Raw genomic sequence first — 288,358 nt, 5'->3', positions numbered from 1 at the left:
AATGATCACCACAATAAATCTAGTTACCATCTGTCAGCATATAAAGTTGTTACAATGCTATGACTATATTCACTATGCTGTACATTATATCCCCATGTCTTATTTATTTTATGACTGTAAGTTTGTACTTTTTTTTTTTTTTAAGTTCAAAACTGGGCTTGAACTCAAGACTGTGAGACCTAAATTGATATCCAGAGTAGGGGACTTGGGACACCTGGATAGCTCAGTGGTTGAGCGTCTGCCTTTGGCTCAGGCTATGATCCTGAGGTCCAGGATCGGGCTCCCTTGCAGGGAGCTTGCTTCTCCCTCTGCCTGTGTCTCTGCCTCTCTCTGTGTGTCTCTCATGAATAAATAAAATCTTAAAAAAAAAAAAAAAGAGTGGGGGACTTAACTGCCGGAGCCTACCCAAGCACCCCTGGAAGTTTGTGCTTCTTAATCTCCTTCACCTGTTTCATTCATTCTCACGCCCTTACCCCTGGGGCAACAATCAGTTTGTTCTTGTATATAGGAATCTGTTTCTGATTTGTTTAGTCTGTTCATTTGTTTTGATTTCTGGACTCCACATATAAGTGAAATCATGTAATATTTGTCTTTCTCTAACTTTGCTTGGCATAATACTCTCCAGATCCACAAGTGTTGTCCCAAATGGCAAGATTTCATTCTTTTTGTGGCCGAGTAATATTCTATTGTATGTGTGTACTGCATCTTACCTATCCAGCCATCTATCAATGGACATTTAAGTTGCTTCCAAATCTTGGCTATTGTATACAATGCTGCAATGAATATAGGAGTGCATATGCCTTTTCAAATTACTATTTTTATTTTCTTTGGATAAATAACTAGAAATGTGATTGCTAGATTGTACTGTAGTTCTATTTTTATTTTGAGGAAGCCCCATACTGTTTTCCACAGTGGCTGCACTAATACATTCCCACCAACAGTGCATAAGGGTTCCTTTTTTTTCTAAGCCTTGGCCAACATTTAATATTTCTTTTTTTTAAAGATTTTATTTATTTATTCACAAGAGACACACACACACAGAGAGGCAGAGGGAGAAGCAGGCTCCATGCAGGGAGCCCGATGTGGGACTCGATCCCCAGTCTCCAGGATCACGCCCTGGGCCAAAGGCAGGAGCTAAACTGCTGAGCCCGCTAGGGATTCCCGGTGATTTCTTATTATGGTTTTAATTTGCATTTCCCTGATGATTAGTGATTTTTTTTTAATTTTTTTTTTTTTTAATTTATGATAGTCACAGAGAGAGAGAGAGGCAGAGACACAGGCAGAGGGAGAAGCAGACTCCATGCACCGGGAGCCCGATGTGGGATTCGATCCCGGGTCTCCAGGATCGCGCCCTGGGCCAAAGGCAGGCGCCGAACCGCTGCACCACCCAGGGATCCCGATTAGTGATATTGAACATCTTTTCATGTGCCTTTACACACACAAACAATATATAATTGTTAAATTTATTTATTGAGAGAGAGAACAGGAGGAGGAGCAGAGGGAGAGGGACAAGCAGACTCCACGCTGAGCACAGAGCCCCACACAGGGCTCGATCCCAGGACCCTGAGATCATGACCTGAGCTGAAATGAAAAGTCAGATGCTCAACCGACTGAGCCACCCAGGTGCTGTCACACATACATATTTTTAAGCTTCTGAATCATAAATCTTTCCAGTTATTTCTTCATAACCTAAGAGCTATGCTCCTTTTACAGATAACCCTTTATAAATTATAAAGCTTTTTTCTTTTAGCATTTGCCTAAAGTTACACCACTAATAAGTGGCTGTAACTATCTGGCTCCAAGATGCTAACACTATATGAAATGAGAGGACTCACATCATCAACTTGTGATCCAGAAGCTGTGAATATCTGCAAGAGTAATTGTGGATAAGTATATAAAGTGAGTGGCTGTTCTGTTATGAAGCTCTGTCCAGCTCACATGTATTTAGCACTCACTATGCTGCTACTCTTTGTCACGTAATGGGAATGAGAGTGTCAAAAGATGAATTAGAATTGATCACCACATTTAAGAAACTTCAAGTTGGAGGAGTGAAGAGCCAATGAGTAATCAAACATAACCTGTGGAAAAAAAATAGGAGAGAAGAAATCAAGGCAGCATAGCAGGATGGCTAAATCTATGGGCTGCAGAGTCCAGTCCTTAGCTGGGACCTCTTAAGCCAGTTTCCTTATCGTAAAATGGGAATGGTAATAGCCTCTAATATAAGTAATTGTTGTGAGAGATAAATAATAAAAAGCATTATTAAATGGCTTAGCCTAGGACCTAGCAGGTGGAAAGATTTGTTAGAATGTTAGTTAATAATATTGTTTGGGGGTGCCCAGGTGGCTCAGTTAGGTGTCTGCCTTTGGCTCATGTTATGATCTCAGGGTCCTGGGATAGAGCCCCACATTGGACTCTCTGCTTGGTGGGGAGTCTGCTTCTCCCTCTCCCTCTGCCTGCCTCCACCTGTTTGTGTTCTTTATCTCTTTCTCTCTGTCAAGTGAATAAATAAAATATTTAAAGAAAATAATATTGTCTGATAAAGCTTAAGCAAAGTAAGAATCACACATATTACCACATTTCTGAGATGTCAATGCTGCTTTCTCAAATTGTTCTGAAGCTCCCAGCACCAAGCGACCCCATTTCCTTGAGATTTATTCTTCACCCTGACATGGTTATCTTGTGATCCTGCTAGAATGTCTCCAGGAAAGAATGATGTGGTAAAGGGGCCCCAGATCCCATGCACCAGGGGCTTGGGCTTTTTCTCAGGGAAGGGGAACTGGGACGAGGAGGAGCCCTTGTGATAGGCAAATCAAGACAAATCAACTTGGGTGTTCGTTAGAAAATTTCTGGGTTCCACTCCCTGAGATTTTCATCAATTTGCTCCAAATTGAATTTCAAAATACATTTTATTAATATTTCAATGTAATTGTAATCATGGGATGGGTTTCACATGATTTTATCCTGCAATCAATTCCCTTCCCAATCAGATTATTTCTTTTCTCCTAAACACTGATCCACCTCCTTCCTTGTCAGTCAAGGACATTGCTTTGATAATGCTACAGTGACTGTCCTGTTTAAGCCCTGAATCTTGGCATGACACATATGAGTTCTTTCATCTGAAACTCTCTGCCTTCTGACTGCAGTAGGCAAGCTAACACTTCCCTCCTCCAAAACCTACTGAAAACTCACCTCCTTCTGGAAGCCTTCCCTGTTGAGTTCTTTACTTTTGCATTCTGTTGTGTGTCATAGATGCAATTGGGACCGTTGAAACGCAACCAGGGAAGTGTTCTTAGTCTTAGTTATGTATGTGTAAGTTCTGGTTCTTTCCACTGGGGGCAGCATGGACTTTGTGGAGAGAGTAGGCACTCTGGAATCTGGCATGAATCTGGCACCACTCCGGAGTTCTCAAATTCATTCTGGCTGTCCTTTGTCACCTTGAGACTGCTGCTTTAATCTCGTGGGTTGTCTGTCGTCTTCCATTCTAGCTTCTTCAGGCAGGCACCTGTCCTTTCCCTGCTGCCCTTTAGTTCTTTCCAAGAATGGACAGAAGGCTCCTTTAACTTCCAAAAGCACAACTAAGTTCATACCATGAGTCCCACCATTTACTGTAATGTCCTCATCTGTCAAATGGGGCTAATTATAGGGCCTTCCTCACCGAATTCTTGTAAGAATGAAATGAGATCAGGCATGTTTACCGGATGTGGCACATGGCAAGTCATGACAGATACTTCAGACTGGTTCTCTCAAAACCCATTCCAACCCCTTTCTTCCTTGCTTTCTGAACTGCAGGGAATAGAAAGCTAACACTTATTACATTTCTCAAACACTCTTGCAGCTCTGATTCTGTTTGTGATTTAGATGCTGTTATGTGTGAGACTTTAGAACTGTGAATTCTGTGGATGGAGAGGCAGGTGTGAAGCATCCATTTTGCTGGTGCTGGTCATGGCAAAGGCAACATGAAACTGGAGCCGGCAGCTGTTGGTGGCAGCTTAACAATTCTGAATCGTCTGGATGATGGCAGAGGCTGCGGCTTGCTTGTCAACCCAGTTCTGCAGTATAATTTTGGAAGTCATTCCTGGATGTTTAGCCTACAGTGTATTGTTAACTTTCTTAATGTTTCTGTGAGCTGGCCATACCCTTCAATTTAAAAAAAAAAAAACAAAACATTTTATTTATTCATTTGACACACAGAGAGAGATAGCATGAGCGATGGGAGGGGCAGAGAGAGAGAGGAAGAAGCAGACTCCATGCTGAGCCGGGAGCCTGAGGCAGGGCTGGGATCATGCCCTGAGCTGAAAGCAGACTCTTAACCCCCAGAGCCACCCAGGCGCCCCTAGCCATATCCTTCAATAAATCTCTTTGTGCTTAAGTCAACAAGAGTGAAACTTGTTCTCTGCAACCAAGACAGCTGACCAATACGTAGGTATTCAATGAATGTTAGCTGTCACTTTTATTTTAAAACTTTGTTGAAGGCTTGGTGGTAAAGCAAAGTACCACATTTCACGAATAAAAATTTAAAACTAGCTACGAGGTAAGACCATGTAAAATGATTTTTAGAGTAGCACTGTCCCATAGAGCTTTCTTTAATGAGGGAAGTGTTCTATATTTGAACCCACTATGGTAGCCACTAGTTACATGGGGCGACTGAGCTCTTGAAATGTGGCTACCATGACTGAGGAACTGAACTTTTAATTTTATTTCATTTCAATTCACTTAAATTTAAAATTAAATAACCATATGTGGTTGGTGGCTACCATGTTGGAAAACATAGTCCTCAAAAGTCTCATCCTGACTCTTACAGCCCTCTCCTTCTCTAGCCAAGAAACATCTTCAGTCAGTTCTTCCTCAATCTCCAGCTTCCAGCTACATCTTAATACTCTACAGAGATGCAACATGCCCAAGACAATGCCAACTTTTATATGGTAAGTTTAGGGTTTCATTGTCTCCAGTCTTCATCCTAGGATTGCATAGTGGCTTTTTAGTTGCACAATCCAAAAGTTCACTGAAACATTTTTGCTAAAATGCAGTCTGTCTTGAAAGGCAAATCTCACCTTTCACTTAAAGAAGGAAACTCATTTATTGTATTTTTAAAAATATGCATTTCCCATCATTTCTAGTGTTAATTTTCCAAAAACATCAGGGTCCTATATCAGTTACACAAGTAATTCTCACACTTTGCTGTGTATTACAATCAGTGTGACAAAGTATTTATTTGCCAGCCACACTCAGGGCCAATTAAATTAACATTATGGAAAATGATGAAAGAGAACCAAAAGTTTATCTGCAACACTCTGATTTTTTTAAAAGAAGAGTGTATTCCTATACTAACTAGCAATTAAAAATCAATAAAAATATAGGAAAGAATGGGCAGCCCGGGTGGCTCAGCAGTTTAGAACTGCCTTCCGCCCAGGGCGTGATCCTGGAGTCCCGGGATTGAGTCCCGCATCCGGCTTCCTGCATGGAGCCTGCTTCTCCCTCAGCCTGCGTCTCTGCCTCTCTCTCTCCCTCTCTGTGTCTCTCATTAACAAATAAATAAAATATTTTTAAAAATAGGAAAAATAATGGCATGATTTTGAAAGAATTAATTTATTGAGTTAAGATAATAATTATAGACTTAATATTCAAAGTTAAGCTTTTTAAAATCATTTTTGGTTTTTGTTTTTTTTTAAAAGACTTTATTTCTTTGAGAGACAGCGAAAGAGAGTACATGCACGAGTGGGGGAGGAACAGGGGGAGAGGGAGAGAATCTCAAGTAGATGAGGCAGGGCTCAAACTCACCACCCTGGGATCATGACCTGAGCTGAAACCAAGGGTCAGACGCTTAATCGCTTAATCGACTGAGCCACCCAGATGCCCCTGTTTGTTTGTTTGTTTTTTAAATATTTTATTTATTTATTCATGAAAGACACACAGAGAGAGAGAGAGACAGAGACACAGGCAGAGGGAGAAGCAGGCTCCATGCAGGAAGCCCGACGTAGGACTCGACCCCGGGACCCCAGGATCATGCCCTGGGCCAAAGGCAAACACTAAACCACTGAGCCACCCAGGGATCCCCCCTGTTTGTTGTTTTGAAAGATTTTATTTTATTTTATTTTTAAAAGATTTTATTTATTTATTCATGAGAGACACACAGAGAGAGGCAGAGACATAGGCAGAGGGAGAAGCAGGCTCCCTGAGGGGAGCCTTATGTGAGACTCAATCCCAGAACTCCAGGATCACACCCTGAGCGAAAGGCAGGTGCTCAACCACTGAGCCACAGGAGTCCCTAAAGATTTTATATTTAGATCATCTCTACATCCATAGTGGGGCTTTAACCAACAACCCTGAGATCAAGAGTCATAGGCTCCAATGACTAAGCCAGCAGGGTGCCCCTTTTTTATCATTTTGGTTGACTAGAGGCCACAAAGAAATCACAAAGCCACTTTCCAACAACTCTGTGAAGCTTCTGGAACACAAACATTCACAAAGAATGCAGATTTTAGTCAAGCTTCTCTCCCAAATTGGCATTTTCACATATTATATGAACAAACCCTAATAACAACCATAAACATTGTATAGACCTTCCTTCCCATATCACCAAACAATTGAACATCCCGAGAGAAGCTATAAAAAAAAATTCAATAGGTGTCCACGTTCAGTGTCAGATGGTTTTTTTTTTTTTTTTTGTCAGATGGTCTTTTTATTGTGCTCCCCCCCCACCCCTTCGCAGATGTTCCCTATGAATGAACTTGGCTCTGTGATATTCATCCCAGAGTGGGATGGTCCCAAAAAGTTTGAAGAGAGGAACTCATACTTCCTGAAATGATTCCCTTTCGACATTAATTCAAATTTAGGAAGGAGCTGCCTAAGCCTTTTATAAATACCCAAGAAACATATGTGACTCAAGACTGATTTTGTTTCCTTCTGTCCTCTCAGTGCCTCTTTTATCTTACTGAAGCGATGCTACGACTCGGTTCAGGACTGCAGTGAGTGACAGTTGGGAGCCAGCCCTTTCCTCCAGCACTGATTAAAATGCCCTGAAGCATTTCCCACAACTTCAGGACCCAGGTGCTTGGCAATTTTGCCAAATATTTCTTCCAACTTCATGAAGCTATTGTAATTATATCCGTTAATTCTGGATTAGATAACACATTCAATCATTTATAAATTAGGAAGATACCCAGAGCAGAAGGTGATGTGTTCTTTTGCCTGCATCCTCCCCAGCTGCCCTGCTCCCTTCCTCAGTGCTACCAGTTTCTGGTGTATCTTCTCTGAGAGAGGGATTTGATGCAGCTTTATTAATTTTTTTTTTTAAGGATTTCTTTATTTACTCCTGAGAGACACAGAGAGAGGCAGACAGAGACACAGGCAGAGGGAGAAGCAGGCTCCCCGCAGGCAGGGAACCGGATGCGGGCACAGGACCCCAGGGTATCCCTTCCACCCCCCCCCCCCCCCCGCCCCCCCGCATCACGCCCTGAGAGGAAGGCAGCCGCCCAACCACTGAGCCACCCAGGTGTCCACCCATCCGTCCTTCTTGCCCCTTTGATGCAGCTTTAAAAGAACATATTTATGGGGCACAAGGCTGGCTCAGTCAGTGGATCATGTGGCTCTTGATCTTGGGGTTCAAGCCCCACGTTGGGTGTAGAGATGACTTAAAAATAAAATCTTTTTTTTTTTCCAAAATATTTTGTTTGCTAGAGACAGAGAAAGAGAGAGAGAGCACGAGTGCCCAGGTAGATGGAGTGGCAGTCAGAGAAAGAGGGAGAAGCAGACCGTCCGCTGAGCATGGAGCCCAACGCAGGGCTCTATCCCAGGACTCTGGGATCATGACTTGAGCCGAAGGCAGATGCTTAACCGACTGAGCCACCCAGATCCCCAAAAATAAAATCTTAAAAAAATAAAATAATACATTTATGCTTTCTTCTCCCCCTTTTACTCTTCTGTTTTACATTAGTGATAGCACACTATACAAATACATTTTTCAGTTGTTTAGTTTTTCTCCCACCCCTGCCACTAAAATGGAAGCTCCATGAAGGAAGGGATTTTATTCTTTTTTTTTTTTAAGACTTTTTTTTTAAGGTAAACTCTACACCCAGCACGGGACTCCAACTCACAAATTCCTGCAAATCCAACAGAAAAACACCATACAGATTGGAACTGTTGGAACAATACAGATGATGTATTATAGAAAGAAGTGCACACAAAAAAGTACAAATTGTATGATCCTATTACTGTGATGATAAATCCAGGACAAACAAGTTGAATCTATGGTGATAGAAATCAGAATAGCAGCTGCCTGAGGTTGGGGGCATTGACTGGATAAGGCGCACTAGGGAACTTTCTGAAGATACGGAAAAGTTTGAATCTTGATCTGGGTAGCAGTTAGTGTTTGCAGTTATCAAAGCTCACTGGTCTATACACAAAAATGTTAGCATTTTATTTTATGTAAAATATACCTCAATTTTGAAAACTTGAGAGAACTGGGCTCTGGGAGCATAATGTGTTACTCTCTGTAGATTCCAGGCACACTGCCCTTTTTTAAATTCCCCAAACACACTGACTTTTCCCACCCAACAGCTTGCATATATGCTGTTCCCACTGCCTGGAACATTTTTTCTTTCCTTTTACCAACACACAACTACACCCATTCTCTCTCTCTTTCTCTCTCTCTCTCTCTCTCTCTCTCTCTCTCACACACACACACACACACACACACCCTTATCTTTTTATAATTCACTGTGTGTCAAAATACATATAGCATAGCAAGTGGCTGGAATGATTCCATACTGATATAACCTATTTGAACTATTTTGCAAAACTCAGATATAAGAAGTTGCATATTTCTCAATTTTGAGGGGACTCAAATGCAAATCTTTCTCTACCTTTCTGGGTGGAGGTGGGTGATAATAATCCCAATCATTTTTGGCCACACAGCCCACTTGGCCTCCTGAGATTAGAGAAATATCTGGAGTTGAGGACATTCAGAAAAATTGGAGAAGGTCCTTTGGTCCAGGTGATGGTTGATGAGATGCTTATTGTTCTGTGTGGTTTACTCAAAACTGGAAGGCTCAGACTCAGAATCAGGCCCAATCAACAGGATCCCAAAACCTAGGAGGTGCTGAGCCCTCAGTCTTCCTGGGGTCACCAGCCCCACCTCCATTCCTGCCACCTTGGGGCTCTGTGTGGCATTGGGGTAGGAGTCCCTGTCATTCTAGAACTTGCTCTCCCTTCATCCTCCCAGTGGATTTGCACTTTAAAAAAAAAGTCCTGTGGAGAATGGGTGGGAGGAGGCTGGAGGGGATTTGGGGAGACCTGTTGAAGCTGCTAAGTCCCCAGGTTGGACTCAGCCTCAGCTCCCATTAAATAAGAAATGGGAAACCTGGGAAAGGCGAAAGAAATGTATTTTTTTCCAAGCTTCTAAGAGGTTTGCAAACAATTGGAGTAATTAAAAGTTCTCAGAAGTAGCCGATGGTGCCCTTTTCACCGAGGGAATGTGGGCCAAGCATGATATATTAAAAGAGAGGGAGCTGCTCTATTGAAGTTAAAAATAATCTTCTGTCACATGGCTAATTTGTTGGAATGCAGCAATTAAAGGGCTGTGGGCAGAGGGAGAGCTGGAAGCAGCTGGGGAGCTCACAGGCAGAGTGCACGCCCTGGGGGACTATGTTTGCAGAGAGAGACAACAGTGCTACAGCTGACTTAGGGCACCTTATCAGAAAACCCACAAAAGGGGCAGGAAGAAGGAAAAGTGGGGTCAAGTTCAGAGCTGTGACCCTTGAGCTTATCTGACAGTGAAGGGATGGGTCAGGACTTGTCACCTGTGCTCCCAGGATGCTGATTCACTCAGCAAGGATGAAGGCTTTCCAGTTCCCCCTGCACTTTGAAAATGCATGCCTTTGAATTCATTTCAAAGGAATACATAACCCGAAGGAGCCCTTTGATCCTAAATCCATGGGAAAACCAATCTATATGGTCTTGAGGGGGAAAAGCGCAGGCCAGCCATACAAATCTTAATTTGGGGAGCTGGGAATTTCTTTTATGTTCTTGAAAATTTTTGAAAGTTTTTTTGGAATTTTGGAGTTGAAAGAGATTAAGTTTATGTAATATAGTATCTGAATTTTTCAGGAGAGGCAACAGACTCAGGCTGATTTACTCAAGGTCACTCAACCAGCAAGTGCCAGAACCTTGATTATAACCCAGGTCTTTAGCTAAAGAGGGGGGATGTGGTGGTTAGGAAGTGTAGGATTCAGACGGCCCTGACATGGGAGCTGGCTCCACTGGCTGTAGAGCTGTGGGACGCTCTTGTGAATGCCTACTCCCTCTCAGTCTCAGTGTTTCCATCTGCAAAATGGAAATAATGATAGTACCCACCACCCAGAATGGTTATAATGCATGGAAAATGTTCAGTGTAACATCTAGCCTAGAGTAAATGCTTAATAAAATGTTAGCTCTTATAGCCCAGAGCTTTTTCTACACCACCCTGTATCAAATTCCTAGTGCCTTTCTGCAGGTTAACTTGCCCCCATCTGGTTTGGGTAGGTTTCTCTCTCTCTCCTTTCCACCTGCAACTCTCTTGAATTATATGAAAAGAAAAAGGGGGCGTCTGGGTGACTGAATGGGTTAAGTGGCTGCATTCGCCTCAGGTCGTGATCCCAGGGTCCTGGGACCCAGCCCTGCATCAGGTTCCCTGCTCAGCCAGAAGCCTGCTTCTCCCTCTCCCTCTGCTGCCGCTCCCTCTGCTTGTGCTCTGTCTGTGTCAAATAAATAAATAAATAAATAAAATCTTTAAAAATAATAAAGAAAAGAAAAAGAGGATTAGTCGCTTTCTCCTCGCATATCCTACATTCTAACACACCCATGCTACTTGTCATCTCTCAAGCTATGGGCCATCCAGGTTGTGCTCCCAGTATGGTTCTCAAGTTGCTGCTAAGCAGAAGTGGTGCCAGCATGAAGAAGCAAATATTGCTGCCACAAATTCAGTTATCAGCTGTATCTGAATCTTTTAGAATACTTGATCAATTTTCAAATGTATAAGGGGCACCACTAACAGAAAGGGCTCTTAACCCCATGGAGGATTGGGCTTTAGAGTCTGACCACCTCTGGAAAGAGGAGGCCAAGTTCTATGTGGGCACATGTGTTGCAAGAACAGAAACTTACCTCACACACTAGCTTGAGGAGAAAAAAAAAAAAAAGGAAATTATGTGGCTTGTTTATGTTTAGGTTTCATTTACGACTGGCTTCAAGGGTTTAATGATATCCTGAGGGCACCTTTCCACTTAATTGGGCTCCTTTCTTGAGACTCCACTAGTCAGACAAAATAGCCGTGGACAGCCTCAAGCTTTACTTTTCTTCAGTTTAGTATTCTTCGGATAAAGAAGGGGTATTGGTGCACCTGGATGGCTCAGTGGTTGAGCGTCTGCCTTTGGCTCAGGTCCCGATCCCTGGGTCCTGGGATAGAGTCTTGCATCAGGCTCCCCACAGGGAGGTTACTTCTCCCTCTGCCTATGTCTCTCATGAATAAATAAATAAAATCTTAAAAAAAAAAAAAAAAAAAAGAATGGGTCTTCCCCCCTACCCTCTCTTAGTTCTCTTTCCCTGTTTGGTTGCTTTAAATCAAGTGTCCATTCCTGAAACAACAGGGCCAGGTGCAATGAGCTTCTCTGGTTGGATAGCCTGGATCACATGCCTCACCTGAAAGCAAGGGGAGGTGGAGCCTACTGATGGACAGTATAGCCTCGCATAGAGTAGGATAGGAACAGTTCCTTAGACAAAAAGCAGGCTTCTAGAAGAAAAGCAAAGAAGGCATATACAAGCTACTAATATCAAAGTCCAGCACGTATGTGCGCTTTTCTGAGGTGGTGGTTTACAGCTTGCTTCATATCCTCGAAGTATTCTATAATCCAAGAAACACTAAGGACTTCTGGAGAGGAAAATACTTCCTTCCCTCTCTAGATATTTCCTTCCTGTAGAGGGTTATCAACACTAATGCTCTAGGCCCCTCTTTTCCCCTTTCTCCTTCTACACGTAGGGAAGGAAGAACATTAGGAGAAACTGGGCATGAGTTGCCAGTGCCTCCCTCTCCCGGTCTCTCAGGACCAAGCCATGAGGCTGGGAAGGAGCACAGGTTCTGGTCTCACTCCACACAGGGACGGCAGCCTAGTCCACTGCTGCCTGGGATTGGCAGGAAAGTCTGCTTAATTAGGAAACAAGGGAGCCTATTGGGCTCACGTCCTGAGCCACACTCTCCAACCCGATGTGTAGCCATATTAGAAGATAATCCACTTTCTGACTACCCAGACCCCTAATGGACCTGGGGCCTGAGTGAAGAGGAGGCCTGCTGTCCCTTGAGGCCCCTTCTCAAAAGTCAGCAACAGCCACCAGTTTAGAACATCAGGGACCCATAGATTCGTCTCACTTCTCACCCTGACGACATAGGCCCCCGCCGAGGAGCTGGTTGCCTTGGGAATGGACAGAGACCGTGGAGCTCTAGGAGCAGGCTCTGCGATTTACAACAGATTTACAACAGCAGGTGAGAGGAACTGAGATTATTTCACGTGGAGGGGGGAAAACCAAAGGAGGGATGACTTAATAGTGATTTAATAGTGGCCTTCAGCAGAACCATGCGGAGGGTGAGGCATCACTGGTATTTTTCCACAGTCTGACCCTGACCCTGATCATAGTCCCACTTGTGTCCTTCTCTGCCCACCTCTTGGAAAATGAATTGTTCCACTTCCACAAAGAGATGCAGGAGGTTGGGGCACACAGACCAACTTAAATAGAACAATAATTTGTTACTATTTCTTCTTAATCACAAAAGAAATACACAATCTGTGAAAAGAACTAAAAAGATGCAGACAGGGATAAAGATGAAAATGAAAATCCACTCCAAGCCCTCAACCCCGAGATAGCTGTTGTCAGCATTTTGGTCTGTTATGGTCTATGGTCCAGCTTTTCTTTCTTTCTTTTTTTTTCTATATATATTTTTAGGAGTATTCTTTAGTTTTTAAAAAGTATATAAAGATATTTCAAATAAAATAGAAATGTGTACAGGCAGCCCCGGTGGCTCAGTGGTTTAGCGCCACTTTCTGCCCAGGGCCTGATCCTGGAGACCTGGGATCGAGTCCCACGTCGGGCTCCCTGCATGGAGCCTGCTTCTTCCTCTGCCTGTTTCTCTCTCTCTCTGTCTCTAAAAAAAAAAAAAAAAATTATCTTAAAAAAATAGAAACGTGTAATGTAAAAGATGAAAATAGTGTACTGTGCAATTTCTCTTAATATTATGATCTATGTGTACTATTAAATTGAATTTTTACCACTTCCTCTTCTCTCTCTGGCCTTAGGAGTGATTGACATTGATGGCACTCATTTGAGAGGAAAGTACTGATAATTGTGACACCCAATTTAGAGTTGGGGAACTAAGGCTCTCAGACTTACCCACACCCACATCTAACACTTGCCAGATTCCTTGGAGACTGGGACAATTTCCTATTAAAATAGGCAACATTGTTAAGAAAAGGAGGCAAAAAAAGTGGCTTCCATAAGTCAGGACTCTTGGCCTTCCTTCTCTATCAGAAGTATACATTGCATCCACCCTTAGCCACTTTGGCCTCCCTAGCGCCAAGATTTTGATTCTGGGAACATGTAACTGCAAGTGAACAAAGAGTCAAGGGAAAGTTCTTTATCAGCAGGAGAATTATTTTATTCAATGTGTTTCCTTACATGAGTTGGGACAATAAAGGGAAAGAATGAGAAGAAATAAAAGGCCAGTTACTCAGGCCACTTTTAATGAATCACCCCCCAGTGTCATTACCCATCCCCAGGCAGGAAAAGCTTGAGTTTTTCCATGCCAAGAAAAACAGAGGGCAGGAAGAAACAAATTACGACCTTGTTTGTGTTTTGTGTCTCAACTATTTGATTTATAGGCCTTGATCCAGTGATTACGGATGAAAGAAAATATCCCAGTGTCCCAAACCTAACCTGAACTTAACCATGGGTGGGTCTCACGTCCGCGGCTCAAAGCTAGCATGAAGCTAAAACGCTTTCAGAATAACATTTCGGGGTTAGGGGCTGCCTGTAGGCATTCTTAATCCAGTGGCAAGGCCAAATTCCTTTCCCACACTCCAGTTTCAGAAAACTCTGTTTAGAAACTTAACCCTTTCTCCCTCATTCGGAAGCTGGGTATTTATCTATTCAACAGATGGTTAGTAAATACCTACTATGTGCGAAGATACTGGGGCTACCATGGTGGGCATACAGATAAATCAATACATAAGTCAAAAGAATGTGTGTAGCCATGAGTTCTATGGACAAAAAGAAAACAGAATGACATATTAGAATGGGTAGCCACTTAATGATGAGGTGGCTCATAAATTCCCCTGAGGGATTGACATTTGACTTGAGTTTAGAGAGATAAATCTGATTTGACATCGGGATGGGAGACCATTCCAGGTAGAAGGAATATCCCCTAAGCTAGACTCATGGCTGGCATGTAGAAAATAAACCATCTCAACTCAAAAGAAATTCTTGGGGATGCCTGGGTGGCTCAGCGGTTGGGTGTTTGCCTTCAGCTCCGGGCGTGATCCCGCGGTCCTGGGATCAAGTCCCACAGTGGGCTCCCTGAATGGAGCCTGCTTCTCCCTCTGCCTATGTCTCTGCCTCTCTCTCTGTGTCTCTCGTGAATACATAAATAAAATATTAAAAAAAGAAATTCTTGGCTATTAGGATTATTTTTCAGGAATTGATCTAGATAGAAAGTTGATAAATTCCTTTCTGAAGCTTAACTATATACATGTTCAACGTCACCTGTAAGAAGAGAAATAAAAATCAAAACTACAGTGTGATAGCATTTTTTAAAATGCCAGATTGGTATAATTCAAAAAGTTTGATGACACCCTCTGTGGGGCTGTGAGGAAGCTGTCACTTACATGCATCGCCAGTGAAAATATAAATTGATGCAATTGTTAACCCTACAAATGCATACACTTTTGACCTGGAAGTCCTAGTTCTTTCTTTTACGTGTGGACAATGATGTAAGACTGAGGTTATTAATTACAGCATTTGAAAGGACTGGAAACCCAAATTTCCCAGTGGGAGACTAGTTAAGTTTTGAAACATTCATATCAAACAATGAATATTAACTATGGAAAACTATCCAACTGTATAAACAAATGAGGAAGCTCTCTGTGTATTACTGTCTAAACATCTCCAAGATATCATTAAGTAAAAAATGCAAGACACAGAACTGAGCTATTTTTTACATAAAAGTGAGTAAACTAAGCATAAATATTTATTAGCATTTGCATAGGGAAACTCAGGAAGGATACACACAAAAATTATAATTATTATTTTTAAAGATTTTATGTATACATTCATGAGAGACAGAGAGAGAGAGAGAGGCAGAGACACAGGAGGAGGGAGAAGCAGGCTCCATGCAGGGAGCCCGATGTGGGACTCGATCCCAGGACTCCAGGATCACGCCTTGAGCCGAAGGCAGACGCTCAACTGCTGAGCCACCCAGGCGTCCCTAGATTGTTTTTATCAAAAAGAACCACTTACATTGTAAAAAACTTCAACATTTGAACATCTTTTTTCATTGGCTCCACATTTGGGAATTATTACAGCCTTTTTATATTTTTAAAAAATATTTCTCCCTCCCTTTCTTCCTGCCCTTCTTCAAACACTAATCCAAACTTCTCACATTGTATCTAAGTTCTGTCCATTTTTTCTACCATAGCTTCATTGAGATGTAACTCACATACTAGGCAATTCACCTACTGAAAATGTATAATTCGGGATATAGGCAAGATGGCGGGAGAGTAGGGTCCTCAACTCCCCTGGCCCCACAAACTTACCTAGATAACTTTCAAAACATCCTGAACACCTATGAATTCTACCTGAGATTTAAAGAGAGAACAGCTGGAATGCTACAGAGAGAAAAGTTTTCACTTCTAATAAGGTAGGAAGGTGAAAATGTACAATTCAGTATCTTCAGGCACAGGGATGTGCAACCACCATGAAAACTAATTTTGGAACATTTTCACTCCCCACCCTGTTAGCAGTCATTACCCTCCCCCCTTTACCCCCAATCCTCTCAGCCCTGTGCAACCACTAAATCTAATTTCTGTCTCTCTAAAAACATGACCCTTCTGGAGATTTCACATAAACTCAATCATACAGTATGCAGCCTGTTGTGACTGGCTTCTTTCACTTAGCATGATGTTTTCAAGGTACATCCATTAGCATGTTTTTTTTTTTTTAACGATTTTATTTATTCATGATAGACACAGAGAGAGAGAGAGGCACAGACACAGGCAGAGGGAGAAGCAGGCTCCATGCAGGGAGCCCGAGGTGGGACTCGATCCCTGGTCTCCAGGATCACGCCCCATGCTGAAGGTGGCGCTAAACTGCTGAGCCACCCAGGCTGCCCTAGCATGTTGTTTTCACTGCTGAATAATTACCCACTGTCAGGACATAGCATACTATATTTATCCATTCATCAGTTGATGGAGTTTGGGATTATTTCCACTTTTTGGCTATTATGAACAGTGCTGTTATAAACATTTGTAAGCAAGTTTTTGTATGGACACATAGTTTTCATTTTTCTTGGGTATATACCTAGAAATGGAATTGCTAAGTCATAGGGTCACCCTACGTGTAACTTTGTGAGGAAGTGCCAGACCGTTTTCCACAGTAGATGCTCCATTTTACATTCACCCTAGCAGTGTAGGAGAGTGTTCCAGTATTCACAGTTTCTGTGAATACTCATCAACACTTGTTATTGTCTGTCTTTTTTTTTCTTTTCTTTTTAATGATGGCTATCCTAGTGACGTGGGGCTCGATCCTGGGACTCCAGGATCACGCTGAAGGCAGGTGCTCCACCACTGAGCCACCCAGGCGTCCCACGTCTTCTATTCTTGAATGCATTTTAGGACTCTTTGTTTTATTGGTCTGTTGATTACACACATTATTGGTGAGACTTTATAAAAGCAGGCATTCTCACACCTTGTGGGTGGGGATGTAAATCAATACATCCATACGAAGGGTAATTTGCTTATTTTTATATACACATTAATATAAATGGACACAGATATATTTATACACACACGTCTATGTTTTTGAAACACATGAAGTACTTATTACCTGTTAAGAGTAAACTAAGAAACGCCAGAAGGGAAAAAAAGTGAGTGTTCTGAAACCAGGAAAACCAACCCCAGTAGAAACCGTCCTTTTTAACAGCTATTTATGCAATGATAGTTTCTCTCATTTCTCGAAATGAAACTGGGCTGGGCTGTTGGGGTTTGGGCCCCACCGGCATGAGACTGAATGGGATGGTCCAGGGGGAAGCTCCAGAAGAGTCCACCCAACAGGCCAGGGATGTCTGGCTGACGTGAGGATTGGTAAAACTTGAAGATGCTTGCAACCAAACCCTCCCTGAGGGCATACCCTGAAGGATTAGGCTTCTAACTTTGCATCAACTTCCTGAAGCTTCCCTGCACTGGATGACCTAGGCCTGGCCCTAGGAAGGGAAGGAGAGTGTTGGACTGTGAAGGCTGTAAGAGTTTGTCTTCCTTCTGGCAGGAGAAGGGAATAGGTTGCCAGGGGATATAGTACTCTGAGAAGGGCAAGAGCAGATTTAAGGCTACTTCGTTGTATTCTATTCCCGGAATAGGAAAGGGGATCTCTTCCCCCCTCAAAAAGGTGTGAGAACACAGGAGCTGTGTTTGCTGTCTGCAAAAGATGACACAGAATCCTTGTTTCTTGCTCTAGTCTCATGGAGCATACACAGTGTTTTTCTTGACTGTTTCCTTTTCCAATTCCACTCTTTATACAAAAACAGTAGAATGAGTTTGCAAGGTAAACAACAACTTCCCTGCAGCAGATTCTCACACAGTGATCTCACTGTGGGTTTTTTTTTTTTTTTTTTCAGATTTATTCACTTATTTGAGAGAGAGGGAGAGATAGTGATAGAGGTAGCATGAACGGGGAGGAGAGGGAAGAGCAGGCTCCCCGCTGAGCAGGGAGCCCAACTCCGGGCTCCATCCCAGGACTCTGGGATCCTGACCTGAGCCAAAGGCAGATGCTTAACCAACTGAACCATCCAGGTGCTCCCTGATCCCACTCTCATCTGAGATAAATTTCAGAGCATGCTCCTGGACGGCTGGGGGGAGATTTTCTAATAAATGAAACCCTAAAAGTAAAATGTTAATGTAAAAATGCTTTATAGGGTGGGGCACCTGGCTGGCTCAGTCAGTAGGGCATGCGACTCTTGATCTCAAGAGTTGTGAGTTTAAGCCTCATATTGGGCAAGGAGGCTACCTAAAAAAAAAAAGAAAGAAAGAAAGAAAAAAAGTTCTATATAGTAGGTGCCATCTTTCTCTAAGTTTCTTTAGGAGGTGGGTCTCATTTATAGCATCTAGAAATAATAACTCCAAAATATCCAGCATTTCCTGAGGACACTTTGTGGCAGGCACTGTGAGGAGTTTTGTATAATACTCATGTTGACACAGTACTTAGCTGTAGTTATTCAGTAAATATTCATCAAATAGCTTGGTAAAAAATATCAAAGGCATTCAAGAATAGAAAATTATAGCTAATATTCCTCATGAATATAGATGCAAAGATCTTTAAAAAATACTAGCAAATTAAAACCAACAATATATTTAAAAGGCTGTATTGTAACCAAGTGAAGTTGATCCCAGGGAGGCAAAGAGGGTTAAGTTTTTCAAAACCATCCAAAGTAATTCACCATATTAACAGACTACAGGAGAAAAATCCTATGATCATCCCAAAAGATGCAGAAAAAAATATTTGACAGGATTCAATATTCTTTTATGATAAAAAAAATAGGAAACTAGAAACACAGGGAAATTCTGCTTTGTATCTGATAAAGGGCATCAACTGAAAAAATCTATAGACAACATCATATTTAATCATGAAAGACTGAATACTTTCTTTCTAAGTTTGGGAAGAAGGCAAGGATGCTCATTTCATCGTTTTTACTTAATGTTGTATTAGAAGTCCCAGCCAGAAAATAAGGCAAGGAAAAAAAAGAAAAAGCACACAGATTAGAAAGGCGGAAGTAAATTGTCTGTATTAGTAGACGACATGATAGCTACATAGGTTATTCTAAGAAATATACTAAACATCCACTAGAATTCTAAGTGAATTTAGCAGGGTCATAGGACACTTAAGTCAGTGTACAAAATCAATTCTATTTCTCTATTATAGCTGCAAACAACTGAAAACTGAAATAGCTCCACTTATAATAGCATAAAAATCATAAAATATTTAGGACTAAACTTAACAAAAGATGCAAAGGACCTTCATGCTGAAAACTCCAAATTAAAATAAGATTCAAATAAATGGAGCAGTACACCATATTTGTGGATTATGAGAGTCAGGGTTGTTAAGATGTTTATTCTCTATAAATTAGTCTGTAACCTTTTATAGAAATTAACAGGCTGATTTAAAAATTATCTTTTTGATTCTGGGATAATTTTAGATTTACAGAAGAGTTCCAAAAATAGTACAGAGAGTTCTTCAATACCCCTCACCCAGCTTCCCATAATATTTACATCTTACATTTACTATAGTACTTTTGTCAAAACTAAGAAATCAACACTGGAACATTACTATTACTTTTTATGGATTTCACTGTTTTTTCTCTAATGCCCTTTTTTTTGTTGTTGTAGGAGCCAGTCCTGGATATGACATTGCATTTAGTTGTCATATGTCCTTAGTCCACCTGGGTCTGTGACAATTTCTAAGTGTTTCCTTGTTTTGTTTGCTTTTAATAAGTTTGACAGTTTTGAGGAATACTGGTCAGGTATTTTGTAGAATGCGCCTCAATTTGGGTTTGTCTCATGTTTTTCTCATGCTTCCGCTGGGATCAAGTTTTTGGGAAGACTACATAGTGATGAAGCGCTCTCTTTATCACATACCATGCTATCAACATGACTTATCACTGGTGACATTAACTTTGCTTACTTGGTTCAACAAGCTGATTTTAAAATTTATGTGGAACCACAAAAGATCTAAAATAGCAGAAACAATTTTGAAAAATAAGAGCAAAGGTGAAGGATTTACATTGACTGACTTCAAGCTTTACTACAAAGCTAGGGTAGACAAGACAGTGTGGACTTGGCCTTAGAATAGACAAAACACTGAACAGAATAAAAAATTCAGAAAAAGACCCCCACTGGTATGGTAAATCTATTTTCAAGAAAAACATGAAGACAATTCATTGGGGAATTATGTTTTCATTAAATGGTATTGGTACAATTGGGTATCTACTTGGAAAAAAAGAGATCAAGAAAGCTACCTAATATTAACCAAGTTTGTAAGTGGCAGGGATGGGGATTCCCAGTTAGACTTTCTGGCTAACATGCAGTAATGGTGAATATGAATTTAATAATCATACAGTTAGGCCACATTATTTTTCCGAATCAAATTCAATCTGAGGTCATACTTTTATTTATTTTTTATATTTTTAAGGATTTTATTTGAGAGAGAGAAAGAGAGATCGATCATGAGCAAGTGGGGAAGAGCAGAGGGAGAAGCAGAATCCCCGCTGAGCGGAGACCCCGATGTGGGACTCGATTCCAGGACCCCTGGATCACAACCTGAGCAGAAGGCAGATGCTTAACCGCCTGAGCCACCCAGGTGTCCAGAGGTCATACTTTTAAACAATGTAAATGTTTTAAAGTAGAAGAAAGACTGAAGAAATGCATCTGATTCAAGGAAACTAAGGAGACATAAGTAAATGCAATGTGTGATCCTGGATTTGTATGAATGTTGAATTCCTTGAATTTGAAAATCATACTGGGTGGGTGGGGTTGGGGGGGCTCCGGGGTGGGGAGGGCATCTGGGTGGCTCACCAGTTAAGCATTTGCTTTTAGCTCAGATCGTGACCCCGGAGTCCTGGGATCAAGTGCTACATCGGGCTCCCCCTGAGGGGAGCCTGCTTCTCCCTCTGCCTGTGTCTCTGCCTCTCTCTCTCTCTCTTTCTCTCTCTCTCTGTGTCTCCCATGAATAAATAAATAAAACATTAAAAAAAAAGAAGAAGAAAATCATACTGGGGTTATGTAAGACTATGTTCTTGTTCTTAGGAAATACGGAATTATTTGAAGGTGAAGGTCACAATGTCTGCAACCTGTTCTGAAATGGTCTAACATTATTCACAACAGCAATAATAAATATATATGGAAGAAATCAAATATGGAAAAATAGTCACAGTAATCTAAGTTAAAAGTATATGGAAGTTCATTGTATTATTCTTTCACCGTACCTGTTTGAAATTCTAAAAAAAAAAAAAAGGGAATTTAAATATTAAAAAAAAAAGTTAGAAAATAAATAAAATCGGGATCCCTGGGTGGCGCAGCGGTTTGGCGCCTGCCTTTGGCCCAGGGCGCGATCCTGGAGACCCAGGATCGAATCCCACATCAGGCTCCCAGTGCATGGAGCCTGCTTCTCCCTCTGCCTGTGTCTCTGCCTCTCTCTCTCTCTCTCTCTGTATGACTATCATAAATAAAAAAAAAAAAAAAAGAAAAAAAAGAAAATAAATAAAATCTTAAAAAAGAAACAAAACAAGTTAGTGTGATCCTAATTCCATTTGGCACGATGATGAAAAATTCAGTCTTACTCATTTATGGGAGCAGTTCCGCTCCTCCGCAGGGGTTTTACATAGTGCAAAACATTCAGGAAGGGCACTCTAGCCTTCAGGCCACACGGCTCATTTCGCAAAAGCTCTGTTGTGGAGCTGATAGATTCTGCACTGGGTCTCAAGTAGTCTGCTGGCTGGGAGCCCTGCACAGAAGGTCTGATCTCCCTGGGTACAGCATGTAGCCCTTTCCCTCTGATGGCCTTTTGCCTCCCCTGCTCCCCTCCGTCTCCAACTCTGTCCCTTTGAGGAAACTTGTGGGTTTCCTGTTGCTGTTACTGGAGGAATCCCAAACCACTTTTCTCTTCCCAGTCTCAGAAAACCTGCTTTTGATATTATGGTACTCCAAATATATTTCTGTAACCCTTCCCTTTGTTGAGAAGTTCTTTTACACTACCATCTTAGGGTCTTTACAAACACTATTGGACTCGGTTTCCTAAAGGTGGAGATAGTAAAGGAAATGCTGTGTAATTTTACTAATTTATTGTATGAGAGATAAAGACATATCTGCTTCAGAAAAAGTTCAGCATTTCCCAAAATTGTCTAAAAATCACTTGCATCAGAGTCATCACAAATACTTGTTAAAAATGTTCATTTCTGGGTTTATATCCAGACCCACTGGGCCTAAATCTCTGGAGGTGGGGCTGGGAATCTGCATTTTTGTTGTTGTTGTTGTTAAAACAATGTTTTATTATGTCTCAGGATTCTGTGGGTTGCCTGGGCAGTTCTGCTGAGTAAGCCTGGGCTCACTCAGTGTTCCACACTCAGCTGAAAGTTGATGAAGGGGTGGGTGGGCTCAGTCTAGAGTTTAAATGGTGGGTCCTTAATCCCAGGCTTCTTCACAGCATCTTGATCTCGGTCTAATGTGCTGAAGACAGAAACTTCAAGGCCTCTTGAGGTCTGAACTCCATATCTTGCACAGCAACACTTCCGCCACAATCTATTGGTCAGAGTAAGTAATAAGTAAGCCAAGATTCAAGGTGAGGAAGAGACTCTCATGTTTGGACAGGAAGGAATCTGTATTTTTCAAGACTTTTATTTATTTATTTGAGAGAGAGTGAGTGAAGACAAGCGGGGGGAGGGGCTGAGTGAGAAGGAGCAGCAGACTCCCCACTGGAGCCAGGACCCTGGGATCAAGACCTGAGCCAAAGGCAGAGGCTTAACTGACTGAGCCACTCAGGCTCCTGGGGATCTGTATTTTTAAAACAGCCTCCTCGGGTGACATATGCACACTGGGGTTAAGTGTGAACTATTCATTTAACAAATACGTGTTCCTATTACATTCGAAACGAATCTCTATTTCTAGAACTTAAATTTATATATATGTGAATGTTTTTGTTTCAGAAGGCTTTTTTTCTTTTTGAAGATCTTATTTATTTATTCACGAGAGACATACAGAAGCAGAGACACAGGCAGAGGGAGAAGTAGGGACTGGATCCCAGGACCCCAGAACACGACCTGAGCCAAAGGTAGACACACTCAACCACCGAGCCACCCACCAGGCGCCCCCAGAAGGCTTATTTCTTATGTTCCCTATCTCAGTACTTGTGACACAGTAAATGTTCAGTAAATATCTCTGAAATGAACGTAAATATTTGAATCTAGCTTGTGGAAGATCCTAACAATCGTATGGGATTTCTCGGAAGAAACTGAGATTTTTGTTGTTGTGGTGGTTGTCAGGGTTTTCTCTTGTAATTTCAGTCTCATTTGGGACGTGAGATCTGGGAAGTTAAGATTTACAGATACAGGGGGTTTCCTGAAATAGTAATATGCTTAGGTGCTGCAGGAGGTGGGAACCCCTGGAGCCTGGGACTGCAGGAGAGTTTTTGAAAAAATTTCAGGAGGAGCTTGAAAGTGAGTAGGCTTTGGGAGGGAGGGGTTGGTGGACCTGGTACGATTGCAGAAGTGGTTTTATAACCAGCAGATCTAGGAGTCCGTGGCTGGTACACGAGCCTTAACAAAAGGAACGGTGGAGGACGTTAGCAAAAGAGGTTGGGGATGGATTGTGGCAAGTCTTGGAGAGTGACAGGATGAAAAGCACATTACATGTCATGGGTCACTTGTAAAGGCAGTTAAAGGTGAGGAGCTGACGACACTGCACATCAACCGAGCTTGGAATTTCAAAATGCGGGGACCTCTAGCTGGGAACAGCGGAGGTGGATCTTCTTAGGACACACAGAAACGAAAATAGCACAGCGATGTTCCGATCACCAGATAATCCGTTTAAAAATCAGACCCCCTTGCCCAACTTCAAGGTATAACTGACGTCTACCAAAATCAGTCGTAGTAGCGGCAGAAACTTGGGAAACTTGGGATACCAGCCGTCCGTGACCTTAGGTGACCCCCCGCCCTTTCCTAGCACCGGGGTCACGCAGGTGCTGGGCACTGTGTGCCAAGCGCTGTGCATTTACACTCTCTCATTTCATCGACTAAACAAGGTCATCTCGCCTTTTACTGCTGAGGAAAAGGAGACTGGGATGGGGATCGCCTGGTCACAGCCTGAAGGTTGCAAAAAAAAAAAAAAAAAAAATCAAATCAAATCAAATCAAAAGATGTAAGCCCGGGCTGGGATACGGGCTGCACAGGAGGTGCGGGAACAGCAGGTCGCGGCGAAAGGAAGGGAGGCGAAGGGAAACGGGGCAAGGGACACAAGGGCCCCGCTCCCCGGGCTCTCCGGCCCCGCAGGCCCGCACGCCCGCACGCGGGGCGAAAGGAGACCTTCCCTTACGTAACACCCGCCACCCCGGGTCCACCAGGCGGCTTTCCAAAATCGCGATACCTGGTTGGCGAGATTGGAGGGATAGAAGATCCTGATTGGTTAGTTGGACCTCGAACCAGGCCGACGCCGCTAGGAGCGGCCGAGGGGTGGGCGGGACTTGAAGCTGAATCCGTGCTTCATTGGCGAAGAGAAAACCGGACCAGGAACTCTCCGGAATCGCGATTGGCTGTTGCCAGGAGCCCCCGACGGCCGTGGGAGCCCGGGTTACGGAAGCCGGGCAGGGCTGAGCGCAGGGCCCCCCGGAGGAAGTTACCCTCGGAAACGCGGAGAGCGGCGGCGAAGAGCGGAATCCCCGGCCCCATGGCGACGGAGGCAGCCAGCGGCAGCGATGGGAACGGGCAGGGGGGCGAGACCGCCGTCACCTACTACCGATTGGAGGAGGTGGCGAAGCGCAACTCCCTGAAGGAGATCTGGCTGGTGATCCACGGGCGAGTCTACGATGTCACCGATTTCCTTAAAGAGGTGGGGCCCGGGAGGTGGACGGCCCCTGGGAGCTGCGCCGGTGAGGGGTGGTCCCGACCCGAGGAGCTGCGGGCGAGGAGGAGGGAAGTCCGGCCTGGCTGCGGGCCAGGGGCGTGCGAAGCGGCCGCGGCTCCCCCGGACCGACGCCGCGGGGCCTTGGTTCTGCATGCAGTTCTGGCCGGCGCTAAATGCCGGAGGCTTCATAAATGTCCCGTATTGCCTATCACATATCGAGTACTGGGCCGTGCGCGAGCCCAGACCGCGGAGCCAGCATCATCCCCATTTTACAGAAAGGGAAACTGAGCCTCAAGGTCACACATTTAACAGCCTGTAACCGTCCCAGGCTAGGTCCGAAGGGCTCTGAGCCTGTGCTCTTCCCACTGCGCCCTCTGAAGTAATTCATTTCTGGTTTTCTTGAAAAGACCCTGAGACTTTTCTTTCTTTCTTTCTTTTTTTTTTACTCCTTCATTATGCTGCCTTTATCTTCTATTAATTGGAGTTGACCTTGAGGCCAGAAGGTCATGAGTTAACTTTTCTGGCCGTTGACTCCTCCTCTTTGTTAAATCTTCAAGCCTGTTGCGTTGTGCAACTTCTTGAGACCGTGGTGCACTGAGAGGTTTTTTTTTTTTTTTTTTTTAATTTAAGGAAGCAGGATAGACTTTTGTCTAACTTTATTGAGGTGTACGTACATACGAAAATTGTGAGCATTTAAAATGTACAATTTATTGGATTTGGACAAATATATTCCTGTAATCACAATCCCAGTTAAGACAGAGCATTACCATCACCCAGGAAAGTTCCCTCTTACTCCTAGACAGACAGTCCACCCACCCAGCTCCTGAGACTTTGTGGTACTTACATGTATTCACATTAACATATATCAATTTTGAGTGTGTATCATTTTGAGTAATAGATTAATAATCTTGTAGTAAATTCCTTGGGAATTCCTGTGCAATGTAACCTTGTACCTGAGAAAAAACTTAATTTCCGTTAGTTATTTCTGTGAATCAAATGTACCAGTAAAATATTTTTTCTACGTTCTGATTCGTAAATCTATAAAAAGTTTTGAAATGTAAAGTTTTCCCAAAAGGACATTGTTTTTAATAAATCATCGTCATGGCCAGGAAACATCTTAGAGTTTATAGTGTCTTGTATGGCTTTTTATGCTTTTAAAAGGCACCTTAAAAGTATTTCCCCATTTATTTCATCCTTGGATAACTAGTTGAGAGTGACTTGGATGTAGTGATTGTTAGGTTAACAGAGTGAGAAACAGGTTCACAGAGATTTTGGCTGGGCAATTGATGAGTAGCAGAATCTGGTTTAGATAGATTCCTTGATTTCTCTTATGTACAGAGCATTTCTTCAGAATTCCACCCTTAGTTTAGTCCTTTGGCGTATGCCTCATTTTAAGTTAAAATTGTGGGTGGTAGCCTGTTAAAGCACAGTTCATAATGGTAGGTAATAATGTTTTTGTGCTTCCATTGCCCCCAAATTTCTTCTTGACTGATTTAGAATACATAATCAACTTGGAAGGAACACTCAGTGCCTGGAGTGGACCCTTAGTTCAGGTTTGAGTAGTGGTTGCTAAGGGGGGTTCACACTCGCAGGTGTGCCAGAGCTGCCCACGAAGCCTGCGCCACAGATGTTTATCTGCCCTTAGCTCTTCTTACCTGTTCTGTCGTCTCTGTTCCGATTTTCTAGTTCATCCCAAGCCCATTCCTTCATTCATTTGCTCGTTCAAATAATTATCAAGTGCCTGTTACGTGTCAGATACTGCTCTAGGTGCTTAGGATACACAGTGGAGAGCTGTATTTGTGCCCTCATGGAAACTAGTCTCCAGGGAGTGGACAATAAGTAGAGTAACTGTAAAATATGCTATTTTAGGAAGCGATAGGTTCTAAGAAGAAAAATAAGGCAGAGAAGAGCACTGTGGATGTCTATAGGGGTGAGGGTGTAAGGGTAAAGGGTTGAAATTTTAGATATGATGGCCAGAGTTGGTTTTATTAAGATGACTAGAGGACACCTGGGTGGCTCAGTGGTTGAGCATCTGCCTTTGGCTCAGGTGGTGATCCCGGGGTTCCAGGATCGAGTCCCGCAGCAGGCTCCCTGCATGGAGCCTGCTTCTCCCTCTGCCTGTGTCTCTGTGTTTCTCATGAGTAAATACATAAAGTCTTAAAAAAAAAAAAAAAAGAAAAAGAAAAAAAAAAAAAGAAGAAGAAGAAGGTGATGACAAGAATAAACGCCAGAAGGAAGTTAAAGGAGCTAGCTGTGTGGATATTTGAAGGAAGAGCATTCCTGGCTGAGAGGGCAAGTTCAAAGGCCTTGAGGTAGGAGTGTGTCTGGTTTTGTTTAAGGACAGTGAGGGAGGCCACAGTGGCTGGATGGGAGGAGATGAGGTCTGCTTGATCAGGTGAGGACAGATACGCAGTTTTGTAGGCTTTAGGAAGGATTTTGACTTTTGGAATAGGAACCCACGCTGGAGCAGGGGAGTCATGATGTGACTTAATGGTTTAATTGTATCACAAAGGGAAAATTGAGGAGCCCAGGTAGGAGGCTGCTGTAATTGGGCAAGAGGTCATAGTGGCTTGGACCAGGCTTGGCAGTGAGGGGTGCTAAGAAGTATCAGGTTTTGGATGTGTGGGCTTTTTTTTTTTTTTTTTTTTTTAAGATTCATTTATTTTGGCAGGTGTGGGCAGGGGGATGGCAAGGGGAGAGGGAAAGAGAGTCTTAGCAGATCACCATGTGGGATTCTATCTCAAAACCCTGAAAATCATGACCTGAGCCGAAACCAAGAGTTTGTCACTTAACTGGACCGTCAAGGCACCCCGGGAAGTGTTTTGGTGGTAGAGCCAATAGGATTTGATGATGCATTGGATTTGAGGAGTGACAGAAGAAGTCAAAGATGGCACCAAGGGTTTTGACTTGCTATTACACGGGATGGGAAGACCTATCCAAAAAAAAAAAGGAAAAAGGGACACCTAGGTGGCTCAGCGGTTGAGCACCTGCCTTCAGCATAATCCCGGAGTCCCGGGATCGAGTCCCACATCGGTCTCCCTTCAAGGAGCCTGCTTCTCCCTCTGCCTGTGTCTCTGCCTCTCTCTCTTTCTCTGTGTCTCTCATGAATAAATAAATAAATAAAAATCTTAAAAAAAGAAAAAAGAGATGGGAAGACCCATCTTCTCATTCTTCTCTTTACCATCTGAAATCACTTTTAGGTTCCTCTGTAGACAGGAGTTCCTAACTGAAAATCTTGTCTTGTAAGTTGCTTTTTTTTTTTTTTTTTTTTTTTTTTTAGTAACTATGGATATAATGTTATTCTGGAGTTTGAATGTGATAATTTTGAATTGGTAATGTAATTGAATTATTTATCTTTCCCCTAACATTAATTTTGCGTTTTTGAATTAGTGATATTAGTTTAATTTATTGAAATCATGAACGATAAACCAAAACCTTGGCAACATTTTTAAAAAAATATTTTATTTATTTATTCATAGAGACAGAGAGAGGCGGGGGGGGGGCGGGGGGCGGGGGGCAGAGACACAGGCCGAGGGAGAAGCAGGCACCATGCTGAGAGCCTGACATGGGACTCGACCAGGGTCTCCAGGGTCACGCCCTGGGCTGTAGGCGGCACTAAACCGCTGCGCCACTGAGGCTGCCCACCTTGCAAAATCTTTAAAAAAAAAAAAAAGATTATACTATCTTATGACATAGACTAGAAAATATCCAAGTACAGCTCCCTTAGCAAGGATATGTATGATTTTGTGAACCTTTGTTTCAGTTAATAGTCTTATTTTTTTACTGTGTATCACAGGTGAGAGAAATTTGGAAGCCATTATCTTATGTATAAATAACATTTTTGAAAAGAATAACTTTTTTTATTGTCCCCTTTGTGGGGCTTGATCTCACAACCCTGAGGTCAAGAGTCACATGCTCTTCTGACTGAGCCAGCCAGGCGACCCAGGAGATCTACTTTAGTAAGAGTGATCTGGAAAGCTTCTGTGAGATGACTTTTAATTGAGCTAAGAAAGAACTAGCTTCGGAAGACTAGAGAAAAGAGCTTTCTGACAGCATTGGCCAGAGTCAAGCAAGAGTTTGGCCCATTAGTAGGATTGAAAGCAGCTGTGGCTGTAGGATAGCCAATGAAGGTCAAGAATGGCCAGAGAGCTTGGTGGGAAACAGGCCAGGCAAGACAGAGTAGGTCATATAGATTTGATCCTAAATGTATTAGAAAACCAATGAAGCCTTTTAAGATGGAAGTGACATTAGGGCAGCTCTGGTGGCTCAGCGGTTTAGCGCTACCTTCAGCCCAGGGCGGGATTCTGGAGACCTGGGATCGAGTCCCACATCAGGCTCCTTGTAGGGAACCTGCTTCTGTCTCTGCCATTCTCTCTCTATGTCTCTCATGAATAAATCAATAAAATCTAAAAAAAAAAAAAAAAAAATGGAAGTGACATGAAAGCACTTTACTTTTCCAGTGGATTACTTTGGCCAAGAACTTGAGGATAAGTTGGAGGGAAAAGCAATACAGAATGGAAGAAAGTAAAACTTTCCATCCCAAGAATTTGTTTGATCTTTCCACATATTCTGGCATACACCAATATATACAAATATGTACAAATAAATATGGGAGTAGAATCATACTATTCCTTTTTTTAAAAAAGTTTATTTATTTATTTATTTTTAGTAATCTTTACATGCAATGTGGAGCTCAAACTCATGACTCTGAGATCACGAGTGGCAGGCTCCTCTGACAGCCAGCCAGGCATCCTGATCAGAGTATTCCTTAACTGAATTATAGTATCTTTTCATTGGTTTGTTTCAGTAGTACAAATAGTATTTACTGGGTGCTTATTATTCTGAGTGCTTGACTAAGTTCTCTTAACTTCTAACAACTCATCCTTTGAAAGAAAAAAAAGACTTTTTCAGCAGAGTGTGCAGAGGGAAGGGGAGAGAATCTCAAGCAGACTTCTCACTCAGCAAGGGGCCCAATGTGGAGATTGACCCCATACCCTGAGACCATGACCTGAGCCGAAATCAAGAGTCGGACACTCAATTGACTGAGCCGCCCAAGTGCCTCTATTTCTAGTACTATAGAACAACAATATCACTTTCTTGTGTCTTTTCACATATCTGACACTTATCTTTGTTTTTTCCCTGTGTATCAGCAGTTTGTTTCAATTGCTTTTTATTTAATTTTAATTTTATATATTTATTTCATTGTATGATTGAACTGAAATTTATCTGTTCACCTGTCCATTGCCATTTGGGTTGTTTCCATTTTCTGGCAATTATGAATAAACCTGCTGTGAATGTTCATGTACAAATCTTTGTGTGACTTATGTTTTCATTAAGGTTAAATACCTAGGAGTAAGATTTCTAGGTCATACTTCCTTTTTCACTTACTAAGCAATGTTAGGCCTTTTCTCAAAGTGTCTGTATCATTTTACACTACCACCAGCAGTGTATGAGTTTTCCACTTTCTCCACACTCTCACTGACCTGGTATCTGTCATTGTACCTTTAACCATTCTAATGGATGTGTGCTTGTGTATGAATTATGGTTTTAACTTCTATTTCTTTGATGACCATTGATACTGAGTATCATCATGGTGTGATTGGCCATTTGTATGGATTTTTGTAAAGTATCTGTTCTATCTTGGCCCATTTATGATTGAGGGATAACATTCCTGATACATTTTGATGCAACTCCTTTCAGATACAGTTCACCCTTGAATAACAGGTTTGAACTGCACCGGTCCATTTACACATGGATTTTTTTCTACAGAGTATTTTTCTTCCTTATGATCTTACTTTTTTTTTTTTTCTTTAAGTTAGGCTCCACGCCCAATGTGGGGCTTGAACTCATGACCCTGAGATCAGTAGTCACATGCTCTACCAACTGAACCAGCCAGGCATCCCATGATCTTCTTAATAACATTTTCTTTTCTCTAGCTTACTTTATTGTAAGAACAGTATATCATATATGTGTGTGTGTGTATGTGTATGTAACATACAAAATACGTGTTAACTGACTTTTATTGGTAAGGCTTCTAGTAAACAGGAGGCTAATAGTAGTTAAGTATTTGGGGACTCCAAAATTATATAGATTTTTCAGCTGTGTTTAGAGAATAGAGTTTGATGGCACCTCAACCCCTGTATTGTTTAAGCGTCAATCTATGTATCGTGACCTTTTTCTCCCAGTCTGTATTTTGCCTTTTCATCTTCTTAATAGTGAGTTGTTTTTTTAAAGATTTTATTTACTTATTTAGAGAGAGAGATTGCACATGCATGAGTATGAGTGGAGGGAGGGGCAGAGGGAGAGGGAGAGAGAATCACAAGCAGACTCCACGCTGAGCACAATGCCCAACTTGGGGCTCATTCCCATGATGCTGGTTCAGGACCCAAGCTGAAATTAAGAGTTGGCAGCTTAACTGACTAAGCTACACAGGTGCCCCACTTTATTGTGTTTTTTAAAGAAAATTTGGTTCTTTGTATAGATGAAATATAATTTTAATGTCTGGGTACTGGCTTTGGGGTCCAAATGTCAATTTTCCACTATACCATCTAACAGTTGTATAGCCTTGGGCAAATAGCTCTGTAAAGACCCTTTCCCATCTGTAAAATAGAGATAATAGTACCTACTCCACAAAGTTGTTGTGACAATTAATATAGATAACGTGTAAAGACTCACGTTACGTGGCATAAAGAGCTCAGTAAGTCTTAGGGGCCATTTGTTGATTGAGGTTATTTTTATTCATAATAAAATTTACTTGTTCCCTGCAGCATCTTTTGAGTGCTTAAGTGGCAGATACTCTGAAGATGTAAAGGTAAATTAGACGTCTTGGACATGTGAGGGAGAATGAAATCTGTGTACAACTAATTGTCATGCAAGAAAGACAGAATGCAGGCTCTGTTTGATATCAGGGTACTGAAGGCACCCCTGAAAGCTTCAGATAATAACAATTCTTATTGGATTTCTTCAAGGCTGGTGAAAAGAAACTGTAGTTTGATTGTCATCTAGATTGTAAAATTAACAAATCTATGGGAAGACTGCTTTCTTTCCTTGAGTAGTTGCAAGTGGTTAGTCTCAGGGAAGGCTAGAAATAAAATGAGGCAAAATTTAACCTCCCGTACTGTCTGGGTGAGTTGCTCTGATGAACAAATTGACTTTCGTTTATTCATTTTGCATGTGGGCATGGGTGTGGCATATATACCAGACAGGGAGAGAGGGCACGAGACAGGGAAGGAGGGCAGAGTGAGCTGTCTCTAGATCTCACTATGTTCCAGGCATACTGTGTTCTAGAATGCACCCGTGAAAAAGACAAGCATGGTCGCTATTCTTGTGGAGCTTATAGACTAGCAGGTAAATGAAGACATCAAATAAATAATGGCAGTCGTGATAAATGAATACTGTGAAGGTACCTAAGGAATTGTGAAAATCTATAGCAGTGGGATTTACTCTGGTGGGGATAAGTTATGTTTGGATCTGCAGACCTGCAATTTGATCCTGGGCAGTGGTGACTGCCAAAGTTATACCCTTTCTGGCAGCCATCGAGTTATTTTCTTCTAGAGGACACCTCTACCTTACTAGACTCTGTCTAATCTGAAGGCGAATGAACACCTGTGGACCTGCACCATCTCCTCCTGTTCTCCACTCAGGTCTGTCATCTTTCTCTGCCCTGTCAGACTATTTTTTGAAAGTTGTTTTGTCCTCTAGAATTTCAGCCTCCATATCTCTTGTTGATGTGGTAACCTGCCAATCTAATTGGCTAGAGGTCCTCCTTTGCATCACCCAACTTAATTTTGCAGCTTCCAAAATCTTAATGATTCTAGATTCTATTTTCTAAGTCAAGTGGTCTTTAGCATTTCCCTATTGTTACATTTTTATTACATCATTATGGGATTTCCACTCAGAGAATTTGTGAGATTTTTTTTCCCATCAAGATTTTTATTCCATAACTGTCATTCTTTGCATTCTCTTCTTTTTTGCCATCTGACTCCTATCATTTGCCTAAAATTAGTGATCTGGAAGTATATTTTATATTACTAATTTGTCTTCTCTCTTTTCTGTGTTAAAATATAAAATTTTCTTTTTTTGTTAAGTTTTTAAAAAAATGTTATTTAAACTCAATTTGCCAACATATAGTATAATAACACCCAGTGCTCATCTCATCATGTGCCCTCCTTAAGCCTGTCTTCTTTTCGATAATACTTTGTCAATAAATTTACGGAAGAGCCAAAAGTCTTCTTCCCTATCACGTATTCTTTGGACAGATGAACTAACTGAAATCCTTCACCAGAGGACATTACAAAATTCCCTTTGTATCTTTGAAGTATTTCACTTGATTATTGCTGGACTGAGAGAAATGAATAGATCACAGTCATTGTTTCATCCCTCCTGAAAGTTTGTGATCTTGGTTGAAGTGTGGTTTATTTAAAACATTTTATTTGTTATGTTGTGTAACTGCTTACATAATAAAAGCTGGGACAAGATCCATTAGTCTTAAAACACAAAGGCCTTCCAAGTCAAAATAAATTTTTGGTAAGTTCACATGAAATTTAAAAGCCAAGCAGGTTCTAGAAAAAGTGGGAAATATGTCTCGCCTTGTATTAGATTTACTGAATGAAAATAGGGAGAAATTTATGATTGTTCAATAGATTTGAATAGTGTAGACCCCCTATCTAGACTATTCAGGTTAACCTCTGAAACTTTTTGGGTCTCTTTTTTTTTTTTTTGCTGTGATTCAGACAAAAGTAAATTTTTGGCTAATAGTAATTTCAGGTATATAAACTTAGTTTTATTTTTTTACTGTGACAAAATATGTATAACAAAATTTGCCATTTAATCAGTTGTACAGTTCACAGTGTTGTGCAACCAACCAATACTGATAATGGTTTCTAAAACTTTTTCATTACCCAAAGCAGAACTCTGTAACCACTAGGCAATAACTATCCCCTCATCACTTCCTCTGATGACTTCCGTTTTAAAAAATATTTTTAATTTGTCTATTCAAGAGAGAGACAGAGAGGCAGAGATATAGGCAGAGGAAGAAGAAGGTGCCCTGCGGGGGGTCTGATGCAGGACTCTATCCCAGGACCCTGGGATCATGACCTGCACCAAAGGTGGACACTCAACCATTGAGCCACCCAGGTGCCCCACTCTGATAACTTCTAATTTACCTTGTGTCTCTAGAACTGCTTAATTCTAGGTACCTCAAATAGATGGAATCGTATAATATTTGTCCTTTGGTGTCTGGCTTCTTTTGCTTCATGTTTTGGTTTTTAAAATTTTTATTGTGGTAAAATATGCATAACAAAATTGATTATTTTAACCATATTTGATTGTACAGTTTGGCGGCATTGAGCATATTCATGTGATTGTGTGACTATCACCCGCATTTATCTCCAGAATTTTTTTGTCATACCCAAGTGAAACTCTGCCTATTAAACAATAACTCCATTGCTTCTCCTCCCAGTTCCTGGTAATCACTTGGATTTTTCTGTCTCTAGGGATTTGACTATTCTAGGTACCACATATAAATTGAATAATTAGATAGTTGCCCTTTTGTATCTAGCTTGTTTCACCTAGTATAAGGTCTTCAAGTTTCATCCATGTAGATATATCAGAATTTCCTTCCTTTTAAGGCTGAATAATATTCCATTATATGTATATATACTGTATTTTGTTTGTCCATTCAGCAGTTCATCAATGAATACTTGGATTGTTTCCATCTTTTGGCTATTTGTGAACAACACTGCAGTGAATATTGGCATACAATATCTACTTGAGTGCTTGTTTTTGGTTCATTTGGGTATATGCCTAGGAGTGGAATTGCTCAGTCATATGGCTGTTCTGCACTTTTTGTGGAAACTCTAAGTGGTTTTCCACAGGAGCATTTTACATTTCCACCAGTAGTGGATGAAAGTTCCAATTTTCCCACACTGTTTCCAGCACTTATTATTTTTTCACTTGTAGCCATCCTAGCCAGATGTAAAGTGGTATCTCATTTTGGTTTGATTTGCGGTTCCCTAGTGTCTAATGATGTTTGTACTTTCTGGTCCTCTGTGTAAGTTCTTTCCCATTTTTCCCAATTGAATTGTTTGTCTTTTTGCTTTTAAGTTGTATTTCTTTATATATTCTGGATATCAGTCCTTTATTAGATATTTGATTTGCAAATATTTTCTCCCATTCTGTAGCTTATCATTTCACTTTTTTGATAATGTCCTTTTAAAAAAAGATTTTATTTATTTGAGAGAGAAAGAGAAGGATCAGGGAGGAGTGGGAGAGGGAGAAGCTGAAGCAGACTCCTCCCTGAGTAGGGAGTCTAACACACGACTCAATCCCAGAACCCTGGGATCACAACCTGAGCAGAAGGCAGCCGCTTACCTGACTGAGCCACCCAGGTGCCCCGATAATGTCTTTGATGTACAGAAGTTTTTAAATTTGAAAGAGTTAAGTCCCTCCTTATCAGTAATTACTTTAAATGGAAATGGATTAAATTCCTTTAAGAAAAAAAGATTTATTTATTTATTTTAGAGAGAGCAAGTATGTATGCATATGCACGAGGGGTGGAAGGGAGGGGCAGAGGGAAAGGGAAGGAGAGACTCTCAAAAAGACTCCCCCACTGACTGCAGAGCCCAATGTGGGGCTCCATCTCAGGACCCTGAGATCATAACCTGAGCCAAAACTAAGAGTTGCATGTTCAATCAACGGAGCCATCCAGGGGCCTCTAAATGGATTAGATTCTTAAAAGACAGAGATTGGCAGAATGGATAAAAATACAGGATCCAACAATATGCTGTCTATAGGAGACTCACTTTAGTTGTTTTTTTACAGAAGACCAGCTTTAGATCCAAAGACACTGATAGGTTGAAAGTGAAAGAATGGAACAAGGGACGCCTGGGTGGCTCAGCGGTTTAGTGCCTGCCTTTGGCCCAGGGTGTGATCCTGGAGTCCGAGGATTGAGTCCCTTGTCGGGCTTCCTGCATGGAGCCTGCTTCTCCCTCTCCCTCTGCCTCTGCCTCTGCCTATGTCCCTGCCTCTCTCTCTCTCTCTCTCTCACGAATAAATACATAAATAATCTTTAAAAAAAAAAAAAAAGAAAGAAGGGAAAAAGATATTTCACATGAATAGTAACCAGAAGAGAGCAGTGGTGGCTATGTTAATATCAGAGGAAGGAGACTTTAAATTAAAAAAAAAAAAGTTAATGTACATAGAGTTTTGTTTTAAAATTGAAAAGTGGTCTGGAGATGAATGTTGCTGCTGGTTGCACCATTTTATATGGCTGAGAATCCATAAGGGTTCTAACGTCTCCACATCCTTGTCAGCACTTGTTACTTTCTGGGTTTTATTGTTGTTGTTGTTGTTTTGTTTGTTTTTATAATAATGTAGTGGGTGTGAGGTGGGATCTCATTGTGTTTTGATTTGCATTTCCCCTGTGACTACTGATGTTGAGTGTCTTTTCCTATACTTGCTGGTCATCTGTAGATCATCTTCAGAGAAATGTCTAAGTCCTTTGCCTATTTTCTAATCAGGTTATTTGATGTTTTTGTTGTTGAATTTTAGGAGTTCTTTTATATCTTGGGTATTAACCCCTTATGATATTTACATATCTTTTCTCTCATTCTATAGGTTGTTTTTTCAGTTTGGTGATTGTGTCCTTTGGTGCATAAAAATTTTTAAGTCTGATGTACTCCCATTTGTCAATTTTTACTTTTGTTGTCTATGCTCTTGTCACATCCAAGAAAGCATTATCCAATCTAATGTACTAAAATTTTCTTCTAGGAGTTTTATAGTTTTGGGGCTTATGTTTAGATCTTTAGTCCGTTTTCAGATAATTCCTGTCTATGAGATAAAAGAAGGGTCCATCTTCATTTTTTCGTATGTGGATATCCAGTTTTCCCAGCATTATTTGTTCAGTAGACTGCCCTTTCCCTATTGTGAGTGGTTCTGACATCCCTTGTTGAAGATAATTTGACTATATATACAAGGGTAGTTGTGTATGTGATATTTTGGAACTTATTTTCCCACGAATCATAAATTGCTGAGATTTAGTCATATGACGTCACTCTAGTAAATGAACACATTTGGATAACCACCGTCTAGAACTTTATAGCACGCTGGAACCTTTCCTTCTGCCTTTTCCTAATCACTGCTTTCTTCTTCATCCTGAGGTACCCACTCTATTGACTTCCAATGCTTATGTTGTTTTATGTCTGTTGTCTTTTGTTTGCCGTTTATATTCTTTCATGTTGTGGATATTGCAGTGGTTCTTTTTCATTACTGATTAGGATTCTACTGTAGAATTATATCTTAATTTATTTATACTCTGCTAATGGTCATTGGGTTTTCTTTTTTCTTAAAAATTTTTTAAAAGATTTTTATTTATTTGAGAGAGAGTATGTGAGCAGGGAGAGGGGCAGAGGAAGAGGGAGAGAATCTCAAGCAGACTCCCTGCTGAGTCTGTAGCCCAATGTGGGGCTCCATCTCACAACCCTGAGATCATGACCTGAGTCAAAATCAGGGGTAAGACATGTAACTGACTGCACCACCCAGCACCCCAGGCATTGGGTTTTCAAGTAGGGTCATAGCAAATGATGCTGCTATGATCATTTGTGTGTGTATATAAGTACATATATCTATATACATTTTTGGGGGGTATATACTTAGGGAATTCGATTTGATTTTTTTTTTTTAAGATTTTATTTATTTGAGAGACAGAGTAAGAGAGAGCACACTCTCCACTGAGTGGGGAGAGTAAGAGAGAGCACACTCCCCACTGAGTGGGGAGCCTGACACAGGGCTTTATCCCAGGACCCTGAGATTATGACCTGAGCCAAAGACAGATGCTTAACTGACTGAGCCACCCAGGTGCCCCTCAATTTGATTTTTTAATTGAAAATTTTGTTGAAATAATTGTAGATTCGTATGTACTTGTAAAAAAATAATAGGTCCCTTGTACCTTTTACCCATTTCCCCCAATGGTAACATTTTGCAAAACCATATTACAGGGACACCTGGGTGGCTCAGTCAGTTAAGTATCTACCCTTCTGAAACTCAGGTCACAATCCTGGGGTCCTGGGATTAAGCCCCATGTCAGGCTCCCTATACAACCACTCCCTCTGCTCGTGTGCTCTCAAAGAAAGAAAGTCTTTTTTTTTTTTTTTTTTTAATTTTTTTATTTATTTATTTATTTATAATAGTCACAGAGAGAGAGAGGCAGAGACACAGGCAGAGGGAGAAGCAGGCTCCATGCACCGGGAGCCCGACGTGGGATTCGATCCCGGGTCTCCAGGATCGCGCCCTGGGCCAAAGGCAGGCGCCAAACCGCTGCGCCACCCAGGGATCCCCAGAAAGAAAGTCTTAAAAAAAAAAAAAAGCCATAGTACAATACCACAACCAGGATTTTGACATTAATTGGTTCCACAGATCTTATTCTGACCTTCTCAGTTTTACTTCTATAAAACTGATTTGTCTTTTAAAGAAAAAACAATGTGGTTTAATTTATAGAGTTGAGTCACTCACTTTTGATTACAGTACTCAACATGCAAATTACATTTACCTCTTGATACAGAAGTGGCACCCTGCCACTTCCCTAGGACATTTAACCCAGATGATTATTCCTGGGCAACTTTTTTCTATGTATCTGCCAGCAGTTGCCCTCTCCACCTTCTTATAATGGTATGTAAACTCTTTTCCAGAATAACTGGCTCTTTAGTACAGTTGAGTCACCATATTATAGTACAGAGCTGTTGATTTTTTTTCAGTTGACTTGATGTATTCTGAACTACATGTGAAGAATATCCCATTAGTTAGCCTATAGGTGATCATTCTTTAAGGCATTTGAGAATCCAGCAGTGTGTAGGGTCACCAATTTTCCCTGGACAGTTTTAAGCGACATAGAAGGTTTGTTAAGTCTATCCTAACACTGAGTATTCACTCTGAAAAATAACTTATTTGAAGGAAATTTCTATACATTTGCTCTTTATGTCATACTGTAGGTTCAAAATAAACAATACAGAGATATTTGTTTTGCTTATACATAGTAAATTTTTATTAATAAAAATTATTACTTTTGTAAAGGAAATTATTAAAACACCAGCACATAAATTAGATGTAAAAATATAGGGCATTTGGATCCGAAGAAACAGGAGTTTACTTTGGCTTAGATGTCAGGCTAATTGTACATATTATAATTGGCAAAGTTACTTCCAAAGATTGAATTTTTGCTAAGTTTTTATATATTATTACAGGCTTGAGTTTCCCCTTGCTCTGCCTTTTATTTCTATTGTCAACCAGAAGGAAATTTTTAAACATTTTAAAAATAGTTCTTTCCCTGTAAGTCACCCTGAACACAATCATTTCCTCCACTTTCAAACATGAAGGGGAACCTGGCTCAGACAAGAATGATCCTTGCTGCACGTCCACAAGCTCACGTGTTCTCCTTTTTATTCTGAGAGGCCCAGTTCAAACATCTTACAAGATTAAGGGCTACACTGTGTTCCCAACAGAGCTAATCCCTGCTTCAATAAATGGAGATCTATAATTCTTTTTTGAACATCCCTTCAAAGTGGAGATCTTTGGCCATGAGCTCTTTGACATCATCAAGTGCTCACTGGTGACCCAATGGCTCCAGAACCTTCCACTTTGCCTTGAAGGCTTTGTTGCAGTCTGTGGACATGGCCATGGCTGCTCTAGTCATCTGCCTGGATTATTCTGGATTGGTCATCAGCTTTCTCTTGGCCCAAAATGAGAGAATAAATGCTCCGAAGCCCAAATACATAGATGTACCAGGATGTAAAATTCACCAGGACACAGCTAATGAGAGTAGTTGAATTCTTTGCTATAGCATATGCTTAAAACAAGGTCAGTGGAAATAGGACTCTGGTTGTAACAAAGCCTGAGCATGTTATGTTTATCCATTCACTAGAAGGAATCAGGGAAGACATTTGTTAAATTCCCTTTCATCATGTCTATAAGCGTAGTGGGATCAATCATAAGAGAAGGTAATACTGTTTTCCTTTTAGTTCTTTTTGTTTGTTTGTTTTTGTTGTTTTTTGAAAATCCAGCCTTTGGATTGTCGGAAGTAGTATTTTCACGTCAAGGACTGTTTGGGACTATAATTTCCATTTTCCTGAGGACTGTGCTTTGAATTAGGACTTCAGCTGTCAAATACTTGCCCCTGGGTGAGCTGCTTGTCACTCTACAGCAGGATGGACACAGTGGTGAATCATGCCCACAGAGAGCATGATGATGAACAGGGCGGGACAACCCAGAGACTCACATTGGAGTTAAGTTGCAGCTCTTGCCCTTTTTTTTTTTTTTTTAAAGATTTTATTTTATTTCTTTAGAGAGAGAATTGTGGAAGGACAGAGGGGGAGAGAATCGTAAGCAGGCTTTATGCTCAGTGTGGAACCGGAATGGGGAGATCTTACAACCCTGAGATTGTGACTTGAGCTGAAATCAAGAGTCAGATGCTTAACTGAGCCACCCAGGAGCCTCTAAAGATTTTATTTTTATTTTTATTTATTTTTTAAAAAGAATTTATTTATTCATAAGAGGCACAGCAAGAGAGGCAGAGACACAGGCAGAGGGAGAGGCAGGCTTTTCGCAGGAAGCCTGATGCAAGATAGCATCTGAAGTTCCATCCTGGAACTTCGGGATCACACCCTGAGCGGAAGGCAGATGCTCAACCACTGAGCCACCCAGGCCTCCCAAGATTTTATTTTTATGTAATCTCCACATCCAACATGGAGCTTGAATTCACAACCCTGAGATCAAGAGTTGCAAGCTCTACTGACTGAGCCAGCCCGGAGCTCCTCCCACCATCTTTATTGAGAGCCAGCCTAGTCAGGGTCACAGGCCAGGCCCTCAGCCTGGGCATTACCTTTGCCTAGGACTGGCCCTGGCTGTGCTGTCCTCCGGCGTAGTGTGCTGCCTTCAGCTGGGCTGCCATTTTATTTTATATTTTATTTTTTAAAGATTTTATTTGTTTATTTATTCATGAGAGACACAGAAAGAGAGACAGGCAGAGACACAGGCAGAGGCAGAAGCAGGCTCTGTGCAGCCCGATGTGGGACTCGATCCCGGGACCCCAGGATCATGCACTGGGCCGAAGGCAGGCGCTAAACCACTGAGCCACCCAGGGATCTCCTTATTTTATTTTTTTAAAGATTTTATTTATTTGAAAGAGTGAAAGTGTGTGAGAAGGGAGTTGAGAGGGCAAAGGGAGAGAATCTCAAGCAGAATCCCTCTTCATACAGGGCTTGAACTCACAACCCTAAGATCACAACCTGAGCCAAAGTCAAGAGTTGGCACTTAACGGACTGAGCCACCTGGGCACCCCAAGTGTGGCACTTTCTTATTTATTTATAAGTGGTGAGAGATGGGTAGTTGTAGAAAGAGCAGTGAAGAAGTCATAAATTCAACCATTTCCTGAAATATCTCAAGCTGTTAAGAGATTTTGTTATCCTTTTGCTCTGAAAGGCAACATAATAGTTGGGACATATCATAAGGAAAAACCATCGTCCATAGTTGAGGTATATATAGAGCACATTGGGACACAATTCCAAAGCTTACCATGGCTGAGAAAGCTCAGTTGGAATGACAGATGAGTGGTGGGAAACAGCCACAAAAAAAAAAGAAAGAAAAAAAGAAAAAGAAAAAGAAAAGAAAGAGAAAAGAAAAGGAAAGAAAAGGAAAGGAAAGAAAAAAGCCACCATTTTGCTTGAAAACAGCATGTTTAAGTACTAGAAGGAGAGACCCACTCACTGGACAAAGATCTTTTAGGAGAGAAATATAGAAGTTATCCTTGTCCTCAGGGAGCCTCATAGGCAAGTTTCAGTTGAATTCACCTTTAAAATAAGGATGGGGGCACCTGGGTGGCTCGCTCAGTTGGTTAAGCTTCTGGCTGTTGGTTTTGGCTCAGGTCATGACTTCATGGTTGTGAGATCGAGCTCTGCGTTGTTAGCAAGGAGTTTGCTTCAGAAGCTGTCTCCCTTTCTCCTTCCCCCTCTGTCCCTCTCCCTGCTTGCTCCCCCCAATAAACAACATCTATTTAAAATAAGGATGATAATATTATTCCTGCTTAAAAGGTTGTTATAAAAAGTAACTCCTTAAAAGGATTACTTGATATTTTAAAAATACAGATTTGGATATGTCATAAAATGTAAATTCTTAGTTTGCTCATTTTAAGTAAATATTCATTGAATGTTTAAGTCAGAGACTGTGATAAAGGTAATTTTAAAATCTTTTCTCAATAGGTAGTACTTTACTTGGTAACACTATTTCAAGAGGGTCTGCAGTGAAAAATGTTCCTTCTACCTTATGTCTCCCAGCCCTCAGGTCCTTTTCATTGTTTTCAGAGAGATTTTATGCGTGTGTATTACACATATATGTATCTGCTTTTAAGTCACAGGTGGTAGCATATTATAGAAGTTACACCTTTCTCCTCTCTTCCTGAGTACAAAATATTTCATATCCTTATCTCATTTGATACAATAGTAGTTAAGATAGGAACTTCCTGTTACCTCCATTTTATAAACAAGGAAGAAAAGTTACCTCTTAGTTTCTTAGTAACTTGCCCAGGGTCATATAGTTTGTCAGTTATAGATGTAATCTACTTCCTAGGTATAGAGGCGGTTATTTTGGTACCACTTACTTAACTTTTTATTTTGAAACCATTTCCAACTTAGAAGTTGCAAGAATAGAATAAACAATTCCATCTATTCTTTGACCAGAGTCTCCATCCGGGTTTCTGTAGCCATCTCGATAATGTTGCCAAAGAGAGTCAAGCCAGGAGCACACATTGTTCCCAGTTGTCCTGTCTTGCTAGCCTCCTTCAACCTAGAATTGTTCTTCAGTCTTTCCTTAGCTTTTGTGACCTTGATTTTTTGGGTGAGCATAGGCCAGTCATTTTTGCTGAATCTCCCTTTGCTATTGTCCTAGATTTCCTCACAATTACATGAAGAATATACATTTTTTTGGTATGAATATCACATGTTATGTTCTTCCCATTGCATCCCGTCAGGTGGCATACAATGTCAGTTTGTCCCATGGCTCCCATTAAAGGAAGAAAAGAGAAAAAAGGAGCAGAAGAGGGGAAAATAACTTCTGTTAGTTTGCTTTTCAGAGGACCCTGTGTTCAGCAAATACCTTTTCTTTGTAGCATCCTGGAGGAGAAGAGGTCCTGCTGGAACAAGCTGGTGCAGATGCGAGTGAAAGCTTTGAAGATGTAGGCCACTCCTCTGATGCCAGAGAAATGCTAAAGCAGTACTATATTGGTGATGTGCATCCGGTAAGAACCAACTGAACGAGGCGTGCTGAACAGCCACAGCCACAGAACACAACAAGGGGGAATGCAGTATTAAAATGGAAATTCATTCAACCCAGCCATCAGGCTACATATCCTCCCAATCATTTTGCCTGATTTGCTCTGCTGAGATACAGCTTCTTGTGTGGAAAGCAACACCGGTAGTATCAGAAATGTGAAGGGAAATGGTTTTGGGAATTTTTTAAAATTGATTTTTGTAATACAATTACATCTTGGGCTAAAATGATGATTTGGTTGTTCTTGAAAGTTCCTTGCTACAGGTGGTAACTATAGACAGGGGACCCTGATAGGCTCAGAGTTGGGGGTGGGGGAGCATCTATCCTTCTACAGACCTTGACGTCTCTCAGAGAATTCTCTATTCCCAGAATGTAGTCTCACGGTCTAAGGTTAGAAACAAGCACATAGTGCACCAAGTGAGAATTCGTTTGGATATGACTTAGAATATTATTTGTTTTCCTTTTTTAACAGGATGACCTTAAACCTGAAAGTGGTAGCAAGGTAAGAAGTCACTTGTTTCTCTTGGTGTTTATATTTCTATTTACTCAAATAGAATGGATTTTTAAAAAATTATCTTAACAACAGAAGTGTTTACTTTTCTTCCAAGCAAAAATCCTATTTTTCAGGAATTTGGACTCAGTGCCATCTTAGGAAAAAAGAAAATAGCTAAGTCTTGAACAGTAGGAAGCATTTTGTTTATGCTTCTATTTGCTTGGAAAAAAAAAGAAAGCCATGCCTTGTATGGTTTTGAAAGAAATTAGTTTATGGGTTCAGTTGTAGAAAAAGTATTTCTTATTCTTATATTAAATAGTGCAGGTGATAATAATTCTGTGTTGGAAAAATAATTGGAAAGTTGATTTTCACTTAAAAAGCTCAGGAGTTAGATTGAAGTAATTGATTAGAATGGCCTTTCTGCCCCTTTTACTCAGATTTAATCCTTTCATCGTATGGACTCAAATAGGCCTGTACCCATTTTACTTACTCAGTGATACAGCAAAAGCAAAAGATTAAATATTTGAAAACCTTAACGCGTACCGCATAACATACCAGGAACAAAATAGGAAAGCCTTTTAGCTTCCCACAAGTGGGGCTGTTCCTTTCCGTTATTACTTCCTGCTTTTCTTGACTTCCGCCTTCAGAGAGCTGTCAGGTTACCCTTTCACTTCAAGGGACAGCAGTTTAGTTGCTACTAGAGCTTCATGGTAGCAGCTTTTCCTCCTTTGAGCATCTTGCTTCTCTTTCCTCACTGAGCTGGAATCACAAACATGTTTGATACGACAGTTAAAGTCTGCCCAGACATAGAGTTCTTTCGACTCGAGATTGCTTGACCGTGTCTGCCGTCTGTTGCTCTGCAATCCAGAGTGTTTGTGGAAATAATCTCTTCCATCTTGCTCCACTCTGCTACTCTGATTTGTTGAATTGTTCCTGAAGCGGGGGATGAAATGATTCCTTTAAATGCTTCATGACCACTGTGGGTCTGTCTTCCCTCTCTGGCACGTGTAACAAAGGTAAAGTTTGAGCTGCATGTGGCCTTGCTGAGTATATCAAACATGTGGAAAACATTGGTCTCAGTTAAAGTAAACATTGAATTCAAGGGATATTCCCATTTGTACAAGTGATATACCTAGTATCTAGGAGTCATAACCTACAACAATCATGAAAGCACCTTTATTAAAATAATAGGAAAAAATTTTGGAATTATAATTGTCTAAAAGTCTACAATTGCTTCTTGTTGCTATTTTTCTTCCTTGGTAGTTGAATATATGGTGAGGACCATTCTTAGGAATGGAGAGCGGAGTTTTTCAAATTCTGTCCCTTGAGCCACCTGTGTTGGAATCCCTGGGCTGTTTCCGAAATGTCTGTTCCCTAGGCTTCCACTACTACTGATTCATAATCTCTGGAGGTGGGATTTGGGAATATGCTTTTGACGCAACCCAGGTAGCCATGCGCCAGACTTTTTGCTAAATGATGTGCCCATCTTTTCATTGGAAAACTTGGAAAACTTTAATTCTCTTCTGTAGAAAGCACTGTCTACCCTGTAGAGCAAAGAATGAGTTAGAGATGTCTCAGCTAAATGAAATCTGTTGAGTCTTGGACTTTTGGTAAGAAATTCAGAAAAAGAAACTCTTTTAACTCACTGAATTCTGCATTAATTTAGACGTTTTCAAATATAGTTTGGTGTGCCTGGTATAAACTAAAGGCAGTATATTCAGAGCTGTTGTCCGCCTGTCTGTTGTACCCGAGGACAGTCTTTATTAAGTGGAGAGTACATTATAGAGTGTTTCCAGTCACATTGCTGTACTTAAGGCATATCAGGCAAGGAAAACCTTTGGGAAAAATTTCAAGGCCATCCACATAGGTTTTCATAAAGCTAGATTCCAACCTGATTTCAGTTCCAGGAAGAAAGTCCTGGTTCCTCAGACTTATTTCTTACAAAGATTTTAAATAAGTACTTCTGTATCTATGATGTAGCTGTCTCTTTTCTTAATTTTTCTTCACTCACCATGAAGCATGTGGAAAAATTGGATGTAAAAATTCATTTCATTAATACTTGCTTTTGGCTAAGGTTTCCTAAACCTCTACAAAGAAGTGTGTATTTTTTTTTTTTTAAGCCTAATTAAGAGGTATCTTCTGCCTCAGGGGACAGTTTTCATTTCCCTTCCCTTCTCCCTTCTTTCATTTCTCCACTTCTCTCCTCCCCCGACAATTTCCCATCTCTTCCCTGCCTGCAAGGACACCCCTCCCCGCAAAATTAAAAAAAAAAAAAGAAAAAAGCCATCCAGATATCTGCTATTGGAGAGTCTAAATCAGGAACGTTTCCCCAGTTTTTTTGCAACTACCTTTCATACTGCTTCTGCTACAACATCTAAATAATTGATAATCACCCATTGTTTTCTTGTTCGACTGATAATGCCTGAGGTCCAAGGCCCTGAAATATTACAAAACTAAAAAGTACAAGCGTAGAAACTATAGATCTGGCAACAGATGTTTTTCTCACCTCTTCAGTCCTAGCTAACGGTCTAGAATTAAAAACCTTTTTGTCTCAGTGAATCTCTTCCTCCCTGCAATAGTCCCCATGCTGAGAAACATCAGGCTTCCATTCCTACTTAACATTTTTTTGGTCTGCTTTGCATTGTGAAACTCCCCTTAGAAACACTTGGTATTTCCTGTGCCATTTTGCCTGCCTGTCTGCTGTACTGTGAGTAACCTAGATCCATTTGCTGTCCCCGAGGTCTCTCCCTTGATGGTGGGTTCACCTGTAGGTTAACTGAGCTGCTGGCAGTTGAGATGAGGTACATATGCATGCTAACCTAATAAAAGTAGTCAGTACCGTTTCATTCATTTCTTCAACAGATATTATCTAGGTAGCAATTCAGCTGCTTAAAATATCATTACAATGAATAGACTCAGTAACCTGACCATTATCCCATTAAAATGTTTTTAAATAATTTATTTATTTATTTGAGATAAAGCAAGAGAGAGCGAGTGTGAATTGTGGGGGAGGGCGGAGGGAGAGGGAGAAGTGGATTCCCCCCTGAACAGGGAGCCTGACATGGAACTCCATTCCAGGACCCTGGAATCATGACCTGAGCTCAACCACTGAGCCACCCAGATGCCCCCCATTTAAATTTTTGAATGGGTAATACATGATGGCAAAAAAATTGAAATAGTGCAAAAAAGTATACTTTTATATGTGTAATTTTATATAAGTAACATGCATATTATTTATATGATTATATAATAAATATAATATATACTGATATAAAGATGATATATAATATAAATTATATATTAAATGTATAAGTATATATAACTATATATATATTTTTTATTATACATATAAAATGACTTCCTTCCATCTCCAACTCTCAGTCTCCCAGTTCCTCCTCCCCAGAGGTAACCAGCTACCATTTTCTTGTTTATTCTTCTCAAGAGATTCTGTGCATTCATAAATATAAATAGGTGGACGGACATATCGATCCATTGATCAGTCCATTGATAGGCCAATCAACCATCCCTTCCTTAAAAAATCAGTGCCTTATTTTTACTTAAAAATTTCATCATAATGATTGTTCTTTTTTTCTACAAGAAACCCGATTAATTTTTTTCAAATCTTTATTTAAATTTGAATTACTTACCATACAGTGCAATTAGTGATTGTTCTTTTTTTTTTTTTTTTTTAATGATAGTCACACGGAGAGAGAGAGAAGAGAGAGAGAGGTAGAGACACAGGCAGAGGGAGAAGCAGGCTCCATGCACCGGGAGCCCGATGTGGGACTCGATCCCGGGTCTCCAGGATCACACCCTGGGCCAAAGGCAGGCGCCAAACCGCTGTGCCACCCAGGGATCCCCAGTGATTGTTCTTTAACAGTATTCCATAGACAAGAATTTTGATGAGATGTCATTTGCTGTACGTAACAGGATTTGATATGTTTTTTATTTTATTTTATTTTTTATTTTTTTAAAGATTTTATTTATTCATAGACACACAGAGAGAGAGGCAGAGACACAAGCAGAGGGAGAAGTAGGCTCCATGCAGGGAGCCCAATGTGGGACTCTATCCCTGGTCCCCAGGATCACACCCCGGGCTGCAGGCAGCGCCAAACCGCTGCACCACCGGGGCTGCCCCTCTTACTTGTTTTTAAAAAACAAATCAGGGCAGGCCCCGGTGGCGCAGTGGTTTAGCGCCGCCTGCAGCCTGAGTTGTGATTCTGGAGACCCAGGTTCGAGTCCCACATCTGGCTTCCTGCATGGAGCCTGCTTCTCTCTCTGCCTGTGTCTCTGCCTCTCTCTTCGCTCTCTCTGAATAAATAAATAAATACATCTTTAAAAAAAAAAAAAAAACAAATAACAGGATCCCTGCGTGGTGCAGCGGTTTGGTGCCTGCCTTTGGCCCGGGGCGCGATCCTGGAGACCCTGGATCGAGTCCCACATCAGGCTCCTGGTGCATGGAGCCTGCTTCTCCCTCTGCTTGTGTCTCTGCCTCTCTATTTCTTTCTGTGTGACTATCTTAAAAAAAAAAAAAAAAAAAACAAATAAGATTGTGGAGCACCTAGGTGGCTTATTTAATTGAGCATCTACCTTCAGTTTGGGGTCCAGTCGTGGTCCCAGGGTCCTGGGATGGAGCCCTGCATCTGGCTCTCTGCTCAGTGGGGAGTCTGCTTCTATCTCTCTCTGCCTGCTGCCCCCCACCCCGTTCTTTTTGTTACTTGCTCTCTCTCTCTCTCTCTCTCTCTCAAGTAAATACATAAAATCTTTAAAAATAAATAAATAAAAACCAAATAAGATTATCTCCGTAAAGGCTTAGCATGTTATTTAAACTTCATATTTTAACTTAAAAATTTTAACTTTTGGGTATCCTTGGGTGGCTCAGCAGTTTAGCGCCTGCCTTCGGCTCAGGGCATGGTCCTGAAGTCCTGGGATTAAGTCCCACATTGGGCTCCCTGCATGGAGCCTGCTTCTCTCTCTGCCTGTGTCTCTGCCTCTCTCTCTCTGTCTGTCATGAATGAATAAATAAAATCTTTAAAAATAAATAAATAAATAATAAAAATTTTAACTTTTGAAATCCAGTAAATTCCATGTATGTTAGAAGCAATCTATAAGTTGCATTTAAAAGCAAATATAGGCATCCCGGGTGGCTCAGCCGTTTAGCACCACCTTCAGTCCAGGACATGGTTCTGGAGACCCAGGATCGAGTCTCGTGATGGGCTTCCTGCATGGAGCCTGTTTCTCCCTCTGTCTGTGTCTCTGCCTCTCTCTCTCTCTCTCTCTCTCTCTGTGTGTGTGTGTCTCTCATGAATAAATAAAATATTAAAAAAAATAAAAAATAAAAGCAGATACATTTTTTTCTTACTGATGCTACTGACTTTTGTTATATAACAATTTTCCGGTACACATATATAACATTCAGCTTACCTTCTGTTTTATGGGAGAGAAACTAAAAAGAATACATTGTTTATAATTATGTAATATAATTACTTAGTTGCATCATACCAAAAATTTCCTTCAAAGTATTGTTTAATATTCCTGTCATACATAAAACCTAGTTTATTTAAGTTTGGAATGGTTATGTAGATGCCCTTTAGATGAGTACTAATTGCTCTTTAACCAAATAATTTTGCATGGTTGATTCATTGTTCCTGATTTTGTTTAACATTTCATTTTTGAAACATTAATATTTTGAAATAAAGCATAGAATGTAATGGCAAAATCCCTCTTGAAAAACAAAATGCCCATTGCTGAGGCATTTCAAGGATTAATGTTCTCTCATAATGCTTTATTTAGAAATAGTGCGTAGTTTTGCAAAAGGTGTTAGAAGGGGATAAGGTAACATCTTTTTCAAATCAGCCCTCTAGTGTTAGAACAAGTTTTTCACTCCTTGGTCCCAATGGAAATTACTCTGAATGTTGAATTTTTTTCTTCAGTGATGTCTTAAATATGATATCACAGTGGGTTCTCAAGAGAGTTGTACAGAAATTTGTCTTAAAGGGTGTTTTTCATCTTTGAATTTTGCCTTTATATGCAGGGAAATATTTTTCACTTGACTGGGCTGCCTCTAGGGATGATATGTACTTTACAAAACATAAGTGTTAATACTTAGGAGCTTCTTGAAAAGGCTGTCCTCAAGATCCATACATGGCCATGTCATAGTTGGGACTATAAAATGTTAAAATCATGTATTTCAATCATGTATTTCAAATATTTCAATCATGTATTTCAATTTTCAAGTCAAACTTTTTAGATTTTAAGAAATTAATGCTGAAATTCATATTGTGACAGTTCATGCCATAAAGTCCATTGTGTTACGGGAGAAAAATCCTTTCTAGTAGAGTTTGAAACCAAAAGTTCCAGAGTTGTTTTTCATAAGTTACTGGCCACATAGAAACCAAAGTGTTCTAAATAAAAAGCTGCAAAAACTGTTGGACCACCCAAATACTCATTAGCTTCACCAAAGTTGTCATGTGGCTAAAAATCCACTTTTTCCAACTCTAAATACTTGGAATCCTCTTGGAATAGCAAGCATCTAATTTAGGAATTAAAACATAAGCCCCTCCCCCCCCCCCCTGCCAAATCTCCTTCTACACCTTACAATAGATTTCCCTTCTGTTTAAACCTGTTTAGGCTGAAGATTAACTTTAAAAATGCCCTATCTGTATAATTTAATGCATTATAATAATAATTCTGGTGCATTGTTTCCTATGTGAATGACCTGATGACAGAGTACACTATTCCTTAGCTTGTGTTTCTCATGTTTTTTAAAAAACGGTTTTCATAGTGAAACCATGCCCACTGACCCCCAAATCCCTTCCTATACATTTGCCAATTACTATATTTCTTTGTCATTCTCTTAACCATATCAAAGAGAGTCCACACAGTACAGTGCCTCTTGGAATAGTGTCTAGAAGAGCATATCTCTGTATACCAGGTGCAAGATAGAAAACTCTACATATGGGTAAGCGTTCCTCCAGTCTTTCCAAACATGGAAAATAGCGTTTCCTTCTCTTTATCCTTTAGAAGGCTGCTATTACAGATTTTGCTAAAATGCCCTTGGGTCAGAAAATTGTGTTGAGTTAATTAAATATGGCTTTAGAACGAGAGTTTATCTGAGCCTTTCATTTGTATAAATGAGGGAATTGATTTAGCGTTGAACTTGAAGACAATAGACAGTTTCACTTAATGAGCAGCTTAATAAAAAGGCAACTCATATTATGAAATATTTCCTTTTATCCTACAGAGTCCATGTTTCGTGTATGTATGAATGTATATATGTATTTATTTATTTATTTGATGAAGAAATTAAGTCTTAATGAACTTTGAACCTAAAAAACCAATTTATTCAAACAGTTCATTTTTGTTAATTTTGAGCTAAAATCGCAATTAGACTTAAAACAATTAGTTGTTTGGAAGTGTATTCCAGAAACATGCATATTAATTACTTGGTAAGGCTTTTGGTAGAAGAACTCTGGATTTGATCTGCTCTCTTATAACTAAAATCATATAGTATTGCAATTACAGCTTTCCATGCCAAAGATTGAGCAGTTCCTGTTCTCCTGACCAAAAATCTTGCATGTAAATTAAAATGTGGGCAAGGATATAACCAGCCAGATATGCCTGAACACACAAAAGGGTAGGTTAAAGTCAATCATAAACTGTAGGAATTTCACTTAAGCATCCATTAGATTGAGCACAGAGCTTTGGAGTGGAAATGAGAATTGGGGAGCTGAGCATAGAGAGAACAGCAGAGTGGGGGTGAATGAAGGTTTTGTGTTAACAAAACCTTCTTTTTAGTTTTGTTAAATTAAAAATAACTTACTTGGCTTATTTCCAAACTTGGCTGAGGTACTTGGCTTCTAAGAGCAGTGCCTTAAACAACTCTTTCATTATGGTTGATTAAAAATGGAGTTGCTGTAGTTTGGCATTTACTTGGCTGTCAGTGTCCTAAAGAGAGGGTCCACTTTTTTCTCTTCTCTTTCCTTCAGCGGTAGGGAAGTTGGCCTTTTTGCCTCTAGGGCTGAAATGATCTTAAAACAGGAATTGAGGTTACTTAGTTTAAAAAAAAAAACTATATTTAAATTTTTTTATTGCTTATTAGAAACTTTTACAGTTGGAGCATATTTTGATCTCTCTGGTCTTTCTCTCTTTCTTTTCTCAGTTGCTTCCTGCATTGTTCACTTTAGTTGTTTCCTGAGGTTCACTCCAGTTAGCACACATACCAGGTTTTAAGTTGTAAAAGAGGCTAGAGTTTTGAAATCTAGAGAATCTAGTTATATGAACTTTGGCTTTTACTATGATTACAGGTTAAACATAATACATATATTAGTCCATAATGCTTTCATGTAAGCCTTTCAGATTATCTCTGTTTTTAAAATACTGACTGTACATTTTTTTGTTCTAAAATCATTGGTATATATGTGGATAAGGCATAAAAGACCATGGATATTTTCTTGATGGAATTCAGTTATTTCATGGCTACTATAGTGGGATCTTTTAAAAGACAATGTTAGAAATTAATCTGATACCCATACTACCATAACTACGACAACCATCACCTTTCAAATTTATAAAACATTTGCTGTATTTCTCAAAGATTGACTTGTGACACATTTTAATTAACCCGACTCATGATATTCTAGTAGAAATGTCCTGGGTAGCAGTAATCATCAAGGTCGCGAAGAAGTATAGTAGTATTTTAATGTGGTTTATCTGAAACTTTTTTTTTTTTTTTAATTTTTTTTATTTATGATAGCCACACACACAGAGAGAGAGAGAGGCAGAGACACAGGCAGAGGGAGAAGCAGGCTCCATGCACCGGGAGCCCGAGGTGGGATTCGATCCCGGGTCTTCAGGATCGCGCCCTGGGCCAAAGGCAGGCGCTAAACCACTGCGCCACCCAGGGATCCCCGTTTATCTGAAACTTTTTATTAAAAGTTTTATTTGCCTGTGGGCTAATGTCTTTCGAGTTTAGGGCATGTATTCATTTGCATGGCAGTGTTTCGGATATATGAAATTAAAACTCATTTCACAACCTCTGTCTAGACCAGTATGTAGGGTTTTTGGAAATTCTTGGAGATTACTGAAAATTGTGGTTTAACAGAGTTGTTATTCGTGTTCATACCTTCACATACTTCTCCATAATGACAAAGAGGATAATTTTGGGCAGCAGTAACCTATGCTAATGGGTTTGTCCTCTGGCAGTAAGTTAGCAGGCCTTTTGTGTATCTAGCTTAATTAACGGACTCAAGAACTTCATTTAATATTTACTTAAATTGGATTTGAAAAAAAAAATTTTTTAACAACAAGCCCAAGTAATTTTATTATATAAATTAACCCATTTATTATAGGCTAGGAATGTTTCAAATGGCAGAGCCTCTACTGGTCTTTCAACTCCTTCAGTCTTCTGATGGCAGACTTTATTGTGACAGCAGAAGTGGTGTTGTAGGTCCAGGCACCACCGGCCATGGTCTTCATGCAGGAGCCACAGTGCCGGATGCCCAGTGCTCACCTTTTCATCTTGGTCTTGCCACAGAAGGAGCAGGTGTACTTGGCGTGCTGGCTAATCTCAATCTTCTTCACCATCCTTCTGAGGGAGGCCCCATATCGGGTCCCGTATTTACCCACAATTCCTACCTTCTTGGTGCATTTGGCCATGTCGCCCCCAGCCAGGTCCGAGCCCAGAGAGCTGGATTTGAAAATTTTAATAACAGCTTTATAAGATAAAATTCACAAACCATCCAATTTACCTATTTAAGATATGCCAGTCAGGGGAGTTTAGTATATTCATAGAAATGTGCCACCATAATCACAATTTTGGAACATTTTCATCACTCCAGAAAGAAACCCCATACCATTAGCAGCCATGCCCTTTCCCTCCGCATATTCTTCTCCTGCTGCCCTGACAGCCCTAGGAAACCACAGATCCTCTAGATTTGCCTGTGCCAAACCTTTCTTACAAATGGATTTCTATCGTATTTGTATAACATGATGTGTTTTATACCTAACTCCTTTCACTTAGCATAAATGTCTTCAAGGTTCATCCATGTTGAAGCATGGATCAGTAGTTCATTACTTTTTATTGCCAAAATTTTGTTTTTAAGGTTATTTTGGTATTTTTCCCCCTTAATTTCATTCTTCCCATTTCATTGTTAAATAAGCCCTAGGGTTTCTAATCATAATTATGATTTCAGAGAGTAAACCAGTTCATTTTTATAAGCCACAAAACAATTATCTGTATGCTCTAGAGCATTTCACAGTTGATCTGTTTGTCACAAGTTTTTATTTTTTTTAAGTATATTTTTTCAGAAAATACAGTCTGCTACTGCCAGTGGCAAGCCCAGCTGAACCAGGCATACTATTGTGACTCCAGTTAGTTCATTTCAATATAGTCTCTGTCAACAACATTTTTTTTCATATAAGAAAGTTTAGGCCATTTTTCTATGCTTTCCTTACCTGTTCTTCAGTTGGGAGTTACCAGTATGTTATCAGAAATAGAGTCCTTGGTCCTCCCAGTACATTAGATTCATAAATGTCAAATTGCATGAACAATGAAGTTGTGTTATTAGTTGCAGAGTTTATATAGACATTTAAGAAGATTTATGTATTCTATTAATCTTCTTTGTTTTTGTTGGTAACTTTTGAATATGTGTCTTCTTTAGGACCCTTCGAAAGATGCCACGTGCAAAAGGTTAGTATACCCTTAATGGACTTCCTTATGCTCAACATAATGTCTGGCTAGAGACTCTTCTGTAAATATACATGTATAACATAACTTAAGAGTACAGTTTGAGGGGCGCCTGGGTGGCTCAGTGGTCGAGCATCTGCCTTCATCTTAGGGCGTGTGATCCTGGGGTCCTGGGATCGAGTCCCACGTTGAGCTTATCACAAGGAGCCTGCTTCTCTCTCTGCCTATGTCTCTGCCTCTCTCTGTCTCTCATGAATACATAAATAAAATATATTTTTAAAAAGTACAGTTTGACTTGAGAATAAGAAGTACAGCTTGGGGAATATAGTCAAGGGTATTTTGAGTGTTGTATGGTGACATATGGTAACTACACTTGTGGTGAGCAAAGCATAAGTATAAACTTATTAAATTACTGTGTTGTACACCTAAAATGAATGCAATATTGTGTTACTGTGTTTCAAGTATATGTTAGCTATATCTCAATTTTTAAAAAGTACAGTTTAACAATTAATTTTAGAGGGGCCAAATTTACTGCAAATTCAGTAGTTCCTTACTATTAGCAAAATTAAGTTTTGGCAGTTGCAGTCATTTTGAGTAATCTCAAAAGTTCATGCCTTACATAATTTTTAAGTCATGTTGTAACATAAATTGGAGTCATGTTGGGTGAATGGCCGATGCATGGACAAGTAACTACTGTGAAGTCAAGCTCTGTAGCTCAGCCCAGCTCTGCATCTTTCACTTAAAACTTAATCTCATTTAATCCTCACAACCATCTAAGGGGGGGGGGGTGCTATTATTGCATTTTATAGAAAGGAGAAAATATGCATTGCATGTGTATTTAGGGATTTTTTTTTTCAAAGGTTTACTTATAAATAGCCCTTGCCATGGTTTTTGTAATACAGTAGTATGAACTCTGAAAGGTATACATTTGCCATCCCTTAAAGGTACTTGAGATAACTCTGGAATCCGTGGCTTGTAAAAAATCTTTATAGAGATTTTATAGAACTCTTCTATCTTTCTGAGATCCTACTTAAAGTGTTTCAGAGAGAGAGAGAAAACGTGATGTTTTTTCCCCCCACAAAAGTATTCCCTCTTTTTTATTTGAGGTGTAGGACAGAGAATTTAAAATATTTAAACTTAGAGAAAACTATTAATAAGTTGACTTTCCTTAATATTAAGGTCTTATGCTCAGCCAAATACTCCATAAAGAATTTGAAAACATAAGCCATAAACTTGCAATGGGCTTAGGCTACATATAACACTCATTCAGAATTATGCAGGGGCACCTGGGTGTCTCAGTCAGTTAAGCATCTGACTTGGTTTTAGCTTAGGCCATGGTCTCATGTGTCATGAGATCGAACCTTGCATCAGGCTCCACATTCAACAGGGAGTCTGCTTGAGATTCTCTCCCTCTGCCCATCCCCCTACTCATGTACTTGTGCTCGCTCTCTCTCTCTGAAATAAATAAATGCATCTTCAAAAAAAAGAATTATTATGCAGAATACATAAGAATTCCTACAAATCAGTTAAAAATAATTTCATAGAATATGGGAAAAAGACTTAAGCACTTCGCAGAAGAGGAAACCCAAATATAGGCACATGAAACAAAGGTTTGATTTCATTTGTTATCAGAGAGGTGAAAATTAAAATCATAAGGTAGGGTCTCCAGGTGGCTCAGTTGATTAAGTGTCCACCTCTTGGTTTCTGCTCAGGTTATGGCCTCAGAGTCGTGAGATTGAGCCCCATATCAGCTCCACGCTCAGTACAGACTCTGCTTGAGGTTCTTTCCTTCTCCTTCTGTTCCTGCTTGAGTTCACACACACTCACTCTCTCTCTCAAATAAATAAAATCTTTAAAAATAATAAAACAAAATCATAAACTATATTTCACAGCTACAAGATTAGCAAAAATTAAAAATTCTACAAATAAGAGGAGTTTTTGAGGAATTGAACCACTAAGGTTCTTAGGCCCTCTTAGGGTACCATAAGTGGGTACAATCACTTTGGAAAAGAATTTGATGTTATCTAGTAAATTTGACAATATGAATAATTTTTTATCCAGAAATTCCATTTCTAGGGATATACTTGAGAGAAATGAGTGCTCAGGTATACCAGGAAACACTAGAATGTTCATAACAGCGTTATTTAAGATAGTGAAATCTTGTAAACAACCCAAATAACCATTCCTTAATAAAATGAGTGAATCCAATCAATAAATTAATAAATTAATAAACTAATAAAAAATTTAAAATGAATCCATTCTGTTATATCATAAAATTCTGGTATATTCATAAAGCGGAATACTACAAAGCAATAAAGACAAATGAGTCACAACTGCATGCAGTAACGTGAGCAGATCTCCAAGAGACGTTCTGTCTCGTGGCCAGGAAGTTTCTCTTGAATCTAAAATTCTTTTGGTGCAGCGTAAATCCATTTCCTCTGCTTCTGTCTCAGTGACAAGTATTACAGAGGATTGTATGAGGGCTGGTGGTCGACCATTCTCAGTCTTTTGTACTGAAGAATTTCTTTTTGGAGTTTTCTTAAGGACCTTACCTTCAAGCTCTTTTGTCTCTTGTGGTTGTTCTCCAAGATAATCTGAATTGATTACCTTTATGGGGACGTTACTTCACAGTTCCCATGTGCAGTATTGCTGTTGTACATGCCAATTTGCTTGCTTTCTTTTTCTTTACACAAAGCTACTTGGCTGACATTCTAAACTTCTCTGGAACAGCTTTCAGCCATACAAAGTATGTATGTACAAAGTGCTGGGCATGTTTAGGCAAGGAGAATCACTTTTGTTATTGAACCTTAGCTGGTTTTATTGGCTTCACAACCTTTTAATACTAAGGCTGGACATGTCTTAGTAGAAGGGCATGCAGGTCATTTGGATCATGGAGAAATTACACTTTAAGACCACCAGTGCTAAGGAGCTTTATTAGGGAAGAATTATTGTTGGTTTTTTAAAGATTTTATTTATTTATTTAAGAGAAAGAGAGAGAGAGAGAGAGAGTGTGTGTGCACACAGAGTGAGAGGGAGATGCAGGCTTCCCACTGAGCAGGGAGCCCAGTGCGGGGCTCGATCCCAGGACCCCGGGATCATGACCAGAGCCAAAGGCAAACACTTTACCAACTAAATCACCCAGGCGCCCCAGGGAAGAATTGTTTTAAGAAGAGTGACAACTTATTCCAAAATTTCCAAGGAAAGTCTCTTACAGGAAGGACTTCTCAAGCCAACTGCCATTTATTTAACTTTATTTAACTTTTTTTTTTTTTTAAGATTTATTTATTTGTTTTCGAGCAGGAGGAAGAGGGAGAGAGATAATCTCAAGCAGGCTCAATTAGGGCTCGATCCCACGACCCCTAGATCATGACCTGGGCCAAAACTAAGTCAGTTGCTTAACCGACAGAGTTACTCAGGCACCCCAATTTTTCTTAAGCCACCTGCCATTTATTTTACTTTTCAATGTGTTCGGTGTCGATATATATCCTTGTTAGTGTCCAGACTTAACTAGAGATTAAGAGGATGGATCTGGGATCAGACTGGTTGACTCCCTTTGCTTTGTGATTTTGTGTGTGATGCTTGTATTCTCTACGTATATGAGAGTAATAGTAGCAACTATTTCATAGGGTTGTTGTGAGGATTAAATTTAGAAAATCTACCTGAGACAGATGTAACATTGCCAATAGTTGTATTTGATGATATTGTTTCTAAATTTATAATTATATCTATAAAACGGTGGCTTTTTTCTTGCTTAAGAATGTCAGTTGTAGAATATATAAAAACAAAGCACAAAGAGGAAAAATTGAAGCCATCCACAATCTTGTAACCCAAAAATAACCACTACTTGTCTTTGTAAAAACATATAAAGAGGTGTGTACATATGTGTATATTTTTAGTGTCATACTATATATTGTTTTTTATTCTTTTAAAAATTAGTATCGTGCCAATCCAAATTTTTATTTTTTTCCTGCTACTTGGGTGATAAAAGCAGTTAAACTTCCCAGAGTAAATCAAAATTCTTTGCTTATAAGAAATATTAAAATGTACATGTTGAAAGGTAGCAAATGTTTGGTATCAGGTGTTCATGGCTTCTTTGCTTTCCCCCCACTTCTAGTTGCTGGTCGTATTGGATTTTGCCCATCATAGGCGCCATTGTCTTAGGTTTCCTGTACCGTTACTACACGTCGGAAAGCAAATCATCCTGAGGAGACTGTGTGGAAGTTGGAAAGCATATCCATTGGGAGTGTGAGCTAGAGACTTGTTTGGAGGCCGAGCGATGCCCTCTTCTTGAATCCTGCGGAGTATGTGCTTCCCGTTTGGAGCCCAAATGGTTGGCCGGACATCCACCCCAGACCTGGGGCCAGAGCCCTTCACTTCCCAGAGCCTTATTCCCAAAGCACCTGCTCATTGTTCTGTGTCCCTGCCAGTGGCCCCTCTCTCTGCTGGCTTCCACCAGCCCCTTTGCGTTTCCCAACTTTGTTTTATAATTACAATCCCAGATGTCCTAGTGACATTGCCCTTTGGTAAAAATGCCTGCTTTTCAATTCTTTGAATGCACATTCGACATTCTTAACAGGGCAACACACTCTGGTTTTGAAGCTTTCCTTTTATCATTTTTCTTTGAAGTAAATATATATATGTATATATATATTTAGTTCTGACTTAATTCTATTATTTATCATAAGGGTCTTAATTAATGAAGTAAAATTGCACACCTATGACTTAAAACACAACTGCCAAATGATCTTGTTCCTTGTTTATGTTTGTTAGAACTAGGAAGGGCCATGAACTTCTGTCCTCCCTGCTAATAAGTTCATGGAGCAGATAGCCCTTGTCATCGCCCAAGTCCGCCAAGTGGTGCTGGACAGAACCATGCTTCCCTTGTATTTCTTGGGAGTAGAGAGAGAGAGAAGGAGGGGGAGAGAGATGAATTGGGGTGATAGGGTGAACTCCTAGTCCTCTTTCTTTTGCAAAATATTGAAGACACTATTTGAGGACGGGAGTTTAGGAAGAGCACCAAAGACTTCATTCTTTTTCTTTTTTTTTTCTCTCTTTCCTGAAGATGTCATGCTCTGCTTTGGTGTGGCATTGCTTTCTAGCCATCTTCTTTCTATTCCCTCCAATTGTCTTTCATTGGTGAGGGACAAATTTATAATTCTATCTGTAGAACTTTACCAGGAGTTTTCCTGCTTTTTTTATTTATTGCTTAGTGAATTTTTTCTTGCTTATAAAAGCAAGAGAGCCCAGCTTGATCAAAGACACAGTATTTGATCTTCTGTTAGCCCCAGTAAAATAACTTCCACAGTCAAGTGGCATTCGAAAGGGGGAGAGCATGACAACAGAATGTTTTCTATTTCATCCCTATTTTACCTCCATGGTTCTAATTTGTGGTTTTGCTGTTTTTCCATTGGTGGGGGTGGGAACCCAAAACCAACTAGTAGTTTTGTTCCTTAGATGAATGTTTAATTGAAGAGTAGGTCATTATTTAGAATTATGTTAGTGTTTCTTCTTAGTTCAGGAATTTCTCTGGCTTGACTTCACCTCTTTTTCTCTGTGGAAGCACCTGAGGAGACAGCATATGGGCTGTTTTATGCCAACACAACTGTGGTGATTTTTCTCCCCATCTTTTAAGGAATCCCAGTTTGCTTCTGAGCCATTGTTCTATGCAGCAAGGAGCAGTTTGGTTCTAGAAGGTCCATGGGCACTGCTCAGTATCTCCTCTCTGCAGCAGCCCTCCCCCCGCCAGCTTGCCATGGCGTTGACAAGACAGGAAAGTGCCCTGCAAAGCAGCGTCCGCCCATGGAAACTATTTTTAAAAAGGTTCAGCACAGGTCCTGCAGTAGAGTGAATTCAGAATTCATCAAAATAATATTAACCTTATATTTGAACACTCGGACATGATATTATGGAGAAATTGTAGGGGATTTTTTGGCAGACTTTTATATATCAGGGATATGGGAATAGTCAAACTTTTATCTTTAGAAAATATTTTGTATCAGATGCCACTTTTAGACAATTTATTGAAAAAAAACTTTGGTTATTATGTAAGAAAAGTGGTGTGACTATGATGCTCCTCCCACTTGAAGACATAAGGAAGGGTTGCTTTGAATAAGAATTGGGATATAATTGCTATAATAATTAAGCTGCATGATTACATGGGCCACATTGGGGTAGAAATGAAATGAAGAACAAAGGAGTATTGAGGACCTGGAAGGGGAACATTCAGGCTGAAACTAAGCCAGCAGATAACTTGGATCAATTAAAAGTATGTTGGCAGTCTCCAAAATTAAATGAAAAACATCTGGCTTATAAGAAATGTTAAAGAGTGATAGTCTTAAGTAAAATTGGTGGTTTTTTTAAAAAAATATTTTTAAGGTAAACACCAACACAAAAGGTATGTTTTTCTATTTAAAATTGCTTGTCTTTTCCTGTTTATATCTGGACTTGTTTTTACTTAGAGCCAGAGGAAAAGATTTTCAGACTTTGTCTCTACCATCCATGAAATCCGTCCAATACCCAGGGCTTCTTTTGATCTACTACTGATGTCACTTTGTATTATAAAAACCACTTTGGGGTCCATTTACTGCTATTCTGCTGCCTGCACGAACAGCCAGGCAAAAGGTAGAGCTGGTGTGTGAATTTGCAGAGATTTTTGTAAACAGTAAAGTAATAGAGTATGTTAGCCAAGTCTATCAAAAAGGACTTATTTTAAGAGGTAGACTCAAATTCTCGTAACAGTCTCAACTTTGGTAGGTCATGAAAACCCCTTTGGAGAGCAAGTGGAGCCAGTCCCCATTGGCCCCTGAGAGTTGGTCTCTGGGGTGGTGGGTTGTTTGTTCCCAAGGAGAACTAGCTACTGCCGTACACCACACTGTACACATGATGGCTGGAGATCACAAAGGAGAGGAGGGAAAACGTGTGCCGCCCAAATGGGGATATTAGTACCAGGTCTCCAAAATTTCCTAGCGCTGCCCCTTGGTCACTGGTTTTGGTTTCTAAATACCTCCACATTTGTAAAGACAAGAAAGTGGTAGGGACAAAGTTGATACTGTGTTTAATTCTTATGTAACCTCTTAAACAGAAACAAAAATCCATTGGAACCTTGGAGCCTGTAAAGTTCTTTTAGCAGTTGCCATAAACGCATGTGTTGTTAGACAAGAGCATTGTTGAGTTTATACTCCTTTAGTTCCGATGTGAAGCAATGAGAAAGGCTTTATACTTATAGGCCAGGTATATCATTACTTATGGTATCTCATGCTTCAGGTCTCAAGTGATACCTATCTGATTAAATTCCATTTAGGAGATTGAAATGCAGAAATATTAACCTTCATTACTTCCTTCCCTGGGAGAAATAGATTCAGACGTGTCTTGTCTCAACAAGAGATTGACTTTTTTTTTTTTTTTTTAAACCATCTCATTCTGTTGCCAGATATCACAAGAGTAATGGGGAGTTTAGTTCACATTTGGCTGTTGTTCTCTGAAAGGGCCTGGTTTGGAATTTGTGGGGGTGATTTCAGAGGGAGGTTCCAGAAAGCAGAGAGGTATTTGTCAAGTTACCTACCCAATATCTAGCATCTTACTCATAAGGTTTAGGAGCTGCTCTTCTGTACCTATAGTCTACCTGTGCTCGTTGGACAAAATATTATGACTATTTAACCTCCTTTCTTTTTTACTTCACCCTCAACTGTGAACGAGTAATATTAACATTCCTTTTTTGTGTATTCAATAATGGAGTTTGTTTACCTATTTTATTTCAGCATATTTGGAACAAAGATCTTTGTCTCTTTCTGCTGGAATGTGCACACAGTGAATGTTTGTTAGAACTACACACAATAAAGATACTGTTTTCCTTTTCTTGCCCTGACTACAGTTATTAATTTTTTTTTTAAAGCAGAAGTGTTGGCTCTGTAATCCTAGGGTGTTCTGGAAGAAAAGAAATTGAGAAGCATGAAAGTTACCTGTATCTGTGCTAATGTTGTATTTGGTGTAAGTTTATGGAGAGTTTTGTGGTTCTTTAGTACTCCTTCTGCTGCTCTTTCTTTGAAGTTAGTTGCTCAGTTGAGAATCACAGGAGGCAAAAATCAAGACTTTGGTTGTATTAATGGACATGAAGTGGCAACCAAGTAGACCAATTGGGAGTTCTGTTTTTACTGAAACCATCTGGTAAGGAGAAGCCAGTACAAGGTAATAATATTTTGTTATCTGCAATGCCAGTCTTCAAATGCTTGTTTTTCTTGGACATAGCTAAACTGTTGGGGGAAAATTAAACACTGAGATTGAAGTTCTAGCGACTGTGTTAATTAAACAAGGGAAATAAACAATTTTTGTAATTACCTTTAAAACCTACTGATAGCCTTCTAACATTACTAAAGAGATATCGTTCATTAGGGCTTGGTTATTTCACTGTCACATGAATTACAGGAAAGGATAGTCCCATTCTTACTACTAATGTTTGAATCTAATGTTTAATCTCCAGTCCTAATAATTCATATGACTACACTCTTCATGATACTGAGTATTTGGCAGGTGCTTGAGAAATCCTGGTTTTTTCCTGAAAGCCTAAGGCAGATGATTGTGATTCCAGTTATGTAAATTTAAGGTAAGAAATACCCACACAGTCTACTAAACTGTTGGTAATTGCAGATATTTTTGGTAACCTAACATTAATTTACTTAAAAGATACCTGTACTGGTCCTTGTATTGAAAGGACAAGTCAACTTAATCACATATATTCCAGCATTTAAAAAAATTAATTTTTAAAGACTTTTTAAAAAGTAATCTCTACACCCAATGTGGGGCTTGAATTCACAACCCCAAGACCAACAGTTGCATGTTCCACCAACTTAGCCAGCCGGGTGCTCCTTAAAAATTTAATTCTTTTATAATGCATCCAGGAAAGACTAGACTTGCTTTCAGATGAAACATGAGGATACAGCTATAATACTATTTATTATTTATGTGCCACCTGCTATGTGCCATGCAGTACCTTTGATAGCATATCTGATCCTTACCCTTATAAGCATCCTTACACAGTAGATGGAGGTATCTAAATTTTACCAACTTGCCTGAGGCCACATAGCTAAGATGAGATCTAGAGTTTAGATCCAAATCTAGTCCTAGACTCTCTATTTCCTCTACTGATGGTTCTCATATAAAAACCAAGCTTTGGGTTTAGCGCCTGCCTTCGGCCCAGGGCGTGATCCTGGAGTCCCAGGATTGAGTCCTGCGTTGGCCTCCCTGCCTGGAGCCTGCTTCTCCCTCTGCCTGTGTCTTTGCCTCTCTCTCTCACTCTCTCTCTCTCTCTGTGTGTCTCATGAATAAATGAATAAATCTTAAAAAAAAAAAAAAACAAGCTTCAACTGTACAATAATTAATAATGTGCTCAGTGTATCTACTACTAATTCTCATATATAGGTGTTTCTGTGTATGGTCAATGAAATGGGATCAATAATAATCATTTTCTCTGAATTAGTAGATTACTAAAAAATAGCCACTGTCTTAGGAGTCCCTAAAAAAGTCTTGGTTGTTGAAGAGATGTTGTTTCACTGGAAACAACTTGTTTAAAATGATCCTTGCATTCCTTGCAAAAAAAGTCTCTTGAAAACATTCATGAGAATTTGGATTTGAACTACATTATTAGATACATTTTTTTAAAAAAAGATTTATTCATTTTAGAGAGAGGGAGAGCTTGCATGAATGAGCAGGGGGAGGGGCAGAGAGAAAGAATCCTGAAGCAGACTCCTTGCTGAGTGCAGAGCCCAATGCAGGGCTTACTCTCATGACCCTGAGATCATGACCTTAGCCAAAACCAAGAGTCAGGGGATCCCCGGGTGGCTCAGCGGTTTAGCGCCTGCCTTTGGCCCAGGGCCTGATCCTGGGGATCCAGGATCGAGTCCCACGTTGGGCTCCCTGCATGGAGCCTGCTTCTCCCTCTGCTTGTGTCTCTGCCTTTCTCTCTCTCTCTCTCTCTGTCTCATGAATAAATTAAATCTTTAAAAAAAAATTAAAAATAAAAAAATAGCAAAACCAAGAGTCAGATGCCCAACCAACTGAGCCATCCAGGTGCCTCTAAATTTATATTATTTATTTATTTATATTTATTTTTTTAAATATTTTATTTATTTATTCATGAGAGACACACAGAGAGAGGCAGAAACATAGGAAGAGGGAGAAAAAGCAGGCTCCATGCAGAGAGCCCAATACGGGACTCGATCCTGGGACTCCGAGATCACGCCCTGAGCCAAAGGCAGATGCTTAACTGCTGAGCCACCCAGGCATCCCTAAATTTATATTTTTTAAATGAGAATTGGTAATTGGTTGGCTGGAACTTAGCCTCTTTGGAACCTATCTCTACAAATCATGTGAACATCTGAGCAGTGGAAATCCTGTACTTTATGCCAGTACCTATGGTTTGGACATTGTCATTTCCAGTTTTTGAGATTGTTACACCATGAAAGGATGATTCAAGTTTATGTATGATTAAAAGAAGCACAACATAAAGTAAATAACAAATGCTGTTTGTAATGGGTGTGATATGGCATTTTTTTATTGGTGCCAGTCTCAAAGCCATTTCCTCTTGTTTGCTCCTGGTCCTCATCTCTGTCACTGAAACACTGATATTCACTTTAAAACCACATGGCCTGGGAAAGAGAAACACAAAGAAACCCAGGTGCTTGAATTTCACTTTTCCTTAGTGAAGATTACCTTTGTTTTTTGTTGTTGTTGTTGTTGTTGTTGTTGTTTTTTACCTAGCTTCCTCATCTGAGTTTTTCAGAAAGGGGAAGTTGTGTTACCTTACAGAGCAACAGGATGGTGTCCACAGTAAAAATGAAGCTTCTCACAAATCTGCCCCCAGACACAACTACCCAAGAAAGAACAAATAAAGAAATGGGAAGCTACACCCTGAACAGCACAGGAGCATAAGCTTTCCAAACTCCCAATCTGACCCCCCTTTTCCCCCTGAATTCTTTAAAAAATCTCTAGAGTTTTTCCTTAAGTCTTATCCTAACCCCTGTCCTGCCCTTCATTGAACCACTTTGCCTTATGTTTTATAAGCTAACACCTCAGCTATGCTTCTTTTCACTTTAAAGTATCGTGGTACAAAAATGTACCCTTTAGTCTGTCCTAGAGAATGTTTGGAAGAAATAAAGCCAATTTGTTTATGATCTGGACCATCCATGTAAACTAGTGGAGTTCTGTTTGAACATCTTTGTTGGCTTTCATTTAAGGCTACATTCTACCTCTGGACCTTTCACATATGAGTCAGTAAATTTGTTTTTTTGTCTTAAGCTCATTCAAATTTGGTTTCTGAGACCCATATACTGACCACTATGGCCTCTGCAATCCATCTAACCGTAAATGCCTGCCTTGGTAATGTCTGTAAGGATTCAGCTTCTCCCAAGTATACCCTAGTTACCATAGGCCAGAAACTCACATTTTGTTCTGTGCTAAATATCTTTGGAAAGAAGAAATATTATTCACTTTAAAAAGATACACAGATTTCGCGCCCCCCCCCCCAAAGTTTCCATTTATTTATTATTAGAGAGAGCACCAGCAGGGGGAGAAGCAGAGAGAGAAGGAGAAGCAGACTCCCTGCTGAGTGGAGCCCCACTCAATCCCAGGACCCCAAGATCATGACTGGAGCCAAAATCAGATGCCTCATCAACAGCAACCTACATGCCTCTCTTTTTATTCCTTTTTTAAAGGTAGGCTCCATGCCCACTATGGAGCCCAATGCCAGACTTGAACTCACAACCCTAAGGTCAAGACCTGAGCTCAGTTCAAGAGTCAGATGCTTTATGGACTGAGCCACCAAGGCACCTCAATTATTTTTTTTCATAGAATAAGGTAAACCTATATAAGCTAATATAGGTGGAAGGGAACCTATTTGTTATGAATCAGTTATGAATATCTGATGGAACTCAAGTGTAGGAAGCATAGTTGGACTTCAGGAGGAACTAGGACTAGAAATCAGAAGATCAGTAGCAACCAAGGTGGCTATAATAATTTCCAGTCCAAATGTCTAATGGAAATTAATTCCTATAAATGAGAACATAGTTGGCCAGGTAATATCACAGTGTCTGCTTCTGGTCCCATCAAGGGCCTGGGGACCCAGGTTTGAATGGGAGGGAGATCATATGGGAAGCAGTTACCCAAGGCAGATCTACAATCACACACTGTGTGTGTACATGTGTATTCAAGTGTCTTCAGTAATGGACTGTGAGCTCTTAGAAGGAAAGGTCTTCTGTCTTCTGCATTTCTCAGGGTGCCTCACGTTAAGCTGGGTGATAAGGAAGGCTAAGCTAAGTAGATTCATTATGATTTATCACGCTGTGTGTGAATGAACAACCATAGCCAGATTTGCTGAAGAACTATCTAGGACTCCCAAGTAGAATTTTGAGATGAATCCTAATGTTGCCCACATCACTTATAACCAAAAACCCCATTCACCTATGCATGCCCACAAACCATCCTGTTTTCTCTGTAAATAGATTGAGCTGCCAATATTTATTGGTCTTGTATAAATATTTTAAGTTTTATTTTTTAGAACAGTTTTAAGTTTACAGGAAAACTATGCACATAATACAGAGTTCTCATAAAGTGGACACCTATTGTCCCCTATGAACAGCTTATGATACATTTTTACAATTAAAGTCCATACTTTATTTGTATTTCCTCACCTTTTACATAGTGCCTTTTTAAAAAAAAAAATCTTCAGAATAGCACATCACATTTAGTCATCATGTTTTCTTTGGCTCCTCTTGACTGTGACAATTTCACAGACTCTAGTTTTTTGATGACCTTGATAATTTTGAGTACTGATTAGGTACATTGTAGGATGCCATCTGTTGGAACTCGATATTTTTTTTTTCAGTGTTTTTAAGATTTTATTTTTTTGAGAGAATGAGCATGAGCCAGGAGGAGAGGGAGAAGCAAACTCTCCACTAAACAGGGAGCCTGATGTGGGGCTCAATCCCAGGATCTGAACTAAAGGCAGATGTTCAACTGATTGAGCCACCCAGGTGCCTTGGAACTTGATATTTTTCTTATTATAGACAGAGGTTGTAGGGTTGCAGGCAGGGGATGGGGGCGGTGGAAGGCATTTTACCTTTTACAGAGGTAAAATGCCATTTTTATCACAAGGGGGGTATACTCTCAATATGACTTATGACCGTTGATGTTGACCTCAATCAATGGACTGAGGTAGTGTTTATTAGGTTTCTTTATTATAAAGTTATTCTTTTTTTTAAAGATTTTTAAATTATTTTTATTTATTCATGAGAGATAGAGAGAGAGAGGCAGAGACACAGGCAGAGGGAGAAACAGGCTCCCTGTGGGGAACCCAATGTAGGACTCGATCCTGGGACTCCAGGATCATGGCCCTAGGCCAAAGGCAGGCGCTAAACCGCTGAGCCACCCAGGCGTCCCTAAATTTCTTTTTTAAGACAGGGCACAAGCAGTGGAGGGGCAGAGGGAGAGAATCTTAACCAAACCCCCTGCTGAACACAGAGACCAACACAGGGCTCGATCTCATAACCCTGAGATCCTGATCTCAGCCAAAATTGAGAGTCTGATGATCAACTGACTGTGCCACCCAGATGCCCTTAGATTGTTTTGTAAAAATTTTATTTATTTACTTATTTCATTTTTTAAAAGTTTATTTAAGTAATGTCTACACCCAGCGGGGGCTCAGACTCACAACCCCGAGATCAGGAGTTGCATGCTATACTGACTGAGCCAGCCAGGTTCCCCTTTAAATTATTTTTTGATCACCCTAAAAAAATGGGGTTCTGATTGAACATGGTAGTTTGAATAAACTTGTTTATCTCTGCTCCCTTCCAAAAGCCACACGAATAATGAGAGTAAGGAATAAAGAATGATATAAATCCACGAAGACAAAGTGAATGAGAGTACACTTCAGCTGATGAAAGATAGATCTCAAGCCATTTTTGGAAGGTGGAAGACCAACAAACTTAGAAGAGTATAGAAAACAATCTAAATGCCTACAGGAGGAAAAGCCAGTAGGAATGAAGTCAAACCACAGATCCCTAAAAAACTCATAAATGGGAAGCACTGTTTACCTGTGAGGGTAGAAGTTGTATAGCAGCCTTGAAAACTGAGTTTCACTACTGCACCCCCCACCCCCGCCTCTGCCACACACACATAGACCTCCTCTGTCAAACCTGGCCTGCCCAGGGAGGCAGCTGTTTCTCTATCTGACGAAAGTTAGAGGCCTAATCCTGAGCAAAGCTGAACCTGAGAGAACCCTGACGTAATATTACAAGACAAAGCCGAGGGCGGTAGCAAGTATGGAGCGGAAAGTGGGGATTAAGTGGAAGCTCATACAAGTTGCTGAGACCTCCTCCACCCACACCCCTTGGCTCCTAGAATACAGTTAAGATTCCTCTCTGGAGAAACTCACCAATTCAAGAGAAGATCTACAGATGGTGACGTTTGGTGGCTTCCACATGCTCACCCTGCAGTGAAATCCGTCAATCAACAAGCTTTGCTGATGCAAAGCATCTGAAAAGATTTATAGTGCCTTGCTTAACAGTTGAATATGAGTGGAGAGCCAAGGGCTATCAACCATTTTTGGAAAGCCTTAACATAATAGAGACCAAAACAAATAGAGAAAAAGTCAGAGGAAGAGATAAGGCAGGAGAAAAGCAGCCCCCCTCCCCCCCAAAAAACAACCCCTGATAACGTCATGGATACATCCATGAAGACAACGTGGATATCTATATCCATGAAGACAAACATAGAATGCTATTTAAAAAGGGACATTAAGGGGATCCCTGGGTGGCGCAGCAGTTTAGCGCCTGCCTTTGGCCCAAGGCACGATCCTGGAGACCCGGGATTGAATCCCACGTCGGGCTCCGGGTGCATGGAGCCTGCTTCTCCCTCTGCCTATGTCTCTGCCTCTCTCTCTCTCTCTCTCTCTCTCTCACTGTGTGCCTATCATTTTTTAAAAAAAGGGGGGGACATTAAGAGAATAAGAATTCTAAAAATTGCAAACTTGAGGCTACCAATGAATGCTAAAGCCAGTAGACAAAGGCTTAAGAAGAAATCCAATATTTACCCAGCCACAAAGTATCTCTTTCAAAGCATTTACTAATCACAAAAAGAAAAGCAGTAATTTTACAGTGAAGAAAGCTGGCAGACACCACCAGCAATAAATAACATCATGTATCCTTGAAATGATGTATTGAGAAGGGCACATCACCTCTACTGGATTCCCCAAAATTTGTAACCTCAATCTAAACATGAGAAAATAATCAGACCCAAATTGGTGGACAGTCTACCAAGCCACTGACCAGTATTCAAAAGTTGTCAAGGTTGTGGAAGACTGAAGAACTGTCACCGATTGGGGGAAGGGAAGGTGATAAAGGAGGAAGGACAGCTAAATGCAGTGTGGGATCCTGGATTGGGTCCTGAAACAGAAAAAGATAATGTTCTTTTTCCTTGTTACCAGTGGAAAAGCTGGTGACATTCAAATAAAGTCTATACATAATAGCACTTTTACAATGTTGATTGTTCAGTTTTGATAATTGCACTTTGGTTATGCAAGATATTAACATTAGAGGAAGCTTTTATGAAGTTTATTTGGGAACTCTGTACTATTTTTGCAAATCTTTGTAAGCCTAAAATTATTTCAAAGTAAAAGATTTTTGTTTGGTTGAGTTTTTGTTTTTGTTTTTGTTTTAGTGAGAGCAGAAATAAAAAGGGAAGCAATAGCAGGGTTGGAAAATAAAATGGAAGAAATCCTCCCACAAGATAGAACAGAAAGGAAAAGATTGAAAGTGAGAGGTTTATACAAAGAGGTACCCTATCTCAATAGGCGATCTGGAAATGAACAATGAAGACATTATCACAGAAATAATGCAAGAAAACATCCCAGAACTAATGATTATGGTTTTTGAGCTGGAAAGGACGCCTGAATGCTCAGAAGAATAAAAAAAGGACTCCCACTCTGATCATTGTGGAATTTTAGAACAGAAGGGATAAGGATAAAGTCCAAAACACAGACCATAGTAACACTTTGGATCATCTTGAAATCACTGTGAAACATTAAGAAATGCTAATATCCGGTCCTGCCACAGATCAATGAAAACAGAATCTCTGTTTTGAGGGAACCAGATTCTTTTTTTTTTTTTTTTAAAGGGAACCTGATTCTTGATGACAGTTGAGAACCACTCTCCTGAAAGCTTCCAAAGAGGGAAAAAAAAAAAAAATCACTTAAAAAGAATCAGGAAACCGGTATCGGTGAACAGCAGCACCGTAGATGAGAACACAGTGCAACAATGCTTTCTAAAGGAATATGTCTTCTAACCTAGAATTCAGGATGCTTATGAAATCTTTTGTTCGTGAGAAGAATTATCACCCTTAAGTCTATGCAGAGGTTTGGGCTCTTTCTTAAGACTTTTTAAAAAAGTAGGTGCACCCAGTCATTTTCTGTATTTGCTATGCATATTCCTTCCAAGCCTTTCTCAAACACATTCTTTACTCAAGAACTGCTAATTTTTCAATATCTTATATGACTTGACCCAATATTACGTATCACATTTGATTACCTAGATACCCTGCTCTCAGCCAGCCACTCCCCATCTTCTACTTCCACTTGCCCTTTTCCCACCTTTTATATCCTTGAAAGTTCTTCTCCATGAGCCAGAATATCCACCTCCCACCCCATTCCTAAGGCTAAATGCAATTGAGTTTTGATTCCTGTTAACTGGTCTGGGTTGCCAGTAGCACTGAATTCGGGCTGGAGCTCAGTGGAAAGTGAAGCCACACTGGCTTTGATTCGCAATGCCTGCCGAAGGTACAAAGAGTGGCAGTGGATGGGCAGCACATTTGCCATGTTGGCCTAGCTGAATCCTACCCAGGCTGCGGTCAAATGCTAGGTCTCACTTTCCCCATGAAACCTCATTTTACTCCCATCCACTGACTTCTCCTTTCTTTTTTTTTTAAATTAATTTATTTATTTTAGTTTAAAAAAAAACAAACTATTTATTCATGAGAGACACACAGAGAGAGGCAGAGACACAGGCAGAGGGGAGAAGCAGGCTCCATGCAGGGAGCCCAATGTGGGACTCGATCCTGTGTCTCCAGGGTCACACCCTGGGCCAAAGGCAGCACTAAACTGCTGAGCCACCCAGGGATCCCCTGACTTCTCTTTTCTTAGAGTGCCCATCACATGCATGGCCATTTTATTCTTTGGTGCCAGACTAGTTCCTGTGTTCCTCTTCTCAACTAGACTGTAGTGTCCTTGAGGCTGGGGATTGGGCAGTACACTTTAGTCACTTCCCAGCCTAATGCAATGTTCTATGTTCTACACATAGTAGGTGCTCAGAATCCATCTGCTTGGTTGGATAGTCGCCCCACCTCCCCTTATCCGTGGTTTCTCTTTTTTGCGATTTCAGTGACCCAAGGTCACCTCTGGTCAGGAAGCAGATGATCCTGCTTCTGAGGTATGGTCAGAAGGTCAGTCGTAACCTAACACTCTCACAATGACTGTCATCCCCCTCACTTTGTCTCATCATGTAGGCATTTTATCATCTCACATCATCACAAGAAGAAGAGTGTGTGGGTATGTAAAGTACAGTAAGATATTTTGAGAGAGAGACCACATTCCCAATAACTTTTATTACAGTTTATTGTTAAAATTGCTTTTTTAAATTATTAGTTATTGTTGTTAGTCTCTTATAGTGCCTAATTTATAGATTAAACTATATCATAGATGTGTATGTATAGGAAAATCACGTAGGATTTGGTATTATCTTCAGTTTCAAGCATCCTCTGGGGATCTTGAAACTTAGTTGTCAAGAAGAGGGAACTACTGTACAGTGAAGTAGAATATGTGCCCTCTGCTGGCATGGCAGAAAAGAGTATTTTTAAAATCGCTACAACCTTGATCTGACCTTTGTAGAGCAAATTAATGGGCTTCTTTGTATCATTTGGGATCCTCCTTAGAAGATCTGTATTTTCTAATTGACTATGGAGTCTTGGCATCATGAAATACTCAACTTATTTCAAAAAGGCCTAGTCCAGGGGCATCTGGGAGGCTCAGTTGGTTAAGTGTTGGACTCTTGGTTTTGGATCAGGTCATGATCTAAGAGTTGTCAGATTGAGCCCCACCTTGGGCTCTGCACTTAGTGAGGAGTCTGCTTAGGATTTTCTTCCTCAACCTCTATCCCTCCCCCACTTGCATGAACGTGCATGTGTGCTCTCTCACTTGCTCTTAAATAAATAAATAAATAAATTTTTTTTTTTTTTTTAAAGGCCTAACCAACACCAAAAAGCAAACTGAGGTAGTTTGGAATTATAAATAAAAGACACACTCCCAGTTGACATACAAAGGAATAGTAAACGTATATACCTCATGTTATTCTTGAGAAAGAACTGAAATTCTAACAAGAACAAACATTCGAACATCCAGGGGTTATTGGAAGGTTATTGGATATTAGAACACATTTAAAATGATGGATAATCACAGGATTTTATATTTTCACTTTAGTAAAAAAGAGAATACAGTTTCTGAAACCGGGGCGGGGGGTGTTAGGCCTGTTGAGATCAAGTGCACTTGACGTACTTTCTCATATTAGAATATACATTTAGGGATTCCTAGTGGCTCAGTGGTTTGGCGCCTGCCTTCAGCTCAGGGCGTGATCCTGGAGTCCCTGGATTGAGTCCTACATTGGGCTCCCTGGATGGAACCTGCTTCTCCCTCTGCCTGTGTCTCTGCCTCTCTCTCTCTCTCTCATGAATAAATAAATAAATAAATAAATAAATAATCTTGAAAAAAAATATTAGTTTTGTAGTATTTTTCTGGAGGATGTGTTGGAATTTTTACTCTTCAGTTGGAATTGCCCTGTGTTCATTCTCTCTTGGTGCTGGGAATAGTATCAGTTGTGTATTTATCCACTATGAATGATTATTTATTTATTTATTTGGGAGAGAGTGAGAGAGAGCATGAGCTGAGGGAGAGGCAGATGGAGAGGAAGAGGAAGACTCCCCAAGGAGCAGGGAGCCTGATGTGGGGCTAGATCCCAGGACCCCAGGATCATGCCCTGAGCCAAAGGCAGTTGCCTAACCGACTGAGCCACCCAGGCATCCCACAGGAATGATTATTTAAAGACCCTTTTTTTCTTTACGCAATGTGAAATTATTGGTGCACATATACTTACATATATAAAATTTACATACATATCCAGTGTAATACCTTATCTTTGTAACCTATCTTCTATTTGTCATATTGTATACAGACATACACATTTTACCATTTAACAGAAAGAATATGACTATTGTACATCATGATTATGATTGTTTCTCACTGGTGCATATAGCTTGCTTACCCAGATCTTCTTTGATGATAGATTCCAGGTATTCACTAGTATTCTAATAATATGTGACTAGCACAGTGATAAAAGAGATGTAAATATGTTACATTTTCAACTACTATATGCAGATGAATATTAATACATATATATATGTATGACTCATAATATTTATTTTAAAATTGGGATTTGGGTGGCACCTGGGTGGCTCAGTGGTTGAGCATCTCATCAGTCTTTGGTTCAGGTCGTGATCCCGGGGTCCTGGGATTGAGTCCCACATCTGCCTGCATATCTCTGCCTCTCTGTGTCTCTCGTGAATAAATAGATAAAATCTTTTTAAAAAAATATAAATAACATAGGGATTTTAACATTGAGGATATTCAAACTTCTAGGGGGACCAAATGGCAGGTGGGTATTATCAAGGTCACTGAAAGAACTGGAGTCCTTTGAGGAGCCGTGACTCACACACCTGGTAGCATTTAAATAGCCTTCCCAAGTGTGCTGCTTGCCATCATGTGATTTGTAAAGAAGTAGGATTTGTCCTAAGTGTATACTGAAACATTATGTCTTGTGATTAACATAACTGGTAACAGACACTATCCCAGTAACTTTTAAAATGATGTTTATGACTCAGTGCCCAAACAGGCAATTCTGAGAGGAAGGATCACTGACGTTCAGAGGAGAGAGGGCAGGAGCTGCTGTGTTTATCTTGCCACGGTCAATTTATTTTTTCCTCACAGAGAGCTACTTACCTGTAACCTTGAATCTCCAACAGTACCTTCAGCCACAAACCTCCACTGTTATAACCTTTGTTACCATTTTGTACTATAAAGCAGGTGTATAGATGAGTCAAGTCTGACATATTCCATTAGTTCTACATGGCATTCCATAGGAAGCGTTGGGGTGGACCTCCATCCCATCCTATGTGGTAAGTCTAAGGGAATTGGGCAGTCCTGTCTCCTGGCCTGATTGGTTGCACATGTGTCCGCATCCTCACCAGTGGGATAATACCTCTGGAAGAAGCTTCCGCTCGGAAGAGAGAGTCACAGAAAGTACTGCTGTCCTGCTACCAGCTGAGAATGGGGCAGACACCAAGATGGCCGAGTGGAGAGATGAAAAGAACATGGGGCTTTGTTGACTTGAGCCTCTGATTCAATTAACCCTGAAGCTCCCTCTGCCCTAGGTCTTCATTTATGTGGAGAGCATAAATTTTCTCATTGTGTAAGCTGTTTGAGCTGAGGTTTCTATTACTTGCAGCTGGAAGCATCCTCACTGATGAACTGTTCTTAAGAATGACTCGTGGAGAAACAATTCTCTCAGCTTCTGATTAACTTTGCCCTCCAGAGTTAATTGTCTGGGCCATCGGATACATAAAAAATATGGAGGTCGTAAGATTAAAATTATTGTGGTTACGTTTAGGGAGAGGGCTGGGATAGTGACCAGAAGAGGATTCTGAGAGGGGCTTCTGGAATGCTAGTGTTTTCTTGATCCGGGTAGTGGTTATATGGGTGTGTGTACTTTAAGATAAATTCATCAAACTAGATATTTGTGATTCTCTGACTTGTGTGTCTTTCTGTTGTACTTCAATTTAAAAACTGTACTAAAGGGGCACCGGAGTGGCTCAGTCGGTTAAGCATCTGCCTTCAGCTTAGGTCATGATCCCGGGGTCCTGGGATCGAGCCCCATGTCAGGCTTCCCTCGCAGAGGGGAGCCTGCTTCTCCCTTCTCTCTCTCTCTCTCTCTCTCTCTCTCTGCAGCTCCCTCTGCTTGTGCATTCTTTCTCTCTCTCTCTCTCTTTTCCTCCCTCCTTTCTGTCAAATAAATAAATCTTTATTACAAAAAGTTTACTAAAAAACATTATATTATAACCCAAACAAGCTATATCTTGACTGGAAGGATATGAATGGCATACTGTGGTCATTTTATTAGGCCAAAATAAGCTGGAGACACGTTTTCTTTCATAAACTTCCAGAAACTCACCATAAGGACCTCCTGTCGCTAGCACGTGGCCAACCCACTCTATTCTTAGCCAAAATGTTTTCCTTTTTGGTTCAGATGGGAGAGCCTCAAAGCCTTGCAAATGAAGGACTTCATTGTTTTTAGAATTCAGTCACAATGAATATGAAAAACCCAAATAAAAACTAACAGATTAGAGGCAGTCCTTGAGGGGCTTTGTCAAGCCGCATTCTCAGAGAGGCCTTTTATTTTATTTATTTATTTTTTTAAAAGATTTTATTTATTTATTCATAGAGACAGAGAGAGAGGCAGAGACACAGGCAGAGGGAGAAGCAGGCACATACAGAGAGCCCCACATGGGACTTGATTCTGGGTCTCCAGGATCACGCCCTCGGCTGAAGGTGGTGCGAAACCGCTGCTCCACCGGGGCTGCCCTATTTTTTTAAAGATTTTATTTATTCATAAGAGACACACACACACACACAGAGAGAGAGAGAGAGAGGCAGATACAGAAGCAGACTCCATGCAGGGAGCCCGAAGTGGGACCTGATCCCTGGTCTCCAGGATCACGCCCTGGGCTGAAGGCGGTGCCAAACCGCTGAGCCACCAGGGCTTCCCTCTTTTATTTTTATTATTTGTTAATTGTAATTTTAATTAAATTAATTAACATATAATGTATTATTGGTTTCAGAGGTAGAGGTCAGTGATTCATTGGTCTTATATAACACCCAGTGCTCATTACATCACATGCCCTCCTCAATGCCCATCACCCAGATCCCTCATCCCCCACCCGCCTCCCCTCGAGCGACCTTCAGTTTGTTTCCTGTGATTAAGAGTCTCTTATGGTTTGTCTCCCTCTCTGATTTTGTCTTGTTTTATTTTTTCTCAAAGAAGCCTTTTAGTTACAGGGGGGTCCACTCCATGAAAACCACCGAGTTTATCGAGACCTCTAGTGCATGAAGGAAGAGATGTAACATGCTTCGTCAGGTGTTTTTTGTTTTTTGTTTTTTGGTTTTTTTTTTGGTGGAAGACGAACATATGGGCTTTGGGGACCCAATTAGCTGGAGAAGGACTTGACTCCTCTAGAAGAAAACTAGCTAAGGAAGGTTACCATAAATCATAGGTTAGATGGAAAGTAGAATTGAACATGAGACAGCAAGAATCTGGGAATACCAATCTTCATGAGAGGATTTGAAGAGGAATCTCATTGTGAAACTAAGTGGGAAGTATGGTTGGTTGATGATCAGGCCTTGGTATTCAAATTCCTGAGAGAGGAGAGTCCTGTGCTGTTTGAGCAGCCACATTGATCCACAGAACTAGAAGCACAAAAAGAATGTGGAGGCAATATGTTCCACCTAACTTCAGGGTGCTCTCACATCATTATAACCTCATTACCATCTTGTGAGGGAGGTGAGTTACATCTGATCCTAGGAGAGACAGTGACTAAGAGAAGGCTCTCGAGTCACCAACACCTGGGTTTGATTCCTGTCTCTGACTTACTAGTGTTATGCAATCTACTTAGCCTCCGTTGGTGGTTCTCCACTCCAGGGGACATCTGGCAATGTAGAGATTGTATTTTTAAGATTTTATTTATTTACTTGAGATGGGGAGCATGAGAGCACAGAGGGAGAGGGAGAAGCAGACTCTCCACTGAGCAGGGACCCTGAGATCATGACCTGAGCCGAAGGCAGACAACCGACTGAGCCACCGGGCACCCCACGTGGAGATATTTTTTGATTGTCACCACTAGAGGAGTATCATTAGTATCCAGTGGGCAGAGGCCATACTGCATCCTACAGTGCACAGGACAGCCCCCTACCACAAAGAATTGTTCAGTCCAAAATGTCAGTGGTGCCATGATTGAGAAACTGGGTCCTATCTGATTCTCAATCTCTATCTGTAAGATGAGGATATTGACATCATCTCATTGGGTTGTTACAAGGGGCTGTTACAAGGAGTAGATTACATAAGAGTTGACATTGGATTGTCTGTCCTTCCACTATTTCTTCCCCCTGTTTGAGGAGCTGTCCTCGCAGGACTCTCCATCTCTTGGAATTCGATTTCCAGGGGCTGACTGCCAACAACCATAGTCCCATTTAGCTTCATGATGTTTGTCCCTAGCAGGCATTTTGCATAGTGGGATTCTGCCCCTTTGCTACGGTTGACTGGGTCAGGGGTAGATCCTGGATCCAAACGAAAGCAGTAAGAATTCTCTCTTCGGGAAGCTTTGTAATTTGCACTGAGATTTGGGTCTGGCCCGTGTCTTGGAGAAGATAAAAACCTGAGAGTTGTGGGTGGTCAGTTCCTCACAGGTGGGCTGGGGTGCAGTTTATAACAAAAGAGAGGAATGCAACATTTATGGAGAGAAGGGCAGCCCGAGAGACTGAGTTGCCAGAGTCTGTCCTCTGGCTGCACCATCCCTTAGGTTCTATAGGCTATTTCAGCACCTTTGTAAGACTTTCTGCTTAACTTGGCTTCAGTTATATGTTTCTTATGGGCAAGGGACACATAGTAAGATGTGTAGATAACATATGCGGCAGCACTTAGCATAGTGCTTAGGAATAGTAAGCCCTAAATAAGTGGCTGTTATTATCATCCCATATTAGAGATAAAAAAAAGTTGAGGCAGAGAGATTAAATAATTTGTCTCGTGTCCCACAGCCCTTGAAGAGGAAAGCTGATCTGGAATCCTGATCTCCTGACATCTCGACTGAGGTTCTGCTCTCTCTCTTGCGTGTGCATGCTCTCTCTCTCTCTCTCTAAACATATATAAATATATATAAAACTTTCAGAATAGTGCATAGGTAGGTGAGTACCTGTGTACAGTTAAAAATAACTCAAAGTGAACCTCAGTGCATCTCACCCAGGACAGGAACCACACAGCTGGCTCAGCTCAGAGGACCTTCCTGTGCCTCTCCCTGCCATGTCTCCCGCCAGAGGTAACCAATATCCTGTTTTTTGTTGAAATGGTTTTTAATAGTTTTTCCACCTACATACACATCCCTAAACTATATAATTTAGTTTTATTTGTTTTGGAAATTTATATAAGTGAAACTGTACATATTCTTTTGTAACGTTTTTCTACACCGTGAGGTTCCTCTGTGCTGTTATGCATAGCTGTAATCCATTTATTTCTTTCTTCCACAATATATTTGTCCAAGCTACTGGCAATGAGCATTAGGTTTATTTCCAATTTTCAGCCAATGATTTTACTATGAGCATTCTAGGTTGAGTGTCCTGGTGCATGTGTGCAAGAATGTCTCCTGGGTGCATACTTGCAGTGGGCGTATGGTGTTTGAGACTCCCTTTGCTCCACATCCGTGTCAGTTGGGTTCTTCTCCATGCAGTTTTTTTAAAAGATGTTTTTATTTATTTGAGGGAGAGAAAGATGAGAGAGATCACAGCGAGAGAGGGAGAGGGTGAAGCAGACTTGCCGCTGAGCAGGGAGCCCAATGCAGGGCTCGATCCCAGGAACCTGGGATGAGGACCTCAGCTGAGGGCAGATGCTTAATCTACTGAGCCAGTCAGGTGCCCTTCTTTCCTCAAAAACTTAAACATAGGGTTACTGTGTGACCCAGAAATTCCACTCCTAGGTATCTCCCCAAGAGAACTGAAAACGTAGGTTTACACAAAAACTTGGACATGAGTATTTATAGCAGCAGTATTCCTAATAGCCAAAAGGTAGAAACCTCCGTAAAGGCCCATCACCTGATACGTGGACCACAAGATGTGGTCTGTCCTATGACGGGATAGATTGTTCAGCGTAAAAAGGAATGAAATCCCGCTACATGTTGACAACACGATGCCAACTGAAGGAAGCAGACACGGAAAAGCACGTGTCACAGAATTCTGCTTATATGAAGTATCCAGAACAGGTAAGTTGAGAGAGAGAGAGACAGAAAGTAGATCGCGGTTGCCAGGGGCTGGGGGAGAGAGAAACAGGAAGTGACCCTAGTGGGGACAGGGTTTCTTTTTGAAGTGATGAGTAAATGCTTTGGAATTAGCGGTGATGATCTCACAAGCTGGTGAATAAACTAAAAACCGCTGAGTTACATCCATTAGAAGGGTGAGTTTTGTGGCATACGGGTTATATCTTAATAAATACATAAATGAAAACACCGTAGCCTTATGCACTTACTCATTCAAAACTCACGTATTAAGTACCTGGGGTACGGCAGGTGGGGGAGGCCCCTGTACCCGTCAGAACCACTGTCAGGTAACAGGTGGCACATTTAGGACTGTCACTGAGGAGCCTTTCACCAAGGGGCGTTTGTAGAACGAAGAGGTCCCTGGCGAAGTGAGGCCTGTCGGGGTCCAGGGTGGGCACAGCTGGCAGCCCCCCTGCGGCCCCTGCAGTCTGGGGGGTGCTGGGCTGCACAGACCCCGCAGGTCAGCCTCCTCGGGCCGGGGTCAGGGCAGAAGCCTGGCGAGCGGCTGTGGAGAAGCAAAGCGGCTCTCGGTCTTTCCTCAAGGCCCTGACATTTGGAGTGGAGAGACATGCGGAAAAATAAAAGTCACAGGCTATGAGAAGCAAACAGGCTGACGTGAAGGAGAGCATCTTGGTGCGCGGGGGTGCGTGGGGGTGTGGGGGGTGACGCCACTGGAGCTGGTGCCCGGCAGGCCCCAGGGAGGAGGAGGAGGAGGTGCTGTGCGCCCCCAGGGCATGGAGGTGCTGTGAACGCGGATGGGGGAGCCTGGCGGAGAATCAGGAGCCCCCCTGGGGTGCATTAAGGATGGGACACATGCAGCCTCGGGAAATCCCAGCTCGGGGCGGGTGTGAGTCCGCGGGACCCCTCGGCAGCCGGGCCCTCCCCGGGGGTCGCGCCCCGTGCTGGCCGCGCCCCGGGCCCCAGGCCTGCCCGCCTGCTCCCGGGACCCAGGTCCCCCCTTCACAAAGGCGAGAAGGGCCAGGGGAAGGGGGTCCTCTCCGCACAGCCCGCGGGCCCCGTCGCCTCGAAGAGGCGGGAGCTTCGGTGATAACCAGGGTGGCCCGGGGGGCCCGCGAGCGGGAGGAGAGCAGCACCCCCTGCGCCTGCCCTGCGCCTGCCGCCAGGGAGCAGGGGGGGGGGGGAAGCAGGCCCAGGATCCTCGCTGGACCCGATGGCGACAGTGGGGGGCACCAGGCCGCGCCGAGCACCCTCCTCCTCACCTGGTGGGTCTCGGGGCCCCAGGCTGAGCCCCCCTCGGGCGCCGCCAGCCCGCACGGGTGGCGCATCCGCGTATTTTCTTCCACCGAGGTCTCTCCCCTCTGGCTCCGGGCCCGGCCGGTTGCCCACAGACTGGAAAACAAAGGCTCGCGGCCCTCCCTGGAGACCTGGGCTTAAGGGATGGGCCTCGAGCAGGCTGGGCGGATGCTCTGTTGATTTTTTTTCCAAGTGCAGAGAATGTGACAGCCAATTCCTGTTGGAAATGGCCGTTGTTTTCTTTGGAGCACAAAGCACTTTTCCTTTCTCGTGATCGTTCCAGTTCAGGTCATGTTTAGGATGGAGATGATTCTTTAACCTAATTGTGTGCCTTCTTGATCCGGGCCTCGGAAACTCTGGGGGCATAGATCCTGCGGCAACCCCGGTAAAAACCATAGACAGTCTCCCTAAAACACACACACACATGCACACACACACTCGTCCCCAATTTAACATTTAATATCAATCCTAGCAGGTTAGGATCCCTTGGGTTAGGAGGGTGAGTCCTTCCTACTCCCCCCACCTCCCCTCCGCCTCTGCTTTCTGTTCAGTCCGGATCTTAAAATTCCCTTTCTTGAGCACTACTCATGGGCCTGCATTTCTTGCCCGGCTCCTGCCTGAATTAATCCCATGTGTCCAGCTGCTGAGGAGCAGGGGCCTTTGCGAGCTTTGAACTGCCTCTGGCAGGAAGGCTCCAGGCCCTGGTGCTCTAGTTTTTCAAGCAGCAGAATATTCCCCTGGGATTTGTAAAACTTTTGTCTCATCCGTGCTTCGTTATTAAGGAGGGGGCCAGACAGCAAGAGTCTCTGCAGAATCTGGACGAGGTGGCACAGCTTTGGATGAGACTAGGGAGACAGGCGTTGTCTGGTTTTGTTGAATTCCAGAAGCCAGTCACTTTGCCAAAATTGCCAAAAATAAAGGACTGTCTAGACACTTACATATTAGGAGCTCTCCTATGAAGAGAGACCATCCTGAAGATCATTGATTTAAGCTTCAAGGGCGAGACAAAAGGGTTCATTTATGTAACAGCCTCGGAGGGCGCCGTGCTGCGTGCCGGATGGTGGTCTAGGCGCCCCCCGGGGGCAGGATGCGGGCCCACGGGGAATGAGACCCACCAGCCCTCGGAGGGTTTTAGGTGGCGACGCGTGCAAGGGTGAAAAGAAGTCCGTCCAAGTGATGGATGTGGCGGACGCGCTGCCATGATCTCAGCAGGTGGCCCTGGCGCTGAAGCCTGAATCTGGGAAAGGAAGCACCCTCGGGAGGGGAGCTCCAGGTGCAGGAGCAGCTGCTGCACCGCCTCGAGGCTGCACCGCGCGCAGGGAGAGAGAAGCGCCCGTGGCTGGCGCCGCCCACAGTCCCGAGTGGGTGCGGGGGGGGGCTGAGGGTCCGGGCCGCAGTCCCGAGTGGGTGCGGGGGGGCGCCGAGGGTCCGGCGGCACCTGCTGTGACCCCACGAGCAGGTTAACTGGGCTCCTGGAGCGGCGCGCTTAGAGAGAGCAAGAGAGCGGCGGCCACGCGAGGCCGATTCGGGGTGCAGGTGAGTGGGGGTGGGGTTCGGGCCTCTGGGGCGCCAGTGGCCGGTGGGATGGAGGGGGGGGGCCTGTTTTCCAGGTGAGCACCGTGGGGCGTGGGCGTTAGGATGCTCGGCAGTGAGGACCCCAGGAGCCTCCCGTCACTCCCTTGCCAGCGCCAAGGTTCGGGCGCTCTGGCCAGTCAGGGCTGCCTGGTCACCCCCTTCCAGGAAAAACAGTCACACATACAAATCCTGCTGTAGAGAAGTTGCTTGGCTGTTCTCGTCTCTGCAGACTGTTGATCTCCTTGGCAGGCAAGAGGCGGGAAGGAGAGCTGATATGTGTTAAGTGCCAACTGCATACCTTGATCTGTGTAATCTCACAGTAACCCCGCAAGGCTTAGGCTTTGGTTGTTAGCTTGCTCTTTCTTTCTTTCTTTCTTTCTTTCTTTCTTTCTTTCTTTCTTTCTTCTTTCTTTCTTTCTTTCTTTCTTTTATTTTTCTTTTCTTTCTTTTTCTTCTTTCTTTCCTTCCTTCTCTTTCTTTCTTTCCTTTCTTCTCTCTTTCTTTCCTTCCTTCCTTCTCTCTTTCTTTCCTTCCTTTTCTTTCTTTCTTTCTTTCTTTCTTTCTTTCTTTCTTTCTTTCCTTCCCTTTCTTTCTCTTTCTTTCCTTTTCTTTCTTTCTTTCCTTCCCTTTCTTTCTCTTTCTTTCCTTTTCTTTCTTTCCTTCCCTTTCTTTCTCTTTCTTTCCTTTTCTTTCTTTCTTTCCTTCCCTTTCTTTCTCTTTCTTTCCTTTTCTTTCTTTCTTTCTCTTTCTTTCTTTCTTTCTCTCTCTCTCTCTCTCTCTCTTTCTTTCTTTCTCCTCCAAAACAAGTTCACAGAGGTTAGGTTACATTGCCCAAGGTCACACAGCTAATGAGGGACAGAGCTGGTATCCAAACCCAGGTCTGTCTGTCTCTAGTTCTTTTCCCATCAGCCCTGGCCAGCAAGACCAGGTGAGAACACTGAGAAGCCTGGATAACCCTGAGATCCCCCCAGGGCTTTTAGCTACTCCTTGGTTGAAAATTGGTTTCTGTTGGGGGTGTCTGCTGACTTTTCCAGACCATGGGGTGTGTTGAGTGCAGTGATGTTTAAGAAGAGTGTTTTAAGACAGTCCCTGATGGTCAGAAGATTTAATTATGCCAGAGAATCTAATGAAGAAAGAAGTTTGGGTCTTGAGACAAACAGGCTCAGTAGCAGTAAATCAGTTTGGATGAAATCAATTAGGGCTAACTGGAAGGTAGAACCTACACTATCCCTCTTGACCCTTTTGAAATGAGAGACTGCTGGTGGTTACCCATGTATCACAGAGGCACGACAGGGCCAAAGACACTAATGACAAAGGAATTCTGTGGTGTAAATCCTGCCCCTGCTGTTCTGTGGCCAGTTGCTTGGACTCTGGAGGGTGCTGGAGGGCTTCAAGGTTTCCAGCAAGGTCCTGGGCCTGGGCCTCCAGCAGCTTCAGGACTGTGTGTGTCACCTAAAACTCCTGTGGATCTCAGGCCTTTCCGAGCAACTAGAACCATCTGGGCCTCACTGGTTCCCTGCCCAGGACAGTGCCAGAGAAAGGCTGTCCCAGAGCCTGCACATAGGAAGAGCCCGCCCGTCACGCCCGGGGTTAGCCCAGGGTTACAAAGAGCAACATGACACTGTGACCTTCTCTTTGGTGCCTACCAGGCTGCAAGCTCCACGGAGGGAGGACCGTGTCTTCTTTCCATCTCTTATTACTTCTGTGGTGCTTGAGTGAATTAACCGAAGTTGACTGACAGATATGGTCTGTAGCCTCCAGGATTTGACATTTCAGCCAGAGTTACAAGTGCATAAAGAGGAAACCAAGGCATTAAGAGCGGTATGTTTTGGAATCAGATGGAACCAGATTCCAGCCGAGGTAGTGAAGCCTTGGTTTCCTCATCTGTGGAATGAGGTGATGAGGCAATTAGAGAGTGGCTGGAAGGGTTAAATGAGATGATGCACGTTAAGTGCTCAGCACGTAGTGACCATCAGGAGTAAGTACTTAGCACTTCTACAATCACCACCAATGTGTTGCATGGTCCTTCATGTTTCAATGGGAACTTTTATATTTTTTGACGGTGACCCACACCACAACCTTATAATGTGTGCATATGTATCTTTAAATGTAGCCGAAATGTAAATTTTGTGAAATAATATCTTTACTGTGTGTGATGAATCCTGTTTGTATTCTATTCAGTTTTGTTGAAAAAAATCCTGAAGGGAAAAAGGGGAACTTTATGGGGTGATGGACAGGTTCTATATTTTGATGAGAGGGATGGCGTCTTTGCCAAAAATCATTGAACTCTACATTAAAACGGTTGCATCTTATTGCATGTCAGTTAGAGCTCAACAGATTTGCAATTCCCTAAATCAATTTTTTATTGAGAGCACTGAATCCTAACCACTAGGCCACCAGGGATAAATTTAGGGAAGCCCGATGCGGAACTCAATTCCAGGACCCTGGGATCACATCCTGAGCTGAAGTCAGCCACTTTGAGCCACCCAGGTGCCCCTAGCAGGGCTTTCAAAAGAGACATGGAGTTCTAGCAAGGGCCATCTGGAGAGGTGAGCGGAAGAAGTCCTGGAGTTTTAGAAGCCCTTTTTCTAGCTCTTATTAATAGGAAGGGAGGTAGGACTCTGGTGGTATCTAAGGAATGAGTGCACACCAGCCCTTTCTTATCATGTATGATTGTCTATAATAGACCCAAATCTGGAAGGATTCTCAATAATTTGCCAATAACCTTTAGGGAAAGGAATTTCACTGCCTGATATTTTTACAATTGTATGCTACTAAAAAGATGTATTTTAAATTTATTTTTAATCTTTTTTTAAATAGGTGACATATTCACATAGAAAATATTCCCATTCTTGTCCTCATCTGCGGAGACACCCACTCCCTACGCTATAGGTACGTAATGTTTCTAATTTCTTATGTATCCTTCCAGAATTTTTTATGCATATATACTTAAATATATGTATATATAATTTAATTAAATATATATTTATACATTTATGTATATATTTTATAGATATATGTATATATTTTAATTAATATATATTTAATTAAATTTAATTATATATACATATATTTAAGTATATATAAGTAAATATATATACATATATAGATGTATAAATACATATACACACACACACATATATATATATTATTTTTTTTTAGAAAGAAAGTATGTGTGAGCAGGGGGTTGGGAGGGGCACAGAGGGAGAGGGAGAGAGAGAGAATCTTAAGTAGGCTCCACACTGAGTGCAGAGCCTTACATGAGGCTTAATTTCATGATCCTGAGCTCATGACCTGGGTCAAAACCAAGAATTGGACACATAGCCAACTAAGCCACTCAGCTGCCCCTGGGAGCAACAGGCAGAGTAAGAGGGAGAAGCATGCTCCTCGCTGAGCAAGGAGCCCAATGTGGGGCTCGATCCCAGGACCCTGGGATTATGATCTAAGCTCAAGTCAGATGCTTAACCAACTGAGCTACCCAGGTGCCCCTAAATATTCTTTTTTTAAAAAAAGATTTTATTTATTTATTCGTGAGAGACACACAGAGAGAGGCAGAGACACAGGAAGAGGGAGAAGCAGGCTCCATGCAGGGAGCCCTATGTGGGACTCGATCACGGGACTCCGGGATCATGCCCCGGGCTGAAGGCAGGTGCTCAACTGCTGAGCCACCCAGGCATCCCCCTAAAGATTCTTCATACAACTTTTTTGAGTTCCATCTCTAGAAAGGAAATTTGAATTCAAACCAATGACTAGACAGACATAAGGGCTCTGGAGATTTCCCATAATCAAACATCCATAGGTAGCTAGTGGAAATGAGGTATAGCCCTCTAAAGGGAAGAGAGCTTTTAAACATAATAAATGTAAAACAGTCATTGATAGATGCTCATTATAAAGGGGCCAAGAAAAAAAAAGGGGGCCAAGTCATTCAATAAGAAGGAAAATTACCCCAAATCTCTCCACCCAAAAATAAAAATAATTAACATCAATTGAACATTATTCTGGACTGGTGATGTCCGGTAGAACTTTCTGTGATGATGGAAATGTTTTTGAACTATTGCAGTAACCATTAGTTTTATATGTCTATTGAGTGCTTGAAATGAGGCTAGTGAAGTTGAGGACCTGAACTATTTATTTTATTTTAATTAATTTTAACTTAAATATACATAGCCATGTGCATCTAGTGCCTGCTGTAATGGACAGCACAGTTCTATACTCTGTTCAGTGCATGCATGTGAGTGGAAAGATGGAAAGAAAGGCTGGGGAAGCAGGACACCTTGGCATTGCCCAAACACATAAGCGTGATTACTAATTAATCTAGTAATTCTACTTCCAGAATCATCTTTAAAAAAATGGTATGACTTTGTTCAAAATCTAGCTCTGAGAGTGTTTATTAATGAAAAACTGGAATGAATGTTGCAGGAAAATATTTACTGCCATGGAAATATGATCACATATCTTCCGTGAGTGAAAGGCAGGTTACAAAGCAAGATGATTTCATTAAAATATAAGTAGCCTAGAAAGTATATTTCAAACTGCTCGGTACATGGTAGGCACTCGACACATATTTTTATATGGATGAGTGTATGTTAAATAAGAGTTAGCACTGGGTGGTGAAATTATGAGAGACTTGATATGTTCTTCTGCTTCCTTATTATATTTTCTAATCTTTCTATGGTGAGCACATAAGAAAAGAGCATTTACTAAAGGGAGGCATCTGGCTGGCTCAGTCCGAAGAGCATGTGACTCTTGATCTCGGGGTCATAAGTTTGGGTGTAAAGATTACGAAAAAAAAAATAACAATAATAATTTAAAAATATTTACTGAAGATAGAAGTATAGCTGCTAGGTCATGATATTTCAGAGTTGGAAGGAACTTTGGATACAAGGGCGCCTACGGCGAGTTAAGGACAGAAACTCGGGTTTCCCGACTACACACAAACATCTTCTAGAGCCAAGTTGAAAAGGTTGCTGGATTGTGTCCTGTTCTGGGTTATCCTGGCCAGGACAAACTCTCTCAGTGTGGCAATTCAGGAGTGGATTTCAAGGGGAAAAAAAACAAAGAGTATTAATGCTCCTCAACAAGATATAAACATCACAAGAAAATCTCTCTGTAACAAACCATGGGCGTTATAATCTTTACTGTGTCTGGGCCTGCCTCCCCCTGGGACTGTGTCCTGTGTTGTGACTCCATCAAGACACCCTCCAGGACTCCCTGTCCAGCCAGCGTCGGGAGAGAGAAGGTTCTATCCTCAACCAGGAAGTCTCCTGGTTGTCCCCATGTTTTGGCTCTTCTTCAAAGCTTATCCTTTTTCAAAATTATTGATGGAATCACTGAGTCTCTCCCTTAGATGTCCTTTCTTTTTATTAGGCCTGCGGTATTGGCATTCATGCTCAACTTTGAAACTTTTTTATATGAAATCCATTTTGTTATACAAAATGACTATTACTACCCCAGGGCTGTTAGGTCTGTGACTCAGTCCACTTTATCTCAGTCCGTTTTTTCTGAGTACCAACTAGGTCCAATGCACTGGTAGACGCAGGAAAGTACAAAAGTACAAAAAGTATCAAAGAGAAATGAGAACTTATACCCACAAAAAGAGTACCACAAAAATGTTCACAGCAGCTTTGTGTGCAATAGCCAAGATTGGTAACAACCCAAAGGCCCACCTACAGGAGAACGGATAAATAAATTGTGACATATGCATTTACTGCTCAGCAATAAAAATATGGACAAAGGACTTGAGTAGACATTTCTTAAAAGAAGACGTGTAAATGGCCAAGAGCACACGGAAAGACGCTCAACATCACTAATCATCGGGGAAATGAAAGTCAAAACCATAGTAAGATACCACCTCACACCCATTAGGATGGCTACTGTCAAAAAGTCCTAGAAAATTAAAATATTGGCAAGGATGTGGAGAAATCTGAACCCCAGTACTCTGCTGGTGGGAAGGTGAAATGATACGGCTGCTATGGAAAACAATACGGCGATTTCTCGATTACTTATGTTCACAATAGTAACTCAAGTGTCTGTTGATGGATGAGCATATAAATAGAATGTGGGGACACCTAGGTGGCTCAGCAGTTGAGCATCTGCCTTCGGCTCAGGGCGTGATCCCAGGATCCGGGATCGAGTCCCACCTCGGGCTCCTTGTGGGGAGCCTGCTTCTCCCTCTGCCTGTGTCTCTGCCTCTCTCTCTGTGTCTCTCATAAATAGATAAATAAAATATTTTTTTAATGTGGTATACACATACAGTAGGATATTATTCAGCCTTAAAAAGGCTGACACGTGGATGAAAACTTGAGGACATTATGATAAGTGAAATAAGCCAGTCCCGAAAAGGCAATACCGTATAATTCCAGGTCTAAATGAGGTATCTAAAGTATTAAGGGGGCATGCCTGGGTGGCTCAGTGGTTGAGCATCTGTCTTTGGCTCAGGGGTGATCCCAGAGTCTGGGGATCGAGTCCTCCATCAGGCTCTCTGCTGCATGGAGCCTGCTTCTCCCTCTTCCTATGTCTCTGCCTCTCTGTGTGTGTCTCTCATGAAAAAATAAATAAAATCATTAAAAAATAATAAAAAAATAAAGTAGCCAGGGGGCGCCTGGCTGGCTTAATCGGTAGAGCGTGCAACTCTTGATGTCCAGGTTGTGCCCCATGTAGGGTGTAGGGATTACTTTAAAAAAAAAAAAAAAACTTCAAAAAATAAATAAAGGAGTAAAATTCATAGAAACACAAAGTAGAATAGTGGTTACCCAGGGGTGGGAGAGAGGGGAAAAAGTTGTTTATGAGTTTAGAGTTTCAGTTTTGCAAGATGAAGACATTCTGGAGATCTATTGCACAACAGTGTGAATATACTTAATACTACTGACTGTACACTGAAGGATGGTTAAGATGGTAGATTTAATGTGTCTTTTTTAAAAACATAATTTAAAAAACTGTCAGGGTCATCAAAACAGGGAAAGTCTGAGAAACTGTCACAGCCAAGAGGAGCCTAAAGAGACAAGATGGCTAAATGTAATATCGTGTCCTGGATGGGACAAAAAGACATTAGATAAGCTGAGGAAATCTGAATAAACTATGGACTTCAGTGAATAATGACATATCAGCACTGATGCATTAATTGTGACAAACACATCACACTAATGTAAGATGTTAACAATAAGGGAAACTGGGCCTAGGGTATATGGAAACTCTTTTCTTCTTTTTTTGGTACCTCTTGACCACCTTCATCCATTCTACCAACCCCACCTCTGGCAACCACCAATCTGTTTTCTGTATCTATGTGTTTGGTGTTTGTTTTTAATTTTTATTTATTTTTAAAGTAATTTCTACAGCCAAATATGGGGCTCAAACTCACAACTCTGAGATCAAGGGATGCATACTCTACCCACTGAGCCAGCCAGGTGCCCCTGTTTCTTTCATTTTTTAGATTCCACATATGAGTGAGATTATATGTTATTTGTCTTTATTTCATGAAGAAATAGAAAATCTGAAAGACCAATTATTAGTAAAGAGATTGAATCAGCAATCAAAAGCCTCCAACAAACAAAAGTCCAGGACTATATAGCTTCACCGGTGAATACTACCAAACATTTACAGAATTAATTAAAGAATTAATACCAATCCTTCTGAGACCCCTCCAGAAAACAAATGAGGAGGGAGCACTTCCAAACTCATTTTATGAGGCCAATATTACCCTGATACCAAAACCAGACAAGGATGCCACAAGAAGAGAAAAATCCTCAACAAAATATTAGCAAACCAAATCGGACAATACATTAAAGTGGGATTTATTTCAGGGATGCAAGGATGATTCCACATACACAAATCCATCAGTATGATACACCACACTAACAAGATGAAGGATAAAAATTATAGGATCATCTAAATAAATGCAGAAAAGGCATTTATAAAATTCAACATCATTTCTGATAAAAAAAAAACTCTCGACCAAGTGAGTATAGAGGGACCCTGCCTTAACATAATAAAGGCCATATGTTTACTCAGCCATCAAAAAGAAGGAAGGCTTGCCATTTGCACCGGCGTGGATGGAGCTAGAGAGTGTAATGCCAAGTGAAATAAGTCAGTCAGAGAAAGACAAATACCATATGATCTCACTCATATGTGGAATTTTAGAAACAAAACAAACAAGCAAAGGGAGAAAAGGAAGAGAGACAAACCAAGAAACAGACTCTTAACTATAACTTCGAGAACAAACCAGTGGGGAGGTGGGTGGAAGGTTGGGGGAAATAGAGATGGGGATTAAGGAGTGCGCTTGTTGTGATGAGCTCCACGTGATTAAAATCAAGTGCCTTGAGGGGAGCCTGGTTGGCTGAAAGAGTCTGCTTTCAGCTCAGGTCATGATTTTGGGGTCCTGGAGTTGAGCGCTGCGTGGGGATCCCTGCTTAGCAGGGAGCCTGCTTCTCCCTCTGCCTCTGCCTCTGCCTCTCCCCCAACTTGTGTTCAATTTCTTTCTCTCTCAAATAAATAAAACTCTTAAAAAAAAAAAAAAACTTAGGGGAACCTGGGTAGCTCAGTCTGTTAGGAGTCTGCCTTTGGCTCAGGTCATGATCCCGGGGTTCTGGGATGGAGCCCTGCATTGGGCTCCCCGCTCAGCGGGCAACCTGATTCTCCCTCTCTTCCCTGCTCATGCTCTCTCTTACTTTCTCTGATACTATCTCTGTCTCTCTCTCTCTCAAATAAATAAATACAATCTTTAAAAATAAATAAATAAAACCTAAACAACAACAAAAGGCTATCTGTAGCAAGCCCACAGCTAACATCATCCTCCACAGTGACAGCTAAAAGCTTTTCCTCTAAGCTCCTCCGGACGAGACAGGAGCCCACTCTCCCCATTGTTCTTCAATATGGCATTGAAAGTCCCAGCCAGAGTATTTAGGAAAGGTTTTCTATCATCCTCATAATTTTTCTGTGAATCTGGAACCATTCTACAAAATAAGGTCTGTTAAAAAAAAAGGGGGGGGGGATCCCTGGGTGGCTCAGCAGTTCAGCGCCTGCCTTTAGCCCAGGGCGTGATCCTGGAGTCCCGGGATCGAGTCCCGCGTGGGGCTCCCTGCATGGAGCCTGCTTCTCCCCCTGCCTGTGTCTCTGCCTCTCTCTCTCTCTCTCTCTCTCTCTCTCTCTCTGTGTCTCTCATGAATAAATAAACTCTTAAAAAAATAATAATAATAATTGAGGTCCTGCCCTGGAGGAATGTGGTGGCTGGGGGCATGAAATAGGAGTTGGTCTCCTGGGTTCAAGCCCTGGCTGCACCGTGGCCTGGCTGGGGGCCCTGGAGAGAGTGAGGTCACCCTTTTCCATGGGACAATGTCTTTTTTTTTTTTTTTTTTTGGAAACTTGGGGGTCATGCTAGGACCTACCCCGGGGGGGGGGGGGGTCTGAAGACTCCACCCACAGGGCTCAGCACCCCCCTGGCCCCTTGGCTGCCGCAGGCACCTCGGCCGGAGCAGGCATCTGCGGGCCGGCAGGCAGCCTGGATTCAAATTCTGTTCCCCCGGCGGCTATTTATAAACCTGTGGGCCAGTCCCCCGCACGCAGCCTCCCTTTCCTCGGCTATAAAAAGGGCTGATGCCGCCCGCCCCGGGGGTTGGGAGGACGCGCTGGGCGGGGGCGCGGGCGGGACGCGGGGGGGGGGGGGGGGGGGGCTCCAAGGAGCCGCCCCCGGGCCCCCCCGGGACCCCGGGCCCCGCCGAGCGGAGCCTCCCCGGCCTGCCCCTGTTCTTTGCCAGCCCCGCTCAGCCCTCGCCTGCCCGCACCCCGGCCCACCCGGCCTCGGCCTGCCCCGGGCCTGCCCCAGCAGTCCCCCTTGATCCCCGCGGTCCTGAGCGCAGCACAAAGGGCGGCCCCACACAGCCTGGGGGAGCTGGGATTTCAGGGCGCCGGCAGACACGGGACCTTCGCCCTCTCGACCCCCCCTGGCTCCCCAGCTCTACCATCAGAGCTTCACTGCTTTGGCTTAAGCCAAATTGGGAGCCTGCACTTGGTAAAAAAAAAATGCAACTTTCTGTAATCAGAATCCTAGCAGAAAGCAGGAGGCACAGTCCAAAGGGCTCAGCTGAATATTGAAATTAAAAACCAAGGGCCGCCTGGGTGGCTCAGCGGTTGGGCGCCTGCCTTTGGCTGAGGGTCCCGGAGCGAGACCCGCATCGGCTCCTGCATGGGGCCTGCTTCTCCCTCTGCCTCTGCCTCTGCCTCTCTCTCTCTCTCTCTCTCTCTCTCTCTCTCTCTCTCAGTGTGTGTGTCTCTCATTAATAAATAAAGTCTTAAAAAAAAACTGCTTTAAAAATAAAAAAATAGAAGAGGACGGTTAGTGGCAGGACTGTTTACAGTAAAGTGGGCAGGATGGAGGCAGCCAGCAGGGCTGGTGAGGTGCTGCGGGCTGTGACGGCAGGCAGCGGGCAGCACCCGAGGGTGGGAGGCCCCAGGGAGCCCGTGAGAGCTGAGCTGTGGAGCACGTCGCCTGCAGAGAGGCAGCCCCTGGCCGGGGCTGCGAGGCTGCAGCGGGCTCTCCTGCTGCCCTCAGATCTCTGGGCAGTGCCCAGCACTGGCCGGCCACCCCCCAGCCCTGCCCCGCAAGTCAGGGGGTGAGGGGGGTGAGTTTCCCAGGGACAGAGGGGGACAGACGCTGGATCTGGGCTGAGGGTAGAGGAGCCAATGGAGGAAATAAACCTTCAGAAGTGATGTGCTTTAGTCCTTCTCCATCATGGGCGGTTCAGCATAAATGGTGGCATCAGATCCTATAAGAAGATGGAGGGTAAGAGACCAGGGGCCTAGAGATTAAGAAAGAAAAGAATATCACTGGCAGGGAATGGGTACCTCCCCCAACTGAGAAAGACAAACCTTGCCTGTTCCCCGTGGTAGTTCTAGAATTTCTGTATGTCCATACACTGCTCCTAAGGATGGTCATCTGGATGGATGGGAAATGGCCTGTTGAGCAATCACGAGCTTTACTCAGGTTGGAGGAAATAGGGGTGGTGCTGAGGAGGATTATGGGGCATTAAGTCTCTCCCCCTCCCAGCCCTCCCTTCAGCTCCTGAGCAAACCTTTGTCATGGTGGGACTGCTGGGAGCCTCACATGGTGGGACTACAGTGAGCAATGATCCTGTGATCACCTGGGGGAGGTGACCTGGGAAGGAGTCCCCTCACCAGGCCCATCCTAGGACCAGTGGGCCAACTGTGGGAAGTGCAGGGATTTGGTGGTCTTCAAATCTGGATCTGGGCAGGAAGACGAAGGGGATCAGTGGCTAAGGGTATGTGAGGGACCGCAGAGGGAGCGCAGAGGTAGGGGAAGGGAGCCCTAGTGTGGAATGAGGCTCCATTGGGACTGAGAAGGGTCAAGGATCAAGGACCTCAGCATTCCAGGTAGGATCCAGGAAGCAGGAGCCCGGGGTGTCAGGGGTGTCACCGGCTAACTCTTTGGGAATAGAAGAGCTCAGGCCACACCCCATGCCTGCTGATCCTGATTTGCATTTTCACAGATCTCTGCGCGCTTCTCCTGTTTCCCATAGTTGGAGAAACCCTGATCTAGCCCACCCTGCTCAGGTGAGCCTGCTGCTCTTCTCCCCTTAGTGTATCTGAGCTCTTTTCTCTCAGGGCTTTTTCACTCGGAAAGTCACTCAACAAACACTGAATGACTAATCCGTGCCCAGCACTGGGAATACAGAAATTCTCAGCAGATGGAAGCAAGTAGGAAACTGCAATCCAGTGTGGGAAATGCCACAATAAGGATGCTATGTGTCGGGTGCAGGAGGAGCCCCGGCCTATGGTGGGGGGAGTGGCCAGGGAATGCTGCTGGGAGCTGTGGCCCTCCACCCTGCTCCTGATGTGGGCTCTACTCATTCAGCCCAACCAGTGATGAATGGATGCTATGGTACCGATCAGAAGCAGGCCAGGTGGCCGTGAGACCCACTCCACTTTCCTGTGGGCCATCAGCCTGCTATGCAGACCCCCTTACCCATCTCCTCCTGTCCATATATGTTTTTTGAAATGTGAACGTTTATTTCCTCGATTATGGGTTTTCAGAAGGAGCACATAAAGCATGCTAGGAAGCCTTGCATAGAAAGTGGTTACAGGGACGCCTGGGTTGCTCAGCAGTTGGGCTTCTGCCTTTGGCCCAGGGCATGATCCTGGAGTCCCGGGATTGAGTCCCGCATCAGGCTCCCTGCGTGGAGCCTGCTTCTCCCTCTGCCTCTCTCTCTCTCTCTCTGTGTCTCTCATGAATAAATAAATAAAATCTTTTTTTAAAAAAAAGTGGTTAAAAGCACAGATGCAAGTGCTTCATTATTTACTAGGTCAGTGACTTTAGGCATGTTTCTATATTTCTCTTGCCTGTTTTCCCACCTGCCAAATGTGGATAATAGGAGTACTACCCTCATAGGGTTACTGAGGGGTGTGGTGGGGGGTCACATGAGTTATCTGTAAAGCACCTGGGACAGTGCCTGGCACTTGGTGAGTGCCATGAAAGTGTTTGCTATTCATTTTTTAAAAAAATATTTTATTTATTTATTTGAGAGAGAGAGAGAGAGAGAGAGAGTCTCAAATAGCGAGAGGGAGCAAGAGCAAGGAGAAAAGGGAGAAGCAGGCTCCTCACTGAGCAGGGAGCCTGACATGGGGTTCAATCCCAGGACCCCAAGATTATGACCTGAGCTGAAGGCAGATGCTTACCCCACCAAGCACCCAGGTGCCCCAGTGTTTGCTATTCATGAGAACTGGGCCTGTGTTTCATTTGCCTGGTCTCAGGTAATCAGGAAAGCCAAAAACATCCTCTGTGAAAGGCAAACAGTGGGAGGCTGGTCTTTCCCACATGCACATCAGAGAGTCTGAGCTGGAGGAGAAAGATCTTTGTCCCCAGCAGGTGGTGGCTGGGCTGTGGACTTGCCGGAGCATCACAGTCTGGTAACTACTTTCATGGGGACTAGAAAGACCTTCTTCTCAGGTCGTTCTCATCAGGGCTCTGTGATTGACTCTCTTGTCAGGGATCTCCCCGACCTCCTCCTCTTTGAAGCCCCCAGGGCTGGTGGCCTTTCTACTTCCTCTCACTGCTAATTGGAAGTCAGGCAGTTGGGTCTGGCAGGCAGATGGTGATACCCAGGCTTGGCTGGATTGAAACTAATTTGTAGAGTTCATATGTTCATATTTAGTGAACTTTGAAGGCCAAAGGGCCACTTGGGCATCCTCTGGGCTCCGATCGGATCTGTTTCTTCTAAGTCAGGGGAGCTCCTGGCTGCCTCCTACTCATCTAGTGGAACAGGAATTGGAACACACATCTTGACATCTGAGCCTGAGCCATGTCATGTGGAGGTTTCTGACTCGGGACCAGTTCAGAAACATGTGGCCAATCTGTGGCTCTGGTATGTTCTTGGAAACTTGGGGGATTTTGTACCATGGCTTTCTGGCCACTGCCCCTGATGTGGAGGAAACAAGAGGTTTCTGTCTTCCCAAATGAGCAGAAGGATGCTCTCAGCCTAGGAGAGCAAGAGGGCATGTGAGCCCTTGCCCAGCCTCTTAGAAGAGCTGTTGAAATGGCTGCCGGACAAGGGGTCAGAGGTGGAGTGAGCTGAAACTATCGCTTTTGGGGACTGGCTGTGGGGTCACAGGACAATTATACAGGTTTGGTAATATTGGAGTTTTTGTAGATTTTCTTTTTAAGTAATCTCTACACTCAGTATGGGGCTCCAACTCACAACCCTGAGATCAAGAGTTGAATGCTCCACTGAGTCAGGCAGCCAGACGCCCCTGGAGTTTTTATTAACTGCCAGGAGATGTTGTCAACTGAGACAGTTGTCACCTCCAGCACTTGGCACACAGCATTGGCTTGGTCATGTGGGTAATAAGCACCTGGCTGACCTTGACTCCTTCCATTAACCATTCCGTGAAGGAGCTGTGACACCAGAGTCCTTTACAGAAGGCTCTCAGAAGTTTCTGTTTTCTCTTTAAAAACTTATTTCAAAATAATTTCAATTTCACAGAAAAGCTGCAAACATAGTATACTCTTCACTCAGATTTACTGTTCACATTTTCCTGCATGTGCTTGCTATCTGTGTGTGTATGTGTGTGTGTGTGTGTGTGTGTGTTTGCACATATGTATATGCAGGATATTTTTCTGAAGCACTGGAAACTAAGTTGTGGACAAATTTACCCCATAATGCTTCAATGTGTATTTCCTAAGAACAAATATGTTTTATTGCATAACCACAATATAATTATAAAATTCAGAATCATGAACATAGTATCGATTCAATACTATTGTCTAATTTACAATTTGTATTCCAATTTCACAATTTCCAGTAATGTATTTTCCAACCATTTTTCCCCTCATCTAGGATCTAACGTAGGATAAGCATTACCTTTGGCTATCAGGTGACTAAAAGTCTCTAGATTTGTTCCTTAATCTTTCTTTATGTTTCATGTCCTCTGGAATTTTCTAAATGAAAATCAGCCTAAGAGCATTCTTTAGGCAGTACTTTCTCTAAATGCTAGCTTAAAAATTAAAAAAAAAAAAAAGTCCTTTTCAGTTCTTGCTATTGAAGCCTCAAGACAGGTGGGTTTGACAACAATCTATTTTGGTCATGCCTGGCCATTTTTGGCATATCCATCTACACTAGTCTCAAATGCTAGGATTTGCTCTTGGGTACACAGTAGATGCTTAATAGGTACCTGCCAATTTGCCAGGAGGGAACGTGGATTTGACGACTGGATCAAATAACCCAAATAACATTCCAGGAGGATTTTGCTGATGCAGAATTGGGAGACAAAAGGTTGGCTCTTCCAGAGGTGAATACCAGGGGCAATAATGCAAGGACAGCAGGCAGGCTGGGAGTTATTCATCTTTCTGTTACATAGTGCGCTTAGCTTCCCCTTCTCCTCACATTCCCCAGCAGGAGAGTTATCAAATCCACCCAGTGGAGGGAGTGAGACAGGGTGCTGTCATGGTCCTCCAAACTATGACCTATACTTTTTGACCTCTTGCCTGGGATTTGTAACTTTGGATCATCTCCGCAGGAACAACAGGGGATAGAGCTTTGAAGTCAAGCTGTTTGCAGTAGTCAGCCTCCAAGGTGTCTCCAGCCTCCCTCCCCTGGTGTCTTCCCCTGGTCCCCCTTGCTTATCCCCACCCACCTGCATGAATCAGGGCTGGCCCACGTGAACCATAGAATTTGGTGAAAGTGACAGTGCCTGACTTCTGAGGCTAAATCGCAAAAGATAATGCAGCTTCAGCCTTGTTCTCTTGGTTAGCTTGTCTTAGAGGCTACTTTGGGGATACTCAGGCATTCCCGTGGGGAAGCACGTGTGGAGAGAGACTGAGGCCCAGCCAATAGCCAGCACTAACTTGCCAGCTGTGAGTGAGCCATCCTAGAAATGGATCCCCCAGCTGCAGCCAAGTCTTGAGAGGACTTCCACATTGACCAGCATCCGACTGCAACCTCATGAAACACCTGGAGCCAGATGCTCCTATCCAAGTTACTCCCAAATTCCAGCCCCACAGCAACTGTGAGAGATAGTAAACAATGAGTGTTATTTTAAGTCCTGGAGCTTTGGGGTAATTTTCCATGCAGGAATAGATAATTGTCACATCATTCCATTGAAAGCTATTAAGGTGCATATGACCCAGCAATTCCATTTCTAGATATATACCCAAGAGAACTGAAAACATATATCCAACAGAAACTTGTGCCCCGTGTTCACTGCAGCATTATTCACAATAGCCAAATAGTGGAAGGAACCCAACTGTTCATCATCTGATGAATGGATACATGTAAATGTATATCTACACAATGGAATATTATTCAGCCATAAAAAGGGATGAAGTAGGGATACATGCTACAACATGGATCAACCTTCAAAACATCAGGCTAAGTGAAAGAAGCTGCTCACAAAAGACCATGTAAGGATTAGTTTATATGAAATGTTCACATTAGGCAAATCTATGGAGCTGGAGAGTGAATTGGTGGTTGCTGGCCTAGGGGTATGGGAGGATGAGAGGTAACTGTTAATGGGTACAAGATATCTTTTTGGGGTGAAGAAAATGTTCTAAAATTGATTGTGGTGATGGTCGCACAACTCTGAATATACTCAGAGCCATTGAATTGCACACTTTAAATGGGTGGGTTGTATGGTATGTGAATTATAGCTCAACAAAGCTGTGACAAAATGATAAAGAGACAGACTCTAAAGGGGACTTCAGAGGAGTTTTGTTCCTGTTCTAAGATATTAGTGTCTCTTTACTGGGTTCTTGGGGAAGGTCCTGAGAGACTCACCTGGCTAGAAGGTGGGAAAGAACAGTTGGAACTGAAAACGAGGAACAAAGGAGATGGTCTGCTAAAATAAAGAATAATTCTAAACTTCCAAGTGCCAGATAGTCAGAATTATGAATTATAATCCCGACAAGATTAGATTTTGGGGAGGAAATTAATAATAGAACCTGAATTTCTTCATTAAGTCCTGGTGGGAATGTGATGTTTCTACCCTTGAAAAATGACAGTCAACCATTGTCAAGTGCAGGTTCCTCCTCCACCTGCTGGAACTTTAGCTGAGATGTTCAGCCCTTTTTTTTTTTTTTTAAATCAACCCAGATCACTGATGTTTTAGTCCAGAATGGCTATTCTGAACTTTTTTTTTTTTAAAGTGCTCTCTCTCTCTCTCTCAAATAAAAAAAAAAATCTTAAAAAAACAAAGGAGCAAGTAATAAGGATATTTTAAATGACATGATATTTAAGCTAAATTTGTAGCACCTTTTTACAGATGAGGAAAGTGAGACCCAGGAACTTTTTTTCAAATGATTTTTATTTATTTATTCATGAGAGACTCAGAGAGAGAGAGGCAAAGACATGGATAGAGAAGCGGGCTCCCTGCGGGGACTCAATCCCAGGACCCTGGGATCACAACCTGAGCCAAAGGCAGATGCTCAACCACTGAGCCCCCTGGCTGCCCCTCAGGGACATTTTATGACTTGCTCAAATTGATATGGGTAATACATGTCATACCTGGGATTCACAATCTAGAGTTCTCACTGTTATTCTATGTTGCCTCTCCTGACATGCAATGGGACAGAGTAAAAGGGATTCAGTACTTTATGAATGGCACCCATGCTGACCACACTCCACCAATAAGTATCAGAGCTGCCATGAATACATAATACATTAATGTGCATTATAACCATGTAACAAAATATACTCAAATTCTTATATTTTTCAGCCTTAATTCTTAGTCTCTTATGTTCAAGTGAAGAAATTTAAGATCATTTTAACTGATGAATTTTTACCCTGGGATCTAGAAATCTGTTAGAACTCCTGTTTATGAAACTGCTGAATGAACTGTGCCAGGAGTTTACACAAATCCCTCCTTTGGCTGTTATTAGTGTTGTCGGTAAGCTTTTTACATTTATATATCGAAAAAATGCCTTCTCATCATCAAAGTATGTAGGGGGATTTCTTTTGATGGGCTGGAGGAGTGGCAGGGGAGATTCAAAGGGGTTCTGAAGGATGTTCAGGACTCGTACTAGGGTAAGGCGAGTACAAAATTTAAGGGAGCGCTAAAAACCACAGTAATCAAGAGAAACCATTTTAATGGAATATATTTTAAAATCAAGATGAATGCAAGAAGGTCCATGATGAACAAAACACCAACATTTGCAGTAAAGGCAGGGCCCAGCGTGGGTGGGACCAGGCAGGAGATGGCAAGTGTTGCGAATTACACAAGAGTGGAGTCACACCGTCTTATTTAAAATTTCAGTATTTTGTTTATCAGAGAGTTTTCTCACGTTATTTTTGTAAGAAAAATATTGCAATCAAATATTATTTATCTTGATTTCTGAGATTTTTGGCGCCTTCTTCAATCTTACACTTGAAGTGAGTGCCCCTCCTGGCTGGCCCCAGCCCTAGCCCTGCACAGGGGCACAGATCTTTCCCAGGGAAAGCTGGAAAGAAGTTCCCATACCATGTGCCCCAGAAATGCCTGACTTTGGTTTGCCGAGCAGCACAGGTCTCAGGAAAAGTTCTTTCCCAAGTATCACTGGTAGTGAGAGGAAGCTTTTATCAACCCTCTCTGTTTTGACACGTTAACCTGTTTATGGGGCATATCTGGCAGCCTCCGGCTGGTGAGCAACTTCCCAGGTGGAGTCCTGGAGTCAGCTGACCCCACAGACCAATGGGAAGGGAACCTTTCTGCTGAGTCTGTACATTCTCCAGCTGAAAAGTAAGATTTCTGAAAAGTCCTAATGAAGGCCCAGAGGACTGAAGGTACACATTACACACTTAATAATACTTGTCAAGTTGAGTGAAACTTGTCTTTTGTGTAACGTCCTCAAATGCTCCATGTTTCTGAGGTTCCTTTTCCTCTGACATCTAAATGAGAATCTTTGGAGGCGTGTGCATCATTGCATAAACTTTGGGGTGCTCCCACGTTGACAGGGGGATAGTTTGCATCATCTCTGTTCTCAATTTCCGCTGCTGTGATTTTCTATCTCTGCTGGACTTCTTGCCCTCTAGCTGTGGTCCTCTCTGGGGGAAGCTTTTTGCCCTGACAAACACTTTTCTATCCGTGCTCCACAAGGTACCAGTAACTAGGCTTTTGGTGAAGTTGACTTCTCCTGAACTCTTGTGGGAAACAGAGAGGGGCACTACAGCATAGTCCTGGACAGGAAACCATTTAAAATTAAATAAAGACAGTTATGGATAAACAAGATCAAAGAGAACTCATAGACAACGGATCTGCACTATAAGAAATGCTAAAGGAAGTTTTTTTTAAAGCAAAAGGAAATGATACCAGGTAGAAATTTGGATCTTCAGGCAGAAAGAAGAGCACCAGAAATAGTATATATAAGAATAAACATAAGAAATTCCCATGGGACGCCTGAGTGGCTCAGCTGTTAAGCAACTGCCTTCGGCCCAGGGCATGATCCTGGGGTCCTGGGATCGAGTCCTGCATCGGGCTCCCTGTGTGGAGCCTGCTCCTCCCTCTGCCTGTGTCTCTGCCTCTCTCTGTGTGTCTCTCATGAATAAATAAATAAAATATTTTTAAAAAAATACGACCTTCCTCTCCATTTCTTAAGATACTTATGAATGTCTAAAGCAAACATTTTAACATTGTATTGTGAGGTTTATAACTTATGTACATGTAACACTTAATACATATTTTGCATGAAGTGGCATAAATATTAATTCTAAATAGACTGTGAAATATTAAGGATATATATATAATTTCTACAGTGACTATTTCTTAAAAATGCAAAAAGTATAACAAAAAAGCTAATTGATAGGTTAGACTAGATTCTAAAAAATTCAATTAACCCAAAAAGAAGGCAAGAGAGGAGGAACAGAGGAACAAAAAAACAGGGGATAAAGAAAAAAAGATAGTAAAATGGTAGGCCAACATTCAATCATATCAGTGATTACAGTAAAGATTATTAATCTGAAACACTTCAATTAAAAAGCAGAATCTGGGAGCGCCTGTGTGGCTCATTTGGTTAAACATCTGCCTTCTACTCAGGTCAGCATCCCAGGGTCCTGGGGATTGAGCCCCCATCGCATTGGCTTCTCCCTCTCCCTCTGCTGCTCCCCCTGCTTGTGCTCTCTCACTCTCAAAATAAATAAATAAAATGTTAAAAAAATATATATGTGTATATATAATCTTAAAAAATAAAAAAGCAGAGTATCTCAGAATAGATAAAAATCCATGGCCTAACAGTATGGCCTATGAGAGACACACAAAAGAGATTGATAGGAAGTAGATGGGAAAAGATACTCCGCATGCACACTGTAGCATACAGACAGTAAATATAACAAAGTTGAAGTAGCTAAATTCATATCAAATGAAGTAGATTTTAAGATGGAGACTATCCTTCGCGATAAAAAACAAAAAAGAAACCTTATAATAATAAATATCACCAGGAGGGTATAATAAGCATACACAATAGAAACATAAAGGAAAGAATTGAATAGAAACAGAATGACAGAATTAAAGGGAGAAATACACAAATTCACTATTATAGTTGGACATTTTAAACCACTCTCTCAACAGCTAGACACAAAAAATCAATAAAGACATAAAAGATTTGAACAACACTTTCAACCACCTTGTCTAGTTAGTATTTACAGAATCCACCAGAATACACATTACTTTCAAATTCAAGTGCCCAGGATATATTCTCCAACGTAGTTCATATTCTGGGTGATAAAACAAATCCCAGTAAGTTTAAAAGGGCTAAAATCAGAGTATATTACCTGACCACCATGGAGTTAAGTTACACATCAAGAACTCCATATGTAGAAAACCCTGAATGCTTGGAAATTAAACAGCACAGTTCTACATAACAAGTAGTCTAAGATATCTCAGAGAATATTAGGAAATATGTTGAACTGAGTGATTATAAAAATAAAACATACCAAACTTTGCAAGATAAAACAAAGTAGTTCTTAGAGACGTATTTATAGCCGTAAAACCTCATATTGGAAGAAAAAGCCCATTTTCACTTTCAGAAGCTAGAAAAAGAAGAGCAAAGTAAACCCAATGTAAATGATAGGAAGGATATAATAAAGAGTAGAACAGAAATTATAAAATAGAAGGCAGATAAACAATAAATTTAACAAAGCCAAAAGTTGGTTATTTGAAAAGGTAACAAAATTAATTAACCCTAGCCAGACTGACCACCTTCTCCTTGCTCCCTAGTAAAGAGAGAGGACAACCACCAATATCAAGAACAAAAGAAGGCATTTTACTACACTAAAGATATGAAAAGGCTATTTAAAAAATATTTTATTTATTATTCATGAGAGGCACAGAGAGAGAGGCAGAGACACAGGCAGAGGGAGAAGCAGACTCCATGCAGGGAGCCTGATGTGGGACTTGATCCCGGGACTCCAGGATGACACCCTGGGCCGAAAGCAGGTGCCCAACCACTGAGCCACCCAGGTGCCCCTAAAAAGGCTATCAAACGGATGTCATAAACAACTTTATGCCAATAAATTAGACAATGTAGATGAAATGGACACATTGAAAACCACATCGTACCAAAACTGACGTAAGATAAAATAGAAAATCTGAATGTCCCTTTTGCTAGCAAGTAAATTGAATCCATTATCAAGAAGCTTCCTGCAGGGATCCCTGGGTGGTGCAGCGGTTTAGCGCCTGCCTTTGGCCCAGAGCACGATCCTGGAGACCCGGGATCGAATCTCACGTCGGGCTCCTGGTGCATGGAGCCTGCTTCTCCCTCTGCCTATGTCTCTGCCTCTCTCTCTCTCTCTCTCTGTGTGACTATCATAAATAGAAATTAAGAAAACAAACAAACAAACAAAAAAACCTTCCTGCAAAGGAAACTCAGGATTCAACGGACCTACTGGCAAAGTCAATCAAATATTTAAGAAAAATATTACCAATGATACAAAAACTCTTTCAGAAAATAGAGAAGAAAGGAATGCCTTCCGCTTTGTGTTTTTGAGGCCGGGGTCCCTGATCCCAAAACTTGAAAGGCATTAACAAGGAAAAAAGAGGGGCACCTGGGTGGCTCAGTGGTTGAGCATCCACCTTTGGCTCAGGTCGTGATCCTGGGATCGAGTCCTGCATTGGACTCCCTGCAGGGAGCCTGCTTTTCTTTCTGACCATGTCTCTGTCTCTCTGTGTGTCTCTCATGAATAAATAAATAAAATCTAAAAAAAAAAAAAAAATCAAGGAAAAAAGAAAGAGGGAGAGGGGGGAAGGGAGGGAGGAAGGAAGGAAGGAAGTTAAAAACCAGTATCTCATGAACACAGACACAAAAATTCCTAACAAAATGTTAGTACATAAAATCTGGCAAAATATAAAAAGGATAACTCATCATCACCTGTGGGGTTTATCTCAGGAATGCAAAGCTGGTCTAACATTGGAAAATCATTGTAATGTACCATATTAACAGAAAAAGGAAAAAAAAAGGATAATCTCAGGTAGAAGAAAACAAGACACTTTCTGACATCTTTTTTTGTTTTGTTTTGTTTTGTTTTCATTTTTTGACATCTATTCATGACAAAAATCCTCAGCAAATTAGGAACAGAAGAGAACTTCCTTAATGTGTAAAAAGGTTATCTGTGAAATTCTAGAGCTAACATCATATATAATGGTGAAATAATGAATACTTTCCCCTTAAGCTTATGAACAAGGCAAATATACTCTCATGTTTTGTATTCAGCATTGTATTGCAAATCCTAGTCAGTGCAATAACACGAGACATAAAAAAAATTGGAAAGAAGTAAAACTTCTATTTGAGGATGACATGATTGTTTTTTTTTTGTTTTTTTTTGTTTTTTTAGTAAAACAGGATACAACTTTACTCAATTTCATAATATGTTTTTAAAATCGTTTGTATTAAAAAAAATAAAATAAAATCGTTTGTATTTCCTTGGTGTTGGTAGTGATCTCTCCTTTCTCATTCATGATTTTATTAATTTGAGTCTTCTCTCTCTTCTTTTTAATAAGGTTGGCTAATGGTTTATCTATCTTATTAATTCTTTCAAAGAACCAACTCCTGGTTCTGTTGATCTGTTCCACAGTTCTTTTGGTCTCGATTTCATTTAGTTCTGCTCGAATTTTAATTAACTGTCTTCTTCTGCTGGGGGTGGGGTCCATTTGTTGCTTTTTCTCTAGTTCCTTTATGTGTAAGGTGAACTTTTGAATTTGAGTTCTTTCCAGTTTTTGAATGGATGCTTGTATTGCAATGTATTTCCCCCTCAGGACTGCTTTTGCTGCATCCCAAAGATTTTGAACGGTTGTATCTTCATTCTCATTAGTTTCCATGAATCTTTTTAATTCTTCCTTAATTTCCTGGTTGACCTTTTCATCTTTTAGCAGGATGGTCCTTAACCTCCACGTGTTTGAGGTCCTTCCAAACTTCTTGTTGTGATTTAGTTCTAATTTCAAGGCATTATGGTCTGAGAATATACAGGGGACTATCCCGATCTTTTGGTATCGGTTCAGACCCGATTTGTGACCCAGTATGTGGTCTATTCTGGAGAAAGTTCCATGTGCACTTGAGAAGAATGTGTATTCAGTTGAGTTTGGATGTAAAGTTCTGTAGATATCTGTGAAATCCATCTGGTCCAGTGTATCATTTAAAGCTCTCATTTCTTTGGATATGTTGTGCTTAGAAGACCTATCTAGTATAGAGAGAGCTAGATTGAAGTCACCAAGTATAAGTGTATTATTATCAAAGTGTTTCTTCAGTTTGGTTATTAAGACATGATTGTTTATATAGAAATACTAAGAAGGGCGCCTGGTTGGCTCAGTTGGTAGAGCATACAACTCTTGATCTTAGTGCTGGTTGTAAGTTTGAGGTCCACTTTGGATATAGAAATTACTTTAAAAAGATAGGGGGGTGGGATGGGGAGGGTCAGGATCTAATAAAGAGACTGGGCTGAAGGACAAAAAAAAAATAATAATAATTAAAGAAATTACTTTAAAAAGATAAAATCCTAAAAAAAAAAAGAAATACTAAGATATCTACAACAGAACTAATAAACGGAATCAGCAACTTTACAGGATGCAAGGTTATTATTTTAACAATCAATTGTAATTTTGTATGCCAGCAGCAAACAATTGCAAAAATGAAATTAAAAAAAAAAAAAAACAACCAATTCCACTTACTATACTATCAAAAAACATAAAATGCTCAGGGATGAGTTTAACAAAAGACATGTCCTGTATACTGAAAACTGCCAATCATTGCTGAAAGAAATTCAAGAAGACCTGCTTAATGGGGAAATGTACCATGGCATAGCTTGGAAGACTCAGTAGTGTTAGTTTGTCAATTCCACCCATATTGATATGAAGAGTCAACAAAGTCTCCATAATCCTAGCCAACTATGACTTCTTCTTCTTCTTCTTTTTCTTTAAGATTTATTTCTGAGAAAAAAAAAAAAAAAAAAAGATTTATTTCTGAGAGAGAGAGAGAGAGAGAGAGGATGAGCAAGGGGAGGGGCAGATGGAAAGAGGAAGCAGACTCCTTGCTGACTGGGAAGCCCAAAAAGGGGCTAGATCCCACGACCCCAAGATCATGATCTGAGGGAAACCACGCTTAATTGACTGAGCCACCCAGGCACCCCAGCCAACTTCTTTTTTAAATGACAAATTGATTCTAGAGTTTATGTGGAGGACCTGGAGTATCCAAAGCAATTCTGAAAGGAAAAAAAAAAAAAAGAATGTTTAGGACTCATGTTACTTCAAGTTTATGGTAAAGCTACAAAAATCAAGACAGTGGGATTCTATCATAAGGCTCAAAGGTTAATGGAACAGAATAGAGTTCAGAAATTCACTTCAATGGTCATTTAATTTTTGGCAGACGTACCCAAACAATCTAAAAAGGGAGAGTCTTTGCAGCAAATGATGCTGGAACAACTGGATGCTGGATCCACAAGAAGAAAAAAAACTACACAAACAACTTCAATTGTCATCTTGTACTATATACAAAAATTATATGAGATGGATGATACAGCTAAGTGTAGAAACTAAAATTATAAAACTTCTACAAGAAAACCTAGAACAACATCTTCATGACTTGATGATAAAGATTTTTTATTTTTAGACATTCAATAAAATAAATAGGCAGGCCATAAGACTGGGAGACATTATTTGTAAAGAAAGCATTTATCTGACAAAGGATTAACATTTAGGACTTAGAACCAATTCTTTCAAGAGCAAAAGAAACAAACAACCCAATAAGAAATGGCTAAAATTTGAACAGATGCTTCACAAAGGAAGATAGATGAATGGCCAATGAGCCCTTGAAAACATGTTCACTATCATTAATTATCAGAAAAAAAATGCAAATTAAAACAAGGTCCTGCTGCCATCCCCACCAGAATAACCTAAAATTAAAAAGACTGACAACACCAAATGTTAGCAAGGGCGGTGAACAATATTAACTTTCCTATTTTTTTAGTGGGAGTGTAAAAATCACATTACCACTTTGAAATAAAGGTCTCGCAGTTTCGTACGAAACTAAACATACCCCTATGACCCAGCAATTTTGGTTTTAGGTATTTACCCAAGAGAAATGAAAGCATATGGCATATGTCTGCAAAAAGTCTAGTATGAGAATGGTGATAGCATTTTTCTGTATAAAGTCCCAAACTAGAAACATCCCAGATGTCAGTCAACGGGAGGAGGTATAAACAAATTGTGGTATATTCATGCAATGAATGGGAAAAAACTACTTATTCATGCAGCACCATGAATGAACTTCAAAAATATTATGCCGAGTGAAAGAAGCCTTAGACAAAAGAGTACATACTATATGATTACATTTACATGAAGTCCTAAAGCAAGCAGAACTTGTCAATGGTGAAAAAAAAAAAAAAAAAGAACATTGTGGTTGCAGCGGGGAGATTGACTGAAGGGGCACAAGGGAAACTTCTGGATGATAATAATATTTTATACTTTGATAGAGGTTTGGGTTATACAGACATATACATTTCAGAAACTCATTGAATAACGCTGTTGACATGAATGCATTTCACTTTGTATAAACTTTCCCTCAGAGAATAAATAGTTAAGTTTTGGTCAGTGACAGGTATACTGAAATGTTTTGGGGTGAAATGTAATGAAAGTGCACCCTACGCTGAAATGCATCAAAGGGGGAGGAAAAAGATGGCTTTATCGATGGGTAAAGGAATAGATAGTGATAAAACACGTATAGTACAATATTAAAGTTTTTAGTATAATATAGAATATATTGTATAAATTAGAATATAAATTTATATTCTAATTAGAATAAGTAATTTAGAATATAAAATGATATATTTATTGGGAGGTAAACGTGTCCCAATATGTCTGCAGCAGCTCTATTTGTAATGGAAACAACTTCTATGCCTATCAAGAGCAGAAGGGGGACACCTGGGTGGCTCAGCGGTTGAACGTTTGCCTGTGGCTCAGGGCATCATCCTGGGGTCCTAGGATCAAGTCCCACATTGGGCTCCCTGTGAGGAGCTTATGTCTCTGCTTCTCTCTCATGAATAAATAAATAAAATCTTAAAAAAAAAAAAAAGAGCAGAAGGGATAAATCAATAGCATTATCATCCTATAATGGAATAGTCTACAGCAATGAGCTATAAGCTGGACGACTGTATGCAACCGTGTGGATGACCCTCACAAACACAGTGGGAAATGAAAGAAGTCAGATGCTAAAAGGCACAGCTGGTTTGTAGAATGTACAAAAACAGGCAAAACTAGTCCATGCTGTTCGGAGTCAGGATAGTAATTGGCCTGGGGTGGAGTCCTGATCGGAAGGGAACAGGACGGGGGCTCCCGGGTGCCTGACTTGAGTGTGGCTATTGTGGGTGTGTGAGAAGTCCCCCTGTGGTGCACATCTCCCCCTGTATCTATTATTACTTCAAGAAAAAGTTCAGAGATGTTAGTGTTAGAGCTCACCGCTCCTCGGCCTAGCCTCACCTCTGGGAATCCTGTGCCAGGCATCTTCCTCCCATCTCTCTTCTCTTTCCCAGGCTCTGACATGCCTGTCTTCCTTACCTGCCAGAGAAAAACTCAGTGCAGAGGAATTTCGTTCTCAACCCCTTCCCTACTCTGGGCTCCAGGATGGAGCCAACTGGAAAAGGCTCACTGATGACTGATTTTATCTAAATCAAGGAGCCACGCAGCCCTGCAGCCCTAAGATAAATTCCTTTGCTTCCTGACAACAATTGCTGCAGGCAGTGTTTAAGAGCAAAATTTGTTTTCCCTCTACCTTGGTGTCTGCATCTTCCCCTCTACCACCTTGTTTATCCCTTCGTCCTCTTCTCTTGAAAGTGCTAGTGGCAACTGAACTCCCTTCGCCAGATCTGGGAAGCATGACTTGCCTCGGAGGTTGTTCTGGTGCCTCTGCTCAGGACCAAGTTTCCTTTGGTGGGTAAGTCAAGCCCTGGACTCCAGCAAAGTCGGGTGTAGAGGTGTGGTGGTCGGGGGTGGGGGGTGGGGGTGGGGAAGGAGAGGCTTGAGGGCAGGGTGGACAGCGTGCAGGACAACACTGGGAACCAATCCTTGTTCCTAACCTTGCCATGGGTTAAGAAATCTGGATGAATACACATCTAAACAAAACAACAGAACTGTTTAATTAAGCATTTCTTTCTTTTTACTTTTTTTTTTTTTTTTTTGGTTGGTTTTTTGGGGAAAAATCAATGGGTTGATTTTTCAGTCTTGGTGTTTGACCAATCAGAAGCATCTGACACAACTGATCTCTCTTCCTTGAAACACTTCTGGGTTGCTTCTCACCTCCTTATCTGTTCCTTCTTAGTTTCCAGTTGGTTCCTCCTCATCTTATTTTTTTTTAAGATATATTTATTTATTTATGAGAGAGAGAGAGCTGGGGGAGGGGGAGAGAAGCAGATTCCCTGCTGAGCAGGGAGCCTAACTCAGGACTGGATCCCAGGACCCTGAGATCATGAGCTGAGCTAAAATCAAGAGTTCAACAGACTGAGCCACCCAGGCGCCACCCTCCTCATCTTTTTGACCTCTAAATGTTAGAGTGCCCCGGGCATGGTCCTTAGGCCTCACCTCTTTAGCTACTTGACTCTCTGGATAATTTCACTCAATGTTGGGGCTTAATAAATACCATCCACACCCTAATGACTTCTATATTTGTGTTTCCAGCTAGATCGCTCCCCTGAACTCCACAAATGTTTGTTTAACCACCTACTCACTTACATCTTGAATTAGGCATCTCAAACTTATCATATCCAATACTGAGCTCCTGATATCCCTCCTTCAAACCTGTCCCTCCACCCTTATCTCAATAAATCTTCCCTCTTTAGAGGCTCAGGCCAAAAGCTTGGGTGTCACTCCTGACTCCTCTCTTTCTCTCACTTCCCATCGTCAGTGTGTCAGGAAGTCCTACTGGTGTAACTTCAAAATACATCCAGAATCTACTGCTGTCACCACTGCCCTCCATCAAGCCTCCATCATTTCTCACTTGGCTTATTAATAGCCTCTCAACCTTAGCCCCATTAGCCTACTCTCAACATGACCACCAGAGAGGCACTATTAAAATGCCAAGTCTGCTCAAAACCCTCTGGTGGCCCCCCATTTCACTCACAATGAGCACCAACACTCTAATAATGACCCGCAAGGCTCTGGAGTCCAGCCTCTTCTCCTTGCCTCTCTCGCCTCATGTATAACTGCTCTTCCCCCACTTGTTCTATTCCAACCACACTGGCTTCCGAGTCATTCCTTGAACAAACCAGGCACACTCCTGCCTCTGTGCCTTTACGGTTACCCTTCCATTTCAAATGCCCTTTCCTCACACGGCTCACTCACATCTCTAGATCTTAAACCTGGTTCTACTCTCTCAGTAAGGCCTGCCCTTACCACCCTGCCTAAACTTGTACACTTTCTCAGAAATTCTCTATCTCCTTTCTCTGTCTTATTTCTCTTTTTTGCACGTACTGTCACCTACTGTATATATAGTTTCATATATTTATTTATTTTTTTTTTTTAATTTTTTTTTTTATTTAATTTTTTTTTTTATTTATTTATGATAGTCACAGAGAGGGAGAGAGAGAGGCAGAGACACAGGCGGAGGGAGAAGCAGGCTCCATGCACCGGGAGCCCGATGTGGGATTCGATCCCGGGTCTCCAGGATCGCGCCCTGGGCCAAAGGCAGGCGCCAAACCGCTGCGCCACCCAGGGATCCCAGTTTCATATATTTATATCCTTTTTTTTTTTAGAGTAAACTCTGTGCCCAATATGGGGCTCAAAAACATGACCCCAAGATCAAGAGTCACTTGCTCTACCAACTGAGCCAGCCAGGTGACCTCTATATTCTTTAGTATCTGTCCTCCTTCCCTCCATTAATATGTAGAGTCCATGAAAGCAGGATTTTTATCTGTTTTGTTCACTGCCGAGTCTCCTAGAACAGTCCTGGCATATAGAGGTGTTTATTTATTTATTTTTTGAGGTGTTTAATATTTCTTGCATGAATGAATGATTATTTCAGAACAGCCTGAGAGGTGCTAATGAGTAAGAGGAAGTAAGTCAGATTAGAGAAGGCCAGAGAGGGCTGCAGATATCTGGAAGGGGATGGAATTTCCTTCCATCTTTGGAGAATGGGTAGTCTTCAGGAAGATGAGAACAAAGAGAGAACTATGGGCATAGTGCTAAAGAGCACTGGTTTGGGAGTCAGCTGGCTTGGGTCCAAATCCTAGCTCAGTCACTTACTAGGTACAGACAAACTAGTCTACTCCTCTGGGTCCCAGTTTCTATGTCTGAAATACAGAGATTCTTCTCTGGGTCTCAGTTTCTATACCTAAGAGACTATCATTGCTTCTTCCTCATAGGATTGTTTGGGTTGTTTCGGGATCTAATGAAATAACATATAAATAATGTTTAGCAAGGGCAGGGTACTTAGGAAGACTTTGTTCAAAAAGTGCTACTTATTGTGTAGAGTTTAGAGTACCTAGGAGCTAAGACTTGATGTCAGGAGCATTGTAGAGTGTCTCAGGCAACAGAGAAGTGGAAAGAGTTGGGTTTGAGATTTAGGTACAAGAGGAACAGCCCTTCGTGTTGCAATAGATTCTCTCTCAGAATGCTCAGTCCCTGGACTCACCAGGAGGGGTTGGACCTAATTCCTGTCCTGGGTTAGTGAAGATGGCGCAGCTTACAAGCAAAAATGGGGATCAGGATTAGGCACAAATATGGCAAAAGGCCGCTGCTGGGGGTACCAAACAGCTCCCAGCTGCCCGTCGCTGATGCAATCAGAGCAGAGAGAAGTGATTCACTCTGCTCCTGTCATCGAACTCAGGATTTTGGCCAAGTGCAGGTTTTGGGGTTGGTTGGTGGATTATTTTTTCCCTTCCTGAGTTGAAAGAGTAACTTTGTGTTTCAAAAAGGCACTTTCTTTATGCAGAAAAATTCTGTGGTGAGGGCTTGCTGGGCTCAGTGTGGGATGAACCACCTTTGCTTATGTCTGGGGGAGAGAATGAAATCTAGTGCCCCTATTTTTTTTTTTTTTCCCTCCCACCCAGTAAGGATGCAGAGCTGAAAGGTGTCTTTCAGAAGGGCCTGGAGACAAGGGGGCTGACTCGTAGGTAAGAGGACACCGTACAGGAGGCCAAAGAAGTGGCTTCTTGTTTGTTAGCATAGGTTTGTGGCAAGGAGGTCTGTGAAGCCCTCCCCCAGAGTACCCGGGATTAAACAGAACAAATAAAACCTCTATTTGTTCATCTCTACCCTGGATTTAGATGGTGCTTTACGGCCAGGGTTATTGGGATCAGCTGAAACCCAGGCTGATGTTTATTCCCAGGACTGCAAAGGGAGACAAATACGTCTCTGTCCTTCCATTTTCCAGGCCAAGAGGGCAGGAGACACTTTGAATCAGGCAGGCGGGCAGTGAAGAATTATTTTTTAGGTGTCCACTGTGTCCCCACTGCAGAGCCACCTGAATATAAATAGAAAAAGGACAGAATTCCAGCTCCAGCCCTCAAGGAACACAAAATCCAGCTTATAGGAGGAGGCCTGGTGGGCCAAATTCAAGAGAAGCTGCTAACTAACAGCAGCGTGAGGTAGTGAGAATCAATCTTACAAGAGGGAAGAGAGGAGGGAGATGCGTGGGAGTTGGGTGGGGGGCTCTTGGAGCAAGTTCCTAAGACAGTGAGCAACTTGGCGACAGAAGGCCTACGTGTTTCGTTCTCAGCTGTAGCCTGGCACTTAGCATAATGCCTACTACAGACACAGAGTGGGCATTCAATAGATATTTGAGGAATGAATGCAGGGGGAGGGGGATGCTATTAAGGATAACTAGGTGAAGAGGGAGGAGGGCATTCCAGCATGAGGAAAGGCTCAGAGAAATGGTGGGATGTCTCAGTGAGACTGGTTTAACCACAGCGAAGGGTGTGTAGTGGGGAGTAGTGGGAAATGAGGTTAGGTATGGGGCCGGATGGGGGCGGCTGGAGAACCAGGCCGAGGAATTCATAGATTAGTCCTTCATTCCTTCATCAAGCTTCTACTGAGCGTGGACCGTTTGCTGGGCAAGGGAAAGCAGTGTGGATATAAAGGTGAACTGAAAGGTCTTCCATCTGTTGGGAGAGGAGAAATGTCTGCACCATTGTTTTAACCCTGACAGTCATGGAATGGATGAAATATTTGGACATTCTAGTTACAGTTTGGTTGCAAGAAATTCAGGCCATGTCAGTCTTGCTCAATGCACCTGGGACTCTGTTAAAAGGTAGATTAGACATCCAGGCTAGAAGGTGGACTTCAGCAGGGACAGGAGGGGGCTCACCCTGGTGGACAGGGCGGGTTCTCCTCCCTTCCCGTCTCCCTCGGCATTGCCTCATGGATGGTTTCCCACCTCTGTCCCTTTACGTAAGTTACATTCTCCTGCTTCCCTCTCTTACTAGAATTTTACCTGGTGTAAGTTTGACACCCTAACCCCACAACACCCTCCTGCTCTGGGGCCATCTTCCTCTGCTCCCTGAGCTGATTAGGTCAGAATATTGAGGAACCAGAAACTGATTGGCTGAGGCCAGCTTATGGATGGGAACTCGTGGGTCAGGTGATCATTCAGAAACAATCAGCTATGGTCGGAAGGCAAATCATGTACCAAGAACTGCAGATAAATGACAATTCCAAAATAGGGGTACGGACTGGTGGGGTACTGATAGACAAGCCTAACTCCTGCTGGTTAACAATGCGGGGAGCAGATGAATTCATCCAGTGGGGGTGGTAGAGGGAGAAGGCTATCAGACATAAACAGAGCCTGACTTTTTTTCTTTTTAAGATCTTATTTATTTGAGAGAGAAAGAGAGGGAGAAGCAGGCTCCCCGTGAGCTGGGAGCCAACGTGGGGCTCGATCCCAGGGCCCTGGGATCATGACCTGAGCCAAATGCAGACGCTTAACGACTGAGCCACCTAGGTGCCCCAAGCAGAACCTGATTTAAAGGTCTGATTTAGTCCTGGGGGAAAAAAAGACTTCCCAGCTGAGGAGGAAAGCAGTATTTTAAAGCAGTTAGGCTGGCTGCAGCCCATAGGAGGAACTGGAAAAGTCAGAAACTGAAGGGACTCAGAGCATCAAGAAAACTTTTGCCCAGGGACACCTGGGTGGCTCAGTCAGTAAAGCGTCCAACTTCAGTAGTCTCAGCACTGGCCTTGATCTCACGGTTGGGAGTGCAAGGCCCACATTGGGCTCTGTGCTTGGTATGGAGCCTACCGAAAGGAAGAAAAGAAAATTAAAAAGAGAGAGAGAGAGAGAGAGAGAGAGAGAGAAAACAAGAAACCTATTGCCAGATCTGGAATGGAGCAGTTTCGAGATAAGGATTAAAAAAAAAAGTAACCTAAACTTTTTCTTTTAGGGCAGAGTCTGCTTCTCATTTATTGCTATAACCCTGTCCTCATTGTTAGAGAAGAAATTCACTACACGTTTGTCAGAATGAATTGAATTCCTCTAAAACCCAGACAGACACCCGAACGTGCTGCTATTTGTACTCTGTTGGAGACAGAGCCAGGACCAGCAACACAAGACCAAACAAAAAAATCAAAATATGATTTTTCTGATTCCTGATGCCGGACTCGGGTCACTGAATGCAGGCTTGGTGAGAAGCAGAAATGCAGCTGGAGCCTGGGCCAAGCCGCCTGGCAGAGGCCAGATGAACAGATAGCTCTGTGCCCAGTGGCTCAGAGGCAGATCAAAGCCGGCTTCCCCAGCACAGGCAGCAAGCATGGCAGGAATCTGGGGACCTCTCACCCAGTCCCCCACCCATGCTCACAGATGGAAAGCCGCACCATTAGCGGTCACACCTTTGAGCACTGCCAGCACACAGGCCTCTGTGACAGATCTTTTATAGTCCAGCATGTGGCTCTCTCAGGTAGGCAGCCATCCAAGTGATCCATAGGATTTCTGGCCAGACCACCTGCCGTCAGCGTAGGTCAGCCACGTGACAGGTTGCCTAACTACTTGTCTCAGTTTCCTCATTTGTAGAACAGGGATAATAAACTCTCTTAGAGGGTCGATGAGAAGATTCCATGAGATACTATCTGCAAAGCAATTAAAACAGTGCCTGGCACATTGCAAACAATCATGATTGCTGTAATTGGTTCCAAAAATCTAAACTGCAGAGAAGAGCTTTCCAGCCTGGAGGGCCCCGGAGCTCATTGCAACCCGCATAACCCACCTCTCGGTGGCTATGACTTGGCCCTGCCTGACACCCATCCCTCCTTTTTTCTGGAAACAGATCCCTGATTGGTCTAGGAACAGCCATAGAAACTAAGCCAGGGGGCAGCCCCTGGTGGCTCGGTGGTTTAGCGCTGCCTTCAGCCCAGGGCATGATCCTGGGATCCTGGGATGAGTCCCACGTTGGGCTCCCTGCATGGGGCCTGCTTCTCCCTCTGCCTATGTCTCTGCCTCTCTCTCTCTCTGTCTCTCTCTCTCTCTGTCTCTCATGAATAAATAAATAAAACCTTAAAAAAAAAAGAAAAAGAAAAAGAAACTAAGCCAGGCCAATCAGAATTCTTTCCTAGGATTTTTCTAACTGGATCTTCCAACTGGTAGAAAAGAGAATACCACCACTAGTCACCACCCACCCTTTTCCCCTCTTTTGGGGTTCAAATAGTAAAAATGTGAGCCCAGAGCTGCTTTTGCTCCTTCTTTCCTTCATGTGCAGGAGCTGGCCTGAGAGAATAAAGCTGATTTGCAAAGAGAAGCTGGAACAAAGTCCTGGCTGGGGCAGAGCCCAAGCTTCTGAATCCAGTTGACCCTGGATCCAGACATCCACTCCAACCAGTCTGCATTAGATTACAGAACCCTTTAAATCAGTCTGTTCTCTCTCTCTCTCTCTCTCTCACTCATCCCCCCAATCCCCCTTCACCCTCTCCCTTTCTTGCACTCCCATTCTGTCTTCCTCTTAAACTGCTTTTGATTACATTTCTGTTACTTGCAACTAGAATTTCTGCTTGAGGGTCAATTCAGGAAGGAAATATTTTTTTTTCGTTTTTTTAAGATTTTATTTATTTATTCATGAGACAGAGACAGAGACATAGGCAGAGGGAGGAGCAGGCTTCCCACAGGGAGCCTGATGCAGGACTCGATCCCAGGACCCCAGGATCACAACCAGAGCTGAAGGTAAATGCCCAAACACTGAACCACCCAGGCATCCCAGAAAATATTTTCTTTTTACATTAAAAAAAAAGACAATCCTTTAAGATTTATGTCAAAATAATGTAGATCCTTAGTCTACATTACTTTTTTTAAAATAAAGAGCAGCAGTGAGGGGCTCCTGGGTGGCTCAGTCGGTTAAGTGTCTACCTTCAGCTCAGATCATGATCTCAGGGTCTTGGGATCAAGTCCTATGGCGGGCTCCCTGCTCAGCGGGGAGTCTCCTTCCCCCTTTCCCTCTGCCCCTCCTCCTCGCTTATTCTCTCTCATGCTCACTCTTTCTCTCTCTCAAATAAATAAAATCTTAAGGAAAAAAAAAGAATATCAATGAGAAAATTGATGGCGCTTTATAGCCATTAAAGGTTCCTATCTTGGGGGGTACCTGGGTGGCTCAGTCAGTTAAGCGTCTGCCTTCAGCTCAGGTCATAACCTCAGGGTTCTGGTATCAAGCCCCATGTAGAGCCTTTCATTGGGCTCTGTGCTCAGTGGGGAGTCTGCTTCTCCCTCCCTCTCTCTCTTTCTCCCTCTCTGTCTCTATCAAATAAGTAAATAAAATCTTTAAAAAAGGTTCTTGGGACATCTAGATGGCTCAGTGGTTGAGTGTCTGCCTTTGGCTCAGGTTGTGATCCTGGGGTCCTAGGATCGAGTCCCACATCTGGCTCCCTGCAGGGAGCCTGCTTCTCCCTCTGCCTCTATCTCTACCACTTTCTGTGTATCTCTCATGAATAAATAAATAAAATATTTAAAAAAAAGATTTTTATCTTGGACCATTTGAAAAGGAGCAACCTAGGGGTAACTATTTATTTATTTATGATTTTATCTATTTATTTGAGAGCAAGAGAGAGCATGCACAGGCAGGGGAGGTGCAGAGGGAGAGGGAGAAGCAGGCTTCCCGCTGAGCAGGGAGCCCAATACAGGGCTTGATCCCAGGACCCTGAGAAATGATCTGAGCCAAGGTCAGATACTTGACCAACTGAACCACCCAGGCACCCCTAGGGGCAAATTTTTAAATATTCATCATAAATTTTTAAGCTCCTAGAGGTTAGAGTGAATTTGCACCAAGGTTTGCAGACTCCAGTTCTATAGTTAATATCCATGAGTGAGGTGGATGGATGTGTGTAAGACCAGATGCAGTGATGGGGATTGTGGCAAAGTGGCGAGTGCTTGGCCCCTCTGAGAGAAGCTGCTACCACTCGGCCCCAGCCAATTGTTTTTATGTGCAGATGTGGGCATAGAGCTGCCCTATTCTATAGGTTTTAAGGGATTCCAGGCATTTGGAATGTTTAATGTGAAATTCTAAACTTTGAGCATTGGCTGTGAATTTGATTTTTTAAAAAATGGGTGTGTGGGTAGGGTGACCAACTATCTGGGCATGCCAGATCACAACCAGAGCTAAAGTAAATGCCCAAACACTGAGCTGCCCAGGCATCCCAGAAAATATTTTCTTTTTACATTAAAAAAAAGACAATCCTTTAAGATTTATGTCAAAATAATGTAGATCCTTAGTCTACATTACTTTTTTTAAAATAAAGAGCAGCAGTGAGGGGCTCCTGGGTGGCTCAGTTGGTTAAGTGTCTACCTTCAGCTCAGATCATGATCTCAGGGTCTTGGGATCAAGTCCTATGGCGGGCTCCCTGCTCAGCGGGGAGTCTCCTTCCCCCTTTCCCTCTGCCAGTTTTCTGGGATGTGGAACGTCTATTACAAATCGGGACAAGTTGGTCGCCCTATGTGTAGGCCAGAAGGAACTCACGTTAGATTTCTGGCTTGCACCCTCGCGCTTCACCTGCAAACAATCCAGGAGGTAGCTGAGCAGGGAACATATGTGCCCCAGATCCCCATCCCCACAGCCCACTTTGAAGAGATTTGCAAGCCCCTACAGTGAGTGTGAGACAGAGTCCGTCTCTTCTATGGCCCAATGGAACCTTCCCTCAGCTCCCTGTGTGGGCCTGGCCTTACGTGATCAGTAAAATTCAGGCTTCTCCTTGTGACGTCCAGCAGCCCCTCCATGGCTGTAAAATCTCATCTCTGTCTTTAAAAAAAAAAAAGGGGTGGTGGTGCCCGAGTGGCTCAGTTGGTTAAGCAACTGCCTTTGGCTTGGGTCATGGTCCTGGAGTCCTGGGATTGCTCCCTGCTCAATGGCGGGGAACCTGCTTTACCTCCTCCTCTGTCACTCAACCCCCACCTCGTTCTCTCTCTCTGTCTCAGGTAAATAAATAAAATCTTAAGAACAAACTCTCATCTCTGCTTGGAGAGGGCAGGCCCTTCTAGGCAGCCAGGAGTTTAAGGGTTTTTCCCTTAATCCCTCTTCCTTCGGCTGGAAGGCTACGTTTCCAAGTACATTCCATACAGTGAACTGAGACCCGGTCTGCTCTTATGAACATGGAGACCGAAGGCACAGGCTAGGGAGGGGACTCGCCGGAAGCACACAGCACACTGGTGGTCGAGACTCACACACCTCTGGCATCTTGCTTGCTAGCTTGGGGAAAGGGAAGGGCCAACATTTGCTGACTGCCTCCCCGGGGCTGGGACCCATGCTGGGCATGCAGCAGCCTTCCCAATGTCCAACCAAATCCCGAGGGAAGGACTGGAGTCCCAGGCCCGTGCCCTTTCCAGGCCACCACCCTGCCAATCCAGGCGTGCCAGGAGGGCGTTTGGAATTGCCAGGTTGTCATTGCACAAAGGGAGGGGTGTACAGCTCAGAATAGAGTGAAATAATAAGGGTCAGTAATAGGCTCCCTCTGCATGATGTTCACCAGGTGTGAGTGGCTCTGTGGGTGGGTTACAAGGAGAGAGAGGTCCACCCCCTCATGAAATCGTTCTCTGATGAGATGATGCATGTTAAGTGAACTATAAACTTTTAAGAGCACATTCCATACCTACTCATAAACATTAGGAATCATTCCCTTTGGGAAAGCTAATCTTCTTGAGGCAACAGACTGTACTACCAGCCTAGAGGGGGCCCCACTAGGATTTCCTCTCAACCAGAAGACTGAATTCTTGGAAGGGAGCCAAAATTAGAAAGAAAGCGAAGTTTGTATTTTATTTGTGGCTTTAGCCCTTGCACCTAGATGTCTCTGACCCCTTTTAACAGAGTGGCAGAAAGCCAGCATTACATCAAAGTTGGAAGTTTATAAGATCTGAGTTCAAATCCCATCTCTGCCATTTATCTGATGGGTAACTTAGGAGACAGGTTACTGAAACAATCAGGCCCTCAGATTTCCCCTCTGAGAATGAGCTGGCAAGATCAGGCCACGGGGCTATTGTAAGGATTTTTTTTTTAAGATTTTATTTATTTATTCATGAGAGATACGGGGAGAGAGGCAGCGACAAAGGCAGAGGGAGAACCAGGTTCGATGCAGGAAGCCCGATGTGAGACTCAATCCTGGAACGGGGGTCGTGCCCAACCGCTAAGCCCCCCCAGGCATCCCACTATTGTAAGGATTAAAAATGAGATGAAGCACACTCTCCATGTGATCCCATAGTCCCACTCCTACATATTGATCAATGAAAAATGAAAATGTATGTTCACAAGAAAACCTGTATACGAATTTCTATAGAAATTCTATGGATACTTGTCCCAAAGTGCTAACAACCAGAATGTCCTTCAGCTGATGAATGGATAAGCCAACTGTGGTATATCCATACAGTGGGATACGAGTCTGCTCAGTGAGAGAAGTTAGACACACACAAAAATTATAGATTGCACAATCCATTTACATGACATTCTGGAAAAGGCAAAACTATTAGGACGGGGAACATATCAGTGGTATCTAAGGGCTGGGGCCGGGGGGCAGATGGGGTTGCAAGGGGCAGGAGGTGGGGGTAGAGGATGGCTAGAGAGGGGCATGAGAGAATTTGTTCTGTACCTTGGTTGTGGTAGTGGCTACAGGATGGCATGCATTTGTCAAAAGTCACAGAGCCGTCCACTAAAAAGGGCGAATTTTACTGTATGTAAGTTATGTCTCCTGAAAGCTGATTTAAAAAAAGAAGAAGAAAAAAAACATGTGAAAACAAAGTGTGCAAGTCATCAGTTCCTCCTGGGAAGAAAATATCTACGAATTCCTTTTCCCTGAAGTTTTGGTAGCAATGTGTTCTCTCCAGCATTTTTACTTTTGGGAAAAGAGCCTGCAACTTTAGTAGAGAAAGAAGGGCGGCAGGGTGTGTGTCTGCGTGTATTTGTATTTATTTGTAAATATAGAAAGAAACTCTGAAAAGATACACGAGAAACTAAGAACAGCAGTAACTATGGGGGTGCGGTAGGAGCTGGGCAGACGGGGACCCCGTAGGAGGAAGACTTTTAAAAATAACTTCTGTGTGTGTGTGTAATACATTCACATGGTTCAAAAATTATATAATAATATTATATATAATGTTGATTATAACCATTATATAATTTTTGAGCCATGTGAATGTATTACGCATAGAAACATTAAATTATTTTTTAAAAAATCCGAAAGATTTACAAGACACAGAAATGCCTGCTGCCTAGGCATGACTCTCCCCTGGTGGAATCTGTGAGGGGGTGGCGTTCTGCGGCAGCGCAGGCGCTTTGCTTACTTGGCCTTGCCCCACCTGCCCTGCTAGTACACCCGAGGCCAGACTTGGCTCCTTGAGTAGGTGGGCTCCTGTTCTCAGGAGGGAGCAGAACTGCGAACACCCTCCTTCTCCTCCAGATACCTCCCTGTGTGCCTCCCACTGGCTTGAATGCCTTGTAGTCTTTCAGCCCTCCCTGTGGAGTGGGATTGCCAAGAGTCGGAAATCCCGAAGACTGGCCAGAGCTGCTCCCTGAGGTTCGGGGTAGGCCTGGAGTCATACTTGGGTGTGAACCTCTGCTGTCAGACTCCCACTCTTTCCCAGACACAGGTTTTGGAAGGAGGCCAGCAGACCCCCTCTATTTGGGGTGTGCGGCCCACTCCGAGGCCCTGGGGCACCTGAAATATGGGGCAGTGGGAAGACACCAGTTAAATGCTTGTCAGTCCTGTCCGGAGGGAGCCGACCGAGGTGAGAACTCTAGAAGACCGAGCGCTGGGAGCCCGCCGCGCTCCAGAGGCCCAGCCTGGGAGTCCAGCTTGAACTGAAAGCTCACCTCGCTGTCTACCCGGCTGGGAGCCCTTGGCCAAGTATGGGGCCCTTCTGTGCCTCAGTTTCCTCATTTTGGAAGTGAGAATACTAATGCCACCTGTGTTGAAGGGGTGGCTGTGCAGGTGAAAGGAGGCGATGTGTGTCCACAGGTGGCACCGTGAGAGACGCACCTTGGGCGCCTTAGCACCCAGGCGCCCTCCTCGCCAGGCCTGCCAGGGCCAACCCCAGGCCACACGCGCGGTGCAGGGGAAAGGGTGACAGACACGGGAGCAGCGACATGGAACAATACCGAGAATGAAAGCAGGGTGGTGGGGCTGACTCACTGGATGACTCACTTCCTTGCCCAGGGATGTTCTGAGCATCCACCGAGCCGCTCCTCACACTCCGCACACCCTCTGTTCCCTTTTTGCGGGGAAGGCCCAGAGGAGATGGCCCTGGCCCCATGGAGAGTGGGAAGCAGGGCATCAAACCGTCCCCGTCCACCCAGGACCCAGGGAGAGGGTGGCCAGCTAGAAAATCCTTTTCCATCTTACAAAATATGATGGATTTTGAGAAAGAACAGTTTTTGCCCTGGAATACAGGAGAGACTCTAGACTCATTTTGCCCTTTCCTAGATTATCACAGGGATATCTGCGCCCCGTAGAACATTAGGGACACACAGAGGAGTGTAAGGAAGCTGAGAAAGTCACCCATAATCCTGCCATTTAGATTCAGTCGTAGCGATGAGTTTGGTATTTTTCCATTCTGTTTTTTTTTTTTTTTCCTCTGCATTTTTTTTTCATCATACAGTCAAGTTTATATTGTTTATATCAGCACTATCGAAGAGAAATAATGTGAACCACAAATGTGAGCCGCACAAGTCATCTTAAATGTTTTGGTAGCCTCCTTAAAGAAACACGAACACAAAGAGGTAAAATGACTTCTAACATTATATTTTATTTCACACCGTAGACCCAAACTATAATCGTTTCCTCATATGCTCACTATTGAAATTATTTTTTAAGTTAATTATTTTTGGTAACCTGTACACCCAATGTGGGGCTGGAACTCGTGACCCTGAGATCAAGAGGTGCACACTCCACGGACTGAGCCAGCCAGGCATCCTTCACTACTAAAATTATTAATGAGATACTTTACAATCTCTTTGAGTCTTTGAAATCTTTCTTTTTCTGCACTCTGGTGTGTCTCAATTCAGACTAGCCACATGGGGCTACTGGTTACTGTCCTAGACAGCACAGTTCTATAACTTCCACCCTAATTTTGTTCTTATTTAAATTATACTAAGGGGGCACCTGGGTGGGTCAGTTGGTTAAGCATCTGCCTTCGGTTCAGGTCATGTTGTCATCCTGGGGTCCTGGGGTTGAGCCCTGCGTCAGGCTCCCTGGTCAGAGGGGGAGTCTGCTTCTCATTCCCCCCCTCCCTCTGTGATCTCTCTTGTTGTTTCTCAAATAAATAAAATCTTTAAAAAAATAAATTGTATCCTAGGTATTTCCTCACCTCATAAAACATCTTTTTTTTTTTTCCCACAAAATACCTTTTGACAAAAATAACATTTAAGGGTTGGAATAACATGTATTTACTACCTAATTCCAAAGGTAATATCTTTATTTCTGTTTTGTTTTTGTTTTGTGTCTCCTCACTCAGGGACAATCTATGTTAGCCATCTGATAGAATTACTTCTAGACTGTTTTCTCGGCAGATATTCAGATTGAGCAAAAATTGGACGCATACAATATGTTCTGTTTTATAAACCACTCTTTTCACTTCATGATACATCGTGAACATACAAACAGTGAAAATGACAGCGTCACCTTTGAGCCTCTGCAGGGAGCCAGGCATGTTCAGACACCTGCTCTCATCTCTGTCGTGGGACGGGGAGTATTTCCATCCTCAGTTCTCAAAAGTGGAAATGGGGGCTCAGCAAACTAAAGTGATTTTCAGTATTGCAAAGTTGGAATTTAATCCAGATCTTCTGATTTCATCTCCAGAGCCTTTCATTTCACCATATGGACTCCTTCTGCAGGGAGACAGGCAGGGGACCCAAGACATGCCAAAGAAGCAATTTACAAATTAACTTTTGGAGTAGAATCCTCAGTAAACTGGAACCATCTCTACACAGGGGTTTGCCTAATAACCTCCATAATCACCCAGGCACGTCCTCCTCCCCTTGGATGAGATGCCCATGGAGCTGCCACCTTCTTGTGGGACATCCTTCCCCCACCAAATTTCTTCTTCTCTGTAGCTTCTAAGAAAGAATCCTGAGAGTCTCTGTAAGTCTGCGTCTTGTCCCACAGCACTACTGACCCAGGGCAGGTTGGGGTGGGGGGGGCTACTCTGTGCCTTTTGGGTGGTTAGCAGCATTCCTGACCTTTGCCCATAGATGCCATTGGCACTGCCACCACCACCACTGCCAGTGGTGACAACCAAAAGTGTCTGCAGACATTTCCAGTTGTCCTTGGGGGTGAGGGGGTATGAATATGGCCCCTGTTTGAGAACCATTGCTCTAAGTATTAACAGATGGAAGAGTCTTTCCTAAACCAGTCATTGGGTATAACCCAGAATATAGATGAGGCAATCACTTCCCACACAGCCTGCCATCCTCACAAAGAGAGGAATCCTTTCTCTCCCACAATGAGTCTCCAGTATCTGTATCTAGTAGGCACTCAACAAATGTGTGCGTGATAAAGGATGCTGGTGATATTTTATCGTGTGGTACACTATATTAGGCTTTTCGGGACTGAGCTAAATGCACCTAATACATGTCCCACATGATCGTACCCTTTACAAATCCTTTTCTCCTGGAATTCTATGCCTTTCTGATTCTGATATTCAATCTGTTATTTTCTTATGCCAGAGAGAATGATATGAATTCTTAGGATTTATGTTCCTGACTATCATATTACACTTGGATTGTGCCCATATGCCCGATACTAGACTGACAAATATTTCTAGGAGGCAAATAAACAATTTTTAACACATGCATCAGATGCCATCTTTTAAGCATACCATTGTCAGCTGTTTTTCTAATTGGGGGCATTTATATTGTCTCCAAATTTTCTCATTTTAAATAACACCATAGTGAACATCTTTGGGTATATATCTCTGCTTTACATTTTTTTAAATTAAAAAAAAAAATCAATACTCCAACTGCAAAATACAAAAGAACAAATCCCTTCCTATTCAGCACACAGACTCCTTTTGTTGAGTTTTACATCTGGAAACCCGTTCTCCGTTTCAGAAAACAAATCGTCAACATTAACTGAACTAATAAAATTCCATTAAATTCAGCTCAGTTTGGCTTCCATCTTTGTGACTATAGAGTCGTGGTTTTATTTTATTAATTTTATTTGTTTATTCATGAGAGACAGAGAGAGAGAGAGAGAGAGGCAGAGACACAGGCAGAGGGAGAAGCAGGCTCCATGCAGGGACCCTGATGTGGGACTCGATCCTGGATCTCCAGAATCACACCTTGGGCCGAAGGTGGCGCTAAACCGGTGAGCCACTCGAGTCATGGTTTTATAGACAAACTTGTATGTCATCTTAACTTTTGAGTCTTAATTTCCTCCTCCGTTAAATGGGAGTAATAATGGTAAGAGCTTCAGAGAGTTTTTCATGGATTAAGCAAGATAATGCATGCAGAGTTCTTGGCACCTATTAAAAACAATAAAAAAAAGGTATAGTAAAAAATTTTTTTAACCAATTTATTTATTTTTGAGAGAGAGAGCACGAGCAAGGGTGCTTCAGAGGAAGAAGGAGGTTCCCTGCTGAGCAAGGAGCCCCAGGTGGAGCTCGATCCCAGGACCCTGGGATCATGACCTGAGCTGAAGGCAGATGCTTAAATGACAGCCACCCAGGTGTTCCCCCCTGCCCCGATATAGTAAAATGTTAATAGTAGAACCTAAGTGGTAGGTATATGAGTTCTCTATGAAATTCTTTCAACTTGTGTACATGTTTGAAGGTTTTTTTTTTTTTTAAATTTTTATTTACTTATGATAGTCAGAGAGAGAGGCAGAGACACAGGCAGAGGGAGAAGCAGGCTCCATGCACCGGGAGCCCGACGTGGGATTCGATCCCGGGTCTCCAGGATTGCGCCCTGGGCCAAAGGCAGGCGCCAAACCACTGCACCACCCAGGGATCCCTTGTTTGAAGGTTTTTATGATAAGGTGTTAGGAAAGACAACTTTATAAATAAAAGTCAGTCTATATTACAATTGTTTACTAAAGAGAGAGAAAACCTCAGGGAAAGTCAGGTCCAACGTAGACCCATTATACCAAGCTGGAGGTGTGGAGTCTGTTCCTTGGGTACCACCGCAAATGTATTTAGCTCTTCCTTGAGTGTAGGAAAATATGGCCAGAATTTGAGTGAGTGCTGGAAAGGACTGTTGGTTTTTATTTTACCATCTGGTCTCAGAATATAAACCACAGCGTGGGGATAGCATATGCTGTAGAAGTGATATTTTTTTCCAAGTTTAAGAGATTAAAATATATATAATTTGTTTGCAAAGTTACTTTGAAACATTAAAAAAAGCATCTGTTTCAGAGGCAAAGACATCTGGATTAGAATATTTTGTCAAAAAAAAAAAGAAGAATCTTTTGTCAGCTGCTTCGTGGTTGTGTGACATTCGGGCAAGCCACCTCTCCCTGTTGGGCCTCTGTTTCTTCACCTGTGAAATGGGGATGATGGGAGCGCATCCCTTGCAGAGAGGTGAGAGGAGGAAGTGAGAGCGGCCAAGTGCTATAGGCCTTGACACAGGGAAGGGCTGATACTCAGCGTAGTTTCCTCCTTTCTAAGGGGTACCATGATTTGTTTTGCCAGGGACTTATTCAAAAACGCTGCTTTGCTAACATAACCAGAGGTGAATTTTCGGTTGGGAGGTCACCCAGGGCTCAGAATCCTGAACTACCCACAGGCCAGTGTTGAAAAACTGAGCATATTGTTGTTCAGTTTCCTCCTATTCAGAGCCCCGGCACGTGGTGACTAGCTTTATGATTCACCGAGATCCCTCCCAGAAATTTCACTTTGACCTTAAATGTGTGAAAATTCCATTCCTGGCAAGTGAAGCACATTGCTTTGGGGAAGGGAGCTGAACATATTTTGTGTTTTGAATCCTGCTATTGGTTCACATCTGAGGACCCAAAATATGTGCCATCATCTGCAGACTACGGGTTCACTCTAACGAATTCTGAAATGCCCTGCACATGTGTTGCCTGATATTTCAGAATACACCCCTTTTCCCATCCTTCACCACAGGCAATGCAAAACACACCCCAAATCACACTCACTATATCCTGCAACATTCGCGGCCATGACCAGCATCACCATCCTGCTGGCATAGGAGAGAGGGAAAGACGAGGCCGGTGCTAGGCCATACGGAGCCCACTGCCAGGTAAAGGAGTCTCCACGCTCCAGCCAGACGCAAGGCCTTGTCAGATCATGTGCCTGGCAGCACAGAGCAGGCCTGGACTCTCCTCCCAAGCTGCATGTCCTGCAGGGCACAGCCTTGCGGACTCTGGGAACAGCGTGGAGTTGGGAGGTACATGGTCTGCTTCGTCTCTAGTCCAACACATTTACCAGGGACCCTGAGCCAATTACTTACCCCCTCTGAGCCTCTGTTTTCTCATTTGACCATAATGCCAATTTCATATGATTATTTGAAGGGTTAAATGAGCTAGGATATTTAAAAACTATGTATGTTTAAATAAACATAAAAGAAAATGCCTGGAAAGACACTGAGCTATTAAAAGTGGTTCGAATTTAGGGGCAGAATTACAAGACCCCTCTTTTTGTTGATGTTGCTATTTATTTATTTATTTATTTATTTATTTATTTATTTATTATTTTTTCAAGTCAGCTCCATGCTGGGCAACACAGGGCTTAAAATCACAACCCTGAGATCAAGACCTGAGCTGAGATCGAGAGTTGGACGCTTAACCGACTGAGCCAGCCGGGTGCCCCTATTTATTGCTTTATTACTTTATAAATAACAATAGTATTTGGGGATGATTTAAGATTTAGAGAAGAGATGCAAGAATAGTACAGAGATGTACTTATATTCCTTACCCAGTTTCCCCTCTTGTTAACATTAACATCTTGTATGATCACGGAACATTTGTCAGAACTAAGAAACCTATATTAGCACATTACTACTATTAAACTGTGGACTTTATTCAGACTTCACAGGTTTTTCCATTAATATCCTTTTTCCATTTTGGGATCCTGCACCCCCTTTGCATTTACTTCTATCACTTTTGAATTTATATATATTTATATACTTACATAATAAATATATATTTCCCTATGTATTTGAAAATAGCAAAAGACTGACTATACATATTATATTATTATATGTTTTTATTTAAAAAATTTTTTTTAATTTATCTCACAGAGAGAGAGGCAGAGACATAGGCAGAGGGAGAAGCAGGCTCCATGCAGGGAGCCTGATGTGGGACTTGATCCCAGGACTCTGGGATCACGCCCTGAGCTGAAGGCAGATGCTCAACTGCTGAGCCACCCAGGCATCCCTATTATATATTTTTATATATCATATATCATAATATGTATTATATTATATATATTTAATATTTTGTTTATTTATTCATGAGAGACACAGAGAGAGAAGCAGAGACACAGGCAGAGGGAGGAGAAGCAGCCTCCATGTAGGGAGCCCGATCCGGGACTCAATCCTGGGACCCCAGGATCACGCCCTGAGCCAAAGGCAAACACTCAACTGCTGAGTCACCCGGGAGTCCCCATAACACATTCAATTATATATTCTTTTGTTGTTCCTGAATGTAAGGGAAAGAGGAGATTAAGAGATTTGAGAATACTGGCAATGAATATCCGTGTAACTTTGAGCCAAACACTTTCCCCGGTAGGCCTTAGTTTTCTTATCTATAAAATGGACAGGTTGGGTAAGTGATTGCTAAGTCCCCTCTCACAGTCCAGGCCCACTCTTTTCTAGATGAGAAAAAAAAAATGAAGAAGTTAAAGTAAACACAATTCTTAAAATATTAAAATAGATTCCTTAGCTCCAAGGAGTCCCTTTTGGCCTCATTAAGGAAAGGAATGATTAAAGACCTGATTACATCTTCCAACGGGGGACTCCCAACTACTCCCTCCTCCCAGGGGAGGGGAGGTATTTGGTGATCTTACAAGTCTCTTCCATTTCTCTCTACTAGGATTCATTTTTGTTGTAATGGAGTAGAGCAGAGGGAGATTTTGTCAAAATTCTTGGACAAAGAGAAACATAAATCCTGATTCTCATTTTGCTTTATTACTGAGGCACCTCCAGATCTCTGATGAAGAAGACAGGACCTGTAGCTGATCTCAACTTTTTTTTACCAGCTGGTTTAATCTTAAGTTCATGGCAACCTGCCCAAGCTGTGCCAGTTGAGTGAACTTTAGTCAGTAGGTGCTGAAATGGATAATTATGCATCAAAACCCAGCTTATCTTACCTCTCCTAGAGAAATCTGACATCTCTGGACTTGAATATCTGACTTCCTTTGTCCCAGACCATTGGCATAGATTTATTTATTCAGACCGTGTCCATAGCAGGCAAGTTCTGTCCGTGTTTGGCTAACAGAGCAGACAATATTGTCACATCCCAGGGAAGCACTCCTCATCTGCCCCTTAAAGTTTAGGTCAGGCTCCTGGTAAATACTTTCAAAGCAGCCCACCTGTCCCCAGCACAGCAGTCAGCACACTTACTATCATTTAAATAATTTGTTATATTTTGATTAATGTGTCTCTTTCCCTGTGGTGCTCAAGGGGGGCAATTTTGTTCCCCTGTGGACATTTGGCAATGTCCGAAGACATTTTTGGTTTCCACACTGGAGGATGGGTACTGCTGGTCTTTAGTATGCAGAGGCCAGGAGGCTGTTAAAGATCCTGTGATACACAGAAGAGCTCCCACACAAGAGCTAATTTGATGAATTAGGCATCAGAATGTCCATAGTGTTGAGAACCCTGCTGTGGATTACGAGTTCCATGAGGACAGGTACTTTGTTTTGTTCACCACTAACTGTAGACCTCACACAGGATCTGCCATAAAAAAGCCATTCAGTGGACAATTGATGACTGACACTTATCTAGTCTGTCCTCTGGGCTGGGATAGCATCCAGTTGAACTTTGTTTCCCAACGGCTGAACCCAAGGCTTAATATGTAGTGAGTGATTAAATTACTATGAATGAATGAATTTATCCATCCATCTATCCATCCATTCATCTATTCCTGAGTGACCCAAATGAGCCCTCATGCCAGGAACACTTCAGCAGTGGTCTTCTGACATCTGTTTTGGTTATACTATTACCCAGCTATGTAATTTTATGAATTTGGCATTTATTTATTTTTTTTAGACCAGTATTATCCAGTAGAACTTCTGCACTTATGGAAATTATACATATCTGTGCAGTTCAGGACAGTAGCCACTAGCCACATGTGGCTACTGAACCCTTGAAATGTGGCTACTGTTATTTTACTTAATTTAAATTTCAAAAGTGGGGTATCTGAGTGGCTTAGTGGTTGAGTGTCTTTTGGCCTTCAGCTCAGGTCGTGATCCCCAGGTCCTGGGATTGGGTCCCACATCAGGCTTCCTGCATGGAGCCTGCTTGTCCCTCTGCCTAAGTCTCTGCCTCTCTCTGTGTGTCTCTCATGAATAAAAAAATAAATAAAAATCTTAAAAAAAAATTCAATAGCTACATGTGCCTACTAGCTACTGCATTGGATGACACAGATTTAAACATTCTAGATGATTTTTATATTCAGTGTCATATCATAGATCATATATTCTGTGCCCACATAAAAACAGTATTGTTAAATGGATTTTTTAAAAAGATTTTATTTACTTATTCATGAGAGACACACACAGAGAGAGAGAGAGAGAGAGAGAGATAGAGAGAGAGACAGAGACACAGGCAGAGGGAGAAGCAGGCTCCATGCCAGGAGCCTGATGTAGGACTCGATCCCGGGACTCCAGGATCACGCCCTCGGCCGAAGGCAGGCACTAAACTGCTGAGCCACCCAGGGATCCCCTGTCAAATGGATTTTTATATAAATATATTTTTCACAGATTTCTGCAACTTGGCCCTTTGAATCACTCTGTTTTTTTACCTCTATCCACTTAGATCTAGCTCAGTCCTTTTATCTACTAGTAGCATAGTGCCTCATGGTATGACTATTTTATGTTTTATTAGCCATTTTCCTATTAATCGTTTCTTTCTTTCTTCCTTTTTTCTGTTACAAACAATGCTGCAATGAACATCTTTGAATGTCTCCTCAGGCCTCTCCTTTGTAGCTCTCAAGAACGGAATTGCTGGGTCACAGTGTTTGCAAAATTTTATTACTTCCTGCTAAAATTATGCCCCAGTTTTTTCACCTGTAAAAATGAGAGGGATTCAGTGATTTCTGAGGTTTTTCTTTCCCAGCTCTAGAACCTAATCATTCTGAGCCAACAGAGTGAGAGGCAGACTTCACATTTTTGGCAGTGATCTGGTATATACTGTGCTCAGTCAGATGCAGCGGAAACAGGTAATATCCAGGGTCATATGTTCCCAGTTGTTCTCTCTCTGGGTCCCTGGGAAGAGAAAGCTCCATAAAACACCAGATCAAATTTTCTTTTAATCCTCTAAGTAATGAAGTGGATAAAAGTTTCTGACAGTGGAAAACTCCGATTATTCAATTACATTAAAATAAATCTGTCACTAGATTTGGAAACTCAAGCTTTGCTTGCTCAGATAGCTACAAAAGTAAAAAGGTTTCCATGCTATGCACAATTTTTCTAACTTCCCCCATGTGATTGTGATTTAGAGTCATTTTACCCACTCACACCTGCTGTTACCCAATTGTTAATATCAATGCAATGAGTGATAAAACACATCGTAAGAGGAACCCACTCTAATCTCAGTAAATACCTCATTTCTACTAATTTTCAATGTGTCTATTGTCTCTGAGCAGTAACCACAATTCAGGATATCAGAATACATGCACTTGTAGGCACATATATATTCTAGCCCTTTGAAATTACAGAAACAATACTACTGACATCTTGTCCCTGACTCATGTCTGCATGATTCCAAGCTCATGAGAGGGATTTAAGCCACTTATCTGAGTGGGGAATTTTTTTTATGTCAATATGGGCTTTTCCATCACCTATTTAGTTTGTAGATACTTGATAGTAGGGAGTAGGTTAATAAGAGTATATATAGGCCGCCTGGGTGGCTCAGCGGTTAAGAATCTGTGTTCAGCTCAGGTCGTGATCCCGGGGTTCCAGGATTGAGTTCCACATTGGGCTCCCTCCGTGGAGCCTGCTTCTCCCTCCACCTATGTTTCTGCCTCTCTGTGTCTCTCATTAATAAATAAATAAATAATTTAAAATAAATAAGAATATATATAAAATGCATAAGATAGCTGTGTAGATTCTAAAGTGACACTAACATCCTCCCCATTAGGATTAAGTTTGCCAAAAACAAAACTTTAAACAAAAAATGATTTGGTGGTTTCCCCTCCCTTATAGATTTGCTTATTACAAAAACTTTGGAAATTATAGAAAAGCAGAAGGAAGAATAAAAGGATGCATCACTATTACTTTCCTTCCCATTTTTTTAATTTAGAAATCCTTTTCTAGTGTGAGAAGTTTCAAAATACAGAAAAGTACAAAGAATAACAACAGCCAAACACCCATATTCTCACCATTAACTCACAAATCACCATTTCTTTCAACTGTCCTTGGTGGTTCTGTATGCCAAACACCATAAGCCAAGGCAATGACAAGCGATTGATAGGGAGGAGATATTTGCAACACGTATAAACAACAACGGATTTGTATCCAGGATATATGAAAGACTAACACAAGGCAAACAACCCAAATGAAAAAGTGGCCAAAGGAAATAAACAGAAGAGGCACTTGAACGGCCAATAAATATCTGAAAAGGTTTTCAAACTTGCTAGTAATAGGAAAATGCAAATCTAAGCAGTGATACACATGTATGTAGTACCAGTGTAAAAACAAGCAAGGGATGATGCTCTCCAACTTCAGGACAGTGGTTACTATGGGAAGGGAAAAAGGGAAAAAGGATGGTTAATGAGACTTCAGTGTTATGTATATATCTTTCTAAAAAACATGAAAAAACACACGGAAGTGTTGAATGTGTTCTTTGGGTGATGGATATATGGCATCTATTTCTCGTGTATTTGAAATGTTTCCTATTTTAAGATAAAAGAAAAAACTTCACCTTGAACTGACTTACTTATGTGAATGTAAAATTTTGTAAGATATCACTTTATGAAATACTTTTCATTAATTTCAAGTACTGTGTTTATTTCATTTGTTGATTTTGTGCTTTGATCAAGACTGCCTGGAATAGTTTGTATATTGCAAAGCTTAGAGATGTTGGTCACTGTACCTTAATTATTCCCTAGGGCCTAGAGTCTAGGCTTTTAGACTTTGCTTAATAGATGTTGACTTTTCCTTTAGAAAAAAAAAAAAAAAAAACTTGGGCATGGATTTAGATGAACTTGACATTAATATCTTGGTGTATCAGTTAGAACTCAGTAAGGTTATAAATGACTGAAAAATCATCTCAGCCAGGCTTAACATAGAATATCACTTGATCATTGAAGAGCTCTTGGTTGCATGGGAGCTGGTCAGGCTTCAGGTAACAATGGATCCAGGATCTCCAAGGATTCCCACATTCTAGTTATTCAGTATTACACCTAATGTTGCAATAAACATGTCATCGCATGCTTATATATGTGACTGAGAGGTTTTCAAATCTAGAAGTGGAATTGCTAGGTCAAGAGTATAGACACTTCCAACTTCACCAGATATTGCCAAATTTCTACTCAAAGTGAGGGTTTTTAAAATTTTGTTTTGTTTTTTGTTTTGTCACTTTATACTTCCATAAGCACCAGCAGTGTATGAAAGTTCTCATTTCCTTTCCTTTTGTTCTTATTACACTTAGAGTTTTAAGATCTTAAAATTTTTCTACTCTTCAGCCAGGTGATCAAGGTCATTAACAGTCATAAATCATCTTGATTGTATGGGCTCTTGATATGATGTGATAAAAATGACACTTTATGATCTTCCTCCCAAAATCCTATTCCCCCAGTCTAGTTGCAAAAATGAAAAAACAAAAACAAAACAAAATAGCAACAACAACAAAAAAATCAGACAAATCTATTAGAAGTGTATCTTATAATGTAACTATCCAGTACCCTCAAAACTGTCAAGGCCATCAAAACTAAGGACAGTGTGAGAAACTGTTACAGCCAAGAGGAGCCTAAGGAGCATATATGACTAAATGTAAAGTAGTATCCCAGATGGGATCCTGGAATATAAAAAGGGTATTAGGTAAGCTAAGGAAACCTGGATAAATTGTGGACTTTAATTAATAATGATGTATCAGTATTTGTATATTAATTATAACAAATGTACCAGGGGAGCACGTGGGTGGCTCAGTCTTTTAAGCATCTGCCTTCTGCTCAGGTCATGATCCCAGAGTTCTGGAATCAAACCCCACATCGGGCTCCCGGCTCAGTGGGGAGCCTGCTTCTCCCTCTGCCTACCTCCTCCCTCTTGTGCTCTCTCTTTCACTCTATCTCAAATAAATAAAATAAAATCTTTTAAAAATATATACTGCACTGATATAAGTCATTAACATTCAGGGGACCTGGGCATGAGGTATATGGAAATGATATTCTTTTCTCAAATTTTCTGTAAATCTGAAACTTTTCTAAAATATAAACTCTATTAAATTTTTTCTACTCCTAATGGTATCTCCTTGTTGTTTTAATTTTCATTACCCCAATTACTGGTGAGGTTGAGCATTTTTTCATGTTTATTAACTAACCTTCCAGAATTCTCTTTGATGAATTTCTTGTCCACCTTTGCTTATTTTAAAAATTGTGGTTTTTATTTTATTTTTTTAAAATATTTATTTATTTATTTATTTATTTATTTATTTATGATAGACAGAGAGAGAGAGAGAGAGGCAGAGACACAGGAGGAGGGAGAAGCAGGCTCCATGCCAGGAGCCTGATGTGGGACTCGATCCCGGGACTCCAGGATCGCACCCTGGGCCAAAGGAAGGCGCCAAACCGCTGAGCCACCCAGGGATCCCCTTAAAAATTGTGGTTTTTAAAAATGATTTGTCAGAATTTATTTATATGCAGTATATTAGTCTTTGGCTGGGTTACCTAGTAATCTTTTTGTTGTGTTGAGTTGCAAACATCCTCAATATGTAGGTATCCTTTGATATTTTCTATAGTATGTTATTATATGATATTAATTTGGTCTGACAGATACGCAGATATTCTTCAATTTTAATGTAATCAAAAATGCTTTTCTTTACTCCTCATACTTTTGAGTCTTGTTTAGAAAATCTTTCCCTATTCTGATGTCATAAAACTATTCTGTTTTCTTCTAACAACTTTCCACATTACTTTTTACCTTTAAAATTTATAATCCACTCTGAATTTATTTTTTATCTGGTATAAGGTGAAGAACTAATTTATTTTAATTTTTTGTATAAGTAGCTAATTGTTCCAACACCATTGATTACGTTTTCCCACTTTTCCCACTGATTTATAATGCAATTTCTATTTTATGTCAAGTTTCCATATGTAGTTAAGCTGTTTCTGGGCTATCTTTCCTTTAATCTTTTGTCTACTTTTAAACAAATGTTGAATTGTTTTTAAAAATATGGCTTTATGATTAATTTTTCTTAACTAACCTGGTAGGTCAAGTCACATCTGGTAGGTCCTCCTTATTTTTTTCTGCAAAATTATCTTTGTTATTTTGGGGCTATTTGTTCTTTCGTATGAAATTTAGGATCAGTTTATGAAAACCAATACAATGTTCTTTGGAATTTTTATTGGGATTACAATGTGTTTATAGATTAACTGACATAGAATAATGAATTTATAGACCAATTATAGACCAACTACAGATTTTGAGTCCCTCTATCCACGAACATAGTATAGTTTCCATTTATGTAAGTGGCCTTTTATATCCTTCGGTAATGTTTTCTTAATTTCTCCTTAAGAGTCTTGTCCATCTTTTGTCTGTTTATTCATAGCTGTCTCAGTTTTTGTTGCTTTCCTAATTGCATTTTTTATTATTAACAACACTGTTAATTTTTGGATGTTGTCTTTACCAGTGAGCAGTGAGTTGCTCAACTATTTTAATGTTTTCCTTGGACTTATTATGTAGACAACCATTTCAGCTGCAAGTAAAAAAAATTTTCTCTCTTATTTTCCAATCCTTATCCCTCTTATTTATTTTTTCTAATTGCATTGGCTCGGATCTCTAGGATAATGTTTAATAGTAGCACGCAGAGGAAAGCATCCTTGTCTTGTTTCTTGTTTTAATGAAATGCTTCTACTTTTTTTTTTCACCATTAACTATGATGCTTTTTGTGGATTTGCTGTCAGTTTTTGGTGGATAGATGCCTCCCATTAACTGTCCTATTCTTTTTACTGTAATAGAACCTCAGATTTGTAGTTGATCATATAGCTGCATACTACATTTCTCAGGATCCCTTGCAGTTAGGAGATGGGGTTGTTTTTAAGCTTTGGCTACTAAGACATAATTAGAGGTGGTCCATGTTTTTTTTGTTTTGTTTTGTTTTAAGAATTATTTATTTGAGAGAGAGAGCAAGTGGGAAGGAGGAGCAGAGAGAGAGTGCAAGAGAAACCAATCAGACTCCACACTGAGCATAGAGCCCAGCATGGGGCTTGATCTCCTGACCCTGAGATTATGATTTGAGCCAAAACCAGGAATCAGGCACTGAGCCCAGAGGTGCCCCTCGAGGTGGTGGTCCATGTCTTAAAGGGAAGGAGAATGCTCTGCCCTTTCCTTTTCCTAGTATTTTCTGTTAATGGTATATATTCTAGATAGCTTAAACAATAACATGACTGATTGAGATGACCATAATCTTTCTCTTATACAAGGTTCTTTCTCTTCATCTACAACATTTCTTTGTCTTGTGATTTGTTTGTTTCTTTTTTTTTTTTTAACTTTTTATTTTAAATAGGCTCCACACCCAATGTGGGGCTCAAACTCATGACCCTGAGTTCAAGAGTTGCATGCTCTGTCAACTGAGCCAGCTAGGAGCCCCTCCTATGATTTGTTTCTATCCAGGAAAGGAAGATTGATTTTATTCTTCTAAAACATAGATTAGATGTTTTACCTAATTATAAATATTTTGAAAGCTGAATGAGAATAAACTGATTAAGAGACACAGAACCCTAAGTGCTTTTATCTTGGGATGAATTTCTTTAAATTGATTTGCCCATGCAATTATAAACTTTAAAAAAAGAAAAAGAAAAAGTAAGACAAAGAAGAAAGCCTACTTATTCTTTATACATTAAAACATTTATTTGAAGTGACTTATTATGAATAAGGAAAATTTTTAAAGCAAATCTATAAAGTAAAGCTCTGTCAATTATGGTAACAATTACCAGCAACATTTGTTTTACAATGTTATACTTTACAAAGCAATTTCTCACAATTTAGCTCATTTTCTCCCTAAGATACACCAAAGAGGTAATCATTGCCATTCACAGATATACCTCTGTGAATGACAAAGGCACTATTATAAAGCCATTTTGCAGAGGAAGAGGTTGAGGTTTCAGAGTGATTAGGAGATTTATTCATTTATTAAGTGGCAGAGAGGAGATTCAGAATAAAATATTCTGCTTTTTTCACTTGCATTGGTACATTTTGAGCTCCACCAAATCAGATAATGCCAGCCCTCTACCTGTGTAGGTAGAAAAATCATTAATTAAGGTGCCAAATTTTCTCAATTAAATTGTTCTGTGATATATTTTTCTTTAAAGGCTGTCTCTGGGATCCCTGGGTGGCACAGCGGTTTGGTGCCTGCCTTTGGCCCAGGGCACGATCCTGGAGACCCGGGATCGAATCCCACGTCGGGCTCCCGGTGCATGGAGCCTGCTTCTCCCTCTGCCTATGTCTCTGCCCCTCTCTCTCTCTGTGACTATCATAAATAAATAAAAATTAAAAAAAAAAGAAAAAGGCTGCCTCATGCCTGTTTGTACTAGATGCTGCAATAGGATGGTATCTGATGTAGCATGAAGTTATTTGTCTTGTGCTTTTAAGTTTCCCTACTGGCATTTCTGCAATGTTCTGTGGAGACCTCAGATTTCCAGGTGTTGTGCCACTGAAATATATTTTAAAATCGTTGCATTATGTTATGCTGAGTAAGCCCTGGAAACTGCAAGCAAAACACATTTTCGGTACCAAAACGAGGCTAAAGAGCCACTATGGCCTTGCATCACTCTCTTCCATTTCATTCATCTTTTCTCCTGACTGCTCATCAAAAGTAAAATTTCCTAAAGGGTACATTGAGAGGAAATAATTAAGAAAAAGCTATAAGCACAGATTAGCTACAAGGATGTTCAACTCAGTGGTATTTACAAAAGTTTTCAAAAAAGGAAATAAACTAAATGTCAAAAGTAGTTCACTGACTAGTAAGCTAAGATATATTTTATAGTGGAATGCCCCTCTGCCATAACACATTATTATTTTCTTTTAAGATTGATTGATTGATTGATTGATTTATGAGAGACAGGCAGAGACATAGGCAGAGGGAGAAGCAGGCTCTCCGAGGGGGGCCCCAGGCAGGACTCAATCCCAGGACCCCTGGATCATGCCCCGAGCCAAAGGCAGACGCTCAAACATTGAGCCACCCAAGCACCCCTGCCAGCAAACATTATTACGAGTATTTGCTAATGTGGGGGTGCCTGGCTGCCTCAGTCAGTTACATGACTGTTTTGGCTCAGGTCCTGATCTCAGGGTCGTGGGATCAATCCCTGGGTCCGGCTCCCTGCTCAGTGAGGAACCTACTTTCCTTCTCCCTCTGCCCCTCTCCCCACCTCATGCTCACGCTTGCTCTCTGTCTCTCTCTCTCTCTGTGTCTCTCTCTCTCTCTCAAAGAAGTAAATCTTTAAAAAAAAAAATTTACTGATGTGTATTGCTGTTCACAGTTACATCAGCAACACAGGATAACAATATACACAGCGTAGCCAATTTTTGTATATGTAAGATAAATATACATTTTAAAAAATTCCCAAAGGATAGATACTAAATGATCTTTTCCATGTGGTGTTTTATCAGTTTTTGAATAATTCTTATTCACTAGCCTCTTATTTATATTTTCATCTATTATTTTTAGTGTTTATAATGAACACATCACTTTTGCAGTATAAAACCCCCAGATAAATTTTATTAAAAAAGAAAACTCACTCAGGCCTTTATAAACACTGACAAACACGTTACTTGCTGTGTTCTGTCAACCTGGAGAGCAAAGGAAGAGGAAATGGCTTGTACCGAATTTAATTCAAATAAGAATTTCCTGAAGGTAAGATCTTTAATGAGTTAAAAGGAGAAGGGGCCTCGGTGAAACAGTTAAGTGAAGGGAGGTGGTCAGGCGCTGACTCCTGCAGAGAGCTGAATATGCAAGGGTGGAGTGGATTTAGAGGCAGAAAATAAAAGGCTTTCTAAACCTGGCTTCCTAGGGTACAAATTGCCTTGGCCATAACTCTGGGATGCAGTCACTTAGCAAGCATGCACTGAGGATAGAGTTTTGTTTTGTTTTGTTTTGTTTTGTTTTTGAGGATAGAGTTCTGAAGAGAGAAAATAAATAGAAATTCAGATTTCAATTGTTCATTCGTTCAATTGTTCAACCATTCTCGACTGTTCACTACACAGCCAGCATTGTGCTAAGTGTCCAGCTCTGCTCTTTACTAGTTTACAATTTACTTGGAGAGAGAAAAGATGAGGATATGAAATCATCCAAGAAGCACTGGAAATGAGAAAGAAAAAACAGGCAACTTTAGTTCCATTAAAGAATAGTTGGGATTAGTGAGAAGAGGCTTTCTGAAGATTGGAATTTGCAAGTTTAAGAAAGTTTCAGGGACGAAATAGTAAATGTGAAGCGCTTTTGATTAATAACCTGATATCTCATATGTACGTATTGTCATTTCATGTCTTCATTGTCATGTCACTTCTTTAAAATTGGAGATTTAAAAAATGTGCTTCCTTTCCAGAAAACATTTAGCTCTTTTCCATTAAGAAAGGATTAGGTAGGGGCAGCCTGGGTGGCTCAGCAGTTTAGCACCTGCCTTCGGCCCAAGGCATGATCCTGGAGACCTGGGATCAAGTCCCACATTGGGCTCCCTGTGTGGAGCCTGCATCTCCCTCTGCCTGTGTCTCTGCCCCTCTCTGTGTCTCTCATAAATAAATAAATAAATAAATAAATAAAATCTTTAAAAAAAAGAAAGGATTAGGTAAAACAAAATGATTAGAATTACAAAATTTCAGAGAGGGAAGTTACGTTTTGCTATTATGTAGTCTGCAGTAGATACTGTAATTGTCTACCCAACATCTCTTCTCCCCTTGTTCCTTTCCAACTGATGCCCAGTTGGGTTCAGAGCATCAATGTACACATATTAAAACCCCCACACATTTCCCAGCCTTTCAGATGGAGTGACCATGTGACATAGTCCTGGTCAATGACATGTAAATAAAAGCCTTTGTGAGGATCTTCCAGGAGCCAGAGTTGACCCTTTTGTGCTTTCCTCTTCTTCCCTTCTTTTTCTTCTAAAAGATTTTATTTATTTGAGAGACAGAGAGAGGACAAGCAGGGGGAGGGACAGAGGAAGAGGAAGAAGCAGACCCCCCGTTGAGCAGGAAGCCCGACTTGGGGCTCAATCCCAGGACCCTGAGATCATGACCTGAGCAGAAGGCAGATGCCCAACTGACTGGGCCACCCAGGTACCCCTTTTCCCTTTGTTCTTCCTCTCAACCTAAAATACAAACAGGATGCTTAGATGTGACATCTCCTAAGTATGAGAACGAGGGCTGTCTTGAAAGCCTGTGTGCCTGATGGCATTGTGGGACTGTGAGATTAGCCTGGATTGCCTAATCCAGGCTTCTGTATGAGAAAAATGAAACCTCTAAGCCACTGGTGTTTGTTGCTAGCAGCTGAATACAATGCCTGCCTGATATATAATCTAACCCACTTATTTCACAGAGAGGAGACAAAGGTTCAAGAAAGTTCCATAAACCTGGGCAGGTTGTATCAAGTTTAGATTTTCTTACTTTGAAGGAACCGAAAACCCAATCCCAAACCTCTTTCTTTCTTTTTAAGATTTTATTTATTAGAGAGAAAGAGAGAGAGAGAGCATGAGCAAGGGGGGGGTGGCGGGTAGAGGGAGAAGGAGAAGCACACTCCCCACTGAGCAGGAAGCTCAATGCCGGGCTTGATCCCAAGACTCTGAGATCATGACCTGAGCCAAAGGCAGGTGCTTAATGGACTGAGCCATCCAGGACCCCCCAGTCCCAAACCTCTTAAACAAGAAAAAAAAGAAAAATCATTTCAGATCATTGAAGTCAGGTGGCTTCCTCCAGAGACTCAGATGATTTTTTTTTAGATTCTGGGTTTTCTTTCTCTCCATCTTTTGGCAATGCCTCCTCTGCTCCCTCCACTCCACATAGGCTCTTATCCTCTTTGTGACAAGGGGAAGCCTTATCTCACCCAGGATTAAGTTCAGAGGGAAAGAAAGAACTATTCCCTAAAGGAAAGTCACAGTTTTCAGGTAGGACTACCTGGGTAACCTGGGTTGCTCGGTCAGTTAGGCGTCTGCCTTCAGCTGTGGTCATGGTCCCAATATCCTGAGATTGAGCTCTGAGTTGAGTCAGGCTCTGCTAAGTGGGGAGCCTGATTCTCTGTCTCCCTCTATCTGCTGCTCCCCCTGCTTGTGCTTTCTCTCTCTGTCAAATAAATGGGTGGGATCTTTTATTTATTTTTTATTGTTAAGATTTATTTATTCATGAGAGACATAGAGAAAGAAGCAGAGACACAGGCAGAGGGAGAAGCAGGCTCCATGCAGGGAGCCTGACTTGGGACTCGATACCGGGTCTCCAGGATCACGCCCTGAGCTGAAGGCAGACACTCAACCACTGAGCCACTCAGGTGTCCAGGGAAGAATCTTAAAAAAAAAGAAAAGAAGAAGAAGAGTAGGACTACCTGCTGAGCATTCCAGAATTGAACATCCTAGTTGCCTCAGTGCCTAGATCTAGGACTTAGGATTCCTGTTTCCAGGTCACTTCACTCCCTACTTCACCAAGTAGCCTCTGATTCAACATAAATAGGTAGATGGAATGTCCATGAGAAAAACAGAGATTTCCTTGGATCATGTACACGATTATATACTCCTTTGGTAGCTGTTGACCAGCAAGGTATGTAAATACTGTAGAGAAAATACCCCATCTATCCAGAAGAAATAAGAATTTACTGGGTGTCATATTTATTTATTTTTTATTTTTTAAAGATTTTACTTATTTATTCGATAGAGAAAGCAAGAGTGAGAGCAAGAGTGAGAAAGCGTGAGCAGGGTGGAGAAGCAGAGGGAGAGGAAGAAGCAGACTCCCCACTGAGCAGGGACCCAGATTCTGGGATATGACCTGAGCTGAAGGTACATGCTTAACCCGCTGCACCACCCGGGGCGTCCCTGGGCATCACATTCAGAGATGGCCCTCAGCCCTGTAGACCAAGTTGGATTTGGGGCTTGGGATGACCTGCTCATGAACTGTGATACAGATTACATTTTCCTCTTTGTTTCTTGACAGAAGCCGACTAGAGCAGCTCTGCATAGGCTCTTTTCTCGTGTTTTTCTCTTGCTGAATGTTTCTTTCTGAATTTCCCTTTATCATATTCCTCCTGCACCCAAAGAAGGTACTGATTTAATAACTGCAAAGGGCAGGGGTGCTTGGCTGGATCAGCTGGGAGAACATGCAGCTCTTGCTTTCGGAGTGGTGAGTTTGAGCCCCACTTTGGGTGTAGACATTACTTAAATAAATAAACTAACTAACTATAATGGGCAGACCAGCTACTTGTTCCTTGTGATTCTAGTTCAGATGGTCAGGGATGAGTTCAGAGTTCCCTCTGTCAATTTTGTACCTGGTTTTTAAATGCTTTGGTCCTCAGTCCAGGCCTTACAGAATAAACCTCAGGTCCGTTATTACCCAAGACTTCCATGAATGGAAGGTTTGCAAATTGATCCTCTTTAAAGATATTATGACTGCTTTTTAACTCTACAAGCCTTTTTTTTTTTCTTTTTTGGAAGAATTGTTGGTCTTTAGGATTCCTGAAATTCTTCCATATGCAGTTACTATGAAAATAAGCATTTAAAGGCTTATATATTAATGCTCAAGTATATTTGGAGTGAATACCATGAACGCTTGCTCATGTAGATTTGTTTCTTATCAATTTACTCTTTCCCTGAGTTTCAGCATGTTATGTTTACTTGGATTTCCTACTGGTAAACACTAAATCTAGGATAATTTCTTTTCTGGTTAGAGTTTTTGCTGCTCCACGTAACAAAGTATAAAGTCTCTTGGGTGTTTCATATTTAAGTAGTGTTTGCTTCTCTGTTAAGCATTTTTTTTTTTTTTTAGCACGTTAAGCAGTTGGACTCCAACAATGAAGAATCTGTTGGCGGATGTTTCAAACTTCTCTCACTATCTCCTTTTTTTTTTTTTTTTTTTGAGTATTCTCATATTTTTTTCTCTCTCTCAACATTTAAGCAATTTCTGAGTTCTTTTGGTTCTACTTCCACAATGTCTTGCACATACAACTTTTCAGCCTTGACCCTTCAGGGCCTCATTGGCCTCTCTTTTCTAGGCTCATGGGCTCTCTTTCTAGGCTTTCAGCTGCCAATTTATTCTCCACTCTGCTGTCTCTGTTACTTTCTTAAAATACAGCTCTGGTCAGGTCATCTCCCTCCTTCAAAACCGTCAATAGGGATCCCTGGGTGGCACAGCGGTTTGACGCCTGCCTTTGGCCCAGGGCGTGATCCCGGAGACCAGGGATCGAGTCCCACATCGGGCTCCCGGTGCATGGAGCCTGCTTCTCCCTCTGCCTATGTCTCTGCCTCTCTCTCTCTCTCTCTCTCTGTGTGTGTGTGACTATCATAAATAAATAAAAATTAAAAAAAAATTTTAAAAAACCGTCAATAGCTCCCCAGTGCTTATAGGATAAGGATTTTAAGGATAAAATCCTTATTTGTGGCCCCTCACCCCTATCCTTGTCTTTTTTCTTTAAAGATTTTATTTATTTATTCATGAGAGACACAGAGAGAGAGGCAGAGACATAGGCAGAGGGAGAGAAGCAAGATCCCTGATGGAGGACTGGATCCTAGGACTCTGGGATCACAACCTGAGCCAAAGGCTCAACCACTGAGCCACCCAGGAGCCCCTCTACTTAACTTTCTAGTTTCTTCTTTCATTCTATTAATCTCCATACCAGATGTCAAATTCCTAGTATGATATCAACAAATGGCATATTAGAGAGTTTGTTTCATTCTGTGTGGGTGCTAAAGTAATGTGCTCAAAGTCAGTTATGTTATTTAAGGCAAGGATGTGTTTGTTTGTTTGTTTGTTTGTTTGTGTTTTTGACCTTGTCAGAGACTATACAACTTAGTGTTCATAATATATTAGAGAGAGATCCATGAACTGGAATTCATTGTTATGATCCTTCTACCAACATTTTGGATGAAATGCTCTTGGAAGGGTTCAGGATGAATTCACAGATGTAAAATCTGAGCTGGACTCTGAAAGATAAACAGGATTTTTGTGGGTTGAGAAGCTGAATGAATACATAAATGAATATTGTTTCTAAGCCTCATGTTTTATAATTAGGTTCTAACAGATGTGGGTAGAGCCCTTGCATGCCTCTTCCCATGTTTGGAGCAGTCCTCATTTCCTTATTCAGCTGAAACAAATTCTTCTCAGGTGGAACATGTTATTTCTAAAGTCAGTCTAGTTTATCCAGTAACTTCTACTTAGCCCTTCAGTTCTGGGCTTAGTTGTGGATGACCAATTCAACTATTTTATCATTACGTCCTTAACCTAAGTATTTAGACATTATCCTCAGCAAAGCTGAAAAAAAAAGACACTCAATGTTTCTTTGACTATCCACTGACAAAGTCCAATGAAGCCCAGGTATTTCTTGGAATATTTGTATCAACACATAATAACTGTGATGTTTCACAATGTAAACATTTGTATGTCAGGACTTTGCCCTGCAACTGTCTAGCCTCTCTTAACCACTGTAGGAAATTGTGGTTGGAGTGAAGAGAAATCAGCTGTGGGGGTATAGTGGGCGGAGAAGAAAGTGATGTGTGTTAGATGGCATTCCTTCCTCTTCCCCTCTATCAGCTTACTAATAAAGCAAAAATAACTGATTTCTTGTACCTGTACAAAACTCTAGCATAGCGTCCGTCACGGTGCGTGTGTTTGTTTAAAGGTCATCTCCCACATCAGGCTGAGAGTTGGCTTCTTATATTCATCTTTGCAAAATCTTTGTATTTCCTGCACCTACTGTAGTTTCTAGAGCCCTTTTGTGGAAAGAGGGAAGAATGGATTTGCTTCACATAGAATGCTTTTTCATCTTCTCTGGGTTGTGGATTTTGTTTTTGTTTTGCTCAGAAATCTTACAAAGGTTAAAGACTTTCATCCTATGTAGTTTTTGAAATAATTTTTTTAAGATATTATTTTTTAGTAATCTCTACACCCAACTAGGGCTCAAACTCACAACCCTGACATCAAGAGTCTCTTGCAGGGTGCCGGGGTGGTTCAGTTGGTTAAGCTCCAACTCTTGATTTTGTCTCAGGTCATGATTTTAGGGTGCTAAGACTGAGCCCTGCATCAGTGTGGAGTCTGCTTGTCTCTCTCTGCTCTTCCTCCTACTCTCTCCCTTTCTTAAATAAATAAGATCTTTAAAAAAGGATTTATTTGCTTATTTAAGAGAGTGAGAGCACGGAGTGAGGGGCAGAGAGAGAGGGAGAGAGAGGACCTCAAGCAGACTCCCTGCTGAGCACAGAGCCTGACACAGGGCTGGATCCAATGACCCTAGATCACAACCCAAGCCAAAACCAAGAGTCAGATTGGATGATGCTTAGCCGAGCTACCTAGGCGCCCCTGTAAAAACCATTCATACTCTTGGACAAACTAATATCACAGCTGAGGTGGGGCTACTAGGTTATTCATATTATGATTAGATGTGGAAAGAGTATCTTAGCAAACGTGATGGTGTCAAAGCCAATGTGAATGAGGACTTGAATGCAGTTTGCATAAGTCCAGTCTGCTTACTGTTGGGATGACCTCGAGTTTTTTCTTTCCTTTCTTGGTTTAATGGGCTCAGGGGTTTCTATCTTCCCATTAAGATTTCTCCTACCTCATCTACCCTTTGATTTTTCTCTGGCATTTATCTCTTTTTGCCACTGTTCACCAGGTTCTCCCAGTTCAAGATGATTGTTCTCTCAGGACTTGCAATTATTCTAGATCTTGAGAGACTGAACTGGTCTCTGTAAGATTTCAGATGACATCTCTGACTCAGACCCAGTCATAAAGTACAGAAGTACTTCAAAGTGAATTAGATGCCTGATTATCAGATTTCAGCAGTGAAAGATGTAAGGAGTGAGAATGTTCTAAATCCAATGGCAAAACTAAAAAAACTAATTTCGCCTTCAGAAATATTTGCAAGAACATGTTCTAAGGGTGAAAACTGACACATAATCATAATCAAATAAGGCTTTGTTTACAATTTCAGCACAAATGTAGTCATTGCCATTTCCCACCCCTATCAATTCTCCATTATTATTAAGGAGTGCTCCCAAGGTGGAGCAAAGAAAATTTTCAGTCTAAGCTTTTTTTTCCATGACTTGAATTGCTCTGGAAATTTTCCTTTCAGATTTTGTGTTTGTTTAGCAGGTTCTTTACAATATACATGTGACCAAAATTATTTTAACAGCCTTAATTGTATTACAATGACAAAGATTATCTTGTGACAACACATTCCTCTGTTCTGTATGAGTTTATTTAATTCCTTTTCAGTGGTTGATATTTGAACCTCTTTCATTTACAGTAGATCCAGCAACACAATTCACTAAGTGCCTAAACAGGTCCAGGAGGGGTTAAAGAACTCACCACCAATATAAAAACTGACATTCTATTGCATAATCTATACAACCTTGTAGTTGAATCTGGGTTCTTGTGAAATTTTAATCAAGTAACTTGGGAATGTGATATGATGATTGGGAAGCAATATAAAGGAATTCTACAAACTACTAAATCTGCTTTACGTTTTGCCCCATAATCCTATTGTAATTTTTAATGAGAGGAAATTTCCAAATTTTACATGCTTAAAGCTTTACCTTTTATTGTGCACGAAGTTTTATGAAGGTGTATACTTGGGTGATGGGTGGCTTTTGAAATATAACAGGAGGTCTTTCAACCATTGAATAAAAGGGGAAGCACAGAGACACTAATGACTACAGAGGGAAATATCCTTGGGACTGGGGGTAACATATAATTTACTAAAGACATAATCAGATAGTTATTTTTGGTAACCCCAAATATCATGCGGGTTATATCATATTTTGTGATTAGAGCAGAGCAAACATGTTTACAAATGAATTTATGTTTTTAGTCACTGCAATTTTAAGGATAATATGAAATCTAGGTCTCTGCTGTTGCAAAGATGAAAACCATCCATCTAAACAGTTTTTCAGGGATGCCTCGGTGGCTCAGTGGTTGAGGATCTGCCTTCAGCACACGTCATGATCCCAGGGTCCTGGTCCCAGAAGCAGGAAGCCTGCTTCTCCCTCTGCCTATGTGTCTGCCTCTCTCTTTGTGTCTTTCATGAATAAACAAATAAGATCTTAAAAAAAATAAAGTTTTTCAAAAAATGCATTTTTGTAAAAGGAAATGAGAAGGACACTGACTTTTCAAATATCCAGGAGATATAATTACTGGTTGATGCAATCAAATGATGGGGGCGGGGTGGGGATTTGAGCCCAAAGAATCCATCTAGGAGAATTCACAGTCTAGGTCAAGTCACACTTGGGGGGGCCCCCCCTCTTAACTCCGTTTACCAAATCAGGGGAAATCTGATTAACATAAACAACAAAGCACTCATACTGGGGGAAAAGGGCAGAAAAGTGTTGAGGGAAAGGGGAAGGAAGAGGCCTTGCCAATTCTTGACTTGCTAATGAGGGTCAGAACAGTACTGGGGATTTCCTATACCCCAAATTTGTTGAATGATTGCATAGGTCTGGGGAAAAGGGATATGTTCAGAGTGATATATCCAACTCTTCAGTATTGGGGTTCTGCATAGTAAATTACAATTTCCTCTCCTCACATCTTCTATTGACTAATGGAGGAGTGGGGGAGGTCTCCAATAGGTGTTTGCTCCAATTCAAATGCTTTGGCCCAGGCCTTAGCCTGTTGGGCAATTTGGGTTTGAATCTTCCTCTCTCAAATGAATGGGGTTCTTACCACTTATGAAGGGACTTCCCTTGGGACTTGTTGCAACAGCAGACAGTGGCAATGGAGACTTGACAGTAGTTTCCTGTTCTGCTTTGCCATATTGGGGTGGCTCTGAAAATCTTTCTTACCTCTGACAGGAAGAAAATGTTCACAGGGTTGATTCATTACTGCACAGAATGCAATGAAGATAATTGGGCAACCTGAATCAGATGTTCAGATGGGAAGATAGGGAGACTGATGACACAAGTTTAAATTCTAGGTCTGCAGGTAAAGCTTTGCAAAGAGCCCCACCCCAGAGACACCTGCACTGGGCCCTCCTTTGGCTGAGAGTTTTCCCCCATCTCCAGGAGTCCAGATGAACTACCCAAATCCCTGTGGAAAAGGCTCTAAAAATTGTGTATATATGTATGTCACACAAACACACACACACAAACACACAAAAGAGTAATTTTTATGATTTGTAACTATCTTTGTAGATAAAATAACAAAACCAAAACCAAATCTAATAACTTTAAAGCGTTGCCCAGTGATTGCTGGCATCAGTATTCCACACAAGATTAAAATTATTTCCCAAGATGCATACCCTGCAATTGATATTTTAATAACTTGATTAAAATTTTCTCAGAAGTCTATTAGAGTCAGGAAACGGTCTGCGGTGTAGGTGAGGATTTTCAGTTTTTGCAACGGAAACTTTTGGCCCCATGAACAGAATAGCAAAAACTCAATTAAATGTGTTTTTCCTCCATCCTTGCCTAATCCAAAGGTAAAAAAATGAAACTGGTCTGGAAGAGTGGTGTTTAGGTTTGCCTTTTTTTTTTTTTAATTTTTTCGTTTTTCCTCTAGAACAGCCAGGTGGATTCATACCATCCAATTTTTAAATAGCCTCTTATCTCCTACCCCGATGAAACTCGGCCACCCAGCACAATCAGAAAGTTGTGTTTTTGTTTTGTTTTGCATTTTCAGCCTCGACAGGATGGGGGAGGGGAGGCAAACAAGGGGGAGGGCGAAGGACGGAGAAGGTGCTTTAATTAAAAACAAGCAATAACTCGAGGATTTTAGATGCGGTCTGTCATTTCCTCATCAAGAAGCGAATTTGGTCGTCCTCCGGCCCACTCGGGGAGGCCGTCCTGGGAGAGCCGCGCGGGGCCGGAGGCCGTCCCGGGCGCGCGACTCCGCCCCCCGCGAGCCCCCGAGCCAGCGCGCCCCGCCGGCCCGGCCCGGCCCTGGGGTCCCCCGTCTTCTCCCCGCAGCCCTCGCGGCTCCCTGGGGGCCGCCTCCCCCGGCGCTCAGCTCGGCGCTGGGCCGGCCGCCACCAGGTCGGCGCAAATACCTCTTCCCTCCCCGGGGCCCCAGGCGCGGACACCTCCCTGCCTCCCTCCCTGCTGGCGGGGCCCTTTCCCGGCTGGGAAACAGCAGCCGCGGCCGCGGCGGCAGGAAGCGAAGCCCTTGTTGATGCTGTTCCGTGGCGCGCCTCCCCGCCCTCCGGCGGCCGCCCTCGCTCTTCCAGGCTGCGGGGCGCCCCCCTCCGCGCCTGCGCAGTGCCCCGCGGGGGGCGGGGCTCAGATTCCTGTCAGCGGCGGCGGCGGTGGCGGCGACCGTCAGTTTTCGCTGAGGAGAAGCACGAAACGGACCCGTTGGCTCTCCCCCCCTCCCTGTCCCCGCCCTGAACCCCCCTCCTGGCTCGCCGGGAACCAGCCCCCGTGGAGTTTTCCCCTCCGCCTCGCTGCCGTTTCCTCGGTCCTCGGCCCGGTGGAAGTCCCTGCCCTCGAGGAGGAGGCAGCCGCAGCCGCCCTCGCGTCGCCGCCCCCGGATCGGTGCCCGCGGTCCCGGAGAGGAGGTGCCGCCGCCACCGCCGCTCCCCCGCCCTCCCGCTGCCCTCGGGCCGGGCTGGGTCGAGCTGCGATGCCCTCGGACTTCATCTCCTTGCTCAGCGCGGACCTAGACCTGGAATCGCCCAAGTCCCTGTACTCGCGAGGTGAGTCAGGCTGGGGGCTGGGGCGTGGGGGCGGGGAGGCGCGGCCCGCGGAGCCCGGGGGGTCCCCGTCGGGGGCGGGGGGGCCCCGCGCGGCTCGGGGCCTGCGGGGGGGGCGGGGAGAGGCCGGCGGGGTCGGGCGGTGGCGGAGTGGCGGCCCCTCCCCCGCGGACCGCCGGCCCCGGGTCTCTGCGGCACGCGCCGCTCCGAGCCCCCCCGCCGCCCGCGGGCCCGGCCCCGGCCCCGGCCCCGGCCCCGCCACACAGTCGGAGCTGCCGGCCCGGCCCCCCCCCCCGCTCGGGGACCCCCCGCCCCCCCGGCCTGGGCCGAGCGGTGCGCCGCGGCCCCTCTCAGCGGGACCCTCCGCCGCCGCAAAGTTGCCCCCGCACGCGCTGCGCGGCCCGAGGCGGTTCCGAGGGCAGGGGCACCATTTTCCCCCCCTCCGGGTTGTTTGCGCGGCGGCGTCCTACCCCCCGCTCGCTCCGGCCTAGTCCACTCCCTCCCGGTGCTGGGACGGCCCCCCTCGACCAGGCGTTCTCCCTTTCCTCGTCATCTTCTTGCTGGAAAGGGCCCGAATTTTCTGTTTTCTGTTTTTTTTTTTTTTTTTCCTTCCTACCTCTGTGGCCTTCTCATGACTTACACCTCTGTCTTTTACAAAAGATAGGGGTGCTCGCTCGCTCGCTCGCTCTCTCTCTGGATCTAGTTTTATTCCTCTCCTGTCCCAGGGGTACCGGCTCGGGCACTGACGCTGTCCTTTGAGAATTTTCTCTTTGGTTGCCGTGTTCCAGGGCTGCAGGAATGGGGCACCCTTAACAGGCGATTTCACATCTTCTATAAACTCTTTCGGCGAAGGCCTAAAGGGGATTCCCGGGATCCACGATATTAGCACTCGAGTCGATCTCTGCGGGGTTTAAATTCCTATGCTGGGCACCGCAAGAATGTGTTAGAACAGGTTTCCCCCGTTGCAAGGGGCACCAAACCAAAATGCTCCCGCTGCACTCTTCACCACTTTTTTTTTTTTTTTTAAACCACCGGGAGGGGCAAAAGACAAAACTGGGTTATTAGCTATTCATTTCACCATATTAAAAAAAATATATGTGTGCCGTTGCGAACCTCCTTCCTGAGAAATCCAGCATTTCTTCGGTTTTGGTGTGATGTATCCATCCGCTGACTCTACACCCCCCCCCCCCCCAGGGGTACTTACTTGAGCGTCACGTCAGTAAATGTAAATTGTTTAAGTGAATCGGAGTGAGATGGCTCACCCTGGAAGGTACTGGACTTTACAGACTGACGATTGGGTTTGTACAGAGAGTCCTACTTAGTAACCGTGGCCATTGTCTGTTGCTCTGATGACTTTAGTTGGCAGTCACAAATCCCGTAGGATGTTTATCAGGCCGCGTACCTGAAGTAGTTTGGAAATATTGTAGTTTAGAGCGTCAGAAGAAAAAGATGCTATCAAGCGATGATTCTTAGAAGAGGGCTAAAGTGGTATTACAATTGGGTGCTAAAAATAGGCAAGACATTAACACCATTTGTGCAGTAATCATCAGATAATTTTCCATGAAACAAATGCTTTATGAAAAATCTAAGTTTAGCATAGAGACCAATGTAGAGGCAATTCAGCCTTCTTTTAGAGAGTATATTCACAGATAGGAGCTTTAGCTCTTAAAAATACATGGCAGTTATGTAAGAGATGTATGCTACCCTTGCCTTTTTTCTTTTTCAAGTCATTCAGCATAAAAAGTACTTAATGCTTTTTGTGTTTTTCAGATTCTCTGAAGTTACACCCATCACAGAATTTTCATAGAGCTGGACTATTGGAAGGTCAGCAAAGTACCATTTTAAAGCATATTGTGTGAGTATGCAAAGGCTTTCTCTGAAATGGAGTTTAAGTGAGAAAGTGTGAAACTTTGCAAACTCATACAATGTAATTTTCTCCTAAAGAGCCTGATCCTTCTTTTAGAGCAGCTGAATGTTTCAGTGGATTTTGTTGCTGTGTTTGATGTGCTTGTTAGCTTATTGTATCTGCTTTGAGAAGCTTTGAAACCCCCCCCCCCCCCACAAAATCATTAAAAATTATGTGTTGGGTGTTCTACTTTGGAATTCCAGATCTTAATTCTAGCTTTTTATAAACTGAATATGAAAAGGCTCAAACATTATGATCATGAATACAACTGAAAGAGTGACACCAAACACATACTTAGTTTGAAAATTCAGAATTTAGAATTTTTATATATTGAGCATTTCAAAACAGCATGTTAATTATTTATTACAAAAGCGATGTTATTATTGTTGAATTATTTTTAAGGATAAGAAAAGCCAAGTGACAGAGATGATGCCTGAACTATGCTTAGAAAAAAAGAGTTTGAGAAAGTTCTGGAAATGTTAATAGAAGGTGTAGAATTTAAACAGCTCATAATTACTTTAGAAAACGTTATATTGAAAAAATGGGAAAACTGTTGTTTTTAGCATTTTAAGACAAAAAATACCTTTTTTTGTATTTTCATAGGGCTTTTTAAATAAATTTTTTTAGTTTATTTATTTATTTTTTAAGTAATCTCTACACCCAGTGTGGGGTTCAGACTCACCACTCCTTGGATCAAGAGTTGCATGCTTTTCTGACTGAGCCAGCCGGGGTGGGGTGGGGTGGGGTGGGGGTGTCCCTGTGCTTTGAGGTTTTTGAGGTGGTTTTACATATATCCTCTTTGAATTTTGTAATCCTGCAGTTGGACAGCAAGGATATTTATTTTCCCATTATAGAGATGAGTAACCTGAGGCTGAAATTAATAAAAGTCACACGATAGCAGAAATAATGCTTTTTGTGTTTTAGCTGGAATTCTATATCCAAAGCCAAGCTGTCACTGTAAAATATATATGTAACCAGTAACTTAAACATTTTGTGGTCCACTTAAAAAAAGCTCTAAATATTTATTTATTTATTTTTTTTTTTAAATTTTTATTTATTTATGATAGTCACACACAGAGAGAGAGAGAGAGGCAGAGACACAGGCAGAGGGAGAAGCAGGCTCCATGCACCGGGAGCCTGACGTGGGATTCAATCCCGGTTCTCCAGGATCGCGCCCTGGGCCAAAGGCAGGCGCCAAACCGCTGCGCCACCCAAGGATCCCAGCTCTAAATATTTAAGTTTGATTTTAGATGCTTGCCTTCCATATGGTAGTCTGACATAGTGCTGGGGAAGAGTTGGTTTTGTAATTGAGCTTGAGTTTGAATAGTAATTTAGTTATTAATAAACTCTGTGGCCTTGGGCAGGTGATTTCACCTCTCTAAACTTTAATATTCTTTCTATAAAAATGTATATAATTTCTTAAATTTAGTGAGGTAATATGTATGAAAATGCCTAGTGTAGTGTCTGGCTTAATAAATGTTGGTCTTTTCCTTTAGTTATCAGCTAACTTGTTTTAACTATAATATAGAACATATAAAATGTTTTCTAACTATTAATTGTATTTATACTTATCAGAAGCCCATTGACAGATATTAGTATAAAAATCAACTACAATTTGAGGCAAGAAATTTTATGTTTCTTGGTGAAGCAGATTTCCGTTTTTTATTCATATTGTTCCATTTGTGACTGTGCTGTAGATTTATATTTGTCTCTACAAAGCCATCCATTTTCTGGGCAGCAGACCAGAGAGTATCATAATCGTAGAGATTATCAGGGAGGAGAAAGATATGGGGGAAAAAAGTGTTAATTATTTCTGGAAATATTTTTAACAAGTCAGGGGAAATGCAGACAGCCATTTAATATGTTTATTTACATGTATGTGCTTCAATACTTTAATTATTAAATTTTTATTTTGGATGAGAAGATAATTTTTTTGAAGTGATACCATCCTTTCATTGGTTATATATGTTGTAAAATGTATCGATATCAACTATCATTTTCTGTCTTTGATACAGAGAGTCATAAGAAAGTTTATGTAATGAAAGTATTTAATATATGCAATCTACTTCTGTTTGAATCTTTTATTATGGACATTTTAAAGAACATACAATAGTAGAGAATGAAATAATGAGCCCTCATATGCCTATCACCAAGTTTTTAACAATTCTCAGTGCATGCCTAATCTTGTTTCTTTTATCCTCTCCCTTTCCCCAAGCAGTATTTTTTTTTTTTAAGATTTATTTATTTATATATTTAAGAGAGAGAGTGTGAGTGGGCACACAGAGGGAGAGGGAGATGCAGACTCCCCACTGAGCAGGGAGCCCATGGGGCTAGATCCCAGGACCATGGGATCATGACCTGAGCCTAAGCAGAGGCTTAACTGACTGAGCCACCCAGGTGCCCCATGCTGTATTATTTTAAAACAAATATCAGACATCAAGTCATTTCATATATACATACTTTTATATTGTAGTGATACTTCTTTATTACTTTTTTTAAAAAGATATTATTTACTTATTCATAAGAGACACTGAGAGAGAGGCAGAGACACAGGCAGAGAGAGAAGCATTCTCCCCGCAGGGATCCCCATGCAGGATCCCAGGAACCTGAGTGGCTCATGATTGAGCATCTGCCTTTGGCTCCGGTCGTGATCCTGGGGTCCTGAGATAGAGTCTTGCATCAGGCTCTCTGTAGGGAAACTGCTTCTTCCTCTGCCTGTGTCTCTGCCTCTCTGTGTCTCTCATGAATAAATAAATAAAATCTTAAAAAAAAAAATACCGTAATTTAGAGGTGCCTGGGTGGCTCAGTCAGTTAAGTGTCTGCTTTCTGCTCGGGTCACAATCTCAGGGTCCTGGGACCGAGCCACATGTCAGGTTCTGCTCAGCAGGGAGTCTAATTCTCCTTCTCCATCTTTCCTTCCCCCCATGCTCATGTGCACTCTCTCTCAAATAACTAAATAAAATCTAAATATATATATATATATATATATATATATATATATATATATATATATATACATACAGCATTTAATCCAGGAAATACATATTCTGATTTATTTCAGTAGTCTCCTCTTCCTGCCCTCTTTTTAAGATACACTTCTGCTGGAGGCTACTGCTTCTAGTTATAATGTACCTTGTAATCTGTGTTAAAATTGTAGGTCATACATCAAACTTGGGTTCAAATCCTTGTTTCAGCATTTGTGCTTGACCTTGGCTTACTCACTTAATCTTTTGTGCTTCAATTTTCTCATCTTTAAATGGAGGCAATCATACTATCTTCATCATGGGTTGCTGTGAAGAGTATTTAAGGCAAATTCATGTGTAAGCATTTAACCTAGCGCATAGTGCTCAATAAATATTAGCTAAATTAATAATTCTAAACAACAACCACTTACTTGGCATTTACTGTGTGTCAAGAACTTTATAAATATGAACTCAATGAATTCTCTTAACTCTTCAAGATGGTTATTATTATCCAGTTTTACAGATGAGGGTGCTAAGGCATGAGAAGGTTCAGTAACTCACCCAGAGTCACACAGCTGGTAAATTGTAGCCGAGATTTCAACACCAGTATTCTCACTGTAGTCTCTGTTCCTAACTATTATACTATACGGACTTCCTGTGTTATGTAAGTATTTTCTAATCATATATATGCATACTTTCTGTCAGTAGTCTAGATTTCCATTTACTAGTAAATCCAACCCTGAGTGAGGACAATTTAATTACTATCCTATAATTTGTCAAATTTTTATAGAATATATTTTTTCCAATTTTAAATTCTCTCTTAGGAAAACCAGGTTGGAAAACTTGCAGTTTAGTGTTATTGACCTTTAAAAATAGATTCAAGGGATACCTGGGTGGCTCAGTCTTTTAAGCATCTGCCTTTGGCTTAGGTCATAATCTCTCAATTCTGGGATCCAGCCCTGCATCAGTCGCTCTGCAGAGCGGAGAGTCTGCTTCTCCCTTTCTCTCTCCCTCTCCGTCCCCATCTGTGATCTCTCTTGTTGTCACTCTCTCAAATAAGTAAAATCTTAAAAAAAATTAAAAGTAGATTCAAAATCTCTTTACCATTCAATTAAATTTGCTTTTTTCCTACATATCAATCTGGTTCTTCCTGTTACTATATATATATATATATATATATATATATATATATATATATATATACACACACACACACACATATGTAAATGTATGTGTATATGTATATATATTATTAAAAAATAGCAAATTCATTTTTTTAATTGCGGCATAGTTGACGTAAAACATTACAGTTTCAGAGTATAATGATTCATTATATGTGTATATTGGAAAGTGACCACCACAATAAGTCTAATTGACATCTGTCACCATATGTAGTTCTGCTACCACCTTTTTATTTATCATGGTGATTGCCTGACAATGGAAAAAGGGTTAAGGTATTTTTTTTTTTTTTTTTTAAGATTTTACTTATTTATTCATGAGAAACTCAGAGAGAAAGAGAGGCAGAGACGCAGGCAGAGGGAGAAGCAGGCTCCATGCAGGGAGCCTGATGTGGGACTCGATCCCAGATCTCCAGGATCACGCCCTGGGCCAAAGGCAGGCCCTAAACCACTGAGCCACCAAGGGATCCCAGGGTCAAGGTGTTTAATGCAGTAATACATAGCCATAAAATAATGTTTCTGATGACCCCATAATTACACGTGAAACTCTTAATGAAATAAGTAAATAAAAGAGATACTGTTGGAATTATGCTAAAAATAACTCACATAGAAAAAGTCCTGTACAGATGTATATACTATAAGATTTTACTTTTGATTCTTTTTTTTTTTTTTTTAAAGATTCTATTTATTTATTCATGAGAGATAGAGAGGCAGAGACACAGGCAGAGGGAGAAGCAGGCTCCACGCAGGGAGCTGGACGTGGGACTCGATCCTGGGACTCCAGGATCATGCCCTGGGCCAAAAGCAGACGCTCAACCGCTGAGCCTCCCAGGCGTCCCTGATTCTTTTTTTGCATTTTCCCTGCCTTCTTTAAAGAAGATATTTTATATAGATTAAAAAAAATAAAATTGTTTATGGCTAGTTTGTTCAAAAAACTTGAAGGCTAGGAATCTTTGGAGTGCCTAGAGGAAAAATTCAAATATGGAGGAAAAGTTGTTGTTTCTTATATTTTCTGCATTGAAAAATGTTGATTTTGGCATGTATGGTTTTCCATGTAGAAAACTGATAAAAAATTTTTTTTGAAAACTGATAAAAATTAAACTAAAAGTAAATGAATACAAGTAAGAGGGCATTCTGAAAATGTAGATATACGAATGTAGAAAATCAGGTAAAACAGGAAAAAAAACATAAATTGGAAAAAATAGAGTAATAAAAACCATGGATTAAATTTTAAAATGGGGATGCCCCAGTGGCTCAGCGGTTGAGCATCTGCCTTCAGCCCAGGGCATGATCCTGGGGACCCAGGATCGAGTCCCACGTTGGGCTCCCTTCATGGAGCCTGCTTCTCCCTCTGCCTCTCTCTCTCTGTCTCTCTCATGAATAAATAAATAAAATCTTTTAAATTTTAAAATGTTTTAAAAGCAAAAGTTAAGAGATTACATGATGGACCAAATTGGTTAAATAAGAGCTAACTACCAATGTGAGGTAGTCTTAATATGAATTAAATATTTCAAACTGGAAGGTTTTTAAAAGAAAGTATGAAGTAATACAATGACTTAGGGACAATAAACTACTTTTTTTTTTCTTATTGCTGTCAAACTATTTGATATGTTACTATTGCATAATTATACTTTATAGTTTACAAAATGAAAATCCTAACAGAGTAGCAGTATTTTCCTGACTTTCTGGTGTATTTCTGAACTGCCATTAAGCCTGATTTATTTCTCTTCCTAGGGCTGATGTTAGTAAGGTAGTTAAACTATTAACTCTTAAATGATGAAATGTGTGAATAGTTATCTTGATGGAAAGGATTTTTTGAAAATATTTAACGTTAAAAATAATCTGTTGGATTCTTTTCTTGTTTAGTGTCAATTTCGTTTTAAAGATTTATTTAATTTATTTATTTATTCATGAAAGAGAGAGAGAGAGGCAGAGACACAGAGGGACTCCATGCAGGGAAGCCCGACGCGGGACTCGATCCCGGGACTCCAGGATTGCGCCCTGGGCCAAAGGCAGGCTCTAAACCACTGAGCCACCCAGGGATCCCAATTGTTTAGTGTCTATTAATCTCTATAGATCTTTATCTAGTAAACTAAAAATATCATTATGGGAATAATTATGGAAGTGAAGTTCAAACATTATAAAAGTCATACATACTGAGTTCATATTCACTTCTTGGTACTAGAATCCATCTCTCTCTGATTTCCTACCATTTGTTTTTGTGTCTCTTTCTAAACTATGTTTTTGTTATATTCATCAGTATTAGCATTCTGTTGCTTATTACAGTAAGAGGATAGAAATTCATATTTAATCAGATGGTTCTTGGCTGCTCTTAACACACTCTTGACTGTACCATAATTATTCCAGGAGTCCCCTAAAACTTGAAAGTAATAGTACAGAAAAACATCTTACTGTAATTAATAATATATATAAATACATATAATTAATAATATATATTTTAAAAGTGGCTACTTTTTATTAGAAAAAATTGACCTGTTATATTGTTCACAAAGAATAATAGGTAATTAGAGAAAAATAGAAGATCAAATTACTCTGAGACATCATTTGGACCTGTTTGTGTAGTGAGAGAAGGCGGTCCTGTTAGTCCTAAGGTATAAGACATTCTCCAATAGAAATGTTGCTTGTTAACTTATGTTATTGTCTTATTGCAAGGATTTTATTTGAAATTCCATAGAAGAGATTTATGTGTCTTTAATTTGCTATTGTCTTAATAAAAATTAAGGTTAAAATAACAAAGTATATAATACACTAATTACAAACATGTCCCTAAGTGAAAAGGTAGAAATTTTCTTTATGGACAAACTACAGATAATGATTTTAGCTTCCAAATATAAATAAAACCAGGTGTTGTGATAAATGATCTGTATTTTTTTTTTAATGATCTGTATTTTTTTTTTAATGATCTGTATTTTTGATGATTTGAACTAAAGATGTGCTGTGTGGAAATTTTTAGTTATTTTTACTTATTCTTTTTTTTTTTTTTAAAGATTTTATTTATTTATTCTTCAGAGATACACAGAGAGAAAGAGAGGTAGAGACACAGGCAGAGGGAGAAGCAGGCTCCATGCACCGGGAGCCCGACGTGGGATTCGATCCCGGGTCTCCAGGATCGCGCCCTGGGCCAAAGGCAGGCGCCAAACCGCTGCGCCACCCAGGGATCCCTATTTTTACTTATTCTTAATAACTATTGAAATATAAATTTTTTTCTCTTTTTATTTATTTTATTTATTCATCAGAGACGGGGGGGAGAGAGAGAGAGAGAGAGGCAGAGACCTAGGCAGAGAGAGAAGCTGGCTCCACACTGGGAGCCCGATGCAGGACTCGATTCTGGGACTCCAAGATCATGCCCTGAGCCAAAGGCAGGCACTCAACCACTGAGCCATCTGGGCATCCCTCTCTTTTCTTTTTAATATTTATTTGACAAATAGGTGATGATAATTACTGTTGGCCAGCCATAAATGTTCATCTATGTCTTTCCCATTCAGAAATGTTAGTCTTTTAGTAAATTTGGTATTGGTTGTTTTTTAGGGGGGTGTATTGAAGGTCAGACAAGAACAGAAAAGTTTCTAAGAGTGACCTAAGTTGTTGATTCTCTTATCTTTATAAATTTAGTTAAGTGTGGTGTTTTAGTTTTAAGAAATCTACTTACAGTAATATTTGTGGGACATGTTAAAAGAAACAGTGTTGATAAAGAAAAAATAATACGTTCGGTGCTAGTAGTAATTGAAAACATTTTTTTGAATTTTATTTATTTATTCATGAGAGACACAGAGAGAGAGGCAGAGACACAGGCAGAGGGAGAAGCAGGCTCCATTGAGGGAGCCAGACGTGGGACTTGATCCCGGGTCTCCAGGATCACGCCCTGGGCTGAAGGTGGCGCTAAACCACTGAGCCACCTGGGCTTCCCTGAAAACATTTTTGAGCGATTTATGTGTGCCAGAATTTTACAGATATTTTTCACAGTCCTCAGAAAAATTTTATGAGATAGTATCAGTATCTGTATTTCATAAATGAGCAAACTGAGGTACAGAAGGATTCACTGATTTTCCCAAGGTCGCATAGCTAATCCAGAAGGGTGGAATTTGAAACTTTACTATTTTACTTATCCTGACTCTCTTTAGTATAAACATTTGATAATTGGTATTTACACTTTGGTCCCTACTAAAATTACACCACTGTTCGGATGGTGTAAAAAGAGTGCTTTGTGTAGGATTCTTCAGCTAAACAGCTTCCATAGAGTAAGAGAGAAATTTCTATAAGCCACACATAAAAATCAGTGAAGACTTTAATGATGACCCTTTGAGGGAATACTTTAACGCTCAAAACTAGCAAATCATTGCCTGGTTTTGGGAGTGTTAAGGCCAAACCACCCCTGTTTTGACAGATGATGGTACTCAGAAGTGAGAAGTAGGGAAAGGGTAAGTAGAGCATCACTTAAGGAGAATTACTTGAGAAATAGAGGATGCCGTGTGACTCGTAATTTCTTTGGCAGTAGTTTTATGGAAGCATGGAATCGTTGCACCTTCTTTCTGCTGAAATATTTCTTTTTTCTGCTGAAATATTTCAGAACCTAACTAAATTTGAATGGAGATGAGTAACAGAAAAAACAGTAGTAATAGAGCCTCAAGAGTCCTGTGCTTGCTATGATGGGTCATTGTTCATGAACTTCCTGAAAATTCTGTGTTAGGCATTAGAAAATACGGATTTTAATTCTAGTTTGGTTTTGAGACCCTGTGGAAAATCATACAAGCATTCCTTTTCTTCAGTAGAGGCATTAATAGCAGTTTTGCTTACCTAAGAGTTAAGAGGAAGAACAACTGACACAAAGAGGACCAAACTATAAAATGTATGAGTAGTGATATTTTGTGTAAGGCTCTATTAATTTACTTTGGTTCTTTGTACTGTCTCTTTTTATTTTTTTTATTTTATTTTTTACTGTCCTTTTTGAAAAAAGTCTTTTACTCTTCTCTCCATTTTCTCATGGTACTTTGTACATTTTGCTTGTTAGTTTTACGGTTACTATTTGTATCCCTTCTTTCCCTTCTTTTTTAAAAATAACAAGCCATCTTTAAATAGAGGTACAGAGGTTCACCAATTTTGAGTATTCCATGAATATTTAACAAGTGTATACATTTGTATAATCACAGATAATAATACAGAACATTTCTTTTTTTTTTTTTTTTTTTTTTAAATTTATGATAGTCACAGAGAGAGAGAGAGGCAGAGACACAGGCAGAGGGAGAAGCAGGCTCCATGCACCGGGAGCTCGATGTGGGATTCGATCCCGGGTCTCCAGGATCGCGCCCTGGGCCAAAGGCAGGCGCCAAACTACTGCGCCACCCAGGGATCCCAATACAGAACATTTCAGTCACCCTGTCAAGCTACCTCTTGCTCTCTTGGCAGTTCGCCCACTGCAGCCCCTCAGGCAACTACTCCTCTTGTTTGTCTTTATAATGGATGAGTTTTGTCTTTTTAAGAATTTCGTATACATGGATTTATACGTTATATACCCTTTTTTCTTTAGCTTTTGTTTGTTCAACCACCATAACATTCTAAAACAAAATTATTTTTTTAAAGGTCATACAAGTAATAGGAGACTTTTTATATATACATTCCTATATTCTATAATGTAGCCAAGTGTAGTTTTCTAGGGACGACTTTTCATGTTTATATGTAAGTATAGGTTGCTTAGTCATAATATTTATATTTATTCATTAACTCAAAATGAATTTACATGTGGATCCTGGACACCCATAGTTTATAGCTCAGTAGAAGAGATTATATGTGAATAAACAATAATAACTGTGTTTTAAAGAGTTTCACAATTTAATTTAGATTAGAGAATGAAATTAATATGGTTGACTTTTAACTTTTATTTGCTAATAGGAAAATACTTTTGTGCACGTTGTACCAGAGCATATAGTTTGCCTCTGTACTTGACAATTGTAAATTGAAGTTTAGAACTTCAAAATTTCTTTGTAAAAAGTAGTTTAAGTCTTGAGAGGGTTATACAGTTGAAGTACATAGGGGGTGTGTACTTTATTTTCTCTGATTATAGGTTAAGTGCATAGGTCAAAACAGAATATGAGCTTTCTGTCACATGTAAGTGAGTACTATCTTGTTCTTAACTATGTTGTAAGTACTAATTTTGAATAAAATTTAAGTCTGCCCAGTAATCATTTATATTATGTACCATACTGCTAGTTTGGACCTTATACATTAAAATATTTTTGTTGGCAACATAATGGAACAATTAAATCTATGTTGAAGGGGGCCTCATTATACAACCTTAAATATTTGTTTGAATTAAAGTTTTCATTACAATTGTTTAAGTAAGTTGCTAAAATGCCTTGTGTTTAAAAGTGTATAACAGCAATGAAGCACCCAAACATAGGTTTAAGCTAACAAGTAGCTATTCTTCACACTGAAGTTGTAATTAGAAGTCTTAAAGATCGTGTACTATCTCTTTTTTTCCAGTTTTAAATACCAACTTGTTGGGTTTTCAGTCTGAAATGAAGATTTTACTTGAAAAAATATCACTGTAAAATGGAATTAACGATAATAAATTAATGTTCACAAGTATAATCATTCAGTTTATAAGCAACTAGGTGATAAGCAGTTATAAGGTTTTTTTTTTTTTAGATTTTTTTAGATTTTTTTATTTTTTTATTTTTTTATGATAGTCACAGAGAGAGAGAGAGAGAGAGAGGCAGAGACACAGGCAGAGGGAGAAGCAGGCTCCATGCATCGGGAGCCCGACGTGGGATTCGATCCCGGGTCTCCAGGACCGCGTCCTGGGCCAAAGGCAGGCGCCAAACCGCTGCACCACCCAGGGATCCCCAGTTATAAGGATTTTAGAAATACTATAAATTAAAAATTTACTTGTTTTTTTAAAATTGTATTTTGAACTCCAACTTTTTTTTAAACTGTTAAATCATATTCTTTAGAGTATTAGGCTAGAGTAAATGAAGGGAAAATACAAACATAGAGCTTGAATTTTATAATTATTTTTGAATAACATTTCATTTTCTTAGTTTATTTTTATTTTTTAAAGATTTGTTTATTTATTTATTCATGATAGAGAGAGAGACAGAGAGACAGAGACAGAGACACAAGATGAGGGAGAAGCAGGCTCCATGCTAAGAGCCCGATGTGGGACTCGATCCTGGGACTCCAGGATCGCACCCTGGGCCAAAGGCAGGTGCTAAACTGCTGAGCCACCCAGGGATCCCCCTTCTTAGTTTATTTTTACCTGAATAACAGATGCTTTGGATAAAATGACTAATTCCTTTATTTTATTTTTATTTATTTATTTATTTTTTTTTTAAATTTTTTTTTTTTTTATGATAGTCACAGAGAGAGAGAGAGGCAGAGACATAGGCAGAGGGAGAAGCAGGCTCCATGCACCGGGAGCCCGATGTGGGATTCGATTCCGGGTCTCCAAGATCGCGCCCTGGGCCAAAGGCAGGCGCCAAACCGCTGCGCCACCCAGGGATCCCTCCTTTATTTTTTTTATAAAGATTTTATTTATTTATTCATGAGAGGAATAGAGAGGCAGAGATATAGGCAAAGGAAGAAACAGCCTTCCTACTGGGAGCCCGATATGGGACTCAATCCCAGGACCCCGGAATCATGACCTGAGCCAAAGGCGAGATGCTCAACCACTGAGCAACCCAGGTGCCCCTACTTAATTCCTTTAATAAGCTCATTTGCTTTTTTGTTTTTAAATATTTATTTATTCATGAGAGACAGAGAGAGAGAGAGAGGGGCAGAGACACAGGCAGGGGGAGAAGCAGGCTCCATGCAGGGAGCCCAACGTGGGACTCGATGCTGGGTCTCCAGGATCATACCCTGGGCCAAAGGTGGCACTAAACCACTCAGCCACCCGGGCAATCCGCTTTTTTGTTTTTAAACTGGGTAATGAAGTAGTTGAAGAACAGAATGTCACTGGTTAGCTGACTTACTAATCTATTATAGTAAACACAAATGGCACTTTTATAGTATAAAAGTAAAACTAAGTAAAAACTAAAAAATAGCTTTCTTGAAAACATTTTTCAATGAACTTAATAAGAATGGATAGAATCAATACGAAAAATTCTGCCCAGAAAAAAATTCAGTACATACTTAATTGAGAACAAATGAACAGAAGAGTTGAAGTTGCATATGAAGAAGTGCTTTTCTTGGGATTTTAAAAATGGTAAAGATAATGATTAGAAAAATCAGAGTTCTACATATTTATCAGTCTTGTTAATAAAAACCCAATTTCAGAAGCATGCATTACTTAATAGCTGTGTGATTTTAGGCAAGTTACTTAACCTTTCTGTGACTGAGTTCTATAAATTGGGGAAAATAGATTCATAGATTTATTATGAAGATTAGATGAGTTATATCTAAAGTACTTGGAATAGTACTTGGCACACGGTAAGCACTATATAAGTATTTGTTAAAGTAAAAATTCATATCTATAAATAAATTACTTGACAAACATATTTACCCAAAATGTAACAAGGAACCAGGAGTTTATTAGCATAAGCTTCTGAACACCCAAATCAGATGTTGCTAAATTTATATACTAAGGTTTAGGTATTCATAGCACAGTGTGGTACAGAATTTAAATATATAAATTTAATCATATTGCTTGCTTTAAAATCCTTTAATAAAGATAACAAAATTCTTAAAGACCTGGCTCCTGATTATCTTTTTTTAAAAAAATTGAGATAATTTGTTACTTTAACCATTTTAAAGTGTATATAATTCAGTGATTTTAGTGCATTCAAGATATTGTGCAACCAGCACCAGTATATAATTCTGGAACATTTTTACCCTTTTGAAAAGAAACCCTTTATTTACTTAGCCAGTCACTCCTCAGTTCAACCTACCCTAAAAGCAGCCCTCTTCTACTTTTTGTCTCTGGATTTGCCTATTCTAGACATTTCATATAAAAGAAATCATATATGGTCTTTGGTGACTTCTTTGTGTCACTTAGCATAATGTTTTCAAGGTTCCTCCATTTTATAGCTTCTATTAGTAATTCATTCCTTTTTAGGAAGAATATTTTTGACTTTTTTTTTTTTTTTAAGATTTTATTTATTCACGAGAGAGATAGACAGAGACATAGGCAGAGGGAGAAGCGGGCTCCCTCCAGGGACCCTGTTGTGGGACTTGATCCCAGGACCCGGGATCATGACCTGAGCCAAAGGCAGATGCTCAACCACTGAGGTATATAGGTGCCCCTATTTTTGACTCTTCATCCATTCATTTGTTCATGGACATGTGGGGTTTTTTTTTTTAGCTATTATGAATAATAATAATAAGCTATGAACATTGTGTACAAATTTTTATGTGTACAGATTTTTTCTTTTTTAATTTTTATTTATTTATGATAGTCACACAGAGAGAGAGAGGCAGAGACACAGGCAGAGGGAGAAGCAGGCTCCATGCACTGGGAGCCCGACATGGGATTCGATCCTGGGTCTCCAGGATCACGCCCTGGGCCAAAGGCAGGCGCTAAACCGCTGCGCCACCCAGGGATCCCATTTTTTTCTTTTTTTAAAAATTGTATTTATTTATTCATGAGAGAGGCAGAGACATAGGCAGAGGGAGAAGCAGGCCCCCTGCAAGGAACCTGGTGCGGGACTCCATCCCAGGACCCTGGGGTCACGACCTGCACCAAAGGCAGATGCTCAACCATGGAGCCACCAGGTGCCCCCAGATTTTTTTTCTTGGAGCATATACCCAGGAGTGGAATTGCTGGATCATACATTAATTCTATTTAAAAATTTTTGAGGAATTGCCAAACTGCTTTTCGCAGTGACTGCATCGTTTTACATTTTCAGCAGCAATGTGTAAGGGTTCTTATTTCTCCATATCCTTATCAACACTTGTTATTATCTCTTTTTGATTATAGATGTCCTAATGGGTATGAAGTCCCTTATGGTTTTGATTTACATTTCTCTCATGACTAATATCGTTGAGCATCTTTTCATGTGTTTATTAACCATAAGTATTTCTTCTTTGGAGAAATGTCTACACATAGCTTTTGCTCATTTTTCAATTGAATTATTTGTCTTCTTATTGTTGAGTTGTTGGAGTTCTTTATATAGGGGTGACTGGTGGCTCAGTCAGTTAAGCATCTGCCTTTGGCTCAGGTCATGGTCCTGAAGTCAGGCTGGATTGAGCCTGGTGTCAGGCTCCCTCTTCTGCTCCTCCCTGCACCCACCCCTCCATACCCTTTATCTCTCTTTTGTTTATTCTCTCAAATAAATAAATAAAATCTTAAAAAAGAGTTCTTTATATATTCTGTATACAAGTCCCTTGTCATGTGATTCGCAGAAGTTTTTTCCCATTCTGTGGGTTGTCTTTTTACTTGCTGGATAATGTCTTTTGATGCACAAACATTTTATTAAATTTTAAGTCTACTTTATCCGTTGCACTCATGGTTTGTGTCATATTTAAGAAACTTTTGTCCAACTTAAAGTTACACAGATTTGCACCTATATTTTTTTCTGAGAGTGTGATATTGGGTCTTACATTTTGATTTTTGATCCATTTTGAGTTAATTTATTTCTGGAGTCTCAGTTCTTTTCCATTCATCTTTCTCTCCTTATGTCAGCACCATACTGTCTTGGTTACTGTAACTTTGAAATAAATTTTAAAATTGAGACGGGTGAGTCTTCCAATTTTGTTCTTCTTTTATGAGATTATTTTGACTATTCAGAGTCCCTCAAATATCCATTCGAATTTTATTTTTTTTACTTTTTATTTTTTTCCATTCAAATTTTAAGATTAGCGTCGCAACTTCTGCAAAAGAATGAACTGTGATTTTAATAGGGATTGCATTCTATCTATTTTGAGGAGTATTGTTTGTGAAATATTGCCATCTTAATATATTTATTTTTATTTTTTTTATTTTTTCCATCTTAATAATATTAAACATACTTGTCTATGAACATGGGATATTTTTCCTTTTATTTAGATCTTTACTTTCTTTCAACAGTGTTTTGTACTTTTTGGAGTATAAATTTTACACATCTTTTAAACTTTTTTACGTTTTCTTTTAATCATTATTTTTAAGTGTTAGTAAAATTAGGAAAATGATTTGAGGAATGGTCTCTTAAAACTAGGAGACCTTTAATATTGAAATACTAGATTATATATGTATTCCAAAAAACCCAAATCATGATGTCTGAGAGGATTGTGTTCTAGTCATATACAACCATGTTGAAAGCTTCAATTGTAATAACAATTGCATTAGAATTACAACAGATAGAAAACTAGGCCTTTATAGAATTGGAGCTATTGAATCTGTAAAGACAAAATCTTAGATAATAAAGATGAAAATGGAGGTAAATTTGTTTTTTATTTTTTTTTATTTTTTATTTTTTTATTTTTATTTATTTTTTTTTTTTTAAATTTGTTTTTTAAACCCAGAATACTCAAATAAGAAAGTTCTCTTGAAGTTTGACTGGAACACCTTTAGGACAAAATGTAGGACTATGTAGTATAGTGAGTAAAAGTTTTCTTAGGGGAACTTTTACAGTGTTACAACTAAAAAAAAAAAAATCTAGAATGGTTAGTTAAATTAATAGATAATTAGGATGGCCATCATGGAGAATTGAGAAAGCTAGAGATGGGATCTAAATTTTATGGCAAAGAAAATGTGTGGTGCTTTTATCAGAAAATACAGTTTTTCTCAACAATGCTTTTTTTTCTCTACATTTGGGTTATTTTTTGGGTGGTGAGTTTTAATTAAAAAAAAAAGTTTCTAAAATTCTGTGCCCCACAGAACAGAATAACCAGTTAATACAAAGTGATTTTATAGAACTGGAAGTAGACTTCAGCTCTACATAACGTAGCTTTTTCAACTCATATTGGCATAGGTTTCCCGGGATTTTTTTTTAAAGATTTCATTTATTTTAGAGAGAGAGAATATGAGTGGGGAGGGGTCGAGGGGTAGGGATAAAGAATCTGAAGCTGAAGCCAACTCTGTACTGACCATGGAGCCTGATGTGAGGCTCCATCCCACAGACATGAGATCATGTCCTGAGCTGCTGAAAGTAAGAGATGGACACTCAACCAAGTGAGCCTCCCAGGTGCCCTAGTTTTCCTGGGATTTTAGTAGAGTGAAGTGGATTATGTATATAGGCATATGTGAGATCACTTCTGTCAAACCTTGGTCTCCAACAACTTTTTAATTAATCTTGTAATTTTTAACTGTCATGTACTAGGAGCAAACTTCACTTTAAATATAAGTGAATGAGAAATAAGACAATATTATTTATAGACAGATTTTATTTTATTTTATTAAGATTTTATTTTTATTATTTATTCATGAGAGACAGAGGGAGAGAGAGAGGCAGAGACACAGGCAGAGGGAGAAACAGGCTCCATGCAGGAAGCCCAACATGGGACTCGATCCCGGGACCCCAGGATTACACCTTGGACTGAAGGTGGCGCTAAACCGCTGAGCCACCCAGGCTGCCCCTATAGACAGATTTTATTTTATTTTATTTTTTAAATTTTTTTTATTATTTATTTATGATAGTGAGAGAGAGACAGAGAGAGAGAGAGAGGCAGAGACACAGGCAGAGGGAGAAGCAGGCTCCATGCACCGGGAGCCCGATGTGGGATTCGATCCCGGGTCTCCAGGAACGCGCCCTGGGCCAAAGGCAGGCGCCAAACCGCTGCGCCACCCAGGGATCCCCTATAGACAGATTTTAAAACACATTTTATGTATATCTTTTATGTGCAGAAACATTGCTTAGAAATTTTTTTAGCCTTTAATTTCTGCAGGGTCCTAGGAGTGATGTAGCATCTAAAACACTGATTTGGGACTACCATACTTGTATTATTGATTTCGTTGGTGTAATACCACTACTTTTGGAATTGTGTGAAGGATGCTTTTTAAACATTTGTTTCCCCCTACTAGGTATTAATCAGTGCATTATAAAATTCTTAAATCCAGAAGAGTTGTTTTGTTTATTTGGTTTTTTTTTTCATTTCACTCCTATGATACTCCTTTTTTTTTAATTGAGATATAATTGACATATAACATTGTATTAATTTTAGGTGTATAGCAAAATGATTTGATATGTGTGTGTATTGGGAATGATTATATGACAATAAGTTTATTTAACATCCATCACCACACAGTTACCTTTTTTTCTTGTGATGACAACTTTTAATCTTACTCTCTTAGCAGCTTAAAAAAATTTTTTTAAGTTTTTTTTTTTTAAGATTGTATTTATTTATTTGAGAGAGCACAAGCAAGGGAAGCAACGGGCAGAAGGATAGGGAGAAGCAGGCTCCCTACTGAGCAGGGAGCCCAATGAGGGGCTCGATCCCAGGATCCAGTGAGCATGACCTGAGCTGAAGGAAGATGTTTAACCAACTGAGCCACCCAGGCTCCACTCTTAGCAACTTTCAAATGACAATATAGTGTTGGTAACCATAGTCACTATACTATACGTCATATCCCTAGAACTTATTTATCTTATAAACTGAAATTTTGTTTTTTTGTTTGTTTTTTTTATTTTTTTGGTTAAACTGAAATTTTGTACCATTGACCACCTTCACCTGTTCCACCCACCACCTGCAACTTCTGGCAACTGTCAGTCTATTTTCTGTAGTTCTCTGTATCTCTGAGTTCGGGGTTTTTGTTTTATATTATTTTCTTTTGTTTTAAATAATATGTTTAAGTGAGATCATACAGTATTTGTCTTTCTCTGTCTTCATTTAGTGTAATGTTCTCAACGATGCTTTTGTTCTCAAGCTCTAGTCATGTTGTCACATATGGCAAGATTTCCTTTTTATTTATTTATTTATTTATTTATTTATTTATGTATGTATGTATGTATGTATGTATGTATTATAGTCACAGAGAGAGAGAGAGAGAGGCAGAGACACAGGCAGAGGGAGAAGCAGGCTCCATGCACCGGGAGCCCGATGTGGGATTCGATCCAGGGTCTCCAGGATCGCGCCCTGGGCCAGAGGCAGGCGCTAAACCGCTGTGCCACCCAGGGATCCCAAGATTTCCTTTTTTATGGCTGGGTAATATCCCTGTTCACATGCATGTGTGCATGTGTGTGTCACATTTTCTTTACCCACTTATCCATCAATGAACATTTAAGTTGTTTCTAGTCTTGACTTACTATATATAATGTTTCAGTGAACATGGGGGTGCAGGCATCTTTTCAAGGTAATGATTTCATTTTCTTTAGATAGATATCCAGAAATGAAATTGCTGGATCACATGGTATTTCTGCTTTAATTTTCTTTTCTTTTCTTTTTTTTAAGATTTTATTTATTTATTCATGAGAGACATAGAGAGAGGCAGAGACACAGGCAGAGGGAGAAGCAGGCTCCACGCAGGGAGCCCGATGCGGGACCCAGTCCCGGGACTGCAGGATCATACCCTGGGCCCAAGGCAGATGCTTAACTGCTGAGCCACCCAGGCGTCCCTGTTTTAATTTTCTTTTAAAAAAGATTTTATTTATTTATTGATGAGAGACAGAGAGAGGCAGAGACACAGGCAGAGGGAGAAGCAGTTTCCCTGCAAGGAGCCCGATGTGGGACTCGATCCCAGATCCCAGGATCACGCCCTGAGCCAAAGTTAGATGCTCAACCACTGAGCCACCCAGGTGTCCCATCTATTTTAATTTTTTGAGGAACCTGTGTACTGCTTTGCATTATGGATGCACCTGATTGACATTTTTGAGCACAGGAATTTATTCTATCTAAATAAAAATGTGTTCTTTAAATGAGAGAAACACTTAGATGATTGGCTATAGACAAACACAGTATGAAGAGAGTCTACTCCATTTTATTGATTGGAACAATTATTTATATTTACTTTAATAGCAGAATACTGCTTGTACTATTAAACATTTAAATTTTACTTAACGTACTGACTTTAATAGCTCTTCCGTAAATACTGCTAAATGTATAAATGTTTTACTATAAAAGCACAGATAGAATAAAATGTATACAATTTCAATAAAAACATGAATAGATTTTCAGCATCATTAGTCATTAAGGAAATGCAAATTTAAACCACGATGAGATACTACTTTATTCCCACTAGGATGGCTATAATCAAAAGACAGATAATAGCAGGTGTGGGAAGGATGTGGACAAATCACCTCATATACTACTGGTGGAAATGTAAAGTGGCGTGGCCACTTTAGAAAATAATCTGGTAATTCCTTAAAACATTAAAAGAGTTACCATATAATCCAGCAATCTCATTTCTAAATGAGGTTTCATTTCAACAGAAATGAAACCATCTGTACACACAGAGACTTGTACATAAATGTCCATAGCAGCATAATTCTTAATAACCAAAATGTGGAAACAACCCAGATGTTCATCAACTGATAGATGGATGGATAAAGAAAGTGTATATCCATTTAATGGAATAATATTCGGCATAAAAAGGAATGCATTACTGATACATGCTATAACATGGAAGAATTTTGAAAATGTGCTAGGTGAAAGAAGCCAATCACAAAACATCACATACTGTATGATTCCATTTATATAAAATATACAGCATACATAGATCTATAGGGACAGAAGGTAGATTATTGGTTCCTAGGGGTGGGATTTAAGCATAGGGAATGATAAGAGTTTGGGGTGTTTTTTGGAAGGGTGATAAAAATGTTCTAAAATTGATTGTGGTAAAAAAAATTGTGACGGTTGTACAACTTTGTGAATATGCTAAAAACTGTGCATCAAGAGATGAATGGATAAATAAAGTGTGGTATTGTACAGATAATAGATTTATTCACCCTTAAAAAGAAATGAAATTTTGATACATCTTACAACATGAATGAACTTCAAAAACACGCGTTAAGTGAAATAAGCCAGATACAAAAGGACAAATATTGTATGATTTCATGAAGTATCTAGAATAGAGACAGAAAGTAAATTGTGCTAAGGACTGTGGTAAGAGGCTAATGGAGAGTTATTGTTTAATGGGTATACAGTTTATATTTGAGATGATGAAGTTCTGGAAATGAGTAGTAGTGATGCTTGTACAAAATTGTGAATGAACTTAATGCCATTGAATTGTATACTAAAAAATGCGGTGGTAAGGATCCCCTGAGTGGCTCAGTCAGTTGAATGTCTGACTCTTAATTTTGGCTCAGGTCATGGTCTTCGTCATGGGATCAAGCCCTGAATTGGACTCCACACATAGTGAGGAGTCTGCTGCTTCTCTTCATCTCCCTCTCCATCTATCTCTCCCCACTGCTGGCAGCCATGTGGATTCTCTGTTTCTGTCTGTCTAAGTAAATAATTCTTTTAAAAAATGATGTGGTAGATTTTATGTTACATATATTTTACCACAAAGATAAATATATATATATATATATTAAAAAGCAGAAAAAAGTAATTTTAAGAGTCTGAGATATACTTTTTTTGATGCAGTTACTGAGACAGAGGTGATTGTGTGATGGCACATGAGAGACTGTTTTTCCCATTTAACAGAATATATTTTAGTTGTTTAAATCATTTATGGTTTTTGTACTTCTGTTTTCATAAAATGTGAATTTTTCTTGCTTTCTATAGGGGACCCAAAATTTTTTTTTTTTCTTTTTAAGATTTTATTTATTTATTCATGAGAGACACAGAAAGAGAAGCAGAGACACAGGCAGAGGGAGAAGCAGGCTCCATGCAGGGAGCCCGATGTGGGACTTGATACTCCAGGATTATGACCTGAGCCAAAGGCAGATGTGCTTAACCCTTGAGCCACCCAGGTGTCCCAGGACCCAAAATCTTTAGCTTTAAATGTGAATGGAATGACCTGGACCTCACTGATTGTGCTACATCTTGAATGACCAAAAACAAAATTTTGATGAGCCAGTCTAGACCACAGATGACTGAAAAATTCATGAAGTAGACACAATAATTTAGATTGAAAAATTTTTTTTACTATTAATATGCATGGTTGATTCATTTTGTTGATTTCTGGAAAGCAAATGTTTATATTTAATAGTAGCAAGTGGATTGCAGTTTTCCAATAAATGTCACAGAATTGTGGCAGAGAGCCAGGAAGAAGAAAAGCTACATTAGTGAAGTGAGACACACTTCTGTAGCTATGGAAACTATAAACCCTACTAAGTCTCAAAAAGGTATTCTCTTTGTATTTGTACTATTAATTAGACTTTAGTAGAGGTTAAAAAAAAAGACTTTAGTAGAGGTTAATGAGGACCCTAGATAACTGCTAGATTAAATATAGGTATAATTGTATTTGTTGGAGGCCTGGGTAAGAGGCATTTGTTGGGTAGTTTAGTATTTATTTTGTATGAACATTAAAATACTTAACTTCCTTTTCTTTAATTTGGTTTATTATTAGTTCTTAACTATGAAAATACTTTCTATTTGAAGATGTTTTCTTAGATTATTGCCATTGTTCAAGTTTTAATTTAAGAATAAATGAGAGAATATGAACATCATTCAATTAAGTTAATCTTGGCCAGTATTTGTGTTTACTGATAAATGTATATTAATATGTGCACAAGTTGATTTTATGAATAAAGAATGTTTTAGGTATAAATTTGTCACTTTGGTAATTCATAATAATTTTTGTAAAATGATTGGTCCTTTTACTAGCAGGAACTTCTTGATGGATACACTGACTGACCTATAGGCTTATATTTCCCCTAATTACAGAAAGTAATTTACTCTGAAGAAAAATTAAGATTAGATTTGTAATCCAGGTTGCCTATATTCATTTGATAGAATTATAATGGACTGCTTGTGGTGGCAAGCTTCCAGAGGGAGATGGTGTCAAATTCTAAAAATAGAAAGGTAAACTAGAACTGAAAGATAGCTACTGAGTAATTGCGTTCTTACTATACTTGTTTGTTTGTGTGTAAATCCAAAAGTGTGTTTTTCCTTAAATTTAGATGTGTTTTGTTCTCTTATACATTTATACTAGGAAGTCTTTTGCAGAAGTAACAACTCCAACCAGCATGAAAGCGAATTGTATTTTGGAATATCCCTTATCAAATAGACTTAGAAGTGAAATTTAGCAGTCCTTTATTATATGAGCAAAATGAAATAGAAAAAGTGAACTAAAAAAAAAAAAAAAAAAAAAAAAAGAAAAAGTGAACTATGAGAAGTAAACTCTTTTGGAAATACCATTTTAGGGTGGACCCTATAATATTGCCCACAAGAGAAAACCTGTCCATTTGGAAATGCCACATTAGAGGAAAATTGGCAGAGAAAAAATACTAGGCCTTCTTCCGTTAAGAATTATTTGAATATTCACCACTATCTAGTTTTTTTTTTTCAAGATTTTATTTATTTATTCATGAGAAACACAGAGAGAGGCAGAGACACAGAGGGAGAAGCAGGCTCTTCGTAGGGAGCCTGATGTGGAACTCAATCCCCAGACCCTGGATCAGTGAGCCGAAGGCAGATGCTCAACCACTGAGCCACCCAGGTGTCCCTCCACTATCTAGTTCTTGAACAAAGATAGACCAGAGCATTATATGGAAGGTCCTTTTCATTGTGTTTGACCTCTCCTTTTCCTGTTTCCTTTTTAGTAGGATGATGTTCATCTACTTGATTATTATATTTTGCAGAGATAATGGATTGTAGTAAACATAGCTCCTTATAAAGGGACTGGATGGTGTATCCTATGAGAAAAATATCATATTCATGATCCAAATGTGGATGTGCTTATCTTGTCCAAGTGGCACATCCACATTTGGATCGTTGAAATCCTTAAACAATCAATTGAGAAATTCAGAGGATGACATTTAATAAAAGTCAGAGTTAAAAAAGGGGTGCCTGTGCCGCTTAGTTGGTTGAGTGTCTGACTTTTTGTTTCTGCCCTGGTCATGATCTCATGGGTCGTGGGATTGAGCCCTGTGGCAGACTCTGCACTCAGCAGAAAGTGTGCTTGAAGATTCTCTCCCTCTGCCTCTCCCTCCACTAGCACACTCTCTCTCAAATGAATAAATTGTTGAAAAAATAAGAGTAAAATAGGTTTTATCAGTTAAAATAGCTAGGAATAAACCGTAAAAAGCAATATCCCTAATTTTGGGATTTAAAAGTGCACAGAAGTGCAGGTTGCAGAGTCTGTATCAGGATGCTTCAGATCACTTCTTTGAGTCTTTAGAGTAAGGCTCTTGAATTCTCCATTTCTAGGAATTAAAAGAAAAAGTCTCTCTTTCTTTCTCGCAGCAGTAAGTTATTTTCCTTGATGATTTGTTTTGTTACTTTATCTGTTCTCTGTATATTTTGTCTTCCATTGCAAGTGATTCTTGGACACTCCAGGTATCTAAAAAGATCCTTCTTTGGCTTTTGTACATCTACTCAGTACAGATTTAAATGAGTGCTAAGTGTTAGGTGATTAATTATGACTATTCTGAATCAACCAGTAAATTGATGAGTCTTGTTTTAGGCAGTTAGGCTATAGTATACAAAAGAAACAAAATAGTTTCCTAATTTTATTTTTTTTTAAGATTTTATTTATTTATTCATGAGAGACACACAGAGAGAGGCAGAGACCCAGGCAGAGGGAGGAGCAAGGCTCCCTGCAAGGATCCCGATGAGGGACTCCATCCTGGACCCCAGGATTACGCCTTTAGCCGAAGGCAGAAACTCAACTGCTGAGCCACCCAGGCGTCCCTCCTAATAAGTTTAGATTTGAGCATTTATTTAAAAAAAACGTGTTAGGAAAAGTTCAGGATTTTTCAGGGAGAGGTATTTCACAATACAGAACAATACTGTTTCTTCTTTGTATTGTTAAAATTCAGTTGAATTTCAAAATTAAATTTTGGAAAATTGTCATTCATAGTTTCCGTCTCAGGTTAGAAAATTATATAGAGGGCAGCCCCGGTGGCCCAGCAGTTTAGTGCCGCCTTCAGCCGGGGACGTGATCCTGGAGACCCGGGATCGAGTCCCACATTGGGGCTCCCTGCATGGAGCCTGCTTCTCTCTTTGCCTGTGTCTCTGCCTTTCTCTCTCTCTCTCACTCTCTCTCTCTCTCTCTCTATCTGTCGTGGATAAATAAATAAAATCTTAAAAAAAAAGAAAATTATAAGGAGAAAATAAATTCTAAGTGGTTTAACAAATTTATAATTTAATGTCTGTAACTTGTGTTCTGTATCTATATATTTTTCTGGCTTTTCTTTCCCTCTTAGCCTGACAGGATAAGGTTTGTCCCATATAATTTTTTCATTTTGTTAAACGTATTTTTTATGTTGATGGCTATCTTTGAGCTAAGGGTAAAAAAGACATTGAGTCTCTCATTGCCTCAAAGGTGAATTGTTTTGTAACAACTAGTTTGAGGTTTCCATTGTGTTTTAAATACTGTAGACCTGTAATATTCTATTACTAAATATAAATAAATGAATTAAACATCAGAGTCTTAGAATTTTATTTTAACTGTACAGGTTTATAAAATGTGAATTTTACTGAGTTCTTAGATCTTTCTAGAAGATGTTATAGTGAAACATCTAAGAAGCAAATTGGCAATGGCATTTCCCATTGGAATAACTTTAATTCACCTCTAGTACTATAGCATAGTGGCATTTTTAACAAAGTGGTTTTGAGAATTTAGATAAAAAGGGTGTAATCCCCAAACTGGTGGATATGTAGAATAGGGTGAGTAAGGAAAGTGAATAAAGGAAGAAAATGGTAAATTCAATTTTTAAGTTTATTAGTATAAAAAAAGATGTCATTTTTTGTACAGTATTAGCATATAAGATTATCAGATTTTTTTTAATCACAAAAACTTGTATTTTAACCTGTTTTCATGTTAGAACTTTTTTCCGGATACTATTTTCAGCTGTAACTGTTCGTGGGCTGAAGATATCTCCTAGTTCATTAATCTGTTAGCACTTGACTACTTTAATAGATTCAGGAAAATCTGCTACTCTTTAGTCGAAATGGTTAAGATTTGCAGTTGGAACTTTTCTGCTTCTAGTATATCTTCCAATTTTGATTATTTTTTAAGATTTTATTTATTTATTCATGATAGATATAGAAAGAGAGAGAGAGAGAGAGGGAGGGAGGGAGGCAGAGACACAGGCAGAGGGAGAAGCAGGATCCATGCTGGGAGCCCGATGTGGGACTTGATCCCGGGACTCCAGGATCGCACCCTGGGCCAAAGGCAGGCGCTAAACCACTGAGCCACCCAGGGATCCCCCAATTTTGATTTTGTTTCGAGAAAAGTTTAACTTTAATAGACTGACTAATGTCATAATAAATAACAAGAGGATTATTTACATTGTAAGAGAGTGGTCAGGTGGATAGCTTATGCCAGTGTTGTATTATACTTTGCATGTAGCTTTGTAGAGCACTTTGATACACAGAATTTCATTTAATCTTTTTGACAACTGGAAGGTATTGTTATCATCCCTGTCTTATGTATAATAAAACCCAGGAGTTCCTTGGCTGGGTCGGTTGGTGGGGTATGCAACTCTTGATCTTGGGGTTAATTTTAGCCTCACATTGAGTATAGAGATCTCTTAAAAATAAAATCTTTAAAAATATAAAATAAAACCAAAACCCCAAATGACAGAGACTTGCCTAAGACACTGTTCATCATTAGAAGAACTAGGTTAAAACAAAAAGCATTCTCACTTCTGATCTATTCCTTTTTTCTGTAACCTCAGCCATGACCATTTGTTTACTGACTACAGAGACAATGCTAAAAGACAAAATGTGATTCCCATCCTGATTGGGCTTATCTTCTAGTTGGTAAGACCAACTAATAAATACTTAATTAAAAAAGTGTTCTGGGAGGCGCCTGGGTGGCTCAGTTAGAGCATCTGACTCTTGGTTTTGGCTGGGGTCATGAAGAGGGGGTGTGGTATGGTGGGGAGATCGGACTCTGTGCTTAGCAGGGAGTTTGCTTGGGATTCCTCCCTCTGCCCCAACTGGCGTGTGTGTACATGTGTGTGTACTCTCCCTTTCTCTCTCAAATAAATAAATAAATATTTAAAAAAAGAAAAATTCTGGGCAGCCCAGGTGGCTCAACGGTTTAGCGCCGCCTTCAGCCCAGGGCCTGATCCTGGAGACCAGGGGATCGAGTCTCACATCGGGCTCTCTTCATGGAGCCTGCTTCCCCCTCTGCTTGCATCTCTGCCTCTCTCTCTCTGTGTGTGTCTCATGAATGAATAAATAAAATCTTAAAAAAAAAAAATAGATTTCTGAGTGCTCTGAAAAGGGAAGTTCAGGGCAGCCCTGGTGGCGCAGCAGTTTGGTGCCGCCTGCAGCCTGGGGTGTGATCCTGGAGACTCGGGATCAAGTCCCACATTGGGCTCCCTGCATGGAGCCTGCTTCCCCCTCTCCCTGTGTCTCTGCCCCTCTCTCTCTCTCTCTCTCTCTGTGTGTGTGTGTGTGTGTGTGTGTGTGTCTATGAATTAAAAAAAAAATCTAAAAAAAAAATGAAAAGGGAAGTACAGATTGATGAGGTGGGGCTTGGGAAGGTGCTGATATGCCAGGGAATTAATCAGGAAGGGCTTTTTTTTTTTAGATTTTATTTATTTATTCATGATGGGGGGAGCAGAGACACAGGCAGAGGGAGAAGCAAGCTCCATGCAGGGAGCCCGACGCGGGACTCGATCCCAGGACTCCAGGATCACGCCCTGGACCAAAGGCAGGCTCTAAACCACTGAGCCACCCAGGGATCCCCAGGAAGGGCTTTTGATTGAAGGTGATATCCAGACTCAGTATTGAAATCATAAAAATCAGTAAGGTAAAGGTGAAGGGGCTATGTTGGAGGAAATTGTTCCAGGTAGGGGGAGAAAATGATGGTGGAAGATTCATATGTTATATAATTGAAGGAAATTCAGTATGGCTGTGTCTTATAGTTAGAGATTGGAGGGCAGCCTGGGTGGCTCAGCGGGTTAGTGCCCGCCTTCAGCCCAGGGCCTGATCCTGGAGACCCGGGATCGAGTCCCACATCAGCATGGAGCCTGCTTCTCTCTCTGCCTGTGCCTCTGCTTCTCTCTCTCTCTGTCTCTCAGAGTAAATAAAAAAACCTTAAAAAAAAAAAAAAAGCAAAACTTAGAGATTGGAGAAGGGAATGTTAAGGGGGGGAAAGGTATAGCTGTGAAAGATGTGGTAAACCAAGGCTGGCTGTGATAACATTCTGAATTTAGTAGCACCAGGGATGTAGGGAAGAGGATCACCAGTATCATGAAAACCTGAATAAATGTGATAGAAATATTGTAGTCAGGCAGTATTATATACGTTTATTACATATGTCTTGTCTTTGTACGGTAAAGGGCACATAATCTTAATAGTTGGAAACATAACTTTGCACTATTCACTGGTGAACTCTGAAAGATCAGCTTTTGCTGTCATATTCTTTTGCTACCATTTCTAGCCTGGCTTCCCTACTTTGGTGTGTCTAGGTTAATCTTCCTTTAACATATTCTTTTTTTTTTTTCTTTTTTTTTTTAAGAGAAGGAGTAGAAGGACAGAAGGAGGGGCAGAAAGAGAGGGAGAGAGAATCTTAAGCAGGCTGTCTGCTGGGCATAGAGTCGATCGTTGCCAATCCCACAACCTTGAGATCATGACCCAAGCCAAAACCAAGAGTCAGATGCCCAACCTACTCAGCTACCCAGGCACTTCCTGAATTAGGTTTTAAATAGATTATTCAGGCTATGGTATAGATAATAAGCTGAGTAAAATAAATAGGAAATGAGTTGAGAGGCAGTTGCATTAGTCTAGGTGAGACAGTTAGACCAAGATGGTAGTAGAAGAGGTAGCAAGAAGTGGTAGAATTGTAGATGTATTTCACAGAAAGAGCAAACAAGATTTGTGTCTACATTGGGTGTGAAGTGTGAGAGAAAAAGATGAGTGAAAGATGATACCAGAATTTTATAACTGAGCAACTAGAAGAATGGAGTTCTCATTTAATGAGATGCAAAGACTCTAGTGGATGAGTAGGTGAGAGAAAGTAAGTCATGAGATTGGTTTTAGGTAAATTAAGGATAAAGAGTCTTGTAAGTGTCCAAATGGAGATGTTAAGTCTTAAACTGGAGGCAAACATTGATAGTCACCACGTTATGGGTATCATTGGAGTTATTGTTGAAGTTGGAATTAATAATTAGAGTAAGAAAGAAGAATGCTGAGGGTTCATTTCCCTGCGAAAACAAAACAAAACACTTAAGGGGCATGAAAAAAGGAGTGTACTACAGAGTAGTAAACGAGGGAAGAAAAGGAACAGAAGATAGTGGAGAGAGGAATTTCCAGAAAGCAGAGGCAGTCATTAGTGTCAGAAGTTAAGTCAGGAGTTTTTTGATAACATAAGTTTTTTTTTTTTAATTTATTTTTATTTATTTATGATAGAGAGAGAGAGAGGCAGAGACACAGGGAGAAGCAGGCTCCATGCCGGGAGCCCGACTCAGGACTCGATCCCGAGACTCCAGGATTGCGCCCTGGGCCAAAGGCAGGCGTGAAACTGCTAAGGCACCCAGGGATCCCCAATAACAGAGAAGTTTTACTGGAGTAGTGGGGACAGCAGCCAAATATAAGTAGCTGATTAACGTGAGTAGTGAAAATAGGGACAGCTAATGAAGACAGCTTGTGTTGTGCTAAGTGTGATTGTGAAGAGAAGGGGAGGTGGAAGCTTCAAAGAGATGAATAGGAATAGGAATCCTGTGGAGTGGAGAAATTGAAGATAAAATTATTAATAGAAAGTTTTGGAGGAACAAAGAAGAAAAGGGGATCTAATATACAGTGTTGTTTCTCTTGAGCCTTAAGGGTCAGAAGTAAGGATAATTTGTAACTGGAAGAGGAAATATGAGAAGTTCATGTCCTATAGCCTGTTTTCTCTCTGGAGAAATAGTCGTTTGCCAGGAATGATAGGTAATAGGGTAGTGGCTTTAAAAGAATAATTATGAGGAATGGAGAGGAAAACGGAGAAGGAATACTAAGGGGAAAAAAGTTTCCCTGAGCTACATTGAGGAAGATCATGAGTTCATAGTGGTACTGGTCCATGTGTTTTCATTTTTTTCCATCAAAACTTAGAAGCTATGGTTCAGGAATGTTGAAGATGAATGGTTAGGATCAGTATGATAGAAAAACCCTGAGGACAGGGTGCAGGAAGTTTTCTTCAAGACATAATCTCATGTTTTCCCTGAAGTTGTACCCCATTGGGCTTTTTCTTTTTCATTTTGTACAGGGAAAACCTGCTAACACTGCCTTATGTTTAATCTGTTAAAATACACATGCACACACACTAAATTTTAAATGTGCAAAAGTACAAAATAAGGACAAATCACATGAAAGCTTGCTGTGTCTAGATATAGTTATTAATATGTTGGTGATTATTTCAGACATCTCTCTTTGTGTACATATCTATTTATTAGTATATTTCTGCATAAATGGGATTATAGTATATCCTGTTTTATTATCTGCTTACAGATAATATTAAATATAGATCTGTCTTGCTATTATTGCAGAATATTCCATGGTTGAAATAACAAAATATATGTAAATTAGCCAATCCTTTGATCGTGGGCCACTATTTTATTTTTTACCTGTTACAAACATCGCTGTGATGAACACAGTGCATACTTTTTTTTTTCTGTACTATTATGGATATTTCCTGTGAGTAGTAACAACTAACACTTATGTAGTATTTTCTCTATGGTGAGTAGTGTTCTAAGCACTTAAATTTGTCATACATTTCTAAATTTCTTTTGCTGTTAAATTTCAAGGTAAATCCTTCAGACTTACATCTTTTAGTTGGATCTTGAGAATGCAGTAACTAAATAAAAACACCTGTATATAATTGGTAAGCCCACACTCAAATATATAGTGTTGTGATTAAGTGCTTAGGCTTTGGAGCCACAGCAGATTTAGATTCAAAAAACCTTGCTCTGCTGTTTACTTTGGTTATAGGTCTCTAAATTTCAGCTTTCAGTTTTTTAAACAAAAGACATAGTTCCTGGGACACCTGGGTGGCTCAGTGGTTGAGTGCCTGTCTGCCTTTGGCTCAGGGCATGATCCCAGTGTCCCCGCAGGGAGCTGCTTCTCTTTCTGTCTCTCTCATGAATAAATAAATAAAATCTGTAAAAAAAAAAAAAAGACATAGGCCTAAGACCCATTTTTTTCACTAAGAGGATTTTTAAGCTAAGATGAAATAAAATTTATTTAAAAAAAATGTAAACTAATTAAAATCCTTTAGGGTGCAGTTGAATGTTATTTTCCTTTTCTAAGTTAAGGAAATGTAGAGAAATCTTGGTTATCATCTTTGTTTAATAAGTGTTCATTAATGAAATTTATGCTATTATAAATCATGTACTCAAAGAATAGTTAATACTAGAAGAAAATGCCCATGATGGATATTAAATTAAAAAAGAAAGAAGACGGGATCCCTGGGTGGCGCAGCAGTTTAGCGCCTGCCTTTGGCCCAAGGCGCGATCCTGGAGACCCGGGATCGAATCCCGCATCGGGCTCCTGGTGCATGGAGCCTGCTTCTCCCTCTGCCTGTGTCTCTGCCTCTCTCTCTCTCTCTGTGACTATCATAAATAAATTTAAAAAAAAATTAAAAAAAAAAGAAGGAAAGAATACATAAAATAATGATCCCAGTTTTATTTTAAAACAATAAGACTAGTAGGAAATTAACTAAAATGTTAGAATGGTGATCTCTGAAAATTGAGATTTGAAGTGACTTTATTTTCTCTCTCAAATAAAATCTTTAAAAAACAAAACAATCATGAAAATGTTAAAATAAGAATCGCCATGTATTAGAACTTTGTTTTTTTTGTGTTTTTTTTTTTTTTTTTAAAGATTTTGTTTGTTTATCATGAAAGAGAGAAAGAGGCAGAGGGAGAAGCAGGCTCCATGCAGGGAGCCCGACGTGGGGCTCGATCCCAGGACTCCAGGATTACGCCGTGGGCCGAAGGCAGGCGCTAAACCACTGAGCCACCCAGGGATCCCCTGTATTAGAACTTTGTAACTGGGACGTCTGGGTGGCTCAGGGCGTAATCCAGGAGTCTCAGGATCAAGTCCCACATTGGGCTTCCTGCGTGGAACCTGCTTCTCCCTCTGCCTGTGTCTCTGCCTCTCTCTCTCTCTTTGTCTCTCATGAATAAATAAATAAAATCTTAAAAACACAACAACTTTGTAACTGACTCTGAAAGCTTTATAATATCATCTTTTAATTCTTCCTCACAGATTTTAATTTTCAGTGTTCATATTTATTGCAACCCTGTAGTTGCTGTCAACCATCTGATTTCTCCCTCTGCCTCTCTCTCTCTCTCTCTCTCTCTCTGGATCTCTCATGAATAAATAAAATCTTTAAAAAAAATTGTACTTACAAAAGAAAATAAATGTCCTACGGTAGTGTAATCCTATAAAAATGCCCTGGAAAAAAGTTTTATTTAGTTACTGTTTTTTTTTTTTTTTTAAGATTTTTATTTATTTATTCATGAGAAACACAGAGAGAGGTGGAGACAATAGAGGGGGAAGCAGGCTCCTTGCAGGGAGCCTGATGCAGGACTCAGTCCCGGGACTAGGATCACGCCCTGAGCTGAAGGCACTCAGCCGCTGAACCACACAAGAGTCCCATTATTTAGTTATTGTTGTATTAATTTAAGCTTTTTCACTGTCCAGTTGTTCCTTAACCCTTTGTTAGCATGGAAGCATTCTCTAGGAAATTCAGTTATATTTTACAGTTGTCAAACCTAATGGCATTTAAAATTTTTATTTCACTATTATTTTATTAAAGTTTTTTTTTCCTAATGGCATTTTTAAAATTAAATCTCTTCTATATGTCCTCTTTTGGATCTTCAAGCCTTTCATTATTCCTGACTATTTCCCTTATGCCATCCAACATACACAATTTCTTCTTCCACACAAAATAAAATAAAGCCTTCATTTGGTCCTGTTATCTCTAAGTTTTTTCCTCTTTGGAAAGACTTTGTGAAATAGGAGTCTATATTTCTGCTTATACTGCATTTACTTCCTCACTTCCATTTGGTCTTCAACTCTTTTGCCTTCTGGCTTCTCTCACCATTACTCCCTTGATATTTCTTTGGCAAAAGTATCAAGAAATACCTTTTGCCACATTAAATAAATACATTCTTCCAAATTTTTCCTTACTTGAACTGAATGAGGCATTTTCATTTTTGGCTGTCCACTCCCAAGACTGTTCCTTTTTTTGACACTGTACTGTTCAGCCTCTCCTCTGTAACTTCTTGCCTGGCTTCTTTTCTTATTCTGATCCTTCTGCCTTTTATTGTTTATATAGTCTGTCAGTTATCTTATACATTGCCACAGCTTCTGTTTTCTTGCTTATTCATGCACTCATCAAATGATGCCTGTTTGTGCCAGGCACTGTGCTGTTGCTGAGAGTGAGGACTGACACAGCTAATGTCCTCAAGATGTGAATAGTCTAATAGGAAATACATGTAGATTAACTGTTCCACTCTTGTGGAACAGTGTATAATAAATTTTTTGGTAAAGGAAATTCATAGGAGGGATACTTAGCTGAGACTAGAGAGGTCAGGAAAAGCTTTTTGGGAAGAAGTAACAGTTGAAAGAGTCTTTGGGAGGTCAGTGTATCGGGCAGAAGCAATAGCATTTGCAAAGAAATAAAAGTAAGGGAGTGTTTGGCTAAAGAATTGAAAATCATTGTATCCTGAGAGTGTAGAGGGAAAGAGGAGAATGGGGAGGGAATAAGGTTGAAGGGTTATAAAATAGGCACTCATTAATATTCATTCCATAAATACTTGGTGCTCTGTGTGTTACTTTTAACCGTACTTTCACATAAGTATACATTTTCAAAAAAGATTTTATCTTTAAGTAATCTCTAAACCTAACATGAGGCTTGAATTTACGACTCTAATATCAAAAGCTGTATGCTTCACCAACTGAGCCAACCAGGCACCACAACATAAGTATTCATTTTAAAACCCTAGTTTTCACTCCTGCTGCTATGAACAATCATAACTAGGTTTGAGAGGCTGAATCTGTGATAATTGATTACAGTTATAGACTGGTGTTATCATGGGTTTGTACTGGTTATATTACTAGATCTGACTTAGAATGTTCCAAGACTTTTTTTTTATTGATTATTCAAGATTTTGGCCTTCTGTCTCTGATTTTAAGTTATAATCATTGTCATTAATGTGTAATCTATTCTTAACCTCTAAATGTTTAATATATGTGGCTTTATTCTAACTAGATTTTCAGGTCTTTGAGGGCATAGAATACTGTGTCTAATTTCTTTTACATCTTTGTGTTAGAGTACAAAGTGTCTATTTATATATGTCTGTATATGCAGAGTTTATATGCTTACAAGATTAACACTCATTTTTTTTAACCTTAAAGGGCTTAACTCAATGTCTTTTACATGAGGCACATACACTTTTCAAATATTTACTTAAGTAACCTGAAACATATTCAAATTTGTTGAAGGTTGTCAAGTAGAACATGGTGATATTAGTTCTTCCTTTCTAAGCAAAGAACGTACTGATATGGGTTAAAATAAAATAGCATAACTTCTTTTAGTGAGGATAGAGTACTACGGATTAGACTTACCCTCCTGCCTGAAGCATCTAAAAGAGAGATAAAATATATGAAACACGGGTTTTCTTAATATCTAACATCAGACCGTGAAAGACAGTGACAGTGAAGGGGGGAGTGAAGGGCAAATGAGATGAGCCCTTATGAGTCCCCTGACTTACTCTGTGAAGATAGTTTCTAGGCTGTGGTGGTGCAGAAAGGGGCAATCCAGATAGAGCCCAGTGGTCTCCCTGAATTGAGGAGGTAAAGCTAGGAGTCTGGGAAAACCCAGATAGCTACAGTTCTCAGAGCAGAGTACTGGAAAGGCGGAAATGCACATGGAATTCTGAAGATCAGGAGAGGATCTCCTTTAAGTATTCATTTGAGTAATGATCATTACATGCATGGATGAAAACTACCTAAGACTGAGGAAAAAAGTGAAAGGATTGAAAGAAAGAACAGTGCTCAGCACTGACAGAGTGCTGGATATAATGCCCATTTGTACCAATGAGAGTAGAAAAACCTCTTAATTCAGGGGACATTAGGTAGTGTTAAGAAAGGTCTTTAGTAGTAAAGAAAACTGAACCCTGGACTAAACATGTTCTGGTCATGCCTGACAAAGCTTATAAAAGAAAGAACTGAAAGGATCAAACTGTTTCCAGGTGGCTTAATCATATCCCCGAAGCTTAAGAATATTTATAGGAATGTAAAAACATTCAGCACACAGCAAGGTAAAGTTCTCAGAGTCTGGCTTCCAATCAGAAATCACCATGTAGGGGCAGCCCAGGTGGTTCAGCGGTTTAGTGCCTGCCTTCAGCTCAGGGCGTGATCCTGGAGACCCAGCAATGAGTCCCACATCGGGCTCCCTGCATGGAGCCTGCTTCTCCCTCAGCCTGCGTCTCTGCCTCTCTCTCTCTGTGTCTCTCATGAATAAATAACTAAAATCTTAAAAAAAAAAAATCACCATGTACTCTAAAAGTTTGTGTTATTCTATCAAAAATCATTAGTCATGGAAAGAAGCAAAAAGTTGTAATACATAGAAAAATTAGTAAGTCAAAACTGATTCAGAAATGACTAGTGGTTTCTGTTGTTTGCATTCATTGACATTTCCAGGTTATTGGCTTAACACCCATGAGGTAAAAAGAAAACCCAGTAATCCACTGCTAACCTGGGTCCCATGATCCAGAGCTGATCTGCCTTCTTTCTTCCACTTTTCAGTCTTTTTTATGTGTTCTTTTAAAAATGTATGTAAAATCTAAGATTTTTAGCTGAACTTGGAGGAATAGGGAAAACTGTGTCTACTTTATCTTTCCAATAGAGAATGTCTCTGAGACTTATTTTTGGAGTGAAAACAAACATTCCTTGCTGAATCAATTGGATATGCATATGGAAAACAATGAACTTTTACTTCAGACTCGTAATACAATAAAACCAATTCCCGCTGGGCATAAATATGAAAGGTAAAGCAAAAAGACTTCTGGAAGAAAACACAGTAGAATATCTTTATGTCCTTGGGGTATGCAAGGATTTCTTAAATAGAATATAAAAATCATTAACCATAAATGAAAAAATTGATAGACTGAACTTCATTAAAATTAAGAACTTCTGTTCATTAAAGATACTATTAAGAGGGTGGAAAGGCAAGGCACATATGGGACAAGATATTTACAATATGTATATTTGACATAAGATTTGTATCTAGAATATGTAACATACTCGTGCAAATTAATATTTTTACAAAAGGACAACCCCAGGGAGCCTGGGTGGCTTAGTCAGGTGTCTAATTCTTTTTTTTTTTTTAATCTATTTTATTTATTTATTTTTTCAGGCTTCTGATTCTTGATTTCAGCCAAGGTCATGATCCTCGGCATCATAGGATTGAGTTGTGTTGTGTTCAGCAAGGAGTCTGCTTGAATTTCTATCAGCCCCACCCCATTCGTGCTTGGGCTCCATCTCTCTCTCTCTCTCTCTCTCTCTCAAAAAGACCCCCCCCAAAACAAAACAAAAAAAAAAACAATAACCCAATTAAAATATGAGTAAAAGACTTGGGCTTGAACAGCAAAAGAAGATAAGCATTTATAAAATTGTTCAAAAACTTAGTTACCAAATTAAAACCAGTGTGATATCACTCCATCTCTGTGAGATGGCTTGTAAAAAATTATAAAAACATTTTTATTAAGACTGAATTTGTGGAGTAGCCAGAACTTCATACATGGATGATGAGAATGTATTAATGCAACCTTCTGGGGAAACTAGCAGTATCTACTAAAGTTCCGTATAAATATACCTTTTGACTCAGCAGTTTTATCTCTGTATCCAAGGGAAGTACATATATGTGCATGTGAGAATATTCATGGCAGTATTTTTATAATAGGTAGAAACTATAAACAGCTCCATTGTTTAACACCAGAATAGATTAATTGTAGAATATTCAAAAGACAGAAAAATATATAGATGAACTGCTGTAGCAGTGTCAATAAACTGAACAGACAATGCTGAGTGAATGAAGCTAGGCACAAAAGGATATATCCTATATGATTCTTTTATTATATAAAGTTCAAAAATGGGCAAAGCTATAATCTATGGTGATATAAGTTAGAAGATTTGTTAGTTCTTGGGCTGGTACCTGAGAAGAAGCATAAAGGATGCTTAATCAACTGGGTGGTAATTATTATGTGTGTGTGTTCACTTCTTTAAATTCTTCAATCTCAAGACATAAGTTATGTATACTTCACTGTAAGTGTATATTATGCTTTAATAAAAAGTTAAAACACTGAAAAACAATCTATTCTGAAATTATAACTTATGAGGCAGTAATAATTAACTTGTTTTATTTATGTATACTTTACAGTCAAAGCACTTTTCACATTTATCAGTACTGTGATTATAAACATAAAAGTACTTTATAAATTCTAAAGATTTTATCTATTTATTCATGAGAGACACACAGAGAGAGAAGCAGAGACACAGGCAGAGGGAGAAGCAGGCGCCATGTAGGGAGCCCAATGTGGGACTCAATCCTGGGTCTCTAGGATCACGCCCTGGGTCAAAAGTGGCGCCAAACCGCTGAGCCGCCTGGGCTGCCCTGTAAATTCTAAATTGTAATGTTATCAGACATAATTTTTTAAAGATTTTATTTATTTATTTGAGAGAGAGAGCAGAAGGCAGAGGGAGGACAGAAGGAGAAGCAGACTTCCCTGGTGAGCAGGAGCCTGGCACGGGACCAGATCCCAGGACCCCAGGACCGTGACCTGAGCTTCAGGCAGCTGCTTAACCAACTTAGCTGCCAGGTATCCCTTTCAGACATAATTTATTTTTAGAACAATATTCTAGAGCTATTTCTCTACTTGTTTCTGTTTATGGACCACATCATGGCATAAAATACTGCATAAGCTTACCCTTTCATTTCCTGTTGTAAAATGACAACTGAAAATAATTATCAGGGCAGCCCCAGTGGCTCAGCGGTTTAGCGCCGCCTTCAGCCCAGGGTGTGATCCTGGAGACCTGGGATTGAGTCCTGCGTCGGGCTCCCTGCATGGAGCCTGCTTCTCCCTCTGCCTGTATCTCTGCCTCTCTCTCTCTCTCTCTCTCTCTCTCCTCTCTGTGTATTCTCATGAATAAATAAATAAAATCTTAAAAAAAAAAAAAAGGAAAAAATCATTATCAGAATTAATAAAAATAATGGCTTTGTTGATCAGTAAAGTGACATTTAGTTACTACATCAAAATCAAGCTATTCTTTTTTTTTTTTTTTGCAAGAAACAAAGTATTAAACTTTCATGTTATAATAAATGTTACTTGTATTTAGAGAATAGCCAGGAGGTAGATGATCTAGAAGAGGACTGTGTGCTGTCAAAATTTTACTCATTGAGAATCTTTGGGTTTTGCCCATAAGAGATAATTCTAAATAATATCTCTCAGGTTTAAAATAACAGGAACTGTGCTAATTCGCTTTATTATTGTAGGTATTGTCCAAGTCTTCATGTATCAAATATAAGTATCAAATATCTAAAATTATCTACTGCCATGTGAAATAGCAATTGTCATTTTAGTCAGGAATGACAGACAACACTCATTTCCTTTTTGATATGTAAATGTAATTGTTTCCTCTTCACAGGTTTGAAATTTAATCTGCAGAGAATGGTTCAGCTCTTTTTTTTTTTTTTTTAAGATTTTTATTTATTCATTCACGAGGGACACAGAGTGGGAGAGAAAGAGAGAGAGAGGCAGAGACACAGGCAGAGGGAGAAGCAGGCCCCATGCAGGGAGCCCGACGTGGGACTTGATCCCGCGGCTCCAGGATCAGGCCCTGGGCTGAAGGCAGCACTAAACCGCTGAGCCACCCAGGGATCCCCTGGTTCAGCTCTTTGTTACTGTTCCTTTCTACTGTGTGGAGGGGGGGTGGGGAATGGCAAAACTCATGCCTGAACATTTGAGGCTAAATTTCATGCTTAAAAGTAATGACTCTTTGCCAGAACTATTATGGAATTCTATAAAAAAAAAAAGTGCATTCTGTGATCCTGCCTATTGTAAACCCTTATTCAGTAGGTCTGTGGTGGAATCCCAGGGCATCTTCATTCAGGGAAAGAAAATACATATTTCAAATGCAATTCTGATATGCATTGTTGATTACCACTTCTTAAATTAAGAGGCAGAAGTAATGAACTTGCTCGTTTATTTCCACTAATGGTAGACAAATATTTTTGATCTCTAAACAGCCAGCTTACTTCTAAAAGTTTTGAGGTTTGCATATTCTGTTTGTTGATAATTTGTGTGTGGAGTAGAGAGAAAAAAGTGAGCTTGTTGATTTATTTAGTATTGGCTTGAGGGAAGAAAAAAAAATTCATGTTACATGAACAGAAAAGAACAAATTTGATAGGAAATTAGTTTTTTATATCACTGAAAATGAAGACCCTAAAATATGAAAAGTAATTTTTGTTTGTTCATTAAGAAAATGGTAGTTTAGGGATCCCTGGGTGGCTCAGTGGTTTAGCGCCTGCCTTTGGCCCACGGCGTGATCCTGGAGTCCCAGGATCGAGTCCCACATTAGGCTCTCTGCATGGAGCCTGCTTCTCCTTCTGCCTGTGTCTCTGCCTCTCTCTCTCTCTCTCTCTATGTCTATCATGAATAAATAAGTAAAATCTTAAAAAAAAAAGAAAATGGTAGTTTAGGTGATGATAGAGTGGAAGCCAGAAGATGGAATTTGGGGAAATAGTTTGGAGTAGAAAATACTGCAGAAAAATGACATTAAAGTGTTCGAACATCCTGGTAGTGATAACAAGGAAAATAAGATAGATTTTTTTTGTTTGTTTTGTTTTTGCTCATTGAGATGAGGATGGAAACAAGATTTAATATTTTATAATTGGGTAGAATCAATCAAGATAGATGATTTACAATATTCATTTGTTCATTCTAATTAGTTCAGAATACTGGGATACCGGGAAAATATACACAGGAATACTGGGAGAAGAATTATCTTTCAGCCAGCTATTCTCCTGTTCAGGATCCAGCTCCAGCCAGTCTTGGCTATGCTAATAAAGTCATAACTTAATAGGAATATAATTTCTTTTCTGTAAAAACTGAAAGTTATGCTGAATACTTTCACTGCTTCTACCTCTAAAATTCTATGCTTTTTTATGTGAATTTTCAGTTAATCTCATAAAACTACATTCATATCATTCTTGGCTAGCCCTCTTTTTTTTTTTTTTAAGATTTTATTTATTCATGATAGACACAAAGAGAGAGAGAGAGAGAGAAGCAGGCTCTATGCAGGGAGCCAGACGTGGGACTCGATCCTGGGAATACAGGATCACACCCTGGGCCAAAGGCAGGAGCTAAACCGCTGAGCCACCCAGGGCTAGCCCTCTTTACCTTTAATCTCTTCTTTCTTTTTTTTCCACACATAACATCTATGTCTTGGTACTGATTCGATTGGTTATTCATGTACTTGCAGTCTACCTCACTGGATGGTAAGCTGTTTGAAAACAGAGATACAGGTCACTTTAATGTCCGCACCTGTAAACACAAAATGGATTAATGGTGACAAAATTAGGTTTCTCTTTTAGAAAAGAAACTTCTGAACTACCTTGTAATGTAAGGTCTATCCAATTAGAAATAACACTGAAGTTAGGGGCTCCTGGGTGGCTCAGTTGGTTGAGTGTCTGCCTTCTGCTCTGGTGCTGCGATCAAGCCCAGAATGGACTCCCTACTCAGTGGAGAGTCTGCTTCTCCCTCTGCCCCTCCCACTGCTCATTCTGTCTCTCAAATAAATAAGTAAACTCTTAAAAAAAAAAAAAAAAAAGAACACTGAAGTCTTGTGTTATTGTGCCTGGCACATAATTGGCACTTCAGAACTGTGCTTAAAAAAAAATACTGTGTTTCATACATGAATGAATGAACAAATCATTTATTAATTAACTGTCTTTTCAAGATTAAAAACAATATAGATATATATTCTACTTCTTTTCAATGATAGATTATTATATATGTTGATGAGTGCATGGTTACTTTAGCTTAAAAAAGGAATGACTATAAAATATGTTACATAATATGGTTAATTGTCAGACAGTGGAAGAGATCTTCATTCAGTATTGGCTTTGTGAACATTCAGCTAAATTTTAAGGTATGTGCATTACAGTGTATGGCTCTGATAAGCACCCACTAGGCTGCAGATTATTTCTTTACGTTCCTTGGATTCTGCATCTGGATATCTCTTCTCTCTTTTCGCCTCTCTATTAATGTTTTCTTCACTCTGTTTGGGCTCTGAAACCCTGTCCTACCCACTTCCTCCACTGTCTCAGTAGATACCTTCCTCACCCCACTAGGCTTCTGACACTCAGCCCTGGGTCCTGCTCATACCTTTCTTTGACTCTGTCTAAACTCCATGGTTCTTAAAGCTCTAATGAAAAAATATTCTTATAAGATCTTTGAAATTGCAAACAAGCCATAAATATTTTACTCAATAGTTTATGTCACAGATATGGCATTGAGGGACGCCTGGGTGGCTCAGCGGTTTAGTGCCTGCCTTCTGCCCAGGGCATGATCCTGGAGTCCCAGGATTGAGTCTTGTATCAGGCTCCCTGCGTGGAGCCTGCTTCTCCCTCTGCCTCTGCCTCTGCCTCTCTCTCTCTCTCTTTCTCTCTGTGTCTCTCATGAATAAATAAAATCTTAAAAAAAAAAAAAAGATATGACATTGAAAGTCTCCTTCTAGGACAGACTTAAGTAATATTCAGAAAATAATACAAGTAAATTCAGAAAGTTAGGTAACCAGAAAGGTTAGTCGAATAGTATATTCCATTCTATATTTCATAAATGTTTGTAAGTTAATTTGAAATAATTGTAAAATTATTTTTTATTTTTAAAATATATTTATTATTGTTTTAGGTGAAAAGTAATACCTACTAGAAAAAATATATCATGTATTATATTAAAATGGTTATGGAATTCAAATTAGTTTTCTTATTTCCCAAATTGATACTATTTATGCTGCTGTATATTACTTAGAATACCTTAGAACACTAGATTGTTTTAGGAAAACAATAAAAAAATATACTCAGGAAGAAGTGATATGATTAAGTAAATATGTGATAGAAAACTACTAATTGACTTAGATAACAAAAATTTGTTAAAAAAGAATATCACCTACTAGTTATTCTTGGACTTCATAATCTTTTAGAAACCAAATATCCAGTAGACCTGCAGCCAGTACATTTTTCCAGTGGAGATGCCAAGTATGATGACTGTCAAGCCTGAAGTGTTTTTAACAGAATGAATGCTGTCTCTCTTGAATGCAGAACTATGTTGGCACTGTGGAGGTGCCAGGCATTTTGTTTTAGAATGTCTGACATGAAACCATAGCCTTGGGATTGACTGGCTTATTGAGACAGTTAATAGAGAGATGGAAGAGTAAAGCAATTAGTTCCCAAACCATTTGCAAGGATTTTTTGAAAGTTTTTTAACTCTTTCAGGTGCTATGCTAGCTTCATATTTAGAGTGTAAAAAAATAAGTAAAACTTGATTTTTAAAATAAGGTACAAATGTTTGTAAGTGGATTTTTCAGTATTCTAGTGTTTGCATCTGATATCAGGGAGCATTCATTATTTGAATAACTAGTGTCTGTGCTGTATTATTAGTTTACTTTTTGTTAAATTTTAAAGCATTCCCAGAACAAAGTATTATCCTTTTTTTTTTTTTTAAAGATTTTGTTTCTGTTTATATATTCATGAGAAACACACACACAGAGAGAGAGAGAGAGAGAGAGAGAGAGAGAGGCAGAGACACAGGCAAAGGGAGAAGCAGGCTCCATGCAGGGAGCCCGATGTGGGACTTGATCCCGGGACTCCAGGATCACGTCCGGGGCCCAAGGCAGGCGGCACAACTGCTGAGCCACCCAGGCGTCCCAGTATCATCCTTTTTACCACACATATATCCAGTTATAGTTGCTTGTTTGACAGTTAAATAGAAACATCTTATTTCCAGAGCTTTCCTCCCATATTTTTATCATTCATCTCTGCATGCAGTTAAATCTGTAGTATTGATTGTGTATTTTTTTCTATTTCATTACCTGAAAGTAAATAAAGTCTTCAGAAAAGTCATAAAGTAAGTGGGCTGACAAGTTTGGTCTTTACTTTTTGACCCTAAATCAATTGAACATTGAATATTAGCTATCAGGTGAAAAGGGTGAGGTAAGGATACAAATTCCAACAAAAGAATGATAACTTACATAATTGTTTTTAGCAGATCATTTTATTTAAGCCTTATAGCAATTCTGTGAGGCTACACACTATCCATGCATAATCTTAATTTTTTTGTATTTATTGTTTTCTTATATATTTTAGGAAAATAACATCTGTGAGCTCACTGTCCAGCCCAACTTATTTCTGTTCCTCCTTTGTCCTGTCTCCTTTCTCCCCATCAAAGGAACCCATTGTCCTAATAAACTTTATATTTATCATTGCTTTATTTTGTATCACATTTTTCATTTTTTACTATTGCACAGTCTTCAAATTCTTTTTTTTTTTTTTAAGATTTTATTTGAGAGAGAAAGTGAGTGAGTGCATGAGCAGGGGGGAAGGGGCAGAGAGAGAGTAGGAGAAGCAGGGCCCCAATGTGGGGCTCCATCCCAGGACCCTGGGATCATGACTTGTGCCAAAGGCTGAAGCTTAACTGACGCAGCCACCCAGATGCCCCAGTCTTCAGATTCTTTATTGGTAAAACCTACCTCCCAGGATTGTTTTGAAATTAAGTTAAAAATCTATACAATGACTTTGCATAGTGCCTGACCCATCCCCAAATGCTTGGTAAATGGTAGTTGTATTAATCTTATTTTACTGAACATGGCTTTTCTCAGCTATTTCCTATATTTTATCACCCTGGACCCTTCTAGGGGAAAGTGAGAGAGTATGGGGGTTTGAAGTCTTTTTACTTTTCCCTGGGACTGAGCAACTTACACAATGAAGCAATAGAGAATGAGGTTTGGATTATCAGTGGTTTGGGAACAGAGTTCGCAATTGAGAGGAAAAAAAATAAGCTGCACTATTAAGTTACCAATTTTTGCCTTTTCTTTCACTGCATTGTACTCTAGGATTTCTGTCTACTTTGAGTTTGATGCAGTATAGGAAAACTCCTCGTAACCACTGTTGAAGAATAAAACTACATTGACCCAGAAAATAATCAGTGACATAAATGGATCAATTAGAGTTTACTCTGAATGACCAAGCAAACAAACCAGTTAGCCCATTTTTACATTGTTCACCTTCCCACCCAAATTGGGAAGTATTGGTTTGCTTTCAGTATCTGAAAATAATTCCATTACTCCATTTCTTCCTTCCCCCTAATGGCCCTAGGCTCTACAGTATGGCACCAACACAAGATAAATTCTTGATCATCTGAGCTTGTTTCCCTTTCTGCCTAATTTCCTTTTTCATATACTTATGTTAATAATTTCTGTTAACATTTATTATATCACACCTGCCCTAATTCTACTACAGAGATATTTAAGCAGTACACTTGCTTGGGATTTTGGTCAACTAAAATGCATAATGAACCAGCAAGTGAGTTGATTAAACATTACTACATAAATTATTAGCAGTGTTAATAGAAAAAATAGGTAAGACATCAGTCACTTCAATCCTGGCTGACCAGGGAAAGAATTCCTTAGAAAACTAGAATTTTAAAGATTTCCTTAGAAAACAGTGCCTGGCTGGCTTAGTTGGTGGAGCATGTGACTCTTGATCTTGGGGTTGTGAGTTCAAGCTCCATGTTAGGTATAGAGGTTCTTTAAAATAAAGGGGGTGTGTGCCTGAGTGGCTCCGTTGATTGATTATCCAACTCTTTTTTTTTTTTTTTTAAGATTTTATTTAGTTATTCATGAGAGACACAAAGAGACAGGCAGAGGGAGAGGCAGGCTCCATGCGGGGAGACTGATGCGGGACTCAATCCAGGGTCTCCAGGATCACGCCCTGGGCTGAAGGCAGGTGCTAAACTGCTGAGCCACCCAGGGATCCCGATTATCCAACTCTTGATCTTGGTTCAGATCTTGATCTCACAGTTGTGAGTTCAAGCCCCCAAGTTGGGTTCTGCACTGGGTGTGGAGCCTACTTAAAATAATAAAAATAAAAATAAAATAGAAAAGTAAAATTATTTCTCAATTTTAAAAAAAGAGAGTGCCTTTCATTACATTGTACAAGAACAATTTTTATCAGCTGTTACATTAATCCTAACTAAATTTCACTTTATTCCTCTGGGCAGATATTCCAGCCTTGCATGATCTGTTATGAATTACAACACATAATATATCCTTCTTAAGCCTATGACATTTGCAATATCTTTAAGATACTGATGTAGTAACCACCTCCCTCCAGGTTTTTTTTTTTTTTTTTTAAGATTTTATTTATTCATGATAGACACAGAGAGGCAGAGACACTGACAGAGGGGGAAGCAGGCTCCCAGCAAGGAGCCCGATGCAGGACTGGATCCCGACCCCAGGATCATGCCCTGAGCCAAAGGCAGATGCTCAACCGCTGAGCCACCCAGATGTCCCTCTTTCCAGGTTGAACCCATACTTTTTGGGGTGCTGTTGCTTTAGTTACCTGTTTTATAAAGTCTGCATTTCTTCATCTAGGTTATGAGAACTTTTAAAGATTTTCCTCAGAATTTTACTGAATGTAGGATAACTATACCTGTTGGCATTTTCCTGGCCCTCCAATAGAAGACCCTTAAAAAGTAAATTAGTGTGCATCTTGGCCTTCATAATTTCACTTTTTATAAATAGAATCTATATAAAGAGAGATTTTTATCCATAAGGTTTATTAGGAACAATGAGAGATGTACTTTGCTCTTGTACATTTTCATTTGTACTTGTTCTCATCCTTTTTTTTTTTTTTTTTAGAAAACAGCTTTACTGATATAAATTTACATATCATAAAATTCACCCATTTAAAGTGTACAGATTCAGTAGTTTTTAGTTTATTTACAGAGTTGTGTAATCATTACCATAATCCAATTTTAGATCATTTTACCATCCCAAAAAGAAAACTAGTGACCATTCCCTCTCCCTTTAAAAAAAAAATTTAGAAGTGATTTTACTTTTGTTTTCTAATGAAGTCTTTCCTTAAGAAACTGCCTTTCCATTATGGATTTCCTGGTCTCCTTCTTGATATTCCTTGTTTATAAACCTGGAATTTCATTCCTTCCTTATCTATCTAACTGGTTTAAAAGATAACACAAGAAAAATAGATATATCTTAACATGAGGTGATTAGTACAAGCTTAGGACTTCTTTTTTTTTTTTTTTTTCTATTTTTCAATTTCATGGATTTTAAATTACCTACGATCTTGTTCAGAAGTTCTTTCATTGGGCAGTAGATACTGTAAAACCGTAATTTGGATTGAATTTAAGAGTAAATTAGAATAGTATTAACAACATAATTTATATTTCTTTAATCTTTTTTTTTCTTTTAATCTTTTTAATGTCTTAAGGGAAGCAGATTTAAGAATAAGGCCAGTATATGTGATTGGGTCCTACAGTTATAGCTTGAGAAGAGTTTCTTTGAGATAATGGGGTAAAAGAAAAATTTTAATGAGGATTTAAGTCTTAGATTGTTTGAAGTAGCAGAGCCAACCCAGTTATGTCTGAAATCAGAGCCTATGATGGTAATGACTGTATTAACTGCTTCTTCGCTTGGGTAGATATGATAAAACTTCTGACATCTTTGATTTCCAAATGCTTGAGTCAGTTAATCAGAAAATACCTTTGATGAAGGAATGAGTCCATGCTTCCTATTCCTACACCTTCTACTTGACCTTGCATGTTAGTTTGTTTTGGGGGGTAGGCTGTGGGGATGATTAAGATTTAAGTTCTATATTTAGTTATGTTCTTTTTTTAAAAAATACCTAAGATATTTTTATTTGTGAGCCAATACCTCTTTTGCACACTTTTTTTTTTTTTTTAAGATTTTATCTATTTATTCATGAGAGACACACACAGAGAGAGAGAAAGAGGCAGAGACACAGGCAGAGGGAGAAGCAGGCTCCACGCAGGGAGCCCAACACGCTTGATCCCGGGACTCCAGGATTAGGCCCTGGGCCCAAGGCAGATGCTCAACCACTGAGCCACCCAGGGATCCCCCTATTTAGTTACTTTCCAATGTATTTTTATTAACATTGCTTTTATACTTCTAGTATAGATTAAATTTTATATACTTTGGGAAAGGTAGAGTGTTTCAGCCCACAGGGTTTGTTTTGTTTTGATGTATTTATTTTAATAATTAAAGAAGTAGAGAAGTAGAACTAGTGAAGTGCTATTAATGATGGCCTATTACTAGGAGATTTTTTTCCTTGACATAAATGTATTTTGGTAGATCCTTTCACTTTTCATCTAAGCTATTTTTATTTTCATATTTCCTTTTGGTTTGTTTGGACAAAAGGACTTGAGTGTGGTTCTCTTATGTATAAGGAAGAAATATAATTGTTTTAAAATAAATATTAGATGTTACTGGCATTTCTGTTTTAATTAGGTTCTCCAAGTATTAGGTAGTAGAGTTTTTCAAAAGAAAACTTTCAGTTGGTTCTGTACTATGAATGGAGATCATTTAATGATAAAACTTCTAATTTTATCTTTCCTTCAGGACACTCTTCCTTATCTCTACCCACATTAAAGTTGGTGTACCTAATTCAGACATTAATTGGAAAGATCAATTTATACATTCAGTAATCAGTTAACTAAAAATATTGTTTTTATCAAGAATAAAATATCTTATAGTGCTACCTTTGTTTTTTTATTCTCATGCAAATAATTAATAATCTTTTTTATTTGTTGGAATGTTGAGTTTCTTGGAATACTAGGCAAGTCTCTTAAACCTTGTGTCTCACTTCTTTTGAAAATGAGGATAGATTCTAAGTGGTCTTTTGAAGTTTCTTCCAACATTGATTCTACTACCTGAGCAGGATGTTTTGAGAATTATTTGTGCCCCAAACCATACATTAATAACTATAAAAGAATTTAAATTAGTAGAGATAAATGTAATTTTATGGACAGTGATTATAAAGTACATTAAAAAGAAAAGTATTCTTTAGTCTGAGATACAAAAGTAATCATAGTTTAGTTAGGCCTTTATCTTTTTTTTTTTTTTTAATTTTTATTTATTTATGATAGTCACACAGAGAGAGAGAGAGAGGCAGAGACACAGGCAGAGGGAGAAGCAGGCTCCCTGCAGGGAGCCCGACGTGGGATTCGATCCCGGGTCTCCAGGATCGCGCCCTGGGCCAAAGGCAGGCGCCAAACTGCTGCGCCACCCAGGGATCCCGCTTTTATCTTTTCTGATTTAAGAGTATCCTGTACTTGTGACTTTCTAGAGTTTGGAGTTAGCTCAGAATAAAAGAACAATATTTCCTTGAGCTATGACTGGCACTCCTTGTTTAGCTTTTTTGGGAGGGGAAAAATACATTATGATAATGAATTAAAATGTTCACTAAAAGGTGTTGGTTAGAAGAGCAGGGCTAGACTAATGGTTTAATTGGAGAAGCCAAATAAACCTGATAAGATATAGTAAACTGCACTCATTATTACAAAGGAAGATATTGGACCATTTTGTTATTTGACATTTCTTACATTTTTTCTAATTTTATCCAGTTCTAAAATTTAGTAACTTTAGAGACCATCTTAAATATAAAGGATAAAGCCAAGAAGGAAAGAGGGGACAAAACTAATGGAAAATTCATTCTTCAGTTCGGTAAAATTGCATAATAAAAGAAAAATATTTGCTAATAATTCATTACCACAGTAATTATATGGAGTTTTTGTGTGAGTGTGTGCATAATATAGTTCTCCTCCTACATGAAAGTACTTATTAATTTCATGCTCATATATTAGGTTATTGACTTATATTCTTTTAAAACTTTTTTCTTAAAAAAATAAAAATTAAAAAAAATTAAAAACTTTTTTCTTGAGCAGCCCGGGTGGCTCAGTTTAGCTCAGGTTTAGCGCCGCCTTCAGCCCAGGGTCTGATCCTGGAGACCTGGGATCGAGTCCCTCGTCAGGCTCCCTGCATAGAAGCTGCTTCTCCCTTTGCCTGTCTCTCTCTCTCATGAATAAATAAATAAAATCTTTAAAATTAAAAAATAAAATAAAAATTTTTTCTTCTTTCTCCAACAGAATCTGTCTATGATCTTCTCCCAAAGGAGTTACAGTTACCTCCATCTAGAGAAACATCTGTAGCATCAATGAGTCAGACAAGTGGTGGTGAGGCAGGCTCGCCTCCTCCAGCTGTAGTTGCTGCTGGTATGCATTTCATTTTACTTTATTAAAGAAAACTGGTGTATTATCTGGCCAACATGAACAGTGCTGGCAAAGTTCATATCAAAAAGAGTGTGATTTGAGGGTTTGTTTTAGAAGGTTTAAAAATACTTTTAACCTTAAAATATTTCAATATACATTTCTTGATACAATTCTTATTTCTTAAAATTTCACATTGGCACATGTGTCAGTGCCATTTCTTTTCTAGGAGCTTACCTTCAGCTATGGAAACAACAAGCTCTTTTATTGACTACACATAAAAAAATTACATGCCAAGCTATGAATAGAAAATTAGCATTTGAATCTCAATTTAAAAATTCTTTTTAAAAATTTGCTGAAAGAGAAAAATATTTTGTATAATCTGAAAAAAGACTTAAGCACTCAAGTCTCTTTTCCATTTATAGAATGTTACTATAACTTTTTCCCTATATTTGAAAACGTCACTTCAGACTTGTTTTAAATTCAGTTGAAAGTAATGGAAGATTTGAATGTATTATTTATATAAGTACATTTTGTAATGTCAATTAAAAATTATAGAAAATAATGTTTTAAATTTATCAAGTTTATTTTTATTCAGCTCTCAAATCATACACTTTATATAAAATTGGTTCCATTTTTTAATGAGCCAGAATAAAGGATTGATGGACAAGCCAATAGAAAAAAACCTTGATTATTGATAAATTAATGAGTGCTTTTAATAATATTAGATTGCCCAACTGTATTTCTTTTTTTAGTTGGGTTTTATAGACTGCTAAGTGTGTTTGGTATAAAAAAAAGGGGAAAAATTATATATATGTGTGTGTGTGTGTGTGTATATATATATATATATACACACACACACACACACACACACACACAGACTCTGAAATTTTATCCTTCTAAGTAGAGGTTTCTTATCCAATGATACCTCTCATCTTTTAAGTGGTACTTAAAATCCATCACAGCACTGTTTTCAGTAAGTTCATTTCATTTCTAAAAGAACAGTGAAGCGGAAGGTTATGGTTTAAATAAGGATTTGGTACTGTAATAGAACTTGATATATTTTTCTTGTATGCATTAACCAGTGTACCATTAACCTTGTGTACAAATCTTTTCCCTAAACTATATACTGCAGTGCGCAGCCTTCCTGGTTGAGGGCAGGAAAACTTAAACATAGCAAAGAAACTTATCAGCCCTGCTCACTGTTCATGTGTTGCCAGACATTTTCTAACAGATTCTGTGGATTTAATTGTGAACTTTTTAGTTATCCAATTGGTAAGATGACCTGGTTTTACTTTATATCCACTGGATTCTAAAATGTCCTTGATTATTTTTTCTGGAATTTAAAATTTTACGTATTGCTTAAAAATTGTATCAGATGATAAAATATTTTTGAAAAAAATTTTTAATGAAATATTTCACTTTAAATCCACAAGTAGAAATTGACTAACTGATTTCTTTTGTATCTTTTGAGATTATTTTTTATAGACTTGTTGAATCTATATAGAACTAAAAGTCTGTTTCTTCTGTGCTTTTTAACATCTGTTGACAGTAGATCCAGTTCCTTTTAAAAGCTGAAAAAATGTCAGGTTTGGAAAAGAACACTTCCTTTTAAATAATACCAAAGTCAATTACAAGTTTTTATATATAGGTATTAAAAGTTCTTGAATTTGAGTCCCTCATAAAATGTTGATCCTCCCTCCTTCCCCCTATATAGTTGAGAAAATCTTCTCTAGATAAATTAGATTGAAAGACATGAGTTAACCAAAGGAAATATTCTGAAGTAATAAATTCTTATTAGAGGGAGAAGTTATTGATATTATAAAGGTGAAAAGAGAGTGAGGATATAACATGGACTGTTTTCTTATATTCACATACAGAAAGTTTCTATGATCTAAAACCAAGTCATTTGTAATGTTTTTTTTTACATAAATTTACTTTTAGTAACCAATATAATCTTATTCTAGGATTCTGTCTTATTGGTAGAATAATCTTTGTTATATAACATTATAGGTAAGAGAGTTTAAATTACAGAATAATTATTGTAGGGAAATCAGTTAGTATATGTCATTATGGAGTTGCTTTTTTATTTGACATATGAATATCTTTAGTGACATAACTGTCAAAGAGAAAGATTTGGATTAGATTACCAGTTTACTCAGTGTTTCCTGGCCAAAAGATTTGATGTCTAAGGAAAGACACATTAATTTAGACTTCTTTGAGTTTTATTTTTAATTTGCTGTTTAAATATGAAATGCATAAAAATGATGATTCTTGATGTAGTTAATTCTTCAGAGTTTTGAAGGAGCCGGATTGGCTGCTATCAGGTATGAGGGCCTGGTGGGAACAGACTTCTAGTTCTGCTATAAAGGTTTGTGTTTCACAAGTTCTAAATCAATTTAAATTTTGAAATTAAGAGGCTGGGCATATAGGTATTCATGTACATTCTTTATTACTTAATTATTGAAAATGTGTTTCTCAGATTCGCCAATCTAGATTTTTTTTCCCTTTACTTATTATTGAGGGAATGAGTAAACATGATGCTGCTAATCCACAATCCAGAATATTGGGTAAAAGAGTATCTCTCAAACCTTCTCTGCCTCTACACTATTCACACTTTCATTCCCATCAGTAACATTTTTTTATTGGGTAAGTTCCAGGGCTGAGGCTGGGAGAAAAAGGTCTTACTTCTACACAACTCCTCTCTCCATGTGTCAGGTGTCAAAATCTGGGAATCTAGCTGAGAATCAACAGTCTGAAATTTGTACTCCTCATTTTTTAGTATCGTGCTGCCGAAGCAAGCACTGTACTCCTCACTTTTTTAAAGATCTCTGCTTTTGTCCCATTTAGAAAGGTAATTAAGAGTTTGAGGGTTAAGAAAGAGTAAGTTTGAGGTTCAATATGTGAATGAGTAAGTTTTAGAAATACAGACTTTCTGACAGTATTGTAGGTTCTCAGCAGTTAAGACAGGGGCCGTTTTCCTGACACAAAATAGTCATCCAGATGAATTAATAGCATTTTCGGCAAGATAAGGAATTGCTCAAGAAATGCAAACTGTGGGGCAGCCCTGGTGGTTCAGCAGTTTAGTGCTGCCTTCGGCCCAGGGCATGATCCTGGAGACCCGGGATCAAGTCCCACGTCGGGCTCCCTGCATGGAGCCTGCTTCTCCCTTTGCCTGTGTCTCTGCCTCTGTCTCTCTCACAAATAAATAAATAAAATATTTTTAAAAAATAAAATAAAAATAGAAAACTGTGAAAGAATTATTTTTGTTTGTTTTTGTGGGGGTGGAATCCTGTACTATAGGTTTTAAAGAACTAAAATGCAGGTATTATTTAGAACTAAAACAGTTGTACCAGACTGTGGGGAGTTTTTGCAAAGACTTATGGCAGCCATTTTTCTTAAATAACAGCTTTATTGGTAAATAACTCCTATATCAATCAAGTATTTTTTAATCTCTTCATAAGTTTAGTTTTTAATTCTTAGATTTACTTAATTTAACTAAAATAGGAAGTTTTCCTATTAGAAGTGAACAGTACACTTAATCCTCATTTTAAAAAGTCAGTTTATTTTCTTATTCCATTCTAAACTCTTTGTCTTCATATGGGATATGGCATTATGTTGTTAGTTTATATCAAAATATGACTTTGCTAAAGTAACTTTCAGTTTCTTTAAAATTTTTATTCTAATTCTTGAGGTAAACAATGAATTAATCAAACCATAAGTTTTATAATTCAGCCAGAGAATCTTAAGAATAACTAGTGATTCTTTATTTGTTTTCATAAAATTATTAATTTACTTTCAATAATTATATATTAATACTTTTTAAATAAATAATACAGTTTCAGGATACTAATACTTTGTAGCACTTTTTAATTTGTTTAGGTGTACACACAGATCAAGCATGTGTAATAGAAATACCTGTTGAATATCTCTACTAGTTAGGTCATCAGAGGTTTTTAAAGGTTGTAATTTTAGTTAATGACTTTATATAAGGGGATCTATATAATATGCTTTTTTGTTAGAAGGAAGAGACTTATTAAATAGTGCTTTGAATTTTACAAATGCTACAGCAGTTAATAATCGCCAAGTACTTAACAGATACCTTCTATACTGAAATAGCTTAATTGAGTGCTATTTATATTAGAGGAGAGGATGCTAGAGAGCTAAATTAATGTCCTATAATCAAAGAGCAGCTATACTTTAATTTGTTTTAGATATCTTAATCATCTAATAAAATAGGAATTTCTAAACATACATAACAGCGATACAAAATATGAGTTGAAGAAAATGTAAGTTGCCATTTTTAGTTCCTACTATAGGAATTGTGCTAGGCAATTTGCATATCATCATATTTCAGTCCTAGGTACAAGATACTTCTCTTCTTTCCTGATGAGGTCTCAGTTCTTTTCTTCTTGTCATTTTACTTCAGGGAATTGTGTGCCTCTATTTTACTTAGATAACTGCAGTTCCTGGACTAAGCAGTGTGTAGGATATTGAGTTGTAAAAGCCATACGCCCCTTATTTCTTCAAGTTTCAGGATCTACAAATGAGAATATGATTTCTAGAATAATATTGAGTTTTAATAACTGATTCACAGCAACAGAATTATGCATTTGATTGAATTTATTGTAACTTACTTACAGTTATGTAATTTGTATTTTCTTCAGCTGAATAAATTTTGAGGAGCAAATTTGCCTTTGATTGCTGTCCTAAGTTAATTTGGTAAACATGTTTCAGAATTTTGGCCATTTATGTAGTATACTATTCCAAAAATTATACCCAAAGCTTATTAGCAGGAATGGTGATTCACCTATATATTGATGTTGTGAGCTAAAATGTTATTTGATCTTGGTTTTTCTATATGGCCATTTCAACTTTTTCTAGAAAGTTAGAGCACTTCCAGAAGGAAATCAGATCTTAGTTACAAATATGTTGCAAGTAGGTGTAAAAACTCTATTCCTCATTGTCTTTTAACTGAAATTATATTGTAAATCTAAATGTATACATTTCTATATTTCTATATGTATAAATGTATACATTTATTTATGTTAACATCATTACTAAAATGAAAAGCATAAGCAAACTTGGGACATAATGGTGAATTCAGAAACAAGAATTCTGGAGGCTGTTTTATAAATTTTCATTGACAAAAAGTACATACAGCCTGTTGATTTATTCTTTTATTTTTTTTAATTAATTTTTATTGGTGTTCAATTTACCAACATAAAAAAAACACCCAGTGCTCATCCCGTCAAGTGTCCACCTCAGTGCCCGTCACCCATTCCCCTCCAACACCCGCCCTCCTCCCCTTCCACCACCCCTAGTTCGTTTCCCAGAGTTAGGAGTCTTTATGTTCTGTCTCCCTTCCTGATATTTCCCAACAGTTCTTTTCCCTTCCTTTATATTCCCTTTCACTATTATTTATATTCCCCAAATGAATGAGAACATACACTGTTTGTCCTTCTCCGACTGACTTATTTCACTCAGCTGATTTATTCTTTTATTTTTTATTTTTTTTTTTGATTGATTTATTCTTTTAATGCTTATCTTTACCTCTTAATAATTTTTAGCAACAACTCTATAAATACTGTGATTTATTCTGTTTCTGATAGAAAAAGCATATTCTTATATTACCTGAGTGTGTAGAGTAGCATTTTAAAACTGCTCAATGATTTCAACCTTCAATAGACAAAATACATGCAAAAAATAGGCAGATCTATTTTAATGTATTTTATACAATTTAATATTAATAAGTTAATAGACAGAAGTGGGCTTACTTTCTTACATCATCAATAAGATTGATAATATCATAAGTAAAAGGTGTCACCATGCCAACTGCCGTAAGTAATTGTTTTATAACAGTTGTATATATAATACCAATAAAGTTGTATAAATAGTACTCCAGCTGGGCAGGAGTAAGGAGAATGGATTAGGGTAGGGCACAACAAAAGATTTCAGCTGTTTCTGTTAATTTTTTTCTCCTAAAACTAAAATCATGTAGTATTTGTTAAAATATGAGCAGAGGAAACAGTATTAGTTTTGAATATTTCATGATTTAAAAAACACCATGTAGTAGATGATTAAAATAACTCAAAATATTCAGTGAACTATGCTGTTAAAAAGTAATAAAGGTATGAGATATGTTAGATCCTTGATTATTTTTGGCGTGAGAGTACATTACCTTTTTATCAATAAATGCAAGTAGATATCCATCCAGTGGTATTTATTTATTTAGCCCACTGAGCTAAAATTCATTTCCTGCGTCATCCCTTCATGAAAAGTTATTATTGTCAACTAAATTAAATAGAAAATAACTGAGAAAGCACCTCAAAGTGCCAGGCCTGTACAGGCATAATCTAGATAATAACACACACACACACACACACACGTTATAGTTTTACTTCTATTTATTTATTTCTCCCACACATGAAAAATAATAAAATTAATACAGGTTTTGGAATCATTAGGATCTAATTTGCATCTTATTGCTATCATATCATTTCTATCATACAGACAGAATTTTGTAGAAGTTAAAAAATTTGTAATATTGCCCCTATCACTACACAGTTAATACCAGCTTCTTACAGTTATTACAAAGATAAATATGTAAAACACTTAACATTACCTGAGAATTAATGATCATTCAGTAAACATTGACTTTCCTCCTACATTTCTCCTTTCGTTTGTAAAGTTTAAACAAATAGATCTTAATCTTATAAAAATAAAATTTTAACCTTATTTTGCTTCTTTCTTTCCATTCTCACCCAGTCTCTTTTTATACCTTATTTTGAAATTTTGCCTGTTAGTCGAGATAGAGCCACTCATGGGCCACGGTATTTACATTCTGACTTATTCTTTCATGTTGACACTCTCAATATGAGCCCTTGTATATAAAAGAGACATTGATAGAAGATGATGAGTCATAGGGAGAACAGACATTTCGCAAAGGGAGATTCTAAAAGGTGACTATTAAAGAGTTCTAGTTCCTAGAATTCTCTTCCCACCTTTTTTAAAAATGAACTGATACATTTGTGTGATCAGCTGTCAGAATTTCTAATAGAACAATGTATAATTTACCTTATGTTTTTTGCATAGACAGTTTTGCTTGTGGATCTAATATCCACTCTAACCCAGACCCAGGTGTAAAACCTGATTAATTAAATTACAAGATTTTAACAATATAAATACTTTCTTCCCCCTTTTTGGTCTCCTCTAAAAAAAAAAGAAAAAAAAATGAAGACATTGGACTTAGAGTTGGCAGGAGTACCTTTATTATTTAATCTAAATATATTAAATGTATTATGTGATAATGCATCGAGGTGACCTTCAAATAGCATCCTTCAGAACTGTTTTTCTCTAATTCTTACCTAAATTAATATAGTGACAATCTCTGTTTTTGTCTTCACATAATATTCCCTTTCTTTTTTTTTTTTTTTTTTAATATTCCCTTTCAAATAGTAAAATAGTTGAATAGTTGTTTGGTTTTTTTTTTTTTAGCCTGTACTTCTTGGGGTCTTTGACAGTGTAATAAATATAGTATCAGCTAGTATAATTATTCCCTTTTATGTTTATCTTTTTGAGGTAAAGGATTCTTTTTAGGCTTTAGTCTCTTCACCCAGTATTGACCAGTGATGTTATCCAGTAGTACTTAAATCACCGGATGGTAAAAAAGCATCTTTCTTTTCCAACAGGAAAGGATTTAAAACCAAATTGCATAATATATACCTAGTATGTATTTTACACTGTGCTTAGATATTTAGGGGTTGAATGGGACAGAAGATATGTTTAAACATTGCTATAAATGTCAGGACACTTAACAAATTTTGTAAGCATTTTATTTTTCAGGAAACATTCTTTAATGAATACTCTGTGAATAGGGGCACCTGGGTGGCTCAGTCGGTTAAGCATCTGACTCTTGATTCAGCTCAGGTCATAATCCTCAAGAGTTGTGAGATTGAGCCCCATATTGGACTCTGTGCTGGGTGTGGAGCCTGCTCTTAAGGTTTTCTCTTTCTCCCTCTCCTCCTTCTTGCATTCTGACAAGGTAGAAAATAATTATTTTAGGAGAATTTAGATTAAAAATGAGAGAATAATTATTGTGTAGTATTAGAACTCTGATTGGCAATTTGATGGACTGGGGAAGAAAAAATGGCTTCCAATAAATCAGTAACCTTTCAGCTTCAGCAACAGTGCTAATTATTTTTTAAAATAGAGCCTCTAGATCAAACGTTTTATGTGTAATAGCATATCTAATTTAAAAGTGAAAATTGCTACTTTTTTGAGGAGTATGAGGAAGTAGGCCTGAGAAATGAAAAGATTCTTTTGCTGCTAAAATACAGGTATTTCTTACTTCTTGAGTGTTTTGGTTTCCCTTCTACTTCAAGGGAATTTGGGTAAAAGTACAGCCTAAAAAACACCTGAGAGAGACCATTCTGGCTTATGGATTAGATTGCATTAGTAAACAGGAGAACAAATTGGTGAATATGAGTTAACAAAAAGTTTGGATAAGAAATTTTTCCACATGCATTTATTTGGATGTTGATAATTTAATTTTTTAAAGTTTGTTTTCAAACATTCCTTATTGTGGCATGTTAACTTATGTGGGTGGGGAAAGTACAAATGGAAATTGAAATTGTTAAACGTGTAAATTAAATGATCAATCCTACAATTTTTTTTTTTTGTTCTTGGTAAAGTAATCTGGATTGCTTATTTTATATGCTGGGATGCTAGTTGTTTTTTCTATTAATACACTTAACTTGCATTCTAGCTTCGCCATTCAGAGACAGGCATCGTGTGGTGGGTTGTGTGACAGTGTCTGTCAATAGTGAAGACAAATAGTGCCAGAGACACTTAACCCATCCAATCTCACCCAGGGTATAGGTCGGTCTCGTTTTCAGACTTCTTCATAAGTCTTTTTTTTTTCTTTCTTTCTTTCTTCCTTCCTTCCTTTCTTTTTTTGTTTCTAAATAGTGGATTGATACTGATTGAAACTAAAAACTTTTTGTAAAGTTTTAAACTTTACATTAATACTATGAGAAGAAGAAGAAAAGTAGAAAATGAAGGTTGGCATGTAAGGTGTTGACAAAGCAGGTTTGCAGCCACTTTGTGTGTTCTAGATTTTTCAATCCCTTAGCAACATGAATGTTGGCCTTACAATTTTTTTTCTCTCAATATCTTTCTTCTTTGATCTAAAATGATGTCCTTGTATCTGGTGACTTTTATCAGGCAAGATGTTTAGATTTGAAGTCATTGTTACCAGAAAGAAAATGAAATGCTTTAAAAGGATAACTGAGGTTGAACAATAAGTGTTTTAGAATGGAAATGTTTCCAAATACCTGGATTGGTTTTTAAGATTATTTTCTGAACAGTCAATGGTTTACTCCTTCTCCGTTCCACTATTGGTTCACTTAAGCACACCTGCAAAATTTTATGGCTTTGTTTTAATGACTTTGTTAGGAAGCTTAAATGATTTTGCACTGATGTTGAAAGTTTTAAAATATATGTGCTTATTTAAATGCTAGAAATCACAATTTTATCATAGAAGCTCAGTTAAATGCTATTTTTGCCACACATTTTAAATTAGTGATAGGTATTTGTTTCTTCTAGGGACTTAAAGAATGTTTTCAATTCAAATAATAATACTTAATAATACTTAGAAATTCTAGGATATCCATGTAGGCAATATCTACCACTCTGTCACCACTACTTTGAATATTTATAGTGAACCTTAATGATTCCATCAGTTCTTAAAAGAATATAATATACAACTTATGTTCGCTATCATTACTGGCAGTCTAGTAATTGGCTACTGCTAATAATAGAATTATTAGGCTTAGACATAGAACACTATAAATATGATACTTCCTTTCACTTACATATTTTAGAATTAATCTATTCTTTTGAAATTATAAGTCTTCATTAGTAAATGTAGAAATGGTTTTCCCTTTGGTTCACCATGCTCTCTAGTCACAAAAGTGTTACGGAAAAATAGAATTCCTTTAGGTTCAAAGATAATTTTTTCATAAAAGAAAAAAATGAAAAATTTATTCATGTGTTACTTATGTAAGAGAATTTTAAGAAAAAATTTTTAAGGAAAATTTAAAACTTTACAGAGCATTGGTATGGGATTTAAAAGAACAAATTATAAAGGTATGAAATAGAAATAACATTGCAGCTATTCTGCTTAGTGAGAAGAAAATAAAAGCAGTTATTAGAACATTTTTATTTGGAGTTTGTATACTTTTAATATGCAGCAATAAAATGTAATCTGTACATTCCTAATGGATAAAAGTGGGGTCTTAAAACCAAAAAGCATATTTTGTTCATAACAACTTAAAAATAAAAAAGAATATATAGATGAGGCAGGATTACATTAGCATTTTAGTTCTATAGAAAGTCATTTAAAGCTGTTTCTTGATATTTAATGATATAGTCACTGAAAAGTCTTTGTAGATATTTTAAGTGCATTTATAATATTCCCAGTAATGTTCTTTATGCTTTTCTGGGATTGCTTGGGAATGAGAAATTTGTATTTAGAAATCTAAAATGTTTTTCATATAATTTAATGCACTTTTAATAAATAATGTTTTATTCTTAGTAAATTTATGGATTAATACACAAGTAGATAATATGGCTTATATATATTTCAAAAAAGGAAGTTATTAGTATACTCTGTAGAAGTAGCAAGTAGTTACCTCTAAACTCTTAAGGTACTTCTAAACCCTTCCCTGTATTAGATAATGCTATTATAGTCATACATATTTTAAGCACTTGGAGTAGTAAATCCTTTTTTTATACCTGACGTGTTCATCATGGGCACACTGTTACATTTATTGGGCAATATAACTTTAATATAATTCAACATATATATCAAATATTGGCTTCCAATAAATCAGTTTATAAAAAATTAAAATTTTTACTATATGCAAGGTACTGTATTAGATGTTGAGAGGGTCTAAGAAAGATCTAAAAAGGGGCCCATAGTTCTTCACCACATCATTTGGCATTATTATTACACTTAGATGATGTCTTGCTAACCAGAATGTAACATCTTTATGCGAAGGATTTTATACACTATTATTGTCATTATCAACGTAAAAATATTGTTGTAAAGAGTTTTATAATTTTAAAAATTGTCTTATTATAGTCTTAAAATGAATAGAATCTTTTGTAATTTAGGCTCAAACTGAGATAGGCTTTAAAAAGTAATACTTTTTAATTAAAGGATGCTTACTGCTGTCCTCTGACAGAGTTTATGTTTTCAGTTTCATAGTTTTGTGCTAATGAACTTTTTTATTTAATAAGTATATCCAGGAAACTGCAGGTAAAATATAAAAATTGTATGTTAGGTGTCCAAGGAAAATGTATAGAATATTTTAATTTATGTAGGGTATGAGATCACAGTTTGGCATACCTGTCCCAGAACAGACATTTATGTATGATTATATCAATTGGGTTTTTTATAACATGATTACTTTGGTAAGATTTGCAAGATAAAATCATATATACCTGTAAGACCAATACCAGGCTATGTCTTGCATATTAAATTCATAAATATCAAGTAACTTGCTTTTGAGTTCATGATCGCTTTTCACCAGTACTTTCATCTGTCATGGACAGGGATCCCTGAGATGTTCATATTCTGCATTCTCATTTGCATGATACTTAGATTCAGAAAGAATGGGTGGGGGAAAGCCGCTTCATAGAAATACACATTCACACAGCATTCATGCTGCATGTTTTGTGTGTTCCACTGCAAATACTGCATGCTGTATACTTTTATTTCTCTGAAGATGAAGAACATAGGCTTATACACACACAAAAATTTAGTTTCATTTTGCCAATAGTTGGAACAGATGGAGGAATGTTATAATAAGTTTTCTGTTTTTTAAAAATGATTTTTATAGTATTTTTAAAAAAAGAGGAAAAAACTTGTTATTTAAACCCAAAGTGGCTACAAATCAGCTCCTAAACTGTCACTGACATTAGCATCTAGATTTTGTAGTTTTTACAAATCTTTTAAAATATTTATTTACTAAGAAAACATTGCATTAATGCATGATACGAAATTGATAAATTTTTCTTTAAATTGGAATGCAGTTTAAAGTGACTGAATTTTCCAATTTCAGCTACTGCATTTGACAAGGACACAAAGTGGAAAATGGAACTGGTATCATCTTAATTGCTCTAGGTTCTTTGACTTATGATAGTTGGGGAAAATATTTCCACGTGGCATTATGTAGATCACATCATTAATGGCTAATATAATTACTATGCTCTTCAGCTTTGACAGCAGTGATGAAAAATTATGGGTGAATTTAGCTCTTTTAATTGATTTAAGTGTTCTGGTATGTTTTTAATTTAAAAATAGATCTTTGGCACTTGGCTTTTGATTATCTGCACATTGACATTCTTACATTTCACTCTTTACATTAGAGTTGATAAGAATGTTGCAATTCCAATGGCTGCACATTACATTTTTAAGTTTTATCCTATCACTTTATCACAGTGGCACACTTGGCTATAGGTAAAAACTAATTTTAGATTTAAACATATCTTTTATCTCTGTCACATGTTACCAATTTTTAATTTTGGTGTATGGGATTATGAGTCTCTCCATATCTTATACAAGATCAAATGGCATTTCTAAAATTTTAGAACTGACAACTTCCAACCTTAGCATTATTAGTGTGCCTCTGAGTTCGTGCTGTTTAATGGTTAAAGTAGTATTATTTTTCAACAAGCTGTTCTGCCGGTTGCCACATGTTTTGAAAGATACACTTAAATCTTTCTTGCTAGGTATAATAACGAAATGGCCTTATAAAAGACCTTTTTATAGAAACTAATTCTAGTGCTTCTCCAGCACTAGAATTTTTTATTTAACTCTTTTTTGTTAGACTTCAGTCAATAGAAGTTACTATTACTTATATTAAGAAATTTCCTTAAAATCGAGTAGGCTCATTAAAGAGAGAGGAAATAGATAGTGGTAACCAATTGCTGAGTGTGTAATCAAGTACTTTGTAAGAGAAATCCATCCGATAATTAGTCTTTACCCAGCTTTCATTCTGCCATAAAGGATGGATTTATTTACTCTAGAGATTATAGTTTTGAACTGCTACTTCTAACTTCTGGATACCCTCTGTGGTTAACTTCCTTATCTTCCACAGCCCAGCATATTCCAAATCGAACTTTTTCACTTTTATTCTAGATTTTACAATAATCATAGTGACGGTACCAGTTCCATTTTGCCTCCAATTCAGTTGATTATATATTTTTTCTATTTATTTCTCATTTTATAATTGATATCTGGAATAATCAGCAGCTCTTTTCTCATTTATTTTCTCATATTTTTATTCCAGGATTTGCCTCTGAAGCAGGGAGTGTCTGCATTAAAAATGACCTGTAGTTCTCTGCTTCATAGGTTAGAAACTTATTTTAATATTTTGTGGCTAAGCACAGTCCCACTTTTCAAATTCTATAATGGATTATTTAATTGGCATTGAATGTGGACCACAAGCATATATTTCATATTGGGGTTTTATTATCTTAAATGATTAAAATTCAACAGAACATCCAGCTGAGGCAATAAAAGCTTTATTCTTGCTTTACAGCTTAAAACATTAAATTAGATTTTTAAAAATCTATCAATTATAACAAGTAAAATATTGCTATTTGGGCATTTTTTAAAATTGCATTTTTAGGCCTTATATTGCTTGAAGCATTTATATTCTAAAACTTAACCAAATTCCAACTATTCATTTTGGGGAAAAACAATCAGTTCACGAATCACATTTTCAATGGGACTGCTAGCCAGCATAGGTGAAAACATGTATAGTGTATTTACTCTTAAATTGTACACCGCAGATGCTTCTTCAGCTCCCTCCTCTTCCTCCATGGGCGGTGCTTGCAGCTCCTTTACCACCTCTTCCAGCCCTACCATTTATTCTACCTCAGTCACCGACAGCAAGGCTATGCAAGTGGAGAGCTGCTCCTCAGCCTTGGGGGTAAGTAACAGAGGGGTAAGTGAAAAGCAGTTAACCAGTAACACAGTTCAGCAGCATCCATCAACACCGAAGAGGCACACAGTCTTGTACATCTCACCACCACCTGAGGACTTGCTGGATAACAGTCGGATGTCCTGCCAGGATGAGGGGTGTGGATTGGAATCAGAGCAGAGCTGCAGTATGTGGATGGAGGATTCCCCCTCCAACTTCAGTAACATGAGCACCAGTTCCTACAATGATAACACTGAGGTACCTCGTAAATCACGAAAACGAAATCCAAAGCAGAGGCCGGGGGTCAAACGACGAGATTGTGAAGAATCTAATATGGATATATTTGATGCCGACAGTGCCAAAGCACCTCACTATGTGCTTTCTCAGCTTACCACGGACAACAAAGGCAACTCAAAAGCAGGAAATGGGTTGGTATTCACATTTTTTAAAGTTCTATCACCATTATGCAAAACAAAACAAAAAATAAATAAATCATTCCCCAGTTTTTATAATTGCTCAGCTCAAGTGTGCATATAAAGCAAAGATACTGAATTTATCATAGAAATACATGAAAGTTCTAACTTAAAATTACCAAGTTTCACTAGAGAAAAACATATTATTAATAGGTTTTAGCAATAGGTATTTTATTATGGGTATGATTAAGTAGTAGAAAATAATCTGTTTTGAAATGACTTTTAAATTACAAATGGATTTGTATTTTAAAAGGATTTAAAAATATTTTTACTCAGAGAAATAACTACAATGTAATGGCTAAAGTTAACTCAAAACGTTCGAAAAGGGCTAGTTTGTGTTCTTTCATGTTGTCTCCCCATATAGTTCAACCCATTTCCATTTCTATGAGGATTTTAGACTTTTTCTTTTTGCTTTTGATTGAAAACAAGAAAAAACTAAATTGATGGTTTGATTCTCATCATTTATTCATGTACTTTTTAAGCTTTTTCTTTGATATATTGTGCTGACATTAAAGAAGAATAAATATATCACTAATTTTTTTATCTGTGATTCTGGGTTAATGTATTGGAAGAACAGGACCATGGTACACGTTTGAATTTTCATTCATCTCCGCCAGTTCACAGCACTTACTGTAAACATATCTGTAAATAAATATATCTCCGTGGCTATAGGACAGAATATTTATTGCTATAATACAGAATACTATGAATTATTTTTAATTTTGTAGTTCCTTTAGTACTTTTATTATATTTAATTGCTTTTTAAGTTAGATTTTTTTGTAGTGCATTCAACATAACTTAATAAAATGTAACTCAGTGGATTTTGAGAGATTTTTTTTTGGGTGGCAGATTATGGTCCTTTAGTTGACCCAGAACCTCCTACAATTTCAGGTTGTTACAAAGGCTGTTGGAGAAGCTTTTGGTTGGTTTACTACTCGATGACATCATTCATTTCTTTTAAGTTAGAAATTTGGTTGAACATTCTAGAGAATATTTTTAATGTATATTAAGCTTGTTCTTAAATATTCTCCCCATATTACATTTTTAAAGTAATATCTACTATTTAGGCATAATTATTCTATACTGTTTTTTCTTTTCTTCTCTCATTTAGAACTCCTTTGGGGTGATGTAGTTAAATAAAAATACACATTTAAATGTTTTTTTTTCTTTTTAGAAAGTCCAGATTAGGAAATTTTCTTTAAAAAAACAAAACAAAACAGTAAGATCCACCCTTTCATAAAATCTTGCTATTAGCAAAATCAATTCTAGAACATATTTGTAGAAGTAGTACCTAGAGAATAATGCTCTGAAACATGGATAGCACTGATTTAAAAGACTTGTGTATATAAGTATGTGTTTATTTGGGCTTCAATGCAAAAAAAATTTTTTTTAAGTTCCGGAAGAGAGATTTTCATTTTTATACTGAAATAAATGTTAAAGGTCCAAATGAAAAACAAATAAAATTTTGACATAGGATTAGTCAACACATATGATTTGCAGTTCCTGTTAAAGAGATATCTTGACCTACATCTTTTCTGCTTCTGCTTTTGTATGATAGATATATCTTAGAAATGATTTGAGGTTACCCAGGGAAAGTATAATAACATTTGTCAAGACAAAAATCTCTCATGAAATAATTCATGGAACAGAAACTCATCAAGCAGCAGAAGAAATGTCCAGCTTCTTAGGTAATGGAAAATATTTGACAATAGCAAATAGAAATGATGGAAGAAGTTTTAATTTTGAATTTATAGAAACTATATCGAGGAGAGGATAAAATCTCGTAAATATATAGAAAAATAGGCTTTTCAAAGCAGTTAAGAAGATCTCAAGCCAAAGTGCTATATTCTTCAACAAGAAAGGTATTAGAAACATGAAAGAAGGGCACTTATGTGGCTCAGTGGGTTAAGCGTCTGTCTTCAGGTCATGATCCTAAGGTCTTGGGATCGAACTCCATGTTGGGCTCCCTGCTCAGTGGGGAGCCTGCTTCTCCCTCTCCCTCTGCCTGCTGCTCCCTCTGCTTGTACTTTCTCTATCTCTCAAATAAATAAAATCTTTTAAAAAAATGAAAGAAATTTAGAAATCTTTTGAGAGAGAGGGTATATATAGTCTTAGATCTAATAGGCCATAAATTTATAATTTACAAATGCTAAATTATAGGAAATATACTCTCAAATATGTTGCATATTGATCTTCAAGATGGAAATAGCATTTTTGTATAATTAAATGTTATATAAAAGAGCTTATTAAGAAAACAAAATCACTTGAAAAGGAACTACTCAGTCCTGGGATGCCTGGGTGGCTCAGCGGTTAAGCGTCTGTCTTCCGCTCATGGCGTGATCCTGGAGTCCTGGCAACGAGTCCCATATCAGGCTCCCTGCATGGAGCCTGCTTCCCCCTCTGCCTGTGTCTCTGCCTCTCTCTGTGTGTGTCTCTCATGAATAAATAAATGAAGTCTTTAAAAAAAAAAAAAACTACTCAGTGTTTAAACATTTCTCACCATGTTATTTTTAAATTCTTCAACTAAATGTTCTGAGAATCAGTAGCCCTATATCTCTTCTAGATAGTCCTTGAAATTAAGATATGATGTCATCTGATATGAAACCTTTTTTAGGCATTTTTTAGTGAAAATTATTTTTTTGTGACATAGACAACCAGAAGGATATTTAACACAAAGGAATTATCATAAGGAATCATCTTAAGACTTCTGAATAGAGGGACTCCTGGGTGGCTCAGTGGTTGAGTGTCTGACTTTGGCTCAGGTCATGATCCCGGGGTCCTGGGATTGAGTCCCACATCAGGCTCTCCAGAGGAGCCTGCTTCTCCCTCTGCCTATGTCTCTACCTCTCTCTCTGTGTCTCTCATGAATAAGTAAAGATCTTTAAAAAACAACAACAAAAAGACTTCTGAATAGAGTATGACAAAACAGTGGATTTACCTTTTATTTATTTTTTTTTAATTTTTAATTTATTTATGATAGTCACACAGAAAGAGAGAGAGAGTGAGAGAGGCAGAGACACACACAGGCAGAGGGAGAAGCAGGCTCCATGCACCGGGAGCCGGACGTGGGATTCGATCCCCGGTCTCCAGGATCGCGCCCTGGGCCAAAGGTGGGCGCCAAACCGCTGCTCCACCCAGGATCCCTGGATTTACCTTTTAGATGTCATTTAAAAGTAAAATCCCATACAGTTAACTGCTACTCTCTTGTTTGTTCTTAAGCCATCATGCCTTAAAAAATTAGTAATTTCATTGACTACTTTTCTAAAAATTAGTTGACATTTTCTTTGTTTTATGCGTTTTATGTGTCTAAAGATCTAAATATATATGTATAGATGTTTACATTTAAGCCTTAGAGAATAAAGATAGTTCTGGGGCTTATAAAAGTATCATTTCAGAAGTTGTTTAGTTACATTGAACTATTCTTCTTTAAGAATGTGTATACTTGTCAACTCATTCAGCAGTCTTCGACCTGAATGAGATATCTTGTTTTACTGAAAATAGTGTTCATCTATTTATCCTAATAAATATTAGCTTGGCTAGCATAAGTGAATACAAAAACTGTATCTTGCCAAATTCATTGATATATGCTAAACTTTCCTTATATTTCAGACTGTTGCCTTTTCTATTATAAAATTAATAGATACTAATTACAAACATTTGGAAAAATGCAGAAAAATAGAGGAAAATAAATAATCCCTAATCTAGTCACTCAGTACAAGTACTGTTAGCATTTTGCTGAATTTTCTTTTCAATGAATATTTGGGGGGAGGTGTTTTTACATAGTTTCTGTGAAGTGAATATTTTTGTTTTGATTTTAAAATAAGTAACAAATGATAAAATTGTAGGTTTTCATAAGTAAGAGCAAATTTTTGGAGAGCACATTATTTTGAAAGGAGATGTTTGAATTTCTACCCAGAATGATGAAAGGGAAAATAGGATTTATTGCCTGTTGTTCCAGTTTCAACTCTTTGATTCATAGAATTTATTCTTCTAGGGCCTTTTAAATGACTTAAACAGGTAATCGTTGACTTACGTATGTCAAACTTACATGAATGGCATTCCTTGGCCAGTTAGGATCCAGTCTTTCTCATCTTACTGTTATAGGTGTTCTTTTTTTCGTCTCTTTCCTTTCTTTGTTCCTTTCTTTTCTATTTGCCTTGAAATAATGACTAATTTTTCAGCACCTGTGGTTTCAGGAATTGTGCTAGGTTTAGGGCATATGAAGATGTAGGGCACATCACTAGCTCTCAGAACTCCCCCACTTACCTTGTCAGTCTTACAGCATTCCTTGGCATTCCTTCATTTCTCCATTCTTCTGTCCCTTTCCTAGCCATGAGGTTCATCCTAGTCCCTGGTTCCATTGAGCATATAGCATTTCCTCGTTTTGTTTTGGTAATAGAGACAACAACTTGGTTAGAGATGGAGGGTTAAACAGTAGGGCCAGATTTAAGGCTTCTTAACCACCATTGCTCTTCTTTGTTTGAAGTCATAATGTTCCTCCTGGGACCTGTTTGCTTTTGGAGTTTTTTGTCCATAGTCCTCTCTTGTCTCCTATATTTTCAGTGTGAGTTCTACAGAAAGCATTATAGGGCATGACTTTTATTTATTGTATTTTTATGATTTAATCTATTCATTTAAGGGGGGGAAGGGTAGGGGGAGAAGGAGAGAATCTCAGGCAGATTCCCCACTGAACCCAGAACCCAGTGCAGAGCTCACTCTCATGACCCTGAGATCATAACCTGAGCCAAAAACCAAGAGTCCAGTGCTTAACCAACTAAGCTACCCAGGAACCCCGACACTTTTTTAAAACGTACTGGATGGCTCAGTTGATTAACTGCTTTTAGCTCAGGTCATGATCCCGGGGTCCTGGGATCGAACCCTGCCTCAGGCTCCCCACTCCCAGGTCAGCGGGGAGTCTGCTTCTCCCTCTCTCTGTCCCTCCCCCTGCTTATGTTCTCTCTCACTCATGGTCTCAAATGAACAAAAATCTTTTAAAGAATGTATGTGCGTGGATAATTTTAAATCTGTTAAAACTAGTAGTATTGTTTTATATTTATTTTATCACATGTTTGCAGTGCTTCAGGTTAAATATGTTGGCCTGAAGTCCTAATGACCACTTGAAATATTTTTCTTTGGACGCTCCACATAGCAAATGCATGATAAATATTAGAAACACAATGTTTTTTATTAAAGATTTTATTTATTCATGAAAGACGAGAGAGAGGCAGAGACATAGGCACAGAGAGAAGCCGGCTCCATACAGGGAGCCCAACATGGGATTCGATCCTGGAACTCTGGGATCACACCGTGGGCCAAAGGCAGACACTCAACCACTGAGCCACCCAGGTGCCCCTAGAAATACAATTTTTAAAAATAGATTGCCTGTCTGTAAAGCCCAGATTTTAAAGATTTTATATGCTAAGGATTTTAGTTACTTAATCACAAATAAAAATACAATGAAAAATTACACTTCTAAGAAAGATTATTTAGAATAAATCTAAACTTCCAATAAAAATTGGGGCACTGATTTTTTATTACTTTTTCAGAAAAATTATACTGAGAAAGATATCCAAAAGAATATGTATGCATCCTGTACTTTAGATGTTTTATTAAAGTCTTTTGCTTGTTTCTTTTTGCTACCCCCACTTTTCTTTTGCTTTGGAAGTCTGATTAGAAAATAACAATAATTAATCTTGTAGCCTTAAAATTTGTTTTGACTAAAGTACATTGTGAAAGGTATCAGCTATTCTCTTACCTGTTATTCCTGGCTTACTACATTCAGTCTGTCCTCCCTTCTTTCTACCACTCATATGCATTTTTTATTTTTGCATTGTATAGTTAAGTTTTATTATGGAATTTTAAGAGATACTTTACTTATGAAATGTATCTTCCCTTAGGCTGTAAATTGTCAATAAGATAATCATTTGTTTTTAATGTTACTGCCTATTGTTTCTTCCTTTATCTTAGATGACTTTTGTAGAAAAAACCTTTTTTTGATACTTTTTCCATGTTGTGCTTTGACTTTCCAGAACATTGGAAAACCAAAAAGGAAGTGGAATAAAGAAGAGCCCTATGTTGTGTGGACAGTATCCTGTTAAAAGTGAGGGAAAGGAACTGAAGATAGTTGTACAGCCTGAAACCCAGCACCGAGCTCGGTACCTAACTGAGGGTAGCCGTGGCTCAGTAAAGGACAGGACACAACAAGGCTTTCCTACAGTGAAGGTACTGATTTTATTTAGCAATATACAAAGAATTTTCTCCAGTTTTGTTTTTAACGAGCAAAAGCTGCCTACAATAGAATGATAGAATTACTAGCTATCTATAGTAGAAATTAAGGCAAAAGTCTAACTGAAGCCTATATTGTTACTTTGATATCATTTAAATTTTAGCTTAGATGAAAGAGGAAGTGAAAGAGTATTCTGATAAATATCTGGAAACCATGAATTATGTTCCCCTTATATTTGACATTGGTATCAACCTGATACTTAATTCTTCCCAAACTTAATATTTAAGAAGAAATTTTAAAGTGAATTCAAGGGATGCCTGGGTGGCTCAGCAGTTGAACATCTGCCTTGGCTCAGATCGTGATCCTGGAGTCTCAGGATCGAATCCCACATCGGCTCCCTGCATGGAGCCTGCTTCTCCCTCTGCCTGTGTCTCTGCCTCTCTCTCTCTCTGTGTCTCTCATGAATAAATAAACAAAACCATAAGAAAAAATAAAGTGAATTCAAAAAATATTGTAGAAATTATTATGAAGTTGGAAAATAAGATTTTTGAGATGGCTAAAGGAATCACAACTATTCATCTCAGAAAAGAATTGGTTGATAAATAGTTTAAGTCTTCACTTTAAGAAATAGGATATCAACTGAAACTTCATTTTTTCAGAATTTAGACTAGAAGGAAAAAGGGGGCTTAAATTTCAGCATCTGGGAAACTTTGTTAGAAAGAATATTTCTCTTTGAAGACAAACCAGAAAAGAGTGGATGGGAGATGTTTAGTAAGTGTTCCTACCCCTTATAAAACATTAAACAGGATGACTTTTGGCTAGTCCGTGGTAAATTCTTGTAAAATACAGTTTATGGGGATCCCTGGGTGGCGCAGCGGTTTGGTGCCTGCCTTTGGCCTAGGGCGCGATCCTGGAGACCCGGGATCAAATCCCACGTCGGGCTCCCAGTGCATGGAGCCTGCTTCTCCCTCTGCCTATGTCTCTGCCTCTCTCTCTCTCTCTCTCTGTGACTATCATAAAAAAAAAAAAATACAGTTTATGAAAATGTGTTAGTTGAACAGTATTCAGACTGCCTTTCATTTTAAATTTTAATGAAATAATGGTAGAATCTTAGGATCAGGAAACCTATCCATGGCTATTTCTAAGGTTGGGTTAATAGCCTCGTGTACAATATCATTCCTATCCCTCTGCTACTTACCATACCAGTTCATCTTCAATCCCCCAAATACAGGACAAATAATAGGTAAATAAGAAATTTCAGTTGCTTTTGAAAATATTTATATTTTCAAATATAAAATATAAAATATAAATATTTTCAGTTGCTTTTTGTAAATATTTAACCAGATGGATTGATAGTTTGGGCAATATTTTTAACCCAGTTCTGACTTTAAGTTATGCTTTAAGTACTCTCTGGTCAGAAGTATTATTAGATTAATTGACTGTGATAGGGAGTGAATTGACAGATCTCAGAAGTTTATTTATTCATTCATTCAACAAGTATGCATCCCTTTATGTGCCAGACACTGTTCCAAATACTGCTAATAGTTTGGGTAGATTGGTTATTTGTCTGCTTATTTCCCTCATTTTTTTTTTAAGATTTTATTTATTTATTAGAGACCCAGAGAGAGAGAGGCAGAGGGAGAAGCAGGCTCCATGCAGGGAGCCTGACGCAGAACTCGATCCCAGGTCTTCAGGATCACGCCCTGGACCAAAGGTGGCGCTAAACCACTAAGCCACCGGGGCTGCCCCTGCTTCCCTCATTTTGATATCTTTTCACAGAGATATAGCTATACTGGGTTAGTATTAGAAAAGATTAGATTAGCTGTACTGGTTAGTATTTAGAAAAGATGTATGAATTTTTTAATGCACTTTGGTGTACATTGTACAAGTTATTTTGTGATTTCAGGCATTTTATATTAGAAGCTTCAGTGTTTAACTGTAAACCTGAACAAAAATCTGCATTGGAATTGTTTATTCCCAAATGCTGTTTTAAATATTTATTTATTCTTCAGCATACAAATTAAAATTTATGAAGGCTTGTTAGAGACCTGTTAGGACCCACAGATCCTGGGTTGAACTAACAGTTTTTCAGACCACTATGTTTTGGTCCAGTATTTCATGATGTTATGTATGCGTATCTGATCTATACTCCATTTCCCTATTATTTAAACAGTTGCACTTCAAACACTTTTCTATTTAAATAGCTTTAAAAGAGAAAAATTCAGTATATGTACTCATTTGATGATGATGATAGCGATGCCACTAACACAGTTTAGTGAATTTTCCACTAGTGGTGGTGGTATATTTTGAGAAACCTACATGCTTTGGCAGTCTATAAATTTATAAATACCTGAAGGACTGTGTATTCATTTGCATCTGGTTGTACAAATTAATTATAAATGATAATTTATCATTAAACATAAATTTTAATCAAAGTACAATTATTACAGAATTAAAACTTATGATTTCCTGCAGAAACTTAGCCAACTCTCCTTTTTTTATGAAAATAATGTACTTTTATTCTTCTTAAGGATTTAAATTATTTATTGTTATCTAGTTATAGAACTTGGTCTTAAGTGTTTGATTTGACAATTAGATTATTTGAAAGGCTAATTAGTGTTTATATTCCATGTTATCTCATTCCAGCTGGAAGGCCATAATGAGCCAGTAGTGTTGCAGGTGTTTGTGGGCAATGACTCTGGTCGAGTGAAACCACATGGATTTTATCAGGCCTGTAGGGTAACTGGGCGAAATACAACTCCCTGTAAAGAAGTGGACATTGAAGGCACTACCGTTATAGAAGTTGGTCTTGATCCAAGCAACAACATGACACTGGCGTAAGTACTTAGGAAACAGTTTTTCAGTATATATTACACCTTAACAGTGGCATCAAAAAAATTTTAGTTTCTAATGTAAAAAAGGAAGATTTTGAGTATTTTATTAAAATATTTTAAACATTACAAGTACAAAAATAGATTATTACAGAATGGTAATGGGTTAAAATGAACTCTTTTTGCCCTTTGCATTGGAATTCCCGTGATGAAAGAAAGGCAAGGAAATAAAAGCCAGGTGGAATGCTAGCTTTTTTGAAAATAAAATGGACTTACTTGGGATTAATAAAAGTAACATTAAAAAATAAAAATGACAATTTGATTTGCTTTCCTAAATTGTGCTCATAGTGTTTATATTAGAAACTCTTTGACAGAGTTTCCATTCATGGTACCTTGACCCATCTTGATGTGAGAAAGCATATTGCTGTTCTAAATTCACCTTCTGTTTTTATTTTCCTTTTTTAAAAAAGAATGTTCTGGGGCTTTTTCATCTTATGGATTTTCACTGCCTAAAACCTATTGGAAGTGTTAATGATTTAAATTAAAAACTTTTTCCCCTTAAGGCTTTTATTAAGGTCCTTTAATCCTAAAGTTGAACCATAACAACAGCAAATATATTGAAAAGGGGTAAACTTATGTTGTAATTATTTGTATTGGATAGCTAAGACATTTCTCTATTTTCAATTCCCTTTTGAAAGCCAGTTTGAATAGGTTAGTAAGAGATTAATTAGAAAGGGAAATTTTGAAGAATATTTAATAAAGACTTATTTTTTAACTTTTGAAAATTATAAAAATAAATGTATATAGAGGAAGAAAGGAAAAGTTACTTATTACAAAAAGTGTGCTTATTCATTATAAGTTGAAAATACAGAAAAATAAAAAACAAAAAGAAAAATGAATAATAATAAAAAGCTAAAAACATACCAAACACCAACGTCCCAGAAATAACCACTATTTTGATATGTGTCTTTCCATCCTTTTTTTTTTTTTTGGATAACATTGAAATAATACTGTACCCACTGTTTTGTAACCTTACTTTCACTTACCGTCAGCATTTTCCATATAGTAAGTATTACTTTAAAAGCATATATTTTAATGGCTGTATAGTGTTCTGTTCTTTTTGGGGACAGTTGATAGTTTTGTTTGCTTGTTTTTAGGTAAAATTCTTTCCCTCTATTTTAATATCTGAATTAGCTGCAGAGAGGATACATTTATTTTTTTTAAATGGCTGTTGGGGTGCCTGACTATCTCTTGATCTCAGGGTCGTGAATTTGAGCCCCACATTCTGTGTAGAGCATACTTTTTTAAAAAAATTAAAATTTAAAAACAGCAAAAGTATTTCTTGTAAACCATTACTTGTGTTCAGGTTTTGAAATAGTGATTTTACTTTACTATTTTTTCCATTAGCATTATAAATGAAAAGTTGACAAGATTAAGAATTATGAATATTCAGAATTCACCCTTCTGTACTTTTTAAATTTGGAAACTTATGATTGTATTACATATTCAAAAAACTAATAATTAGCAGTTTTTTTTAAAGAAACTTATTTTGGGGGGCACCTGGGTGGCTCAGTCAGTTAAACATCTGACTCTTGATTTCAGCTCAGGTCATGATCTCAGGGTTGTGAGATTGAGCCCCTGTCAGGCTACCCACTGGGTGTAGAACCTGCTTAAGATTCTCTCTTCCTCTGTTGCTCCCCCTCTAAAAAAAAAAAAAATTATTTGGTTAAGAATATTGCACTATTTATACAACAGAAAATATCAATTAATGTCTTTTTTTTCTGTGCTAGGGTGGACTGCGTAGGAATATTGAAATTGAGGAATGCTGATGTTGAAGCCAGAATAGGAATTGCTGGTTCCAAGAAAAAAAGCACTCGTGCCAGATTGGTTTTTAGAGTTAACATCACAAGGAAAGATGGCTCCACTTTGACACTGCAAACACCCTCTTCTCCGATTTTATGTAGTAAGTAAGAAAATATATATTGAATTTTTTCATTTTCTGTTAATTTTCAGACATCTCTAAATTTGTGATCATGCAAAACTTGAAACATTTTATTATTTTTAAAGATTTTATTTATTTATTCATGAGAGACACACAGAGAGGAGGTGGGGGCAGAGAAGCAGGCTCCATGCAGGGAGCCTGATGTGTGACTCGATCTCGGGACTCCCTGGGCTGAAGGCAGGTGCTAAACCACTGAGCCACCCAGGGATCCCAAAACCTGAAACATTTTAAAAGCTATAGTCAGATTTTTTAGTCTAAAGGTGGATAAATAAAATTCTAAAGGTGGTAACATTTTGTAGTTCCCTATTATCATCCCAAACTGATTTTAAAAGTAATTTGAGGTGACGCCTGGCTGGCTCAATCACTAGAGCATGTGACTCTTGATCTCAGAGTTGTGAATTCAAACCCCCCAAATTAGGTGTGTAGCCTAGTTTAAAAAATTTTTTTTATTAAAAAAATGTACTTTAGGACAGCCTGGGTGGCTCAGCAGTTTAGAGCCGCCTTCGGCCCAGGGCATGATCCTGGAGACCCAGGATTGAGTCCTACATTGGGCTCCCTGCCTGGGGCCTGCTTCTCCCTCTGCCTGTGTCTCTACCTCTCTCTCTGTGTGTCTCTCATTAATAAATAAATAAAATCTTTAAAAAAATGTACTTTAGGGGCACCTGGGTGGCCCTTGGTTAAGCTTCCAACTTGGTATCAGCTCAGGTCTTGATTTCAGGGTCATGAGTCAAAGCCCTGCCATTGGGCTCCATGCTGGGCATGGAGCCTACTTAAAGAAAAGAAAAAGTACTCTGAATGATTTATGAAGTAAATTGGAAAGCCAAAGAATTGATAAGTTGCTTTAATCCTAAGTCTGTTTTCTATTAGAATGTAAGAAATACTAAGATAAGCAGAACTTTGTGAATATATAGCAGTCGGAGTTCTGATTACAAATTATAGCATTAAATTATAGTGTTGGGAAGTGAGAAATGAAATTCTTATTTTGCTAATCTTGGCATGGAAAGTAAATGAATGACGTGTGTGTGTGTGTGTGTGTGTGTGTGTGTGTGTGTGTGTGTTTAAATTCAATCATATATTCTAGTTTCCCTATAAGGAATATTATTACAAGTAATAAATAGGAAAAATTTTCCATTAAGTATCACTTCAGAAAATTTTCATTGGGGGAACCCCGGGTGGCTCAGTGGTTTAGTCCCGCCTTCAACCCAGGGCATGATCCTGGAGTCCCAGGATGGGGTCCCACACGGGGCTCCCTGCATGGAGCCTGCTTCTCTCTCTGCCTGTGTCTCTGTCTCTCTCTCTCTCTGTCTCTCATGAATAAATAAATAAAACATCTTTTAAAAAAAGAAAATTTTCATTGATTGTAATTTTCTTGGGCATTGTGTTTTTATAATTTATACCTGAATTCAGAAGAGCAGAAGAGACTCAGATCCATCCATTCAGATCCATCCATTCAGTTGACTTTCCTTTGGGTTGTTTTGGATATTACAACTACTACCCCTAGGACAGTTACAAAACCTTTGTTAATGTATTTTAGTTTTGTCAAATTGTTTTATCCTTTGTAATTCTTATTTTTCCCTTTCTTTTAATTCATCTCAGAAATGACTATATAACCGTACTTTAAGCTTATCAAACACCAAATTTTTTTTTAAGTACTAACGTATCATTCTCATCTCAAGAGAGTTCAGTTGGGGGATCCCTGGGTGGCGCAGCGGTTTGGCGCCTGCCTTTGGCCCAGGGCGCGATCCTGGAGACCCAGGATCGAATCCCACGTCGGGCTCCCTGCATGGAGCCTTCTTCTCGCTCTGCCTGTGTCTCTGCCTCTCTCTCTCTCTCTGTGACTATCATGAATAAATAAATAAAATATTTAAAAAATTCTTTAAAAAAAAAAAAGAGAGTTCAGTTGGATTTCTCTATTTTTCATTATTATGACAAATTTCTGTTGATACTGGTATTTCCTTGGGCCATTTCCGGGTGATGTGCAGTTATAAATAGACTGCTTTTACAGATCGTAGATTCCATTTCCATTCTGTTGCATTTAGATAGGCACAAAATAAATAATCTGTAGATGGTTTATTGAGTTCTAAAGCTTTTTTTTCCTTTTTTAAAGATTTTACTTATTTATTCATGAGAGACACCGAGAGAGGCAGTGACAGAGGTGGAGGGAGAAACAGACTCCCCCAAGGGATCCCATTGAGGAACTCTATTCCTGGACCCTGGATCACGCCCTGAGCTAAAGGCAAATGCTAAGCCACTGAGCCACCCAAACGTCCCTAAAGCTTTTCTAATTGGGGTGCTCCAATTCTGGATTTACTATAATTCACAATATGTCCCAGCTTGAATCTTACTAGGATGAATTTCCAATTTTAGTGGTATATTTGCACTTCTTTTTTAAAGTGATCTAATACTTTGAGCATGACTATAGCCACTCTCTGAAGGCCAGAGCCAGGAGATGGCTAGATAATTCAGATTATACTGCTTCAGCAGAAACCGAGAAATCGTTGCCAACTTTAATTATTTGTTCTTTCGTTAGTGTGTTCAATCATTTCTTCATTTTATTTTTCATTAAGGTATTATTGAAGTATAAATATAACTGGCTAAAGATAGTAGAAAATACAAAAGAACTAGAAAACATAATTTTCTGAACTATTTCACCTGTAATTATTATCATTTCTTAATTATCACTATTAATGATAATATTGTCCACAAGGCAAAGAAGTATATCTCTCTGGGAGGTGATGTGTGGGGTGGATTTAATGGCCCTAAGAAGCAGCACCACACAGTGGAAAGGATATACACCAGTGATAAAAGTTAACATGTTTTGAGCTCTGACTATATGCTGGGGATTTTGTTAAACACTTTATAAGCATTGTATCATTCAGTCCTCTCTGTTACCAGATATGGATTTCATTCTACAGTTGATGAAACTGATATTTAAAGAGATTAAATAACTCCCTCAAGGTCACATAGCTAGTAAATCTTAAGACCAGGATTTAGAGCCTCTGCTTTTAACCACTATGCTACATTGCCGTTATAATCAATTAAAATTGCAGTGCTGATGCCAAGTTTAAAAAATTCATTTTACCCTAGCCATCGCCTCTGGATGGTTAGAGAAAGAGATTATGTTAGTGAACTGTTTCCTCTGCCTAGGAGATTTATATTATGTAATTTAGACTTCTTTTGAATTAAGAAAAGAGATCTGAGTTCATATTGGGGGATTTTACTTGAATTACCTATATTGTCCCTTCCTTTTTTTTGTAGAAGTCATTTATTACGGAGGTATTGGATATTTTTTTATTCTTTTAGTTGACTATTTGTCACTTTCTTTTTGCTTAGAGAGATTAGATTAGATAAACACGAGCAGTACTTTTTTTGAAAGAAAGGAGTACCAAAAAGGATATAGTCTTGCCATTTGTGACAACATAGATGAATCTACAGGGTATTATGCTGAGTTAAAAAAGTCAGAGAAAGTACCATATGATTTCACTTACATGTAGCATCTAAAAACAAAACATGTGAATAAACAAAAAGAATAAGACCTATAAATACAGAGAACAAACTGATGTGGTAGCCAGGTTGCTGGGGGATGAGCAAGATGGATAAAAGGGAGGGGAAGATCCAGGATTTCAGTTACAGAATGAAATAAAATAAAAGATACAGCATAGGGGAATATAGTCAGTAGTGTTATAATAGTGTTGCATGGTGACAGATAGTAGCTGTACTCATGGTGAGCATAGCATAAGGTAGAGTTGTTAAATCATTATATTGTACACAAACTAATGTAACATTGAATATATGTCAATTAATATTTAAATTAAAAAATCACTTGCAAGAAGAACATACTTTTAATTTGCTGTAAACATACTATCATGTATGTTTACACAAGCAGAGGGAGAAGCAGTCTCCTCACAGCCCAATGTGGGACTGAGTCCTGGACCCTGGGATTACGCCCTGAGTCAAAGTTGTTTTTATTGGGGTTACAATTTACTCCATAGAAACAGTACTGTATTCTAACAAAATACTGCCTTATTTCCATTCAGTCAGTCATTTTATTCAATATAAATGTGTTGCTTCTCAATCTTGGCTGTTAGAGTCTTCTGTGGTGCATTTAAAATTAACAGACAAACAAACAAACAAAAACTTATTTAAATCAGAATCTCCAAAGGTTTGGGGTAAACTTCATAGCTAATTGAAGGGATAGTTAAAACATGCCCAGTTCTGGAAATAAAGATGTGATAGCTTAAGGAGCTTACTCTAGCAGGCTAGAGAAAAAAAAAAAAAAAAAAAGATAAGTAAGTTTCCTATTATAAAGTGATATAAAGACTATAGCAGATGCGTGAATAGGGTACAGGAGAAACATTAGAAAAGAAGAACATCTTGTTTTGGAGATGGTAAAACTTGTGCTGTGTGTTGAAGGACAAATAGAAAAGCAAACCAGGCAGAACAGGGTTTAGATGAAGGTCATTGTAGGCAAAGGGAAGGGTGTATAAATACACTCAATGAAAGCATATGCTTCTTTCAAGGGAATTAAAAAGAGGTTGAGGGGTGCCTGGGTAGCTTAGTTAGTTAAGTGTCCAACTCTTGATTTCAGCTCAGGTTATGATTTCAGGGTCGTGAGATTGAGCCCCTAGTCAGGCTTGGCGCTGGGCATGAAGCCTACTTAAGATACTTTCTCTCCCTCTCAAAAAAAAAAAAAAAAAAAAAAGGATACTATGAAGAAGTGGTAAGATTTGAAGCTACTAGAGCCTGGCAAGATCTGTTTTATAGAGACATGTGTGTTGAGCTAAATAATTTGAATTTTAACCTGACTACTTTAGGGAGCCTGAGGGTTGCACTTAGCCTTTGGAGTAGGGATATGAGGGAAAAGGAAAAGTAAACATATAAATAAGACACAGTGAAGCAAAGGGCCTCCAAAGTCTTTTTATTTAAAAAATTAACAATAAGAATGTTTCATTACAGGTTCCTGGTTTATGTTTATTTCCATGAATATAACGTTTTTGACATGTTTGAGCAATTGGAATAGAAAGGTGAAAAGGAAATAGGTTAGTAAGAAGGGTTAGAATTGGAATGGGAGATAAAAGGAAACAGGAAGATGAGAGGAGGTAAAAGAGGAAGAGGAGCCAAAAGGTGATAGAGGTAGAAGGGAGGAGAGACACTGCATGGAAAGAAGGCCTATTGCCAGTATTTATGTGCTTTGTGACATTGAAAAAAGAAGTCCTGCTTTTACTTGTTTAACAATGACTACTGGACCTATTCTCTGTTTTTGTTTGTTTTTAAGGGGATGAAAGAATTACTCCCTTTTATATTGTTTATATTATTTGGTGATACTATAGCAAATTAAAAATATCAATTTTCATATTTTTTAGTATCCACCCTTCTTCTATGCTAATTTTTAAAAATATAGCAAAATTAATTTTAGCTTTCTTCACCATAACGTGTATTGGATTAAATCGGACTGAATTTAACAAGTTTCTAACTCCATTATTTCTGTGTATCCCACAACTTTAGGAAAAGGATCGTAACGTTGAGTAAACTTTCCTTCTCTTCACATTTTTAAAAAGCTTACTAATTCTTTTGGCACAATGAAATATTTGCTCTGTTATTTTTCAGTATTCAGACATTCATTAATTTTTTTCAGCTTTATTTTTGAAGCTAGTATTTGAAAAGCATCTAGAAGCACATTGTTTTTATAATACCAGAAAAGTGGCTGCTTTTTTTGTGTTACAGTTTTTTAAGCAATGTGATCACTTTCAAGAGCTGGCTTACTAATTACTTAAAGATAAAAATAAAATAGTTAATGCTTATAGTGACTTTAGTTCTGTTTGGTATGGTGTCTAGCTCTTCGGTAACCATTAAACTTTTTAATAGAAAAGACCTTTTAAGATCAAAAGCTAAAAGTTAAATTATCTTGAACAGTAACAGACTAGTTCTTTGTATAAGTAAATACAAATATATAGAAGATATGTACACAGTGTACCTTTCAGAAGGGCCTCATTTGGCCATTATATACCCTTAATACATAAAAGGAAAAAAATAAGTTTTGATAAGCATCAGTGAAGTGGAATTTCCACATAGTATTTGAAAATGGGGAGAAAGGTTATATACATACTTTCCATTCATTTGATTAATACAATATATTCATATAAATTTTCGCCTCTTATTGTTTTCTAATCAAAATAATATTTCCTGGGATACATGGCTGGCTCAGACCTTGGAGAATAATGACTCTTGATCTCAAGGTGTGTTCAAGGCCCATGTTAAGTGTAGAGGTTACTTAAAAATAAAAAAAAATCTTTAAAAAATTTACTGTTTTTCTTGAATGTCCTTTAATTTTTTTTTAAAAGATTTTATTTATTTATTCATGAGAGAGACAGAGAGAGGCAGAGGGAGAAGCAGGCCCCATGCAGGGAGCCTGATGTGGGACTCAATCCTGGGATTCCAGGATCACACCCTGAGCCAAAGGCAGACGCTCGACCACTGAGCCACCCAGGCATCCCATTGAATGTCCTTTTAAAACAAATATCTAGTTCCAGTGTTACTCTAAAAAGCTATAAATTAGTTAAGTTAATTCTTCATGGGGATCCCTGGGTAGTTCAGAGGTTTAGCACCTGCCTGTGGCCCAGGGCGTGATCCTGGAGTCCCAGGACTGAGTCCCGCGTTGGGCTCCCTGCATGGGGCCAGCTTCTCCCTCTGCCTGTGTCTCTGCCTCTCCTTCTCTCTGCGTCTCTCATGAATAAATAAATAAAATCTTTAAAAAAAAAAGTTAATTCTTCATTTAAAAAGGGCATATAGGGGATGCCTGGGTGGCTCAGTGGCATGATCCCGGAATCCTGGGATCAAGTCCCATATCGGGTTCCCTGCAAGGAGCCTGCTTCTCCCTTTGCATATGTCTCTGCCTCTCTCTCTGTCTCTCATGAATAAATAAATAAAATCTTAAGCATATAATTACTAGTATTTGGCCAATAACTGTTTGTGTTTTCTTCATACATTAACCCTGTGGGTTGTAACCAGTGTATATGGTTATACATTCACACTTTCTTTTAAACTCTTAGACATTGCTGCAAGTGTCATTTTCTGTTTGAATATTTAATGAGGGTACCTGGGTGGCTCAGTGGTTGAATGTCTGCCTTTGGCTCAGATTGTGATCCCGGAGTCCTGGGATTGAGTCTGGCATCAGGCTCCCCGCAGGAGAGAGCGTGTTTCTCCCCGTCTCTGCCTCTTTCTGTGTGTGTCTCATGAATAAATAAATAAATATTAAATAAGGACAGGATAGTTGTTAGTATCAGAAAATAAGGCTAAATGATGCAGTAACAACAACAACAAAACTCAGTGGCATTCAACAACAGTTCTGTTTCTCCCTCATTTTATGATTGTATTGGCTGTGGTTTTGAAGCAGGTCCATTCCCTTCACTTTAGGATTCAGGCTGAAGAAGCTGCTCTTATCTGGGACATTGCCATTTTTGTAGTAGAGCGGAAGAAGGAAATAGTGGAACCATGTGAGGTTCTAAAAGCCTTTTCCTTGGAACTGGCACATTATTTCAGTTCACATTTCATTATACAAAGAAGTCACATGGCCTGTCCTGATCTGTGCATGGAACTTGTATACTGTATTCACTTCTTGAATATTTATACTGTTTATCAGCATATTAAATACTTAGAGAAATCCTTTTGCTTATTTAGCTTTGCTTTAACCCAGTATTTCCCAGATTTACTTGACTTAGAAACCTGTTTTGCTAAGGAATACCTATTAGATTTTCTTAAGGAAATCCTGGCATGAGAAAAGTTGGTAGGCTGATTATAATTTATTCATTAGATTTGTGCCTTCAGTACTTTACAGCTTCTTTGTTTATTTTAGTAGTAGTTACTTTGTCTTGTAATTGGAAAACTAGTGCATTTTATTTTTTGAGCTCAGGTCATCCTAGTTCAGGGAGATACCCTTGTAGAAAAAAACTATTCAGATTTAGAGTCGGTCTGTTTTTAGGTGTTCTTTTGGTGTGGGGCCTCTGAGTCCTGGGTGTAGATTCTGAAAGTAGCCCTCACCACCACCCAGAGGCACATATTGCTTCAGAAGTCTTGTAATGGCAAAAGCATAGCTGGCATTTTTGAGGTTAGGACTGTGGGACAAGCTTGTTTTTAAATAGAATTCTTAAAAAATATTATGACAAATACAATTAAGTGCATTTTTTTAAGATTATATTTATTCATAGAGAAAAACACACAGAGAGAGAGAGGGGGGCAGAGACACAGGCAGAGGACGTGGGACTCGATCCCGGATCTCCAGGATAGGATCATACCCCAGGCTGCAAGCGGCACTAAACCACTGAGCCACTGGGGCTGCCCAACTAAGTGCATATTTTAAAACCTATTCATCAGTCACAATGATAAAACAAAGATGATATATAATAAAACCCCATCTTAGACATTAATCTATCCCTACAAAATATCATCAGAATTATTAAAAATTAATACATTAATACATTAATAAAACTTAATACAGAATTATTATAAAATTAATTCCTGGATTTTTCTTGTTAGGGTGAAAGTTAAGCTGCAGGGTAAAGGAAGTCCAATTCAGAGGTCCACAAAGACAACTTCTAGAACTGGATAATTGAGTCGATTTTAGAAAAGAAATAAGTGTTGGTGGTTCTTTTTATGGAATGCTTATGTGTACCCACAGCTCAGCCAGCAGGAGTGCCAGAAATCTTAAAGAAAAGCTTGCATAGCTGTTCAGTGAAAGGAGAGGAAGAAGTATTTTTAATCGGCAAGAACTTTCTGAAAGGAACTAAAGTTATTTTCCAAGAAAATGTTTCTGGTAAGTAGGCATAATACTGGTATGGAAAATGTCGCATGTTCTACTTTGTTATAAAGATACAATAATAGCTACAAAGTAAAAAGAGTTTCAGAATTTTAGTAAATTACTGTTTTTATTTCAATCAGATGAAAACTCTTGGAAGTCAGAAGCTGAAATTGACATGGAATTATTTCATCAGGTATAATTTAACCCTTTTTGTAGTTTATTTACTCTCTGAGAAATTTAGTTTTGTTCTGAAATTTTCCTGATCAACAGATTAAATTTCTTCTTTATGTAGAATTCATACAAATCATTTAAAAGTTTCTTTCTTGAGAATTTCTCTAACTGAAATGGAATTATTCCACTGATGCTAAAAATGACAGTTACCTATTTTTAAAAGTTAGAAGCATTAATAAATTATCATTGTTAATAAATGAAACCTTTCTTTCCTGATATTTGTTTGTTCTGAGGATTTGGATTATCCAGATTTACTATTTAGTTAAATCAAAGGGAAACTTATTTATTGAGTACCTGCTCTGTGTAGGTGTTCTATGTTTGTTAGTTACTTTTTCGCAGAGGCACTGTTTGTTACATTTAAAGGGTCTGTAGGACCTCACCATACGTTATTTTCTAAATGACAAGTAAAAAGAGCTTGAAAACAGGGTAAAAAACTGGCTTATGAATTAGAATGTGGAACAAATAGTATTACACTTACAGAAGTTAAGACTATCAGAAGAGAAGGACAAATTAATGAACAAATCAGATAGAAGGCATATGCAGAATAACACATAGGTATAGATCATGAAGAGAGGAACAAACTTACATGTAAAATACCCAAAGCCTAAAATTTACCAGAGGAGAAGAAAAGGAGTAGAAAATAGCACATGAAAGCAAACAGGAGAGATGGAAGAGGAAAAAATTAGAGATTGGCCAATTTAGCAAAAAAGTTTGTAACTTTTAAAGTTTTTTTTATTGCTTTGTATTTTTTTAATAAAATCTAAAATATATATCCACTATAATACATTGCCAAACTCAAAGCTAAGGGCACAGTGTTCTCTGATACTGCCCTCACTTCAGATACTAGGCACAAGTTCAGGAGTCTCCTGACCACTTTCATTTTTGAACAGTAGGCTTCAGATTTAGAGGTTCCCACTCCCTACTCAGATTTGCTAGAATAACCCACAAAATTCAGGAAGCACTATATTTAATTTCAGTTTTATTAAAGCAAAAGGACACAAATCAGAACCAGCCAGAAGGAAAAGACCCATAGAGCAAGGTCTGGGAAGGTCCCGAAGGTGAAGCCTCTGTTGTCCTCAGGATGCCTTACACTCTCAGCACATCCATGTGTGACAATACACAGAGTATTATCAATCAGGAAACTCATCAAGCCATTGTACCCAGAGTTTTTGTTAGGGCTCAGTCACATATTGCCCATGCAGCTAACCTTTAGTGCTCAGTTCCATCAGAGCTTGAAACTAATATGACATATTCCAAAGTCCCCTTCGTAAATCACATTGTTGGATGTGTTAATCCAGTGGCAAAAGTCCCAAATCAGAGATACCCCTATCAAGCAGAAATTAAAGGTCTTAGAGATTACTTTTCAGTAGCCAAGGGCAAAAACTAAATCTTACTTTGGGTTGAGTTAATTCTTCACAAAATAGTATCCTATAATAAGTGGAGCTTCTTATACACCTAGATAAATGCTATGTAGAAAGTTTTCCTCTGGCTTTACACTACTACTACATGCTGTCAAAAAGAGATAGTGGGACTTAACAGTCATTTGTTTGTCACATTACCTTTGGGCAATATGTCTTAACTGAAGTTCTAGCACTTACTTTATCACTAACAGTCTGTGTTACCTAAATAAGACAGGTCACTTCTGTGCCCAAGTTTTCTAATACGTAAATTTTTACTAGATTATATGAGAGATTCCTTCTAACTCTGACATTTTATGATTTCTTATATAATTTATTTGATCAGACCATTCCCATTCCCCATGAACTACAGTGGCTTCCTTTCAAGGACTCCCAGAGGTTAGGAACAATATATTTTGAGTCTTCTGTGTTCCTCATAATATTAAGCACTTAACATATATAAAAAAAAAAACTGTCAGTTCATTTTATTCACTTTGAAGAAAATTAGGACCCTGGGGTCTGAGGTTCCTTATTCTTTCTGAGGGGACTTAAAACCCTGATTTCAACCAGGCTCTTACATGCCTGTAGTTTTGGTCCTGACTAAAGCTTAACTTATCTGTGCAGTACTTCTATGTGTTCTATAAACATTTTGTTTTTTGATGAGTTGGTTAGATTAATGTAAATTCCTTTCTAGTAATATTCTATTATAATTTCTCTTCCTTACCTTATGATATAGTTCATAGATAAGAAAACTAGTTCTGGAGACTGAGAAACTTGCCCTATAAATTGTACAAAATATTAAGATAGCTACAACAAATTATAGTCTTAACTTGCTGATTCATATAGAACTTAAGAAGTGTTAAGAAGTTAAGTCTTTTGTTAAGTCTTTTCTCCTCCTCCTCCTCTTCCTCATCTTTCACCTTCCTCTTCTTCTCCCCCTCTTCTTCTTCTAACTCCTCTCCCTCTTCCTCTTCCTTCCTTCTTTCCGTGCTTCCTTTTTTTACTTCTTTACCTTTGAGGCATGGGGTAGTTAATATTCTTAAAACACTTTTTTTCAGGGTAGTTATACCAGCTACAATAGATTAAAGAAGAATAATCATAAAAATAAGACATGGTGGAATGGAAAGGAATTAATGTCCTTATTTGGTGACTTTATCTAGAGGTCCTGGGGTTTTTTCAAGCAAGTATGTATAACAAACTAAAACATAATATGATCTTTCATTAATTCTATAGTTCTTTTCATTTTTAAATTTTTATCTTTTTCAGAGAGCTTTCTGTCTTTTTTTTCCTAAGAGACTTTCTGGGAAGTGTTTTAGAGTTGGATCACAATGGAGATATAAAGAATTGATCCAACAGATTATATTAAAGAAAAAGAAAAAAAACCAAAACATTTAGGGGTGCCTGGCTGGCTCAGTTGGTGGAGCATGTGACTCTATCTGGGGGTTGTGGGTTTGAGCTTATGTGTAGAGATTACTTTTAAAAGAATTGTTTGGAAAAATAAACATTTAGAGGAAAGAGTACTCAGAAAACAAGAGAAAAGAAATTTTAGTCAGTAAAGAAATACCAGGTCTATACAGAAAAGCTGAAAGGACCTCTGTAGTATTAAAAAATGAACAAAAGATGGTATAGTAGAAAAGACCATTTAAAGATAACTTTGCAAATTGCAGTTATGAGTAATTGTGATAACTTCGTTTGCAACTCCAAAATTAACTCATCAGTCGTTAAGCTTTTTTATTATTCAGAAGTTTAAAAAATAATAAAATAAATTAAAAATAATATAAGTTTAAAAGTTGAGAGGTCCTGGCTGGTTCAGTTGAAGGTGCATATGACTCCTGACCTCAGGATTGTGAGTTTGAGCCCCATGTTGAGTAGACAGTAAGAATGAATAATACTTTAAAAATAGACTTAAATAAATTGAGATTAATGAAGTCTGGGAAAAACAGTTCTTTGTTTAATATCTGGCTCTTCTGTTCAAAGCAATAATATCTTGTGCACATATATACCAAATGTGATAGGCACATGGTCATTATATCTACTCCCAGCTTAACAATTTCAGATAAATTCTGCCTATTAAATATATACAAAAGATATATATCTTAAAGATCAATCTCTTAAGATTTATCTTTCACATATAGTTAGATTATATAATCTATGTATATATACGTAGTCTTTTTTTTTTTTTTTTTTTTTATGATAGTCATACAGAGAGAGAGAGAGAGACAGAGACACAGGCCGAGAGAGAAGCAGGCTCCATGCACCAGGAGCCCGACGTGGGATTCGATCCCGGGTCTCCAGGATCGTGCCCTGGGCCAAAGGCAGGCGCCAAACCGCTGCGCCACCCAGGGATCCCCTATACATAGTCTTAAACATAAGTTGGTTTTGAAAGAAAGCAAGAGTTTCACAGCTTGAAATACGGAGATGATCTTAAAAAGGGATCTAGAAGCTAAGAATGGTTATATTAGAAACTAAGAAGTATATAATTCAATTTAAGAATAGCTTGTTTAAAAAAAAAAAAAAAATAGCTTGTTTTAGGGCAGCCCCGATGGCCCAGCAGTTTGGCTCTGCCTTCAGCCCAGGATATGATCCTGGGACCTAGGATCGAGTCCCACATCAGGCTCCCTGCATGGAGCCTGCTTCTCCCTCTGCCTGGTCTCTGCCTTTCTCTATGTGTCTCTCATAAATAAATAAATAAAATCTTCAAAAAAAAAAAAAAAAGAATAGCTTGTTTTATAAAACATGAAACAGGCATTAATGTATCAAAAATACAGAGTTGTATAGATTGTTATTTCTCAATCTTTAGTCTTCTGAGGTCTTTCTATTGCACTCTTTAGAGGGAAACAATAAAAAATAAAGAGAAGCTTAGGAGTTTTGGAAAAGATGGAATTATCAGTTTAAATATGGAAAGTTATTAAAAGAAATGCCAAAAGAGATCCTCAGAATTTTTGGGAACATCTAGACTAAGCAAAGGCTTAGAGGTTGCATATTTTCAAATTATTTTATTAGGAATTTTGTTAGTGTTTCTAATTGTACATATGTAGACATATCCTCAACTGCAAAATGAACGTGGCAATGATAAATTTAGGTTTAGGAGAATGGAAAATATCTAGCACCATAGCTTATAAATTTAAAAAAAAATTATCTACTGAGAAGAAAATTGTTATTTTGAACCCAGGCAGATTTTTTCTAAGAAATTAAAATTAAGATATGCTTCTATTTTTATGCTAGAGAATATTGACTTGCTCCAAAGGCCTCCCAACCCTTTGTGTGTTTTATCTGTATTGTGCTCCTAACTTAATGGTAGCTAATTGCTCTTAATTTACTAAAATAGTGTTTAAAAACAACTTTCTATCACTTCATAATTTACCTAGTTTTTAATTCAAATCACTTGTAGAATTTCTAGATGCAAATTGAGAGAGTGTGAAAGATTAGTATAAAAATAGGTTCATTTGGCAAAAAAAAAAAAAAAAAAATAGGTTCATTTGGTTTTTTAAAGGTTTCAAATTAGATTTGTTTAAATATACTCTCAAACCAAGTGGAGTAAAAGCTTTTAAATAACATATGCATCCAACTTTTAAATACTAATTCTGTTACTGATTACCAAGAAATAAGATTTTATTCAGAAGAATAATTTCAGTTGCAAAATTTGCCAAATAATTTTAAGAATGAGAGGATAACCTCATAAGCCCATCCATTCAAACATCTCTTCAGGTTGGACTGCTTTGTGACATAGTTAGAATGTTCAAACAAAAGAGTAACGTTAAGAGTAAGCAGAATTTTAAAACTGTTTATTAGAAGTTAGATCAATGCAGATACATTTTTTGATGAGCTTATGTGTATTTGAGTATGTGCTTTCAGTATGTCCAAATATCTGTAGACATACACTCATGTATACATGTGTTTTCACCTAGCTTAAAAAGTGATTGATTGATTGATTGATTGATTGATTGATTTGGGGGAGGATGGCTAACTGGGCTTAGGAGGTATAGTGCCATAAATCAGAAGCTATTTCTTTACTTCTAACATGACTGTTTCAGAGAGTGTTTTAAGATGGCTTAGAAATGGGGAATCCAGGGGCGCCTGGGTGGCTTAGTGGTTAAGCATCTGCCTTCAGCCCGGGGTATGATCCTGGGGTCCCAGGATCAAGTCCTACATCGGGCTTCCTGCATGGAGCCTGCTTCAGTCTCTCCCTCTCTTTCTGTGTCTCTCATGAATAAATGAATAAAATCTTAAAAAAAAAAAAAAGAAAGAAAAGAAACGGGGAATCCCTGGGTGGCTCAGCGGTTTAGCGCCTGCCTTTGGCCCAGGGCGCAATCCTGGAGACCCGGGATCGAGTCCCATGTCAGGCTCCCGGCATGGAGCCTGCTTCTCCCTCCTCCTGTGTCTCTGCCTTTCTCTCTCTCTCTCTCTATGTCTATCAAAAATAAATAAATCTTTTTAAAAAATGGCTTAGAAACGAACTAATTGCTCAAAAATTGAAACCTTGATCTTGGCCCCACTTGTCACTTGTCACTCAGTTCTATGAACTGAGTCAATCAACTGTAGTCTAGCTAAATAAGAAGGACGCCTGGGTGGCTCAGTGGCTGAGCGTCTGCCTTCAGCTCAGGGTGTAATCCCGGGGTCCTGGGGTGGAGTCCTGCGTCGGGCTCCCCATGGGGAGCCTGCTTCTCCTCTGCTTGTGTCTCTGCCTCTCTCTGTGTCTCACATGAATAAATAAATAAATCTTAAAAAAAGAAAAGAAAACTCACATCATCCTCATTTGCCATCATTAACCTCCTGCATATCACATCCTCAGTAGAAAAACATAATCGCTAACCCTTAATACTCCTTCCCATTACTATAATATACTAGGGAAGAAGTTGCAAAACTCAAATATGGTTCAAGAAGATGAAGTCTTCTTTGAGTGAGTGCTGATGAAGCACTATAAACTTTTTTCTTATGAGGATGCTTCTGCTACTATCTGACAAAAAAATAACTTTGATTTGGTAGGGTTGGGTACACTGAACTCTATCTGACTTTAAATGGGAAAGTGGTTAGGAAGCAGTTGTGAACTGCATTGCGAAAGGCACTTCACAATTAATGTTGTACAAAACATATAATTGACATTGTGCTTGGTGGGCATATTTTTTTCCTCAAAATTTATTCATTTTTTTTTAATTTATTCATTTTTTAATTCAACAAATACATTTGATCTATATTATATAAGGTGTTTAACAGTGGTTATAGAATGAAGAACAGAACATCCTAGGTTCTTACAGAGCTTAAATTCTTGTGATTGGAGAGTGAAAAAACAATCACAGTAATTTAAAGTGGTGATAAATGCTGTTTTAGAAATAAGATTATGTGACCCGGTTGGGAAGGGTTACTACTTCAAGTAGTATGGTCATAGAAGGCCGGCCTCTATGTGGAGGTAACATTTTGAGTAAGACCTGAAAATGGGTTAAGAACTAGCCATTTGAAGAGGCGAACGAAGAATATTTCAGTGGGAGAGACAAGCAAGTTGTAATAGCTGTGAGGTAAAAACAAAAATGAATTTAATGTGTTAAAAGACTGGACTGAGAAGGTTGGCATGGCCAGAATGTAACAAGCTCAGGGAGAATGGAAAAGAGAGATAGTTGGCGGGAGAAGCACCTTGTAAGCTGTTGTAAAACATTAAAAGCAGGGACACTTGAGTGGCTCAGTGGTTGAGCATCTGCCTTCAGCTCAGGGCGTGATCCCCGGATGGAGTCCCACATCAGGGCTCCTTGTGGGAGGCCTGCTTCTCCCTCTGCCTGTATCTCTGTTTCTCTCTCTTTCTCTGTGTCTCTCATGAATAAGTAAAATACTAAAAAAATAAAAATAAAAATAAATTAAAAGCAGTTTTAAGTTTAATGTCATGATGCCTGTAAACCTGAGCTTTAAAATGCTTTTTTTTTCCTAGTCAGACTTTTTATACTTTACAGCTAATAGGAAATGTACTTAATTATAATTATTTCAAATTTTTAATTTAAATATTGCTTCTTTTTTGACTCTTGTTATTTCCTTTAAATTTAGAATCATCTTATTGTGAAGGTTCCCCCATATCATGACCAACATATAACGTTGCCAGTATCAGTGGGAATATATGTAGTGACCAATGCTGGAAGATCTCATGATGTTCAGCCATTCACTTACACTCCTGACCCAGGTATGTCAAAATAAAAATTCTGAACTAAAATCAATCACTAATTTCTAATTTTTTGGAAGCATATGAAGACCAGTCAACCAAAAAGAAAAAGTTGTGTGCTAGGATGAATTGATTTCTAAGGGCATGATTTCCTAAGAAGATGTCCACCACATACTGTTTTTACTCTTATGTCAAGGATATTATTTCTGCTTATGCTCCAATAGTATAAAGAAAAGCTAGGAATGCTCTGAAGTTTACTCTACAGAATTATATCATCCATATTACTTGGTAAGAGTTATCATTCATTTAGTACCTCTTATATACGAAAGGTAAAAGTGACGACTTTGAAAAACTTAATAGTTTAGTCTGTATCTGGCCTATAGGATGCATTTTGGGAGAGGGAGAGATAAGCTTGGATTGATAAATGATAAAATCACAAGTGGAGTTATATGCATGTAACATTTTCTAATTTGTAGTCAAAAATATTAATTTGGTTAATATTTCAAATACAATTTCAAGCATTAAGGTAAAGTAGTTCCTTTAGAAACCAGAACAATAAAAACAATTGAAATGTTCATAAGTTTAGAAGATCTCTGGGTAAAGTCTCTTAAGAATTTCTTCCCTACACATTTAGTTGCTTAAAGAAGAGAAGCCTTTTCCTGGCAAAAGTAGGGGGAATATTTTAGAAAATGAAACTCTATACATGTTCCATTGACCTATGCTTGATTTCTGCTATGTTTACCATTGGTTCAGTTCATTCCAGTCTCAGGCATACTTCAGAATTAGCATTTCTTCCATATTTTAAGTTTATTATTTATGTTATTCCCATATAGTTCAGGATTCATTGAGGTACAAGGTGACTAAAGGTGGCAGAGGGGAAAAAAGCCCAGGCAAGAAAAAGCAATGGAAACCGTAACTAGACCTGAGTTAATCTTATCTTGATAATTACTTTCTATCATTTAATGAATCTATCCCCTTTTTAAAAAATCATGTCTAGGGACGCCTGGGTGGCACAATGGTTGAGCGCCTGCCTTTGGCTCAGGGCATGATCGCAGAGTCCCAGGATCGAGTCCCATATTAGGCTCCCTGCATGGAGCCTGCTTCTCCCTCTGCTTGTGTCTCTGCCTCTCTTTCTCTCTGTCTCTCATGAATAAACAAATAAAATAAAATTTATTAAAAAATAAAAATAAAATATGTCTAAATTTCACAGCATTGCTTATTATTATCCACCAGTTTGCTGTAAAAGTATGCTACATTACATAGCATTAATGAAATTAATATTTGTCTCAGAATAAAAGATCAGCAGTAAAATTTTCAGGCAGGAAAAGGCAAGGTTTAGAAATAATATACTGGTTTCAAAAATAAATAAATAAAAGAGAAGATACTCAAAGAGACCAAATATTTTATTGTTTTCTTTCTAGAAAGGTCTCAAAAATCCAAGAAAGTTTGACTTAAAACTAATGGTAGCTAAAGCATTTTAGTAATTGCTAAATTACTTAAATAGTGGCATTTAATATTTTTTGTTAAGAGGAGCTTACTCGTGAGGAGAAAGCTGGCATAATTGATACAGAACTAATGAGCTGTATCATTTGTGTGGAAAGGGAAGAGGGAAGTGTAGGTATCTAGTCAGGGAATAGCCTCAAAGATTTTGCGGTGTTGAAAATACTGAGGTTTTATGGTTATTTGTTTGCTTTTATTGATTAATTATGAAGAACATTTTGGACTTTGAAGTGTTTAGTGTCAGCACTAAGAATCCTCTCTTAGTACTGTCCTTTCTTACTGATGCATATTGATGATTAGAAATTTCCCTTTGAGGGGATCCCTGGGTGGCTCAGCGGTTTGGCGCCTGCCTTTGGTCCAGGGTGCGATCCTGGAGTCCCGGAATCGAGTCCTGCATCGGGCTCCTGGCATGGAGCCTGCTTCTCCCTCTGCCTCTCTCTCTCTCTCTCCCTCTCTCTCTCTCTGTCTATCATGAATAAATAAATAAATCTTTAAAAAAAAAAAAGAAATTTCCCTTTGAAAAATTGGCAGATAAAACAGCTTTTAAGTCTTCTGCTTAACAGCATACACTAATTGGCTATCTTTGGCCACATTTAGGCAATCATTAACATGTCTATTCTTTTAAGTTTTTCCTTTCATATTTTGTCTTCAATAGATAACAGTTATACTCAGAATCTCTTAATCAAATAAATACATACTATGCAAACTTTGTAATAAGACCTAATGCTTCAGTTTCTGCCTTTATGATATAGTTAATTAAAGAATTTTCCTGGGGATCCCCGGGTGGCTCAGCGGTTTAACGCCTGCCTTCAGTCCGGGGTGTGGTCCTGGTGTCCCGGGATTTAGTCCCATGTTGGGCTCCCTACATGGAGCCTGCTTCTCCCTCTGCCTGTGTCTCTGCCTCTCTCTCTCATGAATAAATAAATAAAATATTTTTTAAAAATAACTTTGCTATAATTTCACTTCTTGTGTTTTCTGAAATATAATCTTTTCAGATATACATGAGAGAGAATATGATTTTCAGGAAAACTTGGTTATAGAAAATTTGCACTATCTCATGATAAACCAATTGCTGTTGTGATTCATCTGGGGACTGTGGTTAAACATTTGAGTATTCAGTGGTGTATAATTATAACAGCAAAAACTAGGACTACCCCAGTATTGTAGAAATGATGACTATTATACTACTTGCCTAAATATTTAAAAGTTATAATTAAACTAGCAAATTAATATGTCCTGTCCTCCTGATTTGACCAAGGTACTTTCATACCAACCTGAAAGAGGAGAGTTGAATTTAGGATTATCAGAATGCTTGGGAGTTCTAAGTCAGATATGGCAACACAAGGAAGGAGGGTTCCCCAGTCTGGTAGCCTTCTTTTCTTTCTTAGCTTCATTCTATACCTAGAGGGCCTTTGTGCACCAACCAGTGCTTCCAAGCTCTGTCTGCTCTGGAGATCTGAGACTGTACTCATAGTCTAACATAGTTATGCAGAAAATGCGGGGATCATGGATATTTGGTACATGTGATTGGGGCAAGGGTTCAATTGAACATAAACTGGTTCTGCATGCTTTGCCAGATAAAGCTCCTCTACAGCGCTCTGAGTCTAGAGCTAAAAAATATACTTCATGTGCATGTTCCCAAGCTTTTAGTTTGCAGGGTCATAAAACTTTGCCAGTTAGTCACCAAAGTTTTCACTTCACTCTATGAAGACACGTAAATCACATCAGGTATTTTTTGCAGTGACACAGCAGTGGTATTTCTGTAAGAAATGAGGGATATAATAATTATTCTTTTTTTTTTTCTCTAACAACAATTGACTAAAACTTGATTTTAAAAGTTGAAATTTAAATGTTTTCCAAGATTTCTATTTTTAAATCTGTGGTTGCGGGGTACCTGGGTGGCTCAATTGATTAGGCATCCAACTTTTGTTTTCTGCTCAGGTTATAATCTCAGGGTCATGAGGTCAAGCCCTGCATCAGGCTCTGCATTGGGTGTGGAGCCTTCTTAAGATTCTCCCTCCCTCTCCTATTCCCTACCCTGCTCACACACTCAAGCTCTAGATTGGTAGATTGATAGATTGATAGATGGATGGATGATAGGTAAGTCTGTAATTGTTAGAATTATTGTTATGCTTTAAAACTGTCTATGGATTTCTTTTCCATTCAGTTCCCTGTATGTCATTCATTGGACTTCCTGTGTAGCACACTAAGTTATTTAACTTCATTCTTAGATGTGTTCATTTTGTCTTTTTATTCACAACTAACTAGCTCTTTATAGTCTCTTCATAAGTATCATTTCACATTGTCCTATCAAAAATAAGAAATTGAAAATAAGGTGGAACTCTTGGCTGGCTCAGTCAGTAGAGCACCATGCTTGATCTCAGGGTTGTTAGTTCAAGCCCCACATTGGGTATACACTTTACTTAAAAATAAATAAAGATAAAAATTTATTTTTTTTTCTTTTTAAAGATTTTATTTATTCATGAGAGAGAGAGAGAGAGAGAGAGAGGCAGACATACAGGCAGAGGGAGAAGCAGGCTCCATGCAGGGAGCCTGACGTGGGACTCGATCCCGGGACTCCAGGATCACGCCCTGGACCCAAGGCAGGCACTAAACCTCTGAGCCACCCAGGGATCCCAAGATAAAAATTTAAAAGAAATTGAAAATAAGGTGATTTCGTTCCCATTCTGAGTAAGTCAAAGATTTTTTTTTTAAGATTTATTTATTTATTCATGAGAGACAGAGAGAGAGAGGCAGAGACATAGGCAAAGGGAGAAGCAGTCTCCTCACAGGGAGCCCAATGTGGGACTAGATCCTGGATCCCAGGATCACACCCTCGGCTGAAGGCAGACACTCAACTTCTAAGCCACCCAGGCGTGTCCCTATTTATCATTTTAGAACTGAACCCTACTCTCAGGTCCATTAAATTTAAAGTTGCCATGGTAGCTGTAGTTGCTATGACTAGATGTTATAGTCTAGAAATTCTCTATTAATAATATACAAAGATTATTTTTTCCAAGGCTTTACAAAAGGAATAATCATAATGTTATAGGTTCTGTTTATCACTTTTTTAAAAGATTTATTTATTTATTTATTTATTTATTTATTTATTTATTTATTTATTTATGATAAACACAGAGAGAGCGAGGCAGAGACACAGGAGGTGGGAGAAGCAGGCTCCATGCCAGGAGCCTGACACAGGACTCCATCCCGGGTCTCCAGGATTGCGCCCTGGTCCAAAGGCAGGCGCCAAACCGCTGAGCCACCCAGGGATCCCCTATTTATCACATTTTTAATTTAGTTCAACTGATTGATTAACATTTCTCAATCAGTATTATTTTAATAAATCATTTATGTAAATGAATGGTGAATTTTTTTCATTCTGGTGTTAAAATATATTTGATGAATTTTAAGAGTTTTATATCCATCATGGGGCACCTGGGTGCAGCATCCAACTCTTGATCTCAGCTCAGGTCTTGATCTAAAGATTGTGAATTCAAGCCCTGCATTGGGCTCCACGCCCAGCATGGAGGGGGGGGAAAGGGGGAAGAAAAAAGGTTTCACATCAGTCTTCTACTCATCACATATTGTCAATGTCAATACTGTTACAAAAAGGATTTTAAGTTGCTATTGTTTCTTGTTTTGATACATGAGCATGTTACTGCCCATTTGGTTGGTGAGTTTTTAGGGCATAGATTGGTGATTATAAAAACTCTCTCTGCTTAGATTTTCTGCTAAAAAAAATAATTTAATAATATTTTATAGGAAATATTCCAATTAAAGATTTTTAGGGTACACCTTTTTCTTAGGGAAAGTTTAAATAAATACATCAATCTTTTTGTTTTGCTTTTATAGCAGCAGCTGGTGCTTTGAATGTAAATGTGAAGAAAGAAATATCTAGTCCTTCAAGACCTTGCTCTTTTGAAGAGGCCATGAAAGGTACCAAGTCCATTCTTTCCAAAAATTATAAAAAGGTGATCCTATTTATTTTGTCTGGCAAATCTTACTATTTTGTTTTTTCTTATGTGCTTAGAACACTTAACAGGGTATCCTCCATGTCACAAAATAAACATTTGTTTAACTTTACTGAATGCAGATACTTATTTCCCAACTTGGTATTTCCCATTATTCACCATATGAACAAACTCTTTTAAAGCGTATGTTGGAGGAGAGGAGATTTTTCTGATGTTTTTTATTCCCTAATGTTAAAGTATAAAATACAATAATTTATGTAAAATAGGGTCTGTAAAGCTTCTTGCTACCAGAATTAATATTTGACATTGAAATTTTGAAACTGAAATTTGAACTATTTTGAAAAAGTTTATTTAGATTTCTTGTTATTGGGCAGCCATGGTGGCGCGGCGGTTTAGCGCCGCCTGCATCCTGGGGTGTGATCCTGGAGACCCAGGATCGAGTCCCATGTCGGGCTTCCTATAGGGGGCCTGCTTCTCCCTCTGCCTGTTCCTCTGCCTCGCTCTCTCTCTGTGTCTCTATGAATAAATAAACAAAATCTTTAAAAAAAAAAAAAGATTTCTTGTTATCATCCTTCCTTCTGACATCATATTTACTCCTGCCAACCCCAAGAAACAATGAAGATACCTTCAGGATGTTATAATGTAACACAGAGTAAATTTTTTTTTCTTTCATTCTTTTTTTTTTTTTCCCCGGCTTGCAGACTTGATTCTGTGCCCAGCCTGTAATACCTGGGACGTCAGAGGGGCCAAAATCAAGATTTTTTTTTTTCTTAAGGGATTTCTAACACAACTAGATACTCAGTGGTGATGCTTTTTTGCCATTATAGATGGAGATGCCAACTACATAATCCCTATTGATTTATTTTTATAATTCCTAGCCATTATTTATATTTTTCTGCCATGAAATTCATGAGTTAAAACCAATCTTAAAATTAAAAATATTTAATCAAATATGATGTGTCTATTAAATATCATCAGTAGCAAAATCCAGCATTCATGTACATAACTTACCATTTTAATTTCTGACCATGAACACATCCAGAGTAGATTAGTGAGGGATTTTGCAATAATAAGTAAACAGCCAAGTTTATCTGATTCAACTACAGGAAAATTTACAAATCTATATAATGGATAACCATAGCTCATATTTATCAAATGTATATTAAGTGCTAGGCAATATGCCGTACTTTTTACTGGCACTATCTCATTTAATCTTCCAAACTTTATGAAGTAGGTAGTTTATTATTCTCATTTCACAGGTGAAGAAACCAAGGTTAAAAATTTGCCCTAGGTCACTTAGCCAGTAATAACAGAAGGATAGGTTGAGCTCTAGTGTGTAAGGTAACACATCTAAGCAAAAATTATTTAAACCATGCTTATTGGGCAGCCCCGGTGGTTCAGCGGTTTAGCGCCACCTTTGGCCCGGGGTATGATCCTGGAGACCCGGGATCGAGTCCCACATCAGGCTTCCTGCATGGAGCCTGCTTCTCCCTCTGCCTGTGTCTCTGCCTGTGTGTCTGTGTGTGTGTGTGTGTGTGTGTGTGTGTGTGTGTGTATTCTCATGAATAAATAAATAAAATCTTTAAAAAATAAAAAATAAACCATGCTTATTAGATGAATAATACCATAATTAATTAATCCATATAGAAAGTCAGGGATATTTATGATTTTTTTTTTTTTTGGCCAACTTTGCCATCCATGCTTTTCTCCAAAAAAAAATCTTTTTAAAGATTTTATTTATTCATGAGAGAGAGAGGCAGAGACAGAGAGGGAGAAGCAGTCTGCCCATGGGGAGCCTGATGCAGAACTTGATCCCAGCCTCTGGGATCACACCCGGAGCTGAAGGCAGATGCTCAAACGCTGAGCCACCCAGGCATCCCTCTCCAGAATTTTGTGGTGGTACTTTCATAGTGTATCATACTAATGGGACACTAATCCAGTTTAACATGAAATTTCTAATATAAGATTATGAGTTAAAGGTTGAAAGGTTGTAAATGTCATGCTTAATTTTTAGTAATAAATGATTTAGTTGATCAAAATCTTAAAAGGCTAAAAAACTGGATAAGAAACAAATACATACACATGTTATTAGTTTTTCACAATTTAGACCTGATTTTGACAGTTTTATCAAATCATGGTAAAAATTTTTTAAAGATAGAAAATTGAATTGAATACTAAACATTGATTTAAATTTTTTACTTGTCATTTTAAATTTTATATCATTATTTGGAGATTTCCTGAACAACGACATAAAAATAGTAGCTTTCAGAACCAACAGTTTTCTTTGACATATGGCTTATTTTTATGATCTCTTGAAATTAGAACATTAGTGTAATGCCAAGTTGCTGAGAGATTTTTTAATAATGAAGACTGAGCAACATAAATGACTTTTAAATTTGTGTTCTGGCAGGAATCTTCTAAGTAACGTTCTTATAAATAGCCATCAATTACACTGAGCTTTAGAACTTGATACCAAATAATTATATTATTGAAAGATATTGAAAGCTTTTGCTTTAAAATAAGTTTCTAATTTCTTAGGGTTTGGGGGAAGTGTGTAGGGAGTAAGGAGGATGACTGCACAGCTTACTCAGTGAGATATTAAATCTAGAGCCAAGGTATCATGATTCATTTTTGGTTTTAGTCAACTGTGTATGTATACTTTACACAAAAGTAATAAAAATTAGATAGGAGTGCCTGGGTGGCTCAGTCATTTAAGCACCTGCCTTCGGCTTAGATCATGATCCCAGCATTCTGGAATCAAGTCCCGCATTGGGCTCCCTGCTCAGTGGAGAGTCTGCTTCTGCCTCCTTCTGCCTCTGCCTGCTACTCCCCTTGCTTGTGCTTTCTCCTCTGTCAAATAAATAAAATCTTCAAAAAACAACTAATTAAATAATATAAAGTGTGCAGTGTAAGCTACTATTAATGGTTTCTAGAGCATATTTCCAGAAAGTATCTCTGTAGGTACAGGTAGACATGAGGGGACACTCTAGAAAGATGGTTCAAAGACTATGATACGGGTTTGTTAGGACCCAGGGATAAGTTTAATTGACCCTCGAATAATACAAGTTTCAACTGTGCAGGTCCACTTATATGTAGATGTTTTTCAACATAGCATGTTTCCTTATGATTTTGTTAATAACATTCTTTTCTCTAACTTTATTGTAAGAAAACCGTGTGTAATACATACATAAAATATGTGTTAATCAACTATTTATGTTATCAGTTAGGCATCTGGTCAAAGTTGGCTATCAGTTAAGTTTTGAGGGAGTCAAGTTCTATATGGATGTTCAACTAGTATGGCAGGGTCATTGCTTCAACCCCCACGTTGTTCAAGGGTCAACTTGTATTGATGTGCATTCTCTTAGTTTCGGCTTTGTAAGGAGTGCTTCACTGGATGAGTGAAAAATAGTTGAGAGCATATACTTTTCTCACTGGTTTTAACTACATGCAAAGGTTTAGAAGCTTGGAGGAACCATATCTCGATCCATTTCACAGGTGAATAAACCAAGACTCAGAGAAGTTAAGTGATTTGCCTCAGGGTCACACAGCTAGTAACTGATAGAGCTTGTGACTTAGATTTCTTCCACAACTCTGTATTTTCTTACTCTATTATTTCTTCCCCTATAAATCTTAATTTATACAAACATATTTGTACTCCACCTAAATACTGCTTGCTGATAACAAACTTCCAGTAAAGATTATTCTAAATTTCAAAGATTGGGCAGCCCCGGTGGCGCAGCGGTTTAGCGCTGCCTGCAGCCGGGGGCGTGATCCTGGGGACCCGGGATCGAGTCCCACGTCAGGCTCCCTGCATGGTGCCTGCTTCTCCTTCTGCCTGTGTCTCTGCCTCTTTCTCTCTAGCTGTGTCTCTATGAATAAATAAATAAAGTATTTAAAAAAAAAAATAAATTTCAAAGATTATTCGGCATAGATGGAGAGAACAGTTCAAAAGTTGTTTTGGCATAAACTGTCAATGCCATTATTCTTTACAAATTCACATTGATATTTGGATGGTTAAATATGTTTGTCTTATTTACTTTGTGGGTTTTCTGAATTGCTTAAAAGTTCTCCCCTAGCCCTTACATAATACACAGACTTCATATGTTTGATTTTTCCCTCCCTTCACTAAAATGTAATTTCCAGGCAGTAGGGCTTTATCCATCTTAGTCATCACTGGAACCTGGAACAGTGCCTGAAATTTTGTAAAGGATCATAAATATATAATGAGAATGTAGGAAGGCAAAGTAGGGTGACATCCCTCAAGCCATTTAATATTGTTTACAGATCCATTAAAGATATATTTGTGGGTTCTGGGACATAATAGTATACACTTATTTTTCCCTGTCCCTCCTTTCTAAATATACCTTGGAAATAATAGACAACAAGTGAGTTTCCTAGGTTTTCTTTTATCTACCATTTTATCTGAATTAGGTACCAGAGAAGTCTGCAACTCAGAACTGGCAACCTACACAGACAGAAAGAATAAATCAATAAATAAGCATGAACAGCCTGCTCTCAAAGACTAGGAAAGGCAAAGCCTAGCAGAGTCTTAGTGGGATGACTCATATCTAATGACAACAGCTGATCCACTAACAAAATTTGGGGACTAGCACATCCCCCACTCAGATTTGTAATAGCAACAGCTATATGGTTAACTCACCCCATACCCCACATCTGCCAAGTAGCGGTGGGCCCAGTATACTAACAGTAGAACCAAAGAGGGCCCAAATACAGGCTTCACATAAGCCAGAAGCAGCAGGTCAGTCTGTCTGCTGGAGTGGGAACAGCAGAACCCAGGGATCCAACCCATCCCCTCCCTCATATCAGGCAGTAGCACACAGGCCCTTCCACCTGTGCTGGTGGCATCAGCAGGCCCTGCATCTCCTTGCCCTTCCCTCAGCAGCAAAGCAAGACCCAGGCCCAACAGCTCCTGGCCCTCCCCCTAAGGGTAGAAGATCCAGGCCAAGTGTCTCCCAGTCATCTACCCAGTGACAGAAGGCAACCCATTGTCAGAAGGTGAACCAGACTCAGGGTCTCCCAGATCTTCACCCAGTGACAAGGAGCCCACCTTAACCTCGAAGTTCTTGACCAACCACAGGGCAGAAGTAGCCCATGTAAGTGCTTTCCCACCTCTAGCAGCACTAGCAGAAATGGAATGGGAAGCCCAATAGTATCAGCAGACTAGAGAAAATACCAGGAAAAATGTTTTCTTTTCTGTAGGTTCAGCATCCCTTACCACCCACACCAGGGAGTTCAGGGAAGACTTTCCATTCTTATGGGTAACACCAACAGGTTTCCAGCTACTGCTCATATAGAACTAGAACAACAAACAGACCAGATTGTCAGAAACCTCAATTATTATTGGCCATAGAAAGATTTTGTGCATATGGCTGTAGATAGACTTGTATCTCTGCGTGGGCATTAGACAAAATGTCCTTTTCTTATTAGTCGACACTAGTAGACCTACCTGTTTGTCAGTGGTCTCCTTAGGAGATGATAAAGACCCTTGCTCAACTTGTTCTACCTGTTCTCATTTTCCAGAAGGGGGGAAAAAACTATGATAATAAGAATTATCCTCTAAATAAATTTGGGCAAAATTTTATATAGACATGTTAAACAGTAACTGTGTAGGTGATGGATTTATTTGTCAGTGGATGTTTATATACAGTTTCTCATTGAACTGTAATATAAGTTTATCTTTAGATATTGAACTTTTTAAGTCAGAAATACTAGAATGAAAATATGCACAATGTACTGTAAGATTAACCAAATAATCCACAGCGAACTAAATTGACTGTGACAAAGGTAAAGTAGATTCATTTATTAATTTCTTCATTAATTCAGCAAATATTTATTGGTTATCCATTATGCACCAGGCAACAACAACAAAATCTGCCTTCACAGAGTTCACATTCTAATAGAGTTCAAAAGCAAGAATAGGAACTGAGTATTATAGGATCAACTTGGGACACTACTGTGGTCTTTCAGATTGTCGTGTGAGATGGGTCTAGAATACTTTCAAATGCCTGCCTTGTACATGATCCGAAGTTCTGTCTTAGTCAAACTTGGATTGTGAGTTGCATTGTATTGGTAGTGTTAGAATCTAAGTGAAAAGAGGTCTGAGAACTCATGATTAAATGATGCAGTTTTCAAAGTAATAAAGTATAAAATATCAAAAGTTAAATGAGCACTTTTCCCTCCCTCAAGATAATCAGTTTCCATAGGAGTTGTTTCTAGCCAGTTAGTTGTGAGACAAGTTGAAGTAAGACCAGAAAATTTCAAATATTTTTAAATCAAATTATTACAAAGATAGCTATCCTATTCATATATACCATATGCCATTTTAAAGTCCTCTTTGGGGAATCCCTGGGTGGCGCAGCGGTTTAGCGCCTGCCTTTGGTCCGGGGCACGATCCCAGAGACCCGGGATCGAATCCCACGTCGGGCTCCCGGTGCATGGAGCCTGCTTCTCCCTCTGCCTGTGTCTCTGCCTCTCTCTCTCTCTCTGTGTGACTATAATAAATAAATAAAAATTTTTAAAAAAACATTTTAAAGTCCTGTTTGTATCCAGTATTTCTTCTCAGTATCACATTAAGAAGTTTAATAGCTGTGCTTCTGGGGATTTTGTATTTCTCTCCATAGGGTTTCAAAGTAGTGGTATACTCTGGGTGCAGAATTTGGCTAGGTGTTCAGTTCAGAAGACTATCATTAGTGGTATCAGTAGGGTCCATGAAGTGCCAGTAACACAGACTTGAGGCAAAAAAGAAGTCGAAGAAAAGGGATCAAGGAGAAAAAATAGAATGAAATGGTTGAACCTACCTTATCTGCTATGTATTAACTCTCCCTAGCATAAATCTGTAACTATTCCTGCAAACTAAAGAAAGTGGAAAATACTTGATGGTTTTGCTTTGGAAGTTTAATTGGTAAATGTTTTGATTTTATGCTGCCAGGCAACTAACCATATGCTAAGAGGAGAGTTGTAATTGAGTAGCTTTAATTTGGAGATTTCTAAGCTGTACGCTATAATATATGTGATCATGTTGATTAGTGTAACTCATGGTACTTTGAACGGCCCTGAGGGATATAGCTTGATAATTGAACTGAGTAAGCTTGTTGAATTCAACCCAGTCTCAGGTTCCTATCAGGAGTCCTCAAGCCACTATGACTTCAAAAAAGGGAAGACACTTTTTTTTTTTAGATTTTATTTATTTATTTTTAAGATTTTATTTATTTATTTATTCGTGGAAGACAGAGAGAGAAGCAGGCTCCTCACAGGCAGCCCAGTGCGGGACTCCATCCCCAGACCCGGGATCACGCCCTGAGCCGAAGGCAGACTCTCAGCTGCTGAGCCACCCAGGCGTCCCAGATTTTATTTATTTATTCATGAGAGACAGAAAGGGAGACAGAGGGAGAGGCAGGCTCAATCCCAGGACCCCAGGAGCATGACCTGAAGCCAAAGGCAGACACTCAAACAACTGAGCCACCCAGGTGCCCAGAAGACACATTTTGATACATCAGTTTTTATATCCTGTGCTGCCAGCATAGCATCAAAAAATAGACATATTTAAATCATGACTAAGAATCACCATATTATAGAATGAAATAATTAATGATGTTAGTGATTTTAAAGTTTTCTTTCTTTCTTTCTTTCTTTCTTTTTTTTTTTTTTTTGTGTGTGTGTGTGTGTACAGCAATGAAAACTACTGGTTGTAACTTAGATAAGGTAAATATTCTTCCTAATGCTCTGATCACTCCACTCATATCAAGCAGTATGATTAAGAGTGAAGATGTTACTCCAATGGAAGTAACAGCAGAAAAGAGATCTTCCCCTATTTTTAAGGTAAGCTGCATTGACTAGTGCCCCACATCTTCTTGGTTATAAAAATTGCTAATTTGATTTCTTTTCCCCATGTTTGTGCTTTTACTTTTTTTTTCACGTGTTTCTTTTTGGATGCAGTTACTGAGTTTTGGTTTTCAGAATAAATGCTTTAACCAGTAAATAGCCAGTAAAATAGCCTGCAAAGTGACTTCCAGTATATCTTGATAAGGGAGGAATTGATTAATGTTAGCTAGATCTGTGGGATGTGGGGTATTCATGAAAGTACAAGTTTAATAGTTTCAGAATTGGAGACATTTTTATTTTCTTTTTTCCCCCAGTTTTTTTCTATAACCCCCTTTCCCTTTTTCACTTAACTCCTTTCCCTCCTATAATGTTACCAATGATCCACAAGATGGAGATATTTTTGAATTTACTATTAATTCATGAACTGTAGAATTAATGTGTTCTTCCTGTCCTTAGCACATCAATAACTAACTGATTATTCTAGTTTTTTGTTTGACTGTCTTTGCTTACAATATTTATTAAAGAAATATCATAATGACAGATATGGTGTCACCAAGAATCCTAGTCTTACACATTTTATGAAAAAACAATGTAGAGTGGAAAATTGTTCCTGCATATACATATGTATTCAGAGTAATAATTTTTGAAGTATCAAATGAGTTAATTTGATGTTTATATATACATATTATTTGGGGATTTTTATTTTTTAGACTACAAAGACAGTTGGATCAACTCAACAAACATTAGAAAATATCTCTAACATAGCAGGAAATGGGTCTTTTTCATCATCATCATCTTCCCACTTACCTTCTGAAAATGAAAAGCAGCAGCAAATTCAACCCAAGACATACAACCCAGAGACCCTGACAACTATCCAAACACAGGACATTTCACAGCCTGGTACCTTTCCAGCAGTTTCTGCTTCTAATCAGCTGCCCAACAGTGATGCACTACTGCAGCAGGCTACCCAGTTTCAGACCAGAGAAACTCCAACTAGAGAAGTACTGCAATCAGATGGTACAGTGGTTAATTTGTCACACCTGACTGAGTCATCCCAGCAACAGCAGCAGTCACCACTACAAGAACAAGCGCAGACTTTACAGCAGCAGATTTCATCCAATATTTTCCCATCACCAAATAGCGTGAGTCAGCTACAGAATACGATTCAGCATTTGCAAGCCGGAAGTTTTACAGGCAGTACTGCTAGTGGCAGCAGTGGAAATGTTGACTTGGTCCAACAAGTTTTAGAGGCACAACAACAGTTATCTTCAGTTTTATTTTCAGCTCCAGATGGTAATGAGAATGTTCAAGAACAGCTTAGTGCAGACATTTTTCAACAAGTCAGTCAAATTCAAAATAGTGTAAGCCCTGGAATATTTTCCTCAACGGAGCCAGCAGTCCATACTAGACCAGATAATTTAATCGCTGGAAGAGCCGAAAGTGTTCACCCACCGACTGAGAACACATTATCCAGTCAACAGCAGCAACAACAACAGCAACAAGTAATGGAATCATCAGCTGCGATGGTGATGGAGATGCAGCAGAGTATCTGCCAGGCAGCTGCCCAGATCCAGTCTGAGTTATTTCCTTCACCTGCGTCAGCAAATGGGAACCTTCAGCAATCTCCAGTTTACCAGCAGACTTCTCACATGATGAGTGCATTATCTACCAATGAAGACATGCAAATGCAGTGTGAATTGTTTTCTTCTCCACCTGCAGTTTCTGGAAATGAAACTACTACAACCACGACACAGCAGGTTGCAACCCCTGGCACTACCATGTTTCAGACATCAAGTTCAGGAGATGGAGAAGAAACTGGAGCACAAGCAAAGCAGATTCAGAACAGTGTCTTTCAGACCATGGTCCAAATGCAACATAGTGGGGACAGTCAACCTCAAGTTAACCTTTTTTCATCTACGAAAAGTATGATGAGTGTGCAGAATAATGGTACTCAGCAACAAGGTAATGGTTTATTCCAGCAAGGTAATGAGATGATGTCCCTCCAATCTGGGAATTTTTTGCAACAGTCTTCTCATTCACAGGCTCCACTTTTTCATCCTCAGAATCCTATTGCTGATGCTCAGAACCTTTCCCAGGAAACTCAAGGTTCTATTTTTCACAGTCCAAGTCCTATTGTCCACAGTCAGGCTTCTACAACATCCTCTGAACAATTGCAGCCTCCAATGTTTCACTCTCAGAGTTCCATGGCTGTGCTGCAGGGCTCTTCTGTTCCTCAAGACCAGCAGTCAGCCAACCTATTTCTTTCCCAGACTCCAATGAATAATCTTCAAAGTAACACAGTAGCCCAAGAAGAACAGATTTCATTTTTTGCAGCTCAAAACTCAATTTCTCCACTTCAGTCAACATCTAACACTGAGCAGCAAGCTGCTTTCCAACAGCAGGCTCCAATATCACACATCCAGACCCCTATGCTTTCTCAGGAACAGGCACAACCCTCCCAGCAAGGTATGTTCCAGCCTCAGGTGTCCCTGGGCTCCCTGCCTCCTAATCCAATGCCTCAAAACCAACAAGGACCGATCTTCCAGTCGCAGCACTCAATAGTCGCTATCCAGAGTAACTCTCCATCCCAGGAGCAGCAGCAGCAGCAACAGCAGCAGCAGCAGCAACAGCAGCAACAGCAGCAGCAGAGCATTTTGTTCAGTAATCAGAATACCATGGCCACAATGACATCTCAGAAGCAGCCACCACCAAACATGATGTTCAACCCAAGTCAAAATCCAATGGCTAATCAGGAGCAACAGAACCAATCCATCTTTCACCAACAAAATAATATGGCCCCAATGAATCAAGAGCAGCAGCCCATGCAATTTCAGAACCAGCCTACAGTTTCCTCTCTTCAGAACCCAGGCCCTACCCAGTCTGAGTCACCACAGACCTCCTTGTTCCATAGTTCTCCTCAGATTCAGTTGGTCCAAGGGTCACCCAGTTCGCAAGAGCAGCAAGTAACACTGTTCCTCTCTCCAGCATCCATGTCTGCTTTGCAGACCAGTATGAACCAACAAGACATGCAGCAGTCTCCTCTTTATTCTCCTCAGAACAACATGCCTGGAATCCAAGGAGCCACATCTTCACCTCAACCACAGGCTGCTTTATTTCATAACACTACTGGAGGCACAATGAACCAACTACAGAATTCTCCTGGCTCATCTCAACAGACTTCTGGAATGTTCTTATTTGGCATTCAAAATAGTAAGAAACTCTTTCTGATTTCTTATTTCTTAAATGTTATTGATTGAAATGGTCAGATTATTATTTTTACTAAAAGGAAGCAAAACACAGGGGTCTTAAGAGCACAGAGTGTACTTAGAACTGAGTTCAAGTTCCAACTATACTACTTATATACTGTGAGATCATGGACAAGTTACATGACCTACAAAAGCTTCAATTTCCACATCTTAAATGGTGGTAATATTATCTACTTACTCAAAAAAGGATAATGGGAGGACTAAATGTGGTCATGAATGTAAATGAAGGTGTTTGCCATTTTAAGCTATAAACTTGAAAGGAAAATGAAGTAAGAATGACAGAAAAATCTCTGCCAATTAAAATAAGTAGTTTCCAAGGAGGTAAAAACTCATCTTTAATGTTTATATACTGAAGAAAATGTGTAGGACTTACTTAGGATTAACGAGGCAAAGTTGTAGTTGTATACCACTTAGAGGAGAACCTGGGATGAAGTCCAGTACTGTTCGGTGAGAACCTTTTTATGGGGCTGTCAGGTGCCTTCCTTCTAGTTCTATATTGGGTAGGCACAATAATCAGTTTCTCCCAGCAACTAATAAATATCTTCTTATAAATATTAATGGAAAGTAACTAATCAGGTAGCTTCTCTATTTTAAATGTCTCTGCAGACTGTAGTCAGCTTTTAACTTCTGGACCAGCTACATTGCCAGATCAGTTGATGGCCATAAGTCAGCCAGGCCAACCCCAGAATGAGGGTCAGCCTCCTGTGACAACACTTCTTTCTCAGCAAATGCCAGAGAATTCTTCACTAGCATCCTCTATAAATGCCAACCAGAACATTGAAAAGATTGATTTGCTTGTTTCATTGCAAAACCAAGGGAACAACTTGACTGGCACCTTTTAACTGGATGAGTAAGTACTACATTTTGGCTTTTTTATTGAGAAGCATCAATAAATTGTATTATTCTTACCAGATTTGGGCTTAAGTAATACCACTCTTTAGACCCTACTCTTTTGAAATATAGCTTTCTCACAAGGTAGTAGTATTTTTTCGATCTGCATAAATTACTCGAATGATAGCTCGTAGTCCTGTTGTTAATACCAGGCAATCCAAGTTTCTTTGCCATGGAATGACAGAACATCCAAGGAACATACTATATGTTAGATACAGTTACATCTCATTTCTCCCTTCCTCCAGAAATACTGAGTCAGAAAAGTCTGTGGAAATATAAATATGATGAGGTATCATTTATGGTATTGTAATATACTTTGGGGTCATTCAAGGTAATGGGAAATTTCTAAATGCTTCCCTCCCTAGTGAGTTATATTCAACTTCTCCTTCTTTTTTAGAAATTCCATGAAGAAAATTCTGATTCCAAGATGTCCTGAGATCATGTGATTCCATGAGGATTTTTGAGCTGTTACTTTAAAAACAAAACAAAGTATGAAAAACTGTGATTGAGTAAATGGATAGATTTTACTTTTACTGCAAAAGAGCACACCTATGCTGCCTGTTGCAGTAATTAGCCACCATTGTTAACATCTTCATATTTTATATTCCTAATAACAGTGATGACTGAGAATCTATTTGAGTTTCCAGCTGACAGAATTAATTGTTGCTATTTTCCTAGGCGCTATTTCTCTAAAAGTACAGTTTAAATCCGAAAGCTGGACTGCTCAGTTATTATTGCTATTAGAGAGTAATTCAGAATGTCATGTTTACTTTTGTTCTTCATTCATATTTTCTTTCCTGCGTTGTTTTAGTGAAGTAATGGCTTTTGAAAAAGGAAAGGTCACATAGTAACTAAAACTAAGGCTGTGATTCTTCCATATAAGAAGCACGGCTATTGGCCAAAGTGAAGGAATCTTTTGTCAGTTTTTATGGAGAAACTGAAGGGGTAACATTCTAACAAGTAGCTGTATTAAGAGCTCTGCACAGTTAAGAGGCATCTTTATCACAGAAGGCAGACAGCACACAAACTAGGAAGAGCTGAAATGCTATTGATTTTATTTTTTCTGAGAGTTGCTAATTTTCTGCATTTCTCTTAAGGGGTTTAGCCATAAATGTGCAAAAAAAATAATTATCTTGCTCTATCAAAAAATGAAGGGGATAATAGGTGGTAAATTATGTTATGATATTCTCCTTCAGCAGTTAAAACTGAACTGACACAGCAATTTGAGTGTTTTCTTCTGATCCCCGTCGTGGACCGATGTTCCCTTTTTATCATCATTTATATTATTCTCCTCTTCTCACTTTATTTTAGACAATGAGTAATATACTAGCTTTGTGACCCTGTAGCAACTTAAAGGAAAAGGCCACTTTGGTCTGGGGTAACCCAGCAACTCCTGCAGCACAGGTGGGGCGGGGGCCACCCTCTCAGGAATGAGGGGAGCCGATTCCTGAGAAACAAGAAACAATGCATTTTTTCCATGATCGGTGCTGTTCTGAAGTCTTCAAATTTTTCCCTCTAATAGGAAGCAGTATACATTTACATTAAAAAAAAAAAGGCAAACTGAAATTTCTTGAAACATCACTTCTCCCTGAACTGCAGAGAGTGTAATTCACTTGTCACCTCAGTGCTTTACAGTTTGAAGTGGTCACTTACCTGATGGTTCCCACAAGCCTTAGGCTTTACAGGGTCATGTCATTGACTTAAAATGAAGAATTAACTTGTGTTACATCTATAGAGAGCAAAATTACACACTCCAGAATTTGCAGTTGTAGCATTAGTTATACAGTTTTGGGTGTTCTTGCCACCCATGGGATGCCTGCTTCTCACTACAACCTATTGTCTGGACACATGCTTATGTCTTATTTTCCTTTTGGCATGTAGAAAGCTGTTAATACAGTTTAAGGCCAAATTGTGTGTGGCTTCTATCTGTAGATAAGATGTTTTGGTATTCATGTCCGTTTCATTTATTTTTTTTAAGTGTACAAAAAAATAGCCTGTTAATTGTTTGTCGAAGGCTACTTTTGTTTGTTTGTTTTTTAATTTTTTTCTATCCTATACATTTAGTTGAACTTTGTGGAATTGTGGTGTTGGTTTTGTTTATACAGCCAGATTTTTCCCCCTTTTTGTGGTCTTCCTTGGTTCTTCAGATGTGCTCTTCTTCTGATTTGTTCTTCTATATTCTTCCCTCCACCCCAACCCTTTCTTTCTTTCTCTCTCTGATTGAGAGGCATTGAATTACGTTTTCAGTAGTACAGGCTTCTTGCCGATATGAAGGGAACTTTTCAGAAAGAGACCTACTCTGGGTCATTTACTTTTGAATACAGTTTTCAATCGTTCAAGTTTTGGATGGTTTATATCTAATGTGTGTTTCATTTTTTTGGAAAGCTATATTTTGTATTTAGGAAATGGTATACTATTTTGCTATTTGTACTGAGTGAGTACATTGGCATAAATATAGAAATTTATATATATACATATATATAAACTATTCTTTTTTTGCCACACATTTTTGTGGTAAATTTGTGAGTTTGTCTGATGTTCTACCACAACGTGGCGTCTGATAACAGTGAGGGGGGGTTTGTTATGTCTTTATTGAGTATTTAAGTATCTTTTGAAACAAATGACCTGTTCATCTGTGGCCATTCCATCGGGCAGTTCCTTGATGCTATCAGTGGGCTAGAGGCAGCTTACTGTGTGTTTGCTGGGTCTTCACTCGGCAAGATGTCAGAGTAAGGAAACCCACCTAGGCAGTTGTGTCAAATGGTGTTTGACGAGAATGAGCCATTCAGTCCTTGCTCACTATATATTTAATATTTTATTGTTGTTATTGTTATTATTAATTGGCTTTCTGTATTCTATGCCTTTTATTTATAATGACACTAAAAAAATACCCATGTTTGTAATTTTAATAACATTTTCCCCATCTTGTAATATCCAGAGCTACTTTATTAATTCTCTGAACCAAAAGCATTTTCCTCAATACATCATCTCTCCCCACCCATCAGGAAAAATTACCCAATATAGTTCAGGTTATGAGAAGGACCAGCCACACAATCCAGTGCTTCAGTTTTAAAATGTAAAACTCTTAACTGCAGAGGTATAAAGAGGTAGCTTACCCAGCAGGTATAAAAATAGGAAGTAGAAATAAAATACGTTTATTTCTGAGTTTTCTGACTTTTTTTCTAAGAGATTACACAGGAGACTCAGGAAGTCTGTTTGTTCACCAAGTTCCAATTAGAATGTTTGTTAACACTGCTCTGTGGATGAAGTGGTGGCAAGAAGACTGGCTTGTGTGCTGACTTCTGTTCTGTTGTTTAGCCAGAGGCTTATCATTGTAAAATGCTGATTGCCAATGCCAAGTCACCAGGGACCAATTTTCTGTTTTATGGCATCTAAGTTTAGAACAGAACATACACCTGAACTGTAGTGGCTTGATTGGATGGAGCAGAAAACCCAATTTTTATTTTCATAAATTTTGTGGTTATTTATACAAGGGCTGTGCTATGCTACCATATTCTTATTTGATAATGATTTTTTTTCTTTTTTTTACCATTGTTAAATGTTCCTTACCCCTAAAGGTCAATGTTAAGTACAGCATTCTGAATATTTGGTTACAAAAAACATTTGTCTTCTTATTGAAGAGTTAGCTCAGTGGTCAGTGGTTGATACTTGTGCTAATAATACAACTTCCAGATTACTGTTACAAATTATATGGGATAGACTCCATGAGCCAGCAAAGGCCTTGGAAGCAACAATTTATTAAATTTATTTATGGCAGAAGGACCTAAATAAACTATGAACCTCTTTTATTCCTTTATATTGTTACATTCAATTGTTCTTTCTTTTAGCAACTCACCTTAATGCTTGGAGCTTATCTGTCTCTCTCTAACTTACTCTGTGTGTGTGTGTGTATGTGTGTGTTACTCTTTATTGTCATTCCATTATAAATCCACACGTGGAAGAAGATAACTAGAAGTCATATTTGCTACTGAGCTTTATCATATTACCTTTGTAATTAGAGTATCATGCTGTTATTTAGTCAGTGCAAATCTATTTTTGCCATTCTCCCTAGAACAGGTTTTTAAAGAACTATTTATTATAAGAGCAGAATTAATGAAGGACCACCCTTTCTCTTTTCTTTTTTGGTAATACTGTATATGCTATAGTTGAGAAGTTCATTATAGTGCATTTTTTGTCCATCAGAACTTCAGCTAATCTGCCTAGAAAAATAGTGTCAAAGGAAATGAGAAAGAATTTGTATCAGAGTCCCTCTAGGACTAAGATAATGATTCCTTTTGACCATTTAAACTGTTTTGGACAGTTGTTTTGGAAAAGTTAAATGTTTTAGACAGATCAGTAATTAAAGACTAGAGTTAAATGCTATAATAATCAAAGCCTCAAATTAAACATGGCTTATAAATATTAGGAGTAATTTGAGAATTTTTCATTGTTCTGATGAAAATTTCTGTTCTAATACCTGGTTCCTAATTGATTTTTTTTCTAATTCATTGAAAATTATGTGAGGCCTGTTAGCTTTACTTCGTGAGCACAGGCTTCATCCCTACCCAGTGCAGCCATGTTGTATATGCACACCTTTGGTTATAAGGAGGGACTCAGTGGGGAGACTGTATAGATCAGCTTTATTAGAAAAATAACTCAGAGTACATAACCCTAGTAAGTTAGGTTAGTAGAATCTTGTAACATACTAAAAAGAAGTTTTCTCTCTGCTTATTTGTGTCACTAGAACTAAGTCATGGACATAATTTGTATTCATAATGCAGTAAATATCAGAGTAACACCTACAATGTCACTTGTGTGAATTGTCCCAGTGCTCTAATCACGTATTTCATCCCCCTTGATTTCATGCCATTCTAGCCTCCTTCATTAATAAAATTATATCTTTATTCCACTTTCTCTTTCAGGAAGTTTTTTTAAAATAATATTTTATATCTAGATCAAATGCTTATGGAAAAGTGCCTTTTTACCATGAGAGTGCCCCTTTCTTGTAGTTTCATTTTACACTGTTGCCAAAAACAAATACACAAATGATTTCGCTAGGCCCCAACTTCAATTTTTTCATTTAGTCCATTCTTTTCTCTATTTTTCATTCATCATAGAAAGTAACTTCCCTAGGATTCTCCCTTTGGCTTAGAGTAACAGAGAAGTTACATTGCTAGAATTGTTCCTCTGAGGGAGGGCAAGTAATAGATTATAGAATTACACTGTTTGGGCTTTATATAAATTATCTACATATGTCTTCATCTTGACCAACTAATGATAGGTCCTATCTGAATGCTAATGAAAATTTTATTATCTGTGAGACTCCATGTACACAAATGTTTGTAGTTAAATTTCAGGAAGGAAGTATTTAAAGCATCTTCTCTGATCTTACTAGACGGATGAAAATCACTAACATAGTTTAGGTAAAATCTGGTAATGTCAACTTTTCTAACTAGACAACGCCATGTAATTCATTGTAGTGCTCCTCTTGTCTGTCAGAACCTTCGTAATCTTTATGAAAAATAGTGTCCAAGGAAATAAAGTAGTTATATTGGAATCCCTCTAGGACTAAGATAATGATTCCTTCCAACAAGATACAGTTGGATTAAGTGTCCCTCTGGTTTTTGTCAATTTTGCCTCCATTCTAGCTCCTTACTGCAGTGGTGGGTGCCTAACAAGAGGGCAGGAGAGCAGTAGCTTTGGCATAGAGCTGTTTTCCCATGTATTTCTTTTACTTAGTGGCTCTGAAGACTGCAAACCTTTTATGCAATATTCTTAATACCCTAATGATATTATGCACTTTAATCATTCCAAAGAAGTCAAGAATGCTGTATAGTGATGATTCCTTCTTAATAAATACATTTTTAACTATTTATGTCCCTTTTTATTTTGGATAGCCAGCTTGGTGTGTTATATGAATATTTTCTAAAATGACTATAGTAGGACTTAAGACTTTGACTATGTGAAGAAATGATTACACTTCAGCAAATCATTTTAGAAATATTAAATGTTCAGCTTGCTAATCTATATGTTTGAGACTTAATTAAAACCAGCTCTCTTCCAATATTTTTTTATGTCATGTTTATAAAAACGTTGTAGTATATAGTTTCTACATAAATAGTGTAAACCAGTGGTTTTCAAAGTATGGTCCTCAGCCCACCAGCCAACATCTGTATCACTTGGGATCTAGTTAGAAATGCACATTTTGGGCCCTATCATAGACATACTGAACTAGAAACTGGCATGCGGCCTAGCAATCTGTGTTTTAACAAGCCCTCCAGGTGATTCTGATGTATGCTCAATTTGAAAACCACTGGTATAAATGTTATACAGTAAAATCTAGAAAGGTTTTCCCCCAATTCATACAAATAGTTATATATATTGTTCTTTATGTAAATTCAGCTTAACCCGGTTATCCATAATCATTTATTGGCAATGTTAATTTATTCTTAGTACTACCTGTAGAAATATAATATGTTTTGTGTACATAAACAATTTAGTTATTGATAATTCAGTTAACTTAGTTTGGCATTTTCCTACCATTTACTAAAAAAGTTTACATTAAATGACTGATTTAAATACATAGGTGCAATCTTCTATATTTCTTTAAATTGTTAAGATATTTAAATAGCTAAAACAATTGACGGGTGCTAAAGTCTCCTGTTTATCCATGAAATGGGTACATTGTGGGCAGTGATAATACAAGCTTTCTTTTCATTGCCTCTTACTTTACCAGCAGACCACAATTTTGGTCTGGCTAGACCAACTCTCAGAACATCATTCCTTGTATTTAGATTTGTATCTGAGGTATTAAACAAGATGGCTAGCCAGATCAACAAAGCACCTTATTTATTTAATTTCTTTTTTTAAATAGATAAAACTTATTTAAAAGTAGCTTGGTTTGTATGAGAACTGATGCAGTAGAGATATAGCTGTCCTCGGAACTTATACTTCAGACAAGCATTATTTACTAAAATAAATATTGGACAAGATAGTGCATTATATAATCTGGGCATTTCTCCCTTCTCAATCATATGCTTCATGGTAAATATAAACTAACAAGATAAGTAGATTTATCCATTCATTTTAGTCTCCATGTGTAATTCAGCACCTCCATGATTGCTGTAATCTTCCTTCCACTGTTTACAAATCACCCAATTAATCAACTCATGGAAGAAAAATGCACATTCAAAATAAAAATAAAATTTTATAAAAGTCACCACTGCTGTCTTTGCTTAATACTAGCAGTGGAAATATAAGTGGCTTACTCTACAAACCTTGGTGCTGGCAGTACATAGGCAAACTGTGGGGAGATGCTCTAGGTACATTCCTCCTTTCTTGTTCCCTTCCCCCCTCTGCCCCACTTTATTGCGTAATATATTCCTGTATCCAAAGAATTCTACCACAATTCTATTTGACTCCAACTTATAGTGTTTCTTTTCTTTTAAAAGCCCTGTGTTTAACCCTATCATCCTTGCTCTCTTTTTTTCCCCAGAAGTAATTTGAAATAGTTTGAAATAGTTTATATAGGGTTGCTTATTATTTTAGCTAATGAACCTCAGGACAACACACACATACACACCATCTCAGATGTTTGAGATTGGCTTTGGAATCAGCCTAATGTGTCCAATTAAGAACTGTCTTGCACTAAAGTGTTTATGCCTTTAGTAGCTGCAGGCTGATTCCAGTGACATTGAGCTAATTTCTTTTGAGCTAATGAATGTATCTGCTCACCTTGTTCCCTTCTAATTGTTAAGCTCCAAGTAATTCCTACTTTTTTCACTTTTACTGAGTTTTATTTACTTCTTTTACTTAGTCTTTTAATTAACATACTGCAGATATTTCATTAACCTTTTCTCGAGTGCTTTAGCTACCAGTCTGCCATTTAAGTTTTTTAATTGTATTTTGCTTGAGCACATTGGTCAACCACTGAACTGCCTTCTTCCATTGTCCTGCAATGATATAAGGATTACATTTTTGTGTATATGGCTTTCATAGTTGGGATTTCAGAGCACTGACACCAGATATTTTCAGTTTGTTCTGTGGGGGAATTTCATTTGCATCTATGTTTTTAGCTATCTGTGATAACTTGTTAAATATTAAAAAGATATTTTGCTTCTATTGGAACATTTGTATACTCGCAACTATATTTCTGTAAACAGCTGCAGTCAAAAATAAAACATTGAAAGTTTTCATTTTGCAGTGGGTAACTGTCTTTTTTCCTCAAACTTCTGAATTAACATCCATGAATGTCAGTTTTGAGCAACGTGAGTATGTGGCTGAAATGATAAAATCAGTAGGAAAAGGTATGAAGTATAGATCTGTTTTTGAACACTCTATGTCTGTTTTGTCAGGCAGTGTACAAAGTGACAGTGTGGTAGCAAACCATGTATCAGAGAGGTGCTTTTGCCAAAAACCAAATCTCCCCAGCCCTCAGTCCCACATCCAGAGGCAATCTCTTTTTGTTGTGCTTCTGTCAGTTACTTCCACATATATAAATTGGTGTTCACCAAAATGTATATATAACATACACTGGTGGTATTTGGAATGAAACATGAGTAAAACATACATGTCTTTGTGCATTAGGAAAAAAATGTACGTCTACCTACTAGACTCTGGGGAAATGTGATACTTAAAAACAAATATAGATGGTATATGGACATCATCTATATAAGTAACTGAAACTTCAGAAGCACTGCTTTAAACAGTATGCTTATACCTCTTAACAATATAGACTGTGTCTGTTGATTCTATGAAAGTGACTGAATTTTCAGCCTACCCAAATGTATACACATGTGAGTTGTCAATTTTGGAGGCTTTCTATTAACAATGCTGCCATTGTTGCAAGTGTGTTTAAAGGTTGTCTTTTGGCATTTATTGACTTCAGCAGCACTGGAAAGAAGTGATAATGAAGTGAAATTCAGTAAGTATAAATATCAAAAAGGGTGGGGAATGGGCTAGATGGGTGATTAAGGAAGTCACTTGTTATAACGAGCACTGGACATTGTATGTAAGTGAGGAATCACTGAATTCTACTCCCAAAATTCTAACTCCACTGTGTTAATGACCTAAAATTAAAATTTAAAAAGTAAAAATAATAAAAGGGTTAAAAAAACAAAAACAAAAACCTTGGATCGGAAAAACAGCCTGTGTGGGCAATAGATTGATCTGAAGTGGAGACTGTTAAGTGGCTGCCAGAAAAGCTGATGCAATCCTGGGTTACATAATTCAAGTTACAGTGTCCAGAACAAGGGAGGTAGTTGTCCTTGCTTTACTTCAAGCTCCTAAGAGTACTACTCTGTCCTATCATAAGGAGCGAACACAATCTTGACAGCCATGTATCAGGCCTATATGAGAATTGGAACATCATTTATGCCTGCTCAGGACCCAACAGGGACTTCTAGAAGTATAAAAGTAGCTACAATTTCTCAACACCAACACTTAATGGTCTCGCTCTCCAGAAGAGATATGGATTGCTACTCTTGTGCTCTCTTTCATGGTGCCATTATCCTTGCTTCTACTAAGGCAATATACTGTAGTATTTAAAAGCCTAAGATCGGGTGACAAACCATGAGAGACTCTGGGAAATGAACAAAGGGTTGTGGAAGGGGAGATGGGTGGGGGGATGGGGTAACTGGGGACAGAGGAGGGCACTTGATGGGATGAGCACTGGGTGTTGTATGTTGGCAAATCAAACTTCAATTAAAAAAAAAAAAAAAGCCTAAGATCTTGAGTTTGCCTACCTGAGTGGAGTTCTGGCTCCTGCACATACGATTTAACTTCATTGTTTCATCTCCTTACTTACAAAGTAGAAGCAAAAATAAAACCCTTTTCTTAGGGTTATTGCAGAACCAAGTAAATTAATCCATGTAAAATTACATAGTTCCTGGCACACAGTAAGTGCCTAATCAGTATTAACCTTGTTTTCGTATTACTAGTCCTTTTTTAATTTTTTTTATTATTTATTTATGATAGTCATACAGAGAGAGAGACAGAGACATAGGCAGAGGGAGAAGCAGGCTCCATGCACCGGGAGCCTGACGTGGGATTCGATCCCGGGTTACTAGTCCTGATACTACTTCGCTCTTCTGTCCTTTGTGCACTAGATCCCATCTCCTTTTGTTTTTTTCCAAAGACCTGTTCCTTTCATTGCCTTATTTCTCCAGCATCAAAACCTTTTTCTCTGAGTCATTCCTACTGGCATGTAAATTTGCTATGATGTCCCCTATCTTTTAAAAAGTCAAATAACTTTGTTTGCCCATACAACTGTGTACACAAAGTTTCCACTTCCTCCCCTTCCATTCTTTCTTTTTTTTTTTTTTTAAGATTTTATTTATTCATGAGAGAGAGAGAGAGAGAGAGAGAGAGGCAGAGACACAGGCAGAGGGAGAAGCAGGCTCCACGCAGGGAGCCCGACGCAGGACTCAATCCCCGTCTCCAGGATCACATCCTGGCCTGAAGGCGGCGCTAAACCGCTGGGCCACCCGGGCTGCCCCCTTCCATTCTTTCTTGAACGCATTCCAAACCACTCCTGAAATGCCTCTTGTCCAAATCACCAGTGGCGTCCACATAGCTATATGCAAGTCCATTCTCAGACCTATCTTACTTGGCTTACGAGTAGTATTGGACACACTTGATCACTTCCTCTTTGAAACACGGTTAGCTTTCAGACCCCACATTCAACAAGCCTGCTCTGCTGGCCACCTTTTAAAATTCTCATCTTCTTGACCTCTTTAACACCGGAGAGCCCTAGAGGTCAATCATCAGATCTCTTTTCGTAATTTATTTCCTAGGTAATCTCATCCGTGACATTGCTTTATATACTCTCTCTCTCTCTCAAGATTTTCTTTTTTTTTTTTTCTCTCAAGATTTTCAAGTGTATGCCTCCAGTCGTAGTGTTCACCAAAACGTATATATAACATACACTGGTGGTATTTGAAATGAAACATGAGTAAAACATACATGTCTTTGTGCATTAGGGAAAAAATGTAACTTCTCCCCTAACTCCAGGTTCCTTTTTTTTTTTTTTTTCTTTTTAAGATTTTATTTACTTATTTGAGAGAGAGAGCATGCTAGAGAGCATGAACTGGGGGAGAGGCAGAGGAAGAGAAAGAAGCAGACTCCCCATTGAGCAACGAGCCCATTGTGGGGCTCCATCCCAGGGCCCCTGGATCATGACCTGAGCCGAAGGCAGATGCTTAACTGAGCAACCCAGGCGCCCCGTAACTGCATATCCCTATTATCCTTACTAGACACCCATTTCAAACATAAAATGTCTGAAGGCAAATTTTGATTCCACCCTTCCCGACCCCAACTTCTGCCCCCAATAAGCTTTCCAAATTCTTGCTCATCCCAGCGAATGCAATCTCCGTTCTTCCAGTTGTGTAAGCCAAAATATGTTTTGAGTTTTTTATCTGACCTAGATCCAGTCCTTTACCAAATAGTGTTAACGCAACCTTTGAAATACATACAACCTGGGACGCCTGGGTGGCTCAATGGTTGAGCGCCTGCCTTCAGCTGACGGCGTGATCCTGGGGTCCCCGGATCGATTCCTGCATCAGGCTCCCTGCATGGAGCCTGCTTCTCTCTGCCTGTGTCTCTGCCTCTCTCCCTCTGTGTCACTCATGAATAAATAAAATCTTTTTTAAAAAATGAAATATACAGCCTTTTAAAATCCACTTCTTGACACCTCTTGCTCAAAATGTTTATTGGCTAGATTGTCACACCGTCCCACAATTCGCTGTGCTTCCATGATTGCCTTATACTTGATTCCTCCCCTACCAGCCAGAATTAAACATGGGTCATGTGATATTATATTTCTGCCCAAAACTCTCCAGTGACTTCCTATCTTTATATTCTTATAGCACTTGTAAGGCTCTATATGATCCGATCCCGGCTATGTGTCTGACATAGCCTTCTGTTTTTTTCTCTGCTTTGGTTACACTAACTTCTTATTTCTTCCTCACACCGTGCACGTTCCTGCCTCAGGTATTTGCACGCTGAGATCACGACTGCCCGGAGCGCCTTCCTTCACGCATCTGCCTACACCTCACTCTCTCACTTTGTCAGGACTTCGCAAACATGTAGCCTTATCGGGCAGGTCTTTCTTGATTACCTTGTATAAAACAAAACTCCTATCCCATCTCTCTCTTACCCTGCTCTTTCTTCCTAGCATTTGGTACTTGGTTTTTGTCAATCGTTGCCAACTCCCACTGCCTAGAAGAGTATCTAGCCCATTGGATAAATCAGAATAAATCAGGCAAATCACAGTAAATACTGCCCCTTGACATTTGTTTACTGAATTCTAGGTTTTTTTTGATTTCTAGAATGTTTTTCCTGGATCTCTGTAAATGTCCCGTAGATTCCCGCTGAGGGTCTTAATAGGTTGTTTCTTTACCAATTCAATATGAAGCAGCCCTGTTGGGAGAGCTCTCCAGTCTTATAAGCTTCTGGCCATAATTTTTTTTTTTTTTTTAAGATTTTATTTTTAAGGGGCCGGAACTCACAACTCCAAGATCAAAAGTTGCATGCTCTACTGAGTTGGCCTCCAGGCACCCTGGCCGTAATTTATTATTGCAGACTGATCCCATCTTCCCTAGTAGGTTCCACTTTTGCCTGTATGCCTTCATCACTAGCTTCACTGAAACCAATGAGTGTGCATCCATTTTGTAGAAATGGTTATTATTTCATCTGGAACTTGCAGAAATTTACAAAAATTGCAGTGAGAATGAAGGCAACAAGAAAACATCTTTCAAACTGAAGCACCTAGCCATCTGCCATTGTAGGGGGAAATACCCAAATGCCTGTCAGCATCTGGCACGTGAGGCTCCTACCTGCTGCCCTCATTTTCTTGGCAGGTACAGGACCTGTTCCCAGTGTCCAGCAACCTTGTTTTGCCTTCTCTCTCGTTTCCTTTCAGTGCACCACAAGAGGGCAGCCTTTCATCATACTCTACTGGAATTATACCGACAGCGAGCTGCACTTCTATAATCTAAACTGGAAATCGGAACGGTATACCAAAATTGTTCAAAGTTAACGAAACTCTAGGATTACAATTTCATCCCCAAAATGGTGGGACCAAACCACATCCAAAAGGAAAGTCATCAGTTTAGCAGTGGAGAAGAAAACCTTCCAGGGTGTTCTAAGCTCAAAAATTAAGTACTATTTGTAGGAGGCTTTTGTTAAGTAACTATTTCTTGTTCGGTCATTGTAGCAGATGTACTGTATGGATGTGTTGGTTTATTTCTGCAGACATTAAATTAGAAGACTGAGACAAAGAAGAGACCTTTATTATCTTTTCACTTGAAAGTGTCTCTAGGTACTGTATACAAACTACAAAAGTTGAAGCAAGAGGAACTCTCACATTAGGCATACTAGTCACTGCGCAGTAATTAAAGCCAGTATCTGTGGTAAACAAGCATAGATTAGTAACTAGTAAACCAGTCCCTTGGGTCAGCACCCAGTCATTTTTTTCTCTCTGACCAATTCCCTTCTGCCATAAGCCACAGAGAGGTAACTAAAAGAAAAGTATGTCATTAAAGGGCTGGATGCTGTCTCGCAGATTGAGCCCTAAAAATTCATACTTAAAAAGAAGAATTAAATTGTATAGAGGACCTTAAAGAATATTGTCTGGCATCTTTTCTCCATCTTTCCCTGCTGTATATCCTAAGTGGCCTCTTGAGCTTAATCAGATTTTGCCATGATCGCAATCATAAGAATCAGTTATATTTACTACAACTATCCAAAAATATAGGAACACAGTCTATTCTGTCTCCTAGTCATTCCTGTGGAAAAAGAAAAACACACAAATCTCAAAGACTAAAGCAAGTCAAAGAAGTCCAAAAAAAGAAACCTCGATTTGGCTACATTTTAGAAGGAAATAAAGCCCTGTGAGTTTCATTTTCTGGCTTTGATCTGGTTGTCAGTTGGGATGGACTTGCCCAAATGATGGCCCACAGAAAGGCCAAATTTCTCGTTTTTCTGCTTATCTTGCACTTCCTTTTTCATTAAGAATCCTGCCTGAAAGTTTAAGTCAAAGAGGCTACTTGGAGCAAAATACAGTGGAGTCTCATTCCAGATATTCTCCAGGCGTTTCTTCCATCCTTCCAAGATCTGAATTCGGACATCCATAGGAGTGTGCCCAATGCTATAGGTCAGTTGAGGTTCCAGGACTTGGAAGCCACAGAAATGCAGAGTGCCACTCTGGGGATACACCAAAGCACAAAGATGAGTCACACAACAAACCCTACACAGCCTGAACCATATACAAACAGCGAAAGACAATCTAGGTTTTCCAGTAAGAGGATCCAATGTGGGCGCCTGAGGCCCCCTGGAGAAGCAATTCATATCTGTTTTCTTTCTCTCACCTCCTCTCTATTCCTAGCTGTTACCTATTTTATTTAGCCTAGTCAGCTGAACTCTTCTTTAAATGAATAAAACCTTGAAACCCTGCCAGCCTGGGATCCTCTGCCAAAAATGCCGGAAGTTCTATTACATAAGGGAGTTTCAGCTTCTTGGCAGCCGACTCGTGCCAAGGCATGCCAAGTTGCCTTTCTCTGCCTCTCTGCGTAGCTAGAGGAGTCTCAATAAAGGATTCCTATAACTTCTCCAGTACCAACTGCCCGCTATTATAGGGGGCCACCATATTTGTTCTCTCCAGTCCTCTTCTCTAGAGGGGATTATTTTGATAGTCCAGTGACCCACCCCCAAAAAGCCTACCTCTGACTTCACTCTTGTTAGCTGGACTAAAGTATTTCTTACAATTTTCTAATAGTTTGTGGGGCCGTAGCAACAACTTGCCGAAGGCCAGGAAGATCAGAGAGGGGTCGGTCCTCGGGGGAGAATCATTACTTGGCTCTCCAAGTCGGGGGGTTATCTGCACTAGTCCTCGGTTAGGAGGCAGTAGTGTTTGGACGTGCCATACTCGCGTTATTCTTTTAGTACAGGGGCCTGGGAAGACCAGGAAGGCAGGGGAGGGAGCGCCCTGGAGTTCTGAGTTACTACGTTGCTTTCATCCTCACCTCGACACCTCGGGTCTGTTTTCAGCTGCTCTCTTGAGGCTCTGGACCCCACAGAAAGCTCAATTGATTAATCCCCCAGAAGGTTCATTGAAAACGAGTAACCTGAATTGGCCAGAGAATGATGTTCATGTCTCCGTGGATACCCTGCAGAGAGTACATGGAGCCGCTACCGCCCGTGGTGATGGAGAGCACCGTCTTCTTATTCTGTAAAAGCAAAGTCGTCACCCTCCACATCTCCATGGCGACAGGAAGTTAATGACACAACCCCAGGGGAAAGAACACACAAGTCCACCCACCTGCTATTCACGTCACTTCTCACATTGGCTCCTCTGAGCCAGCCACCTGGGTGGACTCCAGAAGTCACACTCCAGGGCAAGCCCAGGAGTCTCGATTTGCTCCGGGCGGGGCGGGGGGGGGGGGGTTGTTAGCAAATCAGGAAACTACAAGATCAGTGTGGACGCCTGGTGCCTGAGTGGAACTCTGTCCCCTCGCGGTGCTACCCACAACCCAGGCATGGAATCCGGGAGGCCTCAGAATGTGTCTTGTGTAGTAGTTGGGTGTCTAGAAAACTGAGATAGACTCTGTTTAACTCTTATTATGGAAAATGTCCAACATACATAGAGAAGAAAGCATAAGGACACTTCCGCCACTCAGCTCCAAGTCTCCATACCTGGCCCTCCTCGTCTTAGCTAATACCCTTGCCCCTCATGTTCCTGGGGTATTTTAAAGCAAGTCCTAAAGTCACGTCTAAATATCCATAAAGATTTTATAATCCATCTCTCCCAGGAGCCTGACCTTAGTATCTAGTGGTGTCCCAGACCCTGCCTGAGGGAGAATCGCGCTGCTGGAGCAGAAGCATCCACGTACCCGGAAAGGTCCCTTGTCATACATGGCCGCGTACGTGTAAGCAAACTCTCCGATGAGCACTCGCTCGAACCAGCCTTTCAGGATGGCAGGGACTCCAAACCACTGCAGTGGGAACTGTGGGGCGAAGGACACAGGTCAGATCAGGAAGCGCCAGCGCAGGGCAGCCCCTGTGGCCCAGCGGGTTAGCACTGCCTTCCGCCCAGGGCGTGATCCTGGAGTCCTGGGATCGGGCCCCACGTCGGGCTCCCTGCATAGGGCCTGCTTCTCCCTCTGCCTGGGTCTCTGCCTCTCTCTATCTGTTGTGAATAAATAAATAAAATCTTAAAAAAAAAAAAGGAACCACCAGCGCAGAGGCGGCACAGCTGTGCAGCTGCTGCCTGTGATGTCAGGAAGGGCAGACCCTTCTTGGGGCCCTTCTCATTTCTTCTGGAGAAGCGAGGACATTAAAGAAAATTATTGTCCTTGGTCTGTCGGCCTGACACTCCTATTTCTGCCTAAAGAACCAAATACGGGCAGGTCTGCAGAAAGCCACATGCGCTTAAGATTTGTTTCCATGAGGGGCGTCTGGGTGGTTCAGTCAGTTTAGCATCCAACTTGACTTCAGCTCAGGTCATGATCTGGGGGTAGAGAGATCGAGCCCCGCAGCAGGCTCCACCCTCAGCAGGGCTCCGCTTGAGATTCTCTCTCTCTCAAAGAAAGAAACAAATCTTAAGAAATTATAAAAGATTTGTTTCTCTGAAATAACATTTATGAGCAAAGTCTAAACAGCAGGGATCGCAAAGTTTGCTTCAATGTGTGATGCCTAAATGCACATTTTCCCAAGAGCTCATTTTAGTAGGAGCCGTAGCAGCACTATGGAACCTGCACCTTGTGCTCGCAGGTGTAAAATCCTGTCACTGAGCACAAACAGCCTGAGTGTGCTCCCACCCAGGGGGCCAAGTGGCCGCGGGCTGAGGGCTATCAGGGAACTCCCCTGAGAAAGGCTTGTTGGGTCTCTTGTCCCGATAAAAGAACAAGGACCCCAGAGGGCGGCCCGCTGGGCAGCTGCAGCACAGGGGGGGCTGCACACCCGAGGGCCCCGGCGGCGCCAACCCCGGGGAGGCCTGTGGCCGCCGCGCCCCGAGGGCAGCAGAACCCGCCGCGCTCCCCGGGCCCAACGGCGGCGGCCTGGCCCCCCGAGCGCCGGCCTGGGAGCGCACCCGGCTCCCACCTGGAAGATCACCAGGTCCGCGGCTTCCAGCTTCTTCTGCTCGGCCACGATGTCGGGGCTCAGGCGGCCCTCCTTATAGGCTAGAGCGGCCTCCGCGGGGTACTGAAAGTTCCCGGGGTCCTTGGGCGTCCCTGCGGGGGGGGGGGCAGGTGATGGGGGGCGCGTCCTTGGGCGTCCCTGCGGGGGGGGGCAGGTGATGGGGGGCGCGTCCTTGGGCGTCCCTGCGGGGGGGGGCAGGTGATGGGGGGCGCGTCCTTGGGCGTCCCTGCGGGGGGGGGCAGGTGATGGGGGGCGCGTCCTTGGGCGTCCCTGCGGGGGGGGGGCAGGTGATGGGGGGGCGCGTCCTTGGGCGTCCCTGCGGGGGGGGGCAGGTGATTGGGGGCGCGTCCTTGGGCGTCCCTGCGGGTGGGGGGCAGGTGATGGGGGCCGCGTCCTTGGGCGTCCCTGCGGGGGGGGGGGGGCAGGTGATGGGGGGCGCGTCCTTGGGCGTCCCTGCGGGGGGGGGACAGGTGATGGGGGGCGCGTCCTTGGGCGTCCCTGCGGGGTGGGGGGGGCAGGTGATGGGGGGGCGCGTCCTTGGGCGTCCCTGCGGGGGGGGGGGGCAGGTGATGGGGGCCGCGTCCTTGGGCGTCCCTGCGGGGGGGGACAGGTGATGGGGGGCGCGTCCTTGGGCGTCCCTGCGGGGGGGGACAGGTGATGGGGGGCGCGTCCTTGGGCGTCCCTGCGGGGGGGGGGCAGGTGATGGGGGGCGCGTCCTTGGGCGTCCCTGCCGGGGAGGGGGGAGGGGACAGGTGATGGGGGGCGCGTCCTTGGGCGTCCCTGCGGGGGGGAGACAGGTGATGGGGGGCGTCCTTGGGCATCCCTGCGGGGGTGGGGGGACAGGTGATAGGGGGCCGCGGGGAGCCGGCCGGGCTCGCCTACCTGTCACATCCCGCCTGGAGATGACGGGGTTGAAGTTCATGGCGTACAGGTCCGACACGGTGACCTCCCACCCTGCGGCCTCCAGGGCCTCCACCGCAGCCTCCTTCATGGCGTGGTTGAAGGAGGCCTTCTCCGCGTGCGCCAGGACGATCAGCGCCTTCCTGGCTGTGGGCACACGAGGCAGGAGGGAGGCAGCGCCCACCTCAGGGTGTGCACTCCGGGTCTGGGGCTTGGGGGGCTCAGCCCGAAAAGCCCGCGACTCTTGCTCTGGAGGTCGTGACTTCTAGCTCCATGTTGGGCATGGGGATTAGTAAATAAATAACCAAACTTTAAAAAAAGGGGGAAGAGTTGACTTTGTTAGGCCTTGGGTGATACAGTCCACCCCCTGCGGCCAGAAACACAGTGACTCCGTAAAAGTACCAGCGAGGGGTGCCGGGGTGGCTCAGAGGTGGGGAGGCTGCCTGCAGCCCAGGGCGTGATCCTGGGGTCCTGGGTTCGAGTACCGCATCAGGCTCCTGCATGGAGCCTGCTTCTGCCTCTGCCTTTCTCTGTGTCTCTCATGAATAAGTAAATAAAAATTAAAAAATAAAAAAAAAAAAAACAACGAATAAAGGAGGCATTTTTACTCAGTGGCTAATTTTGTTGGCATACTTAAGTGGCCATCTGCATGAAAATAGAATTATCCCCTAGAAAACTGACGTGTTAGGAGTTAGGATAGTGGTTCCCCTTGTGGAGGGGTAGCAACTGGAAAGGCACAGAAGGGGCTCTTGGGGTGCTGCCCATGCTCTGTTTCTTGATCTGGGTGCTGACCACACAAGTCTATGAAAAGTCACTTCGAATTTGTGCACTTTTCAGAATGTCTATTGTGTTCAATATGTATTTTGTTGTGGGTTTTTTTTTTTTTCCACTATCCCACAAACAGACCACATAGAGTAAAAAATTCCTGGCAGAGAGTAAAGATCTAAAGGGAGAATTTATATAACCTAAAGATAGTACTTTTTAAGAAAGACTGGAGATTCAGAAACCATGAAGGAAAAGCTTGCCAGATAAAGACAAATAAAAATTAAAAATTTGTGTGTTCCAGAAAGCACCATAAACAAAGTCAAAAGACAATCAGCAAGGGAAAGACATCTGTAACTCTTAGCACAAATCCCAAGGAATCCTACAAACAGGACAAATCCCAAGGAATGCCTACAAACAGGACAAGACAATGCAGTCGTAACAATGCAAGGTCATGGGCACACTATTCACAGAGGAAGAAATGCAGATCAAAAACAAAAACAAAAAACAGAAGGAGTGCCCTGCCTGGCCTGTCACGAAAAACAAATTAAAATGAGCTATCAGTATTTACCCATTGGATTGGCGAAACAGGAGCGACCGGCTGGCTCAGTCAGGGGAGCGTGCAACTCTTGATCTCGGAGCTGGGAGTTCGGGCCCCACGTTGGATGTAGAGATTACTTAAAAATAAAATCTTTAAAAAAAAAAAAAAAGATTAGCAAAACAATTCAAACAAGCAACTGAGGGCTATTGACATTTCAGGAAAACTGGCACCTTGTCAGTGGGACTATGAATTGCCAAGTAATCAGGCCAAATTTCTTAAAATTTTAAAGACACATGAATATTTGGCGCACCTGGGGGGCTGACTCTTGATCTGGCGCAAGGCATGAGCTCAGGGTCGCAAGACTGAGCCCTGCACTGGGCATGGAGCCTGCTTAGGATTCTCTCTCTTTCTCCCTCCCACCCCCAACCTTGTTCCTGCTCTCTCTCGTGCGCGCGCTCTCTCTCTCTCTCTCTCTCAAAAACAAAACAAAACAAAAAACAATAAGTCTTTGATGTCGCTCTCTGACTTTGGGGGTATCCGTTCTACAGACTAAAAGCATCGGGACACAAGGAGGTTTACTGTATTCTTCTCATTGGCGAGCGCTGCACGCAACCTGCCCGGGCATTGATGGGGACTCCGGTACACGTACTAGAGACCTGTATGCTCTTGCCCGGCTGACGCTATAGTCGCCAGCGACAGCCAGGACAGACGGGGTGGTTAGCTGATAAAATGAAGTAAAGTGAACCCATTCTTATGAAAGATGAGGAGGGGCATCTGGCTGGCTCGGTTGGAGCCCGCAAGTCTAGACCTTGGAGTTGTGAGTTAGAGCCTTACGTTGGGTATAGCCGTTACTTAAAGAAAAAAAAAAAAAAGACAAAGAAACTACACATACATGTGCGTAGATTTGCGGCATCCAGGTATGAGGGAAGAAGAGATGCGCAAGGATCACGTGAAACTATTAATAGTTTTCTTAGCTGAGTACGAGTCGGCAAGGAGGTAGAGACAGAAGGGAAAGATTTACTTTTTTTTCTTGGACCTTTTTGCCTTGGGCCTGTGTTCATTAAGTTGCCAGAACACGCGGGCTGCACGCTCACGAGAACAGTGTGCATTTTTTTTAAGTGTTGTTTGTTTTTAAGTAATCTCACCCAACGTGGGACTCAGACTCCCAACCCTGACACCAAGAGCCCCACACTCTTCCGACTGAGCCAGCCAGGTGCCCTTTATTCTTCTTTATTTCACCTGAAGTATATTTGACAATGTTACGTTAGTTTCAGGTGACTGACACAGGAGTCCTCGCCCGTGTATTAGGCTATGCTCACCCCACGGGTACCTACCACCTGTCACACCCCACGACACTATGGCAATACCGGCGACTACACCCCCGTGCGGACCTTTTACCCCGTGATTATTCATTCTGTAGCTGGAAGCCCGTATCTCCCACTCCCCCTCACCCATTTGGTGCCCCTCTGCCCATCCCACTGCCCTCTGGCACAGTTGCTTTGTTTTTTGTATTTAAGGGTCTGTGTCTTTTTGTTTGTTTGTTCATTGTTTGGGTTTTTAGATTCCATACAAGTGAAATCAGGTACTATTGGCCTTGCTCTACCCTAACAGCATCAATGAGAGCTTACTATGTGCTGGGCACTGCTCTGAGTGCTTGGCATTCTTCTGCAGTTATCATGGCAACGCTGAGATGTGTGTATATATATAATTTAGTATCCCCATATTATGGATGAGAACAGTGAGGCACAGAAAAGTTAAGCAAGTTCCCCAAGTTTACATAGCCAAGTGGTGAAACTCTAATACTTTATATAGACATGGGGCATCTGGCTGGCTCAGTCGGAGGAGCATGGGGCTCTCGAGCTCATAGTTGTGAGTTCAAGCCCCACACTGGGTGTACAGATTACAAAAACAAAACAAAGAAACAACTTAAATATATATATATAGAGAGAGAGAGAGACCTAGATAAATCCATGCAACCATGTGCGGGGCAGCAGGGGAGGTACCAGAGGACGGAATAGATCACCACCCCTGCTCCTAGCAACTGGCATCACAATCTCATTTCTTTCTTTCTTTTCTGTCTTCTTTTTCTTTCTTTTCTTTTCTTTTCTTTTCTTTTCTTTTCTTTTCTTTTCTTTTCTTTTCTTTTCTTTTCTTTTCTTTTCTTTTCTTTTCTTCATTTCTTTCTTTCGATTTTATTTTTTGATTGATTCGAGAGACACAAAGAGGCAGCCACACAGGCCAAGGGAGAAACAGGCTCTGCGGGGAGCCGGACGCGGGACTAGATCCCGGGCCCCCAGGGTCACGCCCGGGGCTCAGCCGCTGGGTCCCCCAGGTGCCCCCCACTACCTCATTTCTTATTAACTCCTCACGGCTGTACCCCCAGTGGGGCCCCATGGGAGCAGCTGCTTCGGGCTGAAGGACCGGGCCGAGGGCCCCGCGGGCCCCGCCCAGCCTGCGCGGGCATCTCAGGCTGAGGGATTTAAGGACAGTGATTCATCTGCTTTGAATCAGGAAAAGGGAAAGAGGCTCCGGAGGCTTCCTCAACAAACTCCTACCCCCCCTTTTTTTACCCCCCCCCCTTTTTAATCAACTCCAGGACTTAACACTCTTGGGAGAAATGTGAGTATATGAAGTTCTGACAAGCATGTTCTCTGCGACTTACCTTTGCGTTAAGTATATCAATATTTACTGAACTCTGCTTTGTCAGGTTTTATTCTCTTGGCATCTTACCTACATATAAAGATTCTTTTTTACTTAATATTAACAAGCGTTTCCTAAGTGGTAAAATATAAAGTCACTTGACATAAAATGAGAAATCGGGATATTTATCCCTAGCTTTCAAGGAGCTCACCACCTACTAGCTTCGGGGGATGCCTACCACCTTCAAAAATAAGCAATATAAGGGGCACCTGGGCGGCCCAGGGCTTGAGTGTCTGCCCTTTGCTCAGGGCGTGGTCCTGGGGACCCGGGATCCAGTCCCACGTAGGGCTCCATACATGGGGCCTGCTTCTCCCTCTGCCTGTGTCTCTGCCTCTCTCTGTGTGTCTCATGAAAAAATAAAATCTTCAATTAAACTAAGCAATATAAGATGAGGCCCAAACAGGAAGGATGTATTTGCAAGAAATACAACCGGCAAAGTTCAGTATCTGGATACACACACACACACACACACACAGACATATATATAAAATATATATATATATATATATATATATATATTTTTTTTTTTTTTTTTTTTTTTTTGATTCATGAGACACAGGGAGGCAGACACAGCAGAGGGAGAAGCAGGCTCCATGCAGGGAGCCCGACGTGGGACTCGATCCCAGGTCTCCAGGATCACGCCCTGGGCGGAAGGTGGCGCTAAACCGCTGAGCCACCCGTGCTGCCCTAGATAAATAATCTATTAAAAAAAAAAAAAAAGATAAATAAATGAAATCACCTATAGGTATTGTAAACCTACAACTTACACGGAAGTATTTTAAATTCCAAGGCCAAACAAGGTGGCCAGATTGGGCCTCTAACCACAGGGCCTGACCTGTTCTGGAGGGAATTTTTTGCTTCTGAGGTCAAGTCCGTCTCAAACGCCCACCCAAGGTTGTGGAGATGGGGTGGAAACAGGAGCTCCCCTTCCCTCCCGTGTGTGGGGAGGGCTCACCCCGGGATGCAGTTTGAGTCATGGAGGAAAATTGACACCTAAGCCCCTGGGGACCCCTGCAGACAAATGAGGGCTGTGGGAGCCCTCTGCTCCCAGGGGACCCTACTCCGGGGGCCACCTCTGCTCCGGGGCCGCCTCTGCTCCGGGCGCCTCTGTTCTGGGGGCACCCTGCTCCGGGGCCACCTCTGCTCCGGGGGCTCCCCTGCTGCGGGGCACCCTGCTCCGGGGGCACCCTGCTGCAGAGGCACCCTGCTCCGGGGGCTCCCTGCTGCAGAGGCACCCTGCTGCAGAGGCACCCTGCTCCGGGGGCTCCCCTGCTCCGGGGCACCGTGCTGCAGAGGTACCCTGCTCCGGGGCACCCCTGCTGCGGAGCCGCCTCTGCTTCGGGGCACCCTACTCCGGGGGCTCCCCTGCTCCGGGGGCTCCCCTGCTGCGGGGCACCCTGCTGCAGAGGCACCCTGCTGCAGAGTCACCCTGCTCCGGGGCACCCTGCTCCGGGGGCTCCCCTGCTCCGGGGCACCCCTGCTGCGGAGCCGCCTCTGCTTCGGGGCACCCTACTCCGGGGGCTCCCCTGCTCCGGGGGCTCCCCTGCTGCGGGGCACCCCTGCTGCGGAGCCGCCTCTGCTTCGGGGCACCCTGCTCCGGGGGCTCCCCTGCTCCGGGGGCTCCCCTGCTGCAGAGGCACCCTGCTGCAGAGGCACCCTGCTGCAGAGGCACCCTGCTCCGGGGCACCCTGCTCCGGGGGCTCCCCTGCTCCGGGGGCTCCCCTGCTCCGGGGCACCGTGCTGCAGAGGTACCCTGCTCCGGGGCACCCCTGCTGCGGAGCCGCCTCTGCTTCGGGGCACCCTACTCCGGGGGCTCCCCTGCTCCGGGGGCTCCCCTGCTGCGGGGCACCCTGCTGCAGAGGCACCCTGCTGCAGAGTCACCCTGCTCCGGGGCACCCTGCTCCGGGGGCTCCCCTGCTCCGGGGCACCCCTGCTGCGGAGCCGCCTCTGCTTCGGGGCACCCTACTCCGGGGGCTCCCCTGCTCCGGGGGCTCCCCTGCTGCGGGGCACCCCTGCTGCGGAGCCGCCTCTGCTTCGGGGCACCCTGCTCCGGGGGCTCCCCTGCTCCGGGGGCTCCCCTGCTCCGGGGGCTCCCCTGCTGCAGAGGCACCCTGCTGCAGAGGCACCCTGCTGCAGAGGCACCCTGCTCCGGGGCACCCTGCTCCGGGGGCTCCCCTGCTCCGGGGGCTCCCCTGCTCCGGGGCACCGTGCTGCAGAGGTACCCTGCTCCGGGGCACCCCTGCTGCGGAGCCGCCTCTGCTTCGGGGCACCCTACTCCGGGGGCTCCCCTGCTCCGGGGGCTCCCCTGCTGCGGGGCACCCTGCTGCAGAGGCACCCTGCTGCAGAGGCACCCTGCTCCGGGGCACCCTGCTCCGGGGGCTCCCCTGCTCCGGGGCACCCCTGCTGCGGAGCCGCCTCTGCTTCGGGGCACCCTGCTCCGGGGGCGCCCTGCTGCAGAGGCACCCTGCTCCGGAGCACCCTGCTGCGGGGGCTCCCTGCTCCGGGGCACCCCTGCTGCGGAGCCGCCTCTGCTCCGGGGGTCCCCTGCTGCGGGGCACCTCTGCTCCGGGCTCCCCTGCTCCCGGCACCTGCTGCGGGGGCTCCCTGCTCCGGGGCACCCCTGCTGCGGAGCCGCCTCTGCTTCGGGGCACCCTGCTCCGGGGGCGCCCTGCTGCAGAGGCACCCTGCTCCGGAGCACCCTGCTGCGGGGGCTCCCTGCTCCGGGGCACCCCTGCTGCAGAGCCGCCTCTGCTCCGGGGGTCCCCTGCTGCGGGGCACCTCTGCTCCGGGGTCCCCTGCTCCCGGCACCTGCTGCGGGGGCGCCCCTGCCCGGGGCGGCGCGGCACTCACCCGCCAGGGCTCCGTGGCGCGCGGCCGCTGGGTGCTGGCTGTCGGGGCCGCGGGGGTGCGGCCGCGGCGTCGGGGCAGGCCGGGGCTCGGGGTGCCGCTCGCAGCCGCCGCCGCTTTATGGGCCCCGCGCGCCCGCCCCCCTGGAGCGGCCCTGCCGGGCGGAGCCGGCCCCGGAGCCGGGGGCGCAGGGCGGGGCGTGCGGGGCCGCGGTTCAGGAAGGGGGGGCCTGGGGGCTGGAGGGCCCGACGGGTGAGAAGGGTGCCCGGGGCCGCGGGCGGGGCGCGGTGGGGCGGCGGCCACCGGCGGTGCAGGGCGCCCGGGGCCCCCAGGGAGAGGTCGGGGAGCGGCGGGCGCGCCGGGTGTCTCCGCCGGGAAAGGCCTTCGCACGAGATGGGGGGGGGGGGGGGCAGCCTCGGACTCGCTGAGTCACGGTGACTCGGAGCCGCGGTCCTGGGCCTGAGGTCCCTGCAGCCTCGGGGTCGCCCTGGGCCCCGCGGGGTGCTCGTGCCCAGGCGCCGGCCTGCTGGGGGGGGGGGGGCGCCGGGGCTCTGAGCGGTGCTGCCCCGGGAGGCAGGGGCGCCCTCGGGAAGGCCGAGCACGAGACACCACCGAGGTCCGGTCTCCTCGGGTGAAACTTGCGGCTCCTTCGAGGGTGCTTTGCAAGTACGGCTTTTTTTTTTTTTTTTTTTTAATAAATTGAAAGTTTGTGGCAACCCTGCATTGAACACACCCACGGGCACCCAGGCTCCGGCAGCATCTGCTCATTTTGTGTCTGTCAGATTCTGGTGATTCTTGCAGTATTTCAAACCTTTTCATTGTAGTCGGTACAGTGATCAGTGATTATAACTCACTGAAAACTCAGATGATTAGGTTTTTTTCTAACATTGAAGTATCTTTACATTCAGGTAGGTGATTGTTGGACGTGATGCTGTTGCACACTTACAAGTGTGGGGTAAACGATTTTTATATGCATTGGGAAACCAAAAAATTCATATGACTTGCTGTATGGCAGTTGTTTGCAACTCAACCTGTAATATCTTTGCGGAGGAAGGAAAAAGAGAACTTCAAAGTGCAAACATCAGAAAAATTAGAGATAATAACTAAGAAAATTCAGAGGGAAAGGAGCTGGGAACTACACCCTTCTGGGTAGGGTTTCCAAAATTTACGGGGGCACTAAAAAAACTCAGTAATCAAAATAAATATTTTTAAGGCTGTTTTTTTTTTTTTTTAAGATTTTATTTTTTAAGTTATCTGCAAACCCTCTGTGGGGCTTGAAACCATGACCCCGAGATCAAGAGTCACCTGCACCAGTGGCTGAGCCAGCCAGGTGCCCCGAATGGTTTTTTTAAAATTGAGATATAATTGACACATAACACTGTGTAAGTTTACGGTGTCCGTTGGTTTGGTACATTTCTGTATCACAATATGATTGTTGCATTAGCCCACTTCTTTCCCAAGTCACACATTTGTCATTTCCTTTTTTTTTTTTTTTTTTTATCATTTCCTTTTTGTGTTGGGAGCAGCTAAGATTTAGTATCTTAGTGACTTATTAGCTTGTAATGTGATATTGTTGACTTCAGCCACCGTGTTGCCATTAGATCCAGAACCTGTTGATCTCCTGGTTATAAGTCTGTACCCTTAAGGAACAGCTCCCCAGCCCCCCCCCCCCCCAACCACCATTCTACTCTGGTGTTCACAAGGTCAATTTTTTCTTTTTTTTAAGATTCCACACGTAAGTGATACCATATAGGACTTGTCCTTCTGTCTCTCGGCCCCATTCTGTCTAGCATAATGCCTTTAGGATCCATCCATCTTGTCAAAACGGGCAGGATCTCCTTTCTCATGTCGGTTAACACCCTGTTGTGCATGTGTCTTCTTTATCCACCCCCTGTTGACAGACACGTTGCTTCCATAGCGCCCCCATTGTGAAGAAGGCGCCGCGAGCCTGGTGTGCAGAGGTCCCCTGGCGGTGCTGACTTCAGTGCCTTCAGATAGAAGTGGGGTTGCCGGGCCAGGTGGTGGTTCCATTTCTAATTTTTTGAGGAATCACTGTACTATTTGCTATAACAGCTGTAATAAGTTTTAATTACATAAATCAGTTAGAATCCTTTCTTTTTTCTTTAATAAAGATTTGATTTATTTATTCATGAGAGAGACAGAGAGAGGCAGAGACACAGGCAGAGGGAGAAGCGGGGTCCCCATGGGGAGCCTGATGCGAGACTCGATCCCAGGACGCCGGGATCATGACTGAGCCACCCAGGTGCCCCTAGAATCCTTTATTTCTAAGGAAAACCAAGAAGGAGGCAACCGTGGACTGTTGGTTACACTAGCATTCTGTGGACTGGGAGATTTATGAACACGTTTAAAAAGTATTTATTTATTTTATTTTTTGAGAGAAAGAGTGTGCGTGAGTGGGGGACGGGGAGGGAGGGACAGAGGGAGAGGGAGAGGAGCCCAATGTGAGGTTGGACCCTAGGACCCCGAGACCATGACCCCAGCTGGAGGCGGATGCCCAACCGACCGAGCCACCCAAGCACGAATACGCTTTACAATTTCTAGAGGTACAGTCTCCCTCACAGTAAAGTTTTCAGTGTGGCAGCACGAGGTTGCCTACTAACAGACCTACATATCTTCGGTTCATCTGTAAAAGGGAGCCAAAGTGTAGGAACTTACATTCAGTAACTAATGTTTCCGTATTTTACCTTATTTATTTATTAAAGGTGGGGGTGAGCAGAGGGACAGGGACAAACAGACTGTGCTGAGCGCGGAGCTGGACGCTGGGCCCGATCTGAGGCCCCTGAGTTCGGGACCTGAGCAGAAACCAAGAGTCCGATCCTTAACCCCCTGAGCCCCCAGGCGCCCCTCCAGAGTTTGTCTTATTTGGAAATGATCTAGATACTTAATGAATATCCATCATTTAGTTTCTCTCAGGGTTGGGGGTTTTGTAGGTTCTGCAGTGTCTGTTGTCACAAGGAAATGTCCTCAAGGTTGATGGGGGACCTAGAGTCAGTCTAATTCATTCCAAGACCAGCCTAACCTAAGCGCAGGCTTCCGATGGTCACCTGCCAGGTGCTCCAGGAGCCTCTCAGAGCTCAGCCTGTGCCCGTCACTGCTGTGGCCTTGGCTTCCCAGATGCCCGTCAATGACAGAGCTGCTCCTCCTGTACCTACCTCACTGGCACGTTAACAGGAGCCAACAGTGACCAACGAAATGGAACTTTCTGGTAGGGAGTATAATATGGAATAGAATTTAAAAAGTTAAATAGCTTATGATAAACAGTAGTCCCCCATTCTATGCTTCCGAACTTGAGTCCTCTTTCCCAAAGTGTTTTTATTTAGAGATTTTATGTATGTATGTTTGTATGTATGTATTCATGAGCCATCCAGAGAGGCAGAGACATAGGCAGAGGGAGAAGCAGGCTCCGCCTGATGCAGGACCGGATCCCAGGATCCTGGGACCATGACCCAAGCCAAAGGCAGATGCTCAACAACTGAACCACCCAGGCATCCCTCCCAAACTATTTTTGCTGATGCTTTGTGGTATGCCATATTTCTTATGTCCTGTTTTAGGGTTCTTTTAAGACTTTGTTGGCTTGATACAAAGAGGAGGCCTAGCACTTTGACATTGTCTGCCA

The 288,358-nt window shown here is 40.0% G+C and overlaps 4 protein-coding genes, 1 non-coding gene and 2 pseudogenes across 8 annotated transcripts; 3 read left to right on the top strand and 4 right to left on the bottom strand.

The window, feature by feature from the left end:
- The first annotated feature begins 24,590 nt into the window (after window positions 1-24,590).
- LOC121499947 (cytochrome b5 type B) lies at window positions 24,591-62,236 on the top strand. The gene is made up of 5 exons (XM_041771236.1): window positions 24,591-24,875; window positions 43,042-43,170; window positions 43,675-43,704; window positions 54,357-54,385; window positions 58,497-62,236. Exons 1-5 carry the CDS (start codon window positions 24,714-24,716, stop codon window positions 58,585-58,587), a joined length of 441 nt encoding a protein of 146 aa, XP_041627170.1. The 5' UTR covers window positions 24,591-24,713; the 3' UTR covers window positions 58,588-62,236.
- Window positions 30,716-30,788, bottom strand: TRNAS-ACU. Its single transcript has one exon. It is a non-coding gene; the product is annotated as a tRNA-Ser (tRNA).
- On the bottom strand, window positions 39,400-40,758 carry LOC121499839 (annotated as a pseudogene).
- On the bottom strand, window positions 52,536-54,348 carry LOC121499948 (annotated as a pseudogene).
- Window positions 62,237-148,977: 86,741 nt separating the features above from the next.
- On the top strand, window positions 148,978-268,027 carry NFAT5 (nuclear factor of activated T cells 5). Of its 4 annotated transcripts, none has more exons than XM_041769856.1 (15): window positions 148,978-149,952; window positions 151,720-151,773; window positions 200,153-200,278; window positions 214,136-214,694; window positions 220,769-220,961; window positions 223,612-223,802; window positions 225,587-225,759; window positions 234,473-234,607; window positions 234,733-234,785; window positions 242,251-242,383; window positions 247,721-247,801; window positions 255,527-255,675; window positions 256,389-258,888; window positions 259,551-259,794; window positions 260,233-268,027. In XM_041769856.1, the coding sequence occupies exons 1-14, from the start codon at window positions 149,037-149,039 to the stop codon at window positions 259,784-259,786; spliced, it is 5,499 nt and encodes a 1,832-aa protein (XP_041625790.1). In that variant the 5' UTR covers window positions 148,978-149,036; the 3' UTR covers window positions 259,787-259,794; window positions 260,233-268,027. The 4 variants fall into 4 exon arrangements, with proteins under 4 accessions (XP_041625790.1, XP_041625788.1, XP_041625791.1 ...); XM_041769854.1 differs by having other exon boundaries at window positions 148,979-149,952; window positions 247,718-247,801; XM_041769857.1 differs by lacking the exon at window positions 151,720-151,773 and having other exon boundaries at window positions 148,979-149,952; window positions 247,718-247,801.
- Window positions 268,028-273,107: 5,080 nt separating this feature from the next.
- On the bottom strand, window positions 273,108-285,068 carry NQO1 (NAD(P)H quinone dehydrogenase 1). Its single transcript, XM_041772932.1, has 7 exons — window positions 284,725-285,068; window positions 279,205-279,324; window positions 277,854-278,018; window positions 276,933-277,063; window positions 275,723-275,836; window positions 274,958-275,059; window positions 273,108-274,037 (listed from the first exon to the last, which is right to left on the bottom strand). Exons 2-7 carry the CDS (start codon window positions 279,206-279,208, stop codon window positions 273,732-273,734), a joined length of 822 nt encoding a protein of 273 aa, XP_041628866.1. The 5' UTR covers window positions 279,209-279,324; window positions 284,725-285,068; the 3' UTR covers window positions 273,108-273,731.
- Window positions 282,896-284,977, top strand: LOC121500971 (translation initiation factor IF-2-like). Its single transcript, XM_041773056.1, has one exon. The coding sequence runs from the start codon at window positions 282,896-282,898 to the stop codon at window positions 284,975-284,977; it is 2,082 nt and encodes a 693-aa protein (XP_041628990.1).
- Window positions 285,069-288,358: the final 3,290 nt, after the last annotated feature.

Source organism: Vulpes lagopus, chromosome 10 (assembly GCF_018345385.1).
Source record: "Vulpes lagopus strain Blue_001 chromosome 10, ASM1834538v1, whole genome shotgun sequence".
Lineage (NCBI taxonomy): Eukaryota > Metazoa > Chordata > Mammalia > Carnivora > Canidae > Vulpes > Vulpes lagopus.
The sequence above is the reverse complement of the archived record's forward strand: the minus strand, read 5'-3'. Positions and strand labels throughout refer to the sequence as shown.

Excerpts from the sequence above, each read along its gene's own strand:
- LOC121500971 (XM_041773056.1), top strand. The coding sequence starts at position 282,896 with ATGAGGGCTGTGGGAGCCCTCTGCTCCCAGGGGACCCTACTCCGGGGG.
- LOC121499947 (XM_041771236.1), top strand. The coding sequence starts at position 24,714 with ATGGCGACGGAGGCAGCCAGCGGCAGCGATGGGAACGGGCAGGGGGGC. Across the intron at positions 43,171-43,674 it reads ATATTGGTGATGTGCATCCG|GATGACCTTAAACCTGAAAG; the intron begins GTAAGAACCAAC and ends CTTTTTTAACAG. Across the intron at positions 43,705-54,356 it reads AACCTGAAAGTGGTAGCAAG|GACCCTTCGAAAGATGCCAC; the intron begins GTAAGAAGTCAC and ends TGTCTTCTTTAG.
- NQO1 (XM_041772932.1), bottom strand. Across the intron at positions 275,060-275,722 it reads ATGACAAGGGACCTTTCCGG|AATAAGAAGACGGTGCTCTC; the intron begins GTACGTGGATGC and ends TTGCTTTTACAG. Across the intron at positions 274,038-274,957 it reads TCATTCTCTGGCCAATTCAG|AGTGGCACTCTGCATTTCTG; the intron begins GTTACTCGTTTT and ends GTGTATCCCCAG.
- NFAT5 (XM_041769854.1), top strand. The coding sequence starts at position 149,037 with ATGCGGTCTGTCATTTCCTCATCAAGAAGCGAATTTGGTCGTCCTCCG. Across the intron at positions 149,953-151,719 it reads CAAGTCCCTGTACTCGCGAG|ATTCTCTGAAGTTACACCCA; the intron begins GTGAGTCAGGCT and ends TGTGTTTTTCAG. Across the intron at positions 247,802-255,526 it reads TTTTGAAGAGGCCATGAAAG|CAATGAAAACTACTGGTTGT; the intron begins GTACCAAGTCCA and ends GTGTGTGTACAG.